Source organism: Staurois parvus, unplaced genomic scaffold, assembly GCF_062004578.1.
Source record: "Staurois parvus isolate SC_StPar_1 unplaced genomic scaffold, SC_StPar_1.0 ptg000023l, whole genome shotgun sequence".
Classification (NCBI taxonomy): domain Eukaryota; kingdom Metazoa; phylum Chordata; class Amphibia; order Anura; family Ranidae; genus Staurois; species Staurois parvus.
The window spans coordinates 7,501-266,817 of NW_028317819.1; the positions used below are offsets into that span (position 1 = coordinate 7,501).

The 259,317-nt window shown below is 42.4% G+C and overlaps 1 protein-coding gene across 6 annotated transcripts; it reads left to right on the forward strand.

Annotated features, from left to right (window-relative positions):
• The first annotated feature begins 55,057 nt into the window (after nucleotides 1-55,057).
• DTX3 (deltex E3 ubiquitin ligase 3) lies at nucleotides 55,058-230,086 on the forward strand. Of its 6 annotated transcripts, none has more exons than XM_089692575.1 (8): nucleotides 55,410-55,519; nucleotides 119,018-119,078; nucleotides 135,826-135,899; nucleotides 160,856-160,917; nucleotides 163,155-163,252; nucleotides 196,537-197,293; nucleotides 211,997-212,214; nucleotides 217,038-230,086. In XM_089692575.1, exons 6-8 carry the CDS (start codon nucleotides 196,556-196,558, stop codon nucleotides 217,111-217,113), a joined length of 1,032 nt encoding a protein of 343 aa, XP_089548701.1. In that variant the 5' UTR covers nucleotides 55,410-55,519; nucleotides 119,018-119,078; nucleotides 135,826-135,899; nucleotides 160,856-160,917; nucleotides 163,155-163,252; nucleotides 196,537-196,555; the 3' UTR covers nucleotides 217,114-230,086. The 6 variants fall into 6 exon arrangements, with proteins under 6 accessions (XP_089548697.1, XP_089548716.1, XP_089548701.1 ...); XM_089692581.1 differs by lacking the exon at nucleotides 55,410-55,519 and adding an exon at nucleotides 120,621-120,678 and having other exon boundaries at nucleotides 118,930-119,078; XM_089692590.1 differs by lacking the exon at nucleotides 163,155-163,252 and having other exon boundaries at nucleotides 55,409-55,519.
• Nucleotides 230,087-259,317: the final 29,231 nt, after the last annotated feature.

The window sequence follows — 259,317 nt, forward strand, 5'->3', positions numbered from 1 at the left end:
ACAGTGATCAGTGCTAAAAAAAAAAAAAGAAACCACTGGCACTGTACTAAAGGCACTGTGCAGGAAGGGGTTAACATTTGGGGCGATCAAAGGGTAACTGTGTACAGGGACTGTTTTACAAGGGGTGGTGTCTGTGTGCTTCACTGTAAGGTACACTGCTTTGGATGACTGTACTGTGCAGCCATCCAGAGCAGTGTGCCTGAGCTGACAGGCAGGAGAACTGTTTGTAAACAAAACCGTTCTCTTCCCCATTGGAGATCCTTGGTAATCACTAAGCTCTGGTGGGCAATTAGCGGCCAGGACCCAGTGATTGACAGTGAATGGTGGCGCAGGTATGCAAAATCGTGTGTGTTATACAGGGTTTATATAGCGCCAACAGTTTGCTCAGTGCTTTACTATATATATATAGATATATATATATATATAGATATATATAGATAGATATGCTTTTGTGCACCCATGCCGTCCTGTAGCAGTATTTCTACTATAGAACAGTCGAGAAATGGTTAATCACCACTATGTTTATTTTTTGCTGTATGAAGGGGGAAAGACTGAAATTTTTTAATTTTTTTCTTCTTGTTATATCATTTTGTAAATCGTCTTCATAAATTTAGGCCAAAATGTATTCTGCTATATTTCTTAGGTAAAATTTAACCAAAATCAGTGTATATTTAACTGTGCGTTATCAGGCCCAGGCATGCACATTTTGAAATTGGACTGCTATTTTGCAGGCGAACATTTGGGAGTCTAGCATGTTTCATGCTGGGCCTCCTTCCTCACATGACATTGAAAGGGATGGACTTCCACACTGGGGGCTATGGAAACTGGGGGCTTCTTTGTCCAGTGGTCGCTACTGATTGGTTCTTGCTTGACTATGTAACATGTTGTTTAGCTTTGGAAGTGCTCGCATTGCAATGTAAGACTGTTTGTCATTCTGCATATCCTTGTCTGTCTCCTCTTGTTTTCCCTCTAGGCTTTTTGAGGTTGGTTTTGTACCTTATATATATATATATATATATATATATATATATATATATGAGGTCTACTTATGATTGTTATGCCTTCCCCACTGCACTCTACCATCTCCCTCAAATCACTGTTAACCTTTTGCCGCCCGGCCAATGGCCGTTTGGCAACCAGCAAAATCCCTCAGCGTTCCGGGTGGACGCCATATGGCGTCCTCCCGGGCATGCCCAGTTTGCGCGCCTGCAGAGCCGTGCAGCGGCGCGATCTGTCACCGGCCGTGTACCTCGAACACGGCCGATGACAGATTTGAGTACCGACCCCGTTGCCGGTACCATGTGACCTGCTGTGACCAATCACAGCAGGTCACATGACAGTTGTATACAATGGATGGGTTCATTCATGCCATCCATTGTATACTAGTGTGTCTAGCTGTGAATGGTCACAGCGATCACATGCACAAGCTGGGCCAATCACAGCCCAGCTGTGTCATTTGATTAGCCGTGGCCAAATTACAGCTAAGCAAAAAAAAAAGAAAAACCCTGAATGAACCGGTCATTCATGTAAATGCTTGCTTATAGCAAAGTAATTCTTTGCTATAAGCAAATTGTGTAAAAAAAAAAAAAAAAAAATACTGATCACTTCCCCAAAGTAGTACAATGTTAATATGGTAACACTGTACTACTTTGGTCATAGTGAAATATGAAAAAAAATCTTAAAAAAAACAAATGTAATAAAAAATTAAAAATAATAAAGTTAAAAAAATTATATATATATTTTTTTCATACTGTCACCAGTCGGTGTCCCTGATCACCGCCATGCCAGTTATATGATGACGCTGTACTGCACTGGTGACAGTATGTTAAAAAAAAATTGTGAAAATAATTTTTAATTTTCCGAAAAATTATGACAAAAAAATACAACTTCAAAAAACTCGCCATGCCTCTTATAAAGTAGGTCGGACTGTCTACTTTGCAGAAAGTGGTCATTTGGAGGATATCTGTGCTGTTCTGACATTCTTGGACCTCAAGAAATTAGATTGGCCGTCAGTACTTCAGGATTGATCAATTTTCAGATATATCCTATAGTTTGTGAACTCTATAACTTTCCTACAGACTAAATAATACATCCTAATTTGGGTTATTTCACCAAAGACATATAGCAGAATACATTTCGGCCTAAATTTATGAAGAACAATTATTTATTTGCAAACTTTTATAACAGAAACAAAGAAAAACGTGTTGTGTTTTTTTCAAAATTTTCAGTCTTTTTTTGTTAATTTAGCAAAAAATAAAAATCCCAGCGGTGATTAAATACCACCAAAAGGAAGCTCTAGTTGTGTGAAGAAAATGATAAAATTTTAGTTTGGGTACAATGTTGTATGACCGCTATTGTCATTCAAAGTGTGAGAGTGCTGAAAAATGGCTTGGGCAGGAAGGGGGAAAAAAAGTGCCCTGTATTGAAATGGTTAGTTACTAATTTTTCAACCATCGCATATGTTACCTTGGTTTCAAGCCACTGGTCTTTGGTTTGAGTTGGTGGCTTCCTTTTCTTCTTCCTCTGATACAGCATTTCCCTTGTATTCATTCTCCACCTCCTCCATACTCTGGTTTTCATTGACATTATTTTGAATTTTTTTTTTTATGTAACCTGTATTTGGTTTTATTATAACCAGGAATGTGACCATTTGCATTTTGCTCACTATCCATTACTGACTGTCTATCATTTACACAACCTTTGGTCTTATATAATTATCTTCCTCCTTTTTTCTTCTTCTGGTTTCTGTGTATTTTCTTTTGTTGCTATTTTGCTTGTAGTGTTCTTTTATGGATGGTATTCATCAGTGCCCCTGCTGCATTCCCTTAGTGGGTTATTCCAGTTCCGTCACAACTCCTGGCCAGGACGGTTTTGTGTGAGGCAGTGTCCTCCAGTCATCTGCTTCTTAGGCAATTCCGCAGGCCCTGTCCATTTCCATCTAACTGCCATCTGATCTGATCCACCAGATGGACACTTGTCCACCGACACCTGCCAGTCCATAGAAGTCTATAGATGATCCATCAGTGTGAAAGGGGCCTTACTTCAAGAGTTCATGCACTTATATTGGTTTATCACATTACCGGCCTGAAGCTCTGGTGAGTTTATTTAATACATCTGATGGTGGAAGAGCACAACTTTGGTGATATGTTAAAGAAAACACACAGATCTGGAGATTGATTTTTGTGGTAGACATTTTATATGCATAAATTTATTGTTCTGCTATATAATTGTCACAAGTATTTTACTTAAATATTACCATATGAATTGGACATTTATTTCATGGCAAAATAGCACATTGCTTATATATTTTGCCTATACACTTTACAGTGGAACCTCGGTTTACGAATGCCTCGGTTAACATAATTTTTGGTTTACGAATGAAAATACATTGAAAATTTGTTTTGCAATATGAAGTGCATGTCAGTGCCGATTTTTCAATACAATTGCCGGCTTTTTTTTTTTCTTCACTATAGCTCACAGGATTAGCTGTCACTTTCCCCGGAGTTTAAGGAAACTTTGTTCCTTTTAAGAAACTAAAAGGAAACATTATTTCCCCAAGTTAAAAGAAACAAACTAAAAGAAAACTTTCTCTTTTTAAGCTGGGTGGAAAGTGACAGGTGAATTTCTCAGCTATAGTGAAGAGAAAAAAAAGCGGTAATTACATTTAAAAACCAGCACCATAATAAATAAAAAAACGGCGTGGGGTCCCCCCTTCCATCTATTCCAAGCCCTTTGGGTCTGGTATGTATTTTGAGGGGAACTCCCATGCCAAAATTTTTTTGAAAATGGCATGGGGGTCCCCCTCAAAATCCATACCAGACCTTTATCCTGCAGATCAGGAAAGGAGGGGGGGGATGAGCGAGTGCCCCCCCTGAACCATACCAGGCCACATGCCCTCAACTTGGGGGGTGCTTTGGGGAAGGGGGACTTCCCCCCCCCCCCTTCCCCCCAAAGCATCTTGTCCCCATCAGCATGGGGACAAGGGCCTCTTCCCCACAACCCTGGCCGGTGGTTGTGGGAGTCTGTGGTCAGGGGGCTTATCGGAATCTGGAAGCCCCCAGATCCTGCCCCCCATGTGAATGAGTATGGGGTACATGGTACCACTACACATTCACAAAAAGTGTAGTTTGAAAAAAGACAGAACACAGTCTTTGACAAATCCTTTATTAAAAGAAAAAACTAAAAGAATGTCCCCCGCAGTAGATCCAACGTCAATCACTATGCCCGCTGCCGCCCCGAAAAATGAATTTTAAAAAAGGTTTCGCTCCCGACGATGGCCTCCAGCCCTCTACCTCAATGATGTCACATGGGGGGGGATCACTCGGGTGATGTCCCCGGGTGGCCCGGCCCCTTACATATTTAAGAACTGTCAAGCCAGCTCAGAGGCAGAGGGCTGGAAGCCATCGTCAGAAGCGGAACTTTTTTTTTTTATTCTTTTTTGGGTCAGTGGCGGCGGCGGGCATCACGATTGACGTTGGATATACTGTAGAGGACATTCTTTTAGTTTTTTTTCTTTTAATAAAGGACTTTTCAAACACCATGTCCTGATTTTTTTCACACTACACATTTTGTTTTTTGTGAATGTGTAGGGGGTACCATGTATCCCTTATTCACATGGGGCAGGATCTGGGGGCTTCCAAATTCCGATAAGCCCCCTGCCCGCAGACCCCCACAACCACCGGTCAGGGTTGTGGGGAAGAGGCCCTTGTCCCCATCCGCTCCCTCCTGCCCCAAAGCACCCCCCCCATGTTGAGGGCATGTGGCCTGGTATGGTTCAGGAGGGGGGGTGCTCGCTCACTCCACCCCCTTTCCTGACCTCCTGAAGGGCTTGGTATGGATGGGAGGGGTGACCCCATGCTGTTTTTTAAATTTTTAATTGCCGGCAATTCTTTTACTTTCAGCTGTCAGTGGGGAACCCAGCGGACAGCTGAAACATTAACACATGGTTGTCACTAATAAAATACTGCATGACTTGATAAAATAATTACTGCAGTATTTTAGTAGCATTAACTTTTTTCTAATCTCCGGAACGGGTTAATTGGTTTTCAATGCATTCCTATGGGAAATAGCGTTTCAGTTTACGAATTTTCCCACAGAACAAATTCAGTTTGTAAACCAAGGTACCACTGTATTGCCAAAAGTACTGACACGCCTGCATTTACATGCAGATGAACTTTATTGGCATCCCAGTCTTAGTACGTAGAGTTCGATATTGAGTTGGCCCACCCTTTGCAGCTATAACAGCTTCAACTCTTCTGGGAAGGCTGTCCACAAGGTTTAGGAGTGTGTCTATGGGAAGGTCTGACCATTCTTCCAGAAGTGCATTTGTGAGGTCAGGCACTGATGTCGGATGAGAACGCATAGCTTGCAGTCTCCTTTCTAATTCATCCCAAAGGTGTTCTATTGGGTTGAGGTCAGGACTCTGTGCAGGCCAGTCAAGTTCCTCCACTCGGTCATCTTCGTCTTTATGGATCTTGCTTTGTGCACTGATGCGCAGTCGTGTTGGAACAGGAAGGGGCCATCCCCAAACTGTTCCCACAAAGTTGGGGGAATTAAATTGTTCAAAATGTCTTGGTATGCTGACGCCCTAATAGATCCCTTTCACTGGAACTAAGGGGCCAAGCCCAACCCCTGAAATACAACCCCACAACATAATACCCCCTCCACCAAACTTTACACTTGGCACAGTGAAGTCAGGCAAATATCACTCTCCTGGCAACTGCCAAACCTAGACACGGCCATCGGATTGCCTGACAGAGAAGCATGATTCGTTTGTCACTCCAGAGAACACATTTTCACTGCTCTAGTGTCCAGTGGTGGTATGCTTTACACCATTGCATCCGACGCTTTGCATTGTACTTGGTGATGTAAGGCTTGGATGGGATGCAGCTGCTCAGCCATGGAAACGCATACCATGAAGCTTTCTACACACTGTTGTGCTAATCTGAAGGCCACATGAAGTTTGGAGGTCTTTAACTATCGACTCTGCAGACAGTTGGCGATTTCTGCGCACTGTGCACTTCAGCATGCACTGACCCCGCTCTTTCATTTTATGTGGCCTACCACTTTGTGGATGAGTTGCTGTTGTTCCCAGTTGCTTCCACTTTGTTATACCTTCAAGAGTTGACCATGGAATATTTAGTAGCAAGGAAATTTCACAGATCAACTTATTTCACCGGTGGCAACCTACCATGGTACCACACTTGAATTCAGTGAGCTCCTGAGAGCCACCCATTCTTTCATGAATGTTTCTAGAAGCAGGCTGCATGCCTAGGTGCTTGATTTTATACACCTGTGTCATGGATGTGATTGGAACACCTGAATCCAATGATTTTGAAGGGTGTCCCAATACTTTTGCTAATATAGTGTACAGTGCCTTGAAAAAGTATTCATACTTTTTTGAAATTTTACACATTGTCATGTTACAACAAAAACGTAAATGTATTTTATTGGGATTTGATGTGATCGACCAATACAAAGTGCCACATAATCATGAATTGGAAAGAAAATGATAAATCGTTTTCTTTTACAAAGAATTTTATTGTAGATTAAGCAGAGATAAACAAACATTCGGAACACAGATTCATTGACCAACAAATATGAATTGTACTGTGTAATTGGAAGCTAATTCAAGGCATGTATTGGTAGAGGCATAAGCTTTAACTTATTACATAAGTACCCTGAAGGAGAAGACGGGGAGAGGGGTAGGAAGAAAACGATTAACAAACCTTTGAGGGTCAATGATAATGTAGACTCTAAGAGGGAGTTTTGCTACATCAACATATAGAAAACAGGAGAGGCATGAGAAGAATCCTCTCCAAATAATACATGTTCCAAACCTTGGGCTCATAAAAAATGATAAATAGTTTTAAACATTTTTTACAAATAAATATCTGAAAAGTGTGATGTGCATTTGTATTCAGCCCCCCAAAGTCAATACTTTGTAGAACCACCTTTTGCTGCAATTACAGCTGCAATTCTTTTTGGGGATGTCTCTACTAGCTTTGCACAGCTAGAGAGGGACATTTTTGCCCATTCTTCTTTGCAAAATCGATAAAGCTCTGTCAGATTGGATGGAGAGCGTCTGTGAACAGCAATTTTCAAGTCTTGTCACAGAGTCTCAATTGGATTTAGGTCTGGACTTTGACTCGGCCATTCTAACACATGAATATGTTTTGATCTAAACCATTCCACTGTAGCTCTGGCTGTATGTTTAGGGTTGTTGTCGCACTGGACAGTGAACCTCCGCCCCCATCTCAAGTCTTTTATAGACTCTAATAGGTTTTCTTCTAAGACTGCCCTGTATTTGGCCCCATCCATCTTCCCATCAATTCTGACCAGCTTCCCTGTCCCTGCTGAAGAAAAGTATCCCACAACATGATGCTGCAACCACCATGTTTCACAGTGGGAATGGTGTGTTCAGGGTGATGTGCAGTGTTAGTTTTCCACCACACGTAGCGGTTTGCTTTTAGACCGAAAAAAATCAATTTTGGTCTCATCTGACCAGAGCACCTTCTTCCACATATTTTCTGTGTCCCCCACATGGCTTCTCACAAACTGCAAATGGGACTTCTTATAGCTTTCTTTCAGCAATGGCTTTCTTCTTGCCACTCTCAGGCCAGATTTGTGGAGTGCTTAACTAATAGTTGTCCTGTGGACAGATTCTCCCACCTGAGTTAATCAAAGCTGTTCCCTTTGCTCAGTTCCATTCAAGGCCCCATCCAACAGAACATTCTGTTCCCCTGGGACAAACGCACCCCATCTCTCAAATTCCCTATGCTGCTCTCTAGCCAAGCAAGGAACTCCCTAGTTTTGTGGATTACCAATCCAGCCTTAGAAATGGGATGTGCTCTGAGCCATGTGTCAGTGAGGAGGCTGGCTAATCTAAAAGCCCACTCATTGGTACTTCTACGCCTGCTGTCCATGGTTTAAAGGCTATGCAATTATTCTAGTTAAAAAAATATATAATTGGTCTGGTAAATTTGCACATAAATTTACTGGGACCATGAATTTGAAACAAACATCCCTACTGTGAGCCAGCTTATACATAGTGACACCAGTGGACCATGTGTGTTGGCATGGCTGTTTGTAGTCTCCATCACGGGGCATTTGACAAGGTGACAATGCAGAGAAAAATTGGAAGACATTTTGTCATTGCATAACTGGAAGTTCCTGACAGGATCACCTGCATGGCCGCAAGAGTTACTTAGTCCTACAGATGATACTGTACAATGAGCTATGTATGCGGTGCAGTTAGGGTAAACTTAGAAAAAAATTCTAGTAATCAGGAAGAGTGCTTTTATGAGACTTTTTAGAGACACTCTGGATATTTAAAAAAAAAAAAGAGGGCGGAAAATCTGGTGCAGCTCTGCATAGAAATCAATTAGCTTACACGTTTTAATGTCAAAGCCTAATTGAACAAGCTGAAGTTAGAAGCTGATTGGCAACCATGCCCAGCTGCACCAGATTCTGAGTGCTCCAGTTTTAGTAAATCCCCCCCTCAAAGTCTTTGCAACCATAAAAACCTATCTTACAGAGATTGCTAATAAATTAGCTAAAGTTCTGCTTTTAGTGCTAAGTTCTGCTTAAAGTGGTACTGATTGCTACATGCTTGCAGAAGAAAAATGTAACGTAATGACTCATCAGTGTGATAATGCTTCTCCATTGTCCAATTAGCAGTCTGAGGCTGAAGTGGCACCTAAGGGATCAGATCTTCGGTTTCCATTTTCCCCTGTAGTCACCCATGCGGTAGGTAAGTAATACTGCTGTGATCACAGGGGAGAGAGGGGTGTTGAACCATACAGGCAAGGATTTGTTCAAGAAAGTAAACAATAGATTAGGATTTTTGTGTAGCGTTTAGCATTAAAGAGCTAGATTAAAAAGCAAAATCCAGTTAATTATATACTGTATACAGAAGCTATATTATCTGTGGGAGAGGGCAACCCACAGATTGTGGACAGGTGACGGGTAGATCACAACCCTTTCTTGACAACCCCCGTAGCTTGGACAGGAGGGGCAGCGGGGGCAGTATTTACTGGAACTGATCCCTGTATTTTCCTCCTGCAACAGTTGAAAGCCCACTTCTACTCTCTCTCCTGCCGGTATTGAGCTGCCATAGGAGAAAAATACAGGTATCAATACCAGTCATTTACCAGCCCCTTCCTTTTCTGAATGAACACAGTGAGTGATCCGTACCACACGCTGTATTCATTCATAACTGAAGCATAGTAAACTATTGTTTACTACGCTTCTGTTTGTGAATGAACAGAAAGCCACTCAGCACTTAGTGCTTCCCATTCATTCACTGTCCAGTGCAGCTGAGGCTGCAGAGAAAGGGACTGGGGAATCTCTGTCCTCAGGCCCATTATCTGTCTCAAAATTGACACTTCAGGAGTCTGTTTAGACCCCGATATTTCACCAAAGCCTTCTAACAGGGCTCCTAAAAAATATTAAAAATATTGTAAAAAAAAAATTGTAAATTGAAATTAAAACAAAATAAACTACTGACACCGTCCTCTGCTCTATTGACTGACACATCCACTATCCTACTGACAGCAACCACTGCTCTACTAACTTGTCCATGGCCCTATTGACACTGTCCACTTTTAAGGTAGGATAAGATTATTTTTATACATTGACATTTTGTTTTATTACATTTTTTTCTCTGCTAGTTAATTTCTCTAAAAAAAAAAGGGTGCCAAACCCCTGGGATCTTTGATATCTTTCATGTTGTTTAGGTAGATCTCCATCTCTCAAAGGTTGCCTACCCCTATTTGTGTTTCTGTTCACTGCTATCTCCATGCCCCCTGCCAGTAATAAGTAAGAGCCAAGCACCGATGTAATAATCACTGTGCATTCTATTGTAAGCAGATGCCTCAGTGCAAGAGATGTCAGGAAAATGACTCCAAGTCCAATTCAGGTTGGTATGCTAGTTGCATTAAAAAAAGAATTTTTTTTTTTAACAGGGCTAACTTTTCAATTGGTGGTGTTGAAAATCTGCCTAAGGTTCATTGCTCCTCAGTCTACCACCGACATGGTAAAGCATGTGTGAGCTAGGCCTAATTTAAAGTCTGTTGTTAATGCTGTAGTGCTGGCAACCTTTGTGAAGTGGAGATCTACCTGAACAACATGAGAGATCAAAGATCCCAGGATTCAGTGCCATTTAACAAAAAACAAACAAACTAGGAAGGTCTAACTAAATCGCAAGGAAAATGTAGAAAACTATAATAAAACAAATGTCACTGTAAAAATACAAACTTAGCCTACCTTAAAAATGGACAGTGTCAGTCAGTAGAGCAGTGGGTGGTGTCAGTCAGCAGGGCAGTGCACGATGTCAGTAGGGCAGAGATTGGGGTCAGTCAGTAGAGCAGTGTATGGTGTCAGTAGAACAGTGGACAGCGTTAGTAGGGCAGAGATTGGTGACAGTAGAGCAGCGGATATTGTCAGTAGTTTTTATTTTTATATTTTTCACAATATCTTTAGGAGCCCTATTGAAAGGGGAGCACTTAGGGAAGGGGTCAGGCAGCAGAAAAAAAGGAGGAACAAGGACAGCAGGGGGAGCGGGGGAGGCGTTGACTAGAACCGATCCCCTGGATCCTCCTGCAGCAGCTGTACGCTGGTGGGAGGGCGAGGAGGAGATGCTAGCTTTCAACTGCTCCAGGAGGACAATAAAGGGGATTGTCGGAAGGCAGGTATTTTAAAAATCTGAACTCCCAGCAAGTGGCTGGGGATTGGGATTGTTTTGCCCCCCAGCTACCCTGGTGCCCTAAAGTGGCTGCCTAAGCAGCCGTAGGCTAGGCGCCAGCATAAAGCTGCTTAGGCAGATGCCTTAGGGCACCAGGGTAGTGGGGGGCAGAAAAATGCTGGGAATTCAGATTTTTAAAATACATGTCCTTGGGAGGGAAGGGGGGGGAGCACTGCTGGTGAAGGGGGCCAGAGGACATTGCAGAGGGGGGGCAGAGGTCACTGCTATGGGGGAAAGGGGGGCAGAGGAAACTACTGTGTGTGTGTGGGGGGGGTGATATGAAGGATGGTACAGGACAGTGCTATGGGGGTAGCCCTGCCCATAGCAGTGTCCTCTGTACATCACCTCCCCCCCAGTAGTGTCCTCTGTCCTTCCTTTCCCCCATAGCAGTGACCTCTAGCCCCCTCTCCCTCCTTTCCCCCAGCCTCCTCCTCCATTGCTGCTAACTTCCTAAGTGCACAGCGGAGAGCGGAAGACAGCACAGATCAGGACGGAGGGCAGGAGGAGGATCTGGAAATGAACTTGTCATATTATCCCACAGGTGATTGGTTGCTAGGTCAGTCTATCTGTCTCCCACTGTCCGTGGGAGCTAATCAGACACAAAATCATCTCCCCAAACATGAAGCAGTATTGTAAACCATAAATTGGCAGGTTCATGATGTTACTCCTCTCCTTCCAGTTCTGCAGACTGGGCTACACTGCAAACAGAGTCTGCTAAATTCAGATTCTCAGGCAGGTTTCTAGAGCTCCGTCTGTTGGAAGTTAATGACACTCTAGTCTGGAATACACTGGAACAGGGGTCTCGTTTTAGTATGAGGGCCACCTCGTATATTTACATGGTATTTGTGGGATGGAAAAAAAATTATTGAATTAATAAAATGTATCTAAATGAAAATCCTTTTGTAATCAGCATTATGTGATTCAGAATAAGAGACAACCTAAGACTCCCCATTATAGTGTACCCCACATATATCGGGATTCCCATAAAAGCTCCCTCCTACATTGGGGTCTCCCTCGGCACTCCTCCACTCACTACAGGGAACCCACTTCAGTCCCCTCCTTACATCAAGGTCCCCATCAGAGCCCCCATTACACAAGGCTCTCCATTGCAGTCCCCTCTTATTTAAGGGTCCCCGTTGCAGTGCCCCTTAAGGGTTCCCATTGTAGTAGCAACTGGGGGCGAGCTCTTAAAGTGTTACTAAACCCACAACCGTAAAATCAGTATGTATATGCAGTAAAGGATGCTTGTTATACTCACTGTGGAACCTAAGGGGTTAATCTTCTGCATTGTATAAAAAGGATGTTTGATCCCGTGTTCTTTCCCCTCCCCTTCTTCTAATGTCCACAATCCGTTTGCTAATAGAACAAAGCCTTGGGGGCAAACAGCACATGCTGTTTGATGTGTATTCTTTTTCTTGGGAGAGTGCATGTGATCAGCACAGGGCCAATCAACGCTGTCCATACCGAGGGTCAGGGGTCCTGCAGCCTCATAGGAAAATCGGGGGAGAATGAAAACACCTAAAAGCTTTAACCAATGTTCTGCTGGACACTGATAGAAGTCGGAAGACTGCTCTAACTGCTAAGAAAAGGTATTTAGCAGTTTGTATCTACTAAAATAATTGCGCTTCTATGTTCTGTGTACTGTGGGAGACCAGATATGGTGAATGCAGGGTCCTGGGTTTAGTAACACTTTAAATCTGAACTCAAGGATAAGCAAATATTGTCTAAATGTAAGCGGCATACATATTCTTTCTTAAATTTTGGCATGTTTTGTGTACTACTTCCAGATTTGTGCAGTAATCCAGTGTAAACTTTGCCTCTGTGCAGGAGCTTCCTGTAATGAAGACTAGTTGCTCCTGTTCTCTCCCCTTGTGCAGGGTGACTTGTCTTGTCTCTGCCCCCTCCTGTAGATTTTTTGCAGGCAGTCTGTAGTGTGGAGCCTACAGTGAAAGCTTCTGTGCCTGGAGTTCAACATTGCTTTCTACACTCAGAGTCCACTTTGTGAAGTATCTCTGCTTGTTAACTTCCAAAAAGCAAACCAAGTTCCTGAAATATGATACATGAACCATGCAGACATGGTCAAAAGTTCACATACGTAGAATTGAGAATTTGTTTGCGCTTTGCTGAAGTTTTTGTAAAATTTGCTATTTTTGGCAATATGCATTTAAATCACTGAGGAATGCATTTTTTTTGGTGGATTGGTAGTGAAATGGCCTTTAAATGGCCCCTGAGTGTTATGTGTTTTCACATTCTAGGGATGTGTCATAGCACAGTTTAAGTGAGTGCTTCTCAATCTCAAGTCAAGGCACCCTTTACAATTATACACAATCTCAAGGCACCCAATTTGAAAATGTAAAAACTAAACTAATAGTTTTACATAACGCAGCAGTAGTCACACACGTGGGCCACTCAACATTAGTGGTGATTCATTTTTACAAAGCAATATACGTTTTCGCCCTGATACTGACTAATATTCTAGTGTTTCTCTTTTCCCTCAGTTTCCCACATTTAGCTAGCCCCAGTGCTGATGGAGTGGATCAGGGAAGGGGCAAACAAGGATAGCAGTAGGCTGGCATGTGACCCACACGGTGCAAAAGGTTGTAATGCAGCACAATAAAAGAAAAAATAAAAAAAAACTGTGGCTTTGTGTAACAAGCAAGACAGTTGGCTTGTTGACAATTTTTGGGCAATTTTTTAGGCACCACTAAAAAAAAAATCCAAAAGGCACCCTTAGAAAATCAGGCTGATTTAAGTAAACCCTACATGCATGTTTTTTGTTAAAATATTTCCAGCTGGATAACAAATGAGTGAAGAAACACTTCCAGAAATCCACAATCTAGCAGAACCTAGCCATACTTATATTCTGAAAGTAAATTGAGAAGACTTCTGTTCCCCAATGCAGCTCTTCTGTGTATTTGTTTCTTAAACTCTTGGCATTGCAGAGGACATTATGAAACATCATTACCAGGTGATCCACCTAGTAAGTCTGTTGTTTTTCAGTAGAACATGTTCTGCAGATGCAGCAGTTAGGGGGTTGAGGCAAATCATTTACTGATGGGTGCTTAGAGTGATCAACTTTTATACTATATAAGTAAAACCTTTATCCCAATGGAAGAAACACTGTTGCTATATCTGTTTAAAACAAAGTATAGGCTGGAGTTTAGTTTGTTAGTGCATATAAATCTGCCAGTGCATCTAACACTTCCTGTAACATGAATGTGGTGGATGTAACATGTATGTAAAGGTCGAATCATTTGATCAATAGCTGAGATGTGATGTGATGCTATTGTTCCCAGACCATTCTACTCCGGTCACTTCAAAACACAAAACATTCTGTAGGCTGAGATAGGAGCATCTCCCTGGGTTGATTGGCCAAAGGCTAAAGTCCAGCCCACATCCATACTTCAATAAATTGAGGACCCTGAGTTATGGACGGGGTGATTCTTTTGGAGCAGGTTCCATTTGGCTGGTTAATCTCAGACTTACTTTTGACTTGCTTCAGTCACAGGATAAATCTTGGTAAATGTTTTATTTCTGTTTTTATTCCCTTTTTCATTTCATACAGAATATTCGTTTGTGTATGTCTTTTTGTCTTTTCTGTATTTTTAAAAAAATTTTCTTTGTATATATTTTATGCACTGCCCACTTTCAGGAAATTAAATTTTAAAATGAATAAGTGACTTCTGTGTACTAAGCTAGGGCTCATATGTCTGAAGATAATGTTGCATTTTAGTGTCTATATGCTTGGTCTAAGTTCATTGCCAATCTGTATGCAATTGCACTGTGTTGGAAGATTGCATGCAGACTGTAAACTAGCAGATCTGCCAGACAGAGATCAGTGTGTGTTTGGTGGCCCAGCCGACCAGTCTGTGGACAAACCGTTGGGTGGTGGCAAGCTACTGTTTGTGTGGGGATGTTTGTGGACAGTAGGAAGAGTGATTACACTGGGGTTCTAGCTTGTAGGATAGCTGGAGGAATCATAGAAGGGGCTACTAATTGCTAGACTGCTCCCCAACCCCTAGAGTGCACCAGATTGTATGTAAGATTCATATCTGCTTGTGTGTCATCAGCCAGCTGGATTGGAGTGCAGTCTCCCTCTAATGATGGCCAGAAGCACTGCGGGCTGTAAAAGTGTGTCATGGACTTATATTACTTTTGATATGCTGCGTGTGTTTTTTGATGTTCCTCTTTGTGAGTACCATCGTTACCGACAGATTAGACATTTTTTTAATTCACATTTTGGCCTTGTACCCTCTTCTCTGATTTCATTTTTTGAACGTATCAGCTGTGACTCTCCTAGGGGTAGGGGTCTTATTTCTGATCTTTATCACCAATTTTTGATCTGTCTTTCTCCTATGCCCCCTTTATATAGACGAAAATGGGAAGAGGATAGTGGTATCACTTTTTCAGATGAGGATTGGGATTCCATGGTGGATAACATATGTAATTGTTCTAGATCTCTTTCTGTTCGTGAGACTGCCCTTAAAGTTTTAACCAGATGGTATTATACCCCATCAAGACTACATGTATTGTTCCCACAAACATCCCCTTTATGTTTCCGGGGCTGTGGCCTCACAGGTACTTTGGTTCATATATTTTGGGATTGCCCGACCATATCTTTAATTTGGCGCAAGTTATCTGAGGTGGCTACCTCATTGGCAGGTATCCCAGTACGATTGTCTATACAGACCTGTTTATTGGGGGCTCATATCCCGGGGGTCTCTAATGCCATTATGAGATTGATACATACTATTTGTATTGCCACTTTGTGGGCTATTGCCTTACATTGGAAGTCCAATACTGTACCCTTAACCTCCGTTTTGCACAGGGTTGATGCTGTGATGCTCATGGAGCGTATTCATTATACCTTACTGGATAAGATGCACTTATTTGATAAAAAAAGGGAATCATGGATGGATTATAGACATTTATTGCATGATTAACTACATCCCAAGTGAAGGTTGACTGGCATATACTGTTGACAGATGTATCATTCAACCTACTTAATCGTTTACGTTTTTCATGTACTTGCAATCTGCTCTTTTCTATTTCCTCTTTCTTATTTTAACCATTAGCTGCCCGGCCAATGGCCGTTTGGCGGCTTCAGATGTGTCTCTTCACTCTGGGTGCACGCCATTTGGTGTGCTCCCGCACATGCGCAGTTTGCGCTAATGCAGAGCGGCGCAGCAGTGCGATCTGTCACCGGCCGTGCACCTCGGACATGGCCGATGACAGATCCGAGTACCGGCTCCCGTTGCTGGTACCATGTGACCTGCTGTGACCAATCACAGCAGGTCACATGACAGTTGTATACAATGGATGGCTTCATTCATGATGCCATCCATTGTATACTAGTGCCTAGCTGTGAATGGTCACAGCTAATCACATGCACATGGCATGTGATTAGCTGTGACCAAATCACAGCTAAGCACAAAAAAAAAAAAAAAAAGCTGAATGAATCGATTTCATTCAGTTAAATGCTTGCTTATAGCAAAGTAATTCTTTGCTATAAGCAAATTGTGTAAAAAAAAAAAAAAAAAAATACTGATCACTTCCCCAAAGTAGTACAATGTTACTATGGTAACATTGTACTACTTTGGTCATAGTAAAATATGAAAAAGAAATCCTAAAAAAAATTTAAAAAAATGTAATAAATTAAATATAATAAAAAAATAAAAAAAAATATATGTATTTTTTTTTCATACTGTCACCAGTCAGTGTCCCTGTTAACCGCCATGCCAGTTATATGATGACGCTGTACTGCACTGGTGACAGTATGTAAAAAAAAAAATAGTGAAAATAATTTTTTTAATTTTTTCATTTTCCGAAAAATTATGACAAAAAAATACAACTTCAAAAAACTCGCCATGCCTCTTATGAAGTACGTCGGACTGTCTACTCTGCAAAAAGGGGTCATTTGGGGGATATCTGTACTGTTCTGACATTCTTGGACCTCAAGAAATTAGATTGGCTGTCAGTACTTCAGGATTGATCAATATTCAGATCTATACCATAGTTTGTGAACTCTATAACTTTCCTACAAACTAAATAATACATCCTAATTTGGGTTATTTTCACCAAAGACATGTAGCAGAATACATCTCGGCCTAAATTTATGAAGAACAATTATTTATTTGTAAACTTTTATAACAGAAACAAAGAAAAATGTGTTTTTTTTTGTTAATTTAGCAAAAAATAAAAACCCCAGCGGTGATTAAATACCACCAAAAGAAAGCTCTAGTTGTGTGAAGAAAATGATAAAATTTTAGTTTGGGTACAATGTTGTATGACCGCGCAATTGTCATTCAAAGTGTGAGAGCGCTGAAACCTGAAAAATGGCCTGGGCAGGAAGGTGTAAAATTGCACGGTATTGAAATGGTTAATATACCTTTCTGTATTGTACTTTTCAAAAGTGCCTTGTTTTTGCTGTAAGTATCACTCAAAACTGTACTGTTGTTTTACAGACTACTTTTGCGATATAAAACCGTTTGTAAACAAAAAAAAAAGTGTGTTATGGATGGTCTTATGGCTGAAAGAGTCCCCCTCATTCAATCTTACCCCCAAGTCAAGGACCACACCCTGGTTAGTTAGTCGTCCTGGGTGTGTGTTGCCGTGACACTCCCCTCCCCCCAAATTAACAATTCAGTCCATCCAGAGTGTAGGCACCCGAAGGTAGGAGATATGCTACTGGCCAGATCACCAAATGTAAACCTAGAGGGGAAAAACAGAAAAAAAGAAAATGAATGCAGCCACCACATCTAAGGATTAATTAACTGAAATATGTTAGGTTTTTGCTTTAAAAGCCTTTATGAATTGAAGCTGATTGGCTACAGGAGAGAAGTATTGAGTTTGTAAGGGGACAGGGCATTGTTTTTTAATCATAAGAGAAAATAAGATGAAAAGGTCCTGCCATCAACTAACAGTTGTGTATTCCATGACTGAAGAATGAGGGAGGGAGGGGGAAGGTCACTACAGCTGTGTCTCTGGTTCAATACAGAAAAGATAGTGACAAGTAAAATGTAATGGCTGAATTTGAACAACATGGTTGCCACAGACACAGCCTGTCGTGTGCCCAGTAAACATGACCATCACCGTTAGGGCTAGTGGTAATCACTAGGATTAGCGGTAATTGTTAGGGTTAGAGTCCTAACCCTTTTGGTTGGGGTCCATTAAAGTCTATTACACACAAAATGCAATCTGCTGTGGGAAAAAAGGTCCCTGACCCTTTCCAAAAAACGTACCAGCTCTAAATACACAGATGGGATCTAGTAAACCATGTTAAATGAACTGTAGTGCATTTGTGCAAAATGAAAAGCACACTAAAAAAGGCATATAGGTGTGAACCAAGGCTTGATCTGTAGAAATTCAAGCTGACATGAATGCAGTTAGGCAATTTATAAATGTTTGTTCCTAAATGGGTCTACTTCACATGAATTAAAAGAGCAGTGTCAATCCTGCCAAATCACATTATCTTAAGTGAAACAAAACTCCAAAGTGTAGGTAGCACATATCACATGGTTTCCGTGTCTCTGCATCTCACATGTGCAAATATGGCCTTAACAACCAAACAAAAATATTTTTTAGGTATGTTGCAAAAATACTCAATATTTACTGAGGTCTGACTTGTGAAAATATCACTGTCTTTATCTGCATACAGGTAAAAAAAACCCCACAAACTCTGTAAAAGATTATCACACACTGACAACCTTCATGGCATGGGGCATCACTGCTATGGAACTAGTGTAGTCTGAGGGGTGGCAGGTAATGGTCATTCCATCAAAGACCTTCTAAGATAGGTGCCCTTAACTCCCACCCTTACAGTTCTTGTCTCTCTCCCAGCAGACAGCAATTATTTCGGCTGATCAAATGTTTTATGGGTCCTTCTCCCTGTATCTGGAACGGCCCTTTGCTAATAGTCATAGATTTTTCTTGAGTGAAAAAGTTTCTCTTGGCAGAGCATATCTTGAGAGAAGTCCACGTTATATTTCAATTTCAGTTATATATTAGCATCGTTTATTTCAAATCATTACTACTGGAGCAGATTAAAACATTGTAAATGCTAGGCTACGCAGTCGATAATTTACTTTATTTCACTTGACTTGTGTAAAATGTGTTAATTAGCAACAAGAATGGATAAAACACTTAGATTACAATGCAGAAATGGCTTGTAAGATACAGAATGATTTTCATTTTTGAACTTGCTTTTATTACAAACTGATTTCATGGTAAATGTTTTTGCTGCTGCCAGAATTAGGATGATGTATTAGGCAGCCATCCAAGACACCATTAAGAACACAGAGGGACTATGTCAGAAGTTTTGTTTTTTTTTTTTTTTAAATCCTTGTAGCCCAATTAACCACTTTCGGGCCGCCCGCCTGCAATGTCCAGGCGGCAGCTGCGGACAGGCGGCAGCTACATGACCAGCGACAAACCCATACGTCGCTGATCTTTTGCCAATACAGAGGGGCATGCAGACCTTACCCCCCCCCACATCCTGTGGAATGAGAATCCCAGTAATCAGGACCCAGAGGTCATGTGATTGCTATGCAATCACATGATCACAATGATAAAGCTTTTATGAATCGATCTGATTCATAAAAGCTTTGCTTCTGTTCCTGGAGAGCTGTAATTGGCCCACAGCTCTCACATGACACGTGAGACCAATCACAGCACCCTGTACCATGTGACCTGCTGGAGCCAATCACAGATCACTATTATATTGAACTGTTACGAACTTAACACATTCATGACAGTTCAAAGCAAGCTTTGGCAGGCACCTGGAGGAAGCTAAATGGACACAGCAGCTCCCCTGGCCTTGTGAGTACTCCTTTACTGCAAGATCCTGGTGACTGTGTACTATTGGGACTGCTGGGCCATGTAGTTTCTATCCTGAGAGGTACGACTAGTCCCCTTTAATTTTGTGGAAAGATTTTACATTACGTTTGAACTATGTAGTTTCTCTCTTGAGAGGTTCATACAGTTGGCCTCCTCTAGTTGCTCATGGGCAAACTGTCCTCTGAACCTGGGTCAAGTAGTTTCCCTCCTGAGGGATACATACCTCTGCCCTCCTACTAGTCTTTCATGGGAGGACTGTACTCTGCGCTGAGCAGATCTGTTCTTGAAGTTTGCAACACAGAGAAGTGTCTGAGCTGGAGTACAACATCTCACTCTGTCCCATCTCAAGTTATTCAGCAATAAAAGACATCGCCTCGACTGGTCATTGAGCGAAATTCTGCCGTGTGCCTGGCTCCCTTTGCACAAACTGTGGAAGAACCTGTTAACTACAGTGACTCCTATGGCAAGCCTACAGCTCCACCAGATTATGCGTGCACCAGTTTTAGTAAATCTTCCCCATAGTGTGGGGGTTAGTACAAGTGAGGCTCACTATCCCTGGGAAAAAGGCAGTCCAAGTGGTAAGTTTTTCTTTGACTCTGGCTTGCCATCCGTTTTATTTAAAAAGGTTGCAATAGATATAAATGGAAAAAAAACAGAAAATAAATCCAACCCCTCCAGGCATATATATATATAATATATCTGCTTTTTGCTTGGATTCAGCAGCAGCTCTGCTATAGAGAGAATGTGTGGCATCAGACTCTCTCCCTCTCTTAATTTTCTCCTGGGGTTTTCAACCCAAGAAAACAGACAGGAGGTGGTATACATAACCATTTCTGAAATGGACCCAGCTGCCCACCACTCTCCCTCTCCTCCCACAGATGAACCCGGCCTACGAGACCCGACTCTGCAACCGCCACTGCGCGACAGACTCTCCGCATCTTTACGCCCTGATGTGAAACCCTTCACCTCCCTCAACTGGCCAGCACTCCGCTCACTCTCCTAATATGCCACCTGTACTCCTCCTCCTCGTACTCCTCTCCTCCATTCCCAAAATCTCCCTCTACCCCCCAAAACAACTTTACATCGGACCCTCACTACTTCCATCTCCCCACTATGGCTCTCATCACCTCCTCCTGATACTCCACTCTCCCACCGACCCACACGCCACCACTAACAGACTCACACGCTCTTGCACATCCCGCCGATATCTCCCCGAACCCTGGCCCCTCACCACCTCACTCACTAGGCACCCTCCTACTCCCACAAACCGCCGCAACCCCCTCAACCTTATACCTGTCCCCCGCATCCACCCCTCCACTCTCGGTTGCACTCCTGATCAGTTTGCAACAAGCTCACCGCCATCCATAACCTCTTTATTTCCCACTCCCTCAACCTCCTAGTGGTCACCGAAACCTGGATCCAAGCCACTGACTCCACCTCCCCTGCGGCACTCTCCTATGGAGGTCTCGTCTGGTCCCATTCACCCAGACCGTACGGTCGTAGAGGTGGTGGGGTCAGCATGCTCTTGTCACCGCTGAGCACCTTCCAGGTCCTCCCTAACCCCCCCTCTATCCTTCTCCTCCTTCGAGGCCCACTGCATCCGGCTCTTCTCTCCCACGCCTCTGAGGATTGCAGTAATCTATCGGCCTCCTGGACCCGTATCCCGCTTCCTTGACTACGTTTCTGCCTGGTTTCCCTTCTTCCTTTCCTCTGAGCTACCCACCATCATCCTTGGAGACTTCAATATCCCTATCAGTGTCAACAACCTGGCTACATCCCAACTCCTCCACTTAACCTCTTCTTTTGCACTCACTCAGTGCACACAGTCCTCCACCCACACCAACGGGAACACCCTGGACCACGTTTTCGACCATCTCTGCACCCTCCACAACCTCACAAACACCCCTTTCCCTCTCTCTGACCACAACCTCATTACGTTCTCCGTCTCCCCGTTCTCTAACACCCCCCCCAAACGTCAAACCATCACCAGCTGTAACCTCTGCAACCTGAACCCGGCCCTACTCCACTCTGCAGCTGACCATCTGTACGACAGTATCCTTCCACGGTCGTGCCCTGACCTGGCCACTACTGCGTATAACGACTCGCTGTCAGCTGCCTTAGACTCCTTAGCACCCCTAACCACACGTAGCATTAGACCCCGACCGCTTCAACCCTGGTAGAACGACCACACTAAAAATCTTAAACGACGCAGTCGCGCGCTGGAGCGATTATGGCGCAAAACCAGATCCCCTCGAGTGTTCTCCCTCTACAAATCACTAATGACCTGCTACACCTCCTCCCTCGGCAAACTGATACACGACCACAGCTTCAACTATCACCTCTACGCCGAGGACACGCAAATTTACCTCTCCACCCCTCACCCCTTCAGTCTCCGCCTGTATCGCCCACCTACTGAACGGCATATCAGACTGCATGTCACTCCATTTCCTCAAATTTAACCTTTCCAAAACCGAGCTCTTAATTTCCCCCCCCAGCCCGTACCCCCCCCATCCTCTCCATCATAACCAACAACGCCACCATCAGTCCCACCCCGCAAGCCAAAGTCCTAGGTGTCACTCTGTCCTTCCAACCCCATGTCCAATCGCTGGCAAACTCATGCAGGCTACACCTCCGCAACATCTCCAAAATACGTACGTTCCTAACCCCAGACACTACTAAACAACTCGTTCACTCCCTCATTATCTCACGTCTGGACTACTGCAACTCCCTTCTCACCGGGCTACCTCATCACAGACTATCCCCGCTTCAGTCTATCCTGAACTCAGCGGCCAGACTCATCCACCTTACCAACCGTTCCACTTCTGCCACCCCCCTCTGTCATTCCCTCCACTAGCTTCCGATTGCCCAACGCATTAAATTCAAAATACAAACACTGACATACAAAGCCATCCAAACTACCTCACTGACCTGATACCCAAATACCACCCAACCCGTACTCTTTGCTCCTCACAAGACCTACTACTTTCTAGCTCCCTGGTGGTCTCCTCCCACGCCCGACTGCAGGACTTCTCCAGGACTTCCCCCATCCTCTGGAACTCCCTACCCCAATCCATCAGACTGTCACCTACCCTCCTCACCTTTAGGCGCACCCTGACAACCCATCTCTTCAGGGAAGCCTACCCCACCCTCACTTAACAGCCGATCTCCACTCCTCCTACCACTCCATCCCCCACATCCACTTCCTCCTGTACCACTATCCCCTCCCTCCTAGATTGTAAGCTTGAAAGAGCAGGGCCCTCAAACCCCTTGTGTATTGTTTTGTTACTGTATTGTCTCAGGTTCTATCCCCCACTATAATGTACAGCGCTGAGCAAACCTTCTGGTGCTATATAAATTCTGTATAATAATAAATGCGCAGCCCAGCTGTTTATAAAACCGGACAGTAGAGAGCAGCAGATTCCAACACTAGCCTTTAGACTAAGGGTGGCAGAAAAAAAGTAATGCAGGTGAAATCTCTGACTTGAAGCAAAATTATATGAGAACTTTATGCGCTGCCACCTATTGAAAATAACCATAAATCCAACCACTAAATGTGTTCCAACATCAAGACAAAAAAGAAAAAAACAGCAAAAAATGTGTTGCACTGCTAAGTAATCCTAAAAGAATAAATGACATTCAAAATCCACTAATAAATACAGACTCAATAAGTATGCACCTGTGTCACTCCTGTCAAAATAAACTGTCAAAGTGCACCACTTCCTTAAACTAAATCTGTCTAAAACTGAGCTGATAATATTCCCTCTTGCTCGTTCCCTCCTTCATGACTTTTCCATCAAGATCAATAATGCAACTATCAGTCCCTCCCCTCAATCCAGGGTACTAGGTGTACTCCTATCCTAATCCTATAATTTTAGCCCTATATCCAATTGCTGTCAAAAGTTTGTACACTTCACCTCCTTATCTCTAAAATTCACCCCTATTTAACTAATGAAACCACTAAACTACCGTATTTTCCGGCGTATAAGACGACTGGGCATATAAGATGACCCCCTACTTTTCCCTGTTAAAATATAGGGTTTGAGCTATACTCGCCGTATAAGACTACCCCTCTTCCAACGCACACCAAATAAAAATGAAAAAACATCAGATTTGATTTCAATATGGTATGCTATTTCAGTATGGTATTCCAATGATGGGGTGCTATTCCTCCCACTGACACCAATGATGGGGCACTACTCCTCCCACTGACACCAATGATGGGGCACTATTTCATCCACTGACACCAATGATGGGGCACTATTCCTCCCACTGATATCAATGATGGGACACTATTCCTCCCACTGACACCAATGATGGTGCCCCATCATTAGTGTCAGTGTGTGAGGAATAGTGCCCCATCATTAGTCAGTGGGAGGAATCGTGCCCCATCATTGGTGTCAGTGGGAAGAATCGTGCCCCATCATTGGTGTCAGTGGGAGGAATAGTGTCCCATCATTGGTGTCAGTGGGGGGAATAGTGCTCCATCATTGGTGTCAGTGGGAGGAATAGCGGCCCATCATTGGTATGAGTGGGAGGAATAGCGCCTCATCATTGGTATCAGTGGGAGGAATAGCGCCCCATCATTGGTGTCAGGGGCAAGAATTGCGCCCCATCATTGGTGTCAGTGGGAGGAATAGCGCCCCATCATTGGTGTCAGTGGCAGGAATTGCGCCCCATCATTGGTGTCAGTGGCAGGAATTGCGCCCCATCATTGGTGTCAGTGGCAGGAATTGCGCCCCATCATTGGTATCAGTGGGGAGAATAGTGCCCCATCATTGGTGTCAGTGGGGAGGAGGAATAGTGCCCCATTGTTGGTGTCAGTGGGGAGGAGAAGTAGTGCCCCATCAATGGTATCAGTGGGGAGAATAGTGCCCCATCGTTGGTGTCAGTGGGAGAAATAGTGCCCCATCATTGGTGTCAGTGGGAGGAATAGTGCCCCATCATTGGTGTCAGTGGGAGAAATAGTGCCCCATCGTTGGTTTCAGTGGGGAGAATAGTGCCCCATCGTTGGTATCAGTGGGAGGAATAGTGCCCCATCGTTGGTATCAGTGGGAGGAATAGTGCCCCATCGTTGGTATCAGTGGGAGGAATAGTGCCCCATCGTTGGTGTCAGTGGGGGAGGAATAGTGCCCCATCATTGGTATCAGTGGGGAGAATAGTGCCCCATCATTGGTGTCAGTGGGGAGGAGGAATAGTGCCCCATCATTTGTATCAGTGGGGGAGGAACAGTGCCTCATCGTTGGTGTCAGTGGGGGAGGAACAGTGCCTCATCGTTGGTGTCAGTGTGGAGGAGGAATAGTGCCCCATCGTTAGTGTCAGTGCGGGAGAGGAGCGGCTGCTCCTTCTTCCAGTTCGGCCGCTCGATTTTCACGGGGCCGCTCGGCTCCGCCTCCTCGCCGGTGATTGGTCGCCTGTGTGCCTTTCCAGTGCTGGCGCCCAATCACCGGTGAGGAGGCGGAGCCAAGCGGCCGCGTGACCATCGAGCGGCGCGGCAAAACGGACGCCTCTGGTTGAGTTAGGAGGTGTTGAAGCCTCCTATTCTTGTCAATGGTGCTGCGCCGCAAACGCCCGGCCGGCGTTTGCGGCGCGGTTGCAGAGCGGTAACACCATTTAAACTTCATTATAGGCCTTTGTGGGGCATTTTTAACGCTCTGCAAACGCCTAGCAACTGCCGCTAAAAAACGCTCCGCAAACGCCGGACCAACGCTTGCCAAACGCTATAGGAGCGTTTGGCAAGCGTGGGTAAAACAGTCAAGTGTGAACGAGCCCTTAGGATAGATATGGAACAAGGTTGATGGCAAATGTCACATGGTGAAGAGATTTTTTGGCACTTTCCTTCACTTGTAATGTGAGCACAATAATTGATTACATTTTCAATGTAAAAGTTTGGAACATACTACACTATATGCAATTTTTTGTTTTTATATGGTTCGGGGGTGTGCATAGCAGATGGGATAGAGAGAAGCAAGAGGAGACGAACATGCGTTTATGTACAAGGCTTTATTTAATTTACTGGCATTTTCTTGTAAGAGCATTCCTTATATGGAAATTTTGGTCTCACGTATTAACTTTTAAAAGTAATCTAAACAAAGGAATTGAGAGCAGAACAACTACTACAACCAATATATAACATTAACCATACATATACAGATGCACAATAATATAGAAATAATACATATTTTATAGAAGAAGAGATTAATAACAGTACATACAGTTGTGTTCAAAATAATAGCAGTCAGACATCACTAACCTGATCAATCACTGCTTTTGGTACAAATGATATTTCTACATGGCAAATAAGTTACTAGCAGGTGTAGTAGAGTAATAGAAATCCAACAGACCCAACAGTCATGACATGCATGCTGCTGATTCTGTGTAATTGAATCGCTAATTAAAAGGGGCATATTCAAAATAATAGCAGTGTGGAGTTATATTAGTGAGGTCATTCATTCTTTAAAAAACAAGGAGCAATTGCCCTTATTTAAGGAAGGAAGGCAGCAAATGTAGTACATGCTGGTTACAGTGCATAACCTGAAGGCCTTGTATGGATTGGGGGGGGACCGGCATTCTTTTTTTTCTTTTTTTTGCGTAGAGAAAAGATGACTCATCATTGTTAGGACTCCTCAGGGTGCCGGCTCTTTAACAACCAATGACTCATTCCTGCTGATGACAGCAGGAATGAGTCACTGGTTGTTAGGAGCCAGCACCTGCTGGCATCCTAACAACTAGAACACATATCACACAAAAAAGCATAAAAAAATGCATGTAGATATGATTTTGATGTATTTCCATTAAAGTCTGTGGAGCACAAGATCACACTGCATCACACCAAAGTAGCACAGGACCCTTCACCAAAGTCACATCACAGCTGTGCTGCATTGATGTTAACGGCCACCATTGGAAGCAATGTTATTTGTATTGTCATGCAATTTAACCGCACCTGAAATCAGGTCAGTGTGAAGCAGGCCTAAATATATCGTCAGCTACAGTACATAATATCAAAAGATTCCAAGAATCTGGGGAAATCTCTGTGGCAAGGGGCAAGGTTGAAACTCAATATAGGATGCCCATGTTCTTAGGGTCTTCAGACGACACTGCAATAAAAACAGGCATGATTCTGTGATGATATAAGAAAGAGAGAAAAAAAGCGCCACAAACTAAATAGAACAAAAGCTGCACTCCTAACCAAAAAAAGGTAAAAATGTGAATAAATCAAAGAGTGCGCTAAAGATAAGTAAATACAAAAATTAATTTAAAATAATGTCTGTGATAAAAAAAAAATATTATATAAAAGTCTATCCACCATCACAAAGTAATTAAACAGTTCTGAAATCTTGTATAAATCAAACACTGTGCAAAAAAAAAAAAAATCCACCACCGAATGAAATGGTTACACTCACCACAGCTCCATGCTGACCAGATTATAAATCAGCAAAGATAGCATTTGGTCTGGGAGCGATGATCAGCATTGCGCCTCGTGAGGACGTCGGATGACGAAACTAGTAGGGCGGGGCTTCTTTTGGATGTGATGTTGGGACGCTCCTCGTAGACTGTTGGCTGTGATATCGCAGTGAGCAAGGCTCGTCCCTGCTTTCTTGAGGCTGTCATTGCTGGTGTCGGCTAGACACCCTGTTTGTGAGTGAATTTCTGACGTTTTAATAAAACATTTTGGTTTTAAACGTACTGCACCATGATTTCCTTTTTTGATTCCCCGAACATGATCTATGGTATGGAGACTTGATGACTACCTGCTGTTAAGGCTATTCCATATTGTGCTGACTGGCTGCTTGCAGTATATTGCTCCCAGTTTGGATTACTTCTGCTGATCATCGCTCCCCGAGCAAACGCTATCTTTGCTGACTTATAATCTGGTCAGCATGGAGCTCTGGTGAGTGTACCCATTTTATTCAGTGGTGGATTTTTTTTTTTTTGCACTGTTTGATTTATACAAGATTTCAGAACTGTTTATTTACTTTGTGATGGTGGATGGACTTTTATATAATATTTTATCACTGACATTATTTTAAATTAATTTTTGTATTTACTTATATTTAGCGCACTCTTTAATTTATTCACATGATTCTGTGATGGACATTACTTTATGGGCTCAGGAATGCTTCCAAAAAATCACTGTCCATAAACAGTTTGCTGTGCCATCCAAAATGCAAGTTAAGCTCTATCAAGCAAAGAAGAAGTCATATCTGAATATGATTGGGAAATGCCACCGTCTTCTCTGTGCCAAAGCTCATTTAAAATGGTCTGTTGCAAAGTGGAAAACTGTTCTGTGGTCAAACAAATCAAATTTGACATTCTTTTTGGCAACCATGGGCACTACCTCCTCTGGACTAAAGAGGAGAGGGACCTTCCTGGCTTGTTATCAGCACTCAAAAGCCTGTATCTCTGATGTTATGGGGGTACATTAGTGTGCATGGAATGGGCAGCTTTCACATCTGGAAAGGCACGATCAATGCTGAACGATACATCCAGGTTTTACAGCAGCATATGCTCAGGCAAGAATGGGACATTTCTCTCCCAAAACTTCAGCCAACTGGTCTCCCAAATCTTTACAGTGTTGTTAAATGAAGAGGGGATTCTAAACTTTGCCAGCTTTTTTTGTCCTATCCAAACTTTTTTGATGTGTTGCTACCAGAATTTTCAAAAGTACCTTATTTTTTTCTTAAAGTGGTGCATTTTTTCAGTGTAAACATTTGATATATTTTCTGTTGTGAATAAAATATGGGATTATGAGATTTGCAAATCACTGCATTCTGTTTTTATGCAGATTTTACAAAGCATCCCACCTTTTTCGGAATTGAGGCTGTAGCTTTTTACTTTAACCAGAAATGTAAGTTTTGGTAAAGTGCGTTTTATATTGTAATGTAATTAAAAATCTGAACACAAAATACTGCTTATTTTTCTTATGTAATTCCAATAAACCATTTTTTGCATATGCAGCAGCATTTCTTAAAATTACACTACCCAGTTTAAATGTGACACTTGATAGGGCTCAGAATAATATAGTTGGAGAGGTCGGACAAGCAACAACCTAAACCAACTTTATGTTATAATGTGATCATTCAAGTTGACAGCGAGATCTATTACAATCAAATGAAGATGGCTAAAGCGATCGATAATCTGTCTACATTCAGAGGAAGACTTCAATCTAAAGTGATTAAATTGAAGAAGACTTTGCACTCTGCTATATTTCACCATTTGCTGCCATGGATCTTTAAATTTGCACCTCAACTTTTTTGCAATGTGTGCATAGACAGGATTTACTTTATTTTTTAACTTTAAGTAGTTTACATGCTTTCTGTTGGGCAGCTTTGAGCTAATTTAAATGGAAACTGTTCCGTGTTTTAAAAAGGCACAGGGGCTATTTGTCCCACTGGCACTTGGAAGTAGCAGACACGGTTCTCTGTTGGCTCAAAACTGTTGCCAATGTGAGAATATCATATAAGGATTTTTTTCTCCTCAATAAACATGAAAATTGTACTGCAAACCTGCTTTTGTTCTATATATACTGTGTGTGTATATGTATTCATATATTATTATTATACAGGATTTATATAGCGCCAACAGTTTGCGCAGCGCTTTACAATATAAGGGAGACAGTACAATTACAATAATTTCAGTACAGAAGGAATATGAGGGCCCTGCTCATGGAACTTACAATCTAAAGGATTTTATATGACTTGTAGATTTGACTGTGTCCCCTCCAACTCTGAGAGGAAAACAGCTTTGGGTAAGCTCCAAAAAGGAAAAAATATAAACACACATTTTTCTTTTCCTAGCATGGACCACTATCCACAGATGGTGCAAGCAGAACATGGTTAACCCACCACCCCAATATATATATATATATATATATATCTATATATCCACAAATCGATAGACTGCAGCACCTCATAATGTTTCATTCAAGCAAAGCTTGCATATAATGATTACTTTTAGACAGACACATTCGGAAACAAAATGATGCTGCTCCTTGAGGAAAAAAATAGGAATGACGCAAAATGACCAACAGATAATACAGAAATACAGGTCAGAATCACTATTTAAAGTCATATTAAAGGCTGATTTTTTTAAAATAACAAACATGTTATACTTACCTGCTCTGTGCAGTAGTTTTGCACAGAGGAGCCCCGATCCTCCTTTTCTCGGGTCTCCCTATGGTGCTCCTGGCCCCTCCCTCCTGCTGTGTGCCCTTATAGCAAGCAGCTTGCTATAGGGGCACCTGAGCTACTGCTCTGTCTGTCCATTCAGGAACAGAGCATTGCTCGGCCTCACCCCCCCACCCTCTCCTTATTGGCTCACTGACTGTGATTGACTGTAGCAGGAAACAATGGCTTCCGCTGCTGTCTCAGCCAATGAGGAGGGAGAGACCCCGGAGAGCCACTGCTTTCGTGCACATTGCTGGATCGAGATGAGGTTCAGGTAAGTATTGGGAGAGCTGCTGCTTTTGTTTGGAATGTTTTCAACCTTGCAATCCATTTTATTTCCCTATGCTTTCATTCCAGCTCCCAGCTACGTAGATAGGCACTTGATCTATATAAAAGATAATGTTAACACCATGTTTTGGGCTCAGTGAAATGTCTGGCTAAGGGCAATTCAAGCTGTGCTTGAGTTGCATAGGATAGATATGATAGATATACAGTTGTGTTCAAAATAACAGCAGTGTGTTGAAAAAAGTGAATAAAGCTCAAAATCCTTCTAATAGCTTTTATTTCCATACACACAAATGCATTGGGAACACTACACATTCTATTCCAAATCAAAACATGAAGAAAAATATATCAAATTTGTGTTGTTCCTCTAAAAAAATTGAAGAAAAGTATTAGACTGTTCAAAAAAATAGCAGTGTTTGTATTCTTCTTTACAAACTCAAACATTCACAATATAAACTGAAAAATGTTTGAAGATGTTGCTTTCCTTTGAATCACTTAATGAATATTTAGTTGTGTAAGCACTGTTTCTGAGAACTGCTGTACATCTGTGTTACATGGAGTCAACCAACTTCTGGCACCTGTGAACAGGTATTCCAGCCCAGGATGATTGGACTAAATTCCACAGTTCTTCTCTATTTCTTGGTTTTGCCTCAGAAACTGCATTTTTGATGTCACCCCACAAGTTTTCTATTGGATTAAGATCCGGGGATTGGGCTGTCCACTCCATAACGTCAATCTTGTTGGTCTGGAACCAAGATGTTGCACGTTTACTGGTGTGTTTGGGATCGTTGTCTTGTTGGAACACCCATTTCTAGGGCATTTCCTCTTCAGCATAAGGCAGCATGACCTCTTCAAGTATTCTGATGTATTCAAGCTGATCCATGATCCCTGGTATGCGATAAATAGGCCCAACACCGAAGTATGAGAAACATCCCCATATCATGATGCTTGCACAACCATGCTTCACTGTCTTCACAGTGTACTGTGGCTTGAATTCAGTGTTTTGGGGTCATCTGACAAACTGTCTCCAGCCACTAGACCCAAAAAGAACAATCTTACTTTCATCCGTCCACAAAATGTTGCGCCATTTCTCTTTAGGCCAGTCAATGTGCTTTTTGGCAAATTGTTACCTCTTCAGCATGTCTTTTTTTCAACAGTGGGACTTTGCGGGGGCTTCTTGCAGATAGCTTGGCTTCACATAGGCGTCTGCTAATTGTAACAGTACTCACAGGTAACTTTAGAACTTCTTTGATCTTCCTGGAGCTGATTGTTGGCTGGCTGAGTCCTTGCCATTTTGGCTATTCTTCTATCCATTCGAATGGTAGTTTTTCGCTTTCTTCCACGTCTTTCAGGTTTTGGTTGCCATTTTAAAGCATTTGCAATCATTTTAGCTGAGCAGCCTATCATTTTCTGCACTTCTTTATATGTTTTACACTCTCCAATCAACTTTTTAATCAAGGTACGCTGTTCTTCTGAACAATGTCTGGAACGACCCTGGCACGGATCTCCCCACACGCCACGCCCACAGCGACTAGCCAACCGAGGCGCGCACGTGCGGCCGTGACAGGGGGGTAAGAGAGATTAAAGGGGACTCAACTTTGAATGTATAAAACCGTATATAAGATCAGCCGTGATACCCTTACACAGCCCCCACTACCTTTGGCCACCACCAGATGGAGACTCCACTCCAATCCAGCTGGTCGACCACACACTGGCAGATACAAATCTTATATACAATCTGGTGCACTGATTAGAGTTGAGGACCAGCTTAGTAATTACACACCCTTCTAGGATCCCTCCAGCTATCCTACAGCTGGGCCTCGTTAGGAGGCAGTGGGTGTGGCTGCTGCACAGACAGCTTGTGAAGCAGAGAGTGAGGCTCTGCAGCTTTCTAGGCCCAAAACCAAGCCCGGGGCTAGATTTATTGTTTAAGCCCTTGGCTGGATGGCCGAGCCCGGCCATGACCCGGGTGGGGGACCCCCCCCCCAGGGCAGAGTACCAGTCCTAATGCTATCGAGGTCTTGGGAAATGTGCCAAAAAGGGGTGAGTCGTACACCTCTTATCGTGGGAGAGTGTCAGCTCATGTGGCCCGTATCGGGAGGGAGGAAGAGAGACTGGCAAAGTTGAAGCTGAAGCTACGGAAGATGAAGGCCAGTTATGACCATGTGTGGAGCAACAAGCGACAGGCAATGAGACCTGAGCTAGACTCGCTGGAGCTTGTTGTCCGCCAGCAGAGCTCCCTTGTCACGTCGCTGAAGCAGGCAAGCGGGATCCTCCGCGAAAAATATGTGAATGAGGACCGCTTCAGGCTTGCTCGGGAGCGGTCATTAGCTGCGGCCAGGGGACAGCCTGGAGGAGAGACCTCGTCCGGGGATCAATCGGATCCCCCTGGTGTGTCATCCCCTGCAGTGGAGTGTGCCCCAGAGTGTTCCGGCGGGAGGAGACCAGTGAGTGTGGAGGAGTCGCAGGGATCCATCCCTGCTCATCAGCAGCAGGAGAAACAGCCAGAGTGGGGGACCCAGGAGGATCCCAATGAAGTGCCGTCCGGCTTACGATTCATTTCGGAAATGGAGTCCCCGCTCAGTGGAAGGCAGTTTGTGTTCACTTCTGAGGAGTCTGGAGAGGATGAGGATACCTGCCCAAAGCCTGCCAAGCTGATTTCCAAGGACAAAGCGATGTTTGTGCGGCTGGAGCGGATCCCCAGCTCAATGATCCCTAAAGACCAGGTGATGGAAGTAGCGGCAAAGCCGGCAGGAGAGCCGCATGCAGGGACTGTGAGTAATGGATCTGATCAGTGTGCGGTGCTGGCGGGGGCAGATGTCAGCATGCCTGTGAGTGCAGATGCCAGCCTGCTGGTTAATGCAGGAGTCGGCTTGCCGGTAATTGCAGATGTCAGCCTGCCAGTGGGTGCAGGGGCCGGCTTGCTTGTGAGTGCGGACGTTAGCCTGCCGGTCAGTGCAGGTGTCAGCTTACCGGTGAATGCAGATGTTAACTTGATGGGGTGTGTAGGGGATGGTTTGCCAGTGTGTGCAGATGTCAGCCTACCAGTTAATGCAAATGTCAGCCCGCTGGTTAATACTGATGGTATCCTGCCAGGTAATACAAATGTCAGCCCGCTGGTTATTACTGATGGTATCCTGCCAGGTAATACAAATGTCAGCCTGCTGGTTAATACTGATGGTAGTCTGCCAGTTAATGCAAATGTCAGCCCGCTGGTTATTACTGATGGTAACCTGCCAGGTAATACAAATGTCAGTCTGCCGAGTCCAGTGGATGTGGTGAGCCCCCCTCCTGTGGGTGGCAGGGTATTTAGTTTCTCTGCTGCAGTGAGAGGGGGAAGGAGTGTGGCAATGTCATCTGAGAGGAGTGGTGGAGGTATGGGTGTAAAAAGGAGGAATGTGGTCCAACTGAGATGGGAAGGAAGGGGTTCCCCCCCTATAAGAAGGGAAATGGTTGACCGCTTAATGGAAATGGGGTTTAGAGCACAGGAAATTTTTGCTTTTATAGCCCCGGCGGGCACAGGGGAGTATGATATATCCTTTCAGAGGGCGGAAAGTTTAGATGTGTTTTTGATCCGTTATGAGAAGGATTGCAAGGGGACCCCAAGGTGGGAGGGGCTAGTCCCAAAAGTCATCTCAAGGCAGTCATTGGTGAAGAGTGTTACAATTCTGGTGCGAAACGAATCGATCCCACCAGCGGATATAACCGTTTGGCTGGGGAGGTATGGTGATGTGCTAGCTCCATTGAGGAAAATGTTGGATGACAGGGGGATTTGGACAGGAGGGTGGGCAGCAACAATGAGACTGCACACGGAAGGTGATAGAATTAAGCACCTACCTACTTCAGCCTTCATTGGCAAGGATCGTTTAGTTATATTCTATGCAGGGCAGCCAAAGGTATGCCACAGATGTGGCATTAAGGGGCACTTCGCAGCAACCTGTGAGGTGCTCAAATGCTCACTATGCCAGGGTGTTGGGCATACGGCCCGTGAATGTAACTTAATTAGGTGCAATTTATGTCAACAGCTGGGACATTCTTATAATCGTTGTCCTGAGGCCCTTCATAATCTGCCAGGATTAATGGAGGAGCTTGGTAGGATGGAGGCTGAGGAGATGGAGGTGGTGCCATCTCCCCCTCCCCCTGGTAATCCTGCCACCTCAGGTGCTCCAGCACCAGAGGCACCCAATGTGACCCCTAATGTGCCTGTGCCTCCCCCCTCTGTGAAGTCCCCCCCTGACCCTTTGCCTCCCCATGTTTCTCCCCCAGTGTTGGCTACCCCTGCCGCCAGTGTTCCTGTCCCCCCTGCCCGGAGAAATCGGGGTGTGAGGGCCAAGAAGGCATCTGCAGCACCTTCTGTGGTACCTCCCCCAGTTCTGCTCCCGTTACGTCGCCAAGATCCTGTAGGGGATGGGGTGGCTTCTGGTGGTGTTGGGAAAGGGAAGCTTTCAGTTCCTGCCCCTGAGGATAGTGGATCAGGAGGAAAAAAAGAGGGTAAGGGGGAAGGGTGGTCGGTGGTGAGGAGTGGGAAGAGCAGGGTAGTGTTATCTCCTGCATCCTCAATTTCTTCTTTTGAGGTGGAGGAGGTTTTTTCCAAAAATCATTTTGATATTCTTTCAGGGGAGGAAGGAGACTCTGTGGGAACCCTCTCTCTCATGGATAAGGGGGAGACGGGAGGGTCTCTAAAAAGAGTTGGGTCCCCTGCAAAGCAGAGGAAAACAAAGGTTAAGAAATGACCATCTCAATTACCTTGATGGCAGTTCCCGCTCCGATAAATGTGGCAACCATTAATGTTGCCAGCATAAAGTCTGTAGGTGCTAGAAGTGTGGCCTTATTTTTGCTCAGCAGTATTTGTGCTGATGTTTTGTTTTTGCAAGAGACCCGGCTCAGCAGTCTGGCTGATGTCCATCTGGCGAAGAGGGAGTGGAGGTGTGGTCCCTCCTTCTGGTCTCTTGCGGCCGAGCCTTACAGCGGAGTTGCGGTGCTTTTTACCGGCATGGTAACGTGTCGGCGGGTCATTGAGGTGGAGATTGGAAGATGTATGGTCTTGGACGTCCTTGTGAAGGGGCAAGAGCTAAGGCTCATTAACATCTACGGTCCCCAGTCTACATGGGGTAGGAAATGCCTCTTTACAAAGATTAAGCCTTTCCTTTTTACGTCCCGGCAAGTTGTCTTTGGAGGAGACTTTAATACTGTCACTAGGCTTAAGGACAGGAAGGGCTCCATTGACAGGCTGGAGTATGACAGCGTTTTTTTAAATGCGATAGTCAGGGAAGCAGGTCTGGAAGATGCCTTAATTAAGCGCAGCCCAGACAGCACGGGATTCACTTTTAGGCGAGGTAGAAGTGAGAGTAGAATAGATAGGTTTTTTTTTAAAGGGGGACTCCGCCTTCTCGGCACCTGTGTGTCAGGCGGTGGAGTTTTCCGACCACCTTTTGCTGACTGTGTCTTTGAATGTTTCAGATACGCCACTGAAGGGGAGGGGTGTCTGGAGATTGAATTCGACTCTGCTGGATGATGAGGATGTGAGACGATCCTTTGAGGATTTTTTCAGGCTCAGGAGACCATCCTGGATTTCTGCAGCAGTAAGTCGGAGTGGTGGGAGCTTACCAAAGTGCGGATTGGCAGGTTTTTCAAGGCCCTAGGTAAGAAAAAACAATTTGATAGGTATGTTGCCTACCAACAGCTGCGGAGGAGGCTTGATCGCCTTGTCTCTGATGGTGGAGATTCTGGGGCAGTCTCGGAGGTTAAGCTTCTCCTAAGGAAGTATCAGTATGACCGGCATGCCTCCTTGGTTCTGGAGAGGGATTATGGGAAGTACCATTCGCCTGACCCTTACCAGAACTGCAAGCAAGGTATAGCGATTAAGACGGTCACCGGTCTGAGAGATGGTACGGGATCTCTGACGAAATCCAGGTCAGGGATCTTGGAGGTCTCAAGGGCATTCTTTGAAGATCTCCTGGGGGAGAAGCACCTCAACCAGGCAAGGATGTCGAGCTTTTTGGAGTCTACGCCAGGTCTGGAAAATAACATTCCGCTCACAAGTTTGACAAGCGAGATCACAGTTGAAGAGGTTGTCAAAGCCATTGATAGTCTGGCCATTAAGAAGACACCTGGGCCAGATGGTTTGACAGCAGAATTCTTTAAGGCTTTTAAGTCCAGCTTGGCACCTCGGCTTGTGGAGGTCTTTAATAGCTGTTTGGATGAGGGTTCACTCCCTCCCTCCATGAGGAAATCGGCTGTGATCTTGTTGTCAAAAGGTAAGGACCCTTCGATGATTGAGAATTGGCGCCCCATCAGCCTTCTCAATGTCGATAGGAAGATTCTGGCCAAGATCCTTTTCTGGCGCTTGTCGTCAGTGGCAGACGGGTTACTTTCGCAACGTCAGCACTGCTCGGTTCAGGGCAGAAGTACATTCACAGCGGTGTTAGCTGTCCGGGAGGTTCTGGAGCGATGCAGGGCTGATGGCAGTGGGAAGTATTTGCTGGCGCTGGATCAGGCCAAGGCCTTTGATCGGGTAGATCATAAGTACCTCTGGCATCTCCTTGACCGGTATGGCCTGGAAGGGAGGTTTATTGGCTGGTTGAAAACATTGTACAGAGGGGCGGAGAGCTTCATGTTGATCAATGGTTGGGTTGGGAGACCCTTTGAGGTTGGCTCTGGGGTGCGCCAGGGGTGTCCGCTGAGTCCCTTGCTCTATGCCTTTGCCATTGACCCCTTCGTTAGGAGGCTAGATGGCGGGGCTTTGGGTGGGGTGCCGGTGGGTGCTACTGGTGAGCCGCCTTTGAGAGTCGTGGCCTATGGCGATGACGTGTCTGTTTTCATCTCTGGGACTGAAGAGGCGCAGGAGGTGGTCTCGGAGATGGAACAGTATGCGGAGGCATCAGGCTCCAAGATCAATCGTGAGAAAAGTGACGTTTTCTGGATGGGTAGGGAAGGTGAGAACTTCTCGCTTCCGGATACCTTCCCGGAGCCCCAGCCAAAGATCAAAGTGTTAGGCATCACATTTGGCCCTGATGATTATGGTAAATCAAATTGGGAATCCAGGTTGTCTGATGCCGAGGGTAAAGTGAGATGCTGGAAGGGGTGGCGGCTCTCCTTAAGGGAAAGGGTCGATCTGATCAAAACCTACCTGATTCCGGTCTTTTTGTACGTCAGTTACGTTTGTCTCTTGCCAGAGTCTCTCTATACGAGGGTCTACAGCTGTTTCTTCCAGCTATTATGGGGGAACAGACTGAACCTAGTGAAGCGGAATGTGACCTACCTGTCCAGGCGGGAGGGTGGCCTAGGGATGGTCAACCCGATCGTTTTCTTCTCTGTTATGTTTGTAAAACATAATTTTGGTAATATGCTGAAAGAGAAGCCGCCTTCATGGGTAGGTTTGTTTCGGGCTTGGTTTAGACCCTTTCTAAGCTGTTGGGAGAGTGGCGGGCCAGTGAGAAGCCTGAGAGTCAAGCACGGTAAGCTCCCGGCTTATGTTGCCCAGAGCTTGAAAATACTTAGGCGGTGGTGTGTGACGGCGGAGGAGGTCAGATCGCTTCCTGGGAAATTCCTCAGGGAGAGGGTCATGGCCACTGCCTTTCATGCACCGCTGGCCTTGAAGGATTGCCCAGGCCATAGTCTGCGGGAGGGCTTAAGATTGATAAATATGGAAAGGATTCCCTTAAAGTTTAGGGACCAGGCCTGGCTCGCGTTCCATGGCAGGCTATATGTGAGAGGGAACTTGAAGTGCCGTTCTCTGGACAACCGTGGTTGTCCGAGGACGGAGTGTGGGGGTGAAGTGGAGACTATGGACCACTTCTTGCTTCAGTGCCCTTTCAATATAGAGGTGTACAAAGAGGTGGGGAGGGCTCTAGACATCCCCTTCCTGCACTGCATGCCTTATGCAGAGTGGGTATTTGGGGCCTTCAAAACACAAGTGGATTTTGATTTTGACACTCTTTTTTTAGTTTGTCTAGTGGTCCGTTACTACACTTGGAACGCACGGTGTCAGGTTTCCATTCGGCAGAAAATTCTTCCTGTCCCGGTGGTGGTGTATGACATCCTTGGTGAGGTTGGGAAAATTCGGGGTCTTGAGAGAGACAGGCAGCGGCGAAGGACCTGGATAGAGGCGTGGAGGAATATCCGGTCTGTAGCCGCGGTCTGTTGAACTCTGGGTGAGGATTCTGTTCTTTTTTCCTCTGTGTTTTCACTCCTTTAGATTTTGATGACAAGAGCTTTTTGAAGAAAGGCTATGTGCACCTGAAGATCCATGTTTCTTGGCCTTTACTGTGTGTTTGTTAGTAGTATAGTGTGTTTTGATATTTTTTGTTTTAGGAGGATGTTGTAACCAGATAGGGTTTTTCTTTGTTTATGACCAGATGTATGGTTTTTTGTATTTATTTATTTTGTATATATGTATTTTATACCTTTTTGTAAGAAAATTTTGATGCTGGTTGCAAGATTTTATCTAATAAAATATTTCCAGCTACCTACAGCTTGAACCCCGGAGTTAATCACCCTTCCACTGTCCACACCCCCCCCCCCCCGCACCAGACATACCACAAAAGGTAGCCTGCCACCACCCAACAGTTTATCTGCAGAACAGTCTGCTGGGACACCCCACACACACAGATCTCTTTCTGGCCGATCTGTTACCTTTTACAATCTGCATGCAATCTGCCCACACACAGTGCAATTGCATACAGATTGGCAATGAGCTTGACCAAGCATTTAAAGGCACTAAAATACAATACAATTTAATCTCTCCAATCTAATCTCTCCGAAGATATGAGCACGTGCTTAAATACACAGAAATCACTAATTAATTTTAAGATTTAATTTCCCGAAAGTGGGCAGTGCATAAAATATGTACAAAATATGTTACAGAAATACAAAAAATACAAGAAGACACACAAATGACTATTCACTATAAAATAAAAGGGAATAAAAGACAGAGATAAAACGTTTACCACGATCTATCCTGTGACTGGAGCAAGTCAGGGAGAAACAGCAATCCGTTGGTCGATCGAACCAGCTCTGTACGAATCACAAATGTCCCAATCCCCGCTTACTCCTTTTATGGGGATATGGGCGTAGGCGGGACATTAGTCCTCGGCCAAATGACCATGGGGGGCTGCTCCTGTACCTGCCCACAGGATGTTTTGGATGCCGACCTGCCCAAGTTTAATCGGACTAAGGCCAGCTTGAAACACCAAGTCGGGGATTGGATTTCCGACACCAGCGCATCAGTCCGATCGCGACAGTACCAAACACCATTTGACTGTCACAATCCAGCGCCACCTAACCATTTCCTGCATTTTCCTGGCCTTATGCCTAAACCGCAACTATGATTTTTAGGTGTCGGTGTAGTGCACAGAATGCCCTAACAGAAGGGAGCATGTTCATCTCTCTGCAACTAATATTTTAGCTTTTATGAGAGATGAAACATACCCCTTTTGATGTATGGATACACTTTTTAGATCCCCCAGACAGATCGAGCCCCCTGCTGTCATGAAGCCAAAATGTCTGGAGCCACTTCTTGTAAACAGGTTTCACCAGAAGGTGACAACCTTATTAACACAAAGGTGTCACATCCCGGAAGTCGGACTTTTCAGCCTAATTGATGCCAATTGATGACCCCTGTCTGAGTACCTCATTTCCCCAATGACAAGGACTGAATACATCCATAATGACAATGGAATGTCCCTACAGAATATACATCCTTAATGACAATGGAATGTCCCTACAGTTATGATTACATATTGCTACTGATCACATCTTATCTACTCAAATCTGTACATGTATGTCACATGCACGTTACATCATGTCACATGTATGTTACAGACCTATTTTCCTCAGAATTTCAGAGAGAAATGCACTGTAACCAGCATGTACAACATTTGCTGCCTTCCTTCCTTAAATAAGGGCAATAATTGCCACCTGTTTTTCAAAGAATGAATGACCTCACTAATACAGTTGCAAGAAAAAGTATGTGAACCCCTTGGGATTACGTGGAGTTTTGCATGAATTGGGCATAAAATGTGCTCTGAACGTCGTCTAAGTCACAACAATAGAAGAACACAGTCTGTTGAACATAATACTACAAAAACATTAGATGTTGCCATGGTTTAATTGCACATAACATGTAAACATTCACAGTGCAGGGAGGAAAAAGTATGTGAGGCCCTAGCTTAATGACTTCTCCCAGAGCTAATTGGAGCCAGGAGTGAGCCAACCTTGACTCCAATCAGTGTGATGATATTGGATGTGTTGCTGACAGCTGTCCTGCCCTTTAAAAACACACACCTGTTTTGGGTTTACTGGTTTCAAGAAGTACTGTCTGATGTGAACCATGCCTCGCAGAAAAGAGCTCTCAGAAGACCTATGATCAAGAATTGTTGACTTGCATGAAGTTGGAAAGGGTTACAAAAGTATCTCCAAAAGCCTTGATGTTCATGTGTCCATGGTAAGACAGACTGTTTACAAATGGAGAAAGTTTAGCACTGTTGCTACTCTCCCTAGGCGTGGTCATCCTGTAAAAATGACTGCAAAAGCACAGCGCAGAATGCTGCATGAGGTAACATTTTTGTTGACACATCTACAATAAGGAAAACATTAAACAAGAATGGAGCACATGGGAGGACACCACGGAGGAAGCCATTGCTGTCCAAAAAGAATATTGCAGCACGTTTGAAGTTTGCAAAAGAGCACCTGGATGTTCCACAGCACTACTGGCAAAATATACTGTGGACAGATGAAACCAAGATTGAGTTGTTTGGGAAGAACACACAACACTGTGTGGAGAAAAAATGGCACAGCACACCAACATCAAAACCTCATCCCCACTGTAAAACATGGCGGAGGGAGCATCATGGTTTGGGGCTGCTTTGCTGCCTCAGGGCCTGAACGGATTGTTGTCATTGATGGGAAAATGAATTCCAGAGTTTATCAAGACATTTTGCAGGAAAACGTACGGCCATCTGTCCGCCAACTGAAGCTCCGCAGAGGATGGGTGATGCAACAGGACAATGACCCAAAGCATACAAGTAATTCAACAAAACAATGGCTGCAACAGCACAGAATACGCCTTCTGGAGTGGCCCAGTCAGAGTCCTGACCTCAACCCGATTGAAATGCTGTGGCATGACCTTAAGAGAGCGATTCACACCAGACATCCCAAGAATATTGCTACACTGAAACAGTTTTGTGAAGAGGAGTGGTCCAAAATTACTTCAGATCGTTGTGCAGGTCGGATCTGCAACTACAGGAAACGTTTGGTTGAGGTTATTGCTGCCAAAGGAGGGTCAACCAGTTATTAAGTCCAAAGGTTCACATACTTTTTCCTCCCTAAACTGAATCTTTACATGTTATGTGCAATTAAACCATGGCAACATCTAATGTTTGTGTAGTATTATGTTCAGCAGACTGTGTTCTTCTATTGTTGTGACTTAGATGACGTTCAGAGCACATTTTATACCCAATTCATGAAAAACTCCACGTAATCCCAAGGGGTTCACATACGTTTTCTTGCAACTGTAGAACTCCACACTGCTATTATTTTGAACATGCCCCTTTCAATTAGTGATTCAATTACACAGAATCAGCAGCTTGCATGTCATGACTGTTGGGTCTGTTGGATTTCTATTACTCTACTACACCTACTAGTAAATTATTTGCCATGTAGAAATATCATTTCTACCAAAAACAGTGATTGATCAGGTTAGTGATATCTGACTGCTATTATTTTGAACACAACTGTGTATCCCAAGACACAAATATTAAGTTATACTCTAGAGAGTTACCAACTTGGTAATATGTGGATTCTCCAATAAGAAGGGCAAAGGGAGTGGCAATAGCATTTGGAAAAAATATAAAGTTCAAATTGGACGTAAAGTTTTTAGACCCAGAGGGCCGGTACTTATTTTTAAGAGGAAAACAATAGGGAAGAGAATATACCCTAGTAAATATTTATTGCTCTAATAAAAATCCAACGATATATTTGAATGGAATATTAACCAAACGTATGGATTTCAAAATGGGTAGTATGATTGTGGCAGGTGACTTTAATTTTTGCATGTATCCATAGATGCTTCAACGTGCATCAGGAGGGAAGGAGATAAGGAGTCTAAAGCTATCCCTCTTGTATTGAACTGTATTGTTGTTGTATTGTCTCCCTTTATATTGTAAAGCGCTGAGCAAACTGTTGGCGCTATTTAAATCCTGTATAATAATAATAATAAAGAACATTAGAAAAGCTACAATTTCTGGGGAAATTGTGTGAAGTGTTCTTGCCTCCACCAGTAGTCTAGGGCTTGAAAATGAGGGAGTGATGGCAGTTTAGAAATCATGTCCTGATTTTTCAGCTCACACTCTGTTATGATCCGCCAGGTGGTGCCTCGGGCTGCCCACTTGACAGACCTACCCAAAGCGTGGAGTCTAAGTCCCGGTCTGTGCTTTTACCAGGGCCCCTGATGGTGGGGATGGACTTGTAACAGACCAGGACCAGGTTACGACCTCTGAGCAGGCCCACCAGTGGCAGAGGGAACCTCCGGGATGTATAGGTACCGGGAGAGCCAGATGTGAGGAGGCCAGCAGGACCTAGCAGGATGGATCACGAGCAGTGGTCCCGTGGGGGAAGCAAGGTACAGAATCGGCAGGCGGAGAGTAGTCAGGTCACACGCAGGGTCAGCAGGATAAGTCAGTCCGAAGATAGGTCAAACAAGCCCGGAGTCAGGAGAGGAGAAGGCAGAGTAGTCAGGGCAATCCGGGTCAAACACAGGAGAAGGCAGCGTAGTCAGGACAATCCGGGTCAAACACAGGAGAAGGCAGCGTAGTCAGGGCAATCAGGGTCGATATCACAGGTTCAGGAACTCAGGATCACAGATAGACCTTGCGGCAATCTGTGACAGTGCAGGGCATCTTTAAATATTGCGCCCTGCACTGTCATTGGCCGCCCAGGACGCGCCCCCGGACTGTCATTGGCTGCCCAAGGCACGCCTGTGGCTCCTACTGCACATGCGTGGCGTCCTGTCAGCCGCGGCCCGCCGGGACTTGGTGCCTGTGTCTCGGCGTGAGCCGCCGCTAGTGCGCGTGTGCCGGGGGAGGCCCCTGACACACTCTAGCTTTTGTCACTCTGCTGCCTGCTCACACACCTGGGTTCCTATGGCAACTCATTCTACAGCAAGGGCAGAGAAGAGCGGTTAAAAATAAACTGCTCCAACTTGCTCACTTCACTGGCGGTTGCCTTCTTCAAACGATCGTAGTTTAAAAATTATAAATCCTACACCAAAGAGTTTTATATTGTGAGAATCACAAGACCCAGACCTACATTTTGCTGCATAGTATGTCTCTGAAATATTAAAAATGAAGGCACAGTCGCACTTCAGAGATTGCCCTTCAAATTTGAGGTGGCTAGAGTGGAGTTTCAATGAATGTCAATGGGCGGCGTGAGTTGCAAACAAATGGTCATATTGTGCAAACTATCAGGACTATGGCTTAGCCGTGGACATTTTAGTGGCAGCAGGGATAGCTGAACGTTTTGATATAAGATTTGTGTAGGTGGGCTTGAAAATGAGGGAGTGATGGCAGTTTAGAAATTATGTCCTGATTTTTCAGCTCACACTCTAGCTTTTGTCAGCTCCCACTCTAGTTTTCAACATTCCACCATTCATTCCTATGCGACCAATTTCACCACAAAAATGCCGATATTTCGTGAACCAAAACGTTCCACAAAGTAATAGCACACCAATCGGGAACGATCCGCACATTTCAGTATATTACTATCTATGTAGTGTAAAAACTGTGGGAGGAATTAGGGTGGTAAATTTGGCTATAATAATAAGAATATATTTGTTAGAAAACAGTAAGTGGTCTTGCCATGCAAGAACACTTAATAAAAAAAGCTACATCAATGTCAGTTGATGGATGCCTGGAGGGTTAAACACCCAAAGGAAAGAGACTATACCTTTTTCTCGGCGGCACATAAAATGTATTCAAAACTGGATTATATATTGATTGAACACAGACTCTTGGAGTCTTTGATGAAAACTAATATAGTCACAAAGAGACTACAGTTTGGAGGGGAACAGAACAGAATGAATCTGTGACGTCTGAACGAGTCCATACTACAAAACCCGGAAGCAGAAATAAGAGTAAAGCAGGAAATAGATCAGTATTTTGAGTTAAATGAATCCGAGGAGGTTTCTATCGCCATGGTATGGGAAGCACATAAAGCCTATATAAGGGGGATACTGATTGCAATAGGAGCGGAGATAAAAAAAAGAACTGGGAAGAAGAATTAGGACATTAACGGAAGAATTATACTAGCTGCAACAACTACATAAAAAGAAGATAACTATTGAATAAACCAGTGAAAAACCTGATGAAGAAGTTGAAGGAAAAGAAATCAAGACATTTTATAGATAACATAAAAAATGAAAAAGGTGAAATGGTATATTCAACCACTGATATAGCTGACACATTTCAGAGGTACTATAGCGGTTTATATGGAGTAGAAGGGAAGAACCAGAAGGATTCTGAGGAGGAGAGGAAGAAAAGAAAGCAGATTTATCTGAACGAAGCCAGTTTACCTAGATTAGAAAAAAGTAGACTAGCAGCTTTGGATAACCCAATATTAATAGAAGAAGTTAACTTAGCATTAAAAAGTACAGCTGTAGGAAGGAGCCCAGGACCTGATGGGTTTATCGTAAGATACTATAAGAAGTTCAAAGAAAATCTAGTCCCTAAACTGTCAAGAAAGGACTCACCGCTGGTGGTGCTGTGGCTCACCTGCTCTATGGGTTGCAGTACCGGGACTTACCAGCAGGTGCCTTTCAGCAGCCAGGATCTCACCTCCTGCAATCAAGCCATCACCTGAGGTTGATTGCAGGAGGTGTACTTAAACAGTAACCCGGCCTGAAATCAGTGCCTTGGTGTTTGTTTCCCATGAGCCTTTGTTGTCCTGTATCTGTATCCTGCCTCCTGTGATCTACTTGCTTGATTCTGACCAAGACTGAACTCTGCCTGCACCGACCCAGCTCTCCCTTTGATTATGCGTTTGCCTACTCCTCTGTACCTGATCCGCCCGATTGATCCTGACCCGGCCTGCCTGATTATTCTACCTCTCCAGCCCTGACTACGCTGTTATTTCTGTACATATATATATATTGGGTGAAGGTTTGGTTATTTGGTTTGCACTGTGCGTTTTGTATATTGGAGTATCTCACAATAAATTATATTATCCACATCACTCCTGAAGCCTGATATTCCCTGTGTCAGTCCACACATCTCTGGTCATATCCGGATTTCTGACATAAACTGTGTTCATATATGAATGCACTAGGAGAGGAGACAAAGATGAGGGAGGAATCGTTACAGGCATATATCACAGTAATACCCAAGGAGGGGAAAGATTGGTCTCAGTGTTCCAGCTATAGACCCATATCTTTGCTGAATGCTGATACAAAATTGTATGTGAAGGAGCTACCTACTAGGATGAAAGAGTTGATGTCTGCCTGGATACACTTAGACCAAGTGGGATTTATTCTGGGGTAGAGAGGGAAAAGATAATGGTATACGAACATTGCTTATCCTACAAAAGAATGGAAGAGGAGAGGAACCAGGAATTATTCTACCAGCAGATGCTGAGAGAGCTTTTGATAGAGTGGACTGGGGATTAATGTTCGATAGAGAGCCTCCATAGTCAAGTACCGTCTATCTGCTATCCTCTTCAGGTGACACTTGGAGTGGCGTGTGGAGTGCGGTGGTGCACTTCCGGTTACGTGCATCCGGTGGGTGCTATCTTTGGACACCCGGGACCCTGCAGTCCACCCACAGCACGTGGGAGGCCGCTGTTTGATACCTGCAAATACTGTGTGTTCCTTTTGGCTTATTTTGTCTGCTATTGGAATGGACGGTACTTCCCTATGGAGGCTCTCTTTGTTTACCTCTTTTCGGCCTTATGATACTCCTGATGTTGTAACCATCTGAGGGCAAAAGTGACCTGGCAGAGGAGGCTGAGTGGTACTACAGGAGCCAATTACCAGAGATCCCTAGTTGTGAGGAGCACTATTGCTTAAAGCGTTGTGGTCCTTAGGGGTCGCATAGATAAGGTGAGGAGGCACTTTAGCCACTGTCGGATTAAGATGCACACGTGTGGCACGTTAACACGCATCATGTTTTGGAGTGAAGAATTGAAGCACTGATTTCGTGTTTTTTTGCACATCAACTTTCAAGCACCTATTATTGCACTTTATTATGGACTCTGTTTTGACCCATATTTATATTCATTTTCTAGTTAGAGCACTTGTCACTTTTATCTAGAGTGTGCAATATATTTCCTTGCATTTAAATTTTACCTTGTATGAATTTTATTTTGACACTAATAATATAAGTCAGCAATTGCATGACCTGTCTGCACTTTAGCACTTGGTATTCACATATTTGGGCAATATTAAGTATGAGTTAATTCACTGATTTTGTTTATTTATACAGTTTGGCTATTTTATGCGTATATAATATTTATTGCATTATACACATTGAGCTTTATATGTGAAGCGCTTCACCATTATTGTTTATTTATGTTACATATCCTGAGGTATTGGGAATAGGTGGTAGCAGCTTGCATCTATCTAGGGTTTTGTCTGTTTTTTCCAGTGGAGCGCAGGGGGAATAGTTTTATATTAATATGGGAAAACTGTCCTGGATAGGTCGGATAAGTATAATTAAGATGATCATAGTACCAAAAGTGTTATATAAATTTAATATGATTCCAATATATCTTCCTGGGTCCTTCATGGTTCTCAAACAAATGATACTTAGATATGTGTGGACTAACAAAAAACCAAGAGTCAAGTATGAGGTTTTATGCAGCAATAAAAAAAGAGGGGGATTAAATATGCCAAACTTTAGGAGGTATTATAACTCAGTACTATTATCACAAATTGTGAATTGGATGCACAATATAAAGGGGAGAAGTTTGGTAAGAATGGAAAGCGCACTTAGTAAGGCACCATTAGAAAAGCGAATTTGGATACCACAGGAATTTTGCACTTGGGATGAGGACACAAGCACTTTGACACAGAATGCATTTAGGATTTGGGATGAAAAGCACAAGCAGAAGGAATGGAAATGTAATTCACTGTCAATCCCGTTGCCGGGAACCAGTTTTTCCCTGCCCTGAACTGACAATATTTCAGGGAAATGCATAATGGATAAAAATGCACGATTAAAAGATATTGTGGATAGAGGAGTATTATGTTCATTACACGAGTTTAAGAGTAAAATGGAAATATTTTCTACACTGGATGAGTGGCGATATTGCCAAATAAGACATTTTGTTGCAAGACTTCCACAACCGCTAAGGAATGAGGATGAAATGTATCCATTACAGCAACTGTTGAGTATAAATGGAGTACAGAAACAAAATACCTCAAGAATATATAGAATACTTACTGAAATAGAGGGACAAACATCCCAAACATTTTTGGAAAAGTGGGAAATGGAATTTGAAACGAAATTGAATGAGCAACAAAAAAATAAAATGTTTAGTATAACACATGGGGCGGTGAATATGAATATAGTTGAAATTAATTATAAGTGCCTAGTAAGATGGTATATTACACCCAATGTGATGCACACATTAAGGCCAGAAGTTACATCTCAGTGCTGGAGAGGATGTGGGAGTAAGGGCACAATGGCTCATATCTGGTGGGACTGTCCCAAAATTCAAAAGTTCTGGAGGGAGATAATGCAATACATACAAGAGATCCAGAAGATTAGTATACCGCAGGACCAGTGGGCTTGCCTATTTTTTTTAAATCAGAGCTTTTGGTGAAGCTGTATAAAAATTAATCCGCATCTGCAGTCAGACACGGCGAGTATTGACAGTGTGCGCAGGCACACCAACAAGGCTGTCCTCACCGCTATCCGTGGTTGTGTATATATATATATATATATATATATATATACGAAAAGCGCATTATATTTTATCTACATGTGAGTGCAATATTGGCGCACATTAAAGTTTCTTACCCAGGATAAGACACTATGTATCTTTTCTTCTTTTCCTTATGATCCATGGGAGGAGAGTTGGATTAAGGAGAGTACTGGGGAAGGAGAGATTTCGTCTATCACAGGGATTCACAGTGCAGCTCTTATTGTTAACCATTACAGCCACACAGCACAGGCTACTACAAAGAAGAGTATACTGTATTCATCTTCTCTGTTGAACTCATATGGAAATTGTCATCATCTCAGTGAATATGGGACTATTCATTTATATTATTATATATTTTTAATTTAGTATCATCATTTTTTATAAGGATTCTTTATCTTATGCAAATATTGGCACAAGGTGCATGAATAGTTACTCATGGTGTTAATTGAGAATATATATTGTTTTTTTTTTCTTAAAACAATGAATAGAGTGCGGCATCCAATCTCTTTATGTATAAAAATTCAATTTTGTTCCATCTTTTAAATGCAGCCAAAAGTCTGATCCCTAAATATTGGCAAATCCCCAAAAATAAAGGATTGGTTGGACAGGGTGGAGTATATATATATATATATATATATATATATATATATATATATATAGAATGGAAGAATTGTATCATATAGACAAGGATAAAATGGAAAAATTTAAGATGATCTGGGCAGGATGGTACAATGTTTAACAAAAACAAGAAGATTTTTAGAAGTAGTTGGAGTATAATGGAAAAAAGAAAACAAACCTGAAGTTGGAAATGAAAGACAGAGGACAAAGAAAGAGTGGGGAAATAATGATACAGAATGAACAAGAAGTAAAAGGTATGATCAAGAAGATACTATGAGGGGTGGGGGGGAGGGTAAATATGGGGAGGGGACTAGAAATTAAATATGGATTTTATACTGGATGTTATTGGTTTAATATGGATTTGTATTTTAAAAAATCTAATAAAGATATATATATATATATATATATATATATAAAATAAGTACATTTTGGCCTAAATGTTTGACTAACTTTGAGTTTATTGGATATTTTTTATAACCGAAAGTAGAAACTATTTTTTTTTTAACTTTTTGGTCTTTTTCCGTTTATATCACGAAAATAAAAAACCCAGTGGTAATTAAATACCATCAAACGAAAGCTCTATTTGTGTGGAAAAAAGGACATATATTTGGTTTGGGTACAGCACTACATGACCGCGCAATTACCTGTTGAAATAGCGCAGTGCCAAATAGAAAAAAATGGCCTGGTCATTAAGGGGGGGTAGATCTTCCAGGAGGGCAAGTGGTTGAAGTGGTAATAAAGCTTAAACATTTTTTTACTTTAATACAATCCTTGCTTTAGGGCTCATCCACACCATAGTGCAAAGACATCAGTTCTTCTGCATGTGTTGGATAGTTTTGCTCAACTTGTCCCATCAGAATTCCTCATAGGTATTCGATTGGATTCAGATCAGGAGACATACTTGGCCACTGAATCACATTTACCCTGTTCTTCAGAAACGTAAAAGTGGCCTTAATGTGTGTTTTGGATCATTGTCATGCTGGAAAAGTGCACGACGACCAAGGACACAGAATGATGGTAGCAGCTTCTCTTCTAATATAGAGCAGTACATTTGTGAATTCATGATACCATCAATGAAATGCAGCTTCCCGACACCAGCAGCCCTCATGCAGCCCCACAGTAGGACACTGCCACCACCAAGTTTCACTGTAGGCACCATGCATTTTTCTTTGTACTCCTCACCCTTGCAACACCATACAGTTTTGAAGCCATCAGTTACAAAAACAATTATCTTGGTCTCATCACTCCAGAGTACAAAGTCCCAGTAGTCTTCTTTTTCAGCATTGGTCCTGACAAATTCTAGGTGGGCTTTTTTTGTGCATGGGCTTTAGGAGAGGCTTCCTTCATGGACAACACCCATGAATGCCATTCCTCTGCAGTGTACGCCGTATTGTTTCAAAGGAAACAATCACCCCAGTTTGGCTTTCTATTTCTTTTCATCAGAAGACATTCCTGTCAAGGTGTTAACTTCTGTGGACGACCTGGACATCTCTGAGATGGCTGCAGTTCCATATTTGTTAAATGTTTGTATAACTTTTGCTACAGTATTCTGACTGATAAGTAAAGCTTTGCTGATCTTCCTGCAGCCTTCACCTTTCCTCTGTAAAGAAATTATTTTCTTTTTCAGGCCTTGTGACATTTTTTCTTGTCATGTGGTTCCATTGCTGACAGCATGAAATGGGAAGGGGTTTTCTTTAAGTAATGCCCTTTTTTAATCAACTGTCTACTGGACACGTTTAATGTATAATTAGACTCAGCTGTAGTTGAATTCTTGTAAGTTGTCTAAAATTTAGCTTTGCTCCTAAGACTTTCATTGGGGTGTATTCATTTTTGCAACATGGTCTTGAATGAATTTTTTAGGAAAAATACTTTTTGTGTATGCAAATTAACAAATCTTGTTTGCAATCAATGACCCGCATTTGCGGAAATATTTTGTAGTATAGTGTCCCATGAAAAATGTTGATTCTAAAAGGAACATAAAGGTTTTCTGACGAATCTGTCAGCACTGTATCTTCCTATGGAGGTACTTTCTGGAGAGGAAGCTACTCCATTGCACACAGCAGGTCAGTGTAAACCCTATTTTTAAATGATAATTTTTGCATATACAGTTAAATTATAAATTCACCTTTAGTAACATGTTATTAAATGAGCAGCCCCCATTGTGACAGTGGGCCAGGGATCCTCTACCTGCTCCTGCTGTCACAATTAAAAAAACCAAAAAAGCAGTTGTGCGGAACATCGCCCACAGAGCCCCTATCATTAATTTACAGAGTTCTCTGAATGAGAAAAGTACAACTACTGTCAGCCATTGCAGCTGACATCTTGTAGTTCTCAATGAACTACCAGGGTGCTGATGAGCACTCTAGGTAGTTCACTGATTCTTCCTGTCATTCAGTAACTGCCTGCAGGTATGAGAAGACACACTGACATTGTGATGTTCTGCTGATGATTGTGGGTGCAACGCTCTGAAGACTCCTTAGAAAATAAATCAATAAATAAATGCACATTTTGTTTTTTCCTGCAAAAAATGCATTTATTATTTTATCAGCAGTTCAACCGCCTATTTTTGTCTCCCATGTAAACAAGGCCTTGTTGAACCAGTGTTAATTTCGTCTGCAAAAATATTTTTGTAGACGAAATAACACTATTTTACATGACTATTTACGTGACTAGCATTTTAGTCAAAAGACTACAACTAAAACAAAATCAGTACAGACTACAGCCAAAGATTTAGCAGTCGTGATATATAAGTTAAATATTAATGGATAAATATGTGTCTGTAGTGTATTTTCACACATTAAAGTTATTTCTAATGCTTAAATTAAAAAAACAAACACGTCTATACTATCCTCCTCTTCTAAGGGCCCCTGCTGGTGCTCCTGGCCCCTCCCCCCTGTTGGGTGCCCTCACAACAAACCGCGTGCTATGGGGGCACCTGAGCATGCACACTCCCCAGCTGCTGCTCCATGTGTCCATTCACACACGGAGCTGCAGTTTGGCTCTGCCCCCTCTCTTTTCTTTGGCTGTAATTGACAGCAGCGTAAGCCAATAAGGAAAGGGAGCCCTGGGATAGCCGAGACTCTGGTGCACATGGCTGGATCAAGAAGGGGCTTAGATATTAGGGGGGCTGGGGCACAGAAGGTTTTTTTACCTTCATGCATACAATGCATGAAGCTAAAAAACCTTGAGAGCTGATTCACACATGTGTGGTGTGGGTTGAAGCTGAGGTTTCACAGCTGACGCAGTCAATGTTCAGCAGTTCATGTGAGGTTTACATCAGGTTCAGGACAGGATTAGCTCAGGATTTTATCCTGTTCACACATGTGCGGTTTAGAAACGGTTCCCATAGAAGTCAATAGTCTGTAATCTGCACCTGAACTGGACCGCACTGCTCAGAAATCGGACAGGACTCTTTTTCAAACCGCACTGCTAGTGCACAGGACATATGTGAACAGGCACCATAGGAAGCAATGTTATTTCAGATGTCATACGGATTGGATGCGGTTCAAACTGCATCCAATCGGCATATATGTAACTTGGCACTGGTCTTTACAACCACTTTAATACCATAAATTACATGTTATTAGATTATTTTTACTCCAGTATATAATGAGTTTGGAAATTCCAGAGAAATGTTTAAAGGATAAGTTCACCTTTTGAACATGTTACATGTTTTTAGGGTGAGACATGTAACATGTTCTCATAGCTGCACCCAAAGCTCCCCCCCCCCCGACAGATAGAACGGGAAGTTTTACCGTACTGTCAAGTTCGAAAAGTGTGGCCGTGCGGGGCTCCGCCCACACGGCTACATCACTCCTTCACACAGTTCTGTGGATGAGTACCTACAAGTCCCGACAGCCTTAGCGGGCTTGTAGTTTTCAATGAACTACCCCGGCGCTGTGGAGCTCTGTGGTAGTTCATTGAAGCTTCCTGTCAGAATATCTGCTGGTTCGCATATCCTGTGCGGCAAGCAGATATTCTGACAAGTCTGCAGGAGGACTGCATGGCATCAGCGATCTACTGAACTCTGGTGCAATGCTTTTCAGGCTCCTGTAGACAAAAAATAATAAATGCACATTTTTTTACCTGCAAAAAATATGTTTACTATTTTTTTATACAAAGGTGAACTTATCCTTTAACCCCTTGAGGCCGATGCAAATATGCAGCCTCTCAGCATCTGGGCCTTGAGGCCGAGCGACCACATATTTGCGTGCAATTAGAAAATACATATGTGCTGAGAGTGCGCGCTGCCACCACATACAGTGGGGATCGAAAGTTTGGGCACCCCAGCTAAAAATTTGTATTAATGTGCATAAAGAAGCCAAGGAAAGATGGAAAAATCTCCAAAAGGCATCAAATTACAGATTAGACATTCTTATAATATGTCAACAAAAGTTGGATTTTATTTCCATCATTTACACTTTCAAAATAACAGAAAACAAAAAAATGGCGTCTGCAAAAGTTTGGGCACCCTGCAGAATTTATAGCATGCACTGCCCCCTTTGCAAAGCTGAGACCTGCCAGTGTCATGGATTGTTCTCAATCATCGTCTGGGAAGACCAGGTGATGTCAATCTCAAAGGTTTTAAATGCCCAGACTCAGCTGACCTTCCCCCAACAATCAGCACCATGGGTTCTTCTAAGCAGTTGTCTAGAAAACTGAAAATAGTTGATGCTCACAAAGCTGGAGAAGGCTATAAGAAGATAGCAAAGCGTTTTCAGATGTCAATATCCTCTGTTCGGAATGTAATTAAGAAATGGCAGTCATCAGGAACAGTGGAAGTTAAAGCAAGATCTGGAAGACCAAGAAAAATATCAGACAGAACAGCTCGCAGGATTGTGAGAAAAATAATTCAAAACCCACGTTTGACTGCACGATCCCTCCAGAAAGATCTGGCAGACACTGGAGTTGTGGTACACAATTCCACTATAAAGAGATACTTTTACAAATATGGTCTTCATGGAAGAGTCATCAGAAGAAAACCTCTTCTACGTCCTCACCACAAAAATCATCGTTTGAACTTTGCAAATGAACATATAGACAAGCCTGATGCATTTTGGAAACAAGTTCTGTGGACCGATGAGGTTAAAATTGAACTTTTTGGCCGGAATGAGCAAACGTACGTTTGGAGAAGAAGGGGCACAGAATTGAATGAAAAGAACCTCTGTCCAACTGTTAAGCATGGGGTTGGATCAATCATGCTTTGGGGTTGTGTTGCAGCCAGTGGCACAGGGAACATCTCAGGAGTAGAAGGAAAAATGGATTCAATAATATTTCAGCAAATTTTGGATGGTAACTTGATGCCATCTGTGAAAAAGCTGAAGTTAAAGAGAGGATGGCTTCTACAAATGGATAATGATCCTAAACACACCTCGAAATCCGCAGGAGATTACATCAAGAGGCGTAAACTGAAGGTTTTGCCATGGCCTTCACAATCTCCTGACCTCAACATAATTGAAAATCTATGGATAGACCTTAAAAGAGCAGCGCGTGACAGACAGCCCAGAAATCTCAAAGAACTGGAAGACTTTTGTAAGGAAGAATGGGCAAAGATACCTCAAACAAGAATTGAAAGACTCTTGGCTGGCTACAAAAAGCGTTTACAAGCTGTGATACTTGCCAAAGGGGGCAGTACAAGATATTAACTCTGCAGGGTGCCCAAACTTTTGCAGACGCCATTTTTTTGTTTTCTGTTATTTTGAAAGTGTAAATGATGGAAATAAAATCTAACTTTTGTTGACATATTATAAGAATGTCTAATCTGTAATTTGATGCCTTTTGGAGATTTTTCCATCTTTCCTTGGCTTCTTTATGCACATTAATACAAATTTTTAGCTGGGGTGCCCAAACTTTCGATCCCCACTGTATGTCCATGACTCATGGAAAGGTCCCGATCTCCCCTTTCAATTGGGACCTTTTCCGATCATGTGCCTGCCATGACGGCGAATCACGGCGGTCACATGACCCTAAAACCCCATCCACCTCCCGCCTTCTGAAACTCTTAAAGGGTCGGGAGGTGGCGGCGCGAAGAGGTTAAATAACGCATTGCAATTTAACTAAACCCATTGCTTTCAGTCAACTACAATGATTTTAGTGGACTAACATACAACTAAAACAATTCAGATGACTAAATACGACTAAAACTAAAATGGCATTTTAGTCCAAAGACTATGACTAAAACTGAATCGAAATGTAACGTCAAAATGAACACTGCGTTGAACGTCCCCAAGTCAGGATGACTTTTCTAATCTCTCTAGCCACCTAGGAGCAAAGAAACGGAAGCACGCGTAGTAACATCACCCATGGCGACCACTGTTTCCCACCCACAATGTGCGCACCATGTCCCTCGGATTCTGCTGGGCCCCAGCTCTGAGGTATGTCTGGACCCTGGAGCTGGGACATGGAGAGGTCACAGGAACCGTCACCTCCACATCACTCCATCCTTTCCCTCCAAGCTCCTTCCCTGTTGCTATGGCTATGACCATCATCCCTGCAACGCAACGCCCATGTGACCTGCTCCAGAATGGCTGCTCTGAGGGGAGGTATGTACCACAACCGATATCCGCAAAGTCGCCCCCCACTGGCTTCTCCCGGTCGGATGGGGTTAGTAGAAGAAGCGAATCTAGAGCGAACGTTACGAGCCGATACCGCACCTAACGGGTCATGACGGGCGGCCAGGATGAGGCGGTTATTAGAGCGGCGGAGAGTCCGCATCCCCGCATCCCTCGCCTGGCTGTGGTCTTCCAGGCCGGTCACTAGGTGGCGCTGCCTCGGTATAGTCCCCATAGCGCCCAGCAGATCCTTGTTATACGGGGAGCTCCCAGTGGGGGGCGTGCACGTTGGCGGGGGCGCGGGGGATGTCGGATTCCGGGTAACACCTGATCTAGGGCATTGCATTCGATCCAGGACATTGTGATCTCGGCCGGCCTTGGACAGCGGCTCCGGTGACGCTGACATCAGGGTGTGTATTGGTTTGTTGCTGCTGATGTTGTGTTGCATGGATGGGGTGCAGTGTGGTGGGGAGCAGTGATCCGAGCCATGGGTGGGAGAGAGAGGAAGGGGAGGTGGGAGATGGAAGCTGCCATCACTTTGTGTACAGGATGTGCCCGGGGTGAGGAAGGAGAAGGCTGGCTGGGGTGCTGGGGATGACAGCTGGGTTCATGGATGGGTGCACCACATACACACTCTGTCCATGTCCTGATCTGTGCCCTGTGCTCTTTGTCTTCTTCTGGCATACATCTGGATTAAATGGCCAGGATGACACAGACAACAGACACTGATCTGTACAACTGTCACTTGATGCATCTTTGCAGCACAAACAATAGCAAGATCCACCATGTCCTAATAAAGAGTAACTTCGGGAATGAAACAGCAAAATTCCACAGACACCTCAGATGTGTATGGACTTTGATCTGATGTGCCCTACAAAGAGGGATGGACGTGTCCGGCTCAGCCTATGTCACCAGACGCGGACTGACGCAAAACCAGCTGGTGGAAATATTTCCTATATTACACTGGTGACTTGTTACTATAAACAGATGCCTTTGTCTTCCTTTTAAGGTATTTGATTGTTTGGAAATGAGCCATTACATGAGATTATTGTTAACAGAATGCACCCCATGGGATGTTAGGTGACGATTTGTCATCAGATGTCTTGTAATTAGAGTTCATCTAAGCAGACACTGATGGGTTAAAGAGATTTCTGATATAAATCATCAACATTGGCGTCTGTCGAGGCCCAGAGGCCCTCCCGAGACCTGCTTTGTTAACGGCTAGATGTAAAAGCAAAGTTTTATTCCAACAGAAAATATTATAGTAATGATTACAGCTGCCAATGATCAAAGAACAAGCAGGTCTTTTGTAAACCTTCAATTTTTGGTAGATGTTGGCACTGGCTGGAAGCTTGTTCCTTAGAGGTTTAGAAGTGTTTGTAAACCATTGTTGGCTCTGGAGATACAGGTGATGCTAATGATTCATATATTGCACTTTGTAGATCAGCCTTTCTCAACCAGGGTTCCTCCAGGGCTTCCTTGAGTAATGAGCAATTTCTGACTCTTAGTATCCACTGACAATAATATTTTAGCTATCTGTAAGGGATGGATTCTTCATAATGAACACCCTACTGACCATCACACTGATGTACCAGATATAGTAATTGTTAGCAAGGGATCCCTGAAATCAGAAAGTTATTTCAAGGGTTTCTCCAAGTTAAAAAGGTCGAGAAAGGCTGTCAAAGATGTTATTCTCTATGCAGCAATGTAACATTTGATATATCCTAAAGTAGAACTCTGAGCATATACTACAGCGGCCAGTGTTCTGAAATCAGCAAATCTACAGGATGAAAATATGTTTCATTTATCTAGTTATGCCTTGTGTCAGTGAGTGAGGTTGGAGAATGCAAGAATATGGGGGTGTAATGTTTTGTAGAAGTAGGCGAGTACACAGGCTTGGTGTACCCACCCGCATACACTACAATTCCCTTTGCATGATGGGAACTGTAGTTTCTAATAAATGAAGCGTGAGAGTGGAGCATGTGACGTCTCCCCTGCATTTACACTTCCTCATCTGCACATCTGAAACTGTTATCTTTTGAATTAAAGTGATGACATCATGATTTTTCTACTTGACTTTCCTCCTAAACAGTAAGAATGTTAAAACTGAGTTCCAGTTGAATAAAAAAAAAAATAAAATTCAGCAGCTACAAAAACTGTATCTGCTGACTTTTTTTTTTTTTTAAATGTTAGATCTTTTATTGAAACATTTTCAAATTACATACATAACATACAGATATGTTGTATGATATGACATAAACAACTAGTAAACATGTTGGACAGAATAATGGTCATGGAACATAAAAAACATAAACATTATACATGTGGTCCTACAGAGATCAGAGTCAAATGGTTAGTACAGGTTCTCCAGCACGTCAGAAGGAGGGGAGAAGATAAAGAAAGAAGGGAGTAAATACAGGGTTATTCACATACAAAGTATGACCTAGAATGGCAGCATAGTACATTTGTGTACTCATAGGAAACATAAATCCTATACAAAATTTCAATATCACCAAGTTTTAAACCATATGAACCAAGAATTCCATTTTTTTTTAAATGCAGGTAACGTGTCATTTTGGATAGCTAACAAACATTCATAAGAATAGTGTTGGAAGTAGTATAAACAACCTCTGTATCTGCTGACTTTTAAAATACAGACACTTACCTGTCTCTCGGTCCAGCGGTGTCCTCACCATGGCTGGTTTCACCGGCCGTCTTCTCTCCCCAGTGCCAGCATCTTCAGTGTGGGCACCCGGCTGTGACAGCTTTCGGCTTCACAGACAGGTGCCCACTTCGCATGCACGAGTAGCTCTGCACTTTGTGAATGGTCCCTCAGTCTTCTGGGACCTGTCACGTAGGAGGACCTAGGCGATCACAGTGGGAGCGGGTACCTGTCAAATTCGGGTACCAGCTCCTCAAAGGTGCCAATCCTTAAAGGGGGAGCGGGGGACAAAAGCTTAAAGTGGAGCTCTGCTTCAACTAACTGTTCAGTGTTTTATATAGGTCAGTTTACTCATTGATGATTTTCTGTCAGATTCCGGAGTTCTTCTTTATCAAGGGGAATGCTGAGACTGAAGAGACATCATGAGAAATGTAAGAAGATAAAACTTTGATAATACTTTAGGACAGCCTTTCTCAGCCTTTATAAAAGTGAGGAACCCTTGACATAATGTTCAGGTCTCAGGGAACCCCTGCTAACAATTATCATTTCTACAGCTCATGGGATATTACTGTAGACAATGGGGTTGATTTACTAAAACTGGAGAGTGCAAATCTGGTAGAGCTGAACATGGTAGCCAAACAGCTTCTAATATCAGCTTGTTCAATTAAGCTTGACAGATAAAGCCTGGAAAGCTGATTGGTTTATATAGAGCTGCGTCAGATTTTGCACTTTCCAGTTTTAGTAAACCAACCCCAATACGTTGTGGAGATATAAATAAAAAGTAATGTGTCATATTAATCATATTTGACATCCAGGTATATGCTTTACAACAAAACTAATTGCAGAATACTCTGGGAAATCAAAGAAATTAGAAAAATGGCCAGAAAAGAAACAAAGACTGTGAAAATTGTAGTGCACCATTACAATGATGATAAGTTGAAAAATGCCCCTATACATTAGTGGCCTGTGAAGTGCTCATTTATGCTGGTGGTGAGCGGATAAGGGTCCTTTTTAGATTGGTGATCAGTGGGAAGAATGCTTCTTCTACAGATAGCTGAAAAGATCATTGGTATAAGCAATACCTTATCTCAGGGCTTAAAATTTCAAGTCCTGAGCTACTAGCCAGGCCTTAAGAGTTACTCGCCACCAGTTGCCCCACCCAACCCCTACCCTGCTACACCCGTAATTCCGCCCCTAAACACGCCCTCATTAATTATTTCATGAAATGACACTGTTAAATGTTACCCACATTACATCAGGGTCCCCAGAGTCCCCCCACATTACATCAGGGCCTCCAATGTCCCCCTAAACACTCCATCATACTTAGACCATGCACCGCATACAACCATAACCTCCCATAATCCTTCACTCACAAAACCATAACTCTACCAAGCATATCCTACCTACTATCCAACCCAGCAATACCTCGAGTGCCCCATCCTCTACCACCCATAATAACCACATCATCCTGAACCTGACCAAACCACCCATACATGTATGTTTACATACAGACACATGTACATACACACACACAAACAGAGACACCTGTACACACACACAGACATGTACATACACATACACACACAGAAACATGTACACACACGCACAGAGACACATGTACACAAACATACAGACACATGTATACACACACAGACACATGTACAAACACACATACATGTACATACAGACACAGACACATGTACATACAGACACAGACACATGTACATACATACACAGACACATGTACATACACACAGACACATGTACATACAGACACGGACACATGTACGTACATACACACATGTACATGTACACACACAGACACACACACAGGCACATGTACACACACACATACATGTACATACACGCAGACACATGTACAGATACACACATGTACATACACACAGACACATGTACATGCATACACAGACACACACAAAAACACACAGATACATGTACATACACACAAATACACACACATACAAATACACACACACGCACATACAAATACACACACACACATATACACGCACACATACAAATACACACACACCCCCCCCCTATAAAAAGTTGCAGTACTTCTTACCTTCACTCACAGAGCCGGGTACTGCACTCTAGGGGGAGGCAGAGAGCACCGCACACACTCCTTTCTTTGCTTTCCCTTTGCTCAACTATTGAGCAGTCTGACGGCTCCCAGTGCGAGTGACAGATCCGGCCCTGAGTTCCGAGCCTGCTCAGCAAGATGGCCCTGGGGACACACTCGCCCCCACCATAATTTCCACTCGCCAATGCGAGCAGGCGAGTGGAAATTTCAAGGCCTGCCTTATCTAACAGAAAGAAATAGCTCAAGGAACTCCTAGCAACCTCTGTAGAAACCCTAGTGTTCCGTAGAACCCTAGTGCAGAAGGGATCCTTCAGGAGGTCAAGCAGCAAATGTAGTAGGAAAATAATGACTAACAGAATTGAAAGCAGAGTTCCGGGCAAAAACTTCTTTACATGTCCTTGTTGCTGATTTCCTACCTTCACTGAATATGTCATCCATCTTCTGGTTCACTCAGTAGTTGCTCTGAAGTAGCCTATTCATTTTCAATTCAAGCTATTAATTCTCTTTGGCTTCTTGTTTGTACTGGTGGCTGCTATGCCTCCTATGCCCCCAGCCACTGGTCTTGGCACATCCCTTCTGTAGTTCTTTCTTCAGGAAGCAGTGATGTAATTCAGCCCGACTTGCAGTGGTGGGCGGACTGGGACTCTCAGACACATTCAACATGTACAGGCCTAGTGTACCGGCCCACATTCACTACAATTCCCTGTGGTTGATGGGAACTATAGTTTCCATTTACTGCAGAGAGAAGAGGATATGATGTAATCCCAGCTGTTACACCTCCTCCTTCGCAGAGCAGATGCTGTTAGCTTTTGAATTACAGAGATGAGGTCATGAAAATTCAATTAGACTTTTCTTCTAAATGGTAAGGATTTTCAAAATGTTATTAACTGTTTAATGTTTTGTGTAGGGGTGTACTAATGGGTGATTTTTTCACCTATCCCGGAGTTCTTCTTTAAATTCTAAGTTCATCTTTTCTAGGAAATAGCATATGCAGTCAAGGGCCCACAGTATGTATTAAAAATGGTTCAGCTTTGTAAAATGTTCATCAATTCTATTGTCATACCTGTAGGCCATTTGGGCTCTTCTGGAATTTTAGCTGAAGACTCTCAGTTAGCATTCCCCGCATCCTGTTGATTTTCACATCCATCCAATGGATTCTCACTCCTATCATTGCAGCAGTGAAAAACAATGGTTTTCGCTTCCTAGCAACAAGGCAGGACATGGGGGTTGCTAACTGGGAGTTTTCCAGCCAGGCTTATCCAGGTGGTAAAGGGGGTGGGGAGTCAAATGGCCTCTAGATTTAAAAATGAAATTATTGAACATTTTATAGAGCTGCACAACTTTTTTTTTTGTATCTTTTTTTTATTGAATATATTTTCAAAACAGAATACAAAGAAACACATAGGATGTGCAGAGAAAATAAAACAAGAAAAAGAACAAAATCGTAACCACATAAAAACAGACATGTTGTTACCCTTCAACGACATGCCACATAACCCCCCGCCCACCGTCAGGGCAGTGGGAATTGGCATAATCTTACCACCAAGGGGACCAGCAGCCACACAGGAGCTACTTCTCTACACATGGCCAGCGATCTAGCGATCTCCAAGGCGACAGGATGGTTGTGTCCCAATAAACCAATAAAGCATAACAAAACCATGAGCTAACACTCTGAATAACAATAAGTATACTGAGCACAATAAATGAGTGGGGTACAAACATGAGAAAAACAAAACAGTAAAAAAAAAGATAGCAAGGGCCACACTAGGCAACCTTTATACTAAATATGATCACAGGGAATGAGATCCGTAAGACGGGGAACCAGTGGGTAAGTGTGCCGTAAAGATAACTAGATATCATGAAGTTACTTAGGTGTGGATCGTCCATTCGTAAGGCGTTCAAGTCCAGACTTGGGACAACATACAGCAGCGGAAGGGGTCACTAATCAAAGGTACTGAAGCAAAGGGAAGGGCCAGGGAGCTGCACAGCTTTTTAATACCTACTGGGGGCCCTGGACTGCATAGGCTATTTTCTAGAAAAGGTGAAATTATCCTTTGAACAATTTTGTGAGGGACATATATAAGGCTCAGTTCACAAAGACAGCACACCAGGAGAAGAGGCAATATTTTCAAATTAAGTGATAGTTATTTTCAGTTGAGTTCAATGAGATTTGAAAATTACAATCACATGGCTAAAATAAAGATGTTTGTCCTCCTGCTAGGTTTTTGTTAATTGATCCAAAATCTACAGCTGATATAGATACATTATAGGAGAATTTAAGAGCCAGATGGATTTTTCAGACATTGTCATGTATTATATTTGGTTGACAATTTTTTTACTTGCAGTCTGAGGATTAAAAAAGTGGGTTACATTGGATCTCTAAATCCTAAGGTGTAATATTGTTAAAAAAATATATTTTAGTGTACATCTTTACCTGTGTCCTACCAATTTTCTGCAATGTAGGGCATTTTCTGCTGTTTTTAATGCTCATTTTACCACAAAATAAAGCAAGATGCATGTAAAAAAAAAGTTAGGTTCCGAAAGTGTGGTATGACACGCATTAAAACACAAAATTCTTTGATGCTATATTGTGAACCAAGCTTGACAGAATACTACATTAGTAAATATTTGAGTCACTGCAAATGTTGAACGATAAAGCTGTTAGGGATAACTGCCTATCACCAATAGCAAATTTGTGGCCACCTAAGATACAGTATGTCCAGCCGTGCTCTACTGTTGGTCTACACAACAATGTCCTGACAACTTCAGCCACTTCAACCAGTAATCGGTCTAAGGCAATCTACCACAAGACCTGCCAAATAAATAGCTGCATGCTTAGCATTAGAGTGTAAATATCTCTTTTCTGTGAGCACATGCTTTGTGTTGTTACTTGTTATCCTTAGGGTCCTTTCACACGGGCGTTGTTTTTTTTCTTCAGTTCAGTCACTTTTTTTCAAAGAAAAACGGATGAGTTTACATCTGTTTTTTCATCCGTTTACATCCATTTTTCATCTGTTTACATTGGTTTACATCCTTTTTCATCCGTTTACATCTGTTTTTGGTCCGTTGACATCTGTTGACATCCGTTTTTTGTCCTTTCCGGGTTTTTTTTCAAAAGAAAAATAGGGGTTTCTTCCGTTCAAAAAAACGGATGTTAACGGATGCGGACATTAACGGATGTAAAATGATGTTCATCCATTTACATCCACAAGTCCATAGAATTTCATGGGGGTCCATTTTTCATCTGTAAATGGATAGATAAAAAATGGATATACGGAACACCTTTGTGAAAGGTACCTTAACCACTTCCCGTCCGGCCCATGTATATAAACGGCCGGATGGGAGCAGTGCCGAAGTGGGTTGCCGTTTATAAACGGCATCCGCATTCAGTGCCTGTGCACGTTCCCTGGGAGTGCGTGGCACCGCGATCCTGTGCCTGCTGTGTCCAGAGGACACAGCGGAACGCCGGTCACTGTACAGGACCTCTGTGTGAAGTCCCGATCATGTCAATGGCCAATCAGTGATCACATGAATAGTAGTAAGCAAGATGTCACTTCCTGACATCATTGCTTACTACTTGTGAAAGCTGTGAATGATCACAGAGGTCACATGGTACAAAGCTATTCATAACAGCCTTGTAACATGTGACAAGCTGTGACCAATCACAGCTCGCACAGTATTTCTCAATGGCTGCAGGAATGCAGCCAGAGAGGAGAAACGATTGCTTTTACTACATTTATGGGTGTAAAAGCAATCAGTGTAAAAAAAAAAAAGAAAAAAAATTTCATCACCACCCACAAGTAGTACAGTCACTATGGTGACAGTATGTTAAAAAAAAACCCATAAATATTAATATAAAAAAAATAAAATAAAAATGTAAAAATGAATTTTGAAAAATTATAATTTATGGTTATAAACTAATTTGGGTTATAATTTTTTAACTAAAAAGTTAGCTGAATACATTTTGGCCATGATCTATGAAGAAAGATTATTTATTTGCAAAATTGTATAAGAAAAACACCTTTTTTTCAAAATGTTTGGACTTTTTCATTTTTCATTTATATAGAAAAAAAATAAAACTCCCAGTGGCATGTAAACACCACCAAAATAAAGTTTTATCTGTCTCAAAAAAATGCTGAAAAATTCATATGGGTACAGTGTTGCATGACCGCACAATTGTCATTCAAAGAGTGATATCACTGAAAGCTGAAAATTTGCCTGGGCAGGAAGGGGGTAAAAGTGTCTGGACTTGAAGTGGTTAAAGTATACTGTATGTGAACTCTCACCTTGCAAAACAACCCATTCAGTTTAAAATAGAAATAAAGGCAAAGCATTTGTGTATACATCTAAAACATATTATAAGTGCCTTTTATACAAAGCTGTTTTCACACTGAAGAGTTTTTGAAGAGTTTTTGCGTTACAAAAAAGCTTAAGAAAACGCTTCCCTATGTATGTGAATGTATATCTATGTATGTCGCCCGACGCCCGGGACATGTAGTTTTTTTCTACCTTTAGCCCTGCTGCGGGCAAGCAGCAGGGCTCACCTGTCAGGTGAAAGCATTCGGGCAGCAGTGCTGCCGCCCAAATGCTTCCACAGAGTGCCAACCTTTCCGCCCCCCCCCCCTTGTGTGAAACTCCACCTCCCACTATCTCCCGTGCTCTGCTTTCCCATCTGTGGGCCCGGGACCAGCTTACTGTCAGTGGCTATAGGGGAGGGAGGAGAGCGGACACATCCACTCCCCTCCCCTTCTTGTCCTCACCCGGAAGTGACGTTTGATGTCACTTCCAGGCCCCCAGTCACAGATTCCCAGCAACTGAGGCTGGGAAAGAATGTAATGCGGTGCGATGTGCACTGCATTACATTCATAGAAGCACTGTAAAGAGAACCTGTTGCCAAAATATCCCCCCTCCCAAAAAAAATTGAGCCCCCCACATATACGCACGTACAAACGTAAAAGCACGCGCTGGGGCACCTACACATGAAAACATCGACTGTGATACATATCAACGCGCACGCCAGAATGAGAGCAATAATTCTAGCACCAGACCTCCTCCGTAACACTATACTGATGACCTAGAAGAGGCTTTAAAACTGTCACCTATAGAAAATACGGGGTACTGAAGTTCGTCGCCATTTCACGAGTGCACGCAAATTTAAGGTTTGACAAGTTGGATATCTATTTACTTGCTGCAATTTCATCTTTTATATTTTACAAAAAAATAGAGTAATTTATTGCTTTTTTTGTGCCCTAAAATTAACTATTTTTTACTGAAATTTTGTGGTAATATCATGTGACATAAAAAATTGGAACTACCACTATTTTACTTTCTAGGGTCTCTGCTTTCAGAAAATATATTATGTTTGGGGGTTTTATATAATCTTCAGGCCTAAAATGAATTTTTTTTAATCTTGTGCAAAAAACGCAAAAACGGCTCTGGCAGCTAAAAGGACAAAGGATAAGCCTGACACTCCCCTTTCCTGACAAGCACCCAATCAGTGTTCATTACACTGCAAGGTGTCTCTCTTCCCTGCTGGTCCCTGAGTGCGGTGCTGGAAACAGGCAGGGAGGAGAGGAGGAGATAAATCGTGCAATGTTAAATATATTAAACATTGAAGTCACCTCTTTTGTTTTTAAAACATTCCTAATATCACCTCCGATTTAAATACGGTTTTGGTTAAAACATTTTTTTTTTATCTGGACAAGTAGATTGTCATGAGGGACAAGTAGATCGGGGCACCGATTTAGTCCCTGGACAAGTAGTTTTTTAAAAAATGTCCACATCCCTGGTATGTTTTCACACATACACTTGCGGTGTGGTGTAAAAACTCCTGCTTGTAGCATTTTTGGGGCATGTTTGGGGAGTTAAAAAAACGCCCCAAAAACGCCTCTTCCCACTGAAAAACGCCTCAGAAATGCCTCTGTGAAGCATTTTTGGGGCAGTTTTTAAGTCACGTGTCCTTGAACCTGGGTCACATTTCTGCGGTGCGGCATACCGCATGTGATCCGCACAGGAACTGCACCGCATTCCTGTGCAAATCACATGTGAATTCTGTGCTCAAAATGTATGGCTCAAATCACACCGCATCCGCACCAAAAAGGTGCAGGACCCTTTTTTCGGTCCGCACTAGAATCGTATCGCATGGGTATTTACACCCATGTGATCCGATTCTGCACATCGCACCGCGTTTTGCGGACCGATGTCAGGGTGTTGTTAACATACACACCAGCAGTGGTTCGCATAAACGGGGTGCGATTGTGATCCGGTGTGGAACTCGCACAGAAAACTCACCGTATCAGTGTGAACCCAGGCTTAAAAATGCTCAGAAAGCGCGGTAAAAACGCCTATGCATTTTTACTGTGTTTCTGTGGTGGGTTAGTGTGAAAGTAGCCTAAGGCCTAAAGCTACTTTCACACTGAGGAGTTTATGAAGCGTTTTTGCGTAAACAAAAGCGCCTGAAAAGCTCAAGAAAAATGCTTCTCTATGTATGTTTTCACACTGAGACATTGTGCTTGCGGTGTGGTGTAAAAACTCCAGCTTGCAGCATCTTTGGGGCATGTTTGGCGATTTAAAAAAGGGCCCAGAAATGACCCTTCCCATTGAAATCAATGGAAAACGCCTGAAAAGTGCCTCTAAAACGCCTCTGGGAATCGTTTTTGGAGCAGTTTTTAAATCACGTGTCCTTTAAAAATGCTCCGAAAGTGCTGCAAAAGTGCGGTAAAAACACCTATGCATTTTTGCTGTGTTTTTGTTGCAGATCAGTGTGAAAGATTTCTCAAATGCATAAAGAGCTTAGAGAGCCGGGGGAGGAGAAACAGCAGTACACTGGTCTTCACAGTGAATGGCTATACAAAATGGCTTGACAGCAGAGGTTTGATCATTGAGAGAGAACAGACTGAGTTCCAGCACAGCCAGGAAACTGACCACACTGTGCTTTCATGCCCGGTATGATCAGTTCTTAATAGGTAAGCATAGGGAACACCAGGGATTTCACACAAAAGAAGCAATACAAGGAGAACAGGATACTTTTTCATACAAGTACATGGTACAGCAGACACATATCAGGAATATGAAATGTTGGGTTTACATATTCTTTCAAGTATTTTATTTAATGTTTTGTCCTTTAAATCAATCTAATTTATTTATACATATAACCCCCCCCCCAAAAAAAACCAACAACAAAAGACTATACTTTTAGGGTACTCAGGGGGTTATTTTACCTGATAGTGGCACTCTGATAGTTGGACTGTGGAGAGTTGAATCATAATGTAGTAATTGTAGTAGAACAGTCAACTGACCAAATTAGAATTTTTACATTGATGCTCTATTGTTCTCCGCAGATGAGGAAAGATAAATCCAGAGGCATGTTCCATGACTACATTCTTCTTATGAGTGACTACATTTTTCTTATGAGTTATCTACCATAGAGTATATGTGTCCCTTACAAAAGAGGGATTCTACCATAGAGTGTACGTGTCCCTTACAAAAGAGGGATTCTACCATGGAGTGTACATGTCCCTTACAAAAGAGGGATTCTACCATGGAGTGTACCTGTCCCTTACAAAAGAGGGATTCTACCATAGAGTGTACGTGTCTTTTACAAAAGAGGGATTCTACCATAGAGTGTACGTGTCCCTTACAAAAGAGGGATTCTACCATGGAGTGTACATGTCCCTTACAAAAGAGGGATTCTACCATAGAGTGTACGTGTCCCTGACAAAAGAGGGATTCTACCATAGAGTGTACATGTCCCTTACAAAAGAGGGATTCTACCATAGAGTGTACGTGTCCCTGACAAAAGAGGGATTCTACCATTTAGTATACGTGTCCCTTACAAAAGAGGGATTCTACCATAGAGTGTACGTGTCCCTTACAAAAGAGGGATTCTACCATAGAGTGTACGTGTCCCTTACAAAAGAGGGATTCTACCGTAGAGTGTACGTGTCCCTTACAAAAGAGGGATTCTACCGTAGAGTGTACGTGTCCCTTACAAAAGAGGGATTCCACCATAGAGTGTACGTGTCCCTTACAAAAGAGGATTCCACCATAGAGTGTACGTGTCCCTTACAAAAGAGGGATTCCACCATAGAGTGTACGTGTCCCTTACAAAAGAGGGATTCTACCATAGAGTTTACGTGTCCCTTACAAAAGAGGGATTCTACCATAGAGTGTACGTGTCCCTTACAAAAGAGGTATTATCGACGGTCGTTTAGTGACGCACACCACTGATCATGCAGTGCTTTGTGATCCTCCTTTATAGTTATGGTTTTAATGGAAGCTGACAGGTACATAGAATATAACAGAGCTTCAATTTGTCAAAATAGCATATGTTATCTGGGCAGGGTGTACATGATATCTCCTGTAATTTTAGAAGAAGAAGTTCTGATGAGTCTGGAGCACTCCACAGCTAAATGATGTATAGTCAGGTTACTTTCTGTGTTATGCATTTTGACGTCCATATGCATGAGTTAACACACCAAGTGACACTTCTTGTAGATGCTCATTTAGCAATCATATAAGCTCATGACAAGCATTGGTGTCTGTCTTTGTGAACAGCTCTTTCTAGTGAGGACTGCAGCATCAAATGAGCTAGAGCTGCAATCTGTGTTAATTTCAGTGCAGCACTAAGAACCTGTATGTATTGAGTCACACCGCTTAATGCATTGTTCAAACATTTGGGAGTCCTTGGCTTGCCAAGCACTTTATTTTGGCGCTCGTGTGTCTTCATTCCTGTAGAGAACTTTATAAGTGTTTTCGGTGCCTACATGCAAGGACATCAAAATTGACATTATGCCATGAAAACTGATAAACACCCTATAAAAACAAGTGCTATCATTTATAAATGTTCACACGCTGGGCATCTTGTTCATAAATAACACCCACCAATCTTATGTCATTACAGTTAGAGATAACATCATTTATCATGATAATATATACATAAGCATTTGTAAAAGAATGTATAAAAATATTATTTTAGAGACCAACCCAATACTTCTAGAGCTTATGAATACTGTATGTAAACTCAACATTTTATATTCCTGATATGTGCCTGCTATACCATGTACTTGTATGAAAAAGTATCTTGTTTTCTTTGTATTGCTTCCTTTGTGTGAATTATCTGGTGTTCCTGCCAGGCCCTCTACTTTCCTATTAAAAAATGTCCACACTAAGCAGGAGAACACGCCCTGGTCAGTTTTATAGCTGTGCTGGGAACCAGGGTCATGGATAAGGGGATACACACGTCAGGGGCCCAGGCCAGCAGGGGGCACAGGCAGCTAGGTGACCTGGATGTGGGCAGGGAGGATGATCGGTATGGTGAGAGGAAGGTAATTACTGGAACTGATCCCCTGTATGGCTCTCTCTACAGCAGCTTAAAGCTGGCTTCTTCTCCTCTCCCTCCCTCTGGCTTTCAACTGTTGTAGAGAAAGCCATACAGGCAATCGGATCCAGTAACTGCCCCCCACCGCACCCATCACCATCCCTGTGCACCATATGTTTCCCCCTGCTGCCCATGCCCGCTTTGTGTGCTCATCCCCACAATGCTGCCTGCTTCCCTCCACTCCTTTCAGCAGCTGCAAGCACACAATAAGATCATTCAGGATGGAGATTTGGGAAAGGTCCAGTAAATACATCACATTTACCAGCCCCTTCCTTTCCCGAATGAACACAATGAGTGATTGGTACCAAATAACTCACTGTGTATATTCATAACTAAAGCATAGTAAACTATGTTTTTTTGGAAGGGGAGGGCCCTGCCAGGTTGGCTGTATGGTTTCTAACAACAGCCCTGCTGGGAATGCAGTGTGCTCTCTTCCAATGATCACATTTCTCCTGGCCCAGCCCCTCTGTGCACAGCCATTCACTGGCAAGATAAATGTACTGCTGTTTCTCCTCCCTGGGCTATCTGTTCTCAGCTGCATAAGGAGCTTAGGGGGAATGAGATCACTTGTTTTACCAGGTAAAGGTTTACACTTTACCTGGTCAGGGCAGAAAAATCCCTTAAATAAATCTTGACTTTTTAGGTTTCTGGGCCTGTTCTTTCATTATCAATACAAGAATGTCTTTTGGCCTCTAGAAATTATCTGTTGGCTCTTGAATTGGGCTGGCTGACTCCTGATCATTAAATTAAAGTGTCCATTGTTTTTGTACTCTGTAATTAAGTGTTTATCCTCTCTGATTTATTCTTGTTACTAGCACCAGCAAATTCTGCAGAGCTTGGCAGAGAACGTTGAATTATTCTCATCAATCCCTACCTCTCGAGTTTTAAATTTAAAACCTCTGCCACACGCATACATTTCAGGCTGTAGAGCCCTTTTAGATGGAAGCCAGTTAAAGGCTGTTAACATTTTCCAGAAAATAGCCTATGCATTCAAGGGGCCCCAGTAGATATTGAAATCTGTGTAGCTGTGTAAAATGATCATTATTTTATTGTTTTACCTGTAGGTCATTTGGGTCCCCTTAGAAACCTGGCTAAAAAAACTAGTTAGCAACCCTCATGTCCTGCATTGTTGCTAGGAAGCAAGAACCATTGTTTTTCACTCTTGCAATGCTTGGAGTGAGCATCAAGTTAGAATATGGTGGTTACTAACGAGGAGTTTTTTGAGCCAGGCTTCTGAGTGGAGCACAATGGCCTACAAGTAAAACAATAAAATTACCAATCATTTTACAAAGATGAAAACTTTTGTAATATCTCATGGTGCCCCTTGACTGAATAGGCTTTTTTTCTGGAAAAGATGAACTTAGTCTTTAAGCTACCAAAATATTTTTGGGTTGTTTGATGAATCCATACTGCCCAGGATAAACCTACACAAAGAAGAAAAAATCATACAAAGTCCATGCTATTAGTATTTGTCTTTTTTTTATAATTTAAATATTTATTAATTTTCCATTTTAATTACATTTCATCATCACAATATAAATATATATATATAAAAATATATTCTATAATATTATATTAACCAACATTTCTACTTTATATACTCTATGTTACCTTTCCCCCCCTTCTCCACCCCCCACCCCGTGTCCCCTCTGCCTATTCTACCTTTTCTCTGCGTCTTCTTATATCAGCAAGTGGAATTTTTCTGTTGTTATCTTTATTCTTTCCTATACCTCATATATAATCTAGCTTTTTCCCAGTTCTCCCATTTCCCATAGTAAACCTCCATCTTATCTTCTTGGGTATGGCACAATCTTTCCATCTTTTTAATCTGCTCGACTCTTTCAATCCAGTCCTTTTCCTTTGGTGCCTCTACTCGCCTCCAGAACTTGGGTATCAGGGCTTTTGCAGCATTTATATAGTCCCATATCCCTGATTTTTTATATTTATTTACCGTTATATCCGTGATGTGCAAAATACATACTTCTGGATCTAGATTTATATCTATTTCTGTCAATTTTCTTATTAAGTGGATTATTGTTTTCCAGAATATCTGGATTTTTGGACATCCCCACCATATATGGTATATTGTGCCTATTTCTCCACATCCCCTCCAACACAACGGTGTATTCTCTCCACACATCTTATTTTCTACTGTTGGTGAAATGTGCCATCTTGTCAAACACTTATAGTTCATCTCTACTTCTCTCATAGAGACATTTTCGTGAGTTAATCTATACATTCTCCTCTGCTTTTCCTCATCTATCACAACTCCCATATCCATTTCCCATTTTGTTAAATATGTTGGTTTCGTGTTTGTGTCTAGTTCAGTGAGTATTTTATAAACTCTAGCAATCCCGTGTTTTCCATCACCTAGTGTTCCCAATGTCTTTTCGAACAAGTTCCAGTTGTCTCTTGTCCTTAAAGGTCTTGGCAAACTTCCAACAAAACACCTCAATTGGAAATACCGCCATTCGTCTAATTTAGTGAAAATCTCTCCCTCTTTTTTTTTCAATTCGCCAAATGCTCCTATTTCATCTCCCACCAAAATATCTCCTAATTGCACCTTTTCTTTTTTAAACCACTTCCCTCCTATTTCTTCTCTACCTGGGGGAAAAAACTCTGTATTTTTTAGTGGAATCAGTGTGGAATTAAAGGTCCATTTCATACTTCTGTGTAAGTTATCCCAAATCTTTAAAACATTCAAAGTGTATGTATTTACATTGTCATTTAATCCCCTATACTGTGTTGGCACCCATATCATTCTTCCCAAGTCTATTCCGCTGAGTTCATTCTCTATTCTCACCCAGCTTTTTTTATTATTAAATATCCAATCTATGGTTCTTGCCAATATTACCGCTTTGTAATATCTTTTAAAGTCTGGGAGCCCTAAACCCCCTCTTTCTTTCCTCCTACTTAGCAGTTCGTATGACAGTCTTGGTTTTTTATTCCTCCATATGTATCTTGTTATCAATTTCTTAATTATTTTAAAGAAAATCTCTGGGAGTTTAATTGGGATCATTTGATATCTATATATGATTTTTGGTACTATTACCATTTTTACCAGATTAATACGACCCATCCATGTCGGGGTTCCTCCCTCCAATCTTTTTAATTCATCTCTAATCTCATTAATCAGTGTAATATAGTTTAGTTTATATAGATGTTTATGTGAGGCTGTAAGTTTTACTCCTAGATATTTTATATCCCTGTCTTTCCATTTAAAGGGAAATTCTTTTTGTATCCTTTCTTTTTCGTTTTTTAAGATGTTTATATTTAGAATCTCCGTTTTTGTTGGATTTATCTTTAAATTTGATAGTTCTCCGTACTCCTTTAGTGACTTCATTAAGTTTGGAAGTGTTATCCTGGGGTTTCCTACATAGAACAACAAGTCGTCTGCGAAGGCAGCAACTTTATGTTCCGTATCTCCTATCAGGATTCCCTTTACGTCTCTATTCAGTCTTATTGTTGACAATAAAGGTTCTAGTGATATAACATACAACAATGGGGACAATGGGCATCCCTGTCTTGTTCCGTTTGACATCTCAATGGGTTCTGACCTCTCCCCGTTTACCCCAATGAGCACCGAGGGGTATCTGTACAGCTTTCCTATCCACTCTCTCATCCTAGGCCCGATTCCCAAGGCTTCCAGAGTATCCATCATGAATCTCCAGTTTACCCTATCAAACGCTTTTTCAGCATCTATAGACAGTAGTACCACCGGTTCTTTTCCCTTTTTACTCTTTTGGATTAGCATCAATGATCGTACCCCATTATCTTTTCCTTCCCTCCCTGGAACGAAGCCCACCTGATCCTCATGTATCCATCCAGGCATTAGCTCTTTCAATCTGTTTGCTAGGACCTTTGCGTACAACTTAGTGTCTGTGTTCAATAGTGAAATAGGTCTATAGCTCGAACACTGAGAGGGATCTTTTCCCTCTTTTTGAATGAGCACGAGTTGGGCTTGTAATGATTCTCTTCTTACTTCCATCTCTCCACCTAGTGCATTCATGTAGTTTTTAAGTTTTGGTACTAAGATTTCGCTAAATTTTTTATAGTATCTCACTGTATAACCATCTGGGCCTGGGCTTTTCCCCGACACTGTCCCCTTTAATGCTAGTTTTATTTCTTCCTGTGAGATATCTGCATCTAGGGAGTTTAGTTGGTCCTCACTTAATTTTAATAACCTAGCCATTTCCAAATATTTCTTTCTTTTTTGATTTTTCTCTCTGTCTATAGTTTCTGAACCTTCCAAGGGGCTTATATTGTACAGTTTCCTGTAATATTCTATGAAGGCTTTGGTGATATCTTTATTTGAGTGTTTCATATTTCCTTTAGCGTCTTTTATTTTTTCTATATAATTTCTATTTTTCTTTTTCCTCAGGGCTCTCATCAGATACTTTCCAGGTCTTTCTCCCCATCTATATCTCTCACTTAAAACTCTATTATATACTTTTCTCCTCTCCTCTTCTATCATTTCTTTCAGTTCTTCCTTCTGTTTTTTTAACTTCAGCTCTATTTCTTTTGTTATTCTATTCTTATGTATTTGTTCTAATTTACCTATTTCTTCTAAGAGCTCATTCATTTTCTCCCTTCTTTCTTTTTTCTTTCTTGCCCCAATCGCCATTAATATTCCTCTTATATAAGCTTTGTGAGCCTCCCACACTGTGGCTGTTGACACCTCCCCTGTCTCATTCTCCTTAAAAAAGCGTTCGATCTCCTCCCCTATTTTCTGAGCTATTTCCCTTTCCACTAAAAGTGTCTCATTCAATTTCCATCCCAGCCCTCCGCTTTTCCTTCTCCCCCATTCCATTTTCATAGTAACTGGAGCGTGATCTGATAGAGATATTGTCTCTATGTCTACCTGGGTCAGATGGTCAATTAATTGATGTTCTATTAATATATAATCTAATCTTGAATATCTCTTATGCATATTTGAGAAAAAAGTATAATCTCTATCTTGCGTATGTGTAATTCTCCAGGCATCTACCAATTGACTTATGTGTAATTCTTTTTTCAATAATTTCAGGGCCTTACTTCCTTCTGTCTTTATGTGGGAGGTGGCGTCCCTTTGTGGGTCCATACAAAAGTTAAAGTCCCCTGCCAGGATCAAACGTCCTTTTTTAAAGTCCATCAACTTCCTCAACACCTTTTTCAGATACTCCTCCGGTTTTTTATTCGGACAGTAGATATTGGCCAATGTACACTCGATCTCCTGTAGCTTGCCCCTTAAGAACAAAAATCTCCCATCTGGGTCTGTTTTTCTATCTTCCAACTCGAACCTAACGTTCTTTGCCAGGCCTATTGCTACCCTTTTTGCTCTTTTAACCGGGGTATCTGCATAATACCATGTTGGGTGATTTCTAGACCTCAGTCTAACATTTGAACTTATCTCCAGATGTGTCTCCTGTAAAAATATCACTGAGGCATCTCTATGGTGTAATTCTTTAAATAATCTATATCTTTTCCCGGGACAGTTCAACCCATTTATATTATATGTTATAAACTGAATCTCTTCCATCTTCCTTAAATTTCCTCTTTTCTCCTCCATCTATATTTTTTATTTCTCCCTCCTTCTCCCTTCTCACTTGCTTTTATATCATCTTTTATTTTGCAGGAAAAACAACCACCCTCTCCCATTTCCCACCCTTCCAACCTTCCAACCCCCTCCCTCCCCCCTCCCCCCCCCTCCCCTCCCCCCTCTTTTTAGGCCTAACATTTGCCTACTAATCATTCATGGATTAAAAATCCACCTTTGATTGGGTCCTTGGGCTAAAACTCCGTCCATGGACGACTTTCCCCTTGTCTAACCTCCCCATAACCTCCCAAACCCCACCTGGATTTGTCACAGGCAGAAAAGAGAAAAAAGAAGGAGAAAAAGTCCAAAACGAAGGCAATAGAGTGGGGGTAGAAGGTGAGAAGAAAAAAAAAAAAAAAAAAAAAAAAAAAAAAAAAAACCTCTCTCTTCCTCCCTCCCTCTCTCCCCCTCCACCTCCTCCCCCCCATACATTGCCAGTCCTCTTTTCTCTTCGCTCTATTTTCTCATTGTTCTTCTTCCCAGCCGGGGATTTTCATTCTTTGAATTTTTAAACTGTCACAAAAATTTTTCATATCTTCTGGAAACCTAAGGTATGCTGTAGTCCCATTTTTCCATCCTATTAAACATTCAGGAGTCCCCCATCTATATTGCACCTTTTGTTCTTTCAACCTTTCCAATAGGGGTCTCAAAGTTCTCCTTCTCCACAAAGTCTCTGGAGCCAGATCCGCATATATCTGTATGTCTCCTCCTTCATACTTAATTACTGAGTTTCCCTTAGTCTTCTTCCAGATTTTTTCTTTATCCCGGAGTTCATAGAATTTAACAATTATATCTCTCGGCCTTTCTTTCCCCAGGTTTCTCAGAATTTTTCCTTTTCTAAAGGTTCCTTCTATTTTAGACCTTTCCATTTCAGAGCTGTCTGTTATAGTATTAAATATTTTACAAACCACCTCTTGCAGGCTTTCTCCCTTTAAGTTTTCTGAGACCCCACGTATCAAAATGTTTCTCTTCCTATCTTTATTTTCTTGTATCTCAGCCTTGTATAACAGTTTTTCTTGGACTTTCCCTATATTAGTTAGTTCTTTTTCAAGTTCAGAGATAGCCTGGGTCTGACCTTTAACTTTCTCCTCCGTTTCCTCAACTCTCTCCAAGAGGTGTCCCAGATCACTGCGAATGTTTACCATTTCTTGTTTTATTGTTTTCTCCAGTTCTTTAAACATTTCTGCCATTTCCTTTTTATTAGGTATTTGTAAATCTTTTTCCATCTCTGTATTGCCTGATATTTGCTGGTTACTAGTATCAGGGCCTATTGATACTCTAGGGCTTCTTTCCATACTAAGGTCTGCTTCTCCTTTTTCAGATCTGCTCTGAGGTCTTTCTGGGGTTACGTTTCCTTGGGATGTATTATTTTTTAATTGTGCCAGTCTGGGACCCTTTAAGCCCACTTCCTTTTACATTTTTGTTTTTCATTTTTCTCTGTGGCACTTATCCTTCTTATACTCCTTTATAAGTTCGTGGGTGGGGTGGGATATTATTAGTATTTGTATTTGTATAGTATTAGTATTTGTCTTGATAAATAAACTCAGGGCTGTAGTACTGAAGTGTTATCCTCTAAATGGCCATTACTTCATCTATACAACATACACTATGCAGAAAAAAATCTCAGTCTAGGTTTGCATTTGAATAGTTTTCCATTCTGTTCCTTTGCTCTCATTGTTTCATAGAAATGAAAGAAAAACAGTTTATCGATAAAGATTATATATACCATATATAGGATTTCTATAGTGGCAGAAAATAAAGGGAGAATGTTCTGTTACAATACAATTCAATACAAAAGAATTAGACTTGCTTGTGAGAGTGTACAATCTAAAGAGAAGGGAAGTGATGCAGTAGGCATCAATTGTGAGGGATCAGCTGATGGATGAAGTCAAAGTAAAATTTTTAGTTGGAGGCAGGATAGGCTTCCCTGAAAACATGAGCTTTCAAGTATCACCTAAAGGTGGACAGGGTAGATGATAGATGCAGTTAGATCAGAGTAGGGAGTTCCACAGTAAGGCAGAAGCTCTGTAGAAGTCCTGGGGTCGAACATGGGAGGAGGTGACCAGAAAGTTAGAGAGCAGAGAGGTCTCAGGGAAGAGGACTGTTTGGGTGGTATTTTGAGATGAAGTTAATGATGTAGCTGGGGGAAGAGTTGTAGTCCCCTTCCTTTAGATTGTAAGCTCCATGAGCAGGGCCCTCATATTCCTTCTGTATTGTAATTGTACTGTTTCACTTATATTGTAAAGCGCTGCGCAAACTGTTGGCGCTATATAAATCCTGTATAATAATAGTCTGGCTGAAGCATTCATGATAGACTGAAGGGAGGTGTGTAAAGGTAGACCAACGAGGAGTAGTCCAAGGTGGGAGATAACGATGGAATGAATTAGAAGCTTTGTGGTGCCATTAGTTAGGAAAGGGAGAACTTTGGAAAAGTTGTGGAGATGAAGGCAAGCAAGTAAGATTTGGTTAGTGACTGGATATGGGGCCCAAAAGAAAGGTCAGAGTTTAGGATTACACTTAGCATCCCGCATGAGTGGAGGAACTGACAGTTGTGCTATTGATCTTGATGGTCAAGTTGGGGTAGAGGACACAGGTGGGGGAAAAATATTATAAACTCAGTTTGGGGAAGTAGAGTGAAGTAATTATTGATGTGTCAGTGGCTAAATTAGTGATGTGCGGGGAGACAGAAAGGTTGATCTGAAGAGTACAGATAGATTTGGGAGTCTTCACAAATAGAAATGAACATAATGCACTGTAAATATAATTAATATAATGTTTTCTTGCAAAAGAGGAACATAATGCACATGTAGAAAGTTACATATGGTTACTTGTGTATATACATACTGTATATAAAAACACATACAAGAGCATTTATGAGGAAATGTGGTCTGTCCTAAGAATTGGGCTCTTGGGTTTTTATAAGGAATCCAAATCTTAGAATTTGGAGGAACAAGAATGCAGCATTTTCAGTCCCAACTGTGTTTCATTGCTGGTTGTTTTCTTCTCATATACAGTATAGATCCAGTTATGGACATCACACAGTACCTTATGGGTTCCAGTTAAAATATCAGCAAGAGTTTGTGTAGCCTACATTTTATGGCAGAAAATTGGAGGCAGGTCGAAAGGATAGTGCAGAGTTGGACATCATAGAGAATTATTCTGTATGCAGTGATGGATCTTCTGCTATTTCTGCTGTCAGGCTAAAACAAACAGACAGGTGTCAGAGAAGAGTGTTGCATAATGTGCCTTTCTCTGATGTTTCTCCCCTGTCTGTATTTCAGGCTGACAGTAATGGGGACAGGATATCAATCACATTGAGAACACTTGTTCTCTATGCTACCCTAAACCACACTATGGGGGCTATTTACTAAAACAGGAGCACACAGAATCTGGTACAGCTGTGCACAGTAGCCAGTCATCTTCTAAATTCTGCTTGTTCAATTAAGCTTTAACAATAGAACTTGCAAGCTGATTGGTTTCTATGCAGAGCTGCACCAGATTATGTGTGCTCCAGTTTTAGTAAATAATCCCCTAAGCCTTTTCTTATCTTTTCCCTAAATTTTGTCAAAAATATGACAAAAGTGAGATGGACCTGAAGATGTCCAATATCTGAAAGTGTGAACTGGCTCTGAAATTGGGCTTGATTGCACCTAAATCATTCATTGATTTGCCCACCGTAGATATATGAATAGTGTAAATACTTTAAAGTGATTGTAAAGGTACAATTTTTTTTAAATAACAAACATGGCATACTTACCTGCTCTGTGTAATGGTTTTGCATAGAGGAGCCCCAATCCTCTTCTCAGGTCCCTTGCTGGTGATCCTGGCTCCTCTTTCCTTACCAAGTGGCTTGCTATAGAGGCACTTATGTTTGCTTGCTTCTGTGCCACCTCTGTGTGTTCATAAGGCACACAGAGTGTGGTTCTGTGCTCCGCTCCCTCCTCACTGGCTATGATTGACAGCTGTCTGAGCCAATGAGGCAGGGGGGAGCCAAGAGAGTTACTGCTCTCATGCACAGCACTGGATGGAGATCAGGCTATGCATGAGAGCATCATCCCTCACATTTCTATAAACAAATTGTTTTTCTCCCGCTGAACTTTAACCACCTCCTGTCCAGCCGTTTTATATAAACGGCCGGACGGTGGCAGTGCAGGGTGGGGTGGCCGTTTATAAAGGGCCTCTCTGCACCCTGCTTGTGCGTGCTCCCTGGGAGCGCGCAGCACCGCGATCCGGTGCCCGCTGTGTCCTCCGGACACAGTGGAACACCGATCGTCGGACGGGACCTCTGTACGAGGTCCCGATCATGTGATCGCTGATTAGCCAATCAGTCATCACATGCAAAGTAGTAAGCAAGATGTCACTTGTGACATCATTGCTTACTACGTGTGAAATCTGTGAATGATCACAGAGGTCACATGGTACAAGGCTATTCACAACAGCCTTGTACCATGTGACAAGCTGTGACCAATCACAGCTCACTCAGTAGTTCTCAATGGCTGCAAGAATACAGCCAGAGAGAAGAACAAATGATTGCTTTTACATCCTTTGAGTGTAAAAGCAATCAGTGTAAAAAAAAAAAAAATCTTCATCACCCCCACAAGTAGTACAGTGTCACCATGGTGACACTGTACTGCTAGGGTGACAATATGCAAAAAAATAAAAGAAATGTAAAAATAAATGTTTAAAATTATAATTTTGATTATAAACTAATTTGGGTTATTTTTTTTTAGTAAAAATATAACGGACTAAATTTTGGCCAAGATTTATGATGAAAAATTTTTTATTTGCAAAATTTTATAAGAAAAACACCTTTTTTCAAAATTTTTGGACTTTTTAATTTATATAGCAAAAAAAATAAAAATCCCAGTGGTGAATAAATACCACCAAAATAAAGCTTTATCTGTCTCAAAAAAAATGCTAAAAAATTCATATGGGTACAGTGTTGCATGACCGCGCAATTGTCATTCAAAGTGTGATAGCACTGAAAGCTGAAAATTGGCCTGGGCAGGAAGGGGGTAAAAGTGTCCGGACTGGAAGTGGTTAATGACACATAAGAAAAATTACATAAACAGTATATATTTTATTTATACAAACAATATTTAAAAAAGAATATTTACATTAAAAAAGTACAATTGTTCTGACATCATGATACATCTTTTCAGACAATGGTTACATTGAGTTATCACAATATCCATACAAAAACCAGTGAAGTAAGTCATATACACTATCCACAATAGAAGTTCTTCATCCAATACACCTTTTTCATGGAAGCGTGTTTCAATTAATATCTTATCAATCCTCTTCAGAGGAAGGGTATTTTTATATCTTTGATATGTCACTCTCAAGAATAAGAACATTTAAAAAGGATGCCATCTCCTCAGATCCAAGTCCCAAAATGCCCACAAGGACAGCCAATGAGCACAGAAGGGTCTGCAGCCATTCCCTGGAAGCTGACGTAAACTGGGTTGAATTGATCACCTACATTGTGTGTTATTACCCCCAGTGGTCGCCCTGTGAGCTGTTTACAGATGCTCATGTAGACCCTTGTGTGTTCATTGGCTATCCTTGTGGGCACTTTGGGACTTGGGATCTTTGGGATCTGAGGAGATGGTGTCTTTTTTAAATGTTCTGACTTATGCTTGAGAGTAATATATCAAAGATATAAAAATATCCTTCCCCTTAAGAAGGTTTATTAGAAATAAATTGAAACATGTTGAGTTCCCTGGCTAGGGGTATTGGATGAAGAAATTCTACTGTGGATAATGTATAAGATTTGCCACGCTGGTAGCTATTTGAGTATTGTGATAACTGTCACCATTGTCACCAAATTTCCTCATTGTCTGAAAAAAAGTATCATGATGTCAGAAAAATTGATTTTTAATGTAAAGATTATTTTTAAGCATTGTTTACATAAATAAAATATAAACTATTTTATAATTTTTTCTTATGTTCTGTTAAAGTCCCATGGGAGAAAATCAATTTGTTTGTTGTGTATATACTTTTGTCTTTTGACTTTATGTGAGTAGTGTGCTTTTGAGTAAAATGCTTGCCAGAATAGTTTAAATCATTAAAGACATATCCATTAATTTAAACATGCTGAAAACCTAAAATGTACATGAACTCAAAAAGTAAATACGAAATAGTACCCTGAAGTATGTACTTTTGACTTGAATTCCTCCAAAACAATAACAGTGCACTTCCAAGGCGTAGGCACTTCTGTGCCTTGAGCCTCATAGCTGTATTATCTGCAGGGTGACATTATCTAAGGCAGTGTTTTTCAAACGTTTTTCAACCGAGGTGCCCTTTAGAGTTATGCACAATCTCGAGGCACACTAGTTTGAGGGCTTGTTCACAGCAGGAGGCGAGTCCCAGTGTGTGCACTTTTCTGCATGTTCTCATGCATCACATTTTTAATTGGGCTGTCCTATGTGTGTGAAACACACAAAAAAGGTGCCAGCAGGATTTTTGCATGGCATGGCAGTCAATGGGATCACTAATGGGATCCCTAGCAGAAGGCACTATGAAGCATCATTCACAGGTATTCATATACATTTAACCAGCTTGTATTCAATGTTTAGGAGTTGAGGACTGACATATTAAGCTGCTGACAGATATACTGTAAACCATTAACACCTCTGCTGGAGTGTATAGAAGAGGGGAACAGGAGCACAATAACCTCCTCTAAAGTGCCGACCCAGCTCAAATGAAACACTGCACTGACACCAGGCAGAGAAGGGGATGAGAAGCTGCAGGCACCGCTGCTGACACAGAAGCACTCACCTGGAGAAAGATAAGATAAGATGATCAGGCTCAGGTGACACACTGAGACATGGCAGACACTGTTTTTGATAAAGCCGCGAGCATGGGTGAGGAGAGTTTCACTGAATCACTGGCTATTTGACACACACATCATTGGAGCTGGGAGCTGTCTCTCTCTGCCCATCACTTGTTGCACTGAAACCGGAAGCAGAGTTTTATAGTTTTGGCGTGGCACCCCTGAAAACTCTCTACGACACACCCAGGTGCCATAGCACCTTGGTTTAAAAAGCTTGATCTAAGGCACTGCTGCCAGCTACTTCTAGACTCACCAGATTGGGAGTGAGATTTGGTGATGTTACTACTGTTCTACTCACTGTTGTCCTTGCTGAAGAGGAAGCTGTACCTGATGACCTGCAGTACAAGAATACCCCTTGCTTCTGGTTCATCCATTCTGTGATTTGAGTTTTTCTCACTTATATTTTTTTTTTAAATTCCCCCGACAGTTATTAGATCACTAGTCATCAGGGGAGCAGCTTTGATGTGAGGAAGTGAAATCCTATCAAGTTGGCCACCTGCACACAGAGACAATGAAGAAAATATTAGATGCAAGGATCCTATAGGCAATTCTAGTGACTAGTTTTTGGCCTCTGCTTGCCTTCTTAGGACCATCTGTTCAATTTCAGGATCTCATGGAACTACCTCTGTGCGCACAGTCTCAACTGCCAATACAGAGCAGGTTTCTTTGGTCTGCAACAACAGATAATCACGGTGGCAAACCACTCCCCTGCTTCCCGTCCTCATTCCTCCAAGTTAGTGATTGACAAAGTTTGAACCCTCAATGTTCCTGGTCCTCTGTGCATAAGAAGGGTACAGGACACATGATTCACTACCTGGAGTTTCAGGGAATTGGCACTGTCATCCTGGAGCTGGCATCACTAAATAACAAACCAAGTGAGCCCAAATATGTCCAGCAAGCTGTTTGGGAGGTTCTGTAGGATGCATCCATGAAAAAAAAGATTTCTGATTTCACTGCACATTGTAAACTTGTGTACAGTGTAGAGTACAACCTGCATCAAGTTAGATAGAGCTTTCCTCACCTCCTGACCGAAGGTCATTCAGCTTCATATAGCCCTTTCCTCACCCGTCTGTCTTTCCCTGGTCAACCGCTTTCATTTATTGGATTTCATTTCTTCCAACTATCACATGTGGACATTACCAAGTGTGGCCTGCATGCAATTGCAGTCTGCCTAGGAGCACCCACCTCTACAGACTCACATCCAGCCAACAAAGTATCTTAGATTTGCTTTGCTCCTCCCAAACTAAAAGGATTTATGTTAAATGTAATGAGTGCGTTGATGGGGTGGGACTAGGGAATGCAAACTATTTTATGGTGGACATCCACTGACATTTATGAAGGGTCTTCTTGTGCCCAACAAACTTTATTTCCATTGATTTACATTTACCCAAAGTTCTTCAGCTTGGAAGTCATTGAGTGCTGTGAACCTGCAGTGTCCTCGGGAACAGTATATTTCCTGTGTAACATATTCTATTTTATCAGCACACCAATGTGACAGCTATGGTAATGAACTTTACTCTAGAGCTAGAGGAGCTGCATATGAAAATTATTTACAGGCCGCTGGGAGATGCATAGAAAAGGCCGCTCTTTCAAATGCATAGAAAATGCTTTATTCATGGTTCATAGGACTGTACGAAGAGTAGAAATGGCATGCATAGGGTGCTACTCCCTAGCAACCAATCAGGTTTCGCACTTTACTGAACAGATCTGATCTGATTGTATAGATTGCTACTTTTTGACCATTATCCTTATAATTTACACAGGCTTGCGGACCAGTGTTCCCTATCAAAGAATGTACGCTCAGTATTACCATGAAGTCATCGGGGCTAGACTGTCCTAATTGCTCATGTTCCCAGGGACATATTAGTCAGACTCCAAAAATTTACTGACAGGAATAAGGGGTATATTTAAAGCAGTATATGTGATGGTCATGAAATATTCACTGCTGGAGAATTAGCTACTGACATTTAAAGAACCTGGAAGATTCATGTGCAGTGAATGTTTGGTGAAAGTCACCACTTTATAAATATACTCTATAGTTTTGCTATTCTCCTGTCAAACTCTATTGTCAGTTTTGACTGATTACCTTCAGGGCTCATTTACCCTTAGGTAAGGGTTAGGGTTAGGGACTGATGTGAATTTACAATATATATATATGTAAAGCGCTGCGTAAATTGATGGCGCTATATAAGTACCTGAAATAAATAAATAATTTACCCTAACTTTGCTGTCTGAAGACCGATCCACATTCAGATCAGAGAGCATTTCACAGGTGGTGAGGAGGCGTTGTATCACTTCCTCACTGCCTGCTTTAACCCTGCATTGCACTCGGTTGTGGGGAGGTTGCAGAGCATCCCTATTCACTTGAAAGTGACATTATTATTATTATACAGGATTTATATAGCGCCAACAGTTTGCTCAGCGCTTTACAATATAACGGGAGACAATACAGCAACAATACAGTTCAATACAAGAGTTTAGGAGGGTCCTTGGAGCTTACAATCTAAGAGGGAGGGGCTAGTGATACAAAAGGTAGTAACTGTGGGGGGATGGATTGGTAGGAGGAGTAGAAGATTCCATTATTAACTGAGGGCAGGATAGGCTTCCCTGAAGAGATAGGTTTTCAGAGGTCGCCTAAAAGTGAGCAGAGTAGGCGATAGTCTGATAAATTGGGGTAGAGAGTTCCAGAGGATGGGGGAAGCTCCGGAGAAGTCCTGGAGACGAGCATGGGAGGAGGAGACAAGGGAGCTAGAGAGCAGGAGGTTGTGCGAGGAACAGAGAGTACGGTTTAGGTGATATTTGGAGACAAGATTGGTAATGTAATTTGGGATAGAGTTATAAATGGCTTTATATGTTATTGTTAATGTTTTGAATTTTATCCGTTGGGCAACGGGAAGTCAGTGGAGGGATTGGCAGAGAGGGGTGGCAGATACGGAACGGTTAGTAAGGTGGATGAGTCTGGCAGCAGCATTCATGATAGACTGAAGAGGGGATATCCTGCAATGAGGTAGGCCAATGAGGAAGGAGTTACAATAGTCAAGGCGAGAAATAACCAGGGAGTGAATAAGTTGCTTAGTAGCTTCCGAGGTTAGGAATCTTGGAGATGTTGCGGAGGTGAAGTCTGCAAGATTTGGACAGCGATTGGCTTTGGGGTTGAAAGGACAGATGGGAGTCTAGGATTACACCTAGCACCCTGGCATAAGGGGAGGGACTGATGGTTGTATTATTGATCTTGATGGAGAAGTCAGGGGAGGGGGCACGGGCTGGAGGGAATAGTAAGAGCTCAGTTTTGGAAAGATTGAGTTTGAGGAAGTGGAGTGACAGCCATGCCAATATGTCGCTTAGTAGGTTAGTAATGCGAGAGGAGACTGAAGGGGTAAGGAGTAGAAAGATAGATTTGTGTCATCAGCATAGAGATGGTACTTAAAGCCATGGGAGTTTATCAAATGACCAAGGGAGGAGGTGTAGTTGGAGAAGAGTAGGGGTCCAAGGACAGACCCTTGAGGGACCCCCACTGAAAGAGGGAGTGGAGAGGAGGAGCCAGAGTTATAGGTAACGCTGAAGGAGCGCTGTGATTGGTAGGAGGAGAACCAGGAGAGAGCAGAGTCTCGGAGGCCAAGAGTTTTTTTTTGAGGAGGGGATGGTCAACAGTATCAAAAGCCGCGGAGAGATCAAGTAGTAAGAGTACGGAGTAGTGGCCATTGGTTTTAGCAGTTAGTAGATCATTAGTGAGTTTTAGTAGGGCAGTTTCAGTGGAGTGTAGTGAGCAAAAGCCAGGCTGTAAAGGATCAAGAAGGTTGTTGTCAGTGAGGTAGGAGCTCAGGCGAGTGTAGACTAAGCATTCTAAGAGTTTAGAGGTAAATGACAGCAGGGAGATGGGTCTTAAGTTGTTCAGGTAGGTGGGGTCCAGTGAGGGCTTTTTAAGTATGAGAGTGATGTGCGCATGCTTTAGAGGGGAGGGGAGGGGAAGGCACCGTTAGAGAGGGAGAGATTGAAGATGTAAGTGAGGGAGCATAGGATAGAAGAAGAAGGTGACTGTAGTAGTTGTGAGGGGACAGGATCCAGGGGGCAGGTAGTGAGATGGTCTTCTGAGAAAACCTTAGTGACCTCTTCGGTAGTAGCAAGGTCAAAAGAGGAAAATGTTGAGGGAAATTTAGTAATATGGTATGCTAAGTGGGGTGGATGTCTGTGCAGTGGAGATGCCCCTATGAATTGCATCAATTTTGTTTTTTAAATGATTTGCAATCTCGTAAGCAGTGAGTGAGGTACTGGGTGGAGGTGGAGAAAGTAGAGAGTTAAAAGCAGAGAAGAGATGATGAGGACTGGATGACAAGCTTTTGATGAGAGTGACAAAGTAAGCTTGTTTGGCAGCATGGAGGGAGGAATTGTATGTTAAGGCAGATATATATAGGGTGAAAGCTTGGTGAGGTTTGGTTTTATGCCACAATTGCTCCAGCGCACGTCTATGTCGCTGGGGTGTAATTGTGGCCACAGCATGTGTATACCCCCGGCAGCTGTCCCTGCAGCTAAAGGGGGTAGCGGTTGGGGGGTGGGGGGTGTAAAAACGTGGCTCAATCGTGGATTTTTTCTGCCTCGCCTCCAACTCCTAGTGTGAACAAGCCCTTAAATTTTCCTTTGCCCTTTAGATCTCTAGGCCTATTTTTTTTTATTTTTGCTGGATATTTTATATCACCTACTTACTCTTTCTTCCTGTTTACAGTTAATTAGTTTTTATATATTTTAGTTGCAATATGTAGTCACTGTGGCTATCTAAAATAGCCAACATGTTAAAATATTGTTTCCTTATAATATGGCAGTCTGAAAGTAGATGGTAGGTATATGGAAAGAAACACAAAAATAACCGTTTCCAGAATAATCCTTTATAAAAAAAAAATGCTCCCAAACACTGGTGTATAATTATAAAGGTGATATTATATATAATGTATATTGGGGAATTTATTAATTTTTACACATTCGTAAAAATGTTAACATTTTCTAACTATTTGCAAATGTGTATAAAAGTTTTATTTTGAAAATAAACATTTAATACAGGTTGTACATACAGTCAGGTCCATAAATATTGGGACAGCGACACAATTCTAACATTTTTGGCTCTATATACCACCACAATGGATTTCAAATGAAACAAACAAGATGTGCTTCAACTGCAGACTGTCAGCTTTAATTTGAGGATATTTACATCCAAATAAGGTGAACGGTGTAGGAATTACAACAGTTTGCATATGTGCCTCCCACTTGTTAAGGGACCAAAAGTAATGGGACAGAATAATAATCATAAATCAAACTTTCACTTTTTAATACTTGGTTGCAAATCCTTTGCAGTCAATTACAGCCTGAAGTCTGGAACGCATAGACATCACCAGACGCTGGGTTTCATCCCTGGTGATGCTCTGCCAGGCCTCTACTGCAACTGTCTTCAGTTCCTGCTTGTTCTTGGGGCATTTTCCCTTCAGCTTTGTCTTCAGCAAGTGAAATGCATGCTCAATCGGATTCAGGTAAGGTGATTGACTTGGCTATTGCATAACATTCCACTTCTTTCCCTTAAAAAACTCTTTGGTTGCTTTTGCAGTATGCTTTGGGTCATTGTCCATCTGCACTGTAAAGCAGCATCCAATGAGTTCTGAAGCATTTGGCTGAATATGAGCAGATAATATTGTCCGAAACACTTCAGAATTCATCCTGCTGCTTTTGTCAGCAGTCACATCATCAATAAATACAAGAGAACCAGTTCCATTGGCAGCCATACATGCCCACGCCATGACACTACCACCACCATGCTTCACTGATGAGGTGGTATGCTTAGGATCATGAGCAGTTCCTTTCCTTCTCCATACTCTTCTCTTCCCATCTCTCTGGTACAAGTTGATCTTGGTCTCATCTGTCCACAAGATGTTGTTCCAGTACTGTGAAGGCTTTTTTAGATGATGTTTGGCAAACTCTAATCTAGCCTTCCTGTTTTTGAGTCTCACCAATGGTTTACATCTTGTGCTTAACCCTCTGTATTCACTCTGGTGAAGTCTTCTCTTGATTGTTGACTTTGACACACATACACCTACCTCCTGGAGAGTGTTCTTGATCTGGCCAACTGTTGTGAAGGGTGTTTTCTTCACCAGGGAAAGAATTCTTCGGTCATCCACCACAGTTTTCCGTGGTCTTGCGGGTCTTTTGGTGTTGCTGAGCTCACCGGTGCATTCCTTCTTTTTAAGAATGTTCCAAACAGTTGTTTTGGCCACGCCTAATGTTTTTGCTATCTCTCTGATGGGTTTGTTTTGTTTTTTCAGCCTAATGATGGCTTGCTTCACTGATAGTGACAGCTCTTTGGATCTCATCTTGAGAGTTGACAGCAACAGATTCCAAATGCAAATAGCACACTTGAAATGAACTCTGGACCTTTTATCTGCTCATTGTAATTGGGATAATGAGGGAATAACACATACCTGGCCATGGAACAGCTGAGAAGCCAATTGTCCCATTACGTTTGGTCCCTTAACAAGTGGGAGGCACATATGCAAACTGTTGTAATTCCTACACCGTTCACCTGATTTGGATGTAAATACCCTCAAATTAAAGCTGACAGTCTGCAGTTAAAGCACATCTTGTTCGTTTCATTTCAAATCCATTGTGGTGGTGTATAGAGCCAAAAATGTTAGAATTGTGTCGATATCCCAATATGTATTGGCCTGACTGTATGACAATGCTGTTACAGAGCATTGTGGATTTTCATCTAGTTGGTAAGAATTCGACCTGGAATAAGATAAGTATTTAGGGGACATTTATAAAACTACATTAGATTGAAAAGTAGGATATTTCCATCTGCTGCATGTGTGGGTGTAGATTTTTTCAAAACCTTGTCATTTTATAATGCATTGTTGCACATTTTTCTATTGTGGGAGGTATATATTTAGCATACTGCAGAAAATAGATTTTCTGTGTGTACTGGTTTCTCCTGCATACTGTTAGCAGTCCTTGAGGACTGGAGCTTGGAAACAGTGTGTCAGTGTATACATGTGATACAAGTATGTCATGTACAGTATGCATTATATTTGTATAAATAGTGCTGAAAGTGACTTATTTTTCCTATGTTCCATCCCTCCCTGGGGTGTCATGCTTTCTGTGTACTGTGTCTTACCTGCCTTGTCTGTTTGCTCTGAACCATCTTCTTACTGCTATAACACTTTAGCTGTACGTGCCCTTGTTGTTTCGTATGGTATCTACCATTCTTTCTCCTCTGTTGCTACTACTGTTGCTACTAGCCTGGTATATCCCCTACGTTCACAGCCAAATATTTGGTCCCATTCACACTACACATTACGTTAACGTGCCTGCGTTAATGGAGTACATTATCTTGTGTTATGTTGTACTGCATTATGGCAGCCCATTGATTTTGAATGTGCTAGCAGTGCACCATAATGAACATACAGGTCATGTGTGTTGTGATGGGCTGCAGTGTAAGCAGGCCCGACTGGGACAAAAAATAGGCCCGGGCATTTTGGACTGAGCAGCCCAAAGCCCAGGGACCCTTTCCTTGTAGCTTTGTGGTGGAATGCCAGGGTCCCGTTGCAAGAACAACCTTTGTGACCCTTGTAGTTCCGCCATTAGTGTCAGTAGGTTTTTATCTTTATTTAATTTTTTACAATTTTATATTTCATTTTTTTTTTACATTTTCTTGTAGGAGAGAAACAAGAAGGAGGGAAAGAAAGAAAGAAAGAAAGAAAGAAAGGAAGGAGGGAATGAAAGGAAGGAGGGAAAGATAGAAAGGAAGGAGGGAAAGAAAGAAAGAGAAAAAGAAAGAAAGAGGGAGGGAAAGAAAGAAAGAAAGAGAGGATTCCCTTCCTAGGAAATTAATGAATAATCTAAACAAAGTAATTGGAAGAATTGGCAGCAGAACAGAAGGACTACTGCAGCCAGCATATATCGTTAACCATAAGCACTAAGATGGATGCAAGTACAAGCTTTATATAAGAAGGGATTAATAACAGTACATTCATCCAATGTACTAACAGGTTTTATTGTGCTAATTGTGCACATATATTCAGGTACCGTATTTTTTGCTCCATAAGACGCACTTTTTTCCCCCCAAAAAAGGGGGGAAAATGTCAGTGCGTCTTATGGAGCGAATATAAAGCGGCCGGTCCGGTATTTCTGCCGCCACCATGTCAGAATACCGGGCCGGCCGCTCAGCTGTTCTCTCCTGCAGGGTCTTACCTGTTCCTCGCTCCAGCGCTGCACAGTCTTCCTGCGCTGGCTTCTGTGACAGCCGGGTGCCCACTGCGCATGTGCTGCGCTTTGTGAATGATCCGGTGTCTTCTGGGACACATGACAGGTCCCAGAAGGCGCCGGGCCATTCACAAAGCGCAGCGTTTCCCGTGCATGCGCAGTGGGCACCCGGCTGTCACAGAAGCCGGCCCGGGAAGAAGGAAGGAAGGACAACTCCGCGGAAGTGGGAGCGGGTACCTGTCAAATTCAGGTACCCGCTCCCTCCCCAAAGGTCAGCAGTCTCTGGTCATTCCCTGCACTGTCTGCAGTCTCTGGTCATCCCCTGCACTGTCCGCAGTCTCTGGTCATTCCCTGCACTGTCCGCAGTCTCTGGTCATTCCCTGCACTGTCCGCAGTCTCTGGTCATTCCCTGCACTGTCCGCAGTCTCTGGTCATTCCCTGCACTGTCCGCAGTCTCTGGTCATCCCCTGCACTGTCCGCAGTCTCTGGTCATCCCCTGTACTGTGTCCGCAGTCTCTGGTCATCCCCTGCACTGTGTCCGCAGTCTCTGGTCATCCCCTGCACTGTGTCCGCAGTCTCTGGTCATCCCCTGCACTGTGTGCGCAGTCTCTGGTCATCCCCTGCACTGTGTCCGCAGTCTCTGGTCATCCCCTGCACTGTGTCCGCAGTCTCTGGTCATCTCCTGCACTGTGTGCGCAGTCTCTGGTCATCTCCTGCACTGTGTCCGCAGTCTCTGGTCATCCCCTGCACTGTGTCTGCAGTCTCTGGTCATCCCCTGCACTGTGTCTGCAGTCTCTGGTCATCCCCTGCACTGTGTCCGCAGTCTCTGGTCATCCCCTGTACCGTGTCCGCAGTCTCTGGTCATCTTCTGTACTGTGTCCGCAGTCTCTGGTCATCTCCTGTACTGTGTCCGCAGTCTCTGGTCATCTCCTGTACTGTGTCCGCAGTCTCTGGTCATCCCCTGTACTGTGTCCGCAGTCTCTGGTCATCCCCTGTACTGTGTCTGCAGTCCATTGGTTCAGAATATTTTTTTCTTGTTTTTCCCCTCTAAAACCTAGGTGCGTCTTATGGAGCGAAAAATACGGTATATATGGTAATTAATAGAGATACCTCCAGATGAATGTTGAAGCAAATTCCAGTTGCAGGAGCCCCTGAGGATGATGTGGCATCTGTCTTTGTATTGGAGACTGAAGACAAGATCAGAGGTCACAGGGATATCCTCCAACTGTTGTTCAACCAGCCTGGAATGGGACTTCTCACCCGCAGGGACTGTGGTGTGGCACGGAAACTCAGACTCTGTGCTGCAGTTCCTCCCTAGTACTTTATAATAGTCTCTTTTGGTCTGGGTGAAAATACAACAGCAGCAACTGCATGGATAGGACATGTGGCTCAGTTCTCTCTCAGTCTATTTCCTGGAAGCTCCCCTTTATAAAGATATCAAAGTCCTCCAATCCAAGGTTTATGACCAAGCTATTAGGGACACAAAGTGTAGTACATAAAAAATCTATGACAGCAAGAAGCACAGCCACTTACCTTTACAGACATTGGAGGGCTTTAGACTCCTACACGTCAGCTACCAGCTACTAAATTCAGCAGCCATTGTTCCAGTGGCTACTGAATACCTGAACAGTGCCTGCATTTGGTTGGGTGCAAGCATCTGGACTTACTGGCCCTGGGGTTTTTTTTCCTGATTGTAAAAGCCCCTGCCTCTAAAAGCTTCTAAAAGTCTATGTGTGCTTGGACACATAGGAGAACATGGAGGGGTGTTTACAAGCAGTAAAAAAAAAAAAAAAACGCTTGCTGCCCCTAGTAGTGGTTGCAGAAACGCCCTGTGTTCATGAGGTCTAATACGTGAAATAAACCTCATTCTGCCAAATGCCATACATTTTTTTTTTGTAAGTTTGGCTATAATGGCGACAGGTCAGAACATTTCTGCGTGTGAACCTATTAAGCAGATTTAATGCACTAGATTTAGGACTCTTCCTGTCTTAGTGGCAAATGGGAAATAATAAAATTTCAACAGAAGGATTTGCAGCAAGAGATTTCTCTGTTCACTTCTGTGTGGTGAACTTTTGGTACATTGCATTTTAGGTGTGTGTACATGCATTTTAGGTTCACTGCCACTGAACTCTAAAGAAAAAGCATTTTGTGGAAAGCACATCAAAGATTCAGCATTAAGGACTTTTTAACACACGCATCTAAAATGCACAGGTGTGAACAGGGCCTAAGTTCACCTTTGGAGCATGGTACACCCGCATTTACCCCTGGTTCACATTTGTGCGTTCCTGCGGTCTGCGTTTTGCACGGCCACAAGAGCCCATTTATTTGAATGGACTCCTGTGCCCCGGGACACGCAGGGAAGAAGTCCCTGCACTTCTGAAAACGCAGCCCGCACGGGAACCCCGGTTCCCAGTACGGTTGAGATTTCCAGTGAGGGTGGCGTGCCATTAGAATTAATTGCACCTGCCTGCGGGTCCGCATTCTTCTGTGCGGGTGGTGCGACTGCATGAATTTTTGTGCGAATCCACAGCGGCACCACCCGCACATATGTGAACCTAGTCTTAGAGTGTAACATGCAACATGCTCTAGCACCTCCCTCTGCAACCCCCTCCAGTGACATCAGACGGGGATTTCTCTCCCTGGCACCTGCTGTCAAATTTTAAAATCGGCTCACTGATCACAGGTGCAATGCTTTGCAGGCTTCTGTAGGAAAAAAGAAACGTGCATTTTTATTTTTTCCCGAAAAGTGAACTTAGCTTTTATTATTTCCCAGTTGACTATTAGAAAGTGTTTTTTTTGCTGTCTGTTTCCTCATTTGGAAAGATTTTCCACATTCCTTGTCTTAGTGACACGGTGAGGGAGATTTACTAAAACTTGTGCTCTCAGAATCTGGTGCAGCTGTGCATGGTAGCCAATCAGCTTCTAACTTCAGCTTGTTCTTAAACTTTAGTAATAAAACCTGGAAGCTGATTGGTTTCTATGCAGAGTTGCACCAAAATTTTCACTCTCCACTTTTAGTAAATCAATCCCTGTGGGTGTTAGGGAAATCTCTCCAACAGGGAAACCTACTGTATTTAAAGTGTTACTAAACCCACAACTGTGAAATCAGTCTGTATATGCAGTAAAGCATGCTTGTTATACTCACTGTGGAACCTAAGGGGTTAATCCTCTGCATTGTGTAAAAAGGCTGTTTGATCCTGTCTTTTCTGCCCCTCCTCTTGTTCAAATGTCCATGTCTTATCTCCTGATAAGACAGACTAAACCGTAGCCACATACGCATGCTCAGTTTAGTGTGTATTGCTAGAGAGGTTTTTCTTTTCTTGGGAGAGTGCATGTGATCAGCACAGGGCCAATCAGCACTGTCCAGACAGAGGTCAGGGTTCTGCATCCTCTTAGAGCATAAAGAAAACCCTAGGAGTCACTCTGCACATGCTCAGTTTGGTGTGTATTGCTAGAGATGTTTTTTTTTTTTGGGGGGAGTGTGCACGTGATCACCACAGGGCCAATCAGTGCTGTCCAGACAGGGGGTTAGGGGTCATGCAGCCTCAGGACAGTCAGAGGAGAAGGAAAACTCCTCCTACAAGCTTTAACCAGTGCTCTGCCAGACACTGATAGAAGTCACAAGACTGCTCTAACTGCTGATGAGAAAATGTATTTAGCAGTTTAAATTTACTAAAATAATTGCATTTCCATGTTCTGTGTACTGTGGGAGACCAGATATAGTGAATGCAGAGTCCTGGGTTTAGTAACACTTTAAGTTGTAACAGAACTTGTAGCCCTTCTCAATTCTATCCAGAGCTGGATAAAACAGTTTTCTTTGGGGTCCGCTGTACAATTTCTTTAGTGAAATGTTCAGCATTTTAATTCTACAAAAATATGGGAACTATCCAGGGATGCTGTGCTACCGCCTTCTCCCAGTTACTACATACTCTGGTAAATGCAGTGTTTTTAGACTTCCTGTGTTCATTACGAGCTCTGGTGGTATTGAACACCACAATTACAAATGATTATTATTATACAGGATTTATATAGCGCCAGCAGATTGCTCAGCGCTTTACAATATAAAGGGATACAATACAGCAACCATACAGTTCAATACAAGAGGATTAGAAGGGCCCTGCAAATGTCCTGTTTATTACTGTCCGCATTGCTGCTGATTGACATTGGCTGTCAGTAATCACACAACAAAATGGCAGAGGTGATAGTTCTGCCGCTTGGGACCAGCCTGGTAGCAGCCTTGTCAAAAGCTGGGTAGGTTGTTGGGCAGAATCAATGAACGGCTTCTTTCACCTCTATTTCATTTTGGATGACTTGGCACTGTGCAAAGTCTACTTTAAAGCTGAACACCAGGTAGATATAAAACACACAATTTAATGCAGCACTGAAATCATTAATACATTATTAAATGTATTTTTATTTTAATAATACAGCGTATGTAAGTCTGACTTACATATCATCCTCTAGCAGTCCCTGAGCAGTAGAACTCAGACTAGGAAATTGTAAAGCACCACAAGGAGTCAGTCAGTTGTGCTGCATTGCCCATGTGCTAACAAGGGTTATGCTGATAGAATGAGAGAGCAAAATGACAGAGAAATGAGCTAATCTGTGTTCTGCTTCTTCTTTCCCTGTCCATTCACAGGCTGAGGAAAGACAAGACCTGTAAGGCCTGGTTCACACCTTTGAGGGTTGCTGTTGATGCGTTTTCCGAGTGCATTTTAATTTTTTCACATGCGTTTTGAAGTGTTTTTATTGTATTTTTGGGAGGTGTCTGTTGTCTTGCTGGAGAAACCAGCAAAAATGCAGCAGAAATGCATTGAAAATACAAGTACTGCATCTTTATGTGTTTTTGATGCTTTTCCGCTGCATTTCCAGTGAAGCCTGTGGAACCAAAAACACAACCTGCTGCAGGAAAAAAAGTCCCTGACCCTCTCTAAAAATTGCACTGGTGGAAAACGCAGAGATGTGAACGTGACCCATAGGAAACTAATAATGGATAAATGGACTGTAGTGCATTTCTGCAAAACTAAAAATGCACTGAAAATTGCATAGGTGTGAACCAGGCCTAAATAATTACTTCGACAATTGTTCTATGAAAAAGAAAACATTAAAATTTTATGAGCACTTCCATAATATAATATCACATACATTTATTTAAATCTGAACTTCATGCACTTTGCTAAATGCACTAATGAAATGCATATACGGGAGCTGCCAAAGGATTTGTATCTCTTCATCCTGTCCTGAGATTTACACAGCTCTGCCACACAACACAGCCCTGTCTATCACTGTAATTAAGGTCTGAGTGTGAGATGGGAAGTTCTTGTCTCACTGCCGGAACACTTTTAGCTGAGGCTATATACAGTTTATACCAGGGGCGGACTGACAACTCATGAGGCCCCCAGGCAATAGGGGATCATGGGGCCCCTGTGTCCTTGCCCAAACTCAAAAAAGGCTATGAAAAAGGTACCAGGGGCATCTCATGGGGCCCCCTACTGACCCGGGCCCTCGGGCAGTGCCAGAGTTTCCAAATGGTCAGTCCACCCCTGGTTTATACAGTGCTCCCAGTGGGCGCAATTTTTACTGTACAAAGTAGTTAATTTGGGCTAGCTTGGCGCAAACAAACCCTGAAGAAGAGAGTACATCTCCCGAAACGCGTCAGCCTGCTTCATCAAGGGTCTTCTGTCATTTGGTACCATCAGCACTGACTCTTTGTCTCTGTTTTGATCTTCTTTGGTTTGTGAGTATGCACTTTTATGTATTTTAATAAACTCGTGACTCACCACGGTAATGCACGAAGAGAGTGTTTAAACGGAATCATAGTCTTCTATCCTGTTTGCAAGTGACAAATATTGCAAAAAACCCACCCAAAAAAATGATTTTTATTATTTCAAGCCAGGAGCTGGATCAATAAGCTCCTTTTCACATTTTTCCTTTCACTAGATTTTTATTGAAAACATTTGTTTATAAGAGATACAATGGCAACCACTATCATGTGTACAGGTAGAGGCATGAAATCGATGACTGACAAGTCAAAAGCGGTCATTGATTAAATAGAAGAACTGTAACAACCGACAAAAAAGTCGGTATGTCAAAAGGCACATTGAACATGTTCTAACAATGAAACAATACAGGTAACCGGAGAAAGTCTGTACGCCTATATCGTGGGATCAGGCATCAGTGAGTGAGATATCAGTGTACAATGATGTTCACTGAGCAAAGACTCAAGCACATATTAACAAACCACAAATCATCCCTGCGGAAGAGCCAAATAAAAGGAGGGGGCAAGGGGAAAGTGAAAGGGAGAGAAAGAAAAACAGGAGGGGATGTCAAGAGTGCTCAAACCTGAGCTCCAGGATCTCAGTGTTTATAGCAGTGTGTAGCTGGCTGCTGATATAGAAGGGTGGGCGTGTTGAATTCATGGGGTCCATATTTTAAGAAATTTCCCATGGGTATCCAAAAGAATTCTGGATAGCTTTTCGCTGGTGAAAAAGAAGTCTAAGCAATAGTGGACTCCTGTGAAAGGTATGAACTGTCCTTTTCTAGCTTTTGCTTTTGTTTTGCCGCCAGTAATACATAGGTAGCTAGTTTGAGATGGTATTTGGTGAGGCTCTGGGGTTTCAGGTGCAGAAGGACATGCAATGAGTCTCTTGGGAAGGGGCAGATTGATAATAAGTGTAAAAGTTTAAGGACTTTTGTCCAGAATCTGGAGAGTATGGGACATGTCCACCATATGTGCAAGGTGTCTCCTGGGGCAGAGCATCCCCTGAAACAGGTGGGGCAGATGGGTGGAGATGTGCTAGGTGATATGGGGCCAGGTACCACCTTGTGACAGTTTTAAAGGCTGATTCAATAGTGAGAATATTGATGGAGCAGGAAGTCAATGTAGTCCAAATTTGTGACCAGCAACCCCTGTCCTTGGTGATTTGAGGTCCTTTTCCCACCTAGAAATGTACGTGTGATTGTTGGGATTTTGAATGCCATTCAACTGTGAGTAGAGAATAGATACAAGTTTGGGAGAGAAGGGCTTCCGGTGACAAATATGTTCAAACTATGGCAATTGAGTTATCGGGTCTCTATCAGCGAGCACCGAGATCAACCAATGTTTGATTTGAAGAATTGGAAAAGTTCAGTGTGGGGAACTTGGTATTATCTCTGATTTCTGCCAAGGAGTAAATAGAGCAACCATTGAGGAATGAGTGGACACAATGAAATTTGTGGGAGACCCACCAATGGAAGGCATCAGGGGATTCAAGGCCTGGAGAAAACATTAGATTGCCTTAAGGAGGGAGAAGTGGTAGGTGGGAGAGATTAGACCACTGGAATATTTGGTGGAGTCCCATACCCATAACGAGGGAGACATTAGAGGACTAATGGTTGTGGGCCTAGATTTTGAAGGAAGCCACAAAAGCGAGCAGGGGGAGACCGGAGCACAAGAAAGCGCTTCCAGAATAACCCATAAGGGGGCTTGCTGTGCAGCATATAGAGAGGTCATGGATGTCATTTGGGCCACTACATAATACTTGGGAAAGTTGGGAACCCCCAAGCCCCCTTGTTTCCTGTGTATGAGCATGGTGTGTTTGGAGACTCAAGGTCTCGTGTTAGACCAGATAAATCTCAGGACATAATTATGGAATGACTCAAGGGCATAAGAGGGAATAGGGACGGGAAGGGTGCAGAATAAATATAAAAGCTTTGGGAGGATTGTCATTTTTACAGCATTGATTCTGCCTATCGATGAAAAGTGGTGGTGAGCAAAGTTTTAAGGGAGTTGGGATGTAGTTAGCCTCATAGAGGGTGTAATAGGATTTGGTGAGACGGATCCCTAAATAGGTGAGCGGTAGACCAATTAAAATTATAGTTTTGTTTCAATAAAGTGATCTCTGCCGCAGGAAGAGGGATGTTAAGGGCTGAAGATTTGTCTTCGTTTACTACCAAGCCAGAGATGTTGGAGAAGCGGGTGAGAATGAGTAAAAGGATAGGCAGCATGGTATGAGTCAGGGTGAGAAGCATATCATCTGTAAAGCTTCTTTTCACATTTTTAACAGTTAGTCACTTTGCTAAAAAAATAAGAAAAAAAAAAGCCTATTGCTTTTGGAGTTCAATATCTGAAGCTCTAAGTATTGTTTTGATCTGCATTTAGATAAAAACAGAATGTCTTGTTAAGCCATTGTTATGGATGCATCCTGTATTCATTTATTTTAGGAAAGAAAAGGTAAATTTACCTATTAGATATTAATTATAAATATAATTTACCTACTGTATATCATTTAATTGTTACCTGAGAAAATATGCCAACATTCAGAGCTGAATAGAAAACAAAATGTGGAATAAAACGCATATGTTTTCAATGTGCGCATTTGACATATGTGGTCTTAAAAAGGACTTTCATATTAAATTGGCTGCCAAAGCTTCACAATGCATTATGGCCTCATATACACTACTGCTTCAAAACATTTGTTTAGGAGATTTTGGCGTTTTTTTTTTCCAAAGCCCCTGGACTCAACTCAATAAAAGTGTGTATGTACACATAGGGGTAGGTTTACTAAAACTGGAGCACTCAGAATCTGGTGAACCTGTGCATGGTAGCCAATCAGCTTCTAACCTCAGCTTGTTCACCTTTGGCAATAAAACCTGGAAGCTGACTGGATTATATGCAGAAGTGCACCTAATTTTGCACTCTCCAGCTTTAGCAAATAAACCCCATAGGCTTTTACCAGAGCTTAGGAGCAGCAGAGTTTAGGGTCAGTTAAATGTTCCCCTCCTGAATGCAGAAGAATTGCATTCAGGAGAGGAACGTTTTGGCCAAAAAACACTAAACGCGGCAACTAAACTTTTCTGGGGACAACCCAAAATCTGGGATTTTCTTTTATGTTCACTTTCAATGATGATGGTAAACAGGCAACTAGAGTGAATCCCTCTATTGGAGACACAGACAGCAATAAAAACCTGACAGGTGTTCTAATCCATCTCTACCCTATCCGAAACTATATACTGCGTATATCTATATCTCAATCTATATCTATATGTATTATAATTACAGTTAAAAGCATAAGCCTTTTTTCCAGCATATTGTGACCATTAACAAGATACCCTTCGGAACCAGACCAACTGTAATTTGTACTTTTATTCTCTTTGCTTGTGAACCAATAGAAGGCTAAGAAGAAGCAAGTGTTACTACATAAGGAATAGTACCAGTGGCTATGGTGATAGGAGTCATGTCAAGTGAAGAAATAAGTCCCTTCAAGAAAATGGCAGGTTTAAAAAGAGCTGCCATGCTGGGGTAGTGTCTGCTGATTAAGGAAAGAGGTGTAGGAAGTACTGAGGAGATCTGCCCACCCTTCCATGTTCAAGCCAACAGGTTTTCAGACTGATAAGCAATGGTGGTAAGCTTTAGGTGTAGGTTGGGATGGGGGAGGGAGAGAGGACAGGGAAAGAAAGAGCGAAGAAAGAGAAAAAAAGAAAGTGAGATGTTTGGGGGTGGGGGATGTCATAGTGTGGAAGAAAGGAAGAGTAGCTCCAATAAACAATTGGGGGGCCTTTTAGTTTATTTTTGATAGCTCACTTAGTATTAGAGAGCAGGGTACAGTAGGGTAGAGTTATATTAGGTTAAGGATTTATGGCCATTGATAAGCTTGAGGCTAGGTTCACACTATTGCATGTGCAGGAATCCTACTTGTTCCCACAACCACCAGCAGCCAAAGCATGCTGCTCTTTAAAAACGGGGCTGCCATTCATTTTTATTGGCACCCTCACGCATCTAAAAACATTTTTATTGCAGGGAATGCCCAAAAATTTGACTTGTATCATAGGGCAGACTTCTGGGAAAATCATGAACCAATCATTCAAGCAGATCTGTGTACAGACCACCGCCAGATTGCCAAATATATATTGCATTTTACAGAAAATTACAGCCCTGCAGAATGAAAAGGAAAGGTCATTTTTAATAATATTCAGTTACAGCAGCGGTTCTCAACCTGGGGGTCGCGACCCCTTTGGGGGTCGAACGACCATTTCCCAGGGGTCGCCTAAGACCATCGGAAAACATATTTCCGATGGTCTTAGGAACCGAGACACCGCTGCTCTGTCTCGCGATCTGTGGGCGGGATGATATGCTGCCCCTGTAACCTGGCCACACCTCCGGGATCACTCAACAGCTCCGCCTCCTCGCCGCTGATTGGCCACCGGAACTGTAGCTCAGGAGAGGCACACAGGCGGCCAATCACCGGCGAGGAGGTGGAGCTTGGAGAGGAGGAGCCGAGCGGCAGAGCGCGCAGATCGAAGAAGATCGCGGGAGCTGCAGGACCGAGTGAAGAGGAGAGAGGCCAGAGAAGGAAAACAGCTGACAGGTAAGTGCAAATTTTGCTTCTGCAGGCTGTAGATGGAAGAGGGAGAGAGCGAGCCCAGGCTGGAGCAGGGGTCAGCAAGGTAAGTATCATTGGTGTCAGTGGGAGGAATAGTGCCCCATCATTTGTGTCACTAATACCAACGATGGGGCACTATTCCTCCCCCCACTGACACCAACGATGGGGCACTATTCCTCCCCCCACTGACACCAATGATAGGCACTATTCCTCCCCCCACTGACACCAACGATGGGGCACTATTCCTCCCACTGACACCAACGATGGGGCACTATTCCTCCCACTGACACCAACGATGGGGCACTATTCCTCCCACTGACACCATCGATGGGGCACTATTCCTCCCCCCACTGACACCAACGATGGGGCACTATTCCTCCCCCCACTGACACCAATGATAGGCACTATTCCTCCCCCCACTGACACCAACGATGGGGCACTATTCCTCCCACTGACACCAACGATGGGGCACTATTCCTCCCACTGACACCAACGATGGGGCACTATTCCTCCCACTGACACCAACAATGGGGCACTATTCCTCCCCCCACTGACACCAACGATGGGGCACTATTCCTCCCCCCACTGACACCAACGATGGGGCACTATTCCTCCCCCCGCTGACACCAACGATGGGGCACTATTCCTCCCCCCACTGACACCAACGATGGGGCACTATTCCTCCCCCCACTGACACCAACGATGGGGCACTATTCCTCCCCCCACTGATACCAACGATGGGGCACTATTCCTCCCCCCACTGACACCAATGATAGGCACTATTCCTCCCCCCACTGACACCAACGATGCGGCACTATTCCTCCCACTGACACCAACGATGCGGCACTATTCCTCCCACTGACACCAACGATGGGGCACTATTCCTCCCACTGGCACCAATGATAGGCACTATTCCTCCCCCTACTGACACCAATGATAGGCACTATTCCTCCCCCCACTGACACCAACGATAGGCACTATTCCTCCCCCCACTGACACCAACGATGGGGCACTATTCCTCCCCCCACTGACACCAACGATGGGGCACTATTCCTCCCCCCACTGACACCAACGATGGGGCACTATTCCTCCCCCCACTGACACCAACGATGGGGCACTATTCCTCCCCCCACTGACACCAACGATGGGGCACTATTCCTCCCCCCACTGACACCAACGATGGGGCACTATTCCTCCCCCCACTGACACCAACGATGGGGCACTATTCCTCCCCCCACTGACACCAACGATGGGGCACTATTCCTCCCCCCACTGACACCAACGATGGGGCACTATTCCTCCCCCCACTGACACCAACAATGGGGCACTATTCCTCCCCCCACTGACACCAATGATAGGCACTATTCCTCCCCCCACTGACACCAACGATGGGGCACTATTCCTCCCCCCACTGACACCAATGATAGGCACTATTCCTCCCCCCACTGACACCAACGATGGGGCACTATTCCTCCCTCCACTGACACCAATGATAGGCACTATTCCTCCCACTGACACCAATGATGGGGCACTATTCCTCCCACTGATACCAATGATGGGGCACTATTCCTCCCACTGATACCAATGATGGGGCACTATTCCTCCCACTGACACCAATGATGGGGCACTATTCCTCCCACTGATACCAATGATGGGGCACTATTCCTCCCACTGACACCAATGATGGGGCACTATTCCTCCCACTGACACCAATGATGGGGCACTATTCCTCCCACTGACACCAATGATGGGGCACTATTCCTCCCACTGACACCAATGATGGGACACTATTCCTCCCACTGATACCAATGATGGGGCACTATTCCTCCCACTGATACCAATGATGGGGCACTATTCCTCCCACTGACACCAATGATGGGGCACTATTCCTCCCACTGATACCAATGATGGGGCACTATTCCTCCCACTGATACCAATGATGGGGCACTATTCCTCCCACTGACACCAACGATGGGGCACTATTCCTCCCCCCACTGACACCAACGATGGGGCACTATTCCTCCCCCCACTGATACCAACGATGGGGCACTATTCCTCCCCCCACTGACACCAATGATAGGCACTATTCCTCCCCCCACTGACACCAACGATGCGGCACTATTCCTCCCACTGACACCAACGATGGGGCACTATTCCTCCCACTGGCACCAATGATAGGCACTATTCCTCCCCCTACTGACACCAATGATAGGCACTATTCCTCCCCCCACTGACACCAACGATAGGCACTATTCCTCCCCCCACTGACACCAACGATGGGGCACTATTCCTCCCCCCACTGACACCAACGATGGGGCACTATTCCTCCCCCCACTGACACCAACGATGGGGCACTATTCCTCCCCCCACTGACACCAACGATGGGGCACTATTCCTCCCCCCACTGACACCAACGATGGGGCACTATTCCTCCCCCCACTGACACCAACGATGGGGCACTATTCCTCCCCCCACTGACACCAACGATGGGGCACTATTCCTCCCCCCACTGACACCAACGATGGGGCACTATTCCTCCCCCCACTGACACCAACGATGGGGCACTATTCCTCCCCCCACTGACACCAACGATGGGGCACTATTCCTCCCCCCACTGACACCAACGATGGGGCACTATTCCTCCCCCCACTGACACCAACGATAGGCACTATTCCTCCCCCCACTGACACCAACGATGGGGCACTATTCCTCCCCCCACTGACACCAACGATGGGGCACTATTCCTCCCCCCACTGACACCAATGATAGGCACTATTCCTCCCCCCACTGACACCAATGATAGGCACTATTCCTCCCACTGACACCAATGATGGGGCACTATTCCTCCCACTGATACCAATGATGGGGCACTATTCCTCCCACTGATACCAATGATGGGGCACTATTCCTCCCACTGACACCAATGATGGGGCACTATTCCTCCCACTGATACCAATGATGGGGCACTATTCCTCCCACTGACACCAATGATGGGGCACTATTCCTCCCACTGACACCAATGATGGGGCACTATTCCTCCCACTGACACCAATGATGGGACACTATTCCTCCCACTGACACCAATGATGGGGCACTATTCCTCCCACTGACACCAATGATGGGGCACTATTCCTCCCACTGATACCAATGATGGGGCACTATTCCTCCCACTGACACCAATGATGGGACACTATTCCTCCCACTGACACCAATGATGGAGCACTATTCCCCCCACTGACACCAATGATGGGGCACTATTCCTCCCTCTGACACCAATGATGGGGCACTATTCCTCCCACTGATACCAATGATGGGGCACTATTCCTCCCACTGACACCAATGGCGGGACACTATTCCTCCCACTGATACCAACGATGGGACACTATTCCTCCCACTGACATCAGTGATGGGGCACTATTCCTCCCACTGATACCAACGATGGGACGCTATTCCTCCCACTGATACCAATGATGGGGCGCTAGTCCTCCCACTGATACCAATGATGGGGCACTATTCCTCCCACTGCAAAATTACAGTTCTGAAGTAGCAACGAAAATAATTTTATGGTTGGGGGTCACCACAACATGAGGAACTGTATTAAGGGGTCGCGGCGTTAGAAAGGTTGAGAACCACTGAGTTACAGTATGACTTGTGTAGCAATTGTATACACTATATACAGTATACAGGTGAAACTCGAAAAATGTGAATATCGTGCAAAAGTTAATTTATTTCAGTAATGCTACTTGAAAAGGTGAAACTAATATATGAGATAGACTCATTACATGCAAAGCAAGATAATTCAAACCGTGATTTGTCATAATTGTGATGATTATGGCTTACAGCTCATGAAAACCCCAAATCCACAATCTCAGAAAATTAGAATATTACATGCAATCAATAAAACAAGGATTGTACATAGAACAGTATTGGATCTCTGAAAAATATAAGCATGCATATGTACTCAGTACTTGGGTTGGGCCCCTCTTGCAGCAATTACTGCCTCAATGCAGCATGGCATGGAAGCTATCAGCCTGTGGCACTGCCGAGGTGTTATGGAAGACCAGGATGCTTCAATAGCGGCCTTCAGCTCTTCTGCATTGTTCAGTCTCATGTCTCTCATCTTTCTCTTGGCAATGCCCCATAGATTCTCTATGGGGTTCAGATCAGCAGAGTTTGCTGGCCAATCAAGCACAGTAATCCCACGGTCATTGAACCAGGTTTTGGTGCTTTTGGCAGTGTGGGCAGGTGCCAAGTCCTGCTGGAAAATGAAGTCCGCATCCCCATAAAGCTCGTCTGCGGAAGGAAGCATGAAGTGCTCCAATATCTCCTGGTAGATGGCTGCGTTGACCCTGGACTTAATGAAGCACAGTGGACCAACACCAGCAGATGACATGGCTCCCCAAATCAACACAGACTGTGGAAACTTCACACTGGACTTCAAGCATCTTGCAGTGTGTGCCTCTCCATTCTTCCTCCATACTCTGGGTCCTTGGTTTGCAAATGAGATGCAAAAGTTGCTCTCATCAGAAAAGAGGACTTTGGACCACTGAGCAACAGACCAGGTCTGTTTTTCTTTAGCCCAGGTAAGACGCTTCTGATGTTTGTTGTTCAGGAGTGGCTTGACAAGAGGAATACGACATTTGAAGCCCATGTCCAGGATCCGTCTGTATGTGGTGGCTCTTGATGCACTGACTCTAGCCTCAGTCCACTCCTTGTGAAAGTCCCCAAGACTTTTGAATGGCTTTTTCCTGACAATCCTCTCCAGGCTGCGGTCATCCCTGCTGCTTGTGCAACATTTTTTAACACACTTTTCCCTTCCACATAACTTTCTATTAATGTGCTTTAATATAGCACTTTGGGAACATCCAACTTCTTTTGCAATTACCTTTTGAGGCTTTCCCTCCTTATGGAGGGTGTCAATGATGGTTTTCTGCACAACTGTCAGGTCAGCAGTCTTTCCCATAATTGTGATTCCTACTGAACCAGACTGAGAGACCATTTAAAGGCTCAGGAACCATTTGCAGGTGTTATGGCTTAATTAGCTGATTAGAGTGGGACACTTTGAGCCTAGAATTTTGCACCTTTTCACAATATTCTAATTTTCTGATTTGGTGTTTTCATGAGCTTGAACTATCTTGCTTTGCATGTAATGAGTCTATCTCATATATTAATTTCACCTTTTAAGTTGCATTACTGAAATAAATGAACTTTTGCACAATATTCAAATTTTTTGAGTTTCACCTGTATATATATTTTATTTACTGTTTTTCCCACAAAAGTGGAGTTACCCTTTAATAACCCTTGCAAAGGAACTTCTTTTTTTGGGTTATATTTTGCTGCAGTGCTGACCAATAAAGATGGGCAGGAAGCCCTTAAAGTGGAGTTCCACTCAAAAGCAGAAGTTCTGCTTATTTGCCTCCCCCCCCCCCTCCACTGCCATATTTGGCACCTTTTGGGGGGGAGCAGATATCTGTTTTTGACAGGTACCCGCTCCCACTGCTGGCAAAGTTCGCCGCGGCAAAGTGAGCCAGAAGTTTGGCCCCCTCCTCCCTCCCGCAGTCTCCTGGGAACTTTCACAGGTCCCAGGAAACTGCCAGACCAATTAGGAGGTGCAGCGTGACTCACGCATGCGCAATGGGCACCAGGCTGTGAAGCTGCTAGCTGTCACAGCCTGGCGCCCACAGTTAAGATGCTGGCGCCGTAGAAGAGAGAAGGGGAGAAGAGACGGCACGGGTGAAAACATCGCTGGACCCTGGGACAGGTAAGTGTGTGTTTATTAAAATAAAGACTAAAATGGCTGAAACTCCACTTTAAACTTACTTGATGCTTGGATTTCCTCTCTGCAAGCTCTCTGCTTGCTCCCTTGCTCCTCTCTGCTTGCTCCCTTGCTCCCTTGTGCACACTCACCCTGGTGCAATACAGTGTCCTATTCTGGTGCAATGGCATGATCACTCTCATTGCGCTTTAAAGCAAGAGAATTTGTTAAAGTGGTTGTAAACTCTTACATATAGACATTGAAATGACTAACCTCAGGTTATGAAGCAAATCCTCCTACAAAAGTTGTACCTGTTTATCTGCAGTCTTCTCTTCTCTACTTCTGTTCAAAGTGCTGCATTTATAAGCTTGTCTGAGAGTTCAGAAAAAAGGGGGCGGAGAGCTGAAATAACACACTGCAGAGCTCAATGAGGAGAGCTCTGAGAGCTGATTGGAGGAAAAAGACACACCTACATCCACACAGCTCACAGGAAAAGAGCTGAGGCTGTCAGTCTGTTGGAGGTTCCTCCCCGTCACCATTTTTCTCTTGGTGTCAGGAGAACCTGTCAGAAATGATTCATGCTGATAGCAGAGGAATGAGGCAGTGGATATGAATGACACTTGGTGCTCTTAATTGAGAGGAGAGAAGTACACACTATAGAGTTGTATGCTTTGTTCATATTTCATGTCTGAGGTTTACAACCACTTTAATTATTTTTGCACTTATTAATATGCAGCAGCAGCTTTTATAGCATTCTATACATGGATTTGCATCTTAGCTCCTGTGTGTAACCACATAATCCTCCCCTCAGACTGTCAAAACCGATCAGGTCTGAACCAGAAAAACAGCTCCCACGCAGCATGTGGAAGTTTCCTTGTTTTGTTGTATGTAAGGTGTGCTGGTAGTCAGTATGATGTACTGGACAAGCTTGGCACAGACAGAATCTGAGGGTGTCCATTTGCAGACTGTAAATTAGCTGTTTCTTCATTGCAGTTAATAGAGGTGAAAGTGTTAATTAGTAGTATTTACACACACTGCTTTGGCAATAAAATGTTGGCAACTCTACAGCTACCATCTACAGCAGCCTGTGCTTTAGGTTTCTGAATCTGAAGTATATAAGTCCCCAAGGGTATCTAATATGCACATAGTACTTCAGCATATTATGCACAAAATAATTGTTTAATACATTTGCTTTCCAAACTAATTATGTTTTTTTTATGTATTTGTTATATAAGTGGCTGCTCTACATTAAATGATGCATGTTCTCGAGTTGCTAGTAAAGCAAATTGTGGGCAGTTAACACCCAGAGCTCTCCCAAAGTATCTACATTACTCTGATCTTGAATTCAGTATCTGTATAGGTACAGGTTTTACTATTGTAGACCCCAAATCTCTCCTCTGCCCTTAAAAGCAACAATTCAAACCATGATCCATGATGTTTACATAAGACCGAAATCAGAAGTGACATATTACTGTTCGCTTAGGCCAGCGGTCTCCAAACTGCAGCCCGTTGGCTGGATGTGGCCCTTTGCCTGCCTTTATCCAGCCCTTGGGGCTGTATTCCTTCCACTGTTCCAAGGCACTCTTCTTCCCACTGACACCAGAGCTAGGGAACAAATTTATTTTGTCATTTTTTTTTTTACTCCCACTGGCCCCCAAGCCTATGGCATGGTTTATTCTCACTGATGCCAGGCCATTTTCTACTCCCACTGGCCATAGTACGGCCTTCCTAACGTTTGAAGGGCAGTAAACTGGCCCTTTGTTTCGAGAGTTTAGAGACCCCTGGTTTAGACCATAGAGATTATTGGGGATGTTCCAGTCCTTGGTCATCTCTATGGCTAGCCAGAGGAATCAGCTTCTACAGTCCTGGGCTACTGGAAGGTGGCGGGAAGGGGGTGACCCCTCTTCCACTTCCTGTAAAAGTGATCCAGCAGCTAACCACTTCAACCAGAGGCCATACAGGGATATCCTTTTGGGTGAAGTGGTTAAAGTGAACCTCTGGCCAAGATCAGGGCTGCTGTTAGAAACCATGGGACCCCATACTGAAAGCCCCCTGCCCCCCCCCCCCAAAAAGGGAAAAATTTATGAATGAACACAGTGGGTGATCGGTACAGATCACTGACTATATTCATTCAGAAAAGGAAAGGGCTGGTAAATGTGACATATTTACCGGATGCTTCCCCAACTCTCCATCCTGTTGCATGCTTGCAGTTGCCAGAGGGAAGAAGAGGAGGGAAGATGGAAACACTGTGGGGTTGGGGGCACACAGGGGGGCCTGGGTAGTAGGGGGATATGTATCATGCACAGGAAGGGTAATGGGTGCATTGGGGAAATTATTGTGACTGATCCCCTGTATGACACTCTCTGCTTCAGCTGAAAGCCAGCGGAAGAGGAGAAGAAGCCAGCTTTCAGCTGCTGCAAAGAGAGCCATACAGGGGATTGGTTCTATTAACCTCCCTAGTGGTCTGATTATGTCCATATTTCTGTGCTCAAAGTGGTACATTTTTTTGCATGGAAATACGTATTTTTTTTATTGTAGGCCTGTAATTTTTAGGAATAACTCACTGAAATCTGTCTGAACAAGAGTCTAGTAAACATCCTGCGTATGTTAAAATTTGAAACACGAAATCATAAATTACAATTTAATAAATAATCATAAAAAATAATATAATAATAATGAACACTGAGCAAAGTCGCAAAATCGTTTTCAGTGTCTGATGACGAATTTCCCCACGAATCATTATCGCTCAATTCTGCAATTGGTTCTAATTTACTATCACTGTTCTCTAGCTGGTCTAAAACCGCTTTTGACCTAAAGGGACGCTTTTTGGGCGCCATGGACGTTTCTCAGTTTCAAGGCAGAAAGAACAGTAAAAATGCAGGCAGGGCACAGGACAAAGCACTCGGGACAAAATGTATGTGAAATGGTTTGATCCAGTAATGTTTTACTATGTGATTTTAGTGTACTGAGTGAATGTCACTTTTTCACATTTTTAAATGTCCCGCCGTTCCGTCCCCGTACGTCCTCACGTCGCAGGGAACGGAACCCAGAAGACGGATGCCAGCATCGGCCAGAGGACATTACAGGGGACACTGCAGGAGGGACATCGCGGGAGCGCAGGACAAGGTAAGAGAAGAACAGATCCCGGAGCAGCGCCACATGGTAAACCCGAGTGTAGCTCGGGCTCACTGCTTGTGGTACTGAAACTTTACCCCGAGCTACACTCGGGAATACCACCAGGGAGGCTACTTGCCCTCCCAGCCGTGACTATCACCCTCTCGGCCCACATCCAATTCACCCAGCTGCCTGGAACCCCTTGTTGGCCTGGGCACTGTACAGGAGGACTGGTGGTACCTCCTTATCCACGGCCCTGGCCAAGATATGGACATTCAACTATTAACATTTCTTAAATGATCTTTAAAACAAGCTCTCGCTGACCTCTGTAGCTGCACGGTACAAGCCAGTGGTAGTTTTAAGGCTCATTGACTGCTTGTTAAAAATATCTATATATTGGAATGCCCATAGCTTGGCCATAGGTTACCTTTAAAGGAAAACTCCAGCTAAGACCATACTAAATTCTGTCATAAATAACCCATAATGATAGGCACTCACCTATGGCTATTTCTGCCTATGGACAAACTGTTTAGCGGAAAAGTTAATTATCAAGGTCAGTGTTCATACTAATATATCCCCAAAGGGATACTTACAATACACAGTTTTCTGTATTAGTTAAGTACTACACTAACCATGGCAGCATTTTCTTAGAAACCTTCTGTATCATCACCAGCCTGCTGAGTTTTAGTAATTCTGCATAATTTGTCATTAGCAAAAATGTCAGAATTATTATTTATTCTATGCACTAGATTATTAATAATGAGAATGTGAGGAACTAATCCTAGTACTGATCCTCATGCTGCTAAAATCATACCCAAGCCATGTTAATGGCATTGCTGCAATACAATTAGGAAAACAGAGCTAGAGAAGAACTTGGGAAACCAGAATGATGGCAAAGTAGCAGCAGTACCAAGCAGCAACTGTAAAAGCAAATATAAAAATGCAGATGACGGGATGTTATAGTTTTCTTCTGTAAATCACTTTTAAGGCCACATATTGATCATGGGATAAGTGTTGGGCACCCTACTGTATAAAGAACAGAAGACATTTAGCAAGAGTACAAATGAGGCAACTAAATCAATCAAAGGAATAGGCAGTCACATTAATAGGTTAGAAAAACTGGGTTAGTGATCTTATTTATAGATTTAAATGTATCCAAGATCAGCATTAGAGACTAGCAAATATCAAAGAGTACGTTGTCCTGGCAGTTTGCCTGAAGGGCTCCATTATTCTCTTCATTAGGTTTAGAATTGCCAAACCACTGTTGCTCTCCTCCATCTCCCCCCCCCCCTTTTTTTTCTTTTAAAAAGTAACAAATGTACGTCCCCTCCCAAGAAACTACCCCAGGCCTTAAAGCATATGGATTAAAAGCGGTATTAAAAAAAGCAAAAATCTAATATATTTCAGCTTACCAGTCAATAGATGTGACGGCTGCATTAGTTTTTCTTTACCTAGAATCTTTCCCCCTGTTTTCACCTGGTGATCTGGCCAGTAACACTCCTCCTGTATTAGAGTGCCTCCTCTGTGGATGAATGGGCACAGAGGGCACACCAGACAGCAGCATCGTCAGCCTGAGGTGGAGGGGAGTGTTAGATGGATTAGCAGATTTAAATACAATAATAAATTGAAGCCAGACTCCAGCTAATACTAAGCAGTTACAGTACATACTTTTCTTCCTTTTGGGATAAATGTTTTACATAAATAAATACACTGCTTAAAAAAATTAAAGGAACACTTTGAAAACACATCAGATCTCAATGGGGAAAAATATCATGCAAGATATCTATACTGATATGGACTGGGTAATGTGTTAGGAACGTAAGGATGCCCCATCGTTTGATGGAAATGAAAATTATCAACCTACAGAGGACTGAATTCAAAGACACCCCGAAAATCAAAGTGAAAATATTATGCAACAGGCTAGTCCATTTTGCTGAAATGTCATTGCAGCAACTCAAAATGGTACTCAGTAGTTTGTATGGCCCCCACATTCTTGTATGCTTGCCTGACAACATCGGGGCATGCTTCTAATGAGACGACGGATGGTGTCCTGGGGTATTTCCTCCCAGATCTGGACCACGGCATCACTGAGCTCCTGGACAGTCGGAGGTGCAACCTGGCGGTGTCAGATGGACCGGAACATGATATCCCAGAGGTTTTCTATTGGATTTAGGTCAGGCGAGCATGGGGGCCATTCAATGGTATCAATTCCTTCATCCTCCAGGAACTGCCTGCATACTCTCACCACATGGGGCCGAGCATTGTCATGCACCAGGAGGAACCCAGGACCCACTGCACCAGCGTAGGGTCTGACAATTGGTCCAAGGATTTCATCTCCATACATAATGGCAGTCAGAGTGCTATTGTCTAGCCTGTAGAGGTCTTTGCGTCCCTCCATGGATATGCCTCACCAGATCATCACTGACCCATTACCAAAACGGTCATGCTGAACGATGTTACAGGCAGCATAATATTCTCCACGGCTTCTCCATTCACATCTGTCACATGTACTCAGGGTGAACCTGCTCTCAGCTGTGAAAAGCACAGGGCACCAGTGGTGGACCTGCCAATTCTGGTGTTCAATGGCAAATGTCAATCGAGCTCTATGGGGCCGGGCAGTGAGCACAGGGCCCACTAGAGGATGTCGGGTCCTCAGGCCACCCTCATAAAGTCTGTTTCTGATTGGTCAGAGACATTCACACCAGTGGTTTACTGCAGGTCGTTTTGTAGGGCTCAGGCAGTGCTCATCCTGTTCCTCCTTGCACAAAGGAGCAAATACTGGTCCTGCTGATGGGTTAAGGACCTTCTATGGCCCTTTCCAGCTCTCCTAGAGTAACTGCCTGTCTCCTGGAATCTCCTCCATGCTCTTGACACTGTGCTGGGAGACACAGCAAACCTGGCAATGGCACATATTGATGTGCCATCCTGGAGGAGTTGGACGGCCTCCGCAACCTCTGTAGGGTCCAGGTATCACCTCATGCTAGTAGTGACACTGACCCTAACCAAGTGCAAAACTAGTGAAAAACCATCAGAAAAGTTGAGTAGGGAAAAAAATGTCAGTGGACTCCACCTGTAAAACCATTCTTGTTTTGGGGCTCATTCTTGTTTTGGGGGTTAATTTCATTAACACCAAAGCAGCTGACACTGATCCCCTCTGCTACCTAACTGACCAGATCAATATCCCAGGAGTTTAATTGACTTGATGCTATACTCAGATTAAAAAGTGTTCCTTTTTTTGAGCAGTGTATAGCCTGACCATTGTAAGCACCCCTGTCAGTAGTAAATGGTTTGTCTCTGTCAACTGATACATCTGCAAGAGAGAGTTTGTTCTTTTGCAAAAAAAACAACAGACTTGCTGGCTGAATCACCAGGTAAAAATAAAGGAAAGAAAGCCTACAAATGAAAACTAATGTAGCCACCACATCTAAGAATTAGTAAGCTGCAATATAATAAATGTTTGCTTGTGACTTTAATACTGTTTTAAGCTGGTCATAGATGGATTGAAATTTAGCTGGTTCATTGGGGACCAGACAAGTTTTGATCAGCATGTAGCCTTCTCTGTTCAACAGAAGTTAATTGTTAGAAATGAACAAGTTGGAGAACGTTTGTCATTTAACGGTTGCAGCTGCAGACCAGTGTATTCTATAGCATTGGGTCTTGCAATCAGATACAGTGTCCCACACCTCATTTGTGTGGATGGAGGAATCTGTTCTTTTTTTTCAATCAGGCTGCTGACTGTTTGTGCTCTGCATGTGTACTCGGACTGAGTGTGCTGTTGGTGTTCTCAGGCTATGGATGTCCTCTTTGTTGTGTGTGCTTTGGCTGTGCATGCTCAGACTGAACATGCTGTTTGTGTTCTCAAACTGTGTGTTCTGGTTGTGATCTCAGATAGATGTAGCTTGTGTGCTTGTATACTGCAGTATATTCTAGATCACTGTTTCTCAACCTTTTTTCAGTAAGACACCCTTTAAAATTATGGATAGTCCTGAGGCACCCTTTAAAATTATGGACAGTCTTGAGGCAACCCATTCTAAAATGGGGTGCCTCTAGACTGTCCATAATTTTAAAAGGGAGCCCCATTCTAAAATGTGAAAAACAATTCTAATAGTTTCATATAACGCAGCAAAATCCTCAAATGTAGAACACCCAAAATTAGAGGTGATTTATTCTGTGCACACTGGTACTGACTAGTATTCCAATGTTTCTCTTCCCCTCAGTTTTTCTCCATCACTGAGCTAATGTGACCCCAGCACTGATGGAAAGGGGCTGGGGAGGGTCAAACAGGGATGCTGTGCAGGCAACTGACATCCTCCTTATCAACTGATGATGTCATTGGTTGTCAGGACGCCGGCGGCTAGAAGGTTGTAATGGTGCACAATGAAAACCTGTGGCTTTGTGTAACTAAAAGGCAGGCTTGTTCCACCCGCTGGCTTGTATACAGGTTTTGGGCAATTTTTAGACATTTTGCCAAGGCACCCCCGAAGAAACCTCAAGGCACCCTGGTTGAGAAAGGCTGTTCTAGATAATGTGTAGAAACACTGTATATTTGAAGCAGCATCATTTATTGGAATATCTTATATGTTGCCTTTTCAATTGTTTTACAATATGGTGAAATTAAGGCATAAAAAAAGCACACCAGTACCTTGAATGAAGAATGTCTCCTTTACTGGCGGCTGCTGTGTTTGGTTGAAATCTGCAGTCCCGTGCCCCTGGATACCTCTGTACTGTGCCCCTTATCCCTGGCTGCAACTAACATGCACTGCTGGTTCCAAACAAATGAAAGTGCGAGGGAAATGGAGAGGTTCAGGAGCTCACAAAGAATGTTACAAAGAGGCAGAAAAATGTAAGAAATGGTTTCATGATAAATAAATGACAGGACCATTAAGTAAGTGTATGGATTATTTGGGGGGAATATTGTTTAGTATCATAGCTGCACCTGTGCCCATCCTTTCTGCCCCGTGCTCCATTAAAAAATCTGTACTATCAGTTCCCATAATAAAAAGAATTTCAGGACCATGCATTCATCCGCCCATCCTCCATTCATTGAACGCTATTCATTGTGGGAACCGATAGTGTGACCTCTATAAATGGAGCTCAGAGGTGGAAAGGGCAGGCATAGTTGGTGCTTGACAAGAGCCTGTCCAAGGTGCAGCCGCTCGTATTAATCCCGCAGCAGCAGAAGGTCACTGCTGCGGGGGATAGGACTTTTGATTTCAACCGAACACAGCAGGCACCAGCACACAGGACACTCTGCATTCATGGTAAGTATCATCCCTAATATTTATTACAGGTTCTTATATAGCGCTGTCAGTTTATACAGCGCTTTACATATATATTGTGCATTCACATCAGTCCCTAAACCTCAAGGGGTGTACAGTCTAGGGGCCCTAACTTACATTCATACATACACATACTAGGGCCAATTTATACAGGAGCCAATTCACCTACCAGCATGTCTTTGGAGTGTGGGAGGAAACCGGAGTACTCGGAAGAAACCTACACAGGCAGAGGGAGAACATACAAACTCCAGGCAGGGGGTGCTGTGGTTGGGATTCAAACCAATGACCCTAGTACTGCCAGGCGCCAGTGCTAACCATTTACCCACTGTGCTGCCCAATCCCTGATGCTGTTTTTCTTTTTTTCACTGAACATCAGCTTAAAAATATCTTTGTAAAAGTACATGCTGTGACAGGAGTACCGTTGATGGCATATCTCAACCTGTACGTTCAAATCCCAAGCACAGTGCTAGCTGCCCTAAGTTCTCCCTGTGCCTGCGTGGTTTTCTTCTGGGTACTCTAGTTTCCTCCCACACTCCAAAGACATGCTAGTAGGTTCATTGGCTCCTGTCTAAGTTGGTCCTATTATGTGTATGGATGAGCCCTAGTTCACATTAGCGTGACATGAAAGTCACTGTGACTTACAGGCGATTTTGCTGTACGTCTTCCAATTGACATGGTACAAGTTCAAAGCAATTTTAAAACAATTTTACTTTTAAGAATCATTTATATAAAACTTTGATGGATCATTTTTTTGTTTAACTCTCTCCTCCCCTCCCTGGTCATCCTTGTTGCCTAAAAACTGCCTTCTGAGTGTAGCAGAGACACGCTGTTCCGGCTTGCGTTTTTTTCGTCTTTCAAACATTAACATGCGCTGCACATAGGGCAGCCCATTCACTTGAACGGGTTGCACTATGCTTGACAAATGCCCAAAAGTCGCTCCAGAATATTTTCAGTCATGGAGTTTCACTTTTTTCAGTGTGTGTTTGCAGCGTGTTTTGTCGTGCAGCAAAAAAAACATCTAACCATGATTGGGATATCATTAACAATTAGGCTGCATTTACATCTGCATATTTATGAATGCGCGGCTACCCACAGAAAAAACGCATGCTTTGCCATGCATTTATGGCATAATGGCAAGCGCAGTGCGTTTTTCTGAAACGTGTAACAAAGCGGGCATTTCCTGTGCAGGTTGCTGCACCTTCGGAAATGCATAGATGTGAATGCATGCTGCACATGTTTTTTGAAACTTACAGCAAAGCATGCATTCTTGAGGGCTGATGTGCATTTGTAAATGCACAGATACAAACGAATGGTAATGCAAGCGTGACGCGCATTGCCTCACGTTTCCAATATGCATGACAAAGCATGCATTTTCTTGCAGGTTGCCGTGCGTTTGGAAATGCACAGATGTGAATGAATGGTAACACAAGTGCAATGCGCTTTCCCATGCATTTTCGAAACGCATGTCAAAGTATGCATTTTCTGTGCGGGTTACGTGCATTTGTAAAACTGCAATTGCCTAAATGGCAATGCATGCATCGCACGTGTTTGGCGAGTGTTTCCGAAACTGAGATTTTACATGTCACCAGAATGTCTTAAGTCACTGGAAAATTGTGCTAATGTGAACCAGGGCTGAATGTGAGAATGAATGTGAGTCCGAAAAACGAAACATCGGTCGTTCTGTTGCCACCAATGATTGCGAAAATTGTCAGTTTTTCGCAAATTTTCCAGCATGACCAATAAAAGAAATGAGGAGGAACCACGAAAATCGGCCGATGCCATTTCTCCACTAACAGTGCGAAAATCGGTTGATTATTCTTTCGGACGAAAAATCGGCCGATAAACGAACCGTCTATGGCCTGCATTAGGGACCTTAGATTATAAGCTCCTTGAGGGCAGGAACTGATGTGAATGTACAATATACACTCACCGGCCTCATTAGGTACATCTGTTCAATTGCTTGGTAACACAAACTGCTAATCAGCCAATCACATGGCAGAAACTCAATGCATTTAGGTATCTAGATGTGGTGAAGAGGACTTGCTGAAGTTCAAATCAAGCATCATAATGGGGAAGAAAGGGGATTTAAGTGACTTTGAACATGGCATGGTTGTTGGTGCCAGGTGGGCTGGTCTGTTTACTTCAAAAACTGCTGATCTACTGGGATTTTCACGCACAGCCATCTCTAGGGTTTACAGAGAATGGTCTGAAAAAGAGAAAATATCCAGTGAGCTGCAGTTGTGTGTACAAAAATGCCTTGTTGATGTCAGAGGTCAGAAGAGGATGGGCAGACCGGCTCGAGATGATAGAAAAACAACAGTAACTCAAATAAACACTTATTACAACCAAGGTATGCAGAACACCATCTCTAAAAGCACAACACGTTTCCAATATTCATGGCAAAGCTTTCGCTTTCTTGCAGGTTGCCATGTGTTTCTAAATGCACAGATATGATTGAATGGTAACACAAGCGCAATGCGCTTTGCTGTGCATTTTCGAAGCACACGTCGATGCATTCATTTCTGTGCGGGTTGCGTGCATTTTTAAAACCGCAGCTACAAATGCTTAAATGGCAACTTATGCGTCACACGTGTTTGGCGCGTGTTTCCGAAACTGAGATTTTACATGTCGCCAGAATGTTCTAAGTCGCTGGAAAATCGAACTAGTGTGAACCAGGGCTGAATGTGAGTTAGGGAACTTAGATTGTAAGCTCCTTGACGGCAGGAACTGATGTGATTGTACAATATACACTCGCCTGCCTCATTAGGTACATCTGTTCAGTTGCTTGGTAACAAACTACTAATCAGCCAATCACATGGCAGCAACTCAATGCATTTATGCATCTAGATGTGGTGAAGACGACTTGCTGAAGTTCAAATCAAGTATTAGAATGGGGAAGAAAGGGGATTTAAGTGACTTTGACCGTGGCATGGTTGCTGGTGCCAGACAGGCTGGTCTGTTTACTTCAAAAACTGCTGATCTACTGGGATTTTCACGCAAGACAATCTCTAGGGTTTACAGAGAATGGTCCGCAAAAAGAGAACATATCCATTGAGCGGCAGCTGTGTGGACAAAAATGCCTTGTTGATGTCAGAGGTCAGAGGAGAATGGGCAGACCGGTTCGAGATGATAGAAAGGCAACAGTAACTCAAATAACCACTCATTATAGCCAAGGTATGCAGAATACCATCTCTGAATGCACAACACATCAAACCTTGAAGCAGATGGGCTACAGCAGAATGCACAACACGTTTCCAACATGCATGGCAAAGCATGCGTTTTCTTGCAGGTTGCCATGTGTTTCGAAATGCACAGAATGGTGCCAGATGGGCTGGTCTATTTACTTCAAAAACTACTAATCTACTGGGATTTTCACACATGACAATCTCTAGGGTTTACAGAGAATGGTCCGAAAAAGAGAAAATATCCAGTGAGCGGCAGTTGTGTGGACAAAAATGCCTTGTTGAGGTCAGAGGAGAATGGGCAGCCTGGTTCAAGATTGAAAGGCAACAGTAACTCAAATAACCACTCGTTACAACCAAGGTATGCAGAATACCATCTCTGAACGCAAAACACGTTTCCAACATGCATGGCAAAGCATGCGTTTTCTTGCAGGTTGCCATGTGTTTCGAAATGCACAGAATGGTGCCAGATGGGCTGGTCTGTTTACTTCAAAAACTGCTGATCTACTGGGATTTTCACACACAACAATCTCTAGGGTTTACAGAGAATGGTCCGAAAAAGAGAAAATATCCAGTGAGCGGCAGTTGTGTTGTTGATGCATTTTCAAAGCGCACGTCAAAGCATGCATTTTCTGTGCGGGTTGCGTTCATTTTTAAAAGCGCAGATGCAAATGACTAAATGGCAACGTATGCGTCACACGTAGATTTTACATGTCGCCAGAATGTCCTAAGTCGCTGGAAAATCACACTAGTGTGAACCAGGGCTGAATGTGAGGGACCTTAGATTGTAAGCTCCTTGATTGCAGGGACTGATGTGAATGTACAATGTATATGTAATGACAATGCTGTAGTAATAGTAAATAGGCGTGTGCATTTTGTATTAGTAGCAGTTGGTGCTCCGAGTGACCTTTACTGACGGTGTTGTGTACATGGTGCCCTCTCAGTACTCAGTACCTGCTGCCTGCTGCTCTCCTCTGTACTCATCCTCCATGAGGGAAGGAACACGGCACGGAAGGCTGGCCTTCATGGTAATATGAGCACATGACAGGAAAAGCCGTTAGGAAGGGAAATGCAGGGGCCCAGGTGACAATACAGACCCTGTCATACAATGGTCTTAGCATGGCAGGTATGGCAGACCGTGGCACAGTTCTCTGCTCATCCCCTGGCATTGTGTACAGGAGACCAGGCAGATGTGTTTACAGTGGAATGCTGTTGCTGTGTTCCGTAGATCACTTTCGGTTTAGCAGAGATCAGGTTACGTCAGGCTGGGCTGTGCATTGTGTACAAGTCCCCCTCCCCCAGGCTTCATCTATAAGATACATTTGTAATGTGAAAGTCTACAGTGTGCAAGGAATAGAAACTACTGCTGCTGGTGCTTTTATTTTATTCCGTCTCTCATCTATTTCTATGTCTTTTCTTTCCAGCTCATCGACAGTAGGATCTGTGGGAATTTCCAGCCGTGGAAGCTGCTCATGGAATCTCCAGGTAAGAAGGACACATTTATTTTGTTGTGACAATAGAGTTTAGGAAGGCCTAGCTTTGGCCTTATCCTTTTTTAGTTGTCTAGAAAGGCTCGTTTACAAACTATCATTGCTATGTGTATTAAAATAAGGCAGCCAAATCTTTACTACAATCATAGATATCCTTTAGACTCGGTTGTTTTACGCTCTGTCGGAGCTGATCATCCAACCGTTGGAACATTTTCCAAATTTATGATGGCCGTTCAAAGAGTTATTCACCCACACACTCAATGGATCGAGGATCTTTGCTTGCCATTTGCCAAACATCTGCACTTTCTTTTCTTTGATGGGAAATGGAAGTATTTGTCGTATTTATTACACAGAAAAGATTACATCTGTTGGCCTTGATCAATGTTTAACCCCTTGTGGACCAAGGGTATAATAGGTATGCCCTGCATGATTTAACCTCTTGGCGCCGGCCGCATGTGTGGCCTCCCAGCGTCTGGGCCTTGATGGCAAGCAGCCGCACATTTGCGCGCAATGAAGAAAAACATATGTGCTGAGAGCGCGTGCCCTGCGTGCTCCCAGAACACATGTCCGGTACTCACGGAAAGGTCCCAATCTCCTCTTTCGATCGGGACCTTTCCCAATCATGTGATGGCAAATCATGGTGGTCACATGACCCTAAAACCCCACCCCGCCTCCTGGCTTCTGAAACCCTTAAAGGGCCGGGAGGCGCCGGCGCCAAGGGGTTAAAGCAGTGGTGGTTAACTTAGTATATATAGGGGTCCTTAAATGTGGTCCCCAACGTGTCCAGAGGGCCACACAATAGCTTAGTTTTTGTAAATGTGCTATTTTTTGTTCCAAAAATACTTTAGTAATATAAGAAGAAACAAGATAGCATATAGAGCATATACAGCTATAGATCACAGTCAGAACATAGACATGACATGTTGCCTCCCATTTCGCAGACGGGAAATATTGTAAACTGTAATACAAGTCAAAATGGAGTAGAACATTTCATCAGGCATACAATGTAAACCAGTGGATACGCAGAGGAAAGTGGATACATCGATGTAGGTATATGTTGTCACGTCTTGAATATCAGCAATTTTTAATGATGAGGTGATATGAAGATTAGGGTAGGGAAAGCTTTGCTTGCTGTGAAAGTCATGGTTTACGTATTTATAACTTGAGTGTATGATATAGTTGCAGTCATATCTGTGTGAAAGTAAATGCTCTGTTTGGTTGGTGAAGAATGAATGATAAGGTGGTATGACAGGTGTGAAAAAAAAGGAGGTCGGAAAGAAGAACAGTAAGAAAAAGAAATGTAGGATGAGATGGTGGGGGGAATATGGGGGAAGGGATAAAAAAAAAAATAATTGGGGGGGGGGGGAGTAAGGGGTTAAGTGACAGTAGAATGTATAGGTAATAAAAAGTTAAAATGGATCACTTCCCTAAGTATTAGCCAAGCCAGAAAGGTAGTAATAAAGCTTAGAATATGATACGTACAAGATCGGTCAGTAAATTTGCTATTGATATACTTCATTTCAAAATGTGATCCCAGGAAAGCCCCCCACTCCCTTGGTGAAGTTCCCAGGATTACAACAAACTATCCCAGGATGGTGAGCTGTAGCGGTTTGAACCATTGAATGCAGAGTTTTAATATATATGAAAACTGCATAAAATGTGGCCACCAATAGAATATTTGATTTTTTTAGACATCGTGCTGCAAATTCAAGTTTCACTTGTGATAATTGGGCAGAGTATGGTTTAATGAGGAGGTAATAATAATGATTAGTAAAAATTAACTCATCCCTCATTCATCCCTCACAGTTATTACCTTCTGCACCACTTGCCCCGCCCTATTAGATTGTAAGCTCTTATAAGCAGGGCCCTCTTATACTAAAGTCTTGTTTTTTTTTTCTTTAAAATAACAAACATGTTATACTTACCTGCTCTGTGCAATGAAATTGCACAGAGCAGTGATGCTTTTGCACAGAGCAGCCCCGGATCCTCCTCTTCTCAGGCCCCCCGCCGGCACTTCTGGTCCCTCCGTTTTGTTAAATGCCCCCACAACAAACAGCTTGCTATAGGGGCACCGGAGCAGGTGCGCTCCCTAGCTGCTGCTCTGCGTGTCCATTCACACACAGAGCCACGGCTTGGCCCCGTTTCTTCCCTCTCCTGATTGGCTCACTGGCTATGATTGACAGCCAATCAGGAGTGAGAGTGCTCAGAGAACCGAGACTCTCATGGACATCGCTGGATCAAGAGGGGGCTCAGGTAAGTGTTGGGGGGGGGGGGTTGCTACACCCAGAAGGTTTTTTTTTTACCTTCATGTATGGAATGCATGAAGGTAAAAAACCTGAGATTTGTAAAGCGCTGCGCAAACTGTTGGCTCTATATAAATCCTGTAAAATATTAGTAATAATTAGTCATAATTAACTCCTGTCTCAGACATCTCAAAATGATGCCAATCTTCTATTTTTCTGTGCTGCACTATAGCAGCACTGTAAGATACTTGTCTGAGAAGCGTCTGGTGGAATCTGCCCTTCTGCAGAACCTGTTTAGCTACATTACTATGTCACTGTCCCAAAACTAATCGTAGCCATACAAGTTTTGATAAATTATTAGTTTCCTTTCCAATTAACCTGTCCTGATGGGATTAATCGATTAATAAATGGCATCACAATCAATCGATAAACCACATACAGGGAAGTGGTATTTGATCGATTGTTTAAAGATACAATAATATGTTATTATTATTATTATACAGGATTTATATAGCGCCAACAGTTTGCTCAGCGCTTTACAATATAACGGGAGACAATGCAGCAACAATACAGTTCAATACAAGAGGGATTTGAGGGATGTTATCCATCGTATCTCTGTTTCCACGAGGCAACCTAATATTCAGATTCACTGTTCAAATTTAACTGAATCATCTCAGTGCCGACTGGAAGGCAAGTTATGGTTATTCAATTATTTATTTATTACAGGCACTTATTATAGCGCTGTCAGTTCACACAGCACTTTACATATACACTCACAGGCCACTTTATTAGGTATACCTTTCTAGTACCGGGTTTTTGCCTTCATAACTGCCTTAGGGCTCGTTCACACTTGGCTGTTTTACCAACGCTTGCCAAACGCCCCTATAGCGTTTGGCAAGCGTTGGTCTGGCGTTTGCGGAGAATTTTTTAACGCTCGGCAAACGCTCCACAAACGCCGCATGCGCGGTTGCTAGGCGTTTGCCGAGCACTAAAAACGCCCCACAAACGCCTATAATGCAGTTTGAATGGTGTTACTGCTCCGCAAACGCCCCGCAACCACGTCGCAACTGCACCGTAAACGCCGGCCGGGTGTTTGCGGAGCGGCACTATAGACTAGAATAGGAGGCTTCAACGCCTCCTGACTCGACCAGAGGCGTCTGTTTTGCCGCGACGCGACGCAAACGCTCCCGTTAGAACAGCACAATGTGCTGTAATGTGCAGAATTGGCAGAGGCGTTTGGGAAGCGGTAAAAACGTTTCCCAAACGCCTCTCTGCCGCCTACACACAACGCTAGTGTGAACGTAGCCTTAATATTTCATGGCATAGATTCAACAAGGTGTTGGAAGCATTCCTCAGAGATTTTGGTCCATATTGACATGATAGCATCATTCAGTTGCTGCAGATTTGTTGCATCCATAATGCAAATCTCCCGTTCCACCACATCCCAAAGGAGCTTTGTTGGATTGAGGTCTGGTGACTGGAGGCCATTGGAGTACAGTGAATTCATTGTCATGTTCAAGAAACCAGTTTTAGATGATTTGAGCTTTGTGACATGGTGCATTATCCTGCTGGGATGGACATGGTAAGCAACAGTACTCAGGTAGGCTGTAGCATTTAAATGATGCTCATTTGGTCAAGGGGCCCAAAGTGTGTCAAGAAAATATCTGCCGCACCATTATACCACCACCACCACCAGCCTGAACCATTGATACAAGACCGGATGATCCATACTTTCATGTTGTTTACGCCAAATTATGACCCTACCATCTGAATTTCGAAGCTGAAATCAAGACTCATCAGACCAGGCATCGTTTTTCCAATCTTCTATTGTCCAGTTTTGGTGAGCCTGTGCGAACTGTAGCATCCATTTCCTGTTCTTGGCTGACAGCAGTGGCACCTGGTGTGGTCTTCTGCTGCTGTAGCCCATCTGCTTCAAGGTTTGATGTGTTGTGCATTCAGAGATGGTATTCTGCATACCTTGGTTGTAATGAGTGGTTATTTGAGTTAGTGTTGCCTTTCTGTCATCTCAAACCAGTCTGCCCATTCTCCCCTGACCTCTGACATCAACAAGGCATTTTTGTCCACACAGCTGCCGCTCACTGGATATTTTCTCTTATTGGACCATTCTCTGTAAACCCTAGAGATTGTTGTGCGTGAAAATCCCAGTAGATCAGCAGTTTTGAAGTACTCAGACCAGCCCATCTGGCACCAGCAACCATACCACGTTCAAAGTCACTTAAATCCCCTTTCTTCCCCATTCTGATACTCGATTTGGACTTCAACAAGTCATCTTCACCACATCTAGATGCCTAAATGCATTGAGTTGCTGCCATGTGATTGGCTGATTAGCAGTTTGTGTTACCAAGCAATTGAACAGATGTACCTAATGAGGCCGGTGAGTGTGTATTGTACATTCGCATCATTCCCTGCCTTCAAGGAGTTTACAATCTAGGATCCCGAACTCATAGACATGCGCTGGCCATTTAACCTACCAGTATGTTTTTGGAGTGTGGGAGGAAACCAGAACACCCAGAGGAAACCCACACAAGCACAGGGAGAATATGCAAACCCCGCGCATATATAGAAACGACAACCTTAGTGCTGCTAGGCAGGAGTGCCAATCACTTGGCCAATGTGCTTCTGATTTAATTTTTTTCAACTCCATTTTGATTGAATTGCTCATTAATTGGATAATAAAAGTTATCAAAGTTTGTACTTCCACCATAGTATGCATACCTGGAATTAGGAAATGCCTGCATTTACCTGCAAGCACATTATGTTTAAAAGTCTTGCAAAATAGATTGAAAAATAGAGAATGGTCTTTTGAATCAATAGAACTCATGGTTGTGTATTCTAACAAACAAAAATAATTTGCCCACAGCAACCAATCAGCAACTTTGCTTCATGTTCACCTTTTTTCTGCAAAGATGTCATTTGGAAGCTGATAAGCTTGCTTACACACTGTGCATACATAAGTCTGTTTTTTTACATAGTTACATAGTTGGCACGTTGACCAGAGACACCAGTCCATCCAGTTCAACCAGAGAGCGTGTGGTATTACTGTTATCCATATCCCTGTACATTGTTTTTACTAAGAAACACCTCTAACAGTCTTTTTGAACTTATCTGCACTCTCCATTGACACCACCAAATGTGGTGCATACTAATAGTCTGATGGCCTTGCTTGCCGCAGCTTGGCATTGCATGCAGTTGCTGAGTCTGTCATCAATTAGGACCCCCAAATCCTTTTCTGTCCTCAGTTCCCCCAGAGGTTCTCCCCGTAGCATGTAACTTGCGTGCATATTTTTAGCTTTACATTTTGCCATATTGAGCCTCATCTGCCATATTGCTTCCTGCCCCTTTATGTTAGCTACGTCTTCTTGTAAAGTTTCTAGATCCTGTTGTGAAGTTATTGCCCTGCCTAATTTTGTATCATCAGCAAATACTGAGATTGAACTGTTTATACCATCATCTATATTATTTATGAACAAGTTAACCTCTTGGCACTGGCCGAATGCAACGTGCGGCCACACGGCGTCTGGGCCTCGCATGGTATATGGGCCAATTACAGCACCCTGTACCATGTAGTATTTTGAACTGTCATGAACGTAACCCAATCATGACAGTTCAAAGCATGATCACCCCCCCCCCAGAGTAGTACAGTGTTACTATGGTAATGTTAAACTACTCTGATGAAAGTACTTTTTTTAAAATAATGTTAAAAAAAATTAGATACTGAGAAAAATGTATTTTTTTTAACATATTTAAGGTTTTTTTTAAACTACTTGCCGACTGCCCACCCGCAGTGTACGGGCGAGCGGCGGCTCTGGACAAAGCTACATACCCTTACATCGTGATTTATTTCTGGGTGTGAGCACGCATGCGCGCACCCCCCGCTGACCTCCCCTGTTGGTCCAGAGGGAGAAGGGAGAACACCATACTGTGAGTAAAAGCGCTACATTTTACACACACATTAGATTATCACATTTAACCCTTTGATCGTCCCTATTAACCCTTTGATCACCCCTGTCACCCAGCCAGTGCTATTATTACAGTGCCAGTATATAGAATTTTTTACTGATCACTGTATTACTGCCACTAGCGACATCAGATAGCATCAGGGTCAGTTAGCGCTCCTCCCACCCAAGGTCAGCTAGCATTAAATTGCCCACACACTATCGCACTCATGCTATAGATTGCTGATCATCGCCATTACAAGTATAGTGTTTGTACAGATCAATATATTGATCAAGAACAGAACTATACTAGCACCTCCTTAGTATAGTGTCCACAAAAATGCAGTGTTAGCAGGATAAGCCCCGTTCTCTGCTAACACTAGCATTTAGTAGCTCCTCCACTGTTTTTCATGGACGATTTCTGTCATTTGATTGTGGGCCAAAACAATTTTATACGCAGAACAATACATCCCTGCCCACCCAAATTCACCTCTTGTCAAACAATTCACATCGAAAGGATGTCTCCTCCCGCCGCCTTCCACAGCTTTCTCGGGTTTGACCATAGAGCTGACAGGAATGGCTCCACAGGGGCGGACTGACCATTTGGAAACTTGGGCACTGCCCGAGGGCCCAGGGTCAGTAGGGGGCCCCATGAGATGCCCCCGGTACCTTTTTCATAGGCTTCTTTGAGTTTGGGCAAGGACACAGGGACCCCATGATCCCCTATTGCCCGGGGGCCCCATGAGTTGTCAGTCTGTCCCTGGGCTCCAATCATCTCTATCATGTAAGAAACCAGAAACAACAAGCATTTCATCATTTGGGTTTTGCAGATATAAAGAGTGCCATTTTTAAGCTGGGAAAGCATCTGATCACATCGATTTTAGTGTGATCAGATGCTTTAAGGGCAGAGGAGATTTAGAGTCTAATAGACCCCAGATTTCTCAGAAATGGGTACCTGTCACTACTTATTGCTATCACAGGGGATATTTACATTCCCTGTGATAACAATAAAAGTGAAAAAAAAAAAATGAAAGGGACAGTGTTAAAAAAAAAAAAAAAATCTTGTGTCAGTATGTAAACAGGAATTGCACCATGCATGTGATGTATCACCGCAAACATCAGATCGAAGGCTGTAATTCTAGCTCTAGACCTCCTGTGTAAATCTAAAGTGGTGATCTGTAAAGGCTTTTAAAGCAGTACGTATGGATATTAAAAATCTAAGTAGTTTGTCTCCATTGTACAATCATGCGCAAGTTTAAAGCATGTCATGTTTGGTATCTGTTTGCTTAGCAAAACATCATCTTTTATAATTTATCAAACAATTGGGCAATATATTGTATTTTTGTGCATTAAAATTCAAAAAGTGTATTTGTACCTAAAAATTTGCATTTGCTTTAAAAAAAAAAAAAAAAAAAAAAAAAATATATATATATATATATATATATATATACAGTTCAAAATAATGGCAGTGTATTGAAAAAAGTGAATAAAGCTCAAAATCCTTCTAATAGCTTTTATTTCCATACACACAAATGCATTGGGAACACTGCACATTCTATTCCAAATCAAAACATGAAGAAAAATATATCAAATTTGTGTTGTTCCTCTAAAAAAATTGAAGAAAAGTGAATATTAGACTGTTCAAAAAAATAGCATTGTTTGTATTCTTCTTTACAAACTTAAACATTCACTATATAAACTGAAAAATGTTTGAAGATTTTGCTTTCCTTTGAATCACTTAATGAATATTTAGTTGTATAAGCACTGTTTCTGAGAACTGCTGTACATCTGTGTTGCATGGAGTCAACCAACTTCTGGCACCTGTGAACAGGTATTCCAGCCCAGGATGATTGGACTACATTCCACAGTTCTTCTCTATTTCTTGGTTTTGCCTCAGAAACTGCATTTTTGATGTCACCCCACAAGTTTTCTATTGGATTAAGATCCGGGGATTGGGCTGGCCACTCCATAACGTCAATCTTGTTGGTCTGGAACCAAGATGTTGCACGTTTACTGGTGTGTTTGGGGTCGTTGTCTTGTTGGAACACCCATTTCAAGGGCATTTCCTCTTCAGCATAACCTCTTCAAGTATTCTGATGTATTCAAACTGATCCATGATCCCTGGTATGCGATAAATAGGCCCAACACCGTAGTATGAGAAACATCCTCATATCATGATGCTTGCACAACCATGCTTCACTGTCTTCACAGTGTACTGTGGCTTGAATTCAGTGTTTGGGGGTCGTCTGACAAACTGTCTCTGGCCACTAGACCCAAAAAGAACAATCTTACTTTCATCAATCCACAAAATGTTGCGCCATTTCTCTTTAGGCCAGTCAATGTGCTCTTTGGCAAATTGTTACCTCTTCAGCACATGTCTTTTTTTCAACAGTGGGACTTTGCGTGGGCTTCTTGCAGATAGCTTGGCTTCACATAGGCGTCTGCTAATTGTAACAGTACTCACAGGTAACTTTAGACCTTCTTTGATCTTCCTGGAGCTGATTGTTGGCTGAGTCCTTGCCATTTTGGCTATTCTTCTATCCATTCGATTGGTCTTTCAGGTTTTGGTTGCCATTTTAAAGCATTTGCGATCATTTTAGATGAGCAACCAATCATTTTCTGCGCTTCTTTATGTTTTCCCCTCTCCAATCAACTTTTTAATCAAGGTACGCTGTTCTTCTGAACAATGTCTGGAACGACCCGTTTTCCTCAAAATGTCAGAGAGAAATGCACTGTAACCAGCATGTACAACATTTGCTGCCTTCCTTCCTTAAATAAGGGCAATAATTGCCACCTGTTTTTCAAAGAATGAATGACCTCACTAATAGAACTCCACACTGCTATTATTTTGAATATGCCCCTTTTAATTAGCGATTCAATTACACAGAATCAGCAGCATGCATGTCATGACTGTTGGGTCTGTTGGATTTCTATTACTCTACTACACCTGCTAGTAAATTATTTGCCATGTAGAATTATACTTTCTACCAGAAACAGTGATTGATCAGGTTAGTGATGTCTGACTGCTATTATTTTGAACACAACTGTATATATATATATATATATATATATATATATATATATATATATATATATATATAGATTTGGGGGTTCAAAGTAATTTTCTAGCAAAAAACCTGTTTTTTTCATGTAAACAAAAAGTGTCAGAAAAGGCTTGGTCTGCAAGTGGTTAGAAGAGTGGGTGATGTGTGGCATAAGCTTCTAATGTTGGCCCTGAAATTACATGATAGAAGAACTCCCCCAAATGACCCCTTTTTGGAAAGTAGACACTTCAAGGTATTATCTAAGGGGCATGGTGAGTATTTTGCAGATCTCAATTGTTGCCACATGTTTTTGGAAAATGAAGAAAGAAAACGAAAATGTATTTTTTCTTTTCTGTTTTTATTTTTCAAACCCTTGTGACAAAAAATTAGATCTGCAAAATACTCACCATGCCTCTTATTAAATTCCTTGGGGTGTCTACTTTCCAAAAAGGGGTAATTTGGGGGGGGGGGTGTTTGTACTAACCTGGCATTTTAGGGCCTCAGAAACTGTGAGAGGTAGTGAGGAAGTGACATGAGGAAATATGCTCTTTGAAAGCCAGAAGGTGGTCATTGAATTTTAGGGGCCTGTATGTGGCTAGGCTGCCAGAAAGTCTCACACATGTGGTATCCCCATATTCGGGAGAAGTAGCAGAATGTATTTTGGGGTGTAATTCCAAATAGAGCCATGGCATGTGTGAGCAGTATATCAATATATCATTAATTGCCAAAAAATAAAAAAAATAATTTTCCAAAAATTTAGCAAAAATGGTGTGTCTACTGTTAAATTCTATACATTTGGTTTGTACAGTTGCACGGAGCACTTTTTTTATATAGTGTGCTTTTATCGAAAATGATTATTGAAGATTGCACTTTATGGAGGGTTACACTGTTTTGAGATTAATGCACTTTTTTATATACTGTATACATAAAATTTATAGTGAGGTATAAGAACGCTGTATACGTATGAATTTCCATTTGTTAGTGTTGCAGTAAATAGAACAGAATAAAATATTTGAATTTTTCCCACAGTATCGGTACTGTTCAAAATATTGATCAAACTTAAATGTGTACCCTTTTTTTCCCCTTAAAATGCAAATAAATTTTAAAGATTCTCAGAAGACCCTAGAATCACAAGAAAGCCTAGTCTGTCCCTAAATAATGACATATGTATCAATTCTGTATCATAAGTTATGACAAATTTATAGACTCATGAAAACACATAGTAGAAATGTGAAAATATGGTCTGGTCCATAGGAGGTAAACAGGTGTGAGAGCTGAAGTGGTTCAAATAGAAATTAAAGGCAATACTTCTGTGTATATACTATATATAAAAAAATTATGAATACCCTTTTCTTTTTTTTTTAAGCGACCACATAATCTCTGTTCTCATATGTGTTAGGGGCTTAGAGAGCTAGGGGTAGAGAAACGGCAGTTCACTGATCTTCCAAGTGAATGGCTGTGAAGCAGGGTGTGCTAGCAAATGTATGTGCTGATATGCCTAGTGTGGTCAGTTTGAAAGAGGAGAACAGGGCTAATGGTAGGAACACCAGAAGTACATGGTACAACAGACACATACAGTATCAGGAATATGAAATGTTGGGGTAACATAATACACTGCTCAAAAAAATTAAAGAAACATTTTGAAAACACATCAGATCTCAGTGGGGAAAAATATCATGGTGGATATCTATACTGATAAGGACTGGGTAATGTGTTAGGAACGTAAGGATGCCCCATCGTTTGATGGAAATGAAAATTATCAACCTACAGAGGACTGAATTCATAGATGCCCCAAAAATCAAAGTGAAAAAATGATGCAACAGGCTAGTCCATTTTGCTGAAATTTCATTGCAGCAACTCAAAATGGTTCTCAGTAGTGTATGGCCCCCACGTGCTTGTATACATGCCTGACAACATCAGAGCAGGCTTCTAATGAGACGTCGGATGGTATTCTGGGGTATTTTTTTCTCAGATCTGGACCAGGGCATTATTGAGCTTCTGGACAGTCTGAGGTGCAACCTGGCGTCGTCGGATTGACCGAAACATGATATCCCAGGGGTGTTCTACTGGATTTAGGTCAGGGGAACGTGGGGGCTATTCAGTGGTATCAATTCCTTCATCCGCCAGGAACTGCCTGCATACTCTCGCCACATGAGGCCGGGCATTGTCATGCACCAGGAGGAACCCAGGATCCACTGCACCAGCCTAGGGTCGGACAATGGGTCCAAGGATTTCATCCATTGCCCAACCTGTAGAGGTGTGTGCGTCCCTCCATGGATATACCTCCCCAGACCATCACTGACCCACCACCAAAACGGTCATGCTGAACGATGTTACAGGCTGCATAATGTTTTCCATGGCTTCTCCATACCCTTTCACATCTGTCACATGTGCTCAGGGTGAACCTGCTCTCATCTGTAAAAAGCACAGAGCACCAGTAGCAGACCTGCCAATTTTGGTGTTCAATGGCAAATGCCAATTGAGCTCTGTGGTGCCGGACAGTGAGCACAGGGCTAACTAGAGGAAGTTGGGCCCTCCGGCCACCCTCATGAAGTCTGTTTCTGATTGTTTGGTCAAAGATATTCACACCAGTGGCCTGCTGGAGGTCATTTTGTGGGGCTCTGGCAGTGCTAATACTGTTCCTCCTTGCACCAAAGAGCAGATACCGGTCCTGCTGATGGGTTAAGGACCTTCTATGGCCCTGTCCAGCTCTCCTAGAGTAACTGCCTGTCTCCTGGAATCTCCTCCATGCTCTTGAGATTGTGCTGGGAGACACAGCAAACCTTCTGGCAATGGCACATATTGATGTGCCATCCTGGAGAAGTTGGACTGCCTGTGCAACCTCTGTAGGGTCCAAGTATTGCCTCATGCTACCAGTAGTGACACTGACCCTAGCCAAATGTGAAACTAGTGAAAAACAGTCAAAAAAATTGTCTGTGGCCTCCACCTGTAAAACCATTTCTGTTTTGGGGGACGTCTCATTGTTGCCCATCTAGGGCACCTGTTGTTAATTTAATTAGCGCCAAAGCAGCTGAAACTGATTAACAACCCCCTCTGCTACTTAACTGACCAGATCAATATCCCAGGAGTTTCATTGACTTGATGGTATACTCTGATTAAAAAGTGTTCCTTTCATTTTTTGAGCAGTGTATTTAAAGTGTTCCTAAAGGTATTTTATTTTCACAAACAGAACAAATATGTCATACTTACCTGCTCTGTGTAATGTTTTTTTTCTTTCCAGGGCCCCCATAGGAAGCCTCTTCCTAAGGGGGCCCTCATGCGGGCTTCCTCCTGAGCCCAGCTGCCTGCGCCCATAGACACAGACAGCGGGGCATGGCTCCCTTGTCACAGAGTTTCATTGACAGTAGTGGGAGCCAATGGCTTCTGCTACTATAGATCTGCCCTGTGAGGAGGGACAGAGCAGAGAGAGCCTCTGCTGTTATGCACAGTGCTGGATAACGATGGGGCTTTGGGGAGACGCTGGATACAGAAGTTTTTCTTACCTTTTATTAGGTGAAAAATGTTACCTGTTAGAATAACTTAAAGTTTGATCCAATCATTCTGAGATTTACATAGCTTTGCTGACCCCCAACCTAGTGACTGGATAAGCAAAGAATGGCAGCAGACTGATGAGACCATCTCTCTTCTCACTCTTTGCATGTTCCATGTTGATTTACATGCAACACCCCTCATTGGCTCCCAGTCCTGCTGCTCCATCTCACAATCTAAGTACTGCTGTATAGGGGATTGAAAGAGGCTGATTCCAAGTCAAATTTAAATACTTACACCAGTTACATTTAATACATTTAATGTTTTATTAATGAATACAAAGCTGTATTAGTATGTGTCTTTTATATGTGTCTGGAGTTCAGCTTTAAAAATCACGTCGCTGTACCAAGAGGCAGTTTTGAGCCAGAAAGCCTGCGTTTAGTGGGATGGCATCTGCGATTAAATGGCACTATGAAGATTGATAGTATAACATAAACACTTCAAAGTATACAATTACTTATTTATCTTTTAAAACTGATATGTAGGCATTTGGGTAAATCAGCACACATGTTCTGTTCACAATGAGGCATTTGTGGGCGAGCAAGACATATTTTACCAAATGTGTGGGTATTTTAGAGTGTTGGCCATGTTTATATGGCAACAGTAAAAAGGACCGTGTGATTTTTATTTTTAAGGGCTTTTTATCTGTGATAATTGCAGAAGTAGAATGCCAGAAATAAATCTAGAAATACACTCATGCACACCTGAATTACAAACCATTTAGGGTTATTACAGAGCAGGATTCTTATACCTTTATACATGACTTTGTCTACCAGATTTAATATCCGCAAGCCATGACTGTTCTGTGAACTGCATCCATATAGCTCATCAACATTTATCTGATACATTTTATTGGTAGCTACATTATCCAAAGGAATCAACAACATTGTTTCTTGCCAAAAACAGAAGCATAGACTATACATAAAGTGATGTCAATATGTTTTGTTATGTAGATGTAGTTTCTTAGAGATATTATTCATTTTCTGCAAAGTGTCATTATCTCTGGAAAGAGTATTTATGGCCCTTTTACAGTCATCTTACCTGCACTCCCTAACAGCCACTTTCAGGTTTGATTTGCCTCCTTGGGGCGTTGGCTGGGCATAGCAGCCATACCTTTGTGAAATGACTTCTTCTGCAAACTTGAAGGATGAATTAGGCCCCATGTACAATGCAGCTGATAAACTCACGTTTTTTCAGCAGCCCCTGAACTCACCCTAATGTTTTCCTATGGGTCCATGTACACATAGTCGTTTACAGGCAGTTGAGTTTACAGTTGTTTTTTTTAATGCACCAAACTTGCGTTCAGGAGTAGATTTTATCAGCGTTTTAAACGCCAAACGCTTGTAAACACGTGTAAACGCAGCTAACTGCCTTTATAAGCGTTTGCGTTTGGAAACGTTTTTTAACTCTTCCATTCCTGATGCTGTCCAGAGCCTTTTTTCACCATGAAAAATGCATGCAAAGCGTTTTCCCGGTACTCAAATGGACCTGGTACACCATACTTTGAGGTTTTGCGTGAAAGAAAATATGTTAGACACTGCTGCAGTAATTTCTACACAGAAATGAGCTGGAACACATCCAAACACAACAAAACAAAACAAAAAAAAAGACAGCTAATCTCAACAAATTCTGCTCTCTCTGCTTCTCTCTATTTCTCTCAAAATGTCTAAAATAGTTAATTTTTTACTGTTTTTCAGTGCATTCTGGGCATTTTGGAAGGTCTCCTGATGTTATCTTTAAAAAACACTTCTAAACGCAAACGCTCATAAACACGCATAAACGTGGTATGCAAACGAGGCTAAACAGACGTTTTTTAACCTACGTTTTCCAGCCGTCAGTTTCTATCATTCAGAAGTGTCCCGTGTACATATAGAGTCTTACTCCACAGTTCCAGCTTCAGATGTCTGGGAGGGTTTCTTGTAAAGCTCTTTTACTGCTTTTTAAAGAATATGTAAACCCAACATTTCATATTCCTAATATGTGCTTGCTGTACCATGTACTTTTATAAAACAATTATCCTGTTCTCTTTGCATTGCTTCCTTTGTATGAAATGCCTGGTGCTCCTGCCAGCCCCTCTGCATTCCAGTTAAACACTGGGCATGAGAGCACAGTGTGGTCAGTTTTCTGTCTGTGCTGGGAGATAATCCAATGCCGGCTTGTGCAGACACACCCCCACTTTCCAGTCTCAGGGAACCCCGGCTAAGACTAGGTCACATCTATACAGGTTGCAGTTGATGCGTTTTTCTGGTACATTTTTCGTTTTTTAAACACTTGTTTTTGATGAGTTTTACTTTTTTCAGGGGGGGAGGGGGGGGGGCTAATAGGAAAGTATGACAGTTCTGTTCATGTAGTGTGACATTACACTTTCTGACACTCAAGTAGCTTGAAAGTCGCATCAAAGTCACAGTACATGAACAGAATTTTCTTTCCTATACTTTCCAGAATACATTCCTATTAACAAAAAAAAAAAACCCTCAAAACTCATCAAAAACATGCAAAATGCAATCTGCTGTGGGAAAAAAGTCAGATGCAAACTAGATCCATAGAAAACCATGTTAAATGGATTGTAGTGTGTTTCTGCAAACTGGAAAACGCACTGAAATCTACATAGGTGTGAACCTAGGATAAAAATGACTATATCTGCAACTCATGATACATTATTGTGATGGTCAGTGGGAAGAATGCTTCTTACACTTCTGCTCATTGGGAAGAATTACCCCTTTATATAGCTAAAATGATCAATGGTGTTAGTGGCAATTTATCTGAGAGGCAGGCATTGGTCATTGTTCAAGAAACCCCTAACAACCTCTGGAGGGACCCTAGGGTTCCATGGAATCCTGGCTGAGTAACCCTGACCTGTAACATAGCCACAGATCTACTTTAATGAATGCCAGGCAAGACATATAAAAACACCCTTTAGTCCATTAATGTACTTACTGTATTAAAAATCATTTAGGGCCAATTCACACATCCCCAGTGCAGTGCAATAACCAGGGTGTGATAACATTTCACACCAAGATGGACCTGTGTGAATGGACCGTAACTTAGAACTTACGATTTGTAAAAGAATGCTTCCTACCCGCTTCAACGTTATTGTTTGTCCTTAGTCCTGACAGAAAGTGAAGGAAATCTTCCCAGAAGGGATGCAGATGGCTATGAAATCCTGCCAGCAGGTCAACCCTTCCTATTACTATCCAATACCAAATATGTTTTGCCTGGAGTTGGGCTTTAGCTTCATTAATATAAAGGTTGCAGAGGCAAATACTTTTTACAACAAAAGTGAACTTATTCTTGATCTCTATTTAATGGTGGACAGTAGGTACCATAAGGTGAAAACTGGTGTATCTGTTTTAACTTTGGCATCTCCCATAACTGAATCATTATTTTATTGTAGACTGATACTTTATATAAAGCAACATAAGGGTTGATTTACTAAAACCAGAGAGTGCAAAAAAATCTGGTGCAGCTGTGCATTGTAGCCAATCAGCTTCTAACTTCAGCTTGTTCAATTAAGCTCTGGCAATAAAACCTGGAAGCTGATTGGTTTCTGTGCAGAGCTGCACCATGTAAATCAACCCCATTGTCAGTTAGGATCCATGCACATTGGCTTAAAAAAAAAAATAAACACGTTTCCGTACTAGCGTTTAGGTGCGCTTAGCGTTTTTTTCTGCCAGAAAACTGCTCTCAAAAACACAAAACCGAAGGGTTTTTTCTGCCTCTAAATGCTGAGCATAGAATATGCCTCTAAACGGCCTCATGTGCTCTTTAGAAAAAACAATAAAACTCCTCTACGTAGAAGCCCCGTTTTTTAAGCCAGTGTGCATGAACCCTAAAACAGTAGGAATTCTGTGATGAATTTTTGTTAACATGACACAATGGTAACTGAGATAAACACCATTTTATATTTTCTGTTATGCAAAATAATTGACATTTGTGTGCTTTATTTGTAGACAGAGCCTTTTTGATCTCCTGAGCCTGGTTGGTTCTCTGAGTTGTTCCTGGGATTTCAGAGTGAGCGTCAGAGGTATGTGTTTTCATATCATTGTATGAGAAGAAGAGATCCCTGTGTTGCATATAAAAAGGCTATGCAATGTGTTCAATTTAATTTATTTTTATAATACTGTTACCCTTGTTCTTCTTTTCATTCTGCAGTAAGACAAATCAAATATTGTAAAGCACCCAACCACATTTCTCCTGTTTTAAAAATTCTCTGTGGGTTTCTCTGACCCTCCCTTTATCTATTATACCCAACGCTGGTGGCTCCCATTCATCTCTATAGACCTTGTGCAGTACCTGGAGGATATTAAATGTAAGCAGTGCTCCAAAGCGGGACCACGCTGCCTCTGAGGTCTGATTTCCGATAGTTAAGGGGGGATCCCTACAGGGCTTTTAATACCAATGTATATATGTACTTTAACAGTCCATCTTAAAGTGACCGTTCTGCGTATGTAACAAAGATAGGCCAAAGCCACCCTGTAAGGAATAAGTTTCATGCTTATGCCACATTCACACCAGTGATTAGGGCTGGCGTGAATATTTGCGGCAGGAATCAGAGATTCATGCTGTGGCTCTCAGCAGGTAGGTTCAGCTGCCATTCAGTATAATGACAGGTCACCTGTGGCCACAGCTATTTGTGGTTCTCTGCACAGCCAGCAATAGCCTGCAGTGATCTTGACCTGTCATTATAGTAAACTGGGTTGACAGCCTCATCTACCCGCTGAGAGTTGCTGAAAGCTACAGTGGGAACTGCCACTACAATTCGCAGGGGTCCTAACTGTCAGTATGAATGTAGTATTAAGCTAGCCAAAGATGGCTAGAAGTTTGAGCAAAAATTCTTAGGAAAATCTTAGGAGAATTCATATGAAAATTCATGAAACATTCAAATGTTGAGCAAAAAATTTTGTTTGCTTTTAACATTTGATTTAAAGTGTTACTAAACCCACAACAGTAAAATCAGTCTGTATATGCAGTAAAGCATGCTTGTTATACTCTCTGTGGAACCTGAGGGGTTAATCCTCTGCATTGTGTAAAAAGGCTGTTTGATCCTTTCTTCTCTGCCCCTCCTCTCCTTCAAATGTCCACTTCTTATCTCCTGATAAGACAGACTGAACCCGTAGCCTCATACGCATGCTCAGTTTAGTGAATATTGCTAGAGAGGTTTTTCTTTTCTTGGGAGAGTGCATGTGATCAGCACAGGGCCAATCAGCACTGTCCAGACAGAGATCAGGGGTTCTGCATCCTCCTAGAGCATAAAGAAAATTCCTCCTACAAGCTTTAACCAGTACTCTGCTGAAGTCACAAGACTGCCCTAACTGCTGATGAGAAAAGGTATTTAGCAGTTTATATTTACTAAAATAATTGCACTTCCATGTTATGTGTATTGTGGGAGACCAGATATAGTAAATTCAGAGTCCTGGGTTTAGTAACATTTTAAGAATGAACTTATTTTGCTGAACAAAAATCACATACACTGTTAGAAATTCTTTCATTTGAAGAAAAGTTTTCCATCCTGCTGAGCCTCCTACAAATTTTCTTATCACTGCAGCTGAAGATGAACATCAATTTTACCCGACTAATGATTAGAAAAACTAAACTTTCTCCAAATGTTCTTTTCTAAAGCTGGCCATTGATGGGTATTCTTGGGAAAAGATGGCTCTAAGAAAGTTTGTTTCTAATTACAGGTGTACCTCGGTTTACAAACGCCTCGGTTAACATAATTTTCGGTTTACGAATGAAAATCCACTGAAAATAATGCCTCGGTTTACAAATGTTTTTGTTAATTTTTTTCGCCATACAAAGTGTATATCAGTGCTGATTTTTAAATGCAATTGCTGGCTTTTTTTTTCTTCACTATAGCTCACAGAGCTGACACTTTCCCTGGAGTTAAAGGAAGCCTTGTTTCTTTTAAGAAACAAAAAGGAAACATTGTTTCTTTTAACTTGGGGAATCTAAATTCGTAAACCGGGGTATGCCTGTATTAGTGATTCAAATCATTTGTTTTCAACCACAGTAATGAGAAAATTCGAAAGAGCAGTATGGAAAATTTCTTCTTGAACAAATTTCTAACAGTGTATGTGGTTTTTATTTGGTAAAGTCAATTCATTCCAAAATTGAATGTTAAAAGCAAATAAAATCTTTTGAGAGACAAATCAATGTACTCAGGAGGGTCTGAGAATTTTCGTGCAAATATTTCTAAGACTTTTTGTTTGAAATTTTTGTTTGAAATTCTTCCCATCTATGGCCAGCTTTACACTTCTCATCTTTGATGACTATAATTATCACACTTTTCTGACACTTCCAGCTGTATTGGATAGCATGTTCCCCACTTTCAATGTGGTTTTTCTGCAAGACACCGTAGCTGAAGAAACCACAGTGTCCAGCGGGTAGCACCTTATCCAACACATCTGGAAGTCTGAGATAACATCAGCACCCAGAGAAGATTCCACACACCACCTACCAGAAAGGCAAGTATATAACTTATTTTTTAACTGGTGGCTTTGTCCTATTTATGTTACTGAGGCGACAGGGTCTGGATAGTTAGTTTTAATTTACATATGAATACGTTTAGGTTACTATATGTAGTCTTATTGATGTTTTAAAACCTTTGTAGTTATATATGTACACATGAGAATCCATTAAAGTTGTTTCTTGCCAATTCTTTTCATCTCATGTCTAATCCCCCAGACAGGTCTGTTTGTGAACAATAGACTGCATTTTCTAATTACATGAAACACCAATATTGCTCCTAGTAGATCACTGAAATGTGATTGATTTATTTGGGCAACAACACTTTGTATATATTTATTGCTCTGTGGGTTTATGAAGTTATATCTAAATTGGGTTTATTACTGCTTACAAGGGCAGTTTATATATCTGTTTATGTTGGGTGCGTGTCACTAGTCTGATGCTGTTGGGAAGTATTTTATATTTTCTTGGTAGAAAGCTGTGTAACTACCTGACTGACTTGGTGTGAGCCTCTGGCAGTCCCCTGTATAGCAGAGCTCAGACTGAAGAAGGAAGAGGCAGTACAATGAGCCAGTTAGTTCATGTGCTGACAAGAAGCATGCAGATAGGAGAAGAAAGCAGAGTGACAAGGAGATGAGTTAATCACTGTGCTGCTTCTCCTTTCACTGTCCAGTCATAGACTGGTGATGGGTCCAAAACATAAAATGCAGTCCATGGTGTGGTGCCCATGTGTTCTACTGAGCAGAGAGAACTCCGTGATTGGAGGAGAGACCAACTACACTACATTCGAATAGCTCTCCCTTGCTTTGGAGTCCCTAACACATTTGCAAAGCGCATCATTGTGCTTTAAAAATACATATTGTTTTTTTTTTTTTTAATAAACAGTGGGATGGCCATGGTAAGGCCATGCAGCACTGGGGTCCTCGGTTGAAATCCGAGCCAGGACACCATCTCCATGGATTTTACATTTTCTTGGTTGGTTTCCTCTGGGGTCCTCTGGACACTCCAAAGATATGCTAATAGGTTAATTGACTCCTGACCAGGGGCAGACTGACCTTTTGGAAACTCGGGCACTGCCTGAGGGCCTGGGGTCAGTAGGGGCCCCCATGAGATGCCCTGGTACCTTTTTCATAGGCTTTTTTGAGTTTGGGCAAGGACACAGGGGCCCCATGATCCCCTATTACCTGGGGGCCCATGAGTTGTCAGTCGGCCCCTGCTCCTTACTATATTGGCCTGTGTATGTGAAATAGGGACCTCAGATTGTAATCCCCTTGAGGGCAGGAACTGATGTGAGCGTACAATATATAAGTACCTGAAATAAATAAAATAAATATCTGGGCACAGTGGATAAATGGTTAGCACTTCTGCCTAGCAGCACTAGGGTCATCGGTTCGCATCCCTACCACAACACTACCTGCCTGGAGTTTGCATGTTCTCCCCGTGTATTGCTCCATCTATGGCTGGCTTAAGGTCTCATTTACATGGGCATATCTATGCATACACTCGCCTATATGCAATGCACAGGTACTCTGTACATCTGCATGCAGACAGTCCTCTTCTTGTCTGTTGAGCTTAAGCTCATCCCTAGTGGGGACATTGACGTTAGAAAACTGATAGATGTTTTTGTCTTCCCCTGCTTTACTATAAAGTTTTTTTAAATTGCTGTCGAGTCCTAAACAGAGAATTCCTTTCACTCCCTGTGCTGGTGACCATATCCCCCACTGTATCTTACAAAAAAGAAAACTGGTCTGAAGTTTCACTTGAACATTTTTTGATTCATTTGCAGAATGGGTGAGTTTAATGTAGGGTTACATCTCTACTCTGTACTGCTTGTCTCCTGAGATTTATGTGACCTGCAATGTGGTAGACTATGCATGACTGTCAGTTATATTCAGTGAAAAAAAGGAAAAGGTAATTAAATATAACTGAGAAGATGAAGAGCCAACACTAATTATGTTGTAGTTAGAAAATGCTGTAAAGGTCAACTTGCACTTCTAAAATGCGTGCTGACTCTTACATTGGACAGACTAACTCCTGAATTTTACATTTAATTAGCCCGCATCTGCTTTAATAGAGCACTGCATTGACAGTAGTGCTTTGAAGTGTAGATCATATTTCTGCTGAGAATTTGTACTTTATTTAACGATCATAAATATTGTTCTTTTCCACTAAAAGGAAAAAAAACATAGAAAGTCTTAACAAAATGTACATAGCTGTCAAGAGTAAGGTTCAGTCAGCTGATTGTGGAAAAAGATGGGTAATAGGCACATACTGTTCTCACATTGAGGAGCGGGGTTCCTTCTTAGAGCTGAGTCACATATATGCAGTGCGGATTGAAGCTCAGGTTTCACAGCTAATTGATACAGTAGCTGTTCAGTGGTTTACATCAGGTTCAGGACAGGATTAGCTCAGGATCCTATCTTGTTCACACATAAGCAGTTTAGAAACGGTTTCCATAGAAGTCAATAGCCTGTAATCCACACCTGAACCCGAAGCCACTGCTCAGAAATCGGACATGACTCTTTTTAAAACTGTACTGAATCCAAACCGAATCTGCACTGGCCATGCACCGCATATGTGAACAGGCACCATAGGAAGCAATGTTATTTCACATATCATGTGGATTGGATGCGGGTCAAACCACAACCAACCCACATATATGTAAATGGGTACTAAGGGTCTGGGAAAGGCTGATTTGTGCAACAATATCCCATTGTACTCTATTCCATCCACAAAATAGTGACGAGAGCTGTGTTGATGCTCTAGAGCAGGTGTCTTCAAACTGCATCCCGAGGGCCGCCTTTATCTGGCTCTTGGGGCACTATTCCTTCCACTGACCGATGATGGGGCACTATTCCTCCCACTGACACCGATGATGGAGCACTATTCCTCCCACTGACACCGATGATGGGGCACTATTCCTCCCACTGACACCAATGATGGACCACTGTTTCTCTCACTGACACCGATGATGGGGCACTATTCCTCCCATTGACACCGATGATGGGCCACTATTCTTCTCACTGACACCAATGATGGACCACTGTTCCTCTCACTGACACCGATGATGGGGCACTATTCCTCCCACTGACACTGATGATGGGGCACTATTCCTCCTGCTGACACCAATGATGGAGCTCTATTCCTCCCACTGACACCGATGATGGGGCACTATTCCTCCCACTGACACCAATGATGGACCACTGTTCCTCTCACTGACACCGATGATGGGGCACTATTCCTTCCATTGACACCGATGATGGGCCACTATTCTCACTGTCACCAATGATGGGCCACTATTCCCCCCACTGACACCGATGATGGGGCACTATTCCTCTCGCTGACACCAATGATAGGGCACTATTCCTTCTACTGACACCAATGATGGGGCACTATTCCTCCCACTGACACCAATGATGGGGCACTATTCTTCCCACTGATACCAATGATGGGGCACTATTCCTCCCACTGACACCAATGATGGGGCACTATTCTTCCCACTGATACCAATGACGGGGCACTATTCCTCCCACTGACACCAATGATGGGGCACTATTCTTCCCACTGATACCAATGACGGGGCACTATTCCTCCCACTGACACCAATGATGGGGCACTATACTTTCCACTGATACCTATGATGGGGCACTATTCCTCCCACTAATACCAATGACTGGGCACTATTCCTCCTTCTCCTGTTTATTCTCACTGATGCTGGGCACTACACATTTACTACCCCACTGGCCACAATCCGGCCCCCTAAAGTCTGAAGGACAGTATACTGGCCATTTGCTTGAAAAGTTTGGAGACCCCTGATCTAGAGCCTGCTGAGCGATACAGACCCTGAAAGTCAGTACTTGAAAGCAAGTCCTTTTAGAGAGAATGAGGACCCATTTAGATCTATGCATGTGTGTGAACGTGTGTTCTTTGTAGTGTTCGCCAAGTGCGTTGTCATGTTTCAGTGTGTTTCCTTTGTGTGTTGACATACATTTTGATGTGCTTTCAACGCATTTAGAAGTTGGAGTGGATATGGTTAACATCCATTGACCAAGGCTTGTTAACATCTGTTGCCAGTGCATCAAAACCTTTTATGTACGTTTTGATGCTCTGCCATGAACTATTGTTGGCTCCCACACTATAAAAACGCAGAAAGAAATGAAAATGTCTTATTTTTCAAAGCACACCACACTGCAGTACTGAGATGAGAACATACATTATATTTATTATGGCAAACCATGACACATGCATTCTAGTGCATCTGAAATTGTGCATTAAAATGCAACAGTGCAAATGGACCCTGGAAGGTTTGCTTGGCATCCTCAGTTTAGTGTTTAGTCTCTTTTACTGGACCATGAAAAACAGTAAATATCATTACTAGCTGAGACAAGGAAACCTATCTGGTGAATACTAGTAATTTGTGTGAAAGTCACTTCCTGTAAGAGATGAGTTTTCCCAACTTCTGCCACACTAGTAAAAGGGGTAGGATTGCAAAGCACAGAGGAACTCAAATGTTTTGTACAAAGCCAACTATGGCAAAATATAGATATATATTATTATAGATAGATTAATATATAATATTAGATAGATAAATCAATAAAAAAGGAAAAATAATAAAATAGATTTATAAATTCTGTATCCAATTGATAAAACATTACTCAGTGGAAATGACAAACTCATAAAACCCAAAGATTTTTCAGATGATCTTGCTGAAAATATTATAACATATATATATATATATATATATATATATATATATATATATATTAAACATCTAATTGGACACACTACTTTAAGGGTTATACAATGCACATAATAAAAGATAATAAATAACAGTAAAAACTCAAATATTAATTAAAAAGAATAAAACTTTCTCAGGATCCTGCAAGAAAACCAGGTAGGCTCACCAGAAGTCTAGGAGTAAGGTAAGTATTTTTGAGATTTTATCCCAAAGTGGGTAGGGGCAGCCACACAGCAAACCTTACATTTAAGTGCAAGCTCTGCTGTCGGTTTTGTGCAAAATGCGTCAGTGCCTATGTAGGTTTTGTGATTTATTTTTTTTAAGATTTATAGTATACTCTTAATAAATATCTCCAGACAATGCAGCTTGTTATAGTATTTCACCTAGGTGTGGATGTGTGGGATTAATGTGAAAAGCTTGAGAGCTGCACTAATGCACTGACAGTTTTGTTCCCTTGTTTGGTTTAAATGGAGTGATATATTAGAGTAATTGTTGATTATCAAGCCTTCACTCATAGTGAGCTGTGGCTGAATATGCTTGCCATTTCTGCAGCCAATTGAGATGAAGGCAGATGTTACATCATAAACTAAGCATTGCCTTTTTCTGGTTTTGTAAGTGGAACTACCGGAATACCTTACGATATGCGAAACTAGGTACGATATGCAAAACTAGGTAAAACGGTTCATTGAGCTAGTTTTTTCAGTCATACTGAAACCTTTTTGTCTGAATCAGCATTTCTCAACCTCTTTCATTCACAGCACCCTTTAAAGTGGAACTGAAGGCTTAATACTCACCTATCCAACGGTCTGCACCAGTGACAGAATCTTCTTCTGAGTGTCAGTCTTCATGCCTCTTCATTGGCCAGTGTGTGATGACCTCACTCCTGCACATGTGCAGGAGGCCGTCATCCCGGCACTCATCAGAAACTGGCCTGGCACTGTAAGCTGAGCTGCGCATTCACAGCTCCGTTTGTAGTGCTGGAGAAGACAGCAAGCAAATGCGTACAGGCTTTTTTCTTGCAGAAGAGACCTTGCATGTCTCTTCTGCAATAAAAGCCTGTCTGCTCACTGTTTTACAGTGGAACATTAGTTCCGCTTTAAATGTACTCAAAATCTAAAGTCTAAAATGTAATGTAAATGTTACCATCAATGGGAAACCTGATTTCTTCTTGCTGCTAGTCAATGAAGAGGTGGCCGCCTTCCTACTTGTCAGTGAAGAAGTGACTACCTTACTGCTGGTCAGTGGAGAAGTGCCCCCCTTGCTGCTGGACAGTGGAGAAGTGCCCCCCTTGCTGCCAGACAGTGAAGTGTCCCTCTTCCTGCCGGACAGTGTCACCCTTGCTGTTGGTCAGTGAAGGAGTGCTCCTCTTGCTCCTGATCACTGGACAAGTGCCCCCTTGCTGCTAGTTAGTGAAGAAATCCCTTCTTGCTGCTGGACATGGTGAGTAGGAGCAAAGATTCTTACATGAGTGAGTAGGAGCAAATGTTCTTACAAGAGAAAGGTCACCAGCCAATGTGCCCCACTGCCTCTATTCACATCCTTTCAGCTGATTTTTGAAGGGACTACCTGGGGAAGGGGAAGTAATAGGTCCTAGCAAGCTCTGCAGTGCTGTTGGGGTGCCTGTGCTCTGGCCAAATTAGACAGCATGCATATTTGCGCCTTAATAAAAATAAATAGCATGCATATTTGCATCTTAACAACTAACAAACAAATGCCTGTGATAATGTGACCCCTGACAAACCCAGTCAGTATCCTAGAAAGATACCGAATTTACTTTTTGAACTATATATATAAGTTGGTGTGTTGGATTCCTTTAAGGATTTTGAGTTGCCACATCTGGGCATTTGCACAATCTGTCATGAAGGAAGCTTCTTTTCCCTGTTATACATATTGAGCCTTGTAAAGAATGCAGCAGGAGCAGTAAGGCTCATGCTACAACCAGCAGAGTGAGTGGGTGTATGGGGAGTCCTTAGAGGTGTTCATAGACAACTTGATAATTACAGGTGATGCTCCTGATTTCTACCATTGTTTATGATTCAGCTTCCTAACTCTTGTATATAGAGCAGCCTTTTTCAACTAGGATGCCTAGGCACCCTGGGGTGCCCTCTGGGTTTTTCAAGGGTGTCTTGGCAAAATACCTAAACATTGCCCTCAAATTGTGTTCAAGCTAATGCGTGGATCAAGCCTGCTTTTTTGTTACACCGGTTTTCTTTGTTCAACATTACAACTTTGGGCACTGTGCAGGCCAACCATCAGCATCCTAACAACTGCTGATGTCATTGGTTGATAAGGACATTGGACACCTACACTGCATCCTTGTTTGATAGCCCCCTCGGTCAGCAAAGGGGTCATGTTGGTTGCGTGGGGGAGAGAAAAAGAGGAAGAAATGTTGGAATACTGGTCTGTACCAGTGTGGAAAAGTGTATTTGCTTTGAAAGAATAAATCACCTCCACTGTTTGATGTCTTACTTTTGTGGATACTGCTGCAAAATGTACCAATAAAACTTTTAGTTTTTTTTTTTACATTTTAGATTGGGGTGTCTCAAGATTTTGAATAATTTTAAAGGGTGCCTTGACTGAAAAAAGGTTGAGAAACACTGCTTTAGAGTATAGTGCTGCTTAATACATTACTACTTTTTTTAATATGTATGGTGATAGCAGCACTTCAAGTAGTCAAATGAGCTGGTTATAAAACAGGAAAATTGTACAACTTTTTGAAAAATCTCCATGCTGGAAGACCCAATCTTTCTTTCTAGAACCAACATCCAAGTACCGTGTTTGTGCTGCCACTACCATCAGATATGGACGATGGCGGGTCTCAGAACTTATATTACTCTTTGTGGACAGACAGATACAGTAGCTTTCTATCCACTGTTCTTAGGGAGATCTTTTTCTGTCTATGGAACTCATTGGCTAGGTTATTCCACTGTAAAACCAGTCATACATGATATTCCTCTTACTCCTAGCATTTGTTTGCACACTGCTTGTCACTAACAAGCTTGGATAACCAGTTTCCTTACCAGGAAGTGCTGTTAATATCATATTTACAGGCAGCTTATTCGTTATAGTTAAAAGGAGCTGATAGCAGCAAGAATTGCCCCATCAATAATGTACTTGTAAACGTGTTATTTATTTTTCCTCAGATAACAACTTTAACTTCAGAAGAGAAAAATCATGGCCTCTGCCCTGCCAGGCAGGACTATTTTGTGTGGCAGAGCTGTATATATATCAGGACTGGATGGAGAGGAATACAAATCCTTTTGACAGAGAAAACAGCTCCTTTATAGGCCTACATGCACACTAGGTGTTTAAAGCGAAGTTCCGGCCCCTGGCCTCCCTGCTCCAAAAAATTAAAAATCAGCAGCTACAAATACTGTAGTTGCTGACTTTTAATATAAGGGCACTTACCTGTCCAGGGATCCAGCAGTGTCCTCACCCCAAGCTGATTCTTCAGTCAGCTGTCGGGTGCTGGCGCTGCCATCTTGTCTAAAGGAAACCGTCAATGAAGCCTTGCGGCATCACAGCCAGTTTCCTGCTGCGCACTTTGTGAATATTCCACAGTCCTCTTGGACCTGTGGAGTGTCCCAGAGGACTGTGGAGTGGGGGGGTGGGGTGTCAGGTGGCTGATCTGCTGGCTCAGTTCGGCACAGCGAAGCAAGCCAAAAGTGGGAGCGGGTACCTGTCACAACCAGGTTCCCACTCCCCCCCAAAAGGTGCCAAATGTGGCAGGGGAGGAGGCAGATAAGTTGAGCTTCCACTTTTGGGTGCACCACCGCTTTAACTCCTGTATGTCTAATCCCTATTTTTTGTGCCCCTGGGAGGCATAGGTCCAACCCTATTGGCTGCAGCCTGTCGAAATCTATGACATGATTAAATACACTTACTGGACCCTGTACTACATTTAGGGCCCTATGCATTCAAGGACATTAGCCTGGATTGCAGAATACCTAAATGCATGCAGCCCAAGATAAAAGTACCACATAGCTGTGTATTTAGCTGTTTTCCTGGCATTCAGCTTTAAAGTGGTTGTAAACCTCAGAAATGAAATATGAACAAAGAATATCCCTATATAGTGCATCCTTATCCAGAGCACTAAGTGTCATTTCTGTCTGCTGCTTCCTCCCTCTGCTATTTGCACCAGTCACTTTTGACAAGTTTTCCTGACACCAAGAGGTAAGAAGGTGACAGGGGAGGGACATCTAGCACACTTGTGATTGACAGCCTCAGCTCTGTTCCTGCGTGCTGTGTGAGGAGGGGGTGTGTCCCTTCCCTCCAATCAGTTCTCAGAGTTCTTCTCACTGAGCTCTGCAGAGTGTAACTTCAGGTCTCAGCCCCCTGCTTTCTAAAAGCTCAGACAACCTGTATACATTCTGCACTTTCAAGTGCTGTAAGGAAGAGAAGACTACAAAGAAATAGGTACAACTTATGTAGGAGGATTTTTGTGTATCACTTTAGGACAGTCACTTCACTGGGTATATGTTAGAGTTTACAACCACTTTAAGGCCTCCATAAATATTAGAACTTGGTTGTATGTGTAAGCGCAATCTGACCATCATTTGGTATGTATATCAGTGAAGCACACTATGGATATCTCCAGCACTGACTTACCATCAATAGAATTTGATAAGATTTCCCATCACCTTCGATCATTATCCCCTGGCTAACCTCAGCCAGATCAGAAGATAAATAGTGTCTATGGGCACCTTTAGAAACTTAAATGTTCCATTCTGAAAGACATTGTAATTGCACCTCAGATGTTACCTTTATAATGCCGTGAAACATGGAATGTTTTCCTTCAATTGAAACGTTGCCATGGAGACCTGGAACTAGATAGACCTTTTTCTGTCAATTAAACACCTCTGCATGACACTTTCCCCTACCGTTTTTAGGGTGAGAACAATTTACATATTCATTACGAACATTTATCCCGAGGACACCAGGAGATCAGAAGTCACGTGAAATCTGATAGTTTCCTGAGCACACATAATAGTTTGGGATATTCAATAAAACATTTAGGACAGTTTTCTGGTGCCAGTTCTCAGATTAGGAAACTGGCAATAATTAAGACCGACGCTGTGCTGGTGTACAAAGCAACTCTAATGCTTTGAGTGGGGCATGGCTGTGCTCTCCTAAACATAGGGGCTGAGGCACAAAGGAGGTAGACTTGAAGGGGAGCTAGTCTCCTCGACCACAGTTCCTGTTGGATGGGCTGAGCCTGATTGGGAATTGAAAGACTATTTCCCATCAGGCCCGCCTTGCTTTTGATTGAAATCGCACAGCAGTGGGCAGATTTTATAGCTTAGGCTATGGAATCTACCCACTACGCAGACTATTAGTCAACAACAAGGCATCTCATTCATTCCCTTATTATATCACGCCTTGACTACTGTAACTCCCTCCTCACTGGCCTACCTCACCGCAGGATATCCCCACTACAGTTCATCATGAATGCTGCTGCCAGACTCATCCACCTTACTAACCGTTCCGTATCTGCCACCCCTCTCTGCCAGTCCCTCCACTGGCTTCCCATTGCCCAACAGATAAAATTCAAAACACTAACACTGACGTATAAAGCCGGTCATAACACTGCCCCTAATTACATCACCAACCTTGTCTCTAAATACCACCCAAACCGTACTCTCCGCTCCTCACAAGACCTCCTACTCTCTAGCTCCCTTGTCTCCTCCTCCCATTCCCGTCTCTAGGATTTCTCAAGGGCTTCACCCATCCTCTGGAACTTCCTACCCCAAGCTATCAGGCTATCGCCTACTCTGCTCACCTTTAGGCACACTCTGAAAACCCATCTCTTCAGGGTAGCCTACCCCGCCCCCAGCTAATACTGGAACCCACTACTCCTCCTTCCACTCCATCCCCCACAGCTAATTACCTCTTGTACCACTATCCCCTCCCTCCTAGATTGTAAGCTCCAAGGAGCAGGGCCCTCTAATCCCTCTTGTATTGAACTGTATTGTTACTGTACTGTCTCCCTCCATAATGTAAAGTGCTGAGAAAACTGTTGGCACTATATAAGTCCTGTATAATAAATAATAACAAGGTGGACCTGATGAGAAACTAGTCCTTCAGGTCCCCATCAGGCTCCACCCATCTCCTGTGGGTGCAGTGGCCTTGGGGGATGGGGGACTTGGCAATGCTGAGCTGCACTATATGGTATGGACACTTCATACACACAGATTCTTATACCTGTTCCTGACAGGTGCGCAAGTCTGTCACAATTGCCAATTTGGTGTGGAGGTGTAAAGATATTCTAAATACGTTACTCTTCTCGTTGTGCATTAAGTGAAGTCAGGCAGGTAATAGGCTAAAACTGTCACACTTAGACCTAGGTTACACTTGTGGTCGGGGCAGTGAAATAGGTAGCTGAGCCTCAGTTTTATCACCACTCCCTTAGGCTGCAAAGGCACCTGGATAGGGTTGTACCGTGGTGCTTTGCTTCGCAACTGCAGTGAAGAACATACCCTTTGTCACGATCAGTGAGCAGTACTGCCACTATTATTATTATTATTATACAGGATTTATATAGCGCCAACAGTTTGCTCAGCTCTTTACAATATAACGGGAGACAATACAGCAACAATACAGTTCAATACAAGAGGGATAGGAGGACCCTGCTCCTTGGAGCTTACAATCTAGGAGGGAGGGGCTAGTGGTACAAAAGGTAGTAACTGTGCGGGATGGACTGGTTGGAAGAGTAGAAGATTCCATTATTAGCTGAGGGCAGGATAGGCTTTCCTGAAGAGAGAGGTTTTCAGATATCGCCTAAAAGTGAGCAGAGTAGGCGATAGTCTGATAAATTTGGGTAGAGAGTTCCAGAGGGAGGGGGAAGCTCTGGAGAAGTCCTGGAGATGAGCATGGGAGGAGGAGACAAGGGAGCTAGAGAGTAGGAGGTCTTGCGAGGAGCGGAGAGTACAGTTTGGGTAATATTTAGAGACAAGATCGGTGATGTAATTTGGGGCAGAGTTATAAATGGCTTTATACGTTATTGTTAATGTTTTGAATTTTATCCGTTGGGCAACGGGAAGCCAGTGGAGGGATTGGCAGAGGGGGGTGGCAGATACAGAATGGTTAGTAAGGTGGATGAGTCTGGCAGCAGCATTCATGATAGACTGAAGAGGGGATAACCTGCGATGAGGTAGGCCAATGTGGAGGGAGCTATAATAGTAAAGGCGAGATATAACAAGGGAGCGAATAAGTTGCGTAGTGGTTTCCGAGGTTAGGAACGGTCGTATCTTGGAGATGTTGCGGAGGTGAAGTCTACAAGATTTGGACAGTGAATGGATTTGGGACTGAAAGGACAGATGGGAGTCTAGGATTACACCTAGTACCCTGGCATGAGGAGAGGGACTGATGATTGTGTTATTGATCTTGATGGAGAAGTCCAAGGAGGGGGCATGGGCTGGGGGGAATACTAAGAGCTCAGTTTTGGAAAGATTGAGTTTGAGGAAGTGGAGTGACATCCATGCCGATATGTCACTTAGTAGGTTAGTAATGCGAGTGGAGACTGAAGGGGTGAGGTGAGGGGTAGAAAGATAGATTTGTGTGTCATCAGCATAGAGATGGTACTTAAAGCCATGGGAGTTTATCAAGTGACCAAGGGAGGAGGTGTAGATGGAGAAGAGAAGGGGTCCAAGGACAGAACCTTAAGGGACCCCTACAGAAAGAGGGAGTAAAGAGGAGGAGGCACTAAACATTACCCATTCAATGCATTTGTTTGCAGCATGGTGGTGCAGGCTTTTGATGGTCAAATCAGGCAGTGTGGAGGTGGTTGATCACTTCCCTGCTGCCTGTCAACCACCCTCTGAAAAGTGATGGCCTGCAGACCATTTCTCCAAGGAGCAGTAAGGGTTGCCGCATGTGTAATCAAGCCCTCAGCCAGCATTTACACCTTTGCAGAGCATATTCCCGATGACCTTGAAGCATTTTTTCAGGCACATTACGTGTGTTTTTGTTTGTATATCAAGCCCCAGAAGTTTAATTCCTGCACTGGGCAAGGGGAAGGGAACAGCTCTATAGGAAGAGAGGAGTTCAGGTGTGAAACATGCAAAACCATGCGTATCATGCTTTATATCATAACACATGTTTTTTGGGGGGTTTTTTACAGCTTGGTTTAAAGAAATTACCGTAGTAGTTTTTTTCAGTGTATTTGTTAGATATTCTGTACATTGAAATGTAAATAAAAGAGAACTTGATATACATATCCCAGCCAATTTGTGTTAATGCTGTAAAAACCTTGATTTTATGTAAAACTCGTAATTATAATTCTATACCTGCAAAAGTATGCACAAACGTTGAAGAACATGACATTCCTGATTACCAAGAAGCACATTTCATTCCCATTAAATTGCACAGTGGTTTGGGAAATGTAGCACATAACCCAATTCAGCTGCTTAGGATACATCATGTATAGTAGAGAGAACAGATTGTGCTGATCCAGACTAAGTAATTTACAGCACATCACACAGGCAGAGGGGTCCAGACAATGTAATATACAGCAATATGTATGTAATATACAACACAGTCTACAAAGTGCAGTGATGCAGATCCACAGTATACAATATTCAATGATTGCAAGTATGTAATCTATTGCATAGTGTATAGAGTGCAGTGGTCCAGAACATCTAATGTACAGAACACAACGGTGCAGACTATGGAATGTAAAGTAAAACATAGAGATCTCAGTTGTATGCTGCACGTAACATACAGTATAAATATAAAATGTGCGTAGTGATCTGCAATATGTAACATACTGCACAATGTGCAGAGTTGTGTGGGTATATTATGAATTATTCAGTACAGTGTACAAAACACAGTGGTCAGGAGTATGTAATGTCCAGCATAGTGTATAGACTGCAGCAGTACAATGTATTGTACAGAATACCATGTAGAATACAGCTGTGTAGAGTATGTATTCATCCACCAGAGCATGCAGATTGCAATGGGCCAGAGTATGTAGGATGCAGCACAGAGTGCAACAGTCCAGAGTATGTATTGTACAGCATGGCATACAGAGTGCAGCAGTATGTAGTATGTAACGCACAGCATGGTACAGTGCTCTATATGGCTGCCCATACCTTGGTGGGTGCTGTGATTCTCCATTACATTGATTGTCAATGAGGAATTGCTTTCTAGCATTGGTGATCATTGGAGATGTTTGACATGTTAGCCACACCACTCTACACCAGTTTCTCTGATCCGCCAAGCATCCAAAGAGATCTCCACTAACCAGATAAATATGGCAACATGACTTTTGGTCTATATGTGCGTTAAAGAGTTAGTTCGTACTCTCCCAGTTTACATGTCCTTGTATTCACAGGCTATTGGCTGCATCCTGGCTTTGCATGCACAAGTCGGGTCAGTGACCTTGCATTTATTGTATATTTATGCGTATTGCTGTGCGTTGTATTAGTCCATTTGAATTTGCTGCCTAAGGCTCAACAATGGACCTAAAATCATACCTGTCATTTTTTTTTATTACAGTGCACCGTACGTTACCATGCTTTGCATTGCAAAGATGTATTGGGTTAAATGGCAGAATAACTGTAATCTCAACACGTGATGCACGTTAGCATGCATTACAACAGTACAATTATGTAGAGGTTTGTGTACAGGTCACAGCAACTCCTGATCCCAGAGTGCCAGTTGAGAGGACAGAAATGACAAGAAAGGACTTCTCCTGTTGAAGTTTTATCTGCATTAAAAACAACCGAAAACACATGCAATAAGGCCTCATGCACACTGGATGTTCTTTCAGCTGCTTCTAGAGGTGTCAGGCATTTTTTTTCTGCCTCTAAACGCCTCTGTATGTTAGCCTACGTGTCCACGCATACATGGGCTTTTAGAGGAGTTTAGAGGCAGAAAAAATATCCCCACTGTCAGTGCATCCAGGAGCAGTGGCGTTTTGGCAAAAAAAAACGCTTGATGCCTGTAAACGCACCTGGATTTGTCTAAACGTGCATTAATGCCAGCCCCGGTTTGCAGTTGAACTTTAATTCATTTCAGTGGCCAGAAAATATTATTATTCTTGACTCGCCTAAACAACTTATACACTTTTACAAGCATCAGGTTTTTTTTTTTCTGCCAAACGCTGCTCTCAGGAGTAAAGGCTTCTAGGAGCGTTGGCAAAACATCCTGTGTGCATGAGGCCTAAAACTTCAAAGTGAGTATGTTCCTTCATGCACAGTTAACCCGGGTTCACATACGTGCGGCTCCATATATCGCATGTGATTCGCACAGGAACCGCATCGCATTCCTGTGCAAACCACATGCGATTTGTGTGTGGTGCGATCTGAGCCATACATTTTGTATGATATAAACAATAGCATATGAGCGCTGGGTAGTAATAGGAAAAAGGGGGAAGCAGTCAGCATAGAAGAGGAAAAACCTCAAATACTCCAAAGTGTGCCAATAAAACAGTAGGAATGCGGCGCTATAAAGTGCAAATGATGAACAAATATGTTTATAAAACAACAGAGGTTCAGTCTTAGGTATAGTTCATAAGGTGCAGCATGACAATAGTGATTCAATGAGTAACTATTAACTTTCGTGACTGCCGTGGCTGTGAAAAATGAGCGTACAATGCACTAACCAGATAGCACAAATTATTGTGCGTTGGAGTCCTAGGTGCTCTGGGGATAGGAACTCTGCATATGGATGAAGTCGTCAGGTGGGGGTGCGTCACCAGGTGTCATCCATCCAGGGTAGGTTACCTCTCTCCAGCAGTGTGTGAACACATCAGGTTAACTGCATCCAGCAGTACGGATTTCAGCCATCAGGGGGATCATACATTCAAGTGTGGATCCAAAAAGGCACCTTCAGGGGAAGGGGGCTCAAAGTGCCAAAAAATGAGCCCAGAAGAGAGAAAAACTCCAATAGTGTAGTATGTTTAATGGTCAAAGTGGAGTAACATCAAAAATCAGATAAAAGAGGATAAACACTTACATCAGAGGTAAACAATAGGTCATGCAGTCAATAATCCATGATTTAGGGTACCTCCCTAACGCGTTTCGTGTAATAACACATGTTTATCCTCTTTTAGCTGAATTTTGATGTTACTCCACTTTGACCATTAAACAAAATGAAGATTTAATGACTCTCATCTCCCCTGTGTATTTACCTGACATGCAACCCCCTATCATCAATGATTGTGGAAATTTGCATGTTTTCTTCAGGCAGTCGTCTTTACACATTTCATTGGAAAGGCACCAAACAAAAGTTCCAGCATCATCACCCTTCCCCGTGCATGTTGTGCTTTTCTTTCTCACCTTCTGGCTGCAGTAGCTTTCTCTCCACAGCTGTGAGCCACTGCACTTCTATTTAAATTTTTGAATAGAAGCCAATTTCTAATTTATTAAAGCCAATTGATGCACAAACAGTCCATCAGGTACCAAGATAGCTCCAACGCGTTTCACTCCTCACAGGAGCTTAGTCATAGGGACTTATTTCAAATAATGTGCTCCCTTTGTGGGCAGTGTTTTACTTCAACAGTTGTTAAAGTGGAAGTGAAGGCACCGCAATAGATAAATAATTCTTTAGAGAAACCATTGAAACTAAACAATAAGCTATGATGTCAATCAGCCTCTGAGTAGAGGTGGAGAAGAGCTGAGGTCACTCAAGGAATTCAACCTATAGTGCCTGGATGGCACCAAAGAGGCCAGGATCGCTGCCACTTTATTGTAGTACCACTACCACAGCGACTGTTACCCAGATATGAACTTTGATGCTGGCTGAAGAGCAATCCTGTAAGACATGATTGATTTAGTAGTAAGGATTTAGGAGTTAAGGCTTGCTATATATAAAACAAATTTTGATTTTTCTTCCAGCTTAAGCAGACAGAATCATTGTACCATGCCTCCTATTCATGTCAAGCTGGTGATTTTTGGTTTGCATGCAGCTCCTTCTTTGTGGCCCTCAGCCAGTTGAAGGGTTTAAATTAAACAAGGTCCCAGCTGTTTCCCAGTTGATAGAAGCTTGTTTTCCAGTTGATAAAAGCTCAATTTCCTTACAGCATAATACTTCAAAGAATGTTTTAAGGCCCTTTTTCTCTAGTTTATATCCTTATAAATTGCAGTTACTTAGTTTCACCTACAGCTGGACTTCCGCTTTAAACACCGAAGTGCTAAAATCTTTTTTCTGGAATTAAATAACTGTGGCCCTTAGTAGGCATCATGGGGCTCTGTAAAGATTAATTACATGCATTTCTTCCCTCTGTTTCATTTGAGTTTAAAGTGTTACTAAACCCACAACAGTCAAATCAGTCTGTATATGCAGTAAAGCATGATTGATATACTCACTGTGGAACCTAAGGGGTTAATCCTCTGCATTGTGTGAAAATGCTGTTTGATCCTGACTTCTCTAATCCTCCCCTCCTTCCAGTGTCCCCCTCTTATATCCTGATAAGACATATCGTGTGGAGACACTTTGCACATGCTCAGTTTGGTGTGTATTGCTAGAGAGGTTTTTTTTTTTTCTTATGAGAGTGCATGTGATCAGCAGAGTGCCAATCAGCACTGTCCAGACAGAGGTCAGAGGTTTTGCATTCTTCTAGAGCAGAAAGAAAACTACTCCTACAAGCTTTAGCCAGTCAACGCTGATATAAGTCACAAGACTGCTCTAACTGCTGGTGAGAAAAGGTATATATTTACTAAAATAATTATTTTTCCATGTAGTGTGGACTGTGGGAGACCAGATATGGTGAATGCAGAGTTCTGGGTTTAGTACCACTTTAACATGCTTGTTCTACATTTAATACAATAATGACCACGCAGAAGAATGTGCATGTATAATGTGAAATGGGATTAAGCCCACCTTAATATAACATATAAATTCCATGCAGAGATTGAGGTCTAGAACACAAAGCAATGAAGCAAAAGAAGATCTAACCATTTAGGCATATTGCAAAGCATATATAGTAAGCATATATGGCTCTGCTCCTCCTTACCGTGTGTGTGTGTATATATATTACCAAAGTATTGGGACCCCCCTCCAAATCATTGGATTCAGGTGTTCCAATCCCCTCCATGGCCACAGGTGTATAAAATCAAGCACCTAGGCATACAGGCTGCTTCTACAAACATTTGTGAAAGAATGGGTTGCTCTCAAGAGCTCAGTGCATTCAAGAGTGGTACCGTGATAGGTTGCCACCTGTGCAATAAGTCCATCCGTGAGATTTCCGTGCTACTATATATTCCACGCTCAACTGTTCAGGGGCGTACTTACTACAAGGCAAACAAGGCATTTGCCAAGGGCAGAATTTTTCAGGGGGGCAGCACCGCCACCCAGAAGAAGGGACGGAAGAAGGGACACACGCAGCATGGGTAGCAGGTGGGATCCAAGAGAGGTTGCAGGCTGCTTAATGGTGTATGCTGCAGAGCTCGACTCTTTCCCAGGGATGTCCAGACCTGGGAAGTGAGCGTCTTTCTCTCTAGCGCCGGGGGGTGGGGGGGTGGTTTGCCGGTGTATGGGGGGATGTGGTAGTGGCAGCCTCTCTTGGGGGGGCAGGGGTGTTGTTGGTCAATGTCAGGCTCTCTCTGCAGGGAAGGGGGAGGGGGTTGTGTTGCCTGGGGCAGCATAAAACCTAAATATGCCACTGCCAACTGTTAATGGTATTATAACAAAGTGGAAGCAACTGGGAACAACAGCGACTCAGCCATGAAGTGGTAGGCCACATAAAATGACATTGCCAGATCAGTGCATGCTGAAGCGCACAGTGCGCAGAAGTTGCCAACTGTCTGCAGAGTCAATAGCTAAAGACCTCCAAACTTCATGTGGCCTTCAAATTAACACAACAACAACAGTACATAGAGTGCTTCATGGAATGGGTTTCCATGGCCGAACGGCTGTATCCAAGCCTTACATCACCAAGTGTAATGCAAAGCGTTGGATGCAGTGGTGTAAAGCACTCCACCACTGGACTCTAGAGTAGTGGAGCCGTGTTCTCTGGAGTGTTCAATCGTGCTTCTCTGTCTGGCAATCCGATAGATGTGTCTGGGTTTAGTGGTTGCCAGGAGAACAGTACTTGCCTGACTATATTGGGCCAAGTATAAAGTTTGGTGGAAAGGGGGATTATGGTGTGGGGTTGTTTTTCAGGGGTTGGGCTTGGCCCCTTAGTTCCAGTGAAAGGGAACTATTAAGGCATCAGCATACCAAGACATTTTGGACAATTTCATGCTCCCAACTTTGTGGGAACAGTTTGGGGATAGCCCCTTCCTGTTCCAACATGGCTGCACATCAGTGCACAAAGCAAGGTCCATAAAGACATGGATGAGTGAGTTTGGGGTGGAGGAACTTGACTGGCCTGCACAGAGTCCTCACCTCAACCTGATAGAACACCTTTGGGATGAATTAGAGTGGAGACTGTGAGCCAGGCCTTCTCATCCGACATCAGTGCCTGACCCCACAAATGCACTTCTAGAAGAATGGTCAAACATTCCCATAGACACACTCCTAAACCTTGTGGACAGCCTTCCCAGAAGAGTTGAAACTGTTATAACTGCAAAGGGTGAGCCAACTCAATATTGAACCCTACAAACTAAGACTGGGATTCCATTAATATTCATGTGTGTGTTAAAGCAGGCGGCCCAATACTTTTGACAATATAGTGTATATATATATAAATAATTTTTCTGTTGCAGGTAGGGAAAATGTGCATTTACTTTTTCTTTTTTTTTAAGAGCCTGGAAAGCATTGCACCTATGATCAGCAGATCCCAGGTACAATGCAGGGCTCCTGCAGACTGTCACTGTAAGCTCTCTGCTTGTACCTCATATGGGCAGGAAGTTACATAATGACAGAATCAATTAACTACTTAGAGCACTCACCAGAACTCTGTGAATGAATGTTGCAGTCATGTGGGCGGAGCCCCACATGGCTATGCTCTTTTCAAATAATTACATCAGATGCAGGGAGAAGATCCCTGGCTCGCAGTTGAGGGTGGGGGGGGAGCAGCTGCAGGAGTGGAAATATGTACAGGAGATGACCAGAGACTGTGGACACAGTACAGGAGATGACCAGAGACTGCGGACACAGTACAGGAGATGACCAGAGACTGCGGACACAGTACAGGAGATGACCAGAGACTGCGGACATAGTACAGGAGATGACCAGAGACTGCGGACATAGTACAGGAGATGACCAGAGACTGCGGACACAGTACAGGAGATGACCAGAGACTGTGGACACAGTACAGGGGATGACCAGAGACTGTGGACACAGTACAGGAGATGACCAGAGACTGCGGACACAGTGCAGGGATAACCAGAGACTGCGGACACAGTACAGGAGATGACCAGAGACTGCGGACACAGTGCAGGGATAACCAGAGACTGCTGACACAGTACAGGGGATGACCGGAGACTGCGGACACAGTACAGGAGATGACCGGAGACTGTGGACACAGTACAGGGGATGACCAGAGACTGCGGACACAGTACAGGGGATGACCAGAGACTGTAGACACAGTACAGGGGATGACCAGAGACTAGACACAGTACAGGGGATGACCATAGACTGTGGACACAGTACAGGGGATGACCATAGACTGTGGACACAGTACAGGGGATGACCAGAGACTGCGGACATAGTACAGGAGATTTCTCTTCTCAGTGTGCTACCATAGGAAGCCACTTCTTATGGTGGCACAGCTTCGAGGTTCTCCTGAGCTAGATTTTGTGTGTCCATAGACACACACAGCACAACTTGTCCCTGCCCCCTCCCTCCTCACAGGATTTGACTGACATCAGCAGGAGCCAATGGCTCCCACTGTTGCCTCTGTGCCCATGAGGAGAAAGAGAAAGCAGCGATGCTGCCCTTGGGCACAGCGCTGGATTGAAAGAGGAGCAAGGCAAGTATTTAGGGGGGTGCTGGGGGAGAGCTGATACTATAGGTTTTTTTACCCTAATGCAGTGATCTCCAAACTGCGGCTCGAGGGCCAGATGCGGCCCTTTGCTTGCTTTTATCTGGCCCTTGGGGTACTATACCTCCTACTGACACAACAATGAGCATGGTCTCTTCCTACTGACGTCGGGACCTTTTCTACTCCCAGTAGCCACCGTCTGGCCCCCCTAAAGTCTGAAGGACTGGACCTTTGTTTAGAAAGTTTGGAGCCCGCTGCATTAGAATGCATTAGAGTAAAAAATCCTTGAGCCTTTAACCCCTAGGCAGATCTAACTATAACTAAAATTCTTATTGCAGGGGGTACAATCTGTATGCCTACAATCCAACCTGTATTTTAGTGCAGACTTCTGGGAAAATCAGTGAGCCAATCACACAGCAGGACATGACATTTCTGGGGAGCGTTCTGTACACCATCTGTGTACAGAACGCCTCCAGGTTGCCATATTGCATTGAATTTTACAGAAAATTACATCACGTTTTTATTAAGATTAATTTACAGCATGGATTGTATAGCAATTATATTGGCTATATTGTTGTGTTTTTTAATTTTTTTAATTTTTTTTTTTGATGGACAACTTCATTACAATAAAGTTGTCCTTCAAACTTCTCAATTAATCATAGAATTTGACTGTTTAGTTATTTACAGCCTTCAGCTACTTAAAGTAGAATTCCGCTCTCTCGAACAACATTGACTATTTTTAATGCTATGCTGCTAGCATTAGTAAATAGATAGGAAAGTATACCATATTTACTCTTTTTAAACTTTTTTTTTTTTTTTTTTTACATTTCTTCAATTACTTCTTGGTTTCTGGCTTAGGCAAATGGTGTCATACATCCCAGGAGTGTTCAGGAGGGGAGGAGGGATTGTCTCAGCTAAGCACACCCTTCTGCCTGCATGCCTGAGGTAAGAGCAGATGAATTCCAGGAAGTACCTTCTGCATGAATCACCTGCCTTTACTTAAGATATCCACAGCCAGAAATGCCAGGGGGTGCTTTTCAAAGTGATTTCTCAGCAAAATAAAGCATACAGACCTGGATGGTTGCGAGAGTTTGCTTTGAATACTAAAAATGAGTTAAATTAATTATTAAAATACATTTTTGGTTTATGGTGCTCAGATGCAGTGTAATTGTGCTCTAATGTCTGTAGAAAAACTGAGGAAGTTTTGAAGGTTCAGCCCTTTTCAGGGACCAGCTGTTCTGTGTAGTTCTGAGGCTGGTTTTTAGGGAAGGTGTCAAAAAAAACAAACAGGCACTGAACTGTAATGATGTAGAAAGAGTCTCTGTTTTGCAGGAGAACTTCCTTAAATAGCCAGGGAGCATGGCTTCCAAATGGCAGTAGCACAGATTATAAAAAAAATAGTTGCGAGCTGAAATGTTTCCAGCTGGAATGAATACAAGCATTTTATTGCACGGTTAAAAATTCCAAATGATCGATAGATACGTCTGCCACAATTATATTCACAAATGTAATGCATAGGGAAGCCTTTGTGACCCACTACAGAATTTGGGTCAGTAATATGACGTAAATGATTGTACATTGCTGCATCACAAATGCACGTTTCAGCACTTAAGCAAATCCTTTGCTGGAAGGTCACATGGTGGGGTCACTGCGGGCTACTGCACAACTTCCTGGATGGAATCACAGATCCTGTATAATCTGGATTTACTTCTCCTATCACTGAATATTCCTTTACAAAATGGGGATAAAGATGATTTTAGAAAAGTTTAGTATGCCTTTTATTGTCATGACATTTTTTGTTTTGTATTTGGTTTAAACTTTATGCCCATAGATATTATAGATTACTATACAGAAGGCACCATTGTTTGTGAATATATTTATACCAGTCTATTTTGTCTTTTTTTTCTAGATATATATTTGTAATCCGTCATCCAGAGATTCTGTGCTTGCTGAGACACAAGTATAACATAGGTAACTAAGTGTAGCATCCTATAATTAAAATGTAACTATAGGCAAAAAAAATAAAATGGCATTTATGTTGTAGTCTGTCACTAGCATTACCCCCTTTTTTTTATAAGTGATCGCATACTCTTTCTTCTCAGCTGGATAAGAGCTGATAGAGGAAAAACAGCAGTACACAGATCTTCCCAGTGAATGGCTGTGCAGGGAGAGGCATGTCAACCCAAGTCTGATAACTAAATTAGCTTTCAGCACAACAAGAGGACTGACCATGCTGTGCTCTCCTGCCTAGTGTGGTCAGGTTTTAATAGGAAATCAGCAGAACCGACAAACACCAGGGATTTCACACAAAGGAAGCAATGCAAAGAGTACATGATAAAAGATTTTTTTTAGGGAAAAAAAAGGTTTAAATATACATGAAGGCAGAACTTTTTATTTGTTTTATATAGTGTAAAGAGGAGTTAGTACACCTGTAAGGTTTTGATTGCCGTCTGCTTCTTTGTTAGGGAGGTTGCCCGTTCTCTTTGTCCTGGTGACCATTATCACAGAGTGAAAGTGGGAGAAATCCCAAATTTAGATTAGTCATCAGAATAGGAATAGAGGGGGGGTTCCAGTGGGGACACTGTTTCTGGTGACCCTGCTGATTTCCTTCCACTTCCTGTTTTAGCTGTGGTAAAGGAAGTGAAGGGAATATCCTCAATGGGCCACAGATGGCAATAAAAATACCTCACGGGTTATAACCAGGGGCGTACACATAGGGGTCATGATTGCCACCAGGCCCCATGCTTCAGGGAGGTATTTGTGTGTCCCGTCCCCCCCTTGCCCCTGTACACTTAGCCCCTTCCTTGTCTTAATGAATAAAGTCAGTGTTGGTACTGATAACTGACTGAGTTTTTTTTTTTATTATTCATAGCTGAGGCATAGTAAACTGTGTTTACTATGCTTCCGTTTATGAAAGAACGGGAAGCTATTCCTGTTCATTCATTTTAGGCTGCAGAGATGGAGATTGAGGTGTCCTCAATCTCTTTTCTCTGTCTCAAAGGTGAAACATCAGAGGTCTGTTTAGACCCTTGATATTTCATCAATTCCCACCACAGGGGTCCTAAAATGTTTTTTTTTTAAATAGTAAAAAATAAAATTGTTTACAAATAAATAAATATGGTAGAAAAACAATAGAAAAAAATAGGAAAAATAAAAACTATTGACATGACACCAGTGGCAGAACTACTGGGGATGCAATAGTCACACTTGCGACCGGGCCCTGGCGTTCTGCCACTGTGGGTGGGGGGGGGGTAGCAAGACACCAGAAAGGGGGCCCCCTGCAGGAGTGTAATAAAGTGTCCCAGGATGGGAATACAGGGCTCCAAGATCAGTGGGAGGGACCCTGACAAGGGGCCAAGGGGGCCTTTTATGGTTTCCTGCACTGGAACCCTGAAGGTTCTAGTTATGCCTTTGGCTATAATCCTCCTTTACGTTATCCAAAATGAGAAAGAAGTTTTGGGTTCAGTTCTACTCCAAACCACTGGAATCTATCCTTGAGACAGTAGGTCCAATGATTTGGCAGAGCCCATGGGACGTTTTTGAGAAATCTTACCAAGGTCAGCTTAACCCACTTCCTGGGCCAATATGCACCCTTAGCAGTGTTATATGGTTTGTTGCTGCTCTAACTGTCACCTTTGCTGGACAGCATATCCTGCATATAAATGTGGAAAAAATATAATGAAAGGAATCTAAAAACAAGAATTCATATACTGACTAATATCATTATAGTTATTAGCCACATATAGTCACCACAATACAATATTTTTTCCTATAGTGTTCTTTTATATTGTGTATATCTCTAGAATCAATGCAGTGCTTCCCTGAGGTTGATTTAGGCTTAGGCACTTTCCTACTGCTAAGATTGTTTAATATTATATATAGCGCCTGTCTCTGTGTGAGCTATCTTTGATTGATCCCTGTTCTATGAAAAAAAGGAAATGTTTCATTAAGTGTAAGCCACCAACACCTGTAAACTGTGAAAAAATTCTGAGAAAAACTATGGCTGATCAGGCATGCTATTCTTTCACAGACAGGCAGATATCTCATTGCTTGTTGTCCTTAGTGAGTAATCTGCTGTCTTACCAATCACCTTTCCTGCCCTTCAATCACCTTTCCTGCCCTTCAATCTAACCTCTAGAGCAATATAAGACCCTTAAGTTGTCTCAGATTCAATCTAAATTTGTACAATTTTCCCTTTAATATTCCAGAAGTACCAGGTTTCTGCAAGATTCAAAAGGTCCGAGAGTTTTGTGTACTTAAAGTGAAAATAATGTCAGACAAAATGAATGCTAATTTAGATAATCAGGTAAGAGGAACTTATATAAAACCATTAGCATAATAAATCAGTAATATATGCTGACTAAACTTCAATCTTTGCTGACAGAGAATTAAATTGATAGATGAATCGAAGGCCTGCTTTGAAATTTAGCCACATACAAATATTTTTCACTATGCAAAAATAAGCCATATCTCTCCAAATGAAGTTACCAGTAAAGAGTACTGGTAAACCATTGTGCACACCCAACCTTGTGGCAGCAGTTTGGGGAGACATTTCTTGCTCCAACATAACCACTATAACTTTGCCCCTGTGATCCAGGTACATAAAGACAAGATACAATGAGTTTGGTGTGGAGGAACTTAACTTTCCCATACAGAGCCCTGACCTCAACTTTGTTGAAGACCTTTGGGATTAGTTGACATGCCAGTTTTGAACCAGGTCTCCCCATCCAACATTATTACCTGACCTCATAAGTGCCATTTTGGCTAAATGAGTACCTAATTCCCACAGTCAAACCCCTGTTTTAGTTTTAGCTGAAAAGAGAGGGACTCCATCATAATGCCTATGTTTTTGAAAGGAAAAATTCAGCAAGCCCATATAGCTGTGATGGCTACGTGTTCACAAACATTTGGTAGTATATTGGGGTTTCTTTACTAAAGTGGGAGAGTGCAAAATCAGGCTCACTTCTGCATAGAAACCAATCAGCTTACCTTAGCTTATTCAGTTGGGCTTTGGCAATAACACCAGGAAGCTGATTGGTTTTTATGCAGAAGTGAGCCAGATTTTGCACTCTCCAGCTTTAGTAAATAAACCCCAGTGTGTTTTGTGAAGAAAGTTGCGCTGGTTGTATTTTTACATTTAGAGCAAGCTAGAAGTGGTGCATAACTGGATGTTTTGGCAATGACGAAGTGAGATTTCAGTAGCAAATTAGGTAAGACCTTTCATAATAAATGTCCTATTCTTAGACTTATTTATGTAGTTAACTATATACGCTGAACTTTTTCCATAGCACTTTCAGACAATATTGAGCTCTTCCCTTCAATGCCCATAAGGAGGTCACAATCAAATTTATTTGGCAAAGTAAAGTAGGTACTGGCCAGAGAAGGATTGGCCAGTTTGGACATTTATTACAATATACGTGACACAAAAATCCCTGTTTTTTTATGCAAAAGTTTGCTAGAATGTAAGGTTATATAGCAGCGTGCAAGGGTTTTTTTCCAAATTTACAGTGTTCACAAGCCAATGCCCAAACTTCAGCCGCATGTGCACACGCACAGTTGTACCCATTGAGGGGCAACTAGCAGTGTTGCTTTGGTTTGTGGAAGGAAACCATGAAAGCAGGGGCAATATAGTATAAAAACCTTGCGCAAATAGTGTTTATTTGTGGGTTATTGAATGAGGGAGCTGATTTGCTGTCATCATTCATTATACAGTCAGGTCCATAAATATTGGGACATCGACACAATTCTAAAATTTTTGGCTCTATACACCACCACAATGGATTTCAAATGAAACGAACAAGATGTGCTTCAACTGCAGACTGTCAGCTTTAATTTGAGAGTATTTACATCCAAATCAGGTGAATGGTGTAGGAATTACAACAGTTTGCATATGTGCCTCCCACTTGTTAAGGGACCAAAAGTAATGGGACAATTGCCTTCTCAGCTGTTCCATGGCCAGGTGTGTGTTATTCCCTCATTATCCCAATTACAATGAGCAGATAAAAGGTCCAGAGTTCATTTCAAGTGTGCTATTTGCATTTGGAATCTGTTGCTGTCAACTCTCAAGATGAGATCCAAAGAGCTGTCACTATCAGTGAAGCAAGCCATCATTAGGCTGAAAAAACAAAACAAACCCATCAGAGAGATCGCAAAAACATTAGGCGTGGCCAAAACAACTGTTTGGAACATTCTTAAAAAGAAGGAACACACCGGTGAGCTCAGCAACACCAGAAGACCCGGAAGACCACGGAAAACAACTGTGGTGGATGACCGAAGAATTCTTTCCCTGGTGAAGAAAACACCCTTCAACAGTTGGCCAGATCAAGAACACTCTCCAGGAGGTAGGTGTATGTGTGTCAAAGTCAACAATCAAGAGAAGACTTCACCAGAGTGAATACAGAGGGTTCACCACAAGATGTAAACCATTGGTGAGCCTCAAAAACAGGAAGGCCAGATTAGAGTTTGCCAAACGACATCTAGAAAAGCCTTCACAGTTCTGGAACAACATCCTATGGACAGATGAGACCAAGATCAACTTGTGCCAGATTGATGGGAAGAGAAGAGTATGGAGAAGGAAAGGAACTGCTCATGATCCTAAGCATACCACCTCATCAGTGAAGCATGGTGGTGGTAGTGACATGGTGTGGGCATGTATGGCTGCCAATGGAACTGGTTCTCTTGTATTTATTGATGATGTGACTGCTGACAAAAGCAGCAGGATGAATTCTGAAGTGTTTCGGCAATATTATCTGCTCATATTCAGCCAAATGCTTCAGAACTCATTGGACGCCGCTTCACAGTGCAGATGGACAATGACCCAAAGCAGACTGCAAAAGCAACCAAAGAGTTTTTTAGGGGAAAGAAGTGGAATGGTATGCAATGGCCAAGTCAATCACCTGACCTGTATCCGATTGAGCATGCATTTCACTTGCTGAAGACAAAACTGAAGGGAAAATGCCCCAAGAACAAGCAGGAACTGAAGACAATTGCAGTAGAGGCCTGGCAGAGCATCACCAGGGATGAAACCCAGCGTCTGGTGATGTCTATGTGTTCCAGACTTCAGGCTGTAAATTACTGCAAAGGATTTGCAACCAAGTATTAAAAAGTGAAAGTTTGATTTATGATTATTATTCTGTCCCATTACTTTTGGTCCCTTAACAAGTGGGAGGCACATTTGCAAACTGTTGTAATTCCTACACCGTTCACCTGATTTGGATGTAAATACCCTCAAATTAAAGCTGACAGTCTGCAGTTAAAGCACATTTTGTTAGTTTAATTTCAAATCCATTGTGGTGGTGTATAGAACCAAAAATGTTAGAATTGTGTCAATGTCCCAATATTTATGGACCTGACTGTATTTGCTCAGGGGGAAGCTATGATAGGTTGTGGTCATTTTGATTTATTTATTTATTGTTTTCATTTACAAGCTTTTAAACTGAAGGATTTTTACTAAGAAAAATATTTAAAAAAATATCAATGTGAAAGAAGACAAACAAGTTCTCTTTTCCTGTAAAGAATGACCTAACTGCCACCTAAGATTTCCTGATTTTTTTATGTTAGGTAAGACCTTAGTGGGAAAGTTAGAGAGGACTAAAGGGACAGAGTCAGTCTCAACTTCAACAGGATAAATTAAAATTTGTATGTATTTATATGTGCCCATATCCTTGAATCTACTGGTAGTTTTAAACCTAGTTACATCAATTAAAGGACAAGTTCACCTTTTTCCAAAATCAATAAATGCAGGCAAAAAAATGTGCATTTATTATTTTTTGTTTCTGGAGCCTCTAAACATTGCGCCAGCGATCAGCAGATCACTGGTGCCATGTAGGTCTCCTGCAGACCTGTCAGTATATCTGCTTGCCCGTACGGGATGTAGGAGCAAGCAGATATAGTGACAGGAAGACTCAATGAACTACCACAGCGCTCCACAGCACCGTGGTAGTTCATTGAGCACTACAAGCAGACAGCCTCAAAAGCCGTCGTGATTTGTAGTTCATTCATTTACAGAACACGGTGAATGAATGACTCAGCCGGGCTGGTGGAGCTATGCACGACCGTATTTTTTTAAAATTGTGACAGCTAGAGGGGAGAAGAAGGTCTCCCACTAACTGTCACAATGAGGATTGGGGGGGGGGGGGGTGAGGGTCGGTACACTCGTGACATGTTACACCCTGAATATGGGTTACAAAAGGTGAACTTATCCTTTAATCATTATATCCTCAGTTTGAACTGCACAGCTGCGTTACAGTTTTACATAAAGTGTCATTGTGCCCAGTCTATTGACATTCATATATCTACTTATTCTTAAAGAAGAATTCCAGGTATGGCATTTTCTACATAGTTACATTGATCCAGCTTGGACCAATGGACAGTAACAATGCATATAACATACCTGTGGGATCCCTCTAGAACAGGGTTTCCCAACCAGGGTTCCATGGGACCCTAGGGTTCCTCTAGAAGATGCTAGGGGGTTTTTTCAGCAATGAGCATTTTTTGCCTCTCAGATAAGTTTCCACTGACACAAATGATCTTTTTAGCTATCTGTAATGGGGTAATTCATCCCAATAAACAGACGTGTAAGTAAGATTCTTCCTACCAACCACTACTGTAATGTATTATGAGTTGTAGACATAGTAATTTTTAGCAGGGGTTCCCTGAGACCGCAAATTTATTTCAAGGGTTCCTCTGTATTGAGAAGGTTGAGAAAGACTGCTCTAGAAGTTGAAAATCACTGCATTAGACACTGCTGCACCAGTGATCCCCACTAGCTTTCATGTTCCATGCTGAGCGGCTGCCTTGATGCCTTCTGATTGATCAGCCGCTCTGTTCTGGTGCAATGAACTTTAGAGCTGGTTCCCATATATGCAGTGCGGATTGAAGCTCAGGTTTCACAGCTAATTGATACAGTAGTTGTTACATGGTTAGTCTGGCTGAAAAAAGACAAAAGTCCATCCAGTTCAACCATAGTTCACCGGTTCATGTGAGGTTTACATCAGGTTCAGGACAGGATTAGCTCAGGATCTTATCCTATTCACACATATGCGGTTTAGAAATGGTTCCCATAGAAGTCAATAGCCTGTAATCCTCACCTGAACCTGAAGGCACTGCTCAGAGATCAGACAGGACTCTTTTTTTAAACTGCACTGAATCCACACCACCAGTGTGAACAGGCACCATAGGAAGCAATGTTTTTCACATGTCATGCGGACCGGATGCGGTTCAAACTGCATCCAATCTGCATATATGTGAACTGGCAGTTAAGAGTGATTGTAAACCCTCACCTTGTAAAACAACCCATTCAGTTTAAAATAGCAGTGAGAGGCAAAACATTTGTGTATGGATATAAAATAACATTATAAATGTCTTTTTTATAAGTGATCACATTCCCTCTGTTCTCAGCTGCATAAGAGCTGGGGGTGGAGAAACAGCAGCTCAATTATCTTCTCAGTGAAAGCCTGGGGAAGGGGGGCAGTTGTCAGGACAAGTCTGATCATTGGAGGAGAGCAGGCTGAGTTCCCAGCACAGCTAGAGAACTGACCATGGTGTGTTCTCCTACTGGTAAGTTTTTAATAGGCAAGCAGAGGGACTGGTAGGAACACCAAGGATTTCACACAAAGAAAGCAATACAAAGAAAACAGGATATTTTGCATACAAGTACCTGGTACAGCAGGCACATTTTAGGAATATGAAATGCTGGGTTTTAGTAAGTCCCTACTGACCTCTGTAGCTGCCAGCGTGGAGCAAGCCATCTTCAAAATGAAAAGCAGAAGCACTGAAATGCTTTCCTGAGTCAGATCAGATCTCCCTCTAAGCAGTAACTTGGTAGCCTTCCAGCATTCTAATCTGTAATGTAAACACAGAGCAAGTGCTCTGGGAGGGGGACATGGTGATCTAATTTGGAGAACTTCAGTGCTTCTGAATTGCTTCACAGTGCCTACAGCTGCCAAGGTCAGTGAATTTTTTTTTTCAAAGCTTGTTTACTGCTTGCTAGAAATATGTAAATACTTGAATGCTCATAGGTTGGCCACAGGTTTACATTAAGGGTGCATGTATATGTTTTTTTCATGATATTATTAAGAACGAATATTAGAAATATGGAAATTTCCCATATGTAGGAAAACGCCAGAGGATTTAGGCACATATCCAGACCATGAAGTATTGCTTTATAACATCAGTCATTTATTTATTGCCTTAATTTAGACTGTGAGAACCAAAGATGAACAACAGCACAATGTTTGTCTCTCAGGCTAATCCAATTTTAGACTCACAGCCTGGGCTTATAAGAACATTTTAGATGTCATAGAAATTCCCTCTGATCACAGCCTACAGTGATTTTGTGGCTTACATGTTATATACTGGACACCCTGATTTATGGAAGACAATGGATTGATTTACTAAAGGAAAATAGAGTGTTCACTTTGGAAGGAAATTTGCCCTAGAGTTTAAGAAATGTGGTGAGATTTTACTTTGCAAATGAATACACAATCAGGTGCAAGGAAAAGACAAAAACAAAAAAAAAACCCAGCATTTTTGCTTGTACATGTTTGGATGATGGCAGCCAGCAGAGTTTTACTGCATTCACTAAGCTCTGGGGAAATTTCCCTTGCAAAGTGCAAATCCATTGCACAGTGAAAAGTCTATTTGCCTTTAGTCAGGGCCGGGACAAGGGGTGGGCAGGAGGGGCGGCTGCCCTGGGCAGGGTTGTATCAGGTGAGGTGGGGGGCACCAAGTGGAGTCTTCTTGCCGCATTAATCTGATTATTGACAGCAGCGTTACTGCTACTGTCAGCATTGAGCTGGAGAGGAGGAGAGAGCTGGGAGGTTCGGGCTGTGCTCTCTCCCCTCCAGGTTCTCCCTCCTGTCACTGCCTGCCAGTCTGCCATGCTCCTCGATCTGGACTTTCAGATTGGGACTTTACAGTGTTTGCTTACCTGCCTCATCTCCTCCCAACAAAGAATGTGGGTAGGGGGAAGGTGAGCAAACCCTGCTCAGTCCTGTGCAAAGCTGTGCAAAGCAGCTTCCCTTAGGAATGGGGGGTGGGGGACAGTGTAGCATATATTTGTGCCGAGGAAGAGAGCTGGGGGGGAGTGGAATAGTGATAGGAGGAGGGGTTGGGGGGAGGGATATGTGCTAGGACTGGCAGATTTGTGCTGGAAGAGGGGAAATTTTGTGTTAGGAGGCAAGTTTGGGGAAGGGGATTCACGCTGGAAGGGGGAATTTGGGGGACAGCTGGAGGTGGGGGGGATAAGATTTGTTCTAGGAGAGGAACTTTGGGGGGAAAGGAGAGTATTTGTGCTGGGAGAGATTTGTAGAGGATGTGCTAGGAGGGGTGATATGGAAGGATTTGTGCTGGAAGAGAGGATGGGGAGGGGTTGTGATAAAAGGGGTAATTTGGGAGGGGAGAATTTTTATTAGGAGGAGAAATTTGGGGGGGCTGTTTTAGGAAGGGCGGTGTGAGGGGGATGATTTGTGCTAGGCAGGGAGATTTGTGCTAAGAGGGGAATTTGTGGGGTGGCAGGGTAAGATTTGTTATAGGAGGGGAAATTCGTGGAGGGGAGAAGATGTGTGCTGGGGGGGATTTGGAGGTGTGCTTGGAAGGGTGATTTAGGGGGAATTTGTGTTGAGAGGAAGGATGGTGGAAGAGGATTTGTGCTAGGAGGGATTTGGGAGGGGAGATTTGTGCTAGAAGGGGGATTTATGTTAGGGTGAATTTGAGGGGAGGATTTGTGCTAGAAGGGGAAATAGTTTTTTTGGGGGGGGTGCTGGAAGATGGGGATTGGAGGAAATTGGAGGGGTGAAGGATTTCTGCTAGGAGAGGGGGATTTAGGAAGGGAAAGGCTTTTATGATGGAGATTGCTTTGGAAGAAGGAACCTTGTACTGTTATGAGGGGGAATTTTGGTTTGGGGAGAATATTGTATTTCAAAGGGAATGTATGCTTGGGGGGGGGTAAGCATTCAGATTAGTGCTCAATTTTAATTTTTTTTTTGGGGGGGGGGGGGGGGAGGGATTTTTGCTAAAACAATGTTCATTTTTCTTCGGGGGGGCGCCATTTAGCATCTTCACCCTGGGCGCAAGGTGACCTGCACTGCCTTTAGTAAATCATCTGCTATACAGTATGTCTGAAACTCTACAGTAAACTTGTACCTTGCTCAAAAAATGCTGACTGCTTACAGTTCTTGTAAAGAGAACCTGTTGCCTTGCCCACTGTAGAGCCTACCCTTGCATAGAACTCAGGTTCACTTTAAATGACAGCTACATCCTAACTCACAAAATTCAAGTGGGCATCAGTGAGTTAAATCACCCTCTTGCTTCTAAAGTAAGCAAATACTCTAGTGAAAAGAATTCACTGCAGTGTGTTGGATAATAAATATGTCTCTTTAATAAACTCATTATTTTACATTATCAAGTAGAAAAGCTGATGTGCCATGTTAGCCAGGAATAAATACGGAGGCAGAGAAGGTAGAAACCTTGTCAAAGTGATCCATTTTAATGGCCAACTAAAAATATTATACACAGGCTTTTGGTGCTCCAAAGCTCCTTCCTCAGGTGTTATGACAGATGAAAATTTTCTTTTGCAAATTACTTGAAAGAGGAACTGTATGCTTGAAAAACAGGAAACGCTTGAAAAACTGCTCTGAAGGTGATACATTATGCAACATTGAAATAAACACTAATTCCAGAAATAGGTATAGATCAGATATAAATTAATAGTGTGCGTATATATTAATATAATTCTCTTGCTGGCTATAATGTGTCAACTGTGATGTCATATTATTAATAAAATGCAGGAGCTCTTATGGAAAGCCAGCCTTTCTCAATTTTTTCAACACAGAGGAACCCTTGAAATAATTTTCTGGTCTCAGGCAATCCGTTCTAAAAATAAATATATCTACAACTCATGATACATTAGTGTGATAGTCAGTGGGAAGAATGCTCACTACACAGGCAAATACGCACATTCAGAAAATCATACGAAAAATACAGATTTTGAAACGATCATATGATAATCTGTTCATTAGTACCCAGCTTTCAAGAGCCAATCGGGACACTTTGTGCAAAATTATCCGATGGATCAGACATGAAAATGTTTCTCGTACGATACATGATACTAAGGTACACTACAGGTACACTACAATACATCAGCTCAGAATTTTTATTTTGTCGTACAAGTTTTTTTGTTGCTTTAGGAACCTTTTCATTTTTCGATATAAAGACTAGCATGCAAAAAAAAATGAACTTTCATTTGTCCGATAATCTCATACCTGGATTTATGGTCATTGGGAATAATTTCCCCTCTTATAGATAGCTAAAAAAGATCAGTGGTGTCAGTGGGAACTTATCTGAGAGGCAGAAATAGGTCATTGCTTAAGGAACCACCTAGCAACCTCTGGAGAAACTCTAAGGCTTTATGGAATCCTGGTTGAGAAACCCTGACCTAAGGCTGGCCATACATTATACAATTATCTGCAGATTTTCTGCCCAATTTCCTTTAGATTTACCTTCAACTATGTAGTGCAAGGGCCTGCCTAATTGGATACAACTGAAAGTGTTGTTTAGGTTTGTCCTCCTATTATATGGTTTTTGGTAAATCTAAACCAAAAATCTGCAGATAATTGTATAATGTATGGCCAGCCTAAGCCCAGGAACTAATTAGTTGAGCTCCTGGGCATAGTGCTGAATTATGCTGGTGGACCCAGTGTTAAAGCCTATCAAGACCTTCCAGAACATCTAAATCCAGGTGCCTTTTTACAAACAGTGCTTCGGCAAATAACTACTAACCCACTGACATTTAAAAACCGTGCCTGGAACTCAAGTGGTCTTTCTGGCAAGGATCAATATAGAGTGATAGAAAAGAAATGGTAAGGCTTAAAATACATAAACTGTGTGTAAACTCTAAATATCCCCCTTTTGGTTTATCATTTTCTGTTTTTATAAGCTCAAAAAAACACTGATCTCAGAAATTCAGAGCTGTCCTGTGTCCTCGGCACACTTCTGCACTTTTTTTTTTTTTTTTTAATAAATCATGCTATATTTATATACTACACTATGGCAAACGTGTCTGTTTACATATGCGGAGGATTTGGGGGATAAAGAGGAGACGGGACCGTTTGCAGCAGAGTGAGGAGGAAAGTAGAGTAATCTACGCAGTATACCTACCCGGGTTAAAAGGGAAAGGCGGTATTTGACCTATGCAATTTGGGTCATAAAAGGAGGTGAGAGTATATATGTATGTCTCTGGTGAAGCACCTATAGGAATATATGTGGATATAAGCAATAAAGAACACCTGTTTGTGAACAAATTATAAAGGCACGGATCAAGCACACACCATGGACTTTTAAGTTGTATTCAGTGTATTCACCGTTGTTGCATAATCTCATGGTTTGGATGCTTTAATTCATATATGAGGTTATAGAGATATATGCGGGGCACTATTTTATGATATATCTTTTGTGTACAAAAGTAGCTTCAAAACTTTTTTGAGCTTCAGGCGTTCTGCTTCAGGCTACTTGGAGTCTTGAAGTACATGGAGTAATATTGATCTTTTTTTCCCCTGAGCATTTTGGAGCTTCAAGCTTGGCACTACAAAATACTCAGATGTGAAAGGGGCCTAGGACAGCGCATTTGCTGTTACCAGCCATGCCATTCCATAACTGCATACATTGTGGTTACATATTAAATACTGGTATGTCCGAATGAAAGTCATCCAAGGCATTCAAGCTTTTGCATGGATGCTGGCAAGTTGAATCACATGTTTTTCTGAAAGTCTGATGAACTGTAGTAACTGTAACTGTAGAAAGATATACCCACCAGAATTCAAAGTTCTGCCCAACTTCCACTGACATTTCAAAACAGTTACATTCCCAGCACATGCCAGGAATGCTATCACATTTGCTTCTGTTCTCAACCAAATTGTCAAACCATCAAATGACTAGTTTTATAACTGATCATATGTGCAGCTCCATGGCAGTTGCAAATCAAACTAATGGCAGCTATCTTGGCTGTAAAGGATTGGAGGGTTTAGTTCTGATTTAACTGCTGGTAAGGGCCTGGGCTTCAACAAAATGGCAGCCTCTAGTAAGAAGAAACATGAACAATGATGGAGGCAATTTACAGCACACACTCATTTTGGTAGCATAATTATTAATGTGGAATGTATGTTCCTAGCTAAAGAACATTATTTTTTATCAATTGTTGTGAGTAAAGTTCCGCTTTAAATCTAATATTATCAAGCAAAAGAAAATTGCTTTGGATTTGAAAGCTTTTATTCAGGGTTAAAAATCCCCTCTTGATCTCCCCCAAGAAGTGACAGTTCTGTCCTTTTCCACTTGTGAGTGATTGAAAGGCAGTTCATCATATCACATATAATGTTGACAGTGAACTGCTGGGAAAAATGTGATTGTATTTATTTACATTAAATTTCCTTCTGTGTCCGTGTCTTATGAAATATGACAGCTCTGATCTGATAGATGGTAGATGTGTCATGGTTCACTTGACACCTCAGAGGATTTCACTTTGTAACAACCCTGTCTAAAACTCACATTTGTAACATTGTTTGACTGTGGCATTTTGTTTGTGCAGAAATGTTTGTTTCATAAGTTTAATTTTTTTTCTCTTTGTGCTCTTAAAGCCATTTTGTAATGTATATCTTAAAGGTTAGCGTTAAGCTGCAATATATTGCATTTTTTTGGCTTGGTACAGAATTAGTTTTTTGGTAAAGGTGAACTAACCCTTTAAGCCTGCCATAAAAATGCAATATATCGCAGCCTTACATTCCTTGTGGCTGTATTAGTTTTCCTTTTTCCAGACTTCCTGGCACACTCGTACTTTATCTATGGAGTAGCAGCATTGTCACCCTAGGGCAGTAAATGTGTTAGGACTACATTACACCTCCTCCTCTCCGTCTTCTAAATAGGAGGAATGTGTTCTGTTGCTCACAGAGGTAACCTCTGTGGTGTTAACCAGGGCTGAAAGACTTGAGATAGGGGCTTGAGAACACTGCAGGACTTGAGATAACACAGAGCACAGGACAGCACTGGATATCTGGCAGGATTAACATTTTGTTTTTGTTTTTTTTTAATTCTACCTATAACCGCTCTTAAAGACTCAAGAAACCAACTTCCCTTTACATACAACACAAAACTGTCTGCCATTACTAATCCTGTTTCTTTTTTGTACAAAAATTATATATATATACAGTATACAGTCATGGCCGAAATTGTTGGCACCCTTGATATTTTTCCTGAAAATCAAGTATTTCACACAAAAAAGGTATTGCATTAACACATGTTTTGCTATACACATGTTTATTCCCTTTGTATGTATTGGAACAAATATAAAACAGAGGCAGAAAAGCAAATATGACATAATGTCACACAAAACCCCAAAAATGGGCTGGACAAAAGTATTGGCACCCTTAACTTAATATTTGGTTGCACACCCTTTGGAAAACATAACTGAAATCAGTCGCTTCCTATAACCATCAATAAGCTTCTGACACCTCTCACCCGGAATTTTGGACCACTCTTCCTTTGCAAACAGCTCCAGGTCTCTCTTATTGGAAGGACACCTTTTCCCAACAGCAATTTTAAGATCTCTCCACAGGTGTTCAATGGGATTTAGATCTGGGCTCATTGCTGGCCACTTCAGAACTCTCCAGCGCTTCTTTGCCATCCATTTCTGAGTGCTTTTTGACGTATGTTTGGGGTCATTGTCCTGCTGGAAGACCCAGGATCTTGGACGCAAACCCAGCTTTCTGACACTGGGCCCTACAGTGCGACCCAAAATCCTTTGGTAATCCTCAGATTTCATGATGCCTTGCACACAGTCAAGGCACCCAGTGCCAGAGGCAGCAAAACAACCCCAAAACATCATTGAACCTCCACCATATTTTACCGTAGGTACTGTGTTTTGTTCTTTGTAGGCCTCATTCCGTTTTCGGTAAACAGTAGAATGATGTGCTTTACCGAAAAGCTCTATCTTGGTCTCATCTGTCCACAAGACGTTTTCCCAGAAGGCTTTTGGCTTACTCAAGTACATTTTGGCAAACTGTAGTCTTGCTTTTTTATGTCTCTGTGTCAGCAGTGGGGTCCTCCTGGGTCTCCTGCCATAGCGTTTCATTTCATTTAAATGTCGACGGATAGTTCGCGCTGACACTGATGCTCCCTGAGCCTGCAGGACAGCTTGAATGTCTTTGGAACATGTTTGGGGCTGCTTATCCACCATCCGGACTATTCTGCGTTGCAATCTTTCATCAATTTTCCTCATCCGTCCACGACCAGGGAGATTAGCTACAGTGCCATGGGTTGCAAACTTCTTGATAATGTTGCGCACTGTGGACAAAGGCAAATCTAGTTCTCTGGAGATGGACTTGTAACCTTGAGATTGTTGATATTTTGCCACAATTTTGGTTCTCAGGTCCTCAGACAGTTCTCGTCTCCTCTTTCTGTTGTCCATGCTTAGTGTGGCACAGACAGACACACAATGCAAAGGTTAAGTGAACGTCTCTCCTTTTTATCTGCTTTCAGGTGTGATTTCTATATTGCCCACACCTGTTACTTGCCCCAGGTGAGTTTACAGGAGCATCACATGCTTGTAACATTCTTATTTATCCGCAGTTGTGAAAGGGTGCCAATACTTTTGTCCAGCCCATTTTTGGAGGTTTGTGTGACATTATGTCGAATTTGCTTTCTTTCCTCCCTTTTTTTGTTTTGTCCCAATACACACAAAGGGAATAAACATGTGTATAGCAAAACATGTGTTAATGCAATACGTTTCGTGAGAAATACATGATTTTCAGGAAAAATATCAAGGGTGCCAACAATTTCGGCCATGACTGTATATAAAATATTATGGTAAATATTAAAACCACCACACTACTCCCTAAGTCCTTTTTACTTCCCCCTAGGGACACGACAATGTGTACAATGTATACTGACCCGGCAATTTGTCAATACCATATATAGCATACTACAGGTAGAGTGACAAACCACTCAAATAGGCAAAACTCCCCAAAAATAGTGTGGTTCCAACTTCTTTCCATATATCACATAGTGAGTATATTACAGAGGATCAGATATGACACTAACCTACAATGAAGAAAAATTATTTCCATGGCAATGTTTGTATATGATTTCATATGTTCCTCCTTGATGAATAAATATAAATACAATTTGTAATAGAAGATGGTTTGCTGAGTCTATAAGACGGGTTTTAGGAGGTCAAATAACATTTTAAATGATACCGGAGATTCCAATTCTTTTTTAGACTGCATGCACACTAGTGTTTTATTAAAGTTAATAAAATGCTGGATAAAAAATGCTGGTAATAGTGTTTTTAGGAGCATTTTAATAGCATTTAGTAGCATTTAAAAGCTTTTAGGAGCATTTAGAAGGGTTAGCATTTTTACAGGAAAAAAAAGCTAGAAAAAAGCTGTTATTATTGCTTTTTAGTAGCGTTTATGAACTTTTTTTTTTACTAGCCAAAAATAATGGGCATGGACACATACAGTAGGATAACACTATTTAGCTTCTAAAAGCAGAAAAAAATACTAATAACAGGTTCTAGGAGCTTAAAAACACTAGTGTGCATGGAGGTACCTATTGTGCTAGTGCACTAGTGTGCATGGAGGTAATCTATTCAAGTGATACCTCAAGGTATCACTTGAATAGATTATCTGTTTGTTTGTTTTTTCTCTTATCAAACACATATAACAAAACAATATCAATGATATAATTAACAGACCAAAAGGGAGCAAATAAGAAAAATTCAGTTTTAGTCACCAGTCACACTGCTGCGATTTAAAATCGCACGATTTGTGTGCAATTTCACTGCGATTTCTAATCTCTATTGCTACTTGTCAAGATTTTCAACGGTTTCTTGTAATTCGCAGTGCAATTTCCATCATATTCTATGTATGTAAAATTGCAACAAAACTGCAGAAAAAGTGATGTAAGAACTACCTTAGAAAATCGCAAATGTTAAGACACTGACATTCATTAGATGCGATTTCAGGTACGATTTCAATTCTCAAATTGCACCTGAAATTGTAACCGTATGACTGGCCACTTGCACCCTGGTCACATCAAACCCTACTTTGAAATCATGCGACTTACAGTGAAGTCGCACGATTTCAAAGTTGGATGACCTACTGATTTCAGGTGCGATTTGCAAGACTATTGATACAGATGTATGTGCAAATCGCACCAAAAGTACTACTCTAGAAATCGGTGCGGCTCTGACCAAGTCGGAAACCGCACCGATATGACCGCTCTAATTGCGGACAATAGGCTGAAATCTGGCATGCGATTTGCAAAGTCGCATGCCATGCAAATGGAATGTCAATTCACATCCAGTGTGAACCAGGGTCTTAGTGTTTACATACACTTTAATTTTCTGAATGGAGGTGCTTATGGGGGCGATGTCATGCAGTGCCATAGAAAATGGCCGTTCAGTAGTGAATTGCGGGGAAATCTTGACCTGTATTTACTGAAAGACAATTGGAGTAGTTTTCCATTTTATTGACAACAATGGAAAACATCTACAATTTCTACGTAGGTTGATAATAATTTATGCCTTATAAATAGATATTCCAAATCAGTTTCCCTACATTTGTTAGTTTATACAGTCACATTAAAAGCCAAACTCTGGGCGCAGCAATGTTTTTTTATATCTTTAACGAACAAGCAATGGAATTTTTTTTTCTTTTACTATTTTAGGAGCTCACTAAGCTGTGCTGGCTGGTTGTGACAAAACAGTAAGGAGCAACAGTTCCGGCTCTTTGATTGGCCCCAGCTCCGATGTTGCGCCTTCACCACCTTCACACTGCGGTGCCACTCACAAAGCATAGTACAGTCATGCCGTTTTTGCTATGCTTTGTGATGGCACAGCATAGTGACGGGGGTGGAGGCACAACATTGGATCTGGTGCTGATTACACTGTTATTACACGGTCTTACATTACATTACTGTTTCACATTATATTTAGATTACACTGTTCCAATGCAGGTACCCACTGTACATATCAGATTCAGCCATGAATGAAAATGCCTGTGTGGTAATTTTTTATTAAAAATGTAAAAATTGCTGTGCCTGGAGTTGGGCTGTAAATGTTACTGATGCAGGCCGTTGTAAGAACAGCTGGCCATTCAACAGGAATCAACAAAATTTCAAGCCGTAGGTGACTCTGTCGGTGCATCACCTGGCTCAGCAAGCTTCGATTGAAAAACCAAAGGAGCTGGGTGGAAAATTGTTGGTCGGACAATGACTGCATCCAATCAGATGCAGCCACTGTTTGGATATTCAGACAGCGGTGGGCACAGCCGCTGTCTGAATACAATAGCCATCAGGGAAGTTCCCTTTATGCACACTGTTTAGTGTGGGTGGAGGAATCTATTAGTGCTCTTTCACACGGGTGTCAGTAAAAACAGGTGGCTGGCAGGGGTGAGGCCATACAGCACTGGGGTCCTCGGTTGAAATCCGAGCCAGGACACCATCTCCATGGATTTTACATGTTCTTGGTTGGTTTCCTCTGGGGTCCTCTGGACACTCCAAAGATATGCTGATAGATTAATTGACTCCTGACCAGGGGCGGACTGACCTTTTGGAAACTCGGGCACTGCCCGAGGGCCCGGGGTCAGTAGCGGGCCCCATGAGATGCCCCTGGTACCTTTTTCATAGGCTTTTTTGTTTGGGCAAGGACACAGGGGCCCCATGATCCCCTATTGCCCAGGGGCCCCATGAGTTGTCAGTCCACCCCTGGTGGCTGGGCTGCAGTTTTACCATTTTCTGGCCGCCTAAATAAGTTCTAACAATACAACTGGATGGGGTTGTACACATGTTTAAAACTTGCCCTTTGAGGCTATCTGCAATCCAAACAAATCACAGTAACACAGTGCATTTTTAATACAAAATCCTCCTTGGGATGAAAGCAAAAATTGCCAGGTTTGCCTCCTGAATTCCTGACAGCTACTGCTGTACCGCCCTCTGAAAAGTGATCCACCACTGATTACTTTTCAGAGAGCAGTAGGCACTGCTGCCAATGTGAAAGAGCGCCCTTAGAGAGAAATCTATGCATGTATGGCTAGCATTACGTTTTGTAGATTTTTGTGCAGAATCCACAAAGCAGCTCAGGTCCACACAGCAGCTCAAACTGGCCATAACCAGCGTTCTTGCTTTTCCCACATCACTGAAACATTAGCAGCATTTCCACCATCAAACAACATAGGCAGCTTCTCCACAGAAAAAATAAAGAAATGTAGAAAAGAAATGAGCCTGTTTTGCGCTAACTACGCAGTTCAAGTCCTTCTCTAACAGGGAATGGACTTAAGTCTAACATCACAAAACAAAAGCTTTTTCCACCCACACTCTGTCAGCTCACGATGGGCTCTCTTCCCCAAGTGCTAAAACACTCTGTGAAGGCAATTGCTGCCTCTGTAAAGGATAACCACAGCAGTGGCGTAATGACACCTGATTAGAACAGCTTTTTAAAAGCATACATTAGCCTTTCATCACTGACTGGCTTTCTGAGTTTTTCTCCGACAATAGTTACTCTAATTATTAACATGTATGTAAACCTTAACCATGAACTTCTCTTACTGCTTCATTTTGGTCTTTTAAATATACCGTTTTATCTGCTCAATAAAAGCAATAAAATATCCATTGATCCTGCTAGAAATCCAATGAGCTCACAACCTCCTATGGAATCTGCATTAATACAAGCAGTATTATCAGCCCTACCCAGTTCATCTCTGTGGACTACAGAAATCCTTCCCCTACATGGTGGAAATCATCAAAAGGTGTTCTGTAGTCCCAAAACACTTCTGTCCCAGGGAGACAATACTCCTCCTCCATATATACAGTATACTGAGTGAGTATTGCCAGGGTCGGGGCTTCCACTAGGCAAACTAGGCAGCCACCTAGGGCGCACTGCCACCCAGGGGCACCTGGGTGCAGCACAGGCAGGCACATTCTCTGTGTGGGAGGCTACCACTTGACCAAACGTTCACATATATGTGGCTGTGCGGGCCACATGTTGCACGGGCACGAGTGCCCATTCATTTGAATGGACTCCCGTGCCCGTGACACGCAGGGAAAAAGTCCCTGCACTTCTTCGGAAAAAGCAGCCCGTGTGGGAACCTCGGTTCCCAGTACGGTTGCGTTTTCCAGTGCGGGCGGCGTGCCATTGGAAATAATGGCACCCTCCCGCGGGTCTGCATTTCTCTATGCGGGTGGTGCAGCTGCACGGATTTTCGTGCGGATCCGCAGCGGCACCACCCACAGAGATGTGTTCATATCTAGGTTATGAATGATCCTTCAGTTGAGGGAAGGGACGACAGAGGGGAGGAAGAAAGGACAGAAAAAAGATGCCAGGTATCTGGGGCCAGTGTAGCAGCTGAGGTGTTGCTCCTTTCAGTGTTCATCTCAGACTCAGTCCCTTAGTGGAAGTTGGCTGGCGGCTGCTGATCAATGTGGAGTCCCAGCCCTTCTCTTTCCATTCATCAGCGGAGGCGGAGCTGCGCCTGCAGAGGAAGGTAATGTCTGTGTCAGTGTGACAGCCATCCATCACATGTGTAATGTGTCAGTGAGTAATGACATCATCAAGATCCCACAGCCTGCTCTTCTAGTGCATGTGTCAATGGTGGTGGTGTGTTTTGTCAGATCTGTCACTGTGTGGGATCGCTCAGGTCAGGTGTTCTCTGTGTGTGTGTTTTCTGGGCTGCCTGCTATCACAGCATTTTATCTCCCCCCATTTCCTGGGGAATTCCAGCCTGGGATCTGTTAGAATGTGGATCCATCATCTTCCATTCACTGCAACTGTCACCCTGCCACTGCCAGCCACAGATAGTCCGTCCGTGACACTGATTTTGTCTTTACTATTGGTGCTGGTGGCATCTTATGGCACTTATTTTTGCAAATTAAAAGAAATATAGCAGTTTCATGTTTTGTTGATTTATAATCTTCTACTATTTTTAAAATTTTTATTGGGGGGGTGTAAGTAGCTGGACAAAATAGTCTAGCACTAGCCCTGAGTATTGCTACCCTAGGAGAGAAAGTGTGTTACTGTAGCTAGATGCACAGTAGTATTTGAATTTAAATACACTTAAACAGTAGTATTAAAATGTATCTAAACCCCCCAAAAATATAATATATTGCAGCTCACCAGTCCTTAGGTGTGTTGGCTGTGCTAGTTTTCTTTTTTTAGACTTTCTTCCTTTTTTATTTTCACCTGCGAATAACAGACTTTCTGTCCCTGGGATCACTCCTCTGTATCAATGGAGGGAGCCACAGTTGCCACCCAGAATGGACTTCAAACATGTCTGCCTTTGTACATCTCCATTACATTAGGGCTGAAGGGATTAGTAGTTCACACACAAAGATAAGGTTGTACACAGGAAGCAACAAGGAGACTGCATTCCTGGCAGGATCAGCACATATTTTCTGTACTTGTTGAAAATGTTCTTAGCATAAAAGAAGAATACAAACACCACCAAAACAAACAAAAGCCACCACATCCAATAACTGCAATATACATATATCATTTTTGTTTCTTGAGTTTAGTTATCTTTTAAAGACGACTAATATTTTTGTCAGTTGTAGGTGCATAATGGTGGACTTTCTGGCTTCTAAGAAACTCCTGTGGTTAGCATTTCCCAACAGTGTTCCTAGCTACTTCAGTACTCATCTTCTCTCTATCCCCCCGCTCCTCCCAAACAACTATACATCGCCCCCTCACTGCTTCCATCTCCCCTCTACGGCTCTCACCACCTCCTCCTGTTACTCCACTCTCCCACTGACCCGAACGTCACCAATGGCAGAACCACACGCTCTTGTACATCCCGCTCCCATGCCAACTTTCTTACCCTTATTCTCCTCCTAACCGCAGTGGACATCTCCCCGAACCCTGGTCCTTCTCCACCTCACTCACCTACAAGGCACCCACCTACTTCCACGAACTGCCACAACCCCCTCAACCTAATACCGGTCCCCCTGCTCCCCAAAACCACCCTTCCGCTTTCGTGTGCACTCCTGAACTCCCGTTCGGTTTGCAACAAACTTACCGCCATCCACGACCTCTTCGTCTCCCGCTCCCTCAACCACCTGGCGATCACCGAAACCTGGATCCAAACCACCGACTCAACATCCCCTGCAGCACTCTCCTATGGAGGTCTCACCTGGACCCACTCACCCAGACCGAACGGTCGGAAAGGTGGTGGGGTTGGTATGCTCCTGTCACTGCAGAGCACCTTCCAAGTCCTCCCAAACCCTCCCTCTCTATCCTTCTCCTCTGAAGCCCACTGCATCCGACTATTCTCTCCAATCCCTCTGAGGATTGCAGTAATCTATCGGCCCCCTGGACCCGTATCCCGCTTCCTCGACGACTTCTCCGCCTGGTTACCCTTCTTTCTCTCCTCCGAGCTACCCACCCTCATCCTTGGAGACTTCAACATCCCTACCAACATCAATAGCCGGGCCACATCCCAACTCCTCCACCTAACCTCTTCTTTTGTACTCGCACAGTGCATACAGTCCTCCACCCACTCTGACGGGAACACCCTGGATCTTATTTTCTCTCATCTCTGCATCCCCCACAACCTCACAAACACCCCTTTTCCTCTCTCTGACCACAACCTCATTACCTTCTCCGTCTCCTCGTCCTCATACACCCCTCCAAACGTCACACCATCACCAACCGAAACCTCCGCAACCTTAACCCCGCCCCCTTCCACTCTTCAGCTGACCAACTTTACGACAGTATCCTCCCCCTGACCTGGCCACTACTGTCTATAACAACTCGCTGTCAGCCGCTCTTGACTCCTTAGCACCCCTAACCACACGAAACATTAGACCCCGATCGCTTCAACTCTGGCAGAATGACCATACCAAAAACCTCAAGCGATGCAGTCGCGCGCTAGAGTGACTATGGCGCAAAATCAGATCCCAACAAGCGTTCACCCAATACTTACACTTACCTCACCTATACTTCCTCCCTCCACGCTGCCAAGCAAGCTTACTTTGTAACCCTCATCAATACCCTCTCCTCCAGCCCTTGCCAGCTCTTCTCCACCTTCAACTCTCTGCTCTCTCCGCCCCCACCTCCACCCAGTACCTCACTCACCGCCCACGAGATTGCTAACCACTTCCAAAGCAAGATTGATGCAATTCGCAGGGACATCACCACTGCTCAGACTTCCACCCCACCTAGCATCCCTCACACGAAAACTCCCTCAACATTCCTCCCCTTTGACCTCGCCACTGTCCAGACCTCTACCCCGCCCAACATTCCCCACACTCAAACCCCCTCAACACTCCACTCCTTCGACCCTGCTACCACTGAAAAGGTCACTAAGGTCTTCTCTGAAGCTCGCCTTACCACCTGCCCCCTTGACCCTGTCTCCACACAACTCCTACGATCACCCTCCTCCATCCTACGCTCCCTCACTCACATCTTCAATCTCTCCCTCTCTACTGGCACATTCCCCTCCCCTCTGAAGCACGCGCACATCACTCCCATACTTGAAAAACCCTCCCTAGATCCCGCCGACCTAAACAACCTTAGACCCATCTCCCTGCTGCCATTTTCATCCAAACTCCTTGAGCGCTTAGCCTATAATCGCCTAAGCTCCCACCTCACCGACAACAACCTCCTTGATCCCCTACAATCTGGCTTCCGTCCCCTACACTCCACCGAAACCGCCCTACTCAAACTCACCAACGACCTGCTAACCGCCAAAGCCAAAGGCCACTACTCAGTGCTATTACTCCTCGACCTCTCTGCGGCTTTCGAGACGGTCGACCACCCCCTCCTCCTCAAAAAACTATACTCTTTTGGCCTCAGAGATTCCGCTCTCTCCTGGCTCTCTTCATATCTATCACAACGCTCCTTCAGTGTTACCTATAATGCTGCCACCTCCCCCTCACTCCCCCTTTCTGTTGGGGGACCCCAAGGTTCTGTCCTCGGGCCCCTTCTCTTCTCCATCTACACCTCCTCCCTTGGTCAACTGATGCACTCCCACGGCTTCAACTACCATCTCTATGCCGATGACACTCAAATCTATCTCTCCACCCCTCCCCACACCCCTTCAGTCTCCGCCCGAATCACTAGCCTTCTGAACAACATAGACTGGATGTCACTCCACTTCCCTAAACTAAACCTTGCTAAAACCAAGCTCCTAGTTTTCCCCCCAGCCCGTGCCCCCCGACCTCTCCATCACGACCAACAATGCCACCATCAGCCCCACCCTGCAAGCCAAAGTACTAGGTGTCATTCTAGACTCTAATCTGTCTTTCCAGCCCCAGATCCAATCGCTGACAAATTCATGTAGACTCCACCTCCGCAACATCTCCAAAATACGCACGTTCCTAACTCCAGAAACCACAAAGCAACTTATTCACTCCCTTATCATCTTCAGATTTGACTATTGCAACTCCCTCCTCGCCGGCCTACCCCAACACAGGCTATCCCCGCTTCAGTCTATCCTGAATTCTGCGGCCAGACTCATCCACCTCACCAACCACTCCGTATCTGTCTCCCCCCTCTGCCAATCCCTCCACTGGCTTCCGATTGCCCAACGCATAAAATTCAAAATATTAACATTGACGTACAAAGCTGTTCATAACACTGCCCCAAACTACATCACTGACCTGATATCCATCTACCACCCAAAACGCACTCTTCGCTCCTCACAAGACCTCCTACTCTCCAGTTCCCTGGTCTTCTCCTCCCATGCCCGTCTCCAGGACTTCTCCAGGGCTTCCCCCATCCTCTGGAACTCACTACCCCAATCCATCAGACTGTCACCTACCCTCCTCACCTTTAGGTGCATCCTGAAAACCTATCTCTTTAGAGAAGCCTACCCAGCCCTCATCTAATTGCTGATCTCCTCCACTCTTCCCACTACTCCATCCCCCACAGCTATTTCCTCCTGTACCACTCTCCCCTCCCTCCTAGATTGTAAGCTCCAAGGAGCAGGGCCCTCAAACCCCTCGTGTATTGTTACTGTACTGTCTCGTGTACTGTCTTAATGTATGTTATAATGTACAGCGCTGAGCAAACTATTGGCGCTATATAAATACTGTATAATAATAATCTCACTCAGAATGTTTGGCAAGTAATCACTTTGACTTATGTAATGTACTGGGAGGTTTTGGTGCAGTCTTGCAACTTTGCAGATCTTTGCTGGTTTCCCAAGTTGTATTAAACTGTTTATATGAGTGTACTGGCAAGTATTTCACAGATAAAGCTGGCCATACACTGATCGAAATTTGGACCTGCAAATTTTTGATCAGTGTGTGGCTGTTCTTGCTCAACAGAAATCGATTGCTTGATGGATTTCTGTCTAAGGGATGTGTGTTAAAAAATTTCTTCAATCAGTGTCTGCAACCAATCAGCTGTACCTGCTGATTGGTATATTTTGACAGCAGCCAGTGCTGGTGTCAGAATACAGTGTCCCGGCAAGGGAGGGAAGAGGGGGATTCCTCCATCCACATTGCTTATGTGGATGAAGAAACATGTTATTTCTTTTTTTATTCAGCCCGTTGGCTGTACAAAAAAAACTGACAGTGTATGACCAGTAAAACAACTCATTCAGTTTAAAATCGAAATTAAAGGCAAAACATTTGTGTATAGATATAAACATTATAAATGGCAGATAGACAGAACAGAGTCATGGCATGGTCCCATTTTCACTATCCCTTTAATTTTGCATCCTTCATATCAGGTGGGTCTTGAGTGTTTGGTTACTTCCTGGATCTCCATGTTTGCATCCCACTTTTTCTTTCCTCCCCCCCCCCCCCTGCTTTTTTCTGTCCTCTATCCTTCCCCTTGCCTTCCATATCTATCCATGCTTCTCTCCCTTATTGGTCAACTCAATATAACTACTGCCCCATTATGTACACATTACTCAGGAGAAATATTTTGAGGGGAGGCAGGTCTCCCCTTGTCTCTGCAATAGTTTTTGAAATGAGATACCACATATTAGATACAACTTTGTAGCAGGGGCGGACTGACAACTCACGGGGCCCCCGGGCAATAGGGGATCATGGGGCCCCTGTGTCCTCACCCACACTCAAACCACACCCAAAAAAGCCTATGAAAGGTACTGGTGGCATCTCATGGGGCCCCCTACTGACCCTGGGCCCTCAGGCAGGGTCTCAGAAAGGTGATGCATTAAAAGCTTTACACATCAGTTTTGAGTTAACCAGGAGCTCTTGCGCTAGAGTTGTTGCTGTAGCTCTGATATGTCACACATGTGAACATGTGATGCAACTGCAGTTTACATACTCCTGCACACCTTGGGCTTGTGTTTGCACATGTGTGTGCGGCAAGAGGGCTTATGGCAATTGAAAAAAAAAAAGTAACCTGTTGGCGCCATCCGTGCGTAAATATGTGGCCTCTCAGTGTCTGGTTCTTGACGCCGAGAAGCTGCACATTTGTGTACCCAAAGTAAACAAACAAGCCCATTTATTGGTGCCTCACGGAAAGGTCCCGATCTCTACTTGTGAACGGGATCTTTCTGACCATGTGACCGCTGTGACAGCCAATCACGTTAGTCACATGACCCTAATCCCCCCCCCCCCCTCAGCTCCCGGCATCACAAACCCCTTAAAGGGGTGAGCAGCACTGGTGCCAAGAGGTTCAATTTAATTTTTCTTTTTACATTTTTTTTTCTATTTATTTAGTTAATTGTTTTTACTTGCTATCACAAAGGATGAGCAGGTGACAGGTACTCTTTATGGAGACATTAGGGGGTCTAATAAACTTCTCCCCTGAACTTCACAGCATCTAACCAACCACAGATCAGCTTTGTTTAGATGTGTCCCTTGGCTGTACTAGCCAGGAAATGGTTGTGGGGATTGTGGTCCCAAGCTCCCAGTAAGAGCAGGAGTGCCCGGGAACCATAGGGTAGGGCAGATGCAGCCATCAGATTGTGATTAACAGTTCACTCTGTGGACATATGTTGTAGTTCCAAAGAGCTGAACTGGTTTAGCTGAAGTATATGTTCAGAGGCTATCAAAAGCAATGAAAGAAAGAGCCAGGGACCCTGGGGGTAGTACTGCTCAAAAGGCAATTCATGTGCAAAGCAGCCATAACAACATCATTTACAATATTTTAACTTTCATTTTGTTTGCACAGTAGTAAAAAAACAAAAAAATGACTATGTATACGTTTCTGTGAATTGCTGCAGTTTGCTCCATTTCTCTTTAAATAGACCCAGTAGTGCTTTACTAGGGAGTTAAAAAATTATAATAAACCACACTCATAATTCATAATCACTATATGTAAAATGATCCAAAACCCCTAAGATAATTTTGTCCAGACAGGTTATGATAAGCCAAAAAACATTAAGTCAATTATCTATGCATTTCCTGCCAGTATATGGCATTATAACCTCTTTAAATATCACATTTTCTTAGTTGGCAAAATGCTGAGTCCATTTATATATTTAATACTTGCATAAAAGTTAATGTGATCATTTTACTTTACAGTCTGCACTAAAGAACAAACCCTCAATGGTCAAAAAAAGCTAAGCCAGTAAACCTTTACCATAGATACATACTTACTGGAATTTTAAGTTCTTTTAGCAAATGTGTTTGGAGTCATTGAATAGCATATGTTTAGAAAAGATACACAGTAAAACTTACATACTTCACGCAGTTTGTGTCCTTGTCCAGTGATGAACCTTTGAGCTGTAATGCAGGCCAAAGACGGTTCGTTTATCAGCCATTTTTCATCCGAAAGAATAATTGGCCAATTTTTGCACTGTTAGTGGTGCAATGGCATCGGCTGATTTTCGCGGTTCCTCCTCATTTCGTTTATCATGTCATGCTGGGCAAATTCGTGAAAAACGGACGATTTTCGAAATCAATAGTAGCAACATCAGTTTACAGAACGAACGATGTTTCCTTTTTCGGACAAAAAATCAGCCGATAAACGAACAGTCTATGGCCTGCATAAGTAGAGTAGAGCTCAACCCCCATGCTGGTGCAGGTTCATTGACACCATTGTGTCTCAGCTGTTAATCTATTGCAGTTACCAGTTCTTAGTAACTTCCAGTAACTAACTTGTAGACATAGGATGACAATGTTCACTCCAGCAGGAACTATATGTGAAGCAAGACTGATGGGAGAATGAAGGGGAGAGAAATGCAAGAGCAGAGAGGATGAACCTGGATATGTAGACTGTAAGGCAGTGTGTTTGATCCGTTTCTACAGTGCATTTTGTGTTTTTGCACATGCGTTTTGCTTTTTTTTCTTGTTGCTACGCAAATTAAAACGCAAAGCACAGTAAAACCACACTACATGCTTTTTTGCAGTATCTCCATTGAAGTCTATAGAACCAAAACACAACTTTTTGCATTTAAAAACGTCCCTGACCCTGTCCAAAATATGCACCGGATGAAAACACTGAGATGTGAACGTGTCCCATAAGAAATCATGTTAAATGGACTGTAGTGCGTTCCTGCAAAATGCTGCCGAAATCGCTTAGGTGTGAACCTAGACTAAGGTGTTGGTGGTGATTTTGTCACCAGTGAAACTCTGCCAATCACTGAAATTCAACTGCCTTTGGAACTTCTTCAAGATAGTCTTACACTGCCTGAAACGACGTTGGAATTTAGTCACCATCAAACATGTAAAGAACGAGCAAGCAAATACCTTGCAGTCTGGTTTAACAATCTACCAGTAATTATGTAATACAAGAGCCTACCTGACTGGAACCAAATTGAGTGGATTTGTTTTATTTAGGGCTTCTACTAAATGGTGGTTGTATAGTTATAGTACATTCAGATGGCAAGATGTCACATGAAAATTAGATAAAGCAATCAAATGTTCAATTCCATTTTTGCAAAAAAAATTAAAGACATAAAATAGTGATTTCAATTGACAGAACGGAGATGGGATCAAAATTACTATGTAGAAAAGTCCAGTTGCTTTTGATTAAATTACTTTAGTTCTTTCTCATTTCTGTTTCTCTACAGCTCATTCTTTTAGTTATCTGAACACTGTACCCTCTCCCCACCCCACTAGTCCTCGCTGTACTTATCTCTGTGCTGTGCTTTCAGTGCCCACAGAACCAGTTTAGCATTCCGGGGATTTCAAATCCCCACTCTTCTCCCTCTTCTCTGTGCAGCACTTCTGAGATGAACGAGAGCGATTGTGACTGGCCAGTGCTGTCACAGTGAATCCCTCTGATCCGTCCCGGAAGCACTGCACAGAGAAAAAGGAAAATAATGAAGAGGATGGAAAATGTTAGTCCAATAGGGTCCAAGGGAGTAATGAATAGGATGGAAGAGATTACAGTCTGTTAGGGTATAAGAGAGTGATGAAGAGGATGGAAGAGGTTACAGTCTATTAGGGTTTAAGAGAGTAATAAAGAGGATGAAAGAGGTTACAGTCTATTAGGATATTGGAGAAAAATGAAGAGGATGGAAAAGGTTACAGTCTTTTTGAGTATAGGAGCATAATGAAGAAGATGGACAAGGATTATAGTCTATTAGAGTATAAGAGAGTAATGAAGAGGATGGAAGAGGTTACAGACTATTAGGGTATAAGAGAGTGATGAAGAGGATGGAAGAGGTTACAGTCTATTAGGGTATAAGAGAGTGATGAAGAGGATGGAAGAGGTTACAGTCTATTAGGGTATAAGAGAGTGATGAAGAGGATGGAGGAGGTTACAGTCTATTAGGGTATAAGAGAGTGATGAAGAGAGTGGAAGAGATTACAGTCTATTAGGATATAAGAGTGATGAAGAGGATGGAAGAGGTTAGTCTATTAGGGTATAAGAGTGATGAAGAGGTTACAGACTATTAGGATATAAGAGAGTGATGAAGAGGATGGAAGAGGTTACAGTCTATTAAGGTATAAGAGAGTAATGAAGAGGATGGAAGAGGTCACAGTCTATTAGGGTATAAGAGAGTGATGAAGAGGATGGAAGAGGTTACAGTCTGTTAGGGTATAAGAGAGTAATGAAGAGGATGGAAGAGGTCACAGTCTATTAGGGTATAAGAGAGTGATGAAGAGGATGGAAGAGGTTACAGTCTGTTAGGGTATAAGAGAGTGATGAAGAGGATGGAAGAGGTTACAGTCTGTTAGGGTATAAGAGAGTAATGAAGAGGATGGAAGAGGTTACAGTCTGTTAGGGTATAAGAGAGTAATGAAGAGGATGGAAGAGGTTACAGTCTGTTAGGGTATAAGAGAGTAATGAAGAGGATGGAAGAGGTTACAGTCTGTTAGGGTATAAGAGAGTAATGAAGAGGATGGAAGAGGTTACAGTCTGTTAGGGTATAAGAGAGTAATGAAGAGGATGGAAGAGGTTACAGTCTGTTAGGGTATAAGAGAGTAATGAAGAGGATGGAAGAGGTTACAGTCTATTATGGTATAAGTGAGTGATGAAGAGGATGGAAGAGGTTACAGTCTATTAGGGTATAAGAGAGTGATGAAGAGGATGGAAGAGGTTACAGTCTGTTAGGGTATAAGAGAGTAATGAAGAGGATGGAAGAGGTCACAGTCTATTAGGGTATAAGAGAGTGATGAAGAGGATGGAAGAGGTTACAGTCTGTTAGGGTATAAGAGAGTGATGAAGAGGATGGAAGAGGTTACAGTCTGTTAGGGTATAAGAGAGTAATGAAGAGGATGGAAGAGGTTACAGTCTGTTAGGGTATAAGAGAGTAATGAAGAGGATGGAAGAGGTTACAGTCTGTTAGGGTATAAGAGAGTAATGAAGAGGATGGAAGAGGTTACAGTCTATTATGGTATAAGTGAGTGATGAAGAGGATGGAAGAGGTTACAGTCTTTTAAAGTATAGGAGTGTAATGAAGAAGATGGACGAGGATCAGCCCCGGACTGGCCATAGGGCACACATCTCTTTCCTTTCTTTTCCCTTTTCCTTTTCCTTTCTTCTGAAGATCATACAAATATTATAAAGGAGTGACTTCTAGATTGTAAGCTCCAAGGAGCAGGGCCCTCAAATCCCTCTTGTGTTGAACTGTATTGTTACTGTATTGTCTCCCACTATAATGTAAAGCGCTGAGCAAACTGTTGGCGCTATATAAATCCTGTATAATAATAATACAGTAGGTCAATCAGCCTGTGATACCTCTAAGCAGAAGATAGAGGATGTGATTGAGCATAGTTAGTATGCTTGGAATGTGGTTTTATTGTTTGGGGGAACATGCTGGTTCTTCAAGTTTCAGTTAGCCACTGGAAGGGTTAAGACTAAAAAGACAAGGAAGAGATAAATCACAAAAACAGCTTTGCCTTTGCTGTTGATAAATGGCTGACTTGTGGTCAGCTTGCACTCAGAAGGCGACATCTTTCTGAGGCCTGTTCAGTTCTCAGAAAATCAGCACTCAGGCATCACCCTGACCTTTCCCTATCTTAGCAGCAGTAATAATGCAGCTACAACTGAAGAGCTGTCATCAGAAAAGAGAGCTGTCATTATAGTTGTATAATGTGTTGGCAGCTCTGTCCTACTCATAAAAGATGTTTGTGAAAAAGTCTTATTTCCATCCCCTGCAGATTTCAGCAGCTCTGATGACAGGAAACAGGAAGTGAGCCTCTCTCTTCATTACTGTATATTACAGTATGTAGGAGTCTTGCTTATTTTTATATTTTATCAGGTAGAATACTTTTCTACGTTTAAATAATATGTTAACACAACATTTCATATTCCTGATATACAGTTGCAAGAAAAAGTATGTGAAACCCCTTGGGATTACGTGGAATTTTGCATGAATTGGGCATAAAATGTGCTCTGAACGTCATCTAAGTCACAACAATAGAAGAACACGGTCTGCTGAACATAATACTACACAAATATTAAATGTTGCCATGGTTTAATTGCACATACCATGTAAACATTCACAGTGCAGGGAGGAAAAAGTATGTGAACCTTTGGACTTAATAACTGGTTGACCCTCCTTTGGCAGCAATTACCTCAACCAAACGTTTCCTGTAGTTGCAGATCAGACCTGCACAACGATCTGGAGTAATTTTGGACCACTCCTCTTCACAAAACTGTTTCAATGTAGCAATATTCTTGGGATGTCTGGTGTGAATCGCTCTCTTAAAGTCATGCCACAGCATTTCAATCGGGTTGAGGTCAGGACTCTGACTGGGCCACTCCAGAAGGCGTATTCTGTGCTGTTGCAGCCATTGTTTTGTTAAATTACTTGTATGCTTTGGGTCATTGTCCTGTTGCATCACCCATCCTCTGCGGAGCTTCAGTTGGCGGACAGATGGTCGTACGTTTTCCTGCAAAATGTCTTGATAAACTCTGGAAATCATTTTCCCATCAATGACAACAATCCGTCCAGGCCCTGAGGCAGCAAAGCAGCCCCAAACCATGATGCTCCCTCCGCCATGTTTTACAGTGGGGATGAGGTTTTGATGTTGGTGTGCTGTGCCTTTTTTTCTCCACACATAGTGTTGTGTGTTCTTCCCAAACAACTCAATCTTGGTTTCATCTGTCCACAGTATATTTTGCCAGTAGTGCTGTGGAACATCCAGGTGCTCTTTTGCAAACTTCAAACGTGCTGCAATATTCTTTTTGGACAGCAATGGCTTCCTCCGTGGTGTCCTCCCATGTGCTCCATTCTTGTTTAATGTTTTCCTTATTGTAGATGTGTCAACAAAAATGTTAGCATGTGCCAGAGATTTCTGTAGGTCTTTAGCTGACACTCTGGGATTCTTCTTTACCTTATGCAGCATTCTGCGCTGTGCTCTTGCAGTCATTTTTACAGGACGACCACGCCTAGGGAGAGTAGCAACAGTGCTAAACTTTCTCCATTTGTAGACAGTCTGTCTTACCGTGGACACATGAACATCAAGGCTTTTGGAGATACTTTGTAACCCTTTTCAGCTTCATGCAAGTCAACAATTCTTGATCGTAGGTCTTCTGAGAGCTCTTTTCTGCGAGGCATGGTTCACATCAGACAGTGCTTCTTGAAACCAGTAAACCCAAAACAGGTGTGTGGTTTTTAAGGGCAGGACAGCTGTCAGCAACACATCCAATATCATCACACTGATTGGAGTCAATGTTGGCTCACTCCTGGCTCCAATTAGCTCTGGAGAAGTCATTAAGCTAGGGCCTCACATACTTTTTCCTCCCTGCACTGTGAATGTTTACATGTTATGTGCAATTAAACCATGGCAACATCTAATGTTTGTGTAGTATTATGTTCAGCAGACTGTGTTCTTCTATTGTTGTGACTTAGATGATGTTCAGAGCACATTTTATGCCCAATTCATGCAAAACTCCACGTAATCCCAAGGGGTTCACATACTTTTTCTTGCAACTGTATGCCTGTTCTACCATGCACTTGTGTGACATCCCTGGTGTTCCTCTGATTTCCTATTAAAAACTGACCGCACTAAGCAGGAGAACACAGTGTGGTCAGTTCTCTAGCTATGCTGCGAAGATTAGTGTGCTGCTGTTTCTCTTCCCCCAGCTCTTATGTGGCTGAAAACAAAGGGAATGTGATCACTTATAGTGTCAGATGAGGTTATTTTTTTGTCTTAAGTAATTCTAAAGGATACATTAAAAAAAACATAAAAACGTATACTTACCTGCTCTTTGCAATAGTTTTTCACAGAGCAGCCCCAGTACTTCTCTTCTGAGGTCCCCTGCTGGTGCTCCTGGCTCCTCCTCCTGCTGAGTGTCCACACAGCAAGCCGCATGCTATTGGGGCACTCATGCAGACTCAATCCTAATCCACGCCCTGTGTGTCCATCGACACATGGGAGTGCAGATCGGCCTTGTCCCCAGCTTCCCCTCACTGGCTGTCATTAATACCAGCAGTAGCCAATAGCTCGCACTGCTGCCTCTCTGTCCATTAAGGAGAGAGAGAGAGCTGAAAGAGCACCTGCTCTCTCGTGCAGATTATTCTCATATTTTGCTGCAATTAGGGTTCTTTTAGACATGCAGAGAAATTTGAGTGCTCATTAATTACCTAATGCGCGAGATTTACTAAAACTTTAGCATGTAAAATCTGGTGCAGCTCTGCATAGAACCCAATCAGCAAGCATAATTGAACAAGCTGAATTAAAGCTAGGCTCACACTAGCCCAGACATTGTGGCCTGGTTGCTGGTTCAGGAATCAATGTGATTCCCGCAACCACCCACAGCTACATCATGCTTCTCTTGCGAGTAGGGGGGACCATTCATTCTGAATGGCACCCAACGCATCTCATCCCACAGCGCGATTGCAGCGTGATTGCGGGTGCGGCAACCGCACGGAAACCGCATGGTCAAAAAGGCGCTTGCACCTTTTCTGAAATGCGGGCACAGCAGCCCACTCAAATGAATGGGCTACTGTGCCTGCGCAAAAGCAGACCTCACTGCCTGCACTAGTGTGAACCGGGTCTTAGAAGCTGATTGGCTACCATGCACACCTGCACCAGATTCTAAATGCTCACGTTTTATGAAATCTCCCCCAATATGTCAAGATGTGTTAAAAAACACTTGCCAGCTTGATGGATAGATTGACTTGTGTACAACTAGCCTTACCATACATGGATCGAAATTTGGCTGATCTGTGTTGAACTGGCCAAATTTCGGCCCATGTATGGCTGCTCTATTCGAGCCACAGAGTTCTCTTTTAGAAAGCACTGTGCCTGAAGTGAAACATGTCAGAGTAGAACTTTCTGCTGGCTATTTTCATAAAGGATGAATGTTATTTTACGTCTCAGTGTGCAGTATTCCAATTGCTGGTACATTTAATTGCTTTGGTAGAGTCGACCTGAGCCAGAACCTGAGATGTAATTATTGAGCCTGATCTTGCCTGGAGCGACAGTGCTGCAAGAGATGGGTAATGATTTAGAACCTCTGTGGGATATTTATTGATGTCTGTGCATTTCTGCGTCGATGACACCTTTCCCTCCCTTTCTTACAAGAAACACCTGACAAAGGTTCTTTCCCTTTTACATCCTATTCAGAACTGAAAAAAAATTGGGTGGATTTGGACTTCCAAAGAGAACTCCAGATAAGCAGCTAAATGCAAAGCGGAAATACATGTGTGAGCTGTTTTATCTCGGCTCTGGGCATATCTTATTTTTTTTAGTCTAAATCTCCCCCTACCACTCTAGAAAACACCCTTACCGCCTTCCTGTTGGGAGAAAATCTTTGAAGTGCAGTTGGTATTATCACTTAGCTTCAAGATCTCTTCCAACAGCGGAGCACAGAGGTAAAGTCTGCAAGCCACCCTACATCATTTCGGGCGTGACCTGCAGAACTAATAGGGAGCATTGAGAAGACCAGCCACACAATCATCTTGGTTGACCAGTCTCCTCAACAGAAACGCTGCCTCAAGAACTTTCAGGAGACCGATTTTCCTGAATAATTAGGGATAAAAGAAACAGAGGTATATTAAATAGAAAACCCTATAATAAAGATGAGACACCTATTAAAAAAAGAAAAAATCTTCCCAAAGAATGAGGGAAGATGCAAAGCTGAAACAACATATAGTAATTTCACTTGTCTGGCACTTGTGTGACAGAGGTGTTTACGTGGAGTTCCATTGTAAGCAATACTTTCTCTCTAGTGAATTTCTAGGGGTAAATGTCTATATTAATTGCTTGTCTTCTGTTTTCTTTAAGTTTCCCTGTGTGGCCCAGAATGGCAAACTGCGGAGTGAACACAAAGAACAAAGTCACAGTTAATAAGCCAGTTTGGGAATTTCTCAACAAAGAGACTCCATCCAAACTAAACCGTCTGAGAGAAGACAGTGGAGTTCGTATTCTGATTGACGGTGAAACATCGGAGATTTATGTGTTACGATTGTCTGTTGACAGCCATGTTCCAGCAAATGCTATCTCTCTGGCTAGAAAAGCTCTAAAATCTTTGCTAAAAGACACTGAGAAAGAGTTGAAAAAATCCTACAAGCAGCACCAGCTGTCGGGTTTTGTGGCTTACACAGATAAGAACAGTGACCATACAGGTGAAACACACAGCCGTAGTACTTATGGTAGAAGCCTACCAACATTCAGTGGTCGAGGAATGATACTTGGAAGTTCTAGTGGGGGTGCTAGTAGCAGTCATGGGAGCTCTCGTGACCACAGAAGAGAAGAGACAGAAGATGACAGAGAAAACCAGTGTCCTATTTGTCTGGGTGAAATCCAAAATATAAAGACGTTGGAGAAGTGCCAGCATTCATTCTGTGAGGATTGTATTACCAGGGCTCTCCAAGTGAAGAAAGCCTGTCCCATGTGTGGTCGTTTCTATGGGCAACTCGTGGGAAACCAACCCGAAAATGGCAGAATGTTGGTATCCAAGGACTCTGGGCTATTGCTTCCTGGCTACGAGAAGTATGGGACTATTATCATCCAATATGTCTTCCCACCAGGCATACAAGGGGTAAGAAATCCACTTACAGTTTTTCATTGCAAGCAGTGAAGTCGAAAGTGCAACAGTTAACAGGAAGGGCAGATGCTAGAGTGTTGTAATGCTGGCCATAGATGACTGCCAGTCCTCCATCAACACAGCGAGTGTTGATAGGGAAATTCCTCTAACGGAGCTTTCGTGTTCTTCCGACGGGGGGGGGGGGGGGCACATTCCTGCCGGGTGAACACAGCAATTAGCGCCTATAGACACTGACAAAAATTGAATGTAAAAATCCAACATACTGGTTGTACCCAAGTCGGTCGATGTACCTACATGAGTACAGTCAGTCTGCCCATAGATGGTTTGAATCTCAGATGGTCCATGCTAAACCAGCGGAGACTCAAACCATCTATGGCCAGCTTAAGTCATTAGACAGTTGATCAGAGCAAGGGACAGACAGAACAGAGTAAGCAGACTGGTGGCCAGGCCATGTGCAGACAGACAAGTCCAGATTCCAGGCAGACAGAGCTATCCACAACATGAGCAAAGGGACAAATATGTTGATCAGATGGGCTTGAAGCTGTGGCCTCTTTAAAGTGCTTGTAAAGATTCAAGGTTTTTTTCCTTCATGAATTCTATGCATGAAGGTAAAAAAAAACCTCCTGTGTGCAGCAATGCCCTCAGCCCCCTAAAACCTACCTGAGCTCCATCTCGATCCAGCGATGTGCATGAGATCAGCGGCTCTCCCAGGTCTCTCCCTCCTCATTGGCTGAGACAGCAGCGGGAGCCATTGGCTCCCGCTACTGTCAATCACAGCCAGCGAGGAGAGAACAGGGGTGGAGCTGAACCACACTCCAAGTGTGAATGGACACACATAGCAGCGGCTCGGGAGTGAGCCCATACAAGTGCCTTCATAGCAAGCTGCTAAGCAGGAGGGAGAGGCCAGTAGCACCGTTAGGGAACCCGAGCAGAGGAGGATTGGGGCTGCTTTGTGCAAAACCATTCCACAGAGCAGGTGAGCATGACATGTTTGTTATTTTTAAATAAAACATTGCCTTTAATATCACTAATTAGAGCAGATGTATACAGCAGAGACTTGAGCTGCAGTGCTGAGCAACAAACAGCAGCTGTGGATTTTCCATATACCCCAATGTAGATCTAGAAACTTTGTTACATAAATATTGCAGACATGCCTCGGTGTGGGATTGCTGCATCCTGTATCAACCTTTTTTTTTCACCTGACTGTGGAGAGATCTTTTAGTTGTGAGGATCCAGCCCTAGATTAAGCCCTTCCCTTTAGACCTAGGACTAAAATCAGATTTGTGGATTTGACCCCTAGTTTCTGCGGTTAGCCGTGATTTGGAAACTGGGCTGAAATCCTTCTGAAAACAAAACCACCATAGACAGTCATATCACCATGAAAAAAATAAATATGAATTGTGGGACATTTGCACAGCATGTAGGATATCCCATTGTGAGGCTATATATGCTTTTTTGAAGCAGGGTGGACATGAACATTTTCTTAAAAGTACCTTTTGGAAGGGAACCACCATCTGACATACCCCTGATTTCATATTTATCAGCTATTAAATTAAAATATATACATACAGATTGCTTTAGGCTTTGTAAATGGTGATTTTTTTAAGTTCTAAAATGTCTGGTATGTTAATGAATCAGCTTACTGCCTGTCTAAGCAATCAGCTCTCTGCATGATCTCCCCCATTAGTTCTCATTCACAGTCTGTAGCACAGTTTGCCTGATACAGGTCATTTATTCAGTCTCTCAATAGGTGGCTCATACACAGACTTTTTATTAGCTAGATTATGCCATTTTTAGTTTGCATGAAGCCTACTTTCATAGCCAGTTGGTGTCCACTGAATTTAGTCCTAGAGGATAACCTGCAATATTTGCCTGAAAGTGCAGTCAAAGTATAATTATGTCTGTTTGTCACTAGAGATTTCAAACTCACAATAGGTTCCAAACTCACAGATTCTTCAATCTTAGATACTACTGATGGCAGTCTTAAAGCTGAACTCTGGAGAAAAGTAAAACCCTCCCTTGCAATGGAGCTCCCCTGCACTTCAAGGATTAAAGCGGTATTAAACCCAAAATTAAAAATGTAATATATTGCAGTTTACCAATCATTAGATGTGGTGGCTGCATTAGTTTCCTTTTTTAGCCTTTCCCCCCCCTCTTTGTTCAGCTGGTGACATGCCAGTAACACACCTCCTGTATTACAGCCCCCCCACTCTAGATGAAGGAGCATCGTGGGCACATTTGGACAGCAGCATTGTCAGTCTGTGAGGGAGTGGAGTGTTAGATGTACTAGTGGATTTAAATACACTAACCCCCAGTTCACATATATACGGCCGCACGGGACGCGTTTTGCACGGGCACGAGAGCCCATTCATTTGAATGGACTTCTGTGCTTGTGACACGCAGGGAAGAAGTCCCTGCAATTCTTTGGAAAACGCAGCCCGCACGGGAACCTTGGTTCCCAGTACGGTTGCGTTTTCCAGTGCGGGCGGCGTGACATTAGAACTAATGGCATTCATCCGTGGGTCCGCATTTCTCTGTGCGGGTGGTGCGGCTGCACAGATTTACGTGCAGATCTGCAGCGGCACCACCCGCACAGATTTGAACCTAGCGGAAGAAATTGATACCAAACTGCAGCTAACACTTTATAAGCAGTTACAGCTAAATTTTTTTGCTTGTGGGATAAAGGTTTTACATAAATAAATAAAAACTGATCATTGTAAGCACCCCTGCCCGTGTTAAATGGTTTGTCTCATCCATGTAACTGATACATCTGCAAGAGAACTAGTCCTTTAAAATACCACAGACTTACTGGCCAGATCACCAGATGAAAACAGAAAAAAGAAAATACATGTTTGCTTTTGGGTTAGATACTGCTTTAAATGCTTATGTGTGCCTAGGGTACCAGTAAAAATGTATTTTTCTTACCTAATACCTCACAGACACCCTCCACATTATGTAGGTGTGACAACAAGTGCTTCTGACTTACAGTGGATATAAAAAGTCAGGTTTCTGTGATATAAAGAAAAGAGAGACAAAGATAAATAATTTCAGAACTTTTTCCACCTTTAATGTGACCTATAAACTGTATAACTCAGTTGAACAACAAACTAAAATAATATGGTTGCATAAATGTGCACACCCTTAAACTAATACTTTGTTGAAGCACCTTTTGATTTGATTCCAGCACTCAGACTTTTTGGGTATGAGTCTATCAGCATGGCACATCTTGACTTGGCAATGTTTGCCCATTCTACCTTGCAAAAACACTCCAAATCTGTCAGATTGTGAGGGCATCTCCTGTGCACAGCCCTCGTCAAATCACCCCACAGATTTTCAATCGGATTCAGGTCTGGGCTGTGGCTGGGGCCATTCCAAAACTTTAATCTTCTTCTAGTGAAGCCATTCCTTTGTTGATTTGGATGTATGATTTGGGTCGTTGTCATGCTGAAAGATGAAGTTCCTCTTCATGTTTAGCTTTTTAGCAGAAGCCTGAAGGCTTTGTGCCAATATTGACTTGTATTTGGAACTGTTCATAATTCCCTCTACCTTGACTAAGGCCCCAAATCCAGCTGAAGAAAAACATGATGCTGCCACCACCATGCTTCACTGTGGGTATGGTGTTCTTATGGTCATGTGCAGTGTTGTTTTTGCTCCAAAAATATCTTTTGGAATTATGAATTATCAAGAGAAGAGTGAAAAAGATACACAAAGAAAAAAGGGAGGAGAGAAAACTCCTCACATAGAAGAAAAATAGCGGGATTTTAAGAGTGCCATATAGTAATAGAACAACAATGAAAGTTAAAATTTACAATGTTTATTGTAACATGATTTTGAATGCGATTGCCTAATTCTGAACACAGTTACATCCCCAGTTATAAGAGGGTGTGCACACTTATGCAACCGCATTATCTTAGTTTTTTATGTTTACTTCTCTCCAGGGCTGTGGAGTCGGTAGATAAATGTTCCGACTCCGACTCCTCAGTTTTTTGTACTTCCGACTCCTCTGTATTAATATGCGAATGTATTTTATACATTCCTTGAAGGAAAGAAAGGCAACATACATGACATTACCACAGGACTACTGGCTGGGAAGCCAACAGTCTACTGTATTGAACAGTTTAAGCAAAAGACAAACACAATGAAAACAACAAAGTTTTATTAATTTTTTTTTATTAATTAATAAGTGGCTGGATAGTAGCAGCAGGCATAAACATCAGGAACAGGAACTTTACCAGTCCAAAAATACAAACCACATTATTTGGTTGTTTTAGAACAAAAACAAAGCTTATCTATATGAACCAAAAACAAAATCTGTAAAACACTATGGAAAGTATAAGTATTGCTGCTCCTAATTGTGCGTTGCGTGCCATATAGTGAAGCGCATGAAAAGCATGCTTCTTCACGGTCACTTAACGTGTTCGTTTTGCGGTTACGTGAGGCACTGCATGCATTGGTCTTTATTCTTACAGTAGAGAAGTCATTAATTATAACTTTTTGTGAATTGGGACATTTAAACTTGCTTTTTTTTTAATTCCAATCTAAATTTAGTCGGAGTCGGAGCATTGTTTGCCGACTCCGACTCCAGGTACCCAAAATGTCCTCCGACTCCGACTCCACAGCCCTGCTTCTCTCCCCCTAAAAGATTTCAGTTTGTTTTTCAATTGAGTTGTACAGTTTATAGGTCACATTAATGGTGGAAAAAGTTCTGAAATGATTTATCTTTGTCTCATTTTTTTACATCACAGAAACCTGACATTTTAACAGGGGTGTGTAGAATTTTTATATCCACTGTAGTTTTGAATTTAGAAATGCTTTATGTTGCACAAATCAATTTTGGAGCTGGTGCTAAAAGCCCCATGTGACAATGCCAGTCCATCTTTCCTTTCAGTGAGTAGAAGAATGAAGTTGGTAAATGCATGTTGACCATACCTACAGAAGATGGCCAGAAGTCTCCCCACCTTTCATTGTTGGGAGAGGGTCTCTGGCTTGCTTTTCAAAAAATTGGAGGTCAAATTCTCTAGAACAGTGAAGATCAATATAGGGGTTCTGATGTCACCAAGGGCTGCATATAATGTTCAAAGTAATTAATGCTTACCGACAACAGTTGAATACATATATATATATATATATATATATAGAGAGAGAGAGAGAGATAAATGCATAGAAAAATTCTACAATGGATGGTCACAAACTGCTGGCACACTAGAGGACACGGTCAGGGACTGTAGACGTGCTGAAGAAGAATGGGGACACATTACAAGTGACAACTTAAGCACTGCAATCACTTTACCATTCTGCACTCTCTACAGCCCCCATAAAAAATTCACTGTCACCACATTTGAATTACCCTCAGCAAGATCCATTGTAAAAGTTAGAGAAAAAGAATGCACACATAAGAGTAAAACGAATGGACAGCACAGGAAAGTAAAGATATGTGAAAGAAGTAAACAAAATAATGTAAGTAGTATAACTAGTTTGATGAATATTTTCCATTACTTTCTTTCAGTAGACATCTAGACAAAGAAGCCACTGACTACTTGCTGCTGACGCCTGAGGGCTGCACAGCAAGTACCAAAGGGCCGCAGGTTGGATACCAATGTACTAGACCTCGTGTCTCCAAACTTTACAGTACATGTGCCAAATTGCATATTTTACAAATAATTGCAGGTTGAAAAAAAAAGGAACTTATAAATGAAGTCAAATTTAAATGAATGAATATGTTTTATGTGGAAATTTCTTGTAATCAGCTCGATATAATTTATCCCCAATAGCTGGAGACTTCTGATCAGGCTAATATTAAAGGATAAGTTCACCTTTTGTAACATGGTACAGTACATGTTGCACCCATATTCAGGGTGTAGCATGTAACATGATAAAGATCCACCAGCCTACGCTTCCACCCAATCCCCTGTTTTGACAGCTAGCAGGGGATCTTCTCCCCCCGCTGGCTGTCTCTGCCCACCCGTCACGTCATTCAATCACAGTATTCTGTGAATGGGAAAACTACAAGTTCCGTCTAGCCTTTTGCGGCTGTTGGATTGTAGTTCTCAACTATCAAGGCATTGTTGAGCTCTCTAGGTAGTTCATTGAGCTTCCTGTCATTGTGCAGCTGCCTGTACAGGTACGGGTAGACAGATACACATACAGTCTGCAGGACCGTGGTATTACACCCATGATCTGCTGATCATGGGTGCAATGCTTTACAGGCTCCTAACAAAAAAAATAATAAATGCATATTTTTTTTGCCTGCAAAAAAATGTGCATTTATTAATTTTTTTTGCAAAGGTGAACTTATCCTTTAAAGAAAATCTTTAATTGGAGAGGTGGCCAGTGTAATTAATGAAGGATCAGTGTGATGTGGTATTGCTGTGATTGATTGTATATTAGACTGGTAGCTGCATCCATCTACTGTGGGCAAATGAGAATTTTTCTGGCCATCCTATTCGATCACCCATTAACTTTGCTCATCACTGGGGCTGACTTGGGAATCAGCAGTTTTCTTTGCGCTGAGCAAACTTTTTGGCTCTATATAAATATTGTATAATAGTTGGTCTAGGAGTTATACTATCATCGTAATGTGCTCTACACGACACCACCAAAGCAGTTTTGTGTGATGTTAGTACTTTCCAACTATTCTGATGCCAGAGACAGCAGACCAGTGTTGCTTTAACAGAAAAGGATATCTTTAACATTTTTTATTTATTCTGTTTCATACATAGACTGTATCTGAAACTGCAAAGGTCCATTTTAGGAAGGTTTATGTATGTTTCCTTTAGTGGAATGAATATATGAACCTTTTGTTCTCTGAGCTTTAAAATAACTTTCTGAAGGTATGTATTAGCTCCTCAGTCTCTCCACCATCCTCTGAAAAAGAAAATTGTATAATGTATTTCCAGCTTTAATTTTCTTTAGATTTGCTGCTGGCAGGGAGGACAATGGACAATGATCACTGCTAGTGGCTATAGCCACCAACAGTAATTGCATGCAAAAAATCTGAAGGTTTGGTTTTACTGAAGTTGACCGATGGATCGCCTTCAGTACAATCATCCTGCCCATAGATGGATAGAATCTCAGTTGGTTCCTGCTGAACCGGCTGAGATTCAATCCATCAGTGGCCTGCTACTAAAGTATTATAGTTTAAAATGTATGTCCAATTTTTTTTCTTTTAACGTTCATTGATAGGCACAAGGATATAGTACTTCATAGAGGTGTTTTTTTTTTCTGCTAGTGTCCACCTCCTGAAGGCAGCTGCATATGACCCAGGCCTATGAATTTACTATATCCTTGTGTCCCTCAATGGAGTCCAGGAAAAATATTAATACAAAAATATCCCTTTGTCCCTTAATGGATGATTAAGATAATAAGATTTTAGTACTTTCTGTAAAATCTTCTCCTTGCCCATTGAGGGACACAGGGATATAGTAATTCATAGACTTGTTTTCTGCTTACATAAATCTCCTTACGGCAGCAGCTGATAACCCCCATTTCTATGAATTTCTGTATCCCTGTTTCCCCCAATAAACTCCAGGAGAGTAAGGGTGTACAAAAATATTTTCTTCGTTGTCCATTAAGAGACCATTCACTGCAATGCGTTTTGGGGGTTCAAAAGGTCTCCTTTCATCAGGGCTAAAATCAGACAGGAGGTAAAAAAAAGAAAAATTACCAATATTAATTGTTATTACTAATAATATGTATTAAATGCATTGAAAAAAAACAGTGCAGATGTACGTCTGTCCATAATATAGTTCATTTCAGGTTATTATATTGGCTGCAGATTTTTTTCATCATCAGTAAGATCTGTCTCCAGCATGTTGTCATTTGTTCCACCACATATGTGCACCTAATTTTCTGTTTCAGTTCTTCCTTAGTTGGTATTGTTGGTTTCCAGCATTTAGTCATTGAGTAATTTAGCTGCATGCTTCATTAAGATTATGGTTTAAAGTAGATCTAAATTCAGTCAATAAAATCTCATAAATGCTTTTCTGACAACCCCCAAACCCATGTAAAACACTTTGAAAAAAGATAACAAAAAATAGGAAAATACTTACCTTAAGAGAAACAGGTTTTTACTGCTTTTCTGGAGGTTCTGGTGACATCCCTGTGCCTCACTTCTGCCCCCTGGGAAAGATGGGTACCCAAAATCCTATGAAAATGTACTCCTGTACTCTCCTGGGGACACACCCAGAAGTGTCAGATGTTGAGGATTTGAAGGCTTTATTCACTTGTTTTTCTGCTTTTAGTTTTTCTAAACACAGGAGAAGTTATCTGGGAAGTTTAAACAACTTTTATGCCTCCCAGATCACTTTGCCTCCCAGATCTGCTGAACTAATAGAATTTGCCTACCTGAAGCAGAACTACACTGCATCTAAGCACCACAAACCAAAATGCTATTTAATTAATTTTTGAAAAACGGCCTTGGCATTTCTGGTCATGGCCATCTTGAGTAAGGGCAGATGATTCATGTAGCATTTTCTTCCTGGAATCCATCTGCCCTTAGCTCAGGCATGCAGACAGGAGGGTGTGCTTAGCTGAGAAAACCTCTTCTCCACTTCTGAAGACTCCTGGGATGCATGACATCATTTGCCTAGTAAGTAACTGAAGAAATGTAAAAAATGTTTAAAACAAGTAAATATAGTATACGTCCTTGATGCTAGCAAAATAAGGATTAAAAATAGTCAGTGTTGATTGTGAGAGTGAAGTTCTGCTTTAAATCTGATTGCTAGCTCTTTTTTCAACTCCATTTTTTTATTATTAGTGTGTACTTGTTTGTGTTTAACCACCTCCCACTCGCCATATAATGAAATGATGGTAGTGCGGTGGTTCTCTTGTTCTGGGAGGACGTCATATGACGTCCTCCAACTCTAGCTGCATATGCATGTCCCTGGGACACATCGGATCACTGATTGCAGTATAGAGCCGATGACATAGGCTCTATCCTGTGATCAGCTGTGTCCAGTCACAGTTGATCGCATGTAAATAGGAAATGCCGGTTATCGGCAGTCCTTTCCTCACTCTGACAGCGCATGAGGAGAGGAGAGCCGGTAAGCAGAATTCCTCAGAGGGCACATGTACACTGATCATCAGGGCGCTGATGATAAGTGTAGCCCCATTAGCGCCATTTGTCAGTGCCATATACCAGTGCCCATCAGTGTACATCAATGCCAAATATCAGTGCACATCAGAGCTGCCTTTCAGTGCCACCAATCAGTGCCAGTCAGTGCTGCCTATCAGTGCCAGTCAGTGCCACCTAACAGTTCCAATCAGTGCCACCTATCGTTGCCAGGACCAGAGAATAGAGGCGGAGATGTGATGTCACACAATCCCTCAGTTATACACACCCTCCAGCCTCGGCTCAAGAACATGCACATATATCTGAAATCTCTATGCCTGTGAGCATGTCTCCTGAGTGCATTCAGGGGAATACACAGGTGCCAGTGACTATGTCAGCTCAGGATCTGTGCTAATCAGGAGAAAATTGGCAAGAAGGGGTTAATGTTAAAATTCCTAGGAATCCTGCAGTGTAAAGCGGCAATGTGGACCAGGAAACATTCTCATGTAAAACTCTGTAAACAGCAATTCACAAGCTAGAACAATAATCAGTTGTCAGCAGACTTACCTAGATAACTAGAGCATTACTGAAGTGATGCCGATCTATGTCATAAATCACTGGTGCTGAGTTTTCGATCTTGTGAAGGCAGAGACCAGCAGGGAGATGACATCCACCCCCCACCCCTTTGCAGTGTATTACATGGAGGCTCATGCTGGTCTCGTCTTCAGCACAGCCTGTCACTCATAGGAGAAGGGGAGTGACGAAAACATTTTTCTGCTTGTGTTGGATTTATTCTGTTCAGAAAAGCAGGGGGTATTTTTGGAGAAGGGGATTGCTTCAAGATACCAAACTAAGCTCAAATGCTTAGTAAAAGTACAATCTATTCAACTGTAGAATTAGATTGATTTGTGTTTTTTAGGTTTACAACCACTTTAAAGTAAAAAACATTCTGCACGCAGCTCCCTACCCTTATACACACCTATGCCCGATCTCAATCCAGCAATGTGCATGAGAGCATAGGTTCTTTCTGCTCTCTCCAACCTCATTGTTTCAGAGACAACCAGTGATGAGAGAGCAGGGGGGCGGGCCTGAGTCCTGCGGTCTGTGTCAATAGAGACAGGCAGCAAGGCTGGGGAGTGAGCCCGCACGAGTGGCCCCATAGCAAGTTGCTTGCTATGGGAGCACTTGGCAGGAGGGAGGGGCCAGGTGTGCCGGCGGGAGATTCGAGAAGAGGAGGATAGAGGCTGGTCTGCGCAATACCAGAGCAGGTAAATATAATGTTTGTTATTTTAAAGAAAACGTTTAGAATCACTTTAAAGCTGAAGTTTAGTTTTAAAAAAATTCAGTCACATAACTTACCTGTAATGAAGTATGTGACCCTTTGGTACATGTCCCTCATGGCACTGCCCAGCTCCCCATAGCTACCCATGACCTTTTTTGTGATAATAGCATGTCTATTAGCCAGAATTTAGTATCAGGATTCACCTCCCATACCCTTCAGCTGGGTTGGATGCTAAGTTCAAGATTGCAGACTTCATGATGGGTCAGCAAACCTCCTGTGACGTGAACCCAGGAAGATTTGTTAATCTCTACTAATAAGTATGCAGCCAATGTTTTTTCTGTGTTGCATAAAGCAAAAAACAGTTGTACTGCATTAGCCTGTAAATAATGAATAGGTTACAAACAAAAAAATAGTCAAAGTGATACCTTCTATTGGTCAAGAAAAAGTCTTTAAATGCAAGGATACAGAGGTGATGTATGGTTCCTAGTGCTTTGTACATTTGCATTGTAAGATTTTTTGTTCATTAGACCCCAAGGGCTTTTTCGCAGTAGCCACACAAGAAAACACACAGAACTGTGGTGTGGAAGAATGCAGATATGTGCCCTTGCAGAGACTGGCTTTTTCTACTGCAGTAAAACATCGGTCTTCACACAAGTGTGAACAAGCTCTAAGTTGTTGTTTTTATGGCCTATATAGACTGTAACCTCTTGTACCCTTATCCTGTTCTCAACCATGGCATGACTAGTCTTTTAAAAGACAAGGAAGAGAAGATTCCAGTTGACTTTCATTGGCTCAGGAATGGGGCTTTACTATCTAGTTGGCCAGCACAGAGCACTAAGACTTGAAATATGAAGATCTGTGGTTTGGGAGCACAATGAATTGGTTTGTCATTGACGTTAATCAGATTTGAGCTAAGACAAGACCTGTGCATGGCCTATGAACACCAAATGAGTAATGAGTGGAGGATCTTTGGAAATGACCAGGAAAATACAGTAAACTTCTGAAGTGATCATTTTTTCATAGGAAAAAGAAGTGATCACTGTTCACATTCTGCAGATATGGTATGGTGTACCAGTTGTACTTTGAACTCCATTTTCTCCATGGTGGGCTTGACAAAGTCTTTTGAAGAGCTAACACCTCTAGTTCTACTTTTTGACTTATGATATGGAGTTTAAATGTTCCCTCTGTTTACCTAAGGCTTGCCTTTCCTGTATGGACTCGTTAAGTAACACACATTTTAAATAATAATCACCCAATCGATTGAAATCAAGAAAAATCTCAGTTGACAATGGCTGCTTGTGTGAGTCCATTACTTCTCATTGGCAACATGCATACCTTTCCTAAATACAAATGACTTTACTCCCGTTTCCCTGCCATGTTAATAAACAATTTCTTCCAACTACCTCTAATCCATCTTTAAAGCTTAGCTGGAGCGCACAGACTATTTATTCAGTTACACAATGGGACATTTTATATACACCTCAACAGTAATCCATCCCAAGGAACCTATAATGTGTTTTGTGGCTTATTACCACTAAGCTGTGACTCAGGAGAAATGGGACATACATAAGCCATGAAAAGGATTACTGTGTATTGTAGATCAAAATATTTGTTTGATACAGTAAAATAAGCATCTGCTTCATAATAACCTGGTAATAATTGAAGGGTTTAGTATGTAAGGGTAAATTCTGTATAAGAATCATAGCAGTCTAAACAGAAATTGTCTGCATGACCTATAGCATCCAGTCAATGGGGCTGATAAATGAAAACTGCAGCAAACTGCTCTACTTTGGTGCAGTTTTCATAAATCATTCTTTGTGTTCACAAACACAATTCTTTCTAGCGTGGTTAGTGAATATATACCCCTGCATTTTAGAGATTAGTCTTAACCCCTTCACTGCCAGAGCACACATGTTAAAATGCCATTCTCCTACACAGAAATGTACTTAAATCCACAAAACAGTTACATACTTGGTAAAATACACGTGTGTGTGTGTATGTTTTTGGCACTACCTATTTCATTATACCTGTACATTGTGTTTGCTAAGAAACTCATCTAATCGTTTTTGTGAATTTATCTGCACTCCTCACTGATGCCACCAACTGTGGAAGAGAACTCTATATCCTCACCTCTCTAACAGTAAAGAACCCCTTACACAGTTTGAGATTGAACCTCTTCTCATCCAACTTCATTGTGTGGCCACATGTCTTCTTTAGAGATCTTGGATTCATTTGTTTTCTCACAGTGACAGTCACCATGTAAAGAGTTGTGTATTGCAGTCATATTCCTAGATTGTAAGCTCGTAAGAGTAGGGCCCTCTTACCCCTCGTACGTTGTTTGTTGTTGTTGTACTGTGCCATGTATTGTCCCCCCTATTGTACAGTGCTGAGCAAACCCTTTGGCGCTATATAAACTCATAGTAATAATAATAATAATATTCTCTCTTAAGGGTCGCATCTCTAAGGAGATTAAGTTTAATGTTTGTAGTCGCTCTGGTTCCTCCAGCCCAATCATTAATTTTGTTGCCCTTCTCTGGACTCAAGCACATCCTTCCTGAGGACTGGTGACCAGAACTGGGCCACATACTCAAGATGTGGTTGAATCAGGGTATAAAACGTATACATTTTCTAAAAGCAGAGGACCCATACAATAAAATGGTGTCTGCAAATTAGTTTTTGTGCACAAAAACACAATAAAATTACCACTTTTTTATATTCTTTACATTTTTCTTTAGATTCTTTAAATATCAGACTGAGACTAGTAAATAGACACCAAATATGTCCACCAAATGACAGCAAACCCTAATACTCCAAATTTTCCATAGGTGACACTTTAAAAACCTATATGGCAGCAGCAGTAAAAGGGTTAAAGCCCCAGACAGGAAATATGGCAAGACTAGGGAAAAGCTCAGCTCTAATCAAAGTATTTCTAAAGCCAAAACGTGTGTGTGTGGGGGGGGGGTGGTGTTCTTTTGTTTGCTCATTGTGTTGCAACAAACAACATAAAGTGATAGGAAATTCCTCTATTACACAGTGGTCATCCAAAAAAGTGTGCTCATTGGATGATTTCCCCTCAATTCTTGTTTTTTGGTGGAATCTCAGTATTTTGGATTTAATTTCACTTTCACTACAATGGTCACTAGCACATATAAGGGTAATATCCCCAGCAGGGACACAGATAGGAAGAAAAACCTGGCAGAGGTTCTAAGTCTACTTCATCCAACACTAAAATGGTTTTAGGTATGACAGGGAGCTCAGCCAAGACATGTTGTCACAGAAATTATCACAGTATCCTGCAGCAAAGGAAGTATTGGTCATCAACATTATTTTAGAGTACTTTAAATTGGAACTCCAGCCAATGTTTTGTCACTCTGAAGGAAATTTCCTCACACTTCCTGTATGGTCACCAGGACAGGAAGTGAGGGGAGATCTTCCCAAAGACGCAAACAAGAATACAGAGGTTTCAACCTTTCTCCACAATATTCAAAAAGTCATAGAAATGTGTCTGATTTTCCAATTTACTGTAAAGAATATTTAAATTTTTATGTTTTGGGGGGAGGAGGTTATTTGTAATGCATTTTGACCGGTACAAAAAAATGACACCTTGTATTTGATTGGCTGCTGACTCACAGTTTCATTACTGTTACATGTATGACCTTTTATAGATGATAGATAATGAGCCTTTGCCAGCTGATTTTTTTTTTGTATTTTAAAAGCCCACGCTGAAATTCTGCTGGGGCGCTTGTTCTGGTGCAGTTTGTATGTCTTCTTCCATTGTTTGTGTGGATTTCCTCTGGGTGTTCCAGAGCTCATGGATATTTATGGTATGGAGTAAGAACATTGTAGGTTCCTTGAGGAAAAAACTGGTGTGATGTTTACTGTGTACTCTGTAAAGTTCTGTGCAATATGTCAGTGCTAAATAAAAAAAAAAAGCTGTCCATACACTGCAAGATTTCTGTCTCTAAACAGCGTAGATGGAGGAATCTTCCCTGCCGACTACTGTATTCCAACAGCTGGCACCCACAAAGCTCAGAATACCTGGGCAGTGGCTGTTTGAACGACCATTATCTGGCCAGCTCCTTTGATTTTTAGATTGAAAGATGTCAGGTGGGAAGATGACAACAGGGCCACCCACAGCTCGCATTTTGGCTTGTTCATCAGGTGCCAGCCAAAATTTGCTCCGAGTGTTGCCAAGGTTAAATCTTCAACAGAAAGCTTAGCATTTGTGAACGCTTTGGTTTGGTGACTATTGCGCACTAATTATGCAAACAGATAAAATAAACCAGATTTCTATGTGTATTTATTGTAACCCTGCATTTATGTGTGTGTTATATACTTCTGACCTTTGTTCTCTATTTCTTTACAGACAGAACACCCGAATCCTGGTGTTAGATATCCAGGAACCACTCGTGTGGCTTACTTACCTGATTGCCCTGAGGGGAACAAAGTTCTGGCGCTATTTAGGAAAGCCTTTGACCAACGTTTGACCTTCACCATTGGGACTTCAATGACTACAGGAAGACCTAATGTTATAACGTGGAATGACATTCACCATAAAACTAATTGCACCGGAGGACCACAACTGTAAGACTTTCTATTCCCATAAAAATACTTGCTCACTCATAGTATATTCTCATGTAGTTTTCCCAAAAACTAAAACCAGACTTGCAAGGTGGTCTAGTTTGCCCATCACCTATTCTGTGGGCAGATTATTTGTTATGTGAAAACATTTTGGAGATAACTTCCTTGAACCTCATCAAACCACGGGAAGTGCCTGTGATCCCATTAAGAGGTTTTGTGACTTGTTTGCCACTGATCAGTCATTTCCTGTATAGAAAATAAGTGTCAGTGGGATAGACATGGGGCTATGCAGCTGGTTTGGCTCCATGCTACCAGTTTCTGAGACATTATATAGACTTCCCCCTGGTTTTTAAGTTTGTGGTACCCAAAGACTACTTGATTGCCTTTAGAAGCTGTCAGATCATGTCTGCGGATAGCCTAAACTAGTTTTAAATTAATCTAGAATAATTTTGTTAAAATGCTATCCTGTTTTCCCAGGATAGAACAGTTAGAAGCAGTAATAAAATAGACTGTTTTAATGTTTACTTAAACCCCGGCAATGATGTAGGGTGGGTAGCACTGATTTTGTCAGGCCATTAACTAAATCATAATATAGGGCTTTCACAAGTCCATAAAATGAAACTCATATTGCATTGTATCACAAATGAAAAGCTTATTTGATTATGTGAGAACAAAATTGCTTTCATGGGAGATGATAAATGGATTTTTATGGCCTGGTATGACTGTGCTTTATTACAACATTCATTCCGAATTGCAGCTCACACAATCCATGGCAGAGATCTCACCAGTCTAGAGAAAGAGAAGCCATGTTTTGTGTCCAAGATAAAAATAGAATTTTTCTGTTCACGTTAGATTGAAATGACTGCCATGATTCTGACATGTACAGAAGCAGCAGCAAGTTCATTGTCATTTATATATTTGATTGTATTTATCAAGGCTTGTACAAAGCAGTGCAGAAGAGGCACAGTGTGATCATAGTACCAATACTTAGTATGAGATCATAGTTTCAATTCCAAAAGCTCCCTCCCTGCTGTTGATTTGAAATAGTAATAGTGCTAGACCATCATGGAACATACTTCTTATGTGTGTTTATCAGTAAATCTGAAAATAGGTAAGGTGCAAGTTCACCTTTTCACAAAAAAGGTAAACTAACACCCTACTATGGGGTTCGCGACCTCACAGTCTACCTGACAATCCTGGGCAGGTGACAGTTAGACCACGTCCCTTCCCCAGAACCTGGCCGGGGGGACAGCGGGGGTGACATTTACTGGAGTTGATCCCTGTATTTTTCCCCTGCAGCAGCTGAAAGCCAGCTTCTCTTCCTCTACCTCCTGCCGGAATTCAGCTGCTGCAGGGGAAAAATACATGGGATCGGTTCCAGTAAATGCCACCCCCCCCATCTCCGTCCTATCCAGAATCTCTTTTCTTCTGCTGCTCGAGTTCCCTTGTGTGCTCCCCTGGTTTACTATGCTTCGGTTTGTGAATGAACAAGAAGACAATACAGAGTTCCTCCTGAGGCTGCAGATATTAAGATTAGGACTGTGTCCTCAATCTCCTTTCTCTGTCTCAAATGTGATCCATCAGGGGTCTGTTTAGACTCCTGATATTTTACCAAAGCCCCCCCCCCCCCCCCCAACAGGTCTGTTAAAAAAAAATTGTGAAATGTAATTAAAAAAATAAAATTATAAAAATTGAAAACTGTAAAAAATAATAAAAAAATAAAATTGTAAAAAATAAAATAACAAAAATAAAACTACTGACACCATCCACTGCCCTTCTGACACCATTCACTGCAGTTCTGAGACTACCCTCTGCCCTACTTATACCATCCACTACTCTACTGACTGACACTTACACCATCCACTATACTGACTGAGACTTACACCATCCATAACTCAACTGACTGACACTGCACTGCCCTACTGACAAAGTCCACTTCCCTAATGGCTCGGTCTACGTACTGCTCTACTGACTGACACCATCCTCTGCCCTGCTGACATTGTATTTTTTTTTTTGTTTAATGAACACAAAACCTGTATTAATTGGTCTTATTTTTATGCCTGGAGATCAGCTAAAAAATTGAAAGTCGGAAGACTTGCTGGTTAAAGATTGAGGTGTCAATTCACTAGCAATTGTTGCATGCATTATTTTTGTTTTTTGTTGGAAATAATGCATACAATATCAAAAATAGTCAATTCATCAAAGTAAAATATTGAAACACATTTGTTATTTATCTCCTGATGTAGGCACTTGATATTTCAGGAATGTACAAAGGGGAATTCTGCACTGGCCAGTAGGCACTCTGGGATCACACATCATTTGAAAGAGCTGCAAATCACACCGAAACGTGTGAAAAGTAGTATGTGCACTACTTCTAAAAAAAAACTTGCCGCATCAAATCATATGGTACTGTGGTACCATGTGATTTGGTGCCTGCAAATTTACTTAATTTGCTATTTATTTATTACAGGTACTTATATAGTGGCATCAATTTACACAGTGCTTTTCACATATATATTATACATTCACATAAAGGAGCTTACAATCTAAGGTCCCTAATTCACATACTAGGGCCAATTTAGACTGGAGCCAATTAACCTACCAGCATGTCTTTGGAGTGTCTGTACCCGGAGGAAACCCAGGGAGGCACAAGGAGAACATACAAACTCTGGGCAGGTAGTGACGTGGTTAGGATTCGAACCAACGACCCTAGTACTGCTAGTCAGAAGTGCTAACCACTTTGACACTGTTCTGCGTTTGGGGTGCCATTAACATTATATTGGCACCTGCATGCAGATTGCAAGGGCTGTGTGTTTGACCGCAGTGCAGGAAATGCACACGGAATGCACCTTTCCCCCCCACTGCATTCTGGTGTGAACTGGCCTTAAAAGACAACAATGTATCAGTGAGGAAATGTTGTGTCTTAAAGTGATCCTAAAGGCTTCCGTTATTTTTAATAAAATGAAAAAAAAAAAAGTTTATACCTAAATGCTCTGTGCAGTAGTATTGCACAAAGTGACTCTTTTCCTCCTCTTCTGGGGTTCCCCGCAGGCACTCTCTTCTCCATGTACCCCCAATGCAAGCCACTGTTCATAGACACACACAGCCTGACTCAGCTCCACCCACCCGCTCCTTTCTCAATCTTTGGCAGCAGCACAAGCCAATGACTCCTGCTGCTGCCTCTGTGTCTGTGAGACCAGGTAAAGAGGCCTGTGCTGCTGCAGATAGGCACAGTGCTGGATTGATACAGAACTCAAGTATTTAGGGCGGGGGAGTCTTAGGGAACAGCTAGCTTTACAAAAAAACTTTTTGTGTCTTCAGAACCACTTTTAACCCAAAGTAAACAAGCTGTATCATTGCACCAGAGGGAGTTTGTTCTGTGAATGTGTTCACAATATTTCTATCTGTGTTCACATACAGGATTTTCTTCCTCAGGTGCAGTGTTAGCCTGTGAAAAAGAATAACTCTAAATTTAAAATCTAAAAATCACTAAACATAAAGATTTAACGCATTTGTTAAATAATGCATGTTTTTTAATCAATTGGCTGCTTTTACGATAAATGCCACATGAGTAAATGTAAGGCAAAATATGGTGGTATTTATCTCTAAGTGAATTGGCTCCTGGATTCAGAAAACTATTTAGAAGTGTGGCATTGAAATTCGTGATGCTTTACATTGCCATTTATCTTACTTCACCAGAGCTCCTTTGTGGAGCTGTCATTTCATTTGAAATACAATTTTAGGAACTGCTAATTCGAGGCAGGAAACATTGCCACTATGTTAAGGTCAAAATTTCCCTTAGGCTCCATGTACACGGGACACTTCTGAATGCAGAAAACTGACTGCTGGAAAACGTAGGTTAAAAAACGTGTTTAGCCAAGTTTGCATACTGCGTTTATGCACGTTTATGAGCGTTTAGAAGCATTTTTTTAAAGATAATCTCGGGAGACCTTCCAAAATGCCCAGAATGCACTGAAAAACAGTAAAAAAATAACTATTTCAGACATTTTGAGAGAAATGGAGAGTAGAAGCAGAGAGAGCAGTATTTGTTGAGATTAGCTGTCTTTTTTTTTTTTTGTGATGTTTGGATGTGTTCCAGCTCATTTCTGTGCAGAAATGATTGCAGCAGTGTCTAACATATTTTCTTTCATGTGAAACCTCAAAGTATGGTGTACCAGGTCCATTTGAGTACCGGGAAAATGATTTGCATACATTTGTCATGATGAAAAAAGGCTCTGGACAGCATCTGGAAATGGAAGAGTTAAAAACATTTTACAAATGCTTATAAATGCAGTTAGCCGCATTTACACACGTTTAAAACGCTGATAAAACCTACTCCTGAATGCAAGTTTGGTGTGTGTACATGGACACATAGGAAAACATTAGGGAGAGTTCAGGGGCTGCTGAAAAAGACACAGAAAAGCTCCTAAAAGTGAGTTTATCAGCTGCAGTGTACATGGAGCCGAATTATGAGATTTATATACCTTTTCCTGCAAATAGGATAAGTAGAGACTTCAAAGGACTACAGGTCAGGGATTTGTCAGTCTGTGCTCTGCAGCCCCCTTCTCTGAGAAATGAGGTACATTTCCTGGGCAGAGCTGGGAATTCTTAGCCTAGAAATCCACAATCCCAAACTTAAATGTTTCCATTAAAGCTGTTATCAGGAGCCATTGGGCATTACACTACAGATAAAAAATCCCTGGATAAATAAATTGCGTTGCTTGCATGAACTTTCACAGAAGGTGTTTGAGTTTGACTGGAGTTGTTGATATACTGTTCTGCATTTGCATGTAATTCACCTGGAAATGTTCTCTGTTTGATTTCAGATTTGGTTATCCTGACCCCACCTACTTATTGAGAGTCCAGGAGGAGCTGCGAGCCAAAGGCATCACCTCTGACTAGAGGGGAATATTGTGCTGTGTACCGGCACTGAGAAATTGGAAACGGAAATAAACAATTCCCATAGAAGAAAAAGACGCCTTTGTTTCACTTTTCTTATTGTTCTCCCATTTTAGCTCCTTTGCCGATCTCGCTTTTCTTGGAAACTGCAATGGGAATAAGAATTTAGATCCAACAATGGACATTTTGCAAAGTTATGAAAAACTTTGTAAACGTTGATAACTTTTCAATGGAGGTTTGCCTTAATGGTGAATTGGAAGATGATTTGATTGTTTTCACAAGACGCTAAAGTATGAGGAAGAGACTTTTAGAGATATTGAGTTACCCGTGGACGGCTTAGTTTTAGGTGGCCATCCAGTCTGTAGTCATCGTGTCTGATTCCCCCAGAGAAGACAATTGTTTGTTATCTTACAGAGCAGTCCAGATCTTGCAGTTTACCTGGAGCTTTGTAGTTGAAAAGCCCCTAGAAAGGACCAACCTGTCAGCATTAGTGCATAATGTTTTCTGCTGGCCCAATACTTTAGTCACACCTATAATTGCCTATTAGATGTTGCAGCACAGCACATGGCAGTGCAATTTTTGGTTATGTTCTACTTTTCTTTTATTCTTCATTTCTATTTGAAATATTGATGGGATTCGTGGCTATCTTATTTAATTCCACAACAATTGAGCTCTTTCTTTCTTTCAGAGAAATTTCAGGTTGTATATTTGATATTGGCAAGAAGCATGCTATAATTTAGTCTCAAAACTAAAAAAAGACATCTGTCTAGAAATGACCTATAATGCCATATCTTATGTATGTGTATAGAGCGTCTGCATCTGGGGTTTGTAGGGCAGTTAATGAAGAGGGCAGGGGAGATTGTATCTGAGATTTTATCCTAAAAAACAGGTACACTTTAAAATATTTAAATATTGTAAAAAGCCAAGAATGCTACAAATAGATTTCAATGCATTGCCCAGACCTTGATATTCAGTATTTTACGTACATTAGCTTTGAAGGTAAGTGAATTTTGTGATCTATGTAATGACATTTTAGTCTACCAGAGGCCACTTACATGTCCTTCATCTGCATTACAGAAATAAATGTCACACACACATATGTACACTCTTGAAAATGATTTATTCTTCTGTATAAATTAATGCCAAACTCCCACCAAAGCTAGAAAGAGGGCAGATTTAATTTACTAAATAGCTGATGCTGTGTTGTGAAATTCTGTCCACTCCAATACTGTTGCTGTTTGGGTTTGGACTAATATGGAGATTGTGTTTTCCAAAATGTTATTGCTGGCCCATACTTGTGGTTACCATGTTATATACAATATAATTATCACCCGTTAAGCTCTGTTATATTTTGTTTTTTGCGACTGAATTAAGGGCTTCCCATTGCCAAATGAATGCTGAACTCACAGCTGCAGATGACATTGAAAACAAGCAAATGCTAACTACACTGCTCTAAATTTCTTGCATTCCTAGTGTTACCTGGAAAACCTGCTTCTTCCTGACACCACCATTGTGCAGTTCTTCCATTTCTGTGCCTCTTTAGGACAGGCAGGAAAACAACACTTACCACTTGAGTATATACTGTTCTCCTCTCAATGCACAATCAAAGTTAGAATTTCAAGACAAATTTAGATAAAAGGTCAGCACTCATAAACACCACCAAATGTAGCTTACACATATCCGATGGCTTAGCTCATGACTAACAATAGCCTGACATGTTAAATGTGTACAAACCATAGAAATCATAAAACCATAGAAATACATAAGAAGTGCCAAACCAAAACCGGATGAAAACATCCAAGATAATTTTAAGTGTTGGTAATAAAGAAAAACAGTCAACATGTTTCGGGAGGACACCACTCTCCCTTCACCAGGGCTACAAGAACAAACATGAAACATTGTCATAATGATAAAAAATTATAAATAGATATGCATGTAAGTATATACCACAAATATACATTAAAGTTGTAGGGTGGTTTGGCTGTATTTTATGAAGTTAAATAATCTTTAAATCTTGGGTTTGCTGGCCCTTCACCTGTAATCAGCTTTTTTCTATGGAAGAGGTAGGATGTCTGAGCCAAATCATTGTGTGACGTAATTCAGCTGCTGGAAAATCTTTTTGTAGGGTGGTTTGCCTGTATTTTATGAAGTTAAATAATCTTTAAATCTTGGGTTTGCTGGCCCTTCACCTGTAACCAGCTTTTTTCTATGGAAGAGGTAGGATGTCTGAGCCAAATCGTTTTCTTACGTGATTCAGCTGCTGGAAAATCTTTTTTTACAGTCACTCTATATACATGTCTCATTGGGTGAAGCAAATATGTGCAGTTGTTAGGTGTAACAGGAGAGAAAGCAGGCCAGCACCTTTGACATCAGTCTAATTCCAGGGAATCAAGTACAGTAGTGATCGGCCAAAAACATCCAACGTGGCTGATTGTTAGCTCTATATGGAGAACAGCCCTCTGGAGTTGCTTACACTGCCTGATAGTACCCATAGACATCAACACCTGACTTGAGCTAGATCTGGTGATGTTCATCTTTGGCATGTGCGTAACCTTGAGGCTGTGTGCATTGTAAAACAGTAGACTCTCATGAGAGTTCTGTATACTGGAGCTAGTCACATCTGAGCTAGAGTCCTTTTTATGTTACCACTTTGTGTAATGTGTTAATTTTCTGCAGTGTTTTAATATGCGCAAACACATGACATGGCAATCAAAGATATGACCTACACATATTAACTCTTCAGAATTATAATGGCATAAATGGGCGCACTTATTAGTGAGTGGCATGGAGAGTACCCATAGGTGGTACAGTTTCTGTACCATGATGGGGCAACAATCATCTCTGAGTATCTTTACAGGTCTCAAGTGTTTTTTTTAGGGAGGGTTCAGGGGATATGTAGCTTAACATTAAATGAAATTTAAAGTACACCTGTTACTAGTATGGGCAATTTAAACCAAACATACTAAAACAGTATGCAAAAAGGTTATCTTTTTGAAACTGGCATGTCTATACTGTGTGTGTGTATGTATGTGTATATATATATATATATATATATATATATATACACACACACATTTTTATTTATTTTTATTTAAGCAACCAACGTTAGGTGCAGATCCTAATCTCCCACTGAGCACAGTATAGCCTCACCCCCTCTTGATCTAACCAACTGGCACTTTATTGTGATAGGGGACCTGAGTGAAAAATACAGTCTTGGAGGGTGGAAGAGAGTTTTATGCATAATGCCTGCTTTATATTTGGTAGTTTGAATTGATGAGGTCTCTGACATCTTTGCTTTGAACTTCTTAAAGTTCCCAAAGGTGAATTTATCCTTTAAAGCAAATGTTTACTTTGCTTATGCTGGGAAAAACCAACAGGATCACTTTAGTACCCTCCTACCCAGTAGCACATACTGAGATTTCCTTTCCTTTCCTCTCCCTTCCTTTCTTACTGCTTTCTTTCTGTTCAGCAACTAGAAGCATACCCAGTATTTCTTGGTAGTGTAGAGATGGGGACCCTACACACTTGTAGACATATTGACCCAGGTGCAATCCATGAAAAAAGTATGTGGAGTATGCTGGATGCAGTAGGGGCACAGCCCATCTTTCACGAGACAGTCTTGAGTAGGGTGGGCTGTGCCCCTCTGAAACATTAACATTGGCTAAACTACACTGGAAAATTCCATCTGTTGTAAGTCCCACTGAGTACGTCCCACTGAGTACACCTACTGCGTGCTGCATATTCACAGTATTTCTTGGTATATAGGGGCATGTGACCCCTATAATGCTTAGTGATTGGTAATCTAGGACATGCACTTATGGTCTACAATGGACTGTCCTAACTTCAGTAGAGAAAAGTTGGGTCACTAACCTGGCTCTCCTGTGTGTAAATCACAGGACTAGATGGACTGGATAAACGCCTCCAATATATGTACTTTAGGTGTCATTCACAGCGGCACACTTAAGTGTACACTCGTGTGAGAACCATGTTCCATGCATACCTATGCAGGCAGTCCTGTTTGTGTCAATTAGACAGTTTGACAGCCATGCGGGTGCAGGTACCCTAACACAGACACTGTGCATTCGGGGACTCGCACAGGTGTCACATTTGAAGCAATGGCTGTGTCCATGCACGGACCACCTGTGCATCTTAGTGTGGGCAAGCATGGCCCTTACACAAGCATATACTTAAGTATGCCTATGAGAACAAATTTTAATTGTATAATTAGCTGTTTTTTAGGGGTTCAACTTTAACAGACACCTATGGTACCATGCCTAGAATATCTTTTTAGGTGCTATGTCTAAGTAGACTGTTGTGATGTTGCTTGCAGCCATACTGGGAATTTTTTTGCACAACAAAACTAGTTCAGCAGCATTACACGTTATCCGAGTGACGTCTTCTGTGAATGGATAGAAGAATGTGTTACATGCTGTGTTCTTCCTCATTGGGCAGTCTAATACTAGAATTCCCTCTGAGAGATCAACTTGTTACAGGTGTTAAGAGAACTCCATTATCTTACATTACCTTACATTTACAGCTTTTAGGGTGTTGGGTGATATTGCAGTTTTACAAGTGTCAGGAGGAGGCTTGTAAAAAGGTGAGAAATGTAGACAGTGATTAATCTGACAGTGTGAAATTATTTATACCACAGTACAGTATTACAGCTTTACTGACATTGCTTCACCCTGCTTTTTTTCTGTCAAAATGGCATGGAGCTTTAAATGCTTTTCTGTGAAAAAAAACAGATATAAACACACAATGAAAATGCTCTTGATGTCCTTGTTGCTTTAGAAAAGGCTACGTGTTCTGATAGTCTTGCACGCTTCTGCCCCCTTTTTCTCCTGTTGTGTATGACAGGTCAGCTGGGGAATCATACAGCATCCTCTACACAGGCCGACTGAATGGGAAGTAGTGCTTGGTTTCACAGTATCAGAGTACATGATGGGTGCTAAGCATAATCGATTTTTGGGGAGGAAGGGGGCTGTATTCAAATGTCCCAAAAGCAGACTGGCTATATATGTAATGGGCAGACATCATATGCACCGGCCATTTTTGTTTCATAAAATGCTTTCACCTTTTTTTTCATAATTGTTTTGTATCTTAGTGCTACTGGTCTCCTTAAAGTAACTCTAAATGATATTCTTATTCACCAAAAGTACTCTGTATACATCCGCTGCTTAATAGCCCTGTAATCTATTTTTTATTATAGAGTTTCTTGCTGTGTTTTTCTCCCTCCTTGTAATGTACTCCATGAGCTCCCGGACAAGCAGTGCACATTGTTTGGAACGAGCAATGCGTGTCAGTGATCACGTTCACTGCCCTATGCACACTACAAATCCCATAATCCATCTCAGGAGCCAGCAAGAGAGGGTGTCTATGTTCCTACATACACTGGGACCATGGAAGACAAATGTAGCCACCCTCTAACAGGAAGTCAGATTGCAGCAGCAAAAAACATGGAATTTGAAGATTTGGAGGAGGCAATAGAAGGTAATTCCCGATCACACGATCACTGTGATTGGCTGTCACAATGGTCATGTGATCGGGACCTATCCTGTTGGCTCCCGAGCATAAATTTCTCAGACATCCAATTATATGTGTGACATAGGGCATTAAAACCCACCCTCTTTGCTTTAGCACATGTGCGCTATGTGGGTGAGAAAGAAATTAAATGAAATCTAGACTCTTTTCCACCATATACTGTTGAATGTTAATAAAGAGGTTTACTGAATCGGTAAGTCTAGCCCTACCCACCCTAGCAAACGTTTCATCTCAGTAGAGCTGGCCTGATAAGGGTTTGGCTTCACACAGCCTCTGGCTCTCTAAAGAAAATGAATAAATAGAACATCCCCTTCTCTAATTAGAAGCCACTAAAACTTAGGTATTGTATTATTAGAACTAAGATACCAAGCACAAGGCCTTTTTTTCTCAAAGTATAGGTGCAGGAACTCCCCTGCATGTCACCTCTTGTCTCCACCCCCTATCCAGCTCTGAGCATCGCTACTTGATTCTTCCCCCTACCCTACTTCTAGTACTGCCCCTTTTAAAGAATACAGAACCTAGAATCATTTTCTGGTGCTAAGTAATTTGTATGGGATTTGGTAATGATATCAAGGAAAGTAAAATAGATTTCCTGCAGCCAGCAATAATAGATCCCCCAGCAACAGTAGAACCTCCTAGCAACAATGGACCCCCCATAACAAAATACCCCTCCAGCAGCAATATTAGATCCACCCCATCAACAATTGACTCCAAACAGCAACAACAGTTCTCCCAGCAGTCAGCATCTATAGACCCCACCCTCAACACCAGACCCTCCCAGCAGCAATGGACCGCCCACAACAAAATACCCCTCTAGCAACAATAGATTCACCCCAGCAACAATAGACCCCCACAAGTAACAACAGATCTCCCAGCAGGCAACAACAAGAGATCCCTCCTAGCAACAAATGACCACCCAGCAACATAAGACCCACCCTCAGTAAAAATAGATCCCCCACCAGCAACAATAGCATTCTCCAGTAACAATAGACACCCCCCTTCTCCCTGCAAAAATAGATCTCCAGCGACAATAGATCCCCCAGCAGCCAGCATAAGTAGACCCTCCAGCACAGCCCAGCGCCCCATGCCATTACATACATTCAGTGCTGGAGGTGCCAGAACTGTGTTCCCCCACATTCCTGCTGAAAAAAAGCCCTGCCAAGCACAATAATAACAAAACTGTAAATAAGTATACATCACAACTCTACAGATTTGTTTGCACGGTCACTTCATCGATCCAGATCAGTCCATGGGTCCAGATCAGAAGTGGATTTAGAAAATGTAGAGTAGCAGTAGTTTCATGTTGGCAGGCAAGGAATGGGCCTGGTGGTATGTATAACTGACATTTACAGATCTCAAGACTGAACCAGAAATGGACATGAAGAGATTAAGTTCAAAAATACTTTTAACAAAAAAAAACATTATCGCCAGTTATGAAAAACATCAGCCAATGCTAATGTAGGTGATGTATAATAGTTTGTCTTCTTTTTGTTGCCATACTGTCCCCAGCGCCAGTATTTTGGTGGCCCAGAAGCAGGAGAGGCATTTGGCTTTCAATCTTAACCTAGCTTTTGGTAAAGGAAAATTGTAAAACATTCTTTACACTAAAAGGTAGCACTTCTAGGCCCTTGATGACTTTGCCTCTCTGTAGTGCTCTTCAGATCACCTGAGATACCACATATTCAGTAATGCAAAGATCAAACAGCTTCAATAATGTCTGGCTCTGGGCCATCAGCTCTAGCCTCATGTGCCATCCTTTAAGTTAGTGATGTCAAGCACTGGACTAAGGCTGAGATGGAGTGGGTAGAGCCATGGACCACAAAAGCTGCTTGGTATTTACATTAAAAAGCACCACAAGTTTCAGGGGTCTTTAACACACTACAGTGGGTCAATGGTGGTATTGTTTTCAGTGTGTTTTCCCCATAGGCACACTTTGTTTTGTTTTTCCACAGGTACACCTTAAAGTGTTATTACACCCATGTTTTCTCTTACAGCCTATTTTTTGCAATCTTCAATTGAAGTTTCTCTGTACTCGATTCCATCTTGATGGAGGCTTCACTGCCTTCCAGGGTTCTACGGAACTACCCTTGCATGTGTGCTTCGGCCTATAATGCCCCCTGTTCTCATAGTGCTAGGAATGAAGGCAGTCATTGATGTGATTATTGTGCTCTTTAACCTGGGAAGGGCACGCACATACTTAGGGGGAAGAGGAACTACTCAAAACCAATGTGGGTGGGCTAAGGATGGATGAGGAACAAAGGAATGCTGACATGAGCAGTCATGTGACCACTACAGTGCATGCTCCCCAACTAGAACTACTTTATTTAGCTGTACATGTGGATTTTTTTGTTATTTTAGTTTTATTTAGTGTAGATGCACTTCATGAAGGCGGATAAATCGACAACTGCTAAACAGTACTGAATTCCTCATAGACAAGACGCAACAACACATAAAGGTGGAGAGGTGCTGAGCCTCATAGCAAAACTTGGGATTTTGTTTGATGTCACCTAGACATGACTTTGGAGTAAGTGAAGACTTGTAATAGGTTCACCTTTGTATTTTGTATTTTCTTTAAACTGATCTGATGTTTTCTCCCATGAAATTTAGGCAAAAAATGGAAATTACAATATTGAAATTAGAGGATACTAGGTTTTTATTCCGTCATGTTTGTTCAGCTATTCTCACCCACATCACTTCTTCCAGAGGATGTTTTTGCTTTTCCAGCTGTAATTATATAAGGCAAGCCAAGACTTTTAGTACCATCTGTCAAAACTATGTTTGCCTAAACCTGTTCCATATTTCTTGGCTGTTATTTATCCAATCCAGTGTTCTTTACCAATGCTACATGAGTAATGTTGACAGGTTCAGGGGCGTTATTGCCTGTACAGATCAGCTACGAATAACAGTTTCAAAATTCTGCAATTTGAATCCTTGTTTCACGTAGAGTTGATCTTCCTTGTAGTATGTGTCTTTACTTTCCCACTTTAGACTTCCATTTTATGCTTAGTGGCAGTACATTTCCATGAAAGTGTAAGTAAAGTCAGGATTTTTTAAAGTTTTGGGTGGTGTGTGGAAAAGTTAGAACCCCTATCAGGTTTTTATTGTTTGGGTCTCTGATGGTGAGATTCACCCTCTTTATTGGTCCTAGTGACTACTGTCTCCAGTACAAACAGTGATGAAAAAATCCAACATTTTTAAGCTTTCATGGGAACAGAAAGTGAGGGAGAATCTTTCCATGTGGAAACCTGTTATGGTGTTAACTGTTTAAAGTCTCATGCACACGGCTGTAATGTTTTTACTTTGGATCTTGCGGGCACTAAGAACTTGCATTAAACGTTTGTACATACGCTGTCTGTATGCAACATTTCTGCTAATGTTTACATGTGTACATGGACCCTATTTGGCCATCGCTGCTGCTCGGGGGTCAACATTTAAATATCAACTATGTGTAGGCAGCAGTGCACATTAGCACAAACATTTACATGCATACAATACAAAGATACAAGCAAATGCGGGACAAGAAAAATTGAGTTGCTAGTTTTGGTTTACATGGCTAAATGCTATGGACCAGTGTTTGTAGGGCCATACCATTAAATACTATTGCGTTCAGATCCATATAAATTGTGAGCTCCAAGAGGGGGATTTGCCCTCACATTTCTCTTTACTTCCCACTGTGCCTCTGGGACAGAAGGCGAAGGAGAATTTGCCTGAAGGGACATAGACAGCCACTTCCATACTAAATCCAAAATTAAAAAAATATATTAACATGAGGGGTGTGGTGGTAGTTGAAGATATCAGTAGGCACTGTCACTAGTATTGTAACTATTAAATTGAGTACTGACTCCAGTATACAGGGCAATCATTAACAACTCATGTACAGTACATACTGCCATGGGGAGTGGACAGGATGAAACACTATGCAGTATTCCCTGTAAATATTGTATGGATTAGCCAACCAGAGGTGTTTTACAACAAAACATTCTTGCTATCAGTTGCCTGAAAATATCTCTCAGCAATATAGCAGAAACAATAATTACATCGGAAACTGAACTAGCAGGGCCAGCAATCACTGATGTCAAATGTTTTGAATGTAATAGGACAAACAGAGTGCCAAACAAACATCCCTGAGAACCCGAAATCTTTAATTGTTCAGTTGGTTACCACAGGAGCACAGGACATCCAGACCACAAATCCCCCCTTCCTCTGCCTTTATCAGGCCTCAATGGATCCGTGATCACAGATGTCATATTTTTTAACATAATAGGCCAATAAAAATAACCCTCAAGAGTTTGACATTTTTAATTGTTCAAGTGGTTGCATCATGAAGAGCACCAGTTAGTTTGTTTTGAGGGTCACAAACTCCCCCTTTATCAAGGCTCAGTGAAAAAGTAAATTGTTAAATGGGTTCAAATGTACACCATTACTGCTGTTAACACCAGTACTGACTGTGGTTTATAATATCCCCTGCAGCAGATCAGTGCGTTTGGAAGTTTTTATGGGTTTTTTTGTCCATTTAACAATGCTATTTCACTCAACCCTGATGGAGTTTTTGGTCCCCAAAACACATTGGCTGTCCTGTTCTCTTCTTGTTTTAACCAACTGAGCAATTAAAGATTTCAGATTATCAAGGACTTTTGTTTGACACTCCCATAGACCTCATTAGGCAACATAGAACGCCACCAAAAGCACTGAAGCTACAAGTCCAATGTTCCACTGCATACGGGTGTCGGCATCTAAGGTGCTCATCCAGTCCCACTGTATTTATTCCAGTTATATAGCGCCATCAATTTACGCAGCGCCTTACATATATAGTACATTCACATCAGTCCCTAACCCTCAAGGGGTGTACAGTCCAAAGTCCCTAACTTACATTCATACATACACATACTAGGGCCAATTTAGGCAGGATCCAATGAACCTACCAGCATATCTTTGGAGTGTGGCAGGTAACCCATGCAGACACAGGGAGTACATGCAAACTCCAGGCAGTTGGTGCCATGGTTAGGATTCGAACCAACGACCCTAGTACTGCCAGGTGGAAGAGCTAACCATTCAGCCACTGTGCTGCCCTACTGTATAAAGCTAAATATAAAAGACACTGCACTTCTGACAGCCTGAGTATTACAATAAAGTCGAACTTCACTCTCTCAATCAACATGAGCCATTTTGAATCCTTATGCTGCTAGCAATTGTTAATAGATAGGAAAGTATGTCATATTTACATGTTTTAGGGCTCATGTACACGGGGCGTTTGGAGAACTCTTCTGAATGATGGAAATTGACTGCTGGAAAACGTAGGTTCAAAAACGTCAGTTTAGCCACGTTTAAATACGTTTAAATACCTTGTTGCGTTTAGAAGTGTTTTTAAAAGATAACCTCAGGAGACCTTCCCAAATGCCCAGAATGCACTGAAAAACAGTAAAAAATTAACTATTTCAGGCATTTTGAGAGAGCAGAAGCAGGGAGAGCAGTATATGTTGAGATGACCTGTCTTTTCTGGTTGTATTCACTATGGACCCCATCATGAGCATAATGCAGCACGTTCTACCATTTTTTCCTTCATGTAAAACCTGGAACTTAATGCAATGGTGTACTAGGTCCGTTTGAGTACCTGGAAAATGCTTTGCATGCATTTCTGGTGATGAAAAAAGGCTCTGGACATGAAACAGTTTAAAAACGCGTCTAAACGCAAACCGCTTATAAACGCGGTTTACCACGTTTATATGCGTTTACAAGCGTTTGGCGTTTGAAAAATCTCCTGAAGTTTGGTGTGTTCAAAAAAACGACTGTAAACTCAACTGCCTGTAAATGACTGTAAGCAACTATGTGTACATGGACACATAGGAAAACATTAGGGAGAGTTCAGGGGCTGCTGAAAAAATTGCAGAAAAGCTCCTAAACGTGAGATTATCAGCTGCAGTGTACATGAGCATTTCAACTTTTTTTTTTTACATTTCTTCAGTTTCTTCCTGGTTTCCATGCCTAGGCAAATGATGTCATACATTACAGGAGTCTCTGAGGGGGAGCGAGAGTTCTCAACTCAGCCAATGCCTGAACTAAGGGTAGATGAATTCATGACTACATGAATCATCTGCCCTTACTCAAGATGGCCACTACCAGAAAATCCAGGAGGCAATTTTCAAAATGATTTCTCAGCAAAATAAAGCATGGAGACATGGATGGATGGGGGAGTTTGCTTTCAATATTATCAATGAATTAAATATCATTTTTGGTTTGTGGTGCTCAGTTCCGCTTTAAACCCAAAAACAGCCTAAGTCTGGGTTCCTCCCAAGCCACGCTCCCATTGTCTATTAAGTAATGAATTAGTCTGCCTATTGATGAGATGACCTGTGGAAACTTATATCCACCCCCCACCACCAATTCTAATTGGATTTTAGCAGATGTTTTAATGTGTCTGAGAAAAGATATAAAGGCTTATGGCCAAACATTAACACAACTACCAGCCATGTTAATCACAGACATAAATGTATACAGTATATATAAAAAAACGTTATGGGTAAAGGTTCACATGACCAATAAATTGGACATCTCAGAAGCATGGCTATTTAAATATGTCTATATAAATATGTTTGTATATATGTAGGCAGTAGCCTTACATATTTATAATATATTAAAAATTGTTCTAAGATGGCAGCTTGCCTGCGCACTTCCTATAGATCATATATGCACTTTTGCTGAGGGTGTTTAAACTGTACAGATAATGTTTGCAGCCAGGAATTTGTCTTGCTAGGTGTATCTTTTCCTTAGGTTGCTGCAATAGAGGCCTGCTTTGTAGACTGCTTTGGTAGTTACAGTGTAACCTTGAATAGGTGACACATCCACAGGTTATGTGACTGCTTGTCAAAATGAATCCTAATTAGGGCCTGTTCAGCTTCCTGTATGTTTTTCATCTGCTTTCAATCCATTTTTCATCAGGCTTTCAATCTGATTTTCATCAGTCAGTCTATAGACTTACCTATGTTCCAGCCACCGTGCAATTTGTCAAGCGAAAAAGCAGATGGAAACTACATTTGTATGAACACGCCCTCATGAAGGACTTTGCCTAGAAAGGCATTAGTATGTTATTGCAATATATCTGTTGTCAGAAGAGTGTTGTGATTTTTAGAACAAAATACTGTTTTCCTATTTTTTTTCTTTTCTAATATATATTGTGTTTAAAACCCTTCAGTGCCAGAGAGGGCCCCCAATGCCCTGTTGATCTGCCTGGCAGCAAAGGGGTAACATTTTATTGAAAACTAGAAGGGCTTTTAAGAATTGCATCTGGATCCTACCTGTGTGCATTTTATTATACAATACAAGACCTACAATTGTATTATATAATGTACAGAACTGCGGGTCACTTTATGGGACATTGTGGGGATGGTTTTGATGTATTCACTTATGCTGTAATAAAAAAGACATATCTCAGAATCTATCTACCTTGACTCCAGACTAACATTTATTTGAGCCATTGTGCTGGGAAATCTAAAAAGAAGAAAAAGATGTCAACAAAGTGGAAGATTGGGAAGTTTGTAGTGGTCACAATAAAGTTTCTTTCACAGGCCGACGTCCGATCAGGTCCTCCTGTCAGTTTTTCAGACAGATCTACTGTAATTGGATGATCCATTCCTCCTTTTGGACAGGCTGGTGTAAACGGAATTGTGTCCATTTACACCAACCTACCTCTGCTTCTGATCGAGTCCCCTAACAAAAAAATAAAAGGGGATCTGCCCTCTTCTGGTTAGGCAGATTGGATCAGAGGGAAGTCGAGTATAAATGGAGAGCTGAGATTGTGTACACCCAGCCGCCCATAGAGCAGAGTGCACTGTCCGAGTACACTCTGCAGAAACTGAGCAGACATGGATGGGTGATCCAACCGCTCTGCTTCAATCAGCAGGGGATCTGTGAGTAGATCCCATGCTGATCGGGACAGAGTCCTCCTAGTCTGAAAGGGGCCTAAGTGTATGTTAACCATGGCAATTAACTCCTCTTATTTTCTCCCTTTTGGTTTGTTAAATATGCAATTAAAAGTGTTGTTATATCTGCTGAAAAAGGAAAAACAAAAAAAAACTGTCTTCCTTATCTCAAGGAAGGTAAATAGCCCTCCTAGTTCTTAGCCAGAGATTACATTTTAGAGATTACAACATTCACCGAGTGAATGTTGGATGGTTCCGAATGACCCTTCCAAAATTTGAGCCTTGGGGTGCCCTATTGATTTAAAAATTGAAGGAGCTGGGCAGAAAATTGTTGGTCCAACAGCAGTTTCATCCAATCCGATGAAGTGGAATAATACACAGTGTTAATTGAGTGACAGCTCTGAGTCTTCTGGAACTGATGACATCACATCCAAGATATTGGTGTTCTTTTTGAAAAAAGAGAGTGCAGTCCTTGGAAATGCGTCATGCATGCCCCATCTCTCCACAAGAAGCAGGCACTTTGACAGCTGTCATCTTTGTGTGCGGCTCCGATCACTGCCGCTACTATCAATACCTTGAGCTGGCTGGCGCCCTGTCATCCCTGAGCTCTGTTTGCTCATTGATGCCTACAGCCTCACACTTTTCAAAGCTGCTTGGTCTCAGATGTTCCCTATCCATGCTGTTTCACTTCAATGTAAGTGTGCTGCTTATTTTAATAAAGTGATTTTTATTTGATACTGACCTGCTGTTCATTTTCTTCTGCATTGAGATGATTCTACCCAAATCTGCTCAGAGGTTCGAGTCTAGGTCCTTTCTCCTGCTCAGCCGTCCATTCATCCATCAATTACTCCTTCATCCATCCAGTTGTTTCATCCTTTCTTCTAGCCTGTTGATGGTTTACAGATGAAGGTTTTAATGGACTATGTGACTCTACACTTCCGCTAGGAGTGCCGAATGTACTGTGTACTTTTTAAGATCATGGCACTCAGCTGCAGTCTAAGGTTTTTTGGATGTCTGCAGAAGGGAGCTTTTTCAGGAAAATACCATGCATAAAATATGTTAAATACACGTTATCCTATGGGACGATTGCTTTTAAAATTATTGGTGTGGTGGCAGGTTCCCCTTACAGCCCTGTTCACACCTGAGCGTGATATCATGCTCTGCAAGTAAAAATCCAGTTATTTAAATTGCGTCTGTTCACAGTAGTACACTCTGTGTCTTGTAGTGTGACGCCATCACAGAAAGAACTACAGTATAGGAGCTTCTTTTTGGGCAGAATAACATTTACCCCTATAGAATTTAATGGATGTGCTTGAATACGCACAGCGAAAACATGTATATCTATCTCTAACCAATAACTAGGCTCCTCCTCTTAGCAACAAAAACATTCTGCTAAAATGGAGGACAGTTCATTGTCTATACTGGCCTTGATCTGGCTGGTGCAATCCTGCCCAAATCCCTACTACCCCAGGGATTCCCTGTATAAAAAAGGGGATTGCAAAAGACGGCCTGGGCAAAGATTGCCAGTGAGCTTCTGCCAGATTGAAAGTAAATTACAGAGTAAAATGGATAGCTTCTATATGTTTGGAGAACCCATATGTTACTCCTCTGATTAAAGCGAAGCTCCAGTGTGGGCACCCGGCTGTGACAGCTTGCAGCTTACGGGACCATACACAAGGTGCATGCTCAAGTAGCGCTGTGCCTTGTGAATGGTCCCGTAGTCTTCTGGGACCTCTCACGTGTCCCAGAAGACTACAGGGAAGGAGGAAAAGAGGACAACTTCCAGTTCCTAGATGATCACAGTGGAAATGGGAGCGGGTACCTGTCAAAATTGCTACCCAAAAGGTACCAATCCTTAACGGCAAGCAGGGGACAAGGCCTTAAAGCAGAACTTCCCCTTTTGGGTGGAGCCCTGCTTTAACATACTCTATACCAGGGGTCTCCAAACTATGGCCCTCCAGCTGTTGAAGTACAAGTCCCATCAAGCCTCTGGGAGTCTTGCCTGTGGCTATCAGAGTCTTGCAAGGCCTCATGGGACTTGCAGTTTCTCAACACCTGGAGAGCCTTAGTTTGAAGATCCTTGCTCTATACTATGCTAACCTGAACTGTTCTGCAGCATAACAGTACTATTATTTTCCAGACGTGAGCCCAGAGAGAAGTTTGTGCTTCGTGGTATACTATAGTTGTTACAAGTTGGCATTGCAAAGATGTTTAATATGCAAACCTGCCTAGCCCTGTGAGGTTATTTAGGAAAACTAGAATGCTATCAACATATTTTGTTTTTCCATTGAACATGGTGCATGATACCTGCATTCTGCATGTTCAAATGGCAATGTGCAACACTTGCCAGTAGAAAGGATGCCATAACACACTCCACAGCATTGTTGGGCCAGTAATTGCAAACCTTGTTCTGTACATTCAGTCATGATATAATTAGGACCTTAGCAGGTGCTCCAACATTACAAAGAACTCTCCCCCCACAAATATAGTCCATAGAGCAGGACTTGTTTTCTCAGGCAGGTCAGCTCCACTTACAAACATCATCTGTACAAATTGAGAGTGGGCAAAATCATGTTTGGTTCATTTTGTTTATACATTTTTGTCAGTATGCACATTGAAAGTGAAATGGAAGACCATGAAGGAAACCTTAGAACCGTATCGGAGACATCTTACAGAAGTGAGCAGTGTCTCAGGAGCTGCACCAATGCAATACTTCAATAGCAAGGAACTGGACTTGCTCTGACACATCCTGGAAATCTGCTAGTGCACCCCACATTACCCTCTCCCCCGACTGACAATGCTGCTGTCCACAGGTGTCTCTGTTGCTCCTCCATCCAAAGTGGACACACCCTAAGGCTCAGTACACACTAGCATTGAAAGCAGGCGTTTGAGGGGCATTTTTAACACTCCTCAAAGGCCTATGAAAATGATACACATGGCAGCACACAGTGCTGTTCACACTGAAGCATTAGCGTCGCATCAAAATTGACGCCTCATGTCGAGTCAGGAGGAGTTGAAGTCTTTCAATGCCTCCCATTCAAGTCTATGGTGATGCTCCTCAAACGCCTGGCAGGCATTTGCGAGGCGATAATACCATTAAGTTCATTATAGGTGTTTGTGGTGCAGTTTTGACGCTTGTAAAACACCTATAAAACACCTCAAAACTGCGCATAGGGTGTTTGGGGAGCGTTTATAACGCTTGTTAAACACCTGTCTAAGGCTACAGGGGAGTTTCGGAAGACGTTATGTGTGAACAAGCCCTAAAACAGGAAGTGTGTTAAGCCAGCCATACATGAGTCGAATTCTGAAAGACGTTCGAATTTCGCACCATTAGTGGGCCACAGCAACAGCCAATTTTCATGCGACCATCGAATTTGAGTGATCGGGTATGTTGGAAATGTTTTGAAAAACAAACTAATTTCTGACCAATGATGGGAGAATCATGTGAGAAATATAATCCAAAAATAATTGAGTATGAGCTGGACCTGAAGAAAAGAAAATTCTTGGCCACGAAAATTCTTTTCTGTAGCAGCATGAGATGAAATTAAAGGCTTGGTTGGTCAAATTTCAAAATCAATGGTGGTACCATCGGGTTACAAAATGCACAAAATTTCAGATTTTCTAAAGAAAATTCATTTAGAATTCGACCCCTGTATGGCCTGTATTACTGGCCAGTTGAAAATACAGGATAAATGCCTTAAAAAAAAAACGAAAAAAAAAAACTTTGTAGTCACCACAACTAGGGAGTTGTAAGCTGCACAATATTACATGTTTTGGGGTTTAAAAACCACTTTAATATTGCTGTTCCATTTTGCTATATCTGTTTGCTAAGTGAGAAATATTCCTGCCGGGAATCTTGTAGGGCTGAGCCCCTCCAGCATAATTGCTGGTGTATTGCCTCTGTCCAGGCATCCCTGGTGTAGCGTACGGCCTGCCATTAACAAGAACGGCTGTGCACTGCTGTACATGTATATGGCGATGCTATTGTAAACAAAGGAACGACATTATACCAAGGGGAGGTGAGCCCAAAAGAGCACAGGAAGTGATCAGTTTATGGGCTCTTGCACATACGTTGGTTGAACCCATTCATCATAATTGCTGGTGTATTTCCTCTGTCCAGGCATCCCTGGTGTAGCGTATGGCCTGCCATTAACAAGAATGGCTGTGCACTGCTGTACATGTATATGGCGGTGCTATTGTAAACACAGGAACTACATTATACCAAGGGGAGGTTAGCCCAGAAGAGCACAGGAAGTGATCAGCTTACGGGCTCTTGCACATACATTGGTTGAACCCATTCATCATATTTTGCTGGTGTATTTCCTTGCATAGCAGTGCTATCATAAACACAGCATAGTATAACATATTTGTGTATTTGTGCAGTGTACAGGCATATGCAAAAAATTGATTTTTAAAAAAAAGTTTGCATACACCTATAAATGTTTTTGCATATGCCTGTACACTGTATGAATAGGTCCATATGCTATACTATGCTCTGTTTATGACATGCAAGGAAATACACCAGCAATTAAGATGAATGGGCTCAGCTGGCCTCTGTGAAAGAGCCTGCAAGCTTTCTGGGCTCTCCTGTAACTACTTGTGTGATCAATATAAGACACCTTCCCTTGGTATAATATACTTTCTGTTCTAGGGTCACAATTTTCTTAGGATTTCTCCCATATGTTTACAAACAAAATAGTTTTATATGTATGGTCGAAATTTGCCTTTTTGTCCTGCCAGAGCATATATACAGTGGGGATCGAAAGTTTGGGCACCCCAGCTACAAATTTGCATTAATGTGCATAAAGAAGCCAAGGAAAGATGGAAAAATCTCCAAAAGGCATCAAATTACAGATTAGACATTCTTATGTCAACAAAAGTTAGATTTTATTTCCATCATTTACACTTTCAAAATAACATAAAACAAAAAAATGGCGTCTGCAAAAGTTTGGGCACCCTGCAGAATTTATAGCATGCACTGCCCCCTTTGCCAAGCTGAGACCTGCCAGTGTCATGGATTGTTCTCAATCATCGTCTGGGAAGACCAGGTGATGTCAATCTCAAAGGTTTTAAATGCCCAGACTCATCTGACCTTGCCCCAACAATCAGCACCATGGGTTCTTCTAAGCAGTTGTCTAGAAAACTGAAACTGAAAATAGTTGACGCTCACAAAGCTGGAGAAGGCTATAAGAAGATAGCAAAGCATTTTCAGATGTCAATATCCTCTGTTCGGAATGTAGTTAAGAAATGGCAGTCATCAGGAACAGTGGAAGTTAAAGCAAAATCTGGAAGACCAAGAAAAATATCAGACAGAACAGCTCGCAGGATTGTGAGGAAAAACAATTCAAAACCCACGTTTGACTGCACAATCCCTCCAGAAAGATCTGGCAGACACTGGAGTTGTGGTACACTATTCCACTATAAAGAGATACTTCTACAAATATGGTCTTCATGGAAGAGTCATCAGAAGAAAACCTCTTCTACGTCCTCACCACAAAAATCATCGTTTGAACTTTGCAAATGAACATATAGACAAGCCTGATGCATTTTGGAAACAAGTTCTGTGGACCGATGAGGTTAAAATTGAACTTTTTGGCCGGAATGAGCAAAGGTACGTTTGGAGAAGAAGGGGCACAGAATTTAATGAAAAGAACCTCTGTCCAACTGTTAAGCATGGGGTTGGATCAATCATGCTTTGGGGTTGTGTTGCAGCCAGTGGCACAGGGAACATCTCACGAGTAGAAGGAAAAATGGATTCAATAAAATTTCAGCAAATTTTGGATGGTAACTTGATGCCATCTGTGAAAAAGCTGAAGTTAAAGAGAGGATGGCTTCTACAAATGGATAATGATCCTAAACACACCTCGAAATCCACGGGGGATTACATCAAGAGGCGTAGACTGAAGGTTTTGCCATGGCCTCAACATAATTGAAAATCTATGGATAGACCTTAAAAGAGCAGTGCGTGACAGACAGCCCAGAAATCTCAAAGAACTGGAAGACTTTTGTAAGGAAGAATGGGCAAAGATACCTCAAACAAGAATTGAAAGACTCTTGGCTGGCTACAAAAAGCGTTTACAAGCTGTGATACTTGCCAAAGGGGGCAGTACAAGATATTAACTCTGCAGGGTGCCCAAACTTTTGCAGACGCCATTTTTTTTTTTCTGTTATTTTGAAAGTGTAAATGATGGAAATAAAATCTAACTTTTGTTGACATATTATAAGAATGTCTAATCTGTAATTTGATGCCTTTTGGAGATTTTTCCATCTTTCCTTGGCTTCTTTATGCACATTAATACAAATTTTTAGCTGGGGTGCCCAAACTTTCGATCCCCACTGTATACAGTGGGGCAAAAAAGTATTTAGTCAGCCACCAATTGTGCAAGTTCTCCCACTTAAAAAGATGAGAGAGGCCTGTAATTGGCATCATAGGTAGACCTCAACTATGAGAGACAAAATGAGAAAAAAAATCTAGACAATCACATTGGCTGATTTGGAAAGAATTTATTTGCAAATTATGGTGGAAAATAAGTATTTGGTCAATATCAAAAGTTCATCTCAGTACTTTGACCTCTGTCATTGCCAACAAAGGATATATACCAAACGTTTCCTGTAAGTCTTCACAAGGTTGGCACACACTGTTGCTGGTATGTTGGCCCATTCCTCCATGTAGATCTCCTCTAGAGCAGTGATGTTTTGGGGCTGCCGCTGGGCAACACGGACTTTCAACTCCCTCCAAAGGTTTTCTATGGGGTTGAGATCTGGAGACTGGCTAGGCCACTCCAGGACCTTAAAATGCTTTTTACGAAGCCACTCATTCGTTGCCCAGGCGTTATGTTTGGGATCATTGTCATGTTGGAAGACCCAGCCACGTTTCATCTTCAATGCCCTTGCTGATGGAAGGAGGTTTGCACTCAAAATCTCACGATACATGGCCCCATTCATTCTGTCCTGTACATGGATCAGTCGTCCTGGTTCCTTTGCGGAGAAACAGCCCCAAAGCATGATGTTGCCACCCCCATGCTTCACAGTAGGTATGGTGTTCTTTGGATGCAACTCAGCATTCTCTCTCCTCCAAACACAACGAGTTGTGTTTCTACCAAACAGTTCTATTTTGGTTTCATCTGACCATATGACATTCTCCCAATCCTCTTCTGGATCATCCAAATGCTGTCTAGCAAACTTCAGATGGGCCTGGACATGTACTGGCTTAAGCAAGGGGACACGTCTGGCACTGCAGGATCTGGGTCCCTGGTGGCGTAGTGTGTTACTGATGGTAGCCTTTGTTATGTTGGTCCCAGCTCTCTGCAGGTCATTCACTAGGTCCCCCCCCATGTGGTCCTGGGATTTTTGCTCACCGTTCTTGTGATCATTTTGACCCCACGGGGTGAAATCTTGCGTGGAGCCCCAGATGGAGGGAGATTATCAGTGGTCTTGTATGTCTTCCATTTTCTAATTATTGCTCCCACAGTGATTTGTTCACACCAAGCTGCTTGCCTATTGCAGATTCAGTCTTCTCAGCCTGGTGCAGGTCTACAGTTTTGTTTCTGGTGTCCTTCGACAGCTCTTTGGTCTTCACCATAGTGGAGTTTGGAGTGTGACTGTTTGAGGTTGTGGACAGGTGTCTTTTATACTGATAACAAGTTCAAACAGGTGCCATTGATACAGGTAATGAGTGCAGGACAGAGGAGCCTCTTAAAGAAGAAGGTACAGGTCTGTGAGAGCCAGAAATCTTGCTTGTTTGTAGGTGACCAAATACTTATTTTCCACCATAATTTGCAAATAAATTCTTTTCAAATCAGCCAATGTGATTGTCTGGATTTCTTTTCTCCTTTTGTCTCTCATAGTTGAGGTCTATCTATGATGCCAATTACAGGCCTCTCTCATCTTTTTAAGTGGGAGAACTTGCACAATTGGTGGCTGACTAAATACTTTTTTGCCCCACTGTATATATATATATATATATATATATATATATATATATATATATATAAAATATACCAAAATAAAATGTTTTAAATATACATGTTTGTGTATATGTGGGTATTTTTGAGGTGTTGCAGGACAATATACTGAGCAAAAACAAGACACCACGGAACCACAACAACACACAGAAACCCTAGGAGATACAAGGAAGGTAATAGCACAGATGATTCCAGATTTTTATTGGGCAAAAGAAAAATGCCTGAAGTTTGAAAAACACATAAAAAGCTATTCAGAAACGCGCCTGTATGCTAAAAAAAACCAACATGCTAGAAATGCTGGTATATCAGTTGAAATATGTATACATAGAAATAATGGTCTGGAGCACCCTATAGACATGTCTCCAGCCCTAAATGTATATATAAATGAAAAATGCATTGGTCATGGGACTTTACATGAGGCAGATCACATATAAAGCATGATAAGATAGGTACACATAATGACAAATTTTATTATTCAATATAATTAGACACAATATAGGCATTTTATACACAACACAATAAAAATCCAACTAAAAAAAAAAAAAAATGAGGATTCTGAGCCGATTCATGATGTACTACACAGACATTATATTATAGGTACTTATACATCGCCACCAATGTTCTCAGCGCTTTACATATATTGTACATTCAGTCCGTAACCCTTAAGGAGCATACAATCTAAGGTATTATATCAACATAAATGCATAGCTAACCACAGTTTTCTTAAAGACATGATTATATGACATATACATTTCATTGCATCTCAGAGCTCGATGCGTTTCGTGGATCAGTATCCACTTCCTCAGGAGCAGATGCAAGATAAGTGTCTATAAAAATAAATAAATAACATAATGATAATATTATATAAAATCAGTAAAAAAAAAAACTTCCAAGAAGGAGGGTCAGATCTCCTTATTACTTACAAAACAACTCAGAATAAAAACCCAGCAGCCAAAGGGGCCGGAGATGCTAGAGGATGTCTATCCCAGGGGTTGTGGCAGCACAACCCACACAGACCTGAGACACAGGCCTGGAGGGCAGGTCAAGGTTTCTTGGAGTAACAATCCATAGAGTGTATAGGCTCATGATGACCCATATGGCAAATGCCAATACTTGTCTGTGGGCAATATTAAATACAAAAAAATAAGGAATGTGTCAGTATTCATGTCTATAAGTGTGACAAGTGTGAGGTATATAGACGGGAATGATTAGAATGAAACAGAAAAAGAAAAAAAAAAGAGGTGAGCAGGATATACATAAAATTAAAGGCAAAGTAAAACCCAAAGTGAAAATAAAAGTAAGGGCACTGTGGAATAAACTTGAAATATGCTCTGCTCAGGTGTGAATGCAGTCTAAGTGAGGTTTTAGAAAGCTGTGACAACTCATACAGGACATGTGTAGACTTGTGACAGTAAACATAAGGCCTCATTCATAATTATGAATTAGACCATTTGTGATTACCCGTGGGAGCCTCAGCAGGGTTTCCTGCAATTAGCTACCTTGATTTGCTGCATTGAAAGCAATGGGAGCCCGACAGCTCCTGCAGCTGTTTGTGGCCGTTCGCATGTAATCACACAGCAATTACCTGCTGATGACTGGCCCTGGACGCAGATTGTTTGCATCCAAAGCCGATCATCCTCATATAATCGTTGCATGAGTGCTTACATGTTAACTGGACTAAATAGCTGTAGGCTCCGTCCCTCCCACCGCTAATTCCAGGGGTCCCCGCTGAGTCTCCTCCGGGTAATTGCAAGCGGCTCCATTTGCAAGTTTGATAGCAGCCTAATGCAGTTTCAGTCCAAGATCTGCTCCATATTTCAGTGACAGGTGTTAGCTGACACTTGAGAAGAAGTGGGATCACCAACTACGAGAATACTCATCAATTGCACAGATTATTTTTTAAACAGCAATTATGGAGAAACAGATTTTCCTTGTAATAAAAATAGTCTTCTCAAAATGACTTTGCCACAGGCGAGTTAATTATGCCACATAATTATGTGGAGGAGTGTGCAGAAGATGACACACAGTAAATTATTGAGTTTTTATTTATTTATTTAGACTTTGATGTGTGGTATTAGAACAATCATTGCATTATGACTCATGCAGGAGACAGAGCGGTGTGTTCAGTGTCATTTGTAATCTGGAACAAATATCCAGAGATACAGATATTTCTATACGGATTGTTAAACATCTTATATTCAGCCTGATTTCTGCAATCCTATTTGCTTTTCTGGTTTCAATATAAAATGCCTGGTTGGTATAGACAATGTGAAGAAAAATGCCGTTTTTTCTCGTTTTTTCTCGTTTTTTTTAATGGTCTTGATTTATTCTGGCATTCTGAAAAAGCCTAACTCACCGCTCTGTTTCAGTCATTATCATTACCTAGGTGCCTAAGTACAACTAAAGACAAAACTTTTTTGTAGTTTTGGATGAAGTGGAGATGGATTTGAGCATCTATTAGGTTTTTAATTGGTGCCTGTATCCCCATTAGGAAGAATCACCCCCTCAATTTGTTCTGTTTATCATTATCATTGAAAGCGATAGTAAAGGAAAATCACACATTTTACATTGTCCCCAGAAAATCAATAAGTGAAAATATTTCAATGGTTACATTAGTTCTGGAAACCTGGGAGGCCCCAATGGATTCCCTAAATTTGCAGGGATTTCCTTCCACTTCCTGATTTGGCTATGGGAAAGGAAAATCTCCCCAATGAGACACAGATGGCAAAAAAAAATCTGACAGGGGTTGTAACCCTCCCTTACTCTATCCAAAATGACAAAAAAAGTTTTGCCAATACAATCCAAAAGGGATTGGTCAAACTCCAACCAATGCTGGGCTTTCCCAGCTCAATAGAAGAGACATATTAGAAAAGTTTTTTTTTTGATCAGTGGCTGCAGCCAATCAGCTGTCCTGGTGGGGGGATTCCTCCACCCACTTCACTTCTGTGCATGGAGGAATTTCACATTAGAGTGTATGTGGGGCAACACAGTGGCTAAATGGTTAGCACTTCTGCCTGGCAGTACTAGGGTTGTTGGTTCAAATCTCAGCCACGACACCTCCTGCCTGGAGTTTGCATGTTCTCCCTGTGCCTGTGTGGGTTTCCTCCAGGTACTCTGGTTTCCTCCTACACTCCAAAGACACGCTGGTAGGTTAATTGGATCCTGTCTAAATTGGCCCTAGCATGTGTATGTATGAATGTAAGTTAGGGATCTTAGATTGTACACCCCTTGAGGGTTAGGGACTGATGTGAATCTACAATATATATGTAAAAGCACTGTGTAAAAATTGACAGCGCTATATAAGTACCTGAAATAAATAAATATCTAAACCCAAGAACGATAATGGAATAGAATACAGCATACTAGTACTTGGATGTGGTGACTGCATTTGTTAAACTTTTTTTTTCAGTCTTTGTTTTCCTTTTATTTTCACATGCTGATCTTGACTGTATCATGCTATATCTGTAGAAGAGCAGTGTTGTCACTCTAGAACAGGACTACAGACCTCCCCCCCCCATCTCCTTTTCTCTATAACAGGCAGGAAAGGCTCTGTAGTTTACAGAAAAGAATTGGGCAAATCTGATGACATTATTTGGGATTTCAGTGTAGCACAGATAGAGAGCACAAGGAGTTAGTAGCGCACTGGATTTCTGGCAGGATCAACAGATTTTACAAATGAAACATTTAAAATGACTTAACATGGGGAAATTTGCATATATTCACAGACCTATACTACATACACATTAAGGCAGAGGACACAAAGACAATTTCTGCTATCTACCAGTCTCCTCTGGACCGCATCTCCTGCTGCAAGTTCTCCTATCAACATCTGCTGGCACTCGTGTTCCTTCTGTCCCTCAGTACCCTCTGTTCCACTTCTAGTGGGGCCTGAGCTGGAAATATAAGTGAGGCTGACCTCATCATTTCAGTCTCCTATCAGGTACATGACAGAAACGCCTTGCACCTTAGCACACATACATACACTCTCCCCTAGTTCTCCCCTAGTTCATCTTCAATGTCTATACCAGGCTATGCTGCAGATAATGTTTGAGGAAGATATTGCTTTGTCCAGACTGACTACATAGGAAGAAGATCGTGATTTGGTACAGCTAATAGAGGAACTTTAATAAACCAATTGGAGGACCCTGAAGGGAACAGGAACCTGGCTGTACACACTAATGGATGATCTGGCTGACCTGATGTGACAGTTGTAACCTCAAATGCGTGATTATATCGCGCATCTGGTGAGTGCGTAATTTACTTATTACCAGTCACACCATCCATCACTCTGGAATAAGAGATTGGAACACTTATGCTAAGATCTTCTGTGATCCCCACGTTCAATAATTGGACTCTCACAAATCTATCACTTTAACCACTTTGTGTGGTTTTATATTTTTGCACTTTATATTCATTGAATTTTATACGTGCTTTATCATTAACACCTATATCACTGTTTTGATTTATTACTCGCACTATTGGCACTTTATATCTGATATGTGATTTTGAATGAGCTCCATCCTCATTAAGCACTTCGTATATGTTTATGTGTTATTAGCGCTGCACCCGTTTTTATTTCTATTTACTCCTAGGAGGTTTTATGGTTACCTTTTGGTGTCTCAGCAGCTTTGTTTTGTAGCATTTGCTTAGTCCTTTATATATATATATATATATATATATATATATATATAAATATATATATATATATATATATACACACACACATACACCATTAATCATACAGATACATTATCACAAAAACATAATAAACCTTAAAAAAAAAAACATTCTCCACAGACTCACATGCCAACATAAACGGTGATGAGGGGCAACAGCACCCACACAGAAGGTCAAAAAATGGTCTTGGGTAAGTGTCCACATCCACAGCTCCTCCCCCTCATTCCCAATCAAATGGAGCCCTGTAGAAAGAACAACAAAAACTGTCCCACTACAGAGAGAAAAAAAAAGGGTGCACGGTTCACTTCCACCCTGTGGTTTACCTGGGCGGAGGTGCTGTGCCTGGCTGATGACGCTATTTAAGCGCCCCACTGTATGCTGCTTTTGGCACCACTGGGGTAGCACACACAGTGGGCGGATGATGCTATATAGTGACTTAGAGGTATGAGATATGGTGTTTGATTTGATATGATAGATGGAGTAGTCATTAAGGGATTACTAAGCATAGCTATTTGTTGTATGTTTGCAGGAGCCACACTTAGAAGATTTTGTGTATTGACACATATGATACATTTGGTCATTGAAAGGAGCATATTTGCACTATATAATAATTATCCGGTCTTGGATTCTCCTTACACCTTTCCTTTGGATTGGAATTACCAGGTAGGGGTTTGGGAATGGTTTGCCGGATACTGTTATAATTTTCTAGTATGTGGATACTTCCATATTGATTTATATACAGTATATTGTTGTATCTACATTACTTCTTGGAACGCATCCATGGAATTTACTGCATATGGATAATATCCACATACGAATATATCTGCTACTTGTCTCATGAGTCAGAGAGTGACCTACTGTTAGTTATGCTTGGGATTCATTATCACCCCCTTTTTCCTCTTTCCTCTGCCCCTTTTTTTTCTCTCTGTAGTGGGACTGTTTTTGTTGTTCTTTCTACATGGCTTCATTTGACTGGGGATGAGGGGGGGGGGGGGCTGTGGATGTGGACGCTTACCCAAGACCATTTTTGACCTTCTGTGTGGGTGCTGTTGCCCCGCATCACTGTTTATGTTGGCATGTGAGTCTGCAGAGAATGGTTTTTTAAGGTTTATGATGTTTTTGTGATACTGCATCTGTATGATTAATGGTATATATATATATATATATATATATATATATATATATATATATATAGCACACCCTTGGGTGATGCTTGGCTAGATATATAGGTTCAGCTCCCACCTGAATCTGGTGACACCTCCGATTATACCCAGAACACTTTGACACTCTGAGAATATTTTTTATGGGTTTTATTGAAGAAGACAATCCCTGAAAAAGAACTAGCTGATTTAACACTGGTAATGTACATAAAATACAGATACCACTTTGCATAACACGGTTAGTAAGAAGTCACAATTCACTCACCACAGACTCCAAAAACTGACTAGTATCACACTGACTAGGGTTACATATGAGAGTGACATTGACACAAGAAACAATGACTGTTAATGAGGTCTAGTAGCTTATTGACATTTGCTATAGCGGTACTATCTAGAGCAGAAATGTCCTACCTAACCACTGGCCAGTGGGAAGAAACTTAAAGTCTCTCAACGTTGGGGCCCTTTAATCAATGGAAGAGTGCTCACTCTCTGCATGGGAGAGTATTTGTAATCCAGGGGTAGCAGGATAGCACAGTCTCCTTTAAGCAGAATCTTCCAGTGAACATTGCAATAGAAGAAAAACAACACTTCAACAAAATCTATACCATACAGGTAAAATCCTGATATACTGACACTTGCTCAGTATATTCAGAGCAGCAAGCTTCTGTGGGGACTTGGAACTAAACACACTCTTCAGCCACAGCACAAATCTTGAGGAGACAAACCAGTAATATACAGAGACAGAGTTCTCTCAACAATCAGCAGCAGGAATAGCTAATTCTGAGAAGCTTGGGCTTTCCAAGATCTGTGTCACTCTGAGAATTAGAGAGCAGGCTTTCTCATGACCATTTTCCAGAGATGAACAGCAAATGCAGCAATATCAAAATCCCCTTTCATCACAGAGTACTCACTGTTTCTGGATTGTCCTCTAGATAGCGTTAGACAGTAGTAGAAATCCCCTCTCTTTCAGCAGCTCCACAGTTAGAGAGACACATGCACTTGAGTGGCTGTAATCCTAAGTGTCAGGCAGGACAATCCTTGGTTTGCACACTGTCCTCCTGCAACAATTTCTATGCTACACACTCCCAGTCCAGTTTATGGGTTCCAGCAGCAAAGAGAGTGAGACTCTGTGACTTTACACCAGGAGCCCTTGCTCCATGAGCTCCCCTGAAAATGTCTGCTTCCCCACGTGTGTTTCTTCTTCCTTTTTCCTCTCTCCTTTCCTCCACAGCCAATCATAAGTTCAGCTGCAACAATGCTGCTATGGGTGGATCCTTCTCAGCTGTAGCAACAACCAATTAGAGCACAGTCCTGCTTTTCCTGTCTATCACTCACCAAGAGAGAAAAGAAAAAGAAAATGCTTTGCAACTGCTGTTTAAGATTTAAAGCAACCAGCACATCTCTACACTCTCCCCCCACCAAAAATCTTTGGTCCCCCAAAGATAAAATGTTAGCACACAGATTTTAACTGAACCATACATAACATTACAGTAAAACTAAGACTACAGTTTCACAAGTTTACCCTGTCTGGTAGGTGGGAGCAGACTTATTTTGTGACACCTTTGAACACAACATTCAGGAAGGGTAGCTTCCCCATCAAAACTCCTTTAATATAAGACTGAGTCTGGGATGAGGTGTCACCAGGTATACAGGGGCTGCATAGTTAATTGAAGGGTCATGTGCTTTAATAGAACAATGAGCAGTGATCACAGATCCTCTGGTACTTGTTCAGGGTCCGCAGTGCTGAGCTGTGTAGATCCAGAATCAGAAATCTTGCTAACACAATCTCCTGAATCCATTTCCATCATGTAATGGGAACTACTGGGTTTCCCACACATTTTAACGTTAGCCCTCAAGCAGGTGACCCTCCTTGGAGGAATCACCTGTTCCTTCCGCTTTAGTAACCACACATGTCCAACCTCTTCTTTAGGGTTAGTCTTCTCTCGTTATAATGCACGGAATACAGATTTTAATACAGGGTGTTTTTGACTCAGCTGTGGCTGCAACATCCTTCAGATAAAATCTGTATTAGTCCCTACTAAAATAGCAGCGCCTGTATCTTCTTTTGGTCTACGACATACAACTGCCAGGGTCTCAAAGGTTTCGGCAGACCCCACAGCAATAGCAGGGAACTCTAATTTGAGAGAAACATATCCATCATAAGGAACTTTGGTATTGCTCAGGCCCCAGATCTCCAAATCTTCCAATCTGTTTATAGGCAAATGTGTCAGGTACTTCTGAGAAAAATCCCTGTAGAGGATAGTGATTTGTGCACCAGTATCCAACACAGCTCGGCCATACACTCCCTCTATTTTCACTGATACTCCAGGTGAAGGTCCAACTAATCCCTTGGGTAACCCTCTTGATCTGGGTCGACCAGTAGTTCCACAGTCAGTGATTCCATGTCGCACAAATGACTGTCCTCTCGACTTGTCTGGGGTTTGTCTTGAAAAAGGAGACTCTCTCTGAATTACTCTCCTTTGGTCTCCAATCCATTTAGTTGGACTTGCACATCTGCTTCTATAGTGGCCTGCACCACCACAATTGTAACAGATTACAGGGTTTTTGTTGTTTCCAGCTAGAGTGGGGTTTTTCTTGATTTGAGGCTGTCCCGCTTCACCCCCTTTGGAGGACATCAGCATGACAATCATTTCCCTCAGCTCGGACACCTCAGCCCTCAATGAGGTTATTTCAGAGTGAGTATTTGTCGTACTTACTAACCCAACCCCAACAGCTGAATATGGTCCAGAGTATTTCTTTTTTCTTCTAACCTTGCTTCCTCCTCTCTTACAATTCTGATCAGCTCAGGATATTTTAAGTTTTCATTGTCTGTCTGTGTCCTCAACTGGATCATAATAGGGTCTAAGGGCTGTGCTCCTTGTAGAACCTGCTGAACTCTGATCTTGTCTACTGTGTTGGGGTTGATACCTTTCTTTGTTAACAGCTGATGTATAATCTCATCCAGGCGCATTATATACTCAGACAATTTCTCTCCTTTTGCCTGATAGGTGTGTTCAAGTTTGTACATAAGATCTGAGATCTTATCAGTCTTCCCAAAAACATCTTGTAAAACACTGAGGTAGTCCTGGCCAGTACAGTCTGGTTGGCTGAGCTTTAGGTTTCGCACTGCCCTTGAAGCTGCTCCCCTTAAACTTTCAGAGATTCACTGTTTCTTTTGTGTCTCAGAGACATCCCATTCATCTAACGCCTGTATGGCCTGTTCCATCCATTTCTCAAAATCATCTTCTCCCACTGGTGTAGGTTGCTTTCCAGAGAAGAATCGCAATTTGCGATATTCAGATCTATTATTGAATGAAATAGATGTCAAACACTTCTCCACTAGATTCCCGAGTGTATTCAAAACCTCTAAGTCAACAGTAGCTGGTAAAGATTCAGATTCAGCCTGAGCAGTATTTGCACTAGGAGGTATAGTTGACCCTTTGGCAGGCTCCATTCTCACATCTTTGGGGTGAGCTAGGTATAGCTAAATCAGGTAGGTGGAGCTAAATATCCCAGACGAGCCCCCAAATGTAGCACACCCTTGGGTGATGCTTGGCTAGATATATAGGTTCAACTCCCACCTGAATCTGGTGACACCTCTGATTATACCCAGAACACTTCGACACTCTGAGAATATTTTTTATGAGTTTTATTGAAAAAGACAAACCCTGAAAAAGAACTAGCTGATTAACACAGGTAATGTACATAAAACACAGATACCACTTTGCATAACACGGTTAGTAATAAGTCACAATTCACTCACCACAGACTCCAAAAACTGACTAGTATCACACTGACTAGGGTGACATACGAGAGTGACATTGACACAAGAAACAATGACTGTTAATGAGGTCTAGCAGCTTACTGACATTTGCTATAGCCGTACTATCTAGAGCAGAAATGTCCTACCTAACCACTGGCCAGTGGGAAGAAACTTAAAGTCTCTCAACATTGGGGCCCTTTAATCAATGGAAGAGCGCTCACTCTCTGCATGGGAGAGTATTTGTAATCCAGGGGTAGCAGGATAGCACAGTCTCCTTTAAGCAGAATCTTCCAGTGAACATTGCAATAGGAAACAACACTTCAACAAAATCTTTACCATACAGGTGAAATCCTGATATACTGACACTTGCTCAGTATATTCAGAGCAGCAAGCTTCTGTGGGGACTTGGAACTAAACACACTCTTCAGCCACAGCACAAATCTTGAGGAGACAAACCAGTAATATACAGAGACAGAGTTCTCTCAACAATCAGCAGCAGGAATAGCTAATTCTGAGCAGCTTGGGCTTTCCAAGATTTGTGTCACTCTGAGAATTAGAGAGCAGGCTCTCTCATGACCATTCTCCAGAGATGAACAGCAAATGCAGCAATATCAAAATCCCCTTTCATCACAGAGTACTCACTGTTTCTGGATTGTCCTCTAGATAGCATTAGACAGTAGTAGAAATCCTCGCTCTTTCAGCAGCTCCCCAGTTTGAGAGACACATGCACTTGAGTGGCTGTAATCCTGAGTGTCAGGCAGGACAATCCTTGGTTTTCACACTGTCCTCCTGCAACAATTTCTCTGCTACACACTCCCAGCCCAGTTTATGGGTTCCAGCAGCACAGAGAGTGAGACTCTGTGACTTTACACCAGGAGCCCTTGCTCCATGAGCTCCCCTGAAAATGTCTGCTTCCCCACATTTGCTTCTTCTTCCTTTTTCTTCTCTTCTTTCCTCCACAGCCAAACATAAGTTCAGCTGCAACAATGCTGCTATGGGTGGATCCTTCTCAGCAGTAGCAAAAACCAATTAGAGCACAGTCCTGCTTTTCCTGTCTGTCACTCACAAAGAGAGGAAAGAAAAAAAAATTGCTTTGCAACTGCTGTTTAACCACTTGCCTACAGGGCACTTATACCCCCTTCCTGCCCAGGCCAATTTCCAGCTTTCAGCACTGTCACACTTTGAATGACAATTGCACGGTCATGCAACACTGTACCTATATGAAATTTTTATAATTTTTTTTTGAGACAGATAGAGCTTTCTTTTGGTGGTATTTAATCACCTCTGGGATTTTTATTTTTTCTTAAACAAACCAAAAACCACTGAAAATAAAAATTTTTTTTCTTAGTTTTTGTTATACAACTTTGTAAATAAGTGATTTTTCTCCTTCACTGATGTGCGCTAATGAGGCTGCAGTGATGGGCACTGATAGGTTGCACTGATGGACACTAATAGGTGGCACTGATGGACACTGATGAGGAGGCACTGGTAGGTTACACTGATGGGCATTGACAGGCATCACTGATGGGCACTGAAAGGCAGCACTGGTACATGACACTGATATATGGCACTAATAGGTGGCACTGATAGGCGTCACTGACTGGCACTGATAGGCGGCACTGATAGGCGGCACTGACTGGCAGTGTTAGGCAGCACTGACTGGCACTGATAGGCGGCACTGATGCGCACTGATAGGCGACACTGACTGGCACTGATAGGTGGCACTGATTGGCAGCACTGATTGACATTGATAGGTGGCACTGACTGGCACTGATGGGTGACATTGAAAGGCAGCTCAGATGGGCACTGATATGTGGCATTGATGTGCACTGGTATGCACTGATATGTGGCATTGATGTGGCACTGATGGGCACTGGCACGTGGCACTGATGAGCACTGACTGCTGGCACTGATGGAAACTGACAGGTGGCACTTCTGGGGCCACACTGATCATCAGTGTTCTGATGATCAGTGTATATGTCCCCTCCGTGGAAAGCCGATTACCGGCTCTCCTCTCCTCTTGAGCTGTCAGCGTCACAGCTCGAGAGGAGAAAAATGCTGATAACCGGCATTTCCCTGTTTACATGTGATCAGCTGTGATTGGACACAGCTGATCACATGACTGAGCCGACATCTTCAGCTCTTTCCGTGATCCGCTGTGTCCGAGGGACACAGCGCACCGGTGATCGCCGCGCATGCGCGGTGAGAATGGAAGGACGTCATATGACGTCCTATCAGAACGAGAGAACCACCTTGCGCTCGTCATTGTACTATAGGGCGGGTGGAAGGTGGTTAAGATTTAAAGCAACCAGCACATCTCTACACACATATATATATATAGATAGATATACACACACACACATCTGCTAGGTAAGGCATTTGATTTTTTCGCCACTAGTTTTGGGGTCGTGAAGAAGCTAACAAGCAAAACGCGTCAACCTTTAGAGGACACTGATGCAATAGAACATTATGCTGTTATTTCTTGGGCTGCTTAGCCAAGTATTGTTTGGCTGAACACTGTAGGGCACTGGACACCGCAATGCACTGTACACTGTCACACACTGGACACCAAATGCACTGTACACTGTAACGCACTGGACACTTCAATGCACTGTACACTGTAACACACTGGACACCACAATGCACTGTACTCTGTAACACACTTGGCATTGCAATGCACTGTACACTGTAGCGCACTGGACTCCGCAATGCGCTGTACACTAATGCACTGGATACCGCAATGCACTGTACTCTGTAACACACTGGACACCGCAATGCATTGTACTCTGTAACGCACTGGACACTGCAATGCACTGTACTCTGCAATGCACTGAACACCGCAATGCATTGTACACTAACGCACTGGACACCGCAATGCACTGTACTCTGTAACGCACTGGACACTGCAATGCACTGTACTCTGTAACACACTGGACACCGCAATGCATTGCACACTGTAACACACTGGACACCAAATGCACTGTCCTCTGTAACGCACTGGAGACCACAATGCACTGTACACTGTAATGCACTGGACACCACAATGCACTGAACTCTCTAATGCACTTGGCAATACACTGTACTCTGTAATGCACTGGACACCTCAATGCACTGTACAATGTAACACACTGGACACCAAATGCACTGTACTCTGTAACGCACTGGACACCGCAATGCACTGTACTCTGTAACGCACTGGACACCACAATGCATTGCACACTAACACACTGGACACCAAATGCACTGTCCTCTGTAACGCACTGGAGACCACAATGCACTGTACACTGTAATGCACTGGACACCACAATGCACTGAACTCTCTAATGCACTTGGCAATACACTGTGCTCTGTAATGCACTGGACACCTCAATGCACTGTACAATGTAACACACTGGACACCAAATGCACTGTACTCTGTAACGCACTGGACACTGCAATGCACTGTACTCTGTAACGCACTGGACACCGCAATGCATTGCACACTAACACACTGGACACCAAATGCACTGTCCTCTGTAACGCATTGGAGACCACAATGCACTGTACACTGTAATGCACTGGACATCACAATGCACTGAACTCTCTAATGCACTTGGCAATACACTGTACTCTGTAATGCACTGGACACCTCAATGCACTGTACAATGTAACACACTGGACACCAAATGCACTGTACACTGTAACGCACTGGACACTGCAATGCACTGAACTCTCTAACGCACTTGGCACCGCAATTCACTGAACACTGTAACGCATTGGACACCGCAATGCACTGTACACTGTAACGCACTGGACACCGCAATGCACTGTACACTGTAACGCACTGGACACCAAATGCACTGTACACTGTAACGCACTGGACACCACAATGCACTGTACACTGTAACGCACTGAACACAACATTGCACTGTACACTGTAACGCATTGGACACCAAAAGCACTGTACTCTGTAACGCACTGGACACCACAATGCACTGTAACGCATTGGACACCAAAATGCACTGAACTCTCTAATGCACTGGACATCGCAATGCACTGTACTCTGTAACGCACTGAACACCACAATGCACTGTACTCTGTAATACACTGGACACCAAATGCACTGCACACTGTAACAAACTGGACACCGCAATGCACTGCACTCTCTAACGCACTTGGCAATGCAATGCACTGTACACTGTAACAAACTGGACACCAAATGCACTGTGCACGGTAACGCACTGGACACCGCAATGAACTGAACTCTGTAACGCACTGGACACCGCAATGCACTGTACACTGTAACGCACTGGACACCAAATGCACTGTACACTGTAACGCACTTGGCACTGCAATGCACTGTACTCTGTAATGCATTGGACACCTCAATGCACTGTACTCTGTAACACACTGGACCCCACAATGCACTGTACTCTGTAACGCACTTGGCATTGCAATGCACTATACACTGTAGCGCACTGGAGGTTGCAATGTGCTGTACACTAATGCACTGGACACCGCAATGCACTATACTCTGTAACGCACTGGACACCCCAATGCACTGTACTCTGTAACGCACTTGGCATTGCAATGCACTATACACTGTAGCGCACTGGAGGTTGCAATGTGCTGTACACTAATGCACTGGACACCGCAATGCACTATACTCTGTAACGCACTGGACAACGCAATGCACTGTACACTGGAAAGCACTGGACACCACAATGCGCTGTACACTGTAACGCATTTGACACTGAAATGCACTGTACTCTGTAACGCACTGGACACCACAATGCACTGTACTCTGTAACACACTGGACACCACAATGCACTGTACCTGGTGCCTGGTGTACTCTCCTCCTCTCCTGTTGCTCCTTTGGCTGCTGCAGGTGAAATCAGGGACTTCTAGGCTGCCACTCACTGGGTCCTCATTGTGGCAGGCGCAGCACCCTTTGGTGCCTAGTGTGCTGTGGCATTAGAAAAATTATGCAATTGCTGTTTCTTTGATTAGACTGACTTTACTCTTTAATTCCTCCAATGCCGCTCTATGGATGCAGTAGGTTTAAAGAGCACACCGAATACTTTAGTTAACTTCTTTAATAACTTCAATCTTCTTCATATAACTGCTTACAATGGCTTGTTTCATTTATCATACAATAGCTTATTTCTTTCATATTACAGTGATTTGATTCGATAGCTTATCTCAATAGGTTCAATAGATTCAATAAATTTGTTCTGTATATTTCGATAGATTGATAAATTCACTTGGATTTATAAATTTGTTCGATTATGATTACTCTACAGTGACTTGATTCGTTTAATTCGTAAGTTCGATAAGTTCGTAAATTCGATAAGTTCGTAAATTCGATAAGTTCGTAAGTTCGTAAATTCGGTGGAACTAAAGTAAACACATACAACATTTTTAGACACAGATCTACCTGCACTGTTAAACAATAGAGGAACACACAAGTGCATTAAATACCTATTTGGCCTTCTCTGCTTCCATAAAGCTTTTCTGATTGGAACTGTCTGTTTCCTCTTCTGTCTGGTGAGCATGTGTCTCTAGAAAATCCTACCAGGGAGTTTTACACAGGCATAAATGTGAAACTGGCTGGGATTGGTTAAGGCTCTGTACAGTGTAAGGCTGTCTGTGATTGGCTCATCTTTAACTAACTCTTAAAGGCATATTTTCCTTTTCTGCTTCTGCTAACACAATGAATATATAAATGTCATATAACAATCAAAGACAAATTACAGCAATGATTTTGCTTTTGGCTTTAAGATATGCACATATATACTATACTGAGGTTATTGGCAGGTTTGGTATACACATATGTGAACCATATTAACAACCTAGGACTGGTCTTAGCTGGCCAGCTACACTCATGGCCGAGGACACAGTGAGAAGCCTAGCTATTTGCCGGTTGGTTTATTTTTTCCTATATTTTTCTTTTTTCGGCGGGCTAGATAAATGGCTTTGGCAGGCTGTATCCGGTCCATGGGCCGTAGTTGGAGAACCCCTGTTCTAGAGCTTAGGGTAAGAGAATTCAAATCCCCTGCCTGAATAATTTGTAGAGCCTAGCCAATACATGGGGAGGTGTACCCAGATGATGGATGGGCCTAGAGTTACACAGGTTTTGAGGCTAATCTATTGCAGATAAGGCACTAGGTGAGTTTAATTACCACCGTAATCAGACACAGAACCTGTGTAATTAATATGTGTTCAGTTTTAAAGGGATGAGGTGGCAACCATAGCTGAACCCTCAGAGCTCTTGTCTTTCTCTCCCTGTGGGGATGGATCCACATGCTCAAGAGAAGGGAGACTGGTTGGTCCTGGACCCCCCTTCTTGGTCTGGAAGCTGGACTACTCAACTGGAGGCTATATCTCTGGACTGATCATTGCCCGTGAATAGAGCCATAACATTTTACAAGTGTATTTCATATAGGAATAAAACAGCGTGAAGGAAATTCTGAGACCAGAATAGATTACTTTATGAATAAAACTACAGGTAAAATATACACAGACATGCATGCTCTGGCCATTGTGAGCACATATACAAGATTGCTGCCTAATAAAATAGATTTCTATTAATACTGTATATACCCATACATACACTGTCTAATGCAATCCCGCATTGTAAGTGTACCTTAGCGATTGATTTTCCCCTGGCTAATCAGGCCCATTCAGTATGCCATGAATTGGGTTCTTATTCTCTGCTTCTACTATATTCTTTACTATATATTTTGTATATATTTTTAACTTCACATCATTTATACACAGCAAATGTCAACCGTACTGGGAACTTAGCAACTGTTCACATAATTAGTAATTTTATCTTTCACCTCAAATTTGCAGCTCACACATGAATGTTTTATTATTACTGGCACTCCATCGAGTGCTCCTAGCAGATTTAGAGACCAAATTACTGCCACTTGTACTGAAGACAACAGAGTTACTCACAGAATAAGTTTAAAGCAGCACTCCAGTCTGCAGCAGTCTATATTTTTAAAGTGAAAACACTTTGCACTATCAATATAAACCCAAATTATTCTACAAATAGTAAATAAAGTGATAAATATATAAATAATCAAGGAAGCAGCTATTTATCACCCAAATAATGCAGAGTTTCCATTGAAATTCAAATCAATAATATTAAATGCAAATAAATACAGTGAATAGCTCTGAAGAAATGTATACTAGTGCATAGTGACACTCAATCACCAAAAATGTAAATTCAAATGGTAAACATAAAGTCCATATAAAAGTCCCATGCTCCATTCAATAGTTGTGCAATCCTAGACGAATAAGCGAACCTCTTCCCAGAAGATGATCTTCACCTTAAACACACAACAGTGCCCTTTACCACATCTTATGGGTGTCCTCTCAACTTCTCTGCAGGATCTCATTGTGCTATTGGAGGTCAAGTGTACTTTCTTAACACAGGGACACAGCTCCTCTTGATATCTCCACACACCCCGATTATCTATTCCTTAGCTCCAGAAGTAACATAAGGGAAGCTATTTCTTCAATTTCTTCCAAAAAAAATCATTGTATTCTCTCGGAGATAGAAAGTCTTCTTCACATTTATTATACATACTGTATTTGGGATCCAACCAGATCTATGATATGTCCTTGTGTGGACATACTCTCTACAGATGCTGCAATCCCTCCCAAGGAAGCTCATCCTGCTCTGCGAAGGTCCATACCTGGAAGCTGACTTTGAATTACATTTCTATATGTATATGCCTGATATCTCTACATTGTCTTGTGTGAAAGTTGTGTTGATTGACTTTTTGTTTGAGGTTCTGGTACTTGCCAGGAATGCAACACTCCCCTCGGGAAAATTAAATTTAGAGTATAGCTCTTTGAAGACCACACAATCAATAAAGAAGGGTCAAGCAAAAGGATCTTAAAAATTTATAATAAGCGTGAAGGAAACTTTCCATTTTTCAGAGAATACAATGATTTTTTGGAAGAAATTGAAGAAATAGCTTTCCTTATGTTACTTCTGGAGCTGAGGATTAGATGATCGGGGATGTGTGAAGATATTGAGAGGAGCAGTGTCCCTGTGTTAATAAATGGCAATTGACCTCCTATAGCACAGTGAGGTCCTGCATAGAAGGTGAGAAGACACCCATGAGGTGTGGTGAAGGTCACTGTGGTATGTTTAAGGTAAAGACCATCTTCTGGGAAGAGAATCGCTTATTCTTGATTATTGGATGGTGTACGGGGCTTTTATATGGACTTTATGTTTACCATTTGAATTGACATTTTTGGTGATTGAGTGTCACTATGCACTAGTATACATTACTTTGGAGCTGTTCACTATTTGTATTTATTTGCATATAATATTGTTGATTAAAATTTTAACAGTAGCACTGCACTATTTGGATGATAAATATGTTCTAGATTTTTACTCTCTTCTTCCCCCAATGCTGTACACCTTTCTGCCCTTATCTTAATATTTATCAGAGCTTTTCTACCTTAAAATTGGAGATCACCCATGCTTCTTTTTCATCCTCCTGTGCGAGGAGTGAGGTGGAGTCAGTACATCATTGCAGTAATACCGACAGCAACTGTGATTGTCATTTTGCAGACATTATGGGGGAGATTAACTAAAACTGGAGAGTGCAAAATTAGGTGCAGCTCTGCATAGAAAACAAACATCTTCCAGGTTTTTTGTTAAAGCTTAATTAAACAAACTGAAGTAGAAGCTGATTGGCTACCATGCACAGCTGCACTAAATGCCAAGTGCTCCAGTTTTAGTAAATCTCCCCCTGTGCCTATCTTAGCTAAAACACAAAGCTTTGTCTAATGTGAAGAGAACACGCCAGTAAACCAGAGACTGTGTTACATGTGTTTGCAATGTAGATCTCATTATTCTGAGCAACATAGCAACTGCTGCAGTGGAATTCCCAAGTCCAGAAATTCACAGTGCGCAGTGACATGATGAGCCCTGCATCTCTTTGTCATATAGATGAAACAGTTTTTTTGCTAATATGGGGTACCATGGGGGATTTAGCAGCTGTGATATATGCCACAGAAGCCCAGAGGGTGTCTCTACAACAATCTTTGGGTCTTATGGGAGACTGGCCAGCACAAAGAAACTGTGCTTGCAATGCCCCTCTGCAAACTTTAAAAGACACACAGTGGGGGAGTGAAAAGAAAAATTAAAAAGTAGCAATGTTCGACCAAGCACCATAAACAGAAGGAAAAGACGCAGGTGCTCCTTTACATGACTGGCCTGTTCACACTCTTAAGTCACCTTGGACCCCTTGGTTATCACAGGAGGATCTCTTAAAGTGGAAGTCCAGGCTATTACTAACTAAGCTCAAAACTGCTCCCATCCCCCTTCTAATTCTTATACTAACTACCCTATAGAAGGAAGATGCTTGTACTTGCCTGTTCTCAGGGCGCTCTGGTCCAGTCACAAAATTGGTTCCCAGCAGTGGTTTCAGGAGAGAGGAGGTTTACCCCATAGTAATAACTAAGAAGCAAAAACTGAGGGAATGATTTAGTAATTAACCGACTAATCGCTTGTTAAGCGTTGCTGTGTTAACCATAGTTTACTGTCAAACAAAAGTGAATCCCAGCCAGCAGGGTAAAGCCCCCTGGATGAGCCAAGCAGTTACTTAACCCCTTCGTTTTGGTGCCCCTCAGCCCTTTAAGGGGTTTTTGCCACCAGGAGGCCAGGTGGGGTTTAGGGTCACGTGACCGGTCACATGATCGGAAAAGGTCTCTTCTTGCGATCAGGACCTTTCCGTGGGACACTGATACATGTGCTGGGAGCATGCAGGGCACACATTCTCAGCTTGTTTGTTTAGAAACGGTACGCAAATATGCGACCACTCAGCATCAAGACCCAGCCGCCGAGAGGCCGCATATTTGTGTATGCTTGGTGTGAAGGGGTTAAACAGCAAACTAGGCTTCTATCAAAGGCAATATTTCTTTATCAAAAAGTATTTATTAGTATCAAAAGAAAAAAATTACAGTTCCATATATATTCATAAACACACAGTGCTTAATACCCACAGTGTGCATCACACAACAAATGCATTAAAAACAATGTTACTAATTGAACGTTCGGACGTCGCAGTGCGATTATATATGTTGCAAAATCCCAGTGCGGACAATTACCACTTGTCAACTATTAAGGATAATACAAGCCAGTGATGCTACATAAGCCCCAGGGCCCATGGACCAGCTATCTAGCTCATACTACCTAGATAAAAAAAAATTAATGAGGACTCTAGGACATCTCAATGAAATCAACCGTGGTAGTTACTAAATTCAATAGTCCCAAGATGGATGCACAGCCAGGTAAGTTGCAAGGCGACAGAAGAAGGAATTGTTATTCTAAAGTCATTCATTAATGAGTAAACTCTCAGAGGAAGCTCCAGGATTAGTTGCATCCAAATCATAGATACATTGTTGGAATCAATGGTATGGCCAAATTACTTATTCAGTGAATGGTTAATCATCACAGAATACACTAGTGAGAGACAGCCAGTATATAGGAGCAGATTAGCAAGCCACAGGGTAGAATGGGTGCAGAAAGAAAACAAGGTGTTCAATCGCAGTATGCAAGCATTATAGGCAATGTAGCATGCATTGTATCACCCAGGCTGAGCAGCTTAGCTTGAGACTGTTCAATTGTAATATGCAAGCTTTATAGGCAATATACCATACATTATGTTATGCAAACATAGCACCATAGCTCAACCCTCAATCATATTCCACCTGCAGAACAGTGTCTCAGATGTGTGACAACAGTAGATCTGTACAATGTAGCTATCTCCAGAGGTTGTTGCCTTAACCCACTCAAAGATATGCCATTGTGTCTGTGCAAGGCACTTATGACACTTGAGCACTCTTCAAACTATCCATCACTTGCCAAAAATTGCAGTGTTCCGGCTCCTAATTCTCAGGGCTGTTGCTTGGCTGCTGCTCTCAATCCTCGTGGTCTGCCACCATGGTATTTGGGCGTGGGGGCGTGGTAATGTGATGTCATGTGACGCACAGTGATGTCAATGCATTTCACTTACGTACAAGCGTAGCTTTATCAGGACAACGTGCGGTCCACATAACATCTCTTTATATAGAGTAACTTATCAAGGTTGGTTCCACACACTGCACTTATCCTAAAGGAGACATTGTCATATTTTATATTTTCTCCTGACAGAATCTTTATTCCCATTATCAGCTA

Bases quoted from the DNA above. Each gene is read 5' to 3' on its own strand.
- DTX3 (XM_089692571.1), top strand. From the start codon at position 196,556: ATGGCAAACTGCGGAGTGAACACAAAGAACAAAGTCACAGTTAATAAG. The intron at 197,294-211,996 runs GTAAGAAATCCA...ATTTCTTTACAG, and splicing joins TCCCACCAGGCATACAAGGG to ACAGAACACCCGAATCCTGG. The intron at 212,215-217,037 runs GTAAGACTTTCT...GTTTGATTTCAG, and splicing joins TGCACCGGAGGACCACAACT to ATTTGGTTATCCTGACCCCA.